Source organism: Hemiscyllium ocellatum, chromosome 2 (assembly GCF_020745735.1).
Source record: "Hemiscyllium ocellatum isolate sHemOce1 chromosome 2, sHemOce1.pat.X.cur, whole genome shotgun sequence".
NCBI classification, from domain to species: domain Eukaryota; kingdom Metazoa; phylum Chordata; class Chondrichthyes; order Orectolobiformes; family Hemiscylliidae; genus Hemiscyllium; species Hemiscyllium ocellatum.
In genome coordinates, this window is record NC_083402.1 from 58,831,683 (window position 1) to 59,120,040 (window position 288,358).

The following is a 288,358-nucleotide window of genomic DNA, read 5'->3' on the forward strand; positions in this document are numbered from 1 at the left end:
ACTTGGTCAATCACTGCTTTATCCATCTACTCTTCATCATCATTATGATAGAAAAGGGTCATAGGCTATGCTATCAAGCAGAACTTGTAAGTAAATAATTTGCTTACTGATGCTCGGTTTGGTTAACATAAAGTTCACAACTCCAGATCTCATTACAGCTTTGGTCCAAATGTAGGTAAATGAGCTGAAATGAGGTGTGGTGAGAGTGATTGATTGCCCTCGAATCAAAACAGGATCCAGCCAACAGAAGTATCAAGAACCCTAGCAAAAGCAGAGTCAATTGGAATTGGGTTGGAGGGGTGTGAGGCGAATCCTTCCCCTGGTTGGAATCATACTCAGCACAAAGGAAGACGGTTAATGATTGTCAGAGGTCAAACATCTCAGTCTCAGGGTATCACTGCACGAGCTTCTCAGAATAAATATATTTTAATCATCCTGCACTGAAATGTTATGATACACCTCTGGTGACAGGTGAATCTTTAACCCAGTTATTCTGGCTTAGAGGTATGGACACTACTACTGCGCTTCAAGATTCCTAGTTCTTCAGGGTAGATATTTTCTAATTAACCTGTTCAGAGATGTTATTATTAACTTTTAGGGCATGTGGGACTTAAACGCAGGCCTCCTGGTTCCAAAATAACAGTGTATCACAAGAGCCCCATAGTTCCTCAGAAATGTGCCCTCAGCCTAAACATCTTCAGCTGCTTAATCAGTGATTTGCCCTCCATCTGAAGGTGAGAAGTAGGGTTGTTTGCTGTGACTACACAATGTTCAGCACCATTGCAAATCCTCAGTTACTAACGCAGTCCATGTCCAAAGGCAGCAAAACATGGACAATATTCAAACTTGGGCTGTTAAGTGGCTGTTAACTCCAACAACACTCAAGAATCTGGACATTACCATTCAGAACAAAGCATCTGTTTGCTTTAAACCACAATTCATCACTTTCAACATTCACTCCTTTCACCATCAATACACAGTCATAGCAGTGTATACCATCCATAAAGTGCAGTGCAGTAAATTTCAAGTTACTTTCAACAGGACCTACCACCTAAAAGACAACGGCATCAGATGCTTGGAACCATCTACCACTTGCAAGATCTGCTCCAAATCACTACACTATCCTGACTTTGAATTATATTGTAATTTCTTCAGTGTCACTGGAACAAAAACCTGGAACTTCCAACAACGTATCAGAGTCCCCATTCCACAAGGATTGTAGTAATTTCAGAAGAAATATCCTTTCTCCAACACAGTTAGGGATGGGCAATAAATGCTGGCCTAGAGAGGAACGTAGGCATCACTTGAAAAACAAATTTTAGTAAGTGCTATCCTGGAATTCTAAAAGCATCCACTAAATTATATGTTAATTTTAAGATTTACATTTGTTTACTGTAAGTCTGCAGTTAAAATTTATGATATGGAATTTTAAAAAAATCACATTCATTTTAACAAATTACTCATCTTTCTTTACATTTGGTCAATTTCACAACTGACAGCACAGACCAGCAATCTGCTCTATTTTGCAGTCTTATTGTTCAGGCCCAGAAATTATGTGGAACATAACAGGTAACCCAAAGCTCTCTGCTGGATGCTGGCACCAGACAGCAGAGCCCTGATATTTTTGTCACAGCATGAGTTCTGTGCCTGGAGAGCTGGCATAGAGTAACTTACTCTCTTCTTCCATATCACAATGGTACCCGTGGGCCATCATGCAGGATGCATTACATTTTGAGAGGTGCTAAATGAATGGTTGATAAATATAACAACAAGCAATCACAGAAAGAGACACAAAATAACAAAGCAGTTCACAAAAGACTCGAATTTATGCGCCAATATGTTTATAAGTTTCTACCTCTTGATCAATGCCATTTGCTACTCTGTAAAGCAGTCCTGAAGTCCATCATCATGAGATGATATTGGAAGTGTAACCTGTTGACAAACAGAGACAAAAGTAAATTATATTAGCAGCACTGAATGCCTGTTGATAAGAGGTCAAGGCAACCAGGACAGCACGCATAGGCCTTTTCCTTTCACATTGTCTAATCATAAAAGATATGCATGCAGAAAAGAACACAATCAGATAAGAAAGAATGAATAGAATTTTTTTTTTCCATTTGATAGTGTGCAATTTCATTCGAATCAATTACTACCAAAGACATATAATTCAATATATTTGGCATATTTATTGTCACACTAGAAATTTATTTTATAATAGAGTGGCATTCTTTGCAAAACCTCTGAGCATGTTGTTCACTGCTGATTAATTTAATGCAGTAATTGTGGAGAGATACCTCTAGTGACTCCTTGAGTTAAGTGTTTTTGTTTTTCAATCACTGAAGTAGGGCTTTTGTGCCCTACAGCAAATAATGCCCAAGAATTATTTTAACTCCATAACCTTTAAACTGCAAAGACAACCAAGTGACTTTATGGGAGAGAGTCACACAGTTTGTTCTAGTAAACAATATCACATACTTATCTCCTGAGGACAATCTATTGGATGATTGGTGTTTTGAATCCATTTTGATCCTGCAAGTCTGCTCGGGACAGACACTAATGTAATTTCTACAACTGAAAATAAGGAAGCCTGCCAAGATGAACCGTCTCTAGCTCCAAGGCTACACTTTATGTGGCATTTCTCTCCCTCCGTGATAGGGGTGAATAGATGCCGTCTGGAGCAATGTGGTTGCGGCAACGGCCTCTTCCATTTCTTGACAAGGTTATGTGATGGTGGTCATCCTGTGTCATTGTTGTGATATTCTAAATTCCAGTTAGAGATATACAGCACAGATACAGACCCTTCAGTCCAACTCACCCATGCCGACCAGATATCCTAAATTAATCTCGTCCCATTTGCCAGCACCTGGCCCCTATCCCTCTAAACCCTTTCTATTCATATACCCATCAAGATGCCTTTTAATGTTGTAATTGTACCAGTCTCCATCACTTCCTCTGCAGCTCATTCCATACACGTACCACTCAGTGTGAAAAAAGTTGCCACTTAGGTCCCTTTTAAGTGCTTCACCTCTCTAAACCTATGCCCTCTAGTCCTGGACTCACCCATCCCAGGGAAAAGATCTTGTCTATTTATCCTATCCATGCTCCTCACAATTTTATAAACCACTATAAGGTCATCCCTCAGCCCCCGATGCTCCACGGGAAACAGCCCCAGCCTATTCAGCCCCTCCTTATGGCTCAAACCCACCAACCCAGGCAATATCCTTGTAAATCTTTTCTGAACCCTTGCAAGTTTCATAACATCCTTCCAATGGAAGGGAGACCAGAAATGCACATAATCTTACAAATGTGACTTAACCAATGTTCTGTACGGCCACAACATGACTCCTTTACTCAATGCTCTGACCAATAAAGGTAAGCATACCAAACTCCTCCTCCTTTATGGTATTCGTTCTGTTGTCGAAGCCTGCTAGCGTGACCATGACCAGTAGAGGATTGCCTACCCACCCCCCCCACCCAGTTGTAAAACTAAAGACTATTTGAATTATTGACCTAAAGACCTAGGGTTGAGTTTTTATTTCAAATACTCCACCAGTCACATGCTCAGGCTTGACATTTATACTAGAAACCAATACTGAAGATCACAGTGGATCAGACAGCATCCACAGAGATAGAACAAGCTAACGTTGCGAGTCTAAATGACTCTTCATCTGAGCTGAAGTGAAATGTGGAAGGGACAGCATTTATGCTATAATTTGAAGAGGGGGTGGGAGTTGTGTGTAGGGGTAATGGGTGTAAGGTGCTGGTGGAGAAAATATGTTGATAGTTCAGATTAATGGATTAGAATGTGAGAATAGCAGAACAAAGATGTGACTCCTGCCAGAATTGAAAGGACAGTCCCACTGGGATTGGGTAAGGAGAGAGAGGACATAACAACAGAATGTAACAGGCTAAAAATGGAAGAAATGGTTCAGAATTTGAATGTTTTGAACTCAATATTAAGTCCAGAAGGCTCTGAAGTGCCTATTCTGAAGATGAGATGCTATTCTTCCAGTTGACACTGTGGAAAACTACAGCATACCAAACGACAGACATCTGGGCATGTGAATAGAACGCTGTGTTAAAATGACCAGTGATAGCAAGGTTGGGCTCCTGCTTGCGTACAGACCGGAGATGTTCTGCAAAGCAGACACCCAGCCTGTGTTTGGTTTCTCCAATGTAGAGGAGGTCACATTGGGTGCAGTGAACACAATATGCAAGATTGGAGGAGGTACAGGTGAAATGCTGCTAGATTAGAAATGTTAGCTTGCTCTCTCTCCATGGATGCTGTCTGACCCACTCTGATCTCCAGCATTACTTGTTTACAGTACAGATTCCAATATCTGCAGTAATTGGTCCTTCAGTTTTATATATACAGTTTATAACAATGACATCATAATGTTTAGGGAAGAAATAAAATTAGGAAAATATTTCAGATCTGTACAGAATATGGATCTCTCATTAAGGTACTGAAATTCAATTATCACTATCAGGGGATAGTTATTCATTCATAGCATGTAAGTATCACTGGCTAAGTCAGCATTTATTGCCTAATAACCCTTGAGAAGATAGCAGACAGGCACCTCCTTCAATTGCTGCAGTCTGTGAGATATTGGTACATTCACAGTGCTGTCAGTAAATCCCATGGTTTTGGCCCAGCCAGAGTTAAAGAAGTTCAATAATTTCCAAGTCAGAATAGTATGGGTGGTGTTCGAGGGGATTGTATGAGTGGTGTTGTTTCCTATACATTTGCTGCCCTTCTCCTTCTCAGGGTTAAAGGTTGCTGGTTTGGAGATGCAGTCAAAGGAGCCTAGATGAGTTGTTGCAATGAATATTCTAGATGCTAGACTGCTGCCATTGTAGTTGGCTGGTGGAAGAATTGAATATTTCACGTGGCAAAGGAAGCGGCAACCAACTGTACTGCTTTTTCTTGTGTGATACCAAGCTTCTTCACTACTGCTGGAGCTTCATCCATTCAGAGCGAGTTGAGACTATACTGCCCCACTCCTGACTTGTTCCATTTAAATGGTGAACAGGCTTTGGGGTCAGGAGGTTGCTCTGCAAGAATTCCAGTCTCCGACTTGTCCTTGCAGTCACAATATTTACATTGCCAGCCTACTTCAGTTTCATGTTGATAGTAACACCCAGGATGTTAATAGCGGGGGAACTGAGCAACATTAATGCTTTTGAATGGGAAGGCTACTGCTTGGTGTTGGTGTGGCATAAGTATTACTTGCCACTTATCAGCCTAAACTTGAATGCTGTCCAGCTTTTACAACACAAGGACACTGGCTGTATCAGTAACTGAGGAGTCACAAACGGTGCTGAACATTTGTACAATCAACAAACCTCCCCACTTCTGACATTTGATGGAGGAAAGGTCATTGGTGAAGTACTTCAGATGGTTAGGCCTATACCACTGCTCTAAGCAATTCTTGAAGAGATGATAGAGTAAATAGACAAGGTTTTTTCCCCCTGGGATGGGGGAGTCCAGAACTAAAGGACACAGGTTTAGGGTGAAAGGGAAAAATTTTACCAAGGATCTAAGGGGCAACTTTTTAACGCTTAGGGTGATGCATGAATTGTATGAGCTGCCAGAGGAAGTGGTGGAGGCTGGTACAATTACAACATTTAAAAGGCATCTGGATGGGTGTATGAATAAGGGTTTGAGAGAGATATGGACCAAGTGGCAACAGGACTAGATGGCAAACAGGACCAGATTAGTTTAGAATATCTGGTTGGCTTGGAAGAGTTGGACTAAGGGTCAGTTTCTTTGCTGTAACTCTCTATGACTCTGTTCTGGAGCTCAGACAAATGATCTCCATCAACCATAATTGCCTTCTTAATGTCAGGTATGATTCCAACCAGCGACAAGAACCATTATCACAATGGCACTTCGTCAAATGCTGCCTCGATGTCAAGGGCAGTAAGAACTCACCTCTAGAATTGAGCTCTTTTGTCCATGCTTTCATCAAGGCGATTAGAGATCAGAAGCTGAGGGACCCTAGTAGAATCCAAACTGGGCCGTGGGCAACTTACTATTGTGTAAGTGGTGCTTCAAACAACTGTCACCAACTCCTTCCATCCGTGATATTAACTCACAACTCAGAATAAACAGTTGGGTTTGATACACTTGGGTTTAGAATTTGAATAGTCATAATTTTAACTTAAATATATGTTCCCATTTTTACACCGTTTTTCCTGCTTTAGATTCCTGAACTGCATACTATTCTTCAGTAATAGTTTAATTCCTAAATCATGTTTGCATATATTTAAGCACAGCCCATTCCTACACAAGTGTTCCATAAGACAGTTGGAAGAAAGAACACAGCAAGGACCTAAGTCGAGCAGAATTGCATTTTAAGAGTTAGTGTTGACTCAATGGGTGATGACCACCTTTTGTGTAATATTCTATAACTGAACAGTGTGGTGAGAAGCAATCTTCTCCTAGGACATGAATATTACCATTCCAAAATCAGTACATGACACTGGTCTAGAATGATCCCCTCTTTTGCAGACATTTTTTTATTCCCCAGTGTCTTATATTACAGCTTGAATCACCAAAATACTACAGGCTCTCAATGCATCGCAGAGAATTCTGTTCCAACTTAGGTCAGTAGGTAATGAATTCATCTCTGGATTGGGTTAATAATGGGGCTGAACACATTGTTGAGACTGAAACTAGGAAATACTGCAGCTTCAAAAGGTACTTTATCATAAAATTAAGATTCCAGTGATGTAGAGTCAATCTGGCTTACATCATTACAGTCTCAACCATTGTATGATTTGTGATGGATACTACATACATGAAACACTACTTAACCTGTCAAGAATTGAATTAAATAAAACCAACAGTGTACCAGCCATTCAGAGAATATTTGAAATAAATTATGGGTTTGAATCCTTACCACATTCTACTTTAAAACATTCATTAACTGCAAAATTATTTTTTAAAAAATCACAGATTTGGTGCAACAAATCTGCATTACTTAACAGGATAAAGGATTCAGCAAACAAAAAAATAAATTTCTGCTGTTTAGAGAATAAAAACAATGAGTTCAACATGATTACTGATGAGTATACTTTGAAAGAACCATTAATAGCAGTGCATTTTCATGAATATTCAAACACTTCAGGAAATGGATTATTAATTGCGTATTGTCTGCCACATAAGATAAGATCACCGGCAGATGTTGAAAGAACACTGTAGTACTCAATTATCAAGGTTTTCAAACAACACCCAGGAACAGAGAGAAAAAGTCGCTCTCAACATTTAATTCTTCATCACAATCCTCTGACTGAGGTACAGCCTTCCCAGGATTTATTCTATACCATAATTATGTAATAGAATATAATTTATTCAGCCCTTTCATGACACATTAATCCAATTATTTTATGGAACTACAAAAATACTTTGAGCTCAAGTAAAAGAACAGTATTGATCATTTCTCCTTGAATTACCACTTTTGTAGGGGTGGGAAGATGAGATTGAATGGCATAGATGACTCATTTTTCAGATTAGAATATATTTGCATATAAAATTATATGTACATCTCTTTAACAGTTCTGTGTAATTACTTTTTCACAGTTAACTTGCCAACTGTCTTGTCACTTGGCAGATCTGCCAATGCTCATCAATTTGAACCACTCATCTGTATGGGAGAGTTACAAAATTACTTTATTAAAAAGTCTTCGATATGTTCTGGCAAAACAAAAAGGATGGGAACAGAGATTTATGAATTTGTTGGTTTGTACAAATCTGACATCTTTCTTGCACGGTGAAAACAATGTGAGAAATCCACACATTTTTCCGTAAATTTAATTTGTAATATATAGTATATATTTACAATTGGGGTGCATTTTAACAACATCTAACTTCCCTAGTTTACCAATACACTGAAAGTTCATTTTATGCATAGCACATCATTTCATTTTATTGCCCATTTTTATAGGGAAAACAAGAGTAGGGAAGGTTTTATACCAAATTCTGCTCATTTTATCGTTCTTGTTGCAGATTTAATCTTATGGGGAGGGAAAAGTTTCTATTTATTTATAAAATGTATCTCAAACTATAATCTGACATCTGGATTTGTAAGTTTTTTTGCACTATTTAGTTACTACAGCAATCACAACACTGACTTTTTAAAGTAAATAAACACATTTCTAATACAAGTTATCAATAAAAAAAAGCACTAATGGACTAAATATAATGGAACTGATCTTCCCTTTCCCCTTTTACATTCTAAATAGCAATTTTATCAATGACAATTTATTAAAAACTGTACTACACAGATTTTATACTCATGATGTGAAGGCCTGAGTTGGTGGGGAAAGGAAAGTTGTCAAAAAAGCCTGAGAAGATAAAAAGTTCAGATTCGATCCACTAAATTTACAATAATTTACAGTATTATATCTTCAAAGGCATTACAATTGATCAACAAAAAAATATTTTACAGTTGTAAGTACAGAATTTAAATATTCAAGCTTGCCAAGAACGGGCAATGTGGTCGCAGTGTAAAATGTAAACAGACTCAATACAAATAACTTTGGAAGGTGAACCAGAGTCTTCTGCCTTTTGAACAGTCTAAATTCTTACTCCGTTCCTACGTTCCTGCATAATCGTTGTTAAAATGGATTTAAATTTGTTGCTCTACAACACATAATTCAGGGGTCTGACGCTGCCAGATCGGAGAAGAATGAATACTACGATCCAGTGTGTTTGGGGCAGTTTTCCAATAATGCAGTAGTAAACATGTCCATCTTTAAAGTAAAAATATGGAACAAAACATGCCAAAGGTTGCAGCACTATACAGCTTTAACCTCAATACAAAAATATTTTCTTCTTGAGATAACAACCTTGAAACCTGTAAGGAGGAGTAATAATACTACTGCTCGAGAAGCAGATCTAGTCTGCACATTTTAAGTCACATAAGGCATTTACTGTGTTCATGTTTTTATGGCTGCATTGGGTGAAGACCTGGCATCACATGCCCTGTTATGTTTTACGGCTGTTCCAGATGTGCTCAGGGGTACTTTTGTGATCAGAGGAATACTCAAGGGGAGATCTGTGTTCCAATGGCGATCTGGAGTCATAAGGGGACTTCTGGTCCAAGGGTGACCTTGGTCCACTGCTAGATGGTCTGTGGTCCACTGGCCAGTCTGAGTGGTATCTATAATCCCTGGAGGATTTGTGATGGCCTGAGTATTCTGAACTGGATCGGTGATCTGAATGTGATCGATGCTCTGAGCTGGATCTGTGATCTACATGTGATTTACTCTCCTTTGAACTGGCCTCCGTGCCAGACCGGTGTTCACGATTTCTGTGATCAAGTTTTCTGTGTTTGCTTTCACTGTAGTACCTGAAAAATTGGAAAAGAGAACATTCAGTCCACATTGATTTACACTTAGTTATGTGACATGATGCTAATTCAACCAAGGTTCACCACAGTTGGTGAGATCTGAGTATCTTGAAAGTGGCTATTGTGTTTCAATAATGGGTATGATTTAAAATATAATTCAAGAGTACTTTGGGATGCCCTGAGGTGTCTCTATAAATAAGATTTCTTTTCATGCAGCCTAGATTAATAGTGTTGGAAGGTTTGAGCTATAGGGAGAGGCTGAATCGATTGGAGCTGTTTTCCCTAGAGTATCGGAGGCTGAAGGGTGACTATATAGAGGTTTCTAAAAACACGAGGGACATAGATAGGGTAAATAGACAAGGTCTTTTCCTTGGGGTGGGGGAGTCTAAAACCAGAAGGCATAGGTTTATGGAGAGAGGGTAAAAGATTTATAAAGAGACCTAAGGGGCAATTTTCATGTCGAGGATAGTGCGTGTATGGAGTGAGCTGCCAGTGGAGGTGGTGGAAGCTGGTACAATTACAACATTTAAAAGGCATCTGGATGGGTCCATGATTAGGAAGAGTATAGAGGGATATGGGTCAAGTGCTGGGTACAAGGGAGTAGATTAATTTGGGATATCTGGTCAGCATAGACAAGTTGGACTGAAGGGTCTGTTTCCATGCTGTACATCTGCTTGCAACTATGTTTTACAACCAGCTCAGGAGTCAACAAACAGTGCCATCAATTTGAAATGGTTGTATTAGGGCAGGAGAAATATTTGGAACTGATAAGCATGAAGTAGTTGAGACTAAGGCCAATGCATCATTTTAAGTAAAAATACTATTAACATTTGGTGAAAAGGACAAAGTTATATTCACTGACCCAACACGAGATGAATGGACTACTCTGCTCTGACAAAATTACCAAACCTTAAACCGAGTACTAAACTGATCCACTTTCAGTAAGATGTACACCAAACAACTACTCAACTATTCTGTGCAGTCTCATTATCACAGGAAACCACAACAATTTTACATCATGTCTTGTCTAAATTAAACCTAATTTTTTCAATACGGCACTACATAAGAGAATGGGATGTAAAACTGAAGCTCATAGGATTGGGGATAACATACTGATATGGACTGACAATTGGCCAGCAGCCAGTGAACAACAGGGAGGAATAAAGGGGTCATTTTCTGAATGCTGGCCAGTGACTAGTGGGGTACCGCAGAGATCAGTGCTTGGATCCCAGTTATTCACAACATACATTGATAATTTAGATAATGTAACTAAATGTAATGAAGTATCTCCAAATTTGCAGATGACACAAGGCTAGGTGGAAGGAAAAACTATGGCGAGCGTGCAGAGATGCTAGTGTGATTTGGACAAACAGTGATCGGCAAATGTACAGCAAATAAAGTACAGTGCAGATCAGAAGTTATCCACTGTAACAGCAACAACAGGAAGGCAGATTATTATCTGCACGGCAATAAATTTGGAAGGGGGGGTGGAGTAACTAGATCTAAACATGCAGATGCAGCAGATGGTGAAGATGACAAATGGTATGTTTGCAGTGAGAGAATTTGAGTACAGGAGCAGGGATGTCTTACTGAAATCACGCAGGGCCTTGGTGAGACTACATCTGAGATATTGCATGCTGTTTTGGTCTTTTTATCTGAGGAAAGATGTTCTGGATAAGAAGGCAGAGCAACGTAGATTTACCAGACTGATTCTTGGGATGGCAGAAGACAGACTGGATCAGTTAGGACCTATATTCACGGGAGTTTAGAAGAATGGGGGCATTTATAAAATCATGAGGGAGATGGATAGGATAAGTAGACAAGGTCTTTTCTTTGGGGAGGGGTCCAGAACTAGAGGGTGTAGGTTTAGGGACGGAGTGGAAAGGCACCTAAGGCGCAACATTTCAAACAGAGGGTGGTGAATGCATGGAATGAGCAGCCAGAGCAATAGGAGGGGGCTGGCACAATTACAGCATTTAAAAGGGATCTGGATGGGTATACAAATAGGAAGAGCTCAGAGGGATATGGGCCAAGTGCTGGCAAGTGGGATTAGATTAGGTTGGCATGGACAAGTTAGACCGAAGGGTCTGTTTCCATGCTGTACATCTCTATGACTCTCCCAGAAACCTATGAAACTATAACAGGACTAGACAGGATAAATACAGGAAGAATATTCCCAATGAGCAGGAGTCAGTTTAGGGATATGAAGTAAGCCATTTACGACTGAGATGAGGAGAAATTTCTCCATCAAGAAAGTGATAAGCCTGTAAAATTCTCTGCCACAGAAAGTAGTTGTGGCCAAAACACTGAATGTTTTCGAAAAAGGAGATATAGCTCTTAGGGTTAAAGGGATCAAAGGGTCTTGGGAGAAAGCAGGAAGACACTAAGTTAGACAATCAGGCATAATTATATTGAATAGTGAAACAGGCTTGAAAAGTCCATTCAACACCTTTTTTCTTCATTAAATAAAAGCTTGTACGACTCCAAAAATCCTCGAAAGCTAAAATATGTTACAGTTGAAGTGGTATCTTCGATCGAATGCAGCTGCTTCAACCTACCTGCCATCTGACCGGTAATGATCTCTGTCTCGATGGTCTTTGCCATTGCTAAACGAGGAATATGGTCTCTTTCTTGAGGGATCGCCTTTTCGATAGGAATCCCCATGATGTCGATCTCTGTGGTGGTCGTGATAATGCGAGGAGTGGTGTCGTTCAGATGAATGGCTATCCCTACTGCTATCATCATGGTGAGAATTCTCTTTAGGTTTTTCAGATTCTGTTCAATAAAAATAGAATCATTATTTTGTTGACAGATTCAAACTTCTTTCACAACAATCACTTAAAAAAATTCATCAATATAAAGCTCACTCCTGATCTTTCACTGCAAATTGTAGCTCAGAGAGAAAATTCAATAGTTTACACAAACGAAATCAGAAAGCTTACCTGTGTGTTTGGCGTTATGGATGTTGAGGCTACTACTGTGTTGATCATTATGCTGCAAAGACAAAACACAAACGTTAGCCACAAAGAACGAATCCAGGCAATTCGTAATTTTTCATAATTCTTAAGCATCAGTCCAATTTGTGTTATCTTTCAAGACCCACTTGTTAATGCTCAGTAAGTTGTTGATATGATGTCAAATTGCTGGACAAGTGCCTCAAAATCCTGGATTTAAATCCTATTCTGGGATTGAGATAATGAACCAGCTTAATCCTTTAGTGTAGTGTTGAACAGATGTCACATTAATGGCAAGGCCATACTTCATTTCAGATAGTGAACAGACATCAACTCTGTTGCTGTCAAATATATATTTTGTCAACCAATGCCAACAAAGCAGAATAACTGGCTAACTATTTTTTGTGGTATTCTGCTGGATTCAAATCAGGTTCAACCTTTAGTCACTGCATTTCAAAATTAGTTACTGTATGTGGCATTGTTTGTAGCATTTTGAAGAGATGGTGGGCTGATGTGTAGCTACAAACCTTTCCGTTATGATGCTGATGTACCTGCAGACCTCTTATTTTGTGTCCAGTTCACACACTGGTATTACTTCAAGAGTTTTAGTCCTTTTTGTTCAGCTTTTCTTTTCTAGAATAGTTACTGGTTGATGCATGACATTAATACTTTACTGTCAGCTTTCGCTTAATATAACACTCATTCTGACTCAGCAAGTGATAGGTTCAAATCCCACTCCAGACACTTGAACATTCAATCTAGAGTCTACAACCTGTATTCTGGAGCCACTAGCATCTTTTTAACAACTCACATGCAGTTCCCAATTTTGATCAAGTGAATTTATTTTGAGAGCAATTAAATGGTTCAGATTTGTTTTTAAGAGTTTTGTCAACATTTACTTCTGAGAATCTCAGTTGTTGAACACTGATTTTGTTTAAAACATTGTCCTTTAAGTCCTTTAAAATATTTAAGGTAATAATCAAATGGTCTCTTTAATTGGTCTTTGACATATAGAAAACTTTAAACTATTGCATTTTCAACTAAATTTAAATAGTGACACTTGAAAGTTTGCCAACCCCTGATCTATGGTAACATCACAGTAATTATTTAAATTAGAGGTGCCATCTTTAGAAGACACCACATCAGTCACATTTGCCATAGAGCAAGAGAAGGTAGGAGGGCTGAGAAGAGAGAATTTGCTGGACTCTTTTTTTAGGTTAGATTAGATTACTTACAGTGTGGAAACAGGCCCTTTGGCCCAACAAGTCCACACCGACCCGCCGAAGCGCTACCCACCCATACCCCTACATTTACCCCTTACCTAACACTACGGGCAATTTAGCATGGCCGATTCACCTGACCCGCACATCTTTGGACTATGGGAGGAAACCGGAGCACCCGGAGGAAACCCACGCAGACACAGGGAGAACGTGCAAACTCCACACAGTCAGTCGCCTGAGTCGGGAAATGAATCCGGGTCTCAGGCGCTGTGAGGCAGCAGTGCTAACCACTGTGCCACCGTGCCGCCCACTGGGCCCACTCCTTAAACAGCTGAATGCTTTATTTCTGCTGCCTCTACCAATGCCCTTGCAAACAATCAGCCTCCAGAGATTATTGTTGTCATTGGTATGGATGGCTGGGAGACATTCAACATCCACCATCTTCACATCACACTTGAAGATGTCCTTGTAGCAGAGGTTCTGATACTCAGGAAATAGTGACTTAATGGCCAGTTCTTTGGGCCATCATTCATCCAGTGAACATGGTCAAGCCAGCACAGACATTGTTGACTTAGCAATGATGGAATTATATACTGTTGGAACGAGCTAGTTGGTGCACTCGTCCTTCCAAGAATATATCTGAACAGCAAATGTGGAAACTGTTTAGTTTTCCCTCTGGATAACATGTTGTCCAGGTCTTACCACTTGTAGAAGATTAAATTAGGACGCAAACTGGTTAAATGCAGAGCTTATTGTTCTGTCAGGTTGTTGTTGCGCCATTCCTTTACTCAGTGGGATGATTTTGAGATGTGTTAATTTCAGCACCATGTGACAGATTTCTGGTGCCTGTGGAGCTTGGATGTACGAACCTATCACAATTCACAGCACCACATTCTCAATGCTGATAAAAAATCCTAGACCATTTTTTGGTCAGAGTTTACTCCCTCCAACAACTTAAAGGAAAACAGAACATGCTATTTATTATTTGGCTGCTTTTCAGATCTTGCTGTATTTAATTTGTCTGCCAGATTTTCTTTATTATGAAGGTAGCCACCTTTTGCAACAACAAATAGAGAATGAGAGAAGTTAGATGATATTGAAGTATGAAAAAGTCCTCCAAATACCAATAGACTTTATTTAATTTCTAAACATTGCTATGAAATGAAAAAAACTGCAAATATTGTAAATCTGAAATATTAATGAGAGAAATATGTAGTATGTTATTTAGTGCTTGAAAAGATAAAGGGTAGATTAAATACTCAAAAAGAAACTCATAGCTTAATTAGCAATGTTGTTAAGGTATAGTATTGACAGACGCAAATAATCTTTTTAGCTAGTTGAAACATGAAAACGCCTCCTGTGCAACAGACTGGCAGAAATGGATGTTTTGCAAACCAACTTCCATGGCTAAGAGATTAACTAATATCCCACATAAGAGATAACATTGTGGTTGGTCTATAAAAAGTAGGCTTGATTTGTCAAATATTTGCACTCCGTACTTAATTTTAAAAGAACATTGCTAATAATACAATCCTTATATAAATTTATAGGCTACACTCTGAACTATTGAAGTATTGAAATGTATCCCACCAGTGAGCATGCCTAGTTTCTGCACCCTTTAATAGTTTACTGCGATTTTCCGAGAAAGAAACATGGCTGTGCACTGTGTCCACAGATCTCTGACCTTAATTTGCTGAATAAAATCTTTTGAAGTCTATTTTCACTAATATAACTCCGCATCAAAAGTTGTTCTCGTCTTCAAAATGAACAATCAAGAGGGTTGTTAAAGTTACTCAAGGGAAAGGATTCAACAAAGAAAGTCAAATTTAAGTGAAAACAAAAGGTCACAGGAAAAGGACTGACGGGAGAGGGGCACAGGATACTTTAATTTAAAGGAAAGCCTAATAATCTGATGTTTGAGCAGGTTGATCAAAATATACCAATCATCTGGCACAATGAGATCAGTTTTTTTGAACTGTCCAGAGTCTAATATTCTAAGTAATATTTCCCAAATGTATCATTGCTCACATACCCGAGAGTTCTCCAGCCGTTTCTTGATTGCATGTTTGTATAGCTTGTGGAGCTTTCTTGCATCAAATTCTGTGAACTTTGAAACAAAGATCCAGAGATTTCTAAACAAAATAAAATTAGTTAAACAGGATTAATAGCAGACAACAACACTAACAATGTTAGACACTGACTTATGAGAAGACTAATGACATGCCAAGAACACAAACATTTAAACTCCAGTGACTTGGGAGATCAGGGCATTGGTCTCTCACTGCTGGGAGCTGATTAAAATCCAGCCAATATTAACAGATGAATGTTCTCTTTGCGACTTCAGTAAGAATTCAATGTGGCATAGCCATGATGTGATGGTGCTGGTGTTGGACTGGGGTAGATAAGGTTAGAAGCAATATGACACCATGCTACAGTCCAACAAGTTTACTTAAAACCACAAGCTTTCGGAGTATTCCTGATGAAGGAGTAGTGTCCCGAAAGCTTGTGATTTCAAATACACCTGTTGGACTATAACCTGGTGTTGTGCGACTTCTGACAAGATCAAGTTGTCATTTTAAACTGAAAGACTGCAGAGGGTTTAGAATATGAAATGTAATTTAATGCTAACTGGCAATGGCACTGACACACAGGTTCTGTATAGCTCATGGAGAAAATGGAAAAGGACTGAAGCCAATGTAACTCGTTGGGGCAGGGTGAAGAGTGCATTATAGAATCATGGAGTCATACAGCATGAAAACAGACTCTTCAGTCAAATCAGTCCATGCCAAACATGTTCCCAAACTTTGTTTGAATTACTTCGCTTGAGTTATGTTCAACCTCGGAGGAGCTTCTAGAAACACAGGATGTTTAGAGCACTGACCACTGTGCCTAAACCCCTTTGCACCGTATGGTATAACCTGAACACTCCTACTGTGTTAATCATTGCTCTAGCATACCTATCAATCTTAGTAGGCCTGGCATCAACTGCTGTTGCAGAAGTGTTCTAAACTTTCACCATACCTAAAGGGTATTTTCATCATGAAATATCCTCCTATAATATTTTGACATTCCCCCTTGAGTTACAGACCCCCAGATAAATTAAATACTTTCCCTGGAAATTTAATCTCTGTTCCTCTTATTATCTTACAGACTTCCACTAAATTATCCTGTAATTTTCTAAAAATTCCAAGAATTTTTGGGTATTCAGCAATGGTAATGCCGTCAATGTCTTGGGGAATGGTTACATTCAGTGTTGTTAGAGATGAGCACAAATATGGTCCAGGTCTTGCTGCATTTAAACATGGGATGCTTCAGTATTTGAGTTACAAATGGTACTGAACACTGTACAATAATTGAACATCCTCACTTGTAATCTTTTGATGGAGGGAAGGTCAGTGAAGAAGCAGCTGAAGATGATTCAGACAAGGGCACTACCATGAGGAATTCCTGCATACATGTCCTGCAGCTGAGATGATTAACCTTCAATAAACACAACCATCTTTCTTTGTGCTAAGTATGGTCAACAGTAAGTTTTTCCAATTCCCATCATTCTCCAGCTTTCCTCAAGTTACTTGATGCCATCAAATATGGCCTTGATGCCTGCAGCAGTCACTCTGACCTCACGTCTGGATTTCAACTCCTACCCATATTTGAACCAAGGCTGTAATGAGGTGAGGTGCTGAATGGCCCTAGCAGAACCCAAACAGGATATCACTGAACAGGTTACTTCTAAGTACTGCTTGATAGCACTGTTGATAACATTGTCCATTATTCTACTGATGATTAAGAGTAGGTGGTGGATTAGTACTTGGCCAAGACGGATTTATCTATACAGAACATACCTGGTCAATTTTCCATATTGTCAGTGTTGTGGCTGTACTAGAACAACTCAGCTCAGGTAGAGGAACAGTATGTTCTGGAGTAGAAATTTTCAGTATTGTTGATAGAATGTTGTCAGGGCCGATAGCCTTTGCAGTATTCAGTGCTTCCTGCCATTTCTTTACTTTACATGGAGGAAATTGAATTAGCTGAAGATCACTGCAAGTGTTTCAGACTTCTCTTTTGCACTGGGGTTCCCTGTTCCCTCATAACTGAGGATGGAAATATTTGTGGATTTGTTTCCTCCAGTGAGTTGTTTAATTGCCCCCACCAATATTTAGAACTGGACTCACAGGAGTGCAGAGCTTGGATCTCAACAGATTTTGTCTTCATTATGGTGCGAACCAAGTCTTGCGTTTTGTTGTAAATGAGAATCTCGTTTTGCTGCTTATGCCGTTTGGCACAAGAATTTGTGATGGCTGTTTTGTAGGTTCACCAGGCTGAAACCTCATTTTTAGGAATGCAATCCTGCACTTTCCTGGAACGAGGGATGATCCCTTGGCTTGATGGTAATGGCAGAGTGGGGTGGGATATATCAGGGCATGAGAACACAGATTCTGCTGCTGTTGATGGCTCACAGTACCTCACTGATACCAGCTTTGAGTTGCTACATCTGTTGGAAGTTTATCCCATTTAAAATGAAGGTAGTGCCACAGAATAGATGGAGGATATTTCTTAATACTTCCACATAGACTGTGCAATGGTCACTTTTACCGATCCTGTCATAGACAGATGCATCTGGGACAGACACCTTGGTGAATAAGTGATCAAATATGCTTCTCCCTCTTATTGGCTTCCTCACCACTCGCTACAGATCCATTAGGATTCAGTCAACTCAAGTTAGTAGTGGTGCTGCTGAGGCACTGGAGGTGATGGACATGCAAGTACCCGCTATGTTTTTACCTCTTGCAAAAAAAAAATTCTAATGCTCATTCTATTAGTTTTTATTGATCATCATCTATACTTGTTCCTCATATTTTAATTCTGAATGTGGACAATCAAGCCTCTTTGGACTGAGAAAGAATAGAACAGAGCACTTCCTAAACGGTAAAAAGTTGGGATACAGGGGTGGTCCAAATTTTTGTACCTCACCTGCTGCGCTTTTCTAGCAACACATTTTCAGCTCTGATCTCCAGCATCTGCAGTCCTCACTTTCTCCTCCAAACAGGGGAGGTCCAAATTTTTGTAATTTGTTCATGGGATGCAAGTGTTGCTGGCTAAGCCAGCATGCCTAACTTATCCCAAATAGCTATGGAGAAGACAGGAGTGAGCTGCCTTCTTGAACTGCTGCAGTCCTTGGCGTGTAGGAACACTTACTATGTCATTAGGAAGGGACCTTAGTTTTCCCTCACTGAAATTCCTTTGCCAAGATATCATCTAATTGCTTAATCTATCAATGTCTCTTTGCAACTTTGCACCTCCATTAAGCCTGCAATTCTTTAATTTAGAAGCAGGAATCCATCATAAAACCAAAAACTCACTCATGATGTGGTATCAATATTGTCAAATTTCAGTTTTGTTTTTGTACTATTCTGCAAGGACTGCTGCGCTGAGTTGAAATTCTACTATATCGTTTACATCTATTTACACAACATTGCCTCCTCTTTAATTGCAACTGGTCTTCTGGCAATCACATCTCAGATATGGGTTCAGACACTTAAATACTGTACTTAATATAATACCCCTATTTGAAGTGCTAAACTTTTATTTCAATCCAAAATTCACAACGAACTGTCTCCACAAAAGTCCTGGCACTTATGTAGCGTTTTTAGGATCATTGTACATTTCAAAGCATTAAGTCCAATGAAGTTCCCTTGAGGTACAGTCACTATTGCAAGTGTTTATGGGTGCTTACATTCACCAACATGCAGCATGGTTCCATTGCAATAAGCGTAATTTAAAAAATGCACTTTAAGTAGTACTTCATTAAAATATAAAATATGACTTCATGGTTATGCAGGTTTAACACTCAATTCCTGCTCACGTCTTCTCCAATCTCTTCCATCAGCACAATGTTCACCACTGCAGTTTATCCCATAATTATTAAATAGGTATAAGAAAATAGATTTTAGTATTATCAACTGTACACAAAGTCTATTTCTTGTCATGAAAACAAAACCTATAATATCCCTTCAATATTTATTAAGGAAATTACTGTTAGGCAAAGTGAATACATTTTGCATAATTCTATAAAATTCAAATTTAGCACATATCATTCATGTGATTTATTTCCCAGGAACTACAGAGCTCTTCAGTTTTATATTATGATAAGAAGGAACAACTGGAGTTGCTTACTTTCGCCATTGCTTGATTTGTTCTGGATTTGAGTACTCTTTCAAACATTCAGTGATGTGGTCTCCAATTTTAATCAGGCACTGCCTGGTATGTTCTAGTTGCTCCTTTTCTGAGAGGCCTTTTTCAGGCCTGTCCAACTGCTTCAATGCTGCCTTTACAGGTCTCATTCTTTCTTTACACTGAAAAGCATAAACAACAAAATTACAGTGATTTGATACGTTACAGCAACAGTGTTGGAAAAGACATGAACTTATATTCTCAATACTTATACAGACAGGTGACATGACAATAGCTATCTTAGTGCCACACTTAGGAAATTTGTGACTCCCTTAAGGGATGCCCTGTTATCGTTTCTACATCTGAGACTCATTTTACAAAGGATATGGTCAAATGCTGGCATATGGGACTCAATTAATTTAGGATATCTGGTCAGTATGGACAAGTTGGACTGAAAGGTCTGTTTCTATCCTCTACAGCTGTATGACTCTATGATAACTATGGGACTTGCTTAGAAGTTAATTAACCCCAAGAGGAACAGAGTACCAGTTGAGAATTACCCCTCTACAAATCCAAGTGCCAGTCTTGAAATAAGTAAGTCGGGCCAAATTGGGAGACACACGACTATTTCATTAATTTAATGATTAAACAAAGTGAAAAGAAAATCAAGATTAGCAGATTTCCATCAGTTCGAAACTTGATCATCCTTTATTTTGGACAATACGTTTTTATTATTAACACACTCTTCAAACAACACTGGGAAGGGGAACCATTACATTTCTTTAAGAAAAAAATCATTGTTTTTCGAAGGTAACCTGTCTTCGGTACGGTGCTTTGTTGTAAATGAGAATCTCGTTTTGGACACAAGTAGTCTTAACATTCTGGATTCAACTAAACTAGCAGAAAGTGCTTTCTCTGCAAGGTTATTTGGCACAAAGTCACAATTAATCCTCACTTTCAACCATTAATAGTAGAATCAGAGCACAAACAAGGGCTCAGCAGCTAGCAGTGCTGCCCCACAGCACCAGACACTCTCTTTGATTCCAGCCTTGTGGAGTTTGCATTTTCTCCCTGTGCCTGCATGGCATTCCTCGCACAGTCCAAAGATGTGCAGCTTAGGTTGATCGGCCATGCTAAATTGTTTCACAGTGTCCTGATATGTGCAGGCTAATTGATTTAGTCATGGTAAATTCCAGGTTATGGGTAATGGGTGGGAGGTTGGGTCTAGTTGGGATGTTCATCAGAAGGTCGGTGCAGACTCATTGGGTCAAATGACCTCTTTTTGCATTGCAATGATTTTATGATTCTAAGGCCAGAAGAGACATTCCAGGAATTCACCAAAGCTTCCAACTCAAGGGCAACTAGAGATGGACAATAAAGTCATATCAAACTCAAAACATCCAATGTTTCCCCTCACAGACACTGCCAAGTTTGCTGAACTTCTCTAGCACTTTGTTTTTATTTGAGAATTCTAGCATCTGAAGTATTTTGCTTTTATGTGAGCAATAAATGGTGGCTCAGCTAACGAAGCTCTCATCCTCTGAATGAATAAAAAAAAGGGTCATTCAGAACTTGTCTGTGATAGCTCTTTAAACTATCTGGTTCGTGCCAACACACTGCTCATTTCCCAAACTTTATATTTTTCAAGATGATATCCTTTTTAAAATTCTTTTATCAGACATGAGAATAGGTATTTGTAACCTAGTCAGAAGTTCCATTCAGAAAGTGGTTATGAGCCATCTTCTTAAACCACTGCTGTCCATATGGTATTGAATAGTTAAAACACTGCTCAGAAGTGTGTTCTGAAAGTTTGATCTGGCGATATATTTTAAAGTCCGTTGTCTTTTGGAAGTTTCTACTGAATCTGCTTCCATCACTCTTCAGACAATGTATTCACTATCATAATTTGTTGTATTAAAAAAGTCTCCACCTCCTTTTCCCTATTTATTTTGCAAATTTTAATTTGTACTCTGACTACCAACCCCTCTGCCAATAGAAACAGTTTCTCCTTCCTTAATCTTCAAAATTCTGATTGCTTTTATTAGGTTTCCCTTAACCTATTGGGCTCTAAGAAGAGCAGCTTCTCTGGTCTCTCCACGTAACTTCAGTTCCTCATCCCTGGTGTAATTCAAATAAATTTCAATTGTACCCTCTTCAAGAAGACAACATTGTTCGTGAAGTGAGATATCTGAAATGTGCACAGTACACCAGCTGAGACCTAAACAATGGCTCAGAATAGCGCTTCTGCTTATGTGCTAACATGTCTCTATTTATGAAATCAAGGATCCCATATTTTTAATTGGTCCTACCATCTCCAGAGATGTTCAACCACCACTAAAATGAGTCAGGTAAATGGTCAAGAATGCTCCAACAGATAGTTGCAGTTGAACAACAAAAGTTATACCAATTCAGCAAATCTTCATCTAAGTTATGACAGGAGGAAATGAGAAAAATATGCCCAAGAAAATAGAATTAAAAGAAGCATGGCACAGTTAGATATCTTCATCTGGAACTCTTAAGAAACAGCAAAGTCAAATGTATCACAAATGTCAGCATAGTCATTAACAACTATACTTACAATACTAAATGTGTTTTGATCAAGTTCTTCTGCTTCCTCTGTGATGGGAACTGGATCACTGCTTGCTGTAATATGAACTGGGACATCGGTCTTTTTAGACTTCTCCTTCATCTCTGACTTAGCTTCAATTACCTACAATCAACCAGTAACAGCATTAGTCAAAAGAGAAAAGAATCAATACAAATTGCAGAACAAGTTAAAGGGGTCATTCATCTCCCACATTGATAACACAAATTGCTCTTCACATGGACCTATCAATTGTAATTTTCCTACCCTTTTCTTGAATCATTCCATGTTTTACAAATATATCCAATTCATTTTCAGATTGAACATAGAACATAGAACAATACAGCACAGAACAGGCCCTTCGGCCCACGATGTTGTGCCGAACATCTATCCTAGATTAAGCACCCATCCATGTACCTATCCAATTGCCGCCTAAAGGTCACCAATGATTCTGACTCTACCACTCCCACGGGCAGCGCATTCCATGCCCCCACCACTCTCTGGGTAAAGAACCCACCCCTGACATCTCCCCTATACTTCCACCCTTCACCTTAAATTTATGTCCCCTTGTAACACTCTGTTGTACCCGGGGAAAAAGTTTCTGACTGTCTACTCTACCTATTCCTCTGATCATCTTATAAACCTCTATCAAGTCACCCCTCATCCTTCGCCGTTCCAACGAGAAAAGGCCGAGAACCCTCAACCTATCCTCGTACGACCTATTCTCCATTCCAGTCAACATCCTGGTAAATCTTCTCTGCACCCTCTCCAAAGCTTCCACATCTTTCCTAAAGTGAGGCGACCAGAACTGCACACAGTACTCCAAATGTGGCCTAACCAAAGTCCTGTACAGCTGCAACATCACTTCACGACTCTTGAATTCAATCCCTCTAGATTGGTCTAGATTTTGAATTTTGCAAAGTGATGCTGCTCATCAATGACAAAGAAAGCCGACCACCGAGGTTTAAGGCCTCGCATGTGGAATTCCTCTTTCCACATATTAATTTGAAAATGGTGCCATATCAAGCAATTCTCCCCACATCCAGCAACAATGATCTCTTCAAACAGAATAAGCCAACAATCACACAGAAGTGTTGTTATAAGTAGGAAGCCAAGCTAAAACACTAATTATCCTTCACTCCCATTTAGACTCTAACTGACCCATTGTCAAAGCTGTTGGAAAAATGAGCTCTTTTCTCTCCTTACAGATGCTGCCAGACCTGCTGAGATTTTCTCTTTTGGTTTCAGATTCTAGCATCCACAGTAATTTGCTTTTAACAGTGAATAGAAGTGAATTACAATAAAAGCTAAATATCTAATAAGCTTTTAATGTCAAAATGGAAAACACTGATGTCACACAAATAGAAATTTTTTTTTCAGATCTAGACAGGTTCTTCAACAAAACTAGGAATTATTTCACTGTTAAATTCAAATACATACTACTAACATGATTTTTTTTGGGCGGGGGGGTTTAAACAGCAATATTACAACTAAAAGGAGAAATTCAGAGATTCCTAATTTACTGTAGTCTACAGGGACTTCAGTAGTATAGCATGAAGACATGTTTAAAAAAAAAACTGATAGCAACTTCTGGTTTCCATGTTTAACTGTGGATGTGTAAAGCCCATATTCCATCAGCTTCAGAGTAATGACAGCAAATGCTGACAGCTTTGCTGTCTTTTCTTTTTAAAAAGCGACAGAATGTAACCCATTATAATTTTGGCATCACTACACATTTGCAATAAAGGGTTTCGTAATGTAAGGTCATCCTTCTTCTCTGTCCCTTTAATTGTGATTGAATATTTTAATTTTTTCATCTGAATTAAAGCAAAGTGCTGTACAGCATGATTCTTCCTCTTGCTTGTTTAATATTATAGATAATTTGCCTGTATATTTCTCTGTAAATTATTACATGGTTCTCCTAACCTACAAGTTTTGATCAATTCATGAATTGCCAGCAATTGATGCAACACCATTACTTGCAGTTAATTTGCAGCTTTCACTTTATCCAATCACCTCACTACTACTGTTTGATCTGTGACTACACCAACAAGTTATACATGGGCTAAGGCCCTTTTCAGCTCAGTTAAGAGGTGCAAGTCCAGTCCTAAACCATAAGCTTTAATTTTAATGATATTCAAATTCAATGTAACCTGAATTAGACGGTGATCTTTATTTGCAGGAATTTTCCGATCTTTTGGTTGCTTACTCTCATTTCTTCGCACCTTGAACCACCTTTTGTTGACATTTGATAATCTGATTAAGAAAATGGCTCTGGGGATGCATTCATAAATTGCTCCCTATTTTCATCACAAACCCCTGTCTTTTTTCAGTATATTTTAGGATGGTTAAAATCCATCTGTTGTAAACTTGTACAAATCTTTCAGCAGACTGTAATGTACAGTACTCAAAATAAAATTAACAGGTTCCTTTTTATTTCTGAACTCAGTCAAGATGGAATTTAAATCAGCAATAGTACCAAACTTGGTTTGCTTTTCTTCAGCTGTAGTTGTGCCTTAAATTATTAAATCTTTCCTTCTTCATCTTTACCAAAAATGTTATTTAAATTCTGGTCTTACCTCAACTGAAGCCTAATTTCCAAAACTGCATTATCATGTTACTCCATTCTAAATTAGTGCCTCCAGTTCTTCAACTTTTATTTTTAATTTCTTTTGTATTTGCAAGTAAACATATCAATTGCTGACCTTTGATACATTCACTTCTTTTTTGCTTCAGTATCTTCTTATACCCTTGAACTTCCCATGATGCTGCTTTGTCATTTCACTGCACTTACTTCTACTATATCCCTCCAATTCACCCCCAATATTTGTATCCCATCCCCAATTCATGCTACGTGTTGCTCAGCTGGATAAAATAATTTGGGTATTGTCAAATTCTACAGATATTTCAAACTCTGCTTGCCATTTGGTAAAATATCTACAATTATAGATATTTTTAATCAATTTGTATATGTTGCTATGACAAACCTCAAACAGATGGGACTTGATCCCTGATCATCTGGCTATACTGTACTGTATTTGCATCATCAAATTTGGAGCATTTGAAGGTGCAACATTGGTATGCAATTCAACATAGCACATGTCAGATTATTTTCTTCTAGAAGTAAATAAAAATTTATTGGAATTTATTATTTGATTCCTAACACTTACAACAAACTTCTGCAAATATGCATAACAATCATATTATTAAACATAATTTACCTTTTCTTCTTTTACTTCTTTATCTTTATAAATAAGTTCTTTATCCTCTTTGTCTTTCATATCTTTTTTGATATCTTTTTCTTTTGTTTCTTTCTTTTCCTCCTTTTCTTTTTTGTCTTTTCTCGTTTCTTTTGGTTCTTTTTTGATTTCTTTCTCTTCAACTTCTTTCTTAGTTACCATTTCTTGGTCTAACTTCTCTTCATTTTCTTTTTCTGACCTCAATTTCTTTTTTGCAGACTTTGTTCCTGCAGCATCATCCTACCAAGAAAGCAAACACAGTTAATCAAAAATGCTGCTGCCCGTATCCTATCCGACATCATGCCCCTATTACTTAATACCTCTGTACTTGGTATGCTAGAGTGACTTCTAGTCTTCAAAATGCCTCTTATTTTTAGAGCCTTTCCCATCTCCATCAGCTCAGCATGAACAAGACAAGGTTACAAATTGCAAATTGACTGAGTAATTGAGAGAAAGATTGAATAGATGGTAAGGATTCAGATTCTCTGATGACAATAAAACAGAATAACTTTGGTCTTGCTGATGTTTATACAGAAGGTTCAGATTTATCACTGTTGATGTTGAACAGGACAATGATGGAGCGAGCGGCATAAAGTCAAGTAAAAATTTCCAGTTTAAGTAAAAATAAATTATACAACAGAGCAATCCTTACCTTGATCTCTCCTTCTTCATCTGAACTTTTGCCTGAAGGTGATGGTGCTGATGAATCACTTTGAACTTCTTCTACTTTCACAATTTTTACATTTTTACTCCTTTTATTCCTTGGCTTCCTTTTTTTTGAATTAGCCTTTTTAAAATAAATCACAAAGCCAAATTTAATAATTTGAGTTAATAAAAAATACTCAATATAAGCAAATTTAATGAAGGGATCAATACTGTTCTGTCACAATAATCAAATAAGCTCATTGCCTTTCTTTTCATCACATGATGGTCCATGACTTTTCAAAATCGCATTATAACTTTGTGAATCCTGTAACTAAATCACCTTGAATGCATTCTACAGCTGCTCACAAGTAACAAATCACTCCACTGATAACACATGAAGTTCATATCTTGAAGCTGGCAAAATCTACACTAAGGCACATAATTGTTTTGCAAATGAAGAAAGAATTGGAATTATTGCTATATTTCATAAATATTACCTGAAATGTGGTTTGGCATAAAAAAGGATGTCACTAATGATTAGGCCATAACACATTGTATGAAACTAAATATTTATAGAGACAAAGGGTGAGAGGTTAAAACATTTCAGAACCTTTAAATGGAAATTAGAACAGGTTAAAATAAGTGACTGAATGTTCAGTTTAACAAGAGACAAGGAAGGGACATATCAAAATAGCTAAGTTGCTTGCATCATTAATTCTATTGCCAAACTGTGCTTTTACTTGGAGTGAAAGGTGCACGATTTAGGCTTTGTTAACTGTAATTCAGGATGAAACTATTTATTATCAATGGTTCCATGAAATGGTGCCCTGATCACATTTATTGTGCTATGATGGATGTGAATCAATCGCTTTTGCCAAATATGATGGGAGAAATCCTGGATACCAAAGCTAAAGGGACAAAACAGAACTCTCCAAAAGAGTGCAAGATACCATAGTACAGATTCACAAAAGAAAGGGTAAGAAATGAAACTGAAGAAAGAAGTCAGATTGAAAGTCAGAAGTCAGCCTGCATCCGAGCTGCTCTGCAGAGTTATGGCATTGAGATGTACAATCCATCCTCTGGTTAAGTATCACTTTATTACTTAATTAAATATCTTAATTTGTTACACGAACAACTGTTTGCCAACTTTGTCTTCTTCAAGTAATTTGCGGAATGCTAAAAAAAGGCAGGCAATCAGATTAGGTGAAAGTGAGGACAGCAGACGCTGGAGATCAGAGTCGAAAAGTATGACGCTGTAAAAGCAGAGCGAATCAGGCAGCATCCGAGGAGCAAGAGAGTCAATGTTTTGGAATAAGTCCTTCATCGGGAGAGGCTTATGCCCAAAACATCAACTCTCCTGCCCCTTAGATGCTGCCTGACCTGCCCTGCTTTTCCAGTGCCACACTTTTCGAATCAGACAAGCTGACTTGCCCAACTGAGGTTGGCTGGTTGCTCCCATCTCCCCATCATGTATCAAAGGTCCAGTCAGTCAAAGCTTCCATTACAGGCAGAGAGGAGTCTGGGCTGAGATGTAAAATTTGCAGCCCAATGACATTGTTGGCATCACATGTTGGTTTTTACTGAAATTGAGGAGGGATAAGGGCTGCCTCCTGGTAGATGTAAAAATTTGGCAGGAGGCTGTTCTGTAGCCACTAAAATTCAGAAAGAGCTCCTGGAGATTAGGAACAGTGCCTCTCTGGCACCTTGACAGGAATACTCATGCTCCACATCAATCCTTCTTTCCTTCTTCAGACTGAAATCTATGATACAACCAGGAGGATTAGAAACTGACTTAAAATCATATGTTCACTCTCCAACAAATGAATCATGAAATAACAAATAGGACTTATAAAGTTGCTCTTTCATTGTCAAAATGTTGGAGTTCTCTAATTAGTACTGGGCTAATGGTAGGCTACTTGGTAGTGTGGATGAGCAGAGGGATCTTGGTGTCCATGTACACAGATCTCTGAAAGTTGCCACCCAGGTAAATAGTGCTGTGAAGAAGGCATATGGTGTACTGGGCTTTATTGATAGAGGAATTGAGTTCCGGAGTCCTGAGGTCATGTTGCAGTTGCATAAGACTCTGGTGCAGCCGCATTTGGAGTATTGTCTGCAGTTTTGGTCGCCATACTATAAGAAGGATGTGGAGGCACTGGAACTGGTGCAAAGGAGGTTTACCAGGATGTTGCCTGGTATGGTAGGAAGATCGTATGAGGGAAGGCTGAGACACTTGGGGCTGTTTTCATTGGAGAAAAGAAGGTTTGGGGTGACTTGATAGAGGTGGACAAGATGATTAGGGGTTTAGATAGGGTTGAGAACCTTTTTCCACGTATGGAGTCAGATATTACGAGTGGGCATAGCTTTAAATTAAGGGGTGGTAGGTATAGGACAGATGTTAGGGGTAGATTCTTTACTCAGCGAGTCGTGAGTTCATGGAATGTCCTACCAGTAACAGTGGTGGACTCTCCCTCTTTGTGGGCATTTAACCGGGCATTGGATAGACATATAGATGATAGTGGGCTAGTGTAGGTTAGATGGGCTTGGATCGCGCAACATCGAGGGCCAAAGGGCCTGTACTGCGCAGTATTTTTCTATGTTCTATTTAATATCATTGCTGGATCACAAATTCTGTGATAGCTCAAAGAGGCAGCTTACCAGCATCACCAATTCAGGCCAACTAGGGATGGACAATAAATACAGTCTTGTTAATATCACTCATACCCCAAGAAAATAAAGACCTTCGTTAGAAATCACATCGTCAACGGCTTCCAAAATTATGTACAAATCATGCAAGTGGAAACAAGAATCACTTCAATATATCATGTACCTCAGCAAGCCTTTGCGCCTCCTTTCTGGCCAGGTCTTTACTAAGTAATTTGATGAGGTAGTCAGCTCTGGTCTGCAATTGTTTGGCCTGAGGCTTCTTATCTGGGTCATCAGGTAAAATCTTAATAAAGACAATGTCTACAATTAGCAAAAACAAAAGAACCTGAAACATGCTTCTAACCAAAAATACCCAGGAAACTAAGAAAAAAATGCATCTGTGTTTCTGCAACTGAGAAAAATTGAGATTATTTTTAACACACCTAGTTATCTCCAAACATGCTTTCTAGTTTTAAATCAACTGAGCTTACTGCAAGATTTCGCTTTCTGTCAGCCATCTGACAAAAACAGTACAAAACATCTTTACATTTAAAATGAACAACAGAAGCAGCATTAATTTTCCAAGATGATGTATGTTTGTAGGAGACAGCCCACTACCATGTTCGAGGGCAATAGGGATGGGTAATATGGGTTAGACTAACCAGTGACATGCTCATCCTAAAAACAAAACTGATTTAAGCAGCTGTTTCAGCCAGAAATATATTTATTTATTCTGTAGGGTGATTTTAACAGCGATAAGTGAAACCACAGCAAAGAGTCATCAGCAGTGCAACTTGACTAGAAACTACAAATGCAAAATTTGGGAGAGGTGATGGCCCAGTGGTACTATTGCGAGATTATTGATCTAAAAACCCAGGTAATGTTCTGTCCACCTGAGTTTGAACCCTGCCATGGTAGATGGTGAAATTTGATTTCAATAAAAATCTAGAATTCAGAATAAATGACAAGCATGAAATCATCATTGCTGTCTATTGAAAAACCCACCTGGATCACCAACGTACTTTAGGGAAGGAAACGGTCACCCTTACTTGATCTGGCCAACATGCAACTCCAGACCGAAAGTAATACAATTGAGTTTTAACTGCCCTCTGGCCAATTAGGGATGGGCAACAAAATGCTGGGTTTGCCAGTTGCACCCATATGCTGTGACTGAATTTAAAAAGTCAGCTTTCTGCAAACTATACTGGAACAAGTTTATTTAGTAGATGGAAACAGGTGTGCTCAAATAAATAATCCAAAGATGTGCAAGTTAGGTGAATTGGCCAAGCTAAATTGCCAATGGTCTTCAGGAATGTGCAGGTTAGGTGCATTAGTGAGGGGAAATGTAGAGCAATAAAACAGGGGAATGGGTATGGATGGGATACTCTTTGGAGGGTCAATGTGGACCTGTTAGGCCAAATAGCCTGTTTCCACACTGCAGGGATTCTATGATGATTCTATAATAGATATGTGATTTATTTTTTGAAGAGAGACATGCTGTCTCACATATACAGTTAACCAAACTGATTAAAGTTTGATAGCTGGATTTTTTTTTTAAAAAGCTGGACATTTTCAGTGTTCAGATAGTGCAATCTGTTTCACAAAAACTAATAATTGTACCAGTACATTATATATCTGCATAAGTGGTTCTTTGGTTCATGCTTATATTATTGGGTCAGTTTGGCTGTCATGCCTGAACAAAGATGTACCACTCCAAACCACTGGCAGTGAAAATGACAGCTTCATTTTTATAAAAGATTTTCATTGTGTTATTAGCTGTGGTGTCAATTTTGTCTTCATTTCATTTATGGCAGTTTTATGGTGATGCACCTTTGTGCTGGGACCTTTGACTCCCCCACTCCTCAAAGACAAAGCAGCAACTTGTATCATGTTTGGAGTAAAGTAACAACACATTAAAAAGAATTTTTTAATAACTGACACCACTCATTCCATTAAAAGATTTGGCCATACACAAGTTTGCAAAGGACATGAGGGCCCAGGCTAAGATATCTTACACCTTCACTTCAGCGTCATAGTTGTACCACAGGATCAATGTTTAATAAACATAAATTTAACTTCTGACAACCATTTTGGCTTGGTAACTATGAATAATTTTGACCTTTTGCATAATAATTTTGTTGCAAACTATTAATTGAAATGATAAATTTTTCACCTTGTGTGTTAAACTGAGATCAGGATCCATCTTAATCATTTCCCAGCTACCATAGCCATATTCATAGATGCCTATTAAAAGATTGGAGTCATCTTCCTTGTTCCAATCCACATCAAAGTGAGCTGCTTTAGTATGACATGGGATAGTGTACCTTTGGAAAGAAGAAAAATAAATACATGGAACTACAGTTCAACAACATATTTGCTTCTACTGTCTGGCACCACTCGCCATTATCTTTTGGTTAAATGGTTACTGAGTGATGGATAGGTTCTCTTTGAAAAAAAGAGCAATATGTGTTTGATCTACATTTTACTATTATTTTCAAAAAAAGCAGAAACAACGACTTATTGCGTATGGGACTCGTGATCAGGGACATTAGAAAACTAAACTGTATCATATTAAGAAAATCCAAAATTGAGTATAATTTTATTAATTCTTTTCCCCCATTTGTTCTCAGGATAGGGGCTGTTGACAGGCTGCAGGCAATGTCCATCTTTAGCCAGATAGTACACTTGGTCTTTAAACCAATGCAGCCTGTATGGTCAAGGTCATCCTCAAATGCTGTTACACTGTGAAATTGAGGATTGTGACAATGAAGGAATAGCAAATTATACAAGTCAGGGTGGACACAGAGATGGTAGTGCTCCTTTCTTCTCAGTAGCAGAGATCATGTGAGAGCCAATACTTGGAGGCTATATTTAATAGCTATCTCTTGGTTCTACAAACTTAGAAATTAGAAGGAGTAGGCTACTCAGTCCCTTGGCATCCTCCATCATTCACTAAGATCGTGGATTTGTCTGATTATTCCATATTCCTATTTAACTCAGTAATGATTCACCTTCTTGCTTATTATAAATCTATCTACTCTGCTTTAAAAAATATTCAAGGATTGATTCTCATCTGTCTTAAATGGTGACCCCTTATTTTTAAATGATGATTCCCCCCAAGTGCAACATTTTCCCACCATATGAAGTGGCCTTTGCTCATGCACGCTGTTCAGGCCCCTTAGGATCTTAAATATGTCAAACAAGCTGCCTCTTAAGTTCTGAACTCCTGTGGATCTGAGACTAACCTGTCCACTTTTTCCTCATTAGACAACTTGCCCATCCCAGGTATTAATCTTGCAAATGTCTGTAAATTGCTCCCACTGCAGTTATATCCTTCCATAAATAAGGGGACCAATACTCTGCACAGTACTCCAGATGTGGTCTAGACAATGCCTTGTAAGACTGAAGCATAACCTTCTTATTTAAGCAAAATTTTCCTTCGTAACAAACATTAACATCCTATTAGCTTTCCTAATTACTTGCCAAACCTGCATAGTAATCTTGTGCAATTCATGTACTGGAACACCCAGCTCCCTTTACATCTCAGAGCTCTCACCATTCAATTTTGTATTTTTACACATTATACTGCATTTACCAGATCTCTGTGCCTTCAGTTAACCAATCCACATTCCTTTCTGGCCTCAAGCCTCCTTCACAACTTATCTTACTATTTATTGCTGGATCATCAGCATATTTAGCAACCATATCTTCAGTCCCTTCATCCAAGCTATTGACATGAATTATAAAAAGTTGAACCCAGCAGTGATCCCTATGGCAAACCACTCATTATATTTTGCTAAATCAGAAAAAGATCCATTTTATGCCTACTCTCTTGTTTGCTGTTAGCTTGCCAATTGTCTGTCCATGCCAATAAGTGACACTCTACACTATGAGATTTCCAAACAATCTGTGTCATGGAGCCTTATAAAATGCCTTCTGGAAATCTAAGTACAGTAAATCCACTGGTTCCCTTTATCCACAGCACATGCTACTTCCTCAAAGGACTCCAATAAATTGGTTACACGTGATTTTCCTCTCACAAAGTTCGTTTACCTTGATTATCTCAAGCTCTTCAAAGTGTTGAATTGTTACAGCTTTCAACATCTTCCCTATCACAGACAGGCTAATGGATTGTAGCTCCTTGCATTCCACCTTCCTCCTTTTTGAATAATTGTTAATCTAATTAAGCTTCAACCCTTTCACCCTCAGCAACAACCTTAAACCTCAATGAAGTGTCACTCCATTTCAACTTTCATGTTCCTTTTTCAGAGAAAACAAGGTATACTTGGTATACTTGGTATACCAGCCAACTTCCTTATCCACTTAATGCTAACTTCTTCAGTTAAGGGCTCTTCATAGGAAATTTATTTAAACTGTTAAGACAGCTCATTTACTTCTCAAAGTGTGCTCCTTAAACCCATGCATTTAATAGCTTTGCTGCATATCTTCCACAGTGACACTTTTGTTTCTGGGGCTCTTTTCTGATTAACTTGAAAAACATCCAGGGCTTCCTTTCTGTAGCCCTTTTGGAGGCTGCTCACCTGCATCGCTGCTCTCATAAGCTTTTTTTCTCTGAAAGACCTGTGTATATCTTTGAAAGAAACTTGCACCCTTGCTAACCTTCTAAATGGTTCTCTTTCCAAAAATAACCTGTTTCTGAGATGCAAACTATAAAGGTACAGCTGTAATTATGAATGATTTTAATATGCATATAAATTAAGCCAATCAAATCAGTAACAATGTCATAGAGGAAGAATTCCTCAGGTAAGTGCAGGATGGCTTTCTGAATCAATACGTTGATGAACAAACTAGAGAACAAGCCATCCTAGACTGGGTATTGTGTGAAGCGAAAGCAATAATTGGCAATCTAACTGTGAAAGGCCCTCTTGGGGAAAAGTGACCATAGTGTGATAGAGTTCTTCATTAAGATGGAGAGTGACCTAGCTGATTATAAGATTAGAGTCCTGAACCTAAATCAAGGAAATGCTGACTGTATGAATTGAGAGTTCATGATTAATTGCAGAATATCACTTAAGGGATGCATAAGGATAGGCAACAGAAAACATTTAATCAGTAAATGAAGAAACTGCAAGAATTTTCATTCTATGTGGTACAAAACAAACAGGAAAGGTGGCCTGACCATAGCTAACATGGGAAATTAAAGATGGTATTAGATCCAAGGAAGGGTGTACAAAATGGACAAAAAATATCACATACCCACAGATTCAAAGCAGCTTAGATTTCAGCAGAAGAGGACGAAAGAAATGATTAAGAGGAAAAAAAGTACGAGAGTAATCTTGAAGGAAACATACAAATGGGTTGTAAAAGCCTCTAAGGTGTGTGCAGATCAAAAGATGTTTTGTGAAAACGTACATTCCCTACAGCCAGAAGCAGGGAAAGAATAGAGATGGCAGGCCATTGCTCTCGATGATCTGTGCTTTGAACTGCACAAGGTCGGAGACAAATAACATCACAAAAACATTGGGGAATACAGATTCTCATCAGAGGGAGGAACTAGAGGCCATCAGTATAAGTAGGGAAATGTTGCTGAGGAAACTGATGGGATAAAAGGCTGATAGATGCCATAATCCAATGATTTACATCCCAGAGTACTTAAGGAAGGGGCGCCTCGAAACAGTGGATACATCGGTGATTGTATTTCAAAACTCTAGATTCTGGAACCATTCCTATAGATTAGAGAGTAGCTAATATAACTGCATTATATAAAAAAGGCAGAGATAAAAAGGAAACTATAGACAGGTTAGACGGATATCGTTAGTGGGGAAAATCCTAGTGTCCAATATAAAAAATTTACTAGTTGAGCACTTGGAAAACATTGACAGGAGCATTCAGAGTCAGCATAGATTTGTGAAAGGGAAATCATGCTCAACTAATCTACTGGAATTTTTTGAGGACCAATAGAATTGATAGGGGGAACATATTAGAGGTTAGCATTTAAAACTAAAGAAACAGGCCTTTTAGCCCAATAAATCCACACCGACCCACCGAAGCACAACCCATCCAGACCCATTCTTCGACATTTACCCCTTCACCTAACACTACGGGCAATTTATCATGGCCAATTCACCTAACCTGCACATTTTTGGACTGTGGGAGGAAACCAGAGCACCTGGAGGAAACCCACGCAGACACGGGGAGAATGTACAAACTACTACAGACAGTCATCTGAGGCGGGAATTGAACCCGGGTCTCTGGCATTGTGAGGCAGCAGTGCTTAACCACTGTGCCACCATGCCGCCCAATGATAGGGGGAACATACTAGAGGTTAGTATTTAAAATTAAAGAATATCTGATTCAAGAATATGCGATTGGGTGTCATGAGGGAACTAAATGTAATATCTCCAAGCTTTGGTTGACACAAAGCTGGGTGGGGACGGTGAGCTGTGAGGAGGATGCAGAGATGCTTCAGTGCAATTTGGATAAGTTGACAGAATGGACAACTAAATGACAGATAAAACGTGGATAAATGCGACGTTATCCACTCTGCTAGCAAAAACAGAAGGACAGATTATTACACGAATAACGATAGTTTGGGGAGGGGCAGGTGCAGCGAGACCTGGGTGTTCAGGTGCACAGGTCGATGAAGGTAAGTATGCAGCTGCAGCAGACAGTAAAGAAAGCAAATGGTATGTCACAGTTCAACTACAACAGCAGGAATGTCCTGGCGAGACTACAACTAGAGAACCTCCATACTTGATAAAGGATCTTCTGGCCATGGAGGGAGCACAAGAAAGGTTTACTAGAATGAAACAAATCACCCTGAAAGTTATACAAGGATCTGCTCACTTTAAAACTAGTTTCCAAATAACCTATCATGAAAACTTATCACATTAATTTTTTCAGATAACCAGAGAAGGAGAGTCCTACCGATGGAATTTTCTTTCTTGGAATGTATCTATTTTATGAATTCTGAAGCATCATCTAGGACGTCTGCACAAGGATTGGTACTAGCTTAACCCTTAAACTAATCCACAAGTCCACATTAGATACTCCTGCATTCATGCCCTTGAAGTCACCATTATTTAAATTTAACATACTAACTGTGGATCAACTCTTCCCTCACTCAAACTGAATGCAAGATTCAATCAATCAATTCGATCATTGAACTTACACCAATAGGACTGCTTGAAATCACTTCAGCTTAAAACATATAAACGAATCATGTAAGAGACAATTTTGTAATGAAGTCCACTTAGCTTAAGGTATTACTAATTAAATAGCACAGCTGAGCAGATCACTGAATATCATGTGGAATTTTCTTTCTGTAAAATGTAATTTCTGAGATACATAACTATCGCTTCAGAATGTGAAACACTGAGTGACAGCAGTAATAATAATTCAGCATAGCATTTAATTAATACAATAACTTACTTCTTCCTGTCCTCTGGGTCTGGTGGAATGGATTTGTGCAAAGGTGCCAGTTCCTCTTCATGAGCAATGACTAGCTTAGCGTTCACCTGAACACCCGAGATTCGGAATGTTGGCCCCTTTACTTTCCCACGCCTTGCAGCTGTTTCAAATACAATATTCAGATACTTTTATTACTGATATAGAACGCATTTCAAAAACTCTTTTTCAAGACCAAACATCATATTCGGGTTCAGTTACATTAAAGGAACTGATTTTCAAGTTGTGACCAAAAAGATAGATGAGAACAGAGCAGTAGATGTTGCCTACATGTAAAGTCTTTGACAAGGTTCAGCACAGTAGACTGGCTAGAGAAATTAGATCATAGGGGATTCAGACAGAGCTTACCAAGTAATTTCAAAATTAGCTTGAAAGTAGGAGAGGGGGTACTGGTGGAGGGTTGTTTTTCAGACTGGAGGCCTGTGACCAGCAGTGTTCCACAAGGATCAGCGCTGAGTCCAGTGTTGTTTGTCCCTTATATAAACAATTTGGATGAGAATTTAGCAGACAAAGTTAGTAAGTTCTGTGGATGACACCGAAATTGGTGGTATAGTAGACTGACAGAAGGGTTATCTAAGATTTCAAAGGGAACTTGATCAATTGAGCCAATGGGCTGAGGAGTGGCAGATGGAGTTCAAGTTACATAAATGCAAGGTATTGCATTTTCCTAAGACGAACAAAGCCAGGAGTTTTATAGTTGATGGTAGGGCCCTGGGTAGATCGCTGTCAAACAGAGACACCTAGAGGTTTGAGTACTTAGTTCCTTGGAAGTTGCATCACAGGTAGACTGGTGATTAAGACAGCATTTAGCATGCTTGCCTTCATTGCTCAGACCATTGAGTATGTGAACTGGGATGATGTGTGGCGGTTGTCTAGGACTCTGGTGAGGCCATCTTTGGAGTTCTTTACTGTGTACAGTTCTGGCAGCCTTGCTGTAGGAAGGAAATTGGAGAAGATTCAGAAAAGATTTGCAAGAATGCTGCCAGGACTGGATGATTTGAGTTACAGGGAGTGGCCGGATAGACCGGGACTTACTTCACTGGAGTGCAGCAGGTTGAGGGGTGACCTTATAGAGGTTTATAAAATCATGAGAGACATAAATAAGATGAATAGCAAAGGTCTTTTTCCTACGGTGGGGGAGTTCAAAACTAGGGGGCATATTTTTAAGGTGAGAGAAAAATTTAAAAGGAACCGGAGGGTAGCCTTTTCACACGGTAGATGGTTCGTTTGTAGAATGAACTGCCAGAAGAAGTGGTAGATGCTATAGCAGTTACATTTAAAAGATATTTGGACAAGTACATGAATAGGAAAGGTTTAGAGGAATATGGGCCAAATGCAGGCAGGGATTTGGTCAAATAGGATGAGTTGCACCAAAGGGTTTGTTTCCGTGCTGTATGACTCCATGATTGACCTTTTGCATGCTTGAAGAGCAGCAGCAGATCAGCAATAATACCAGAAAGCTGACTAACAGTGTAACAATACACATTCAATCCCGGAAATAACATTAAGAATCAGGTTCCATAAGTAACAAACATTTTAATTTTTGCCTTAGTTATTCTTGACCGGGCTGTCTCATGGATACGGGTGAGGTGAATAGAAACTAAATATGTCTTGTCTTTGCTTTAAGTTAAGAAACAACCCGAAGCGAAATGGTAATTGATGGGGTAAATAGCCTGCTACTGTTTTCTGCCTTATTCTTGAGATGCTACCATTTCTTGCTCATCCCTGGTTGTTTCAAAAGGTGGTGGACAGCTGTCATTTTCAAGGTGTCAACTTCTTAATTTAAATTATAATTCACACCAAAAGGTCAGACCAGTGAACATACTCAAGTAGTTTAAACTAAATTCGCTCAGCTTCTAGAAAATGCAGCATTTCCAGTTTCCACTTTTTGATAAAAATAATCTCCCAAGAACTTGTGTGGTAAGTTTTCAAAACAAGGAAAATTTGAACACAAAACTCAATGCTTGGTAAAAATTGGAAGCTGAAAGTACTATTTGGCCTTCAACCTATATGAAGTCAATATGATGATAAACATATATTTTAAGTGGAATGCATTAAAATAAAAGGCAGAATATAGAGCTCTATTTATGCATCACAATGAACAGCCTGCAAAACAGGCTGTTTACCATTAAAGGTTTTCCCTACAATACTTGTGTTTATCTTCTCCCTGGGCAGTTGTACCACAAGGTAAGGAAGAAAGGCATCCATTTTATAGTACCTTTCATAAAATTAGGATGGCCCAAAAAGTGTTCCACTGGCTTTAAATGTAGCCACTGTTGCAATGCAGGAAATTTGGCAGTTTTATTATGATGACCAGTTGGTCTGTTTTAGTGGCACCAGTTCATAGATGAATACTGGCCCAGTCACAGGGACTGACTACCTTGATCTTCTTCAAAATGGAGAGAATTTAATGTCAACCTGAACTGAAGTTGGTAGGGCTTCAATTTTGATGTCTAAGACATATGCCCATCACCTTCTGGGAGGTGAGAGGGCTACTCATTGACCTATAATATTTATAATTTGTTCAAGTTTAGTCCATCCTTCTACTGACATTGATAATTCTGAAATGTATTGTGAACTATAATGGATACCTGTTTTCTCCTGGCCGGTGGACTCTCGCAGAGCTTTGATACAGCCATTGTGCACCATCTCTCCTAACCGCCTGAGATCAACCTCTGACTTATCTACCAGTTCAGCATCGCGTGCAATTGCTTCTAACCTGAAATGAAAGATCCATCAGGTTACAATGCATTTTTCTAATTATAGTTTTGTAACTGATAAAAGTAATGGAAAAAAACAAATTCAGGATAAGTTGCTCCACTTGTACACAAACTGCATTTGCATGAAGCATACCTTTCCAGAGGTCCGCCAAACTTCTTGTAGCTCTTGATAAATCTAATAAACACAAAATAGCATTGACACATTCAGCCAGATCATATACAACTTCGAATGGGCATAATCACGTATTTCTCACTATTTTCAGATGTGGTTAACTGTGTAGCTTCAACCCTACACTAATTTCAAACTCAAGTCAACTGGAGTTTAATTTTTATTTGGCCAAAAAACACTGAAGTTTAGAATGTATGCATTAAAGTAAAATGGGAATGTTAGCCAAAACAGGGGAAATTAGACAGAGTATTAGATCCACATACAAGGCATAGAAATTGGCCAAAAAGAAACAATATACCTGAGGAGTAGGAACAGTCTAGAATTCCGCAAAGCAGGACAAAGGGATTGATTAAAAAAGAGAAAATAGAGTATGAGAGTAAGCCTTCAGAGAAAATTAAAACTGACAGTAAAACTTTTTATCAACATGTGAAGGGAAAATATTGAAGACCACGAGGATTTATCACGGGTAAAAAAAATTGGCTGACCAATCAACCACGTATTTTAGCTCTACCTTGATAAATTAGGACATAAATAACATACGAGAAATGTTGGGGAACACAGGGTTTAACGAGGTGGTAGTACTGAAGGAAATCAGTAATACAAGAAAAAATGACCCTAAAAATAGCAGATACATTGCTGGCCATCTTCTAAGATTCTACGGACTGTAGAACAGTTCTACAAATTACAGGGGAATGAATGTAACCCCTCTATTTAAGAAAGTAGGCAATGATAATTGACACTTACACACCAGTCACCCTGATGCTGATATTGGGGAAAATACGAGAGTTCATTACAAAAGAATAATAACTAAGCATTTGGAAAACAGCAGCAGAGCGGACACAGTTAACATGGATTTACAAAAGGAAAAACATGCTTCCTGAAATCACTCAGGGAATATATGGGAATTCTTCAGGAATGTAACTAATACAATTGAAGAAGGGAAGCCAGTGAATGTAGTTTACTTGGAATTTCAGATTGATGTGTACAAAGTTCCATGTAAGAGATTAATGTCTAAAACTGAAACAGATGGCTGGCAGATAGGAAACCAAGAGTTGGAATAAATGGATCTTTATCCAAATGGTAGGCAGTGGATAGTGGGATGCTGCAAAAAAATCAGGGGTTGGATCGCAGCTATTCACAATGTCTGTTAATGATTTGGATGAGTGAATTAAATGCAATATCTCCAAATTTGAACATGCCACAAAGGGTATAAGAGGGTGCGAAGGTAAGCAGTGAGGGGAATGCAGAAATGCTTCAGTGTTATTTGGACAAGCTAAATGAACAAATTAATGGCAGATGCAGTGTAATGTGGACAAATATAGTATCAAAATCAGAAAGGCAGATCTTCTGAATGGCTATAAATTGAGAGAGGGGAATGCGAGAGAAGACCCAGATGCCCTTGCACACTAGTTGCCAAGGATAAGCATACAGTGAACAGGTGATCTAGAAGGCAAATGGTATGTTGTGCTTCAAATAAGAGCAGGGATGCCTTGTAGCAATTATACAGGATCTTGGCGAGACCATACCTGAAATATTACGTGCAGTTTTGGTCTCCCTATCTGAGGGCAAATACTCTTGCTGTAGGGGAAGTGCAATGAAGGTTTACCAGACTTGATGTATGAGGAGAAATTAAATCATGTGGGAATTTTTGCTGGAGTTTAGTAGAATAAGTGGGGATCTCATAAAAACCTGTAAAATTCTAAGAGCACTACATAGGGTAAATGGAGAAAGCAGGGAAGTCCAGACTCAGAAGTCAGTCTAACGATGCAGGATAAACCATTTAGGACCAAGATGAGGAGGAATTTCTTCACCCAGAATGATGAACCTGTGAAAATTGTTACCATAGAAAGCAGTTGAAGCTGAAACATTACACGATTTGGAGAAGGATAGAGAAAGTACATATTTCCACTAAACTTGAAACTAATATTTAACAAAATAAGCTTTAAAGAGGAGATAAAAGCAATTAGCGTAATATAATGAAAAAGAATGAGTTCCATTAAATTTGTACCATTTAGAACATACCTTCGAATTTCAGCATCACTAAAACCTTTAATATTTTCACGCGGAATTGTTCGCGGTCTCCCACGTTTTTTCGGACGTTTCCCTTCAGAAACGGAGTCACTATCTGATTCTGAAGAACGTCTTCTTCTTCGCCTCCCTTCACTGCCATTAAAGCTAATCTAAAGCATAGAGTGAAACATGAGCAAAACACTAATCTGACATTCCGTCTCGCCACAGGCAAAGCACTTTATTAGGAGCTGAATAAACTACAAACTATATTACTGAAATCAGTTAAGAAACTCAAACTACATTCTTCACCCACTCCAATTCCTCACCGATGGATCAGTAAGCTTCAGGAAGGAGAAATTACATCGAGTGAGACAGCCCGAGTACGTATTTTGGGGAATTTGGGGGCAGCGTGGGAATTCAGTGCAGAGGGGTAGAGGTGCTTTTTGCTTTTTATTTTGGCCCATAGCTTGTAAGGGTTTTGTCTTGGGGAAACAGGATAAATTGCAGGTCAGGATCAGGGACTCAGCACAAAAGAGTGGCATCACAGATAAACTAGAAGTTCACTGGTAGGTAATAGCATCTAATTTGACAATTATAGGTTGCTTTCAGATTCATAGTAAATAAGGGAAATACTTACAGGCTAGCAAGTAAAAGAGTAAAAAGTGAGGTCTGCAGATGCTGGAGATCAGAGCTGAAAATGTGTTGCTGGTTAAAGCACAGCAGGTTAGGCAGCATCCAAGGAACAGGAAATTCGACGTTTTGGGCCAGAGCCCTTCATCAGCCCTTCCTGATGAAGGGCTCTGGCCCGAAACGTCGAATTTCCTGTTCCTTGGATGCTGCCTAACCTGCTGTGCTTTAACCAGCAACACATTTTTAGCAAGTAAAAGACCAGTACGAAATTTTTACAAATCAAAATAAGAACTAAGTTATTAAAATAGAGTTGCCAGGCAGGTAATGTATTATGACGGTATGATGTGGGAACTGGTGGACCCTAGTGTTGTTCAACAGTGAAAAACTTAGTTGCTTGACTAACTCCGGCTCAGAATTGGTAAGCTGGAGCCTGAGTTTTGAATGTTATGATACATCAGGGAAAAGGAGAGTTACAGAAGGCAAAGTTAAAAATCACAACACCAGGTTACAGGCCAACAAGTTTATTTGGAAGCACTAGCTTTTGGCACGCAGCTTCTTCGTTAGGTCACGCTCCTTATATAAACTACATCAAATTCAGGTGATCAGGGACAAGAGGATATAATGATGAGCGAGGCAGGTGGAGGGATCCAGGAGATAGTGCTGAAGGAGTCTCAACCCTTGAACTTGTCTAACAGGATGGAGATTCTTGCTCCTTGAGCAGATGAAAGTGGAGACTGTAGTGAAGTTGAGCAAACGAACCAAAGTACTGTGGCACAGGGAACCATTCAAGAGAAATGTAGTTGTAATCAGAGAAGGACAGACATTGATCTGTATGGCCAGGATCAAGAGTCCTGAAGGCTGTGTTGCCTGCCGAGTGCCCAGGTTCAGGATCTCTCATCTAGGTTGCAGAGGAAATTGGAATGAGGGGAAAAGGTGCAGCTCTCAATGTCCACGTAGGCACCAATGATATAGGTAGAAAAGGGAAAGAGGTTCTACTGAGGGAATATGAGCAACTAGGGGCTATATTAAAAATCAGACCCAAAAAGGTAATAATCTCTGGATTACAACCTAAGCCATGAGTAAATTGGTACAGGATCAACAAGCTTAAAGTAGTAAACACATGGCTCAAAGATTGGTCTGGGAGAAATTTATTGGACCTTGGCAGCAGGACCGAGGAAGGAGGGAGCTGTTCCAAAGCGATGTGCTCCACTCGAGTCACACTGGGACAAGAGTCCTGGTGAATGTGATAACTAGGATTTGACTGGGCTTTACACAAAATAGTGAGTGGGGATAGAGGAGAAGGGGGAGGTGGGTTCAGCTGAGTAAAATTGGAAGCTAAAGCTGGGGAGGGGGCTTAGAAAAGGTTATTAAGGTTTTCAGAACCAGTAACACGACAGAGGTTATGGCAACTTTCAGGAATCTAATATTAGACACAGCAGATGAAGAGACACCATTGAGAAGGAGACAGTCAATACAGTCCCAAGGGTGTTGCAATTAAATGCGTGCAGTATAAGACACAAGGTACGTGAGCCCGTAATTCAGACGGAAATCGGCAGCTATGAGATTGTAGGCATCGATGCAAGGGGATGGGGCTCGGAAGAATTATGCATGGATCCCATTGAAAGGATAGGCAGGTGGTAGGGGGAAGGGAGGGTGCAGGGTTGCCTTATTTGTAAGACATGAAATAAAACTAAGTTGATAGCAAGAATAATGAAAGGTTAGGATAGAGTGGACATGGAGAAGATGTTTCCAGGAGGCTAGGGCAGACTAGGGTATACAGTCTCAGGGTGAAGGGAAGATCCTTTTGAACTGAGATGAGGAGGAATTTCTTCAGCCAAAATGTGGTTAATCTGTGGAACTCATTTGACATTGAAAGCTGTGGAAGCCAAGTCACTGCGTTTATTTAAGACACATTGATAGGTTCTTCATTAGTAAAGGGGATCTACACCACAGAGGGAGAAGGCAGGAGAACAGGGTTGAGAAACATATCAGCCATGATCAACTTGTGGAATGTACTTGATATGTCAAATGGCCAAATTCTGCTCTTATATCTTATAATTCTGAAAACAGGCTACTATTCAACTTTTCATGTAAGTCAAATGGAACATTATGAAGAATTTGACATTGCCAGTTGTTGCATTCCTAGCAGCAAGATCAGAGTGAAAGAAAATGCAAACTGTAGTACATCCTTCAGGTGAGATTGATCAGCCAGAAGTGATGGTCCCACATGGGTGTGAATGTATAGACAGGCAGAGGGATCCTGAAAGGAAAATTTGGAGAGTCTGTAAGAAAATTAAAAAGCTGGACCTCAAGATCAGTAATCTCACGATTATTTCCAGTGCCACATACTAATGAGTTTAAAAATGAGAGGACCAATCATTTGAATGCATGGCTGGAGAATGTGTGTTAGAGGAAGGGAGCCATATGTCTGAGGCACAGGCGCCAGTTCTGGATGAGTACAACCTAGATAAGGAGAAAAGGTTATACCTTAACCGGACTGGGACTGATAGCCATACAGCTAAATGTGCTAGTGCAGTCGGGGTTAGTTTAAACCAGCTTGCTAGGGGATGGCAGCTTGAGGGGTAACCCAAATGGGGGCCGGAGCTGGAAGCAGAAAAACTGAGAGAGAGATTAGAAGAGAAGAGACACAAAGCTGAGCATGCCTTGAATGCGGAATTATGCCAAAAAGATAAAGTTAAGGGCAGTCTACCTGAATGCACGCAGCATTCACCATAAGGTTAATGATCAATAGATACAAATAAAGATACATAGGTATGACCTAACTGCCATTACAGAAGCATGGGTGCATGGTGATTGGAACTGGGTTTGAACATTCAAGCACACTTAACATTTAGGAAGAACAAACAAAAATGAACAGGAAGTGAAATTATGCAGAAGTCATGATCAATAAATTATTCAAGGATTGATCTCCGAGCAGGAAGACAATGTGTGAAATCTGTTTGGGTACAGGTAAGAAACACAAAGGGACAGAGACATTAGATGAAGTGACCAAGAGTCCTCCAAATAGCAATGCAGTGTGGGGAAAGGCAGAAGTCAGGAGGTGAGAGAAGCTTGCAGTATGTAAAACACAGTAATCATGTGGACCAAATATAATCTTTCCAAATTTGTAGATGATACAAAGCTGAGCAGTCATGTGTGTGGATGAATATGTAAAATATTTTCAGGAGGATCTGGACAGGCATAGTGATTGGGAAGAACTTTGCAGATGGAATGTAATGTGGAAAAAAATAAGATTATCCACTTTGATAGGAAGAACAGACATGCAAAGAATTTTTTAAACACTGAGTTTAAAGTGCAGAGAGACTTGGGTGCCCTGATCAATAAATTGCTGAAGGTTAATTTGGACATTCAGCAAACTATTAGGAAGGAAGATTAATGGCATGTTATATTTTGTTACAAGAGGCTGAGAGTTCAGGAGTAGTGAAGTTTTGCTTCAATTGTATAAAAGCTTGGTTAAACTATACCTAGAGTATTATGTGAAATTATGGCTTCCTCAACTCAGGAAAGATACTATTGCCACAGAGGAAGTGCAATGAAGGTTCACCAGACTTGCTCCCAGGATGGCAGAACTGTTCTATGAAGAGACATTGGGCAAATTGGATCTATATTCTCTAAACTTCAGAAGAATAAGAAGCGATGTCATTGAAAATTTAATAATACTTAAAGGGATAGACAGGGTAAATGAGGAGTCTAGAACCAGGAAGTACAATTGAAAAATAAGAGGGATACCATTTAGAACTCAGGAGGAATTTTTGCCCCCCTCGAAAGGTGGTGAAACTTGAGAACTCTTTATCCCATAGGATTCCGGAAGCTCAGTCTTTGACTAACTTTAAAGTCAATGTTGATAGACTTTTGATTAGAAATGGCATAAATGATTTGATAAACAGAATGCCTTGTGCCTGTTTTTATGTTCTTACGTGTTACAATACAAATTTTAGCCAGGGGATGGCAGCAGTGCACTTTCACGGTACAGTTAAGTTTCAGCTTGCAGCGTTTAATGTAGTGAAAACCTTTCTGTTATAAACCAAAACAAAGTCCTAACACAGACCTGTACGAATACCCAATTTGATTCCATTCTGGAGGATCAGAATGTCCTATCTGCTGTCCTGCTGTCTCTACCTCCGTCACTTCTCACAGTGCAGTCTCCTCAACACATTGGAGATGAATTGCCGATTACCAGCCACCAATCATGACACCAGCCTATCAATTCTTTGCTACTTTTAATTTTCCAGCCCTTTCCAACTGTTCCAGTCAAGCTCAAGGAAAAGTTTCAAGTATACAATTATTGGTTACTTCTTTCTGGCTTTAACTCTGAATCTAACAATTGCAGATCTTAACAAGATAATGTGCACCAGAATCACAAAGTGGAAATCTCACAACTACTGCTGCCAGTTTCCCAGTCTTCCAGAGCTCTCTCCTCTTCCTGAGATTTCCCACACTTTGCCCTGAGCCCTTTGTACTTTAACATTTACCTGTTTGGCACAGTTACGCATTCGAGGAAGCAAGTAGATCTCTTCAAGTTCTTTCTGTCGTTCTTCCTCTTCCATTCTTCTCCGTTGTGCTTCTGGAATAATGTCATCCCAGTCCTTGATATTACGCTGAGGCTCAAGGTCATCGTCCATCGTGGAAAAGTTTGCCACCTAATGGGAAAGAGGAGGAAGTTCCAGGATGATTTTTACAGTATCACATGGAATAAATGTTGTTGGGCTTAATTTATAAACTGAAAACTAAACTAGAAAAAGAATGGTTAAAATTATGAATAAAATTCAGCAGTAAATTTTTTGCAATTAACCATCATCGTATGTAACAAGAGGCATACTTGAAGCTCAAACCTCTTTCAGCATTGGCAAATGTACCACTAAACTGACATCTAATTCTTCTGTTGGTGACTATAGGATGAAAGCCGAGCTGGGATCCAGAGCTACCCACTCTCCTTTCGTTATATAAATAGGAGGTTTGAGTAGGTAGGTGGTTAAATCGCTTACACTACAAACAGACAATTTAAACTATTACACACTGCTTTCTTGCTGTAACCTTTACAAATTATGAGCTAAGCTTTTGGATATAGCAGGCTGGTTGATGCAGGACACCAACAATTGGGCATGATTACCTAGAAAACAAGAAGCAACTTCACAAACACTTTAGGGAAGGAAATTTGCCACCTTTATCTGGTCTGACCTGCAGGCATTTCCAGACTCTCAGATATGTAGCTGACTCATAATTGCCTTCTGAAATGGAGAAGCAAGCTAATCAGTTCAAGGGCAATTAGGAATGGACAACAAATGACTGCACTGTTAGAGGTACCCACCTCTCTTAAAAGACTAAAATAGAATACCGCAGGCAATGTTTCCCGAATTCACGGCACTGCACTTCTGGATCCACAAAAAATAAAACATTCAACTAACCTTCCATATCCTTTCAGATTACAGACTTACTATTGTACTTGAAGAAACCAGATACTTAATTCTCATACATGCAGTTATCTGGTGAACCCTATTGTTTCTAAATAGGTGGACAATATGAAGAGAAAGAGGATAGTAAAAAGATAAGCAAGAGTGAGATCAACTGGAGAGCACATTGAGAGAACTTCTGACTGTGCCAAGGTCCTAAATGGCTGATTTTAAAATTTGTGAATAGGTAACAGTTAGTCTTACATATGACATACTGCACTTAAAAAAAAAATCAATGTTAAGAGCTCGCAATGTTTAGAATGGCAGTAACAAATTAAACTAACCAGTTTACCCTAACGTGAATGTACATTTTTATGTGTGTGTTGTTAGGACAGCAATATCAATACTACACAGGGGCAGGATCTCAAGGGTAGCGATTCAAAAACTGACTATTTCTGTAAAGAACATCTTGACCATTTTTTTCCCCAGAAATAACTTTCACTTAGTCTGCTGACAGACTAGTGTCATGGCAAACTGTATTCTAGCATTGGGGCCTTTAATCTATGCAAGCTATTGTAATCATTAAAAAGGCTGACTGCCAAAGGCAGTGTATGAGTTAATGTTAAGAAAATTACAGCCTCCCAAACTAAAAACTGGCAAAATCCCGAAACCTTCTTCCATTCCTCACATAACGACATTTATGACAACTCTTCCTCATTTTTATTAAAGCTTTACTTCAAATGTAAGTTACATCTCACATACCCTTGGAATTTCAAGGCTCATTCTGAAACATACCAAAAATTTGAGTGCTTACAATCTTGGTCCCAGACCCAGCATTGTAGCTGCCCGAAGATTCAGATACTGTTTGACTTGGCCTTCAAACTAGAACAACTGCAATTCTTGCTTTACTTTCAGACTGGTGATACCATTAGTCTAATTAACAAGTTAACAATAGCCTAGAAACACAGGTTCTTGTTAAATCTCCGGGTATTGTATGCAGGTTAGCAGATCCAAGTGAATGCAACACTGAATACTTTCTGGTACCTTGAATTGGGATAGCAGCTCTTCTCCCACAGTGGTAGGCCCAGGTTCATTCTCACGAGTTTCAGCACGACAAAGGATTTCATCAATATCCATTTCCTACAAATACATTTTACCTTTTTAAATATAACTGTATTGTTAATAATGTATTCATCTGATTTCCAAAATTATTACAGTGAGCTTTTAAACTGTGTTAAAACATTTCAAACCCGTTTTCCTCTTGTGCCTTTACAGCAACATTAAGGAGCAAATACTCGGCAAGAATAGCATAAAGATGTTTTAAACAAAAACAGAAACTACTGGAAAGACTCAGAAATCTTGCAGCATCTGTAAAGAGAAATCAGAATTAATGTTTTGGGTTCAGTGACCCTTCCTCAGAAGGATGTTTTAAATTGGATTTGAAGTTTGGCAAGAAAGCTAGACTTTGTCTTGTAAAATCTAAAATAACTCATATTTTTACTTAACTTCAATCTCCAAAAGCTGTTGCTTAGTTTGAAATGTACAGGCCTACAGTTTCTTCCATTTTGGCATCACTTTTTGAGTTGTAGTCAGGTGGGACATTTTCCCTGGACTACTGCTCTCAAGCGGTATGCATTGCATGTGGAGAAAGATAGGTAAGGAAGATGGAATGAATGAATGCCACTCAGAGTTTCTGGAAGATGAGTTGGGAGAGAGGGTACAAAGGTCTGGGGTGCAGGAGAGGATGAGCTCTGTCTGTAATACCAGTCAAGGAACTCATTAATGCTGTGGGCTGACACTCCAGCTGATTTACTTGCCAGATTTGTTGGTCTTATGCCTGTGACGAAAGCTCTGCAGTAAATCAATGCAAAAGCAACGATACATATAGCACACCCAATCCAATCCTCCAAGCTTCTGGCTATCTGACCCCACGGTCAGGAGGATAAAGCCAGCAACTGGAACTTTAAATTTCACATAAGAACTGTGGAAGCACACAGGTCAGGAGTTCAGCATCCTGCAGTGCATTAGCAAATTAAGGTCGAGTCAGAGAATCTGGGTCATAATGACTGCTTAACAGTGACTCTGTAAGAGTGCAACATAGGAAGAACCATAGAGAGGTTCCAGTTAAATTATTATTAGGAAAAAACCTAAGCCATGATATTTTGAGAGTCATCTTCAATGCTTAAGGATAACTGAAATGTTAGGAAACACCTTCTGAACACCTTATGACCTTAAGAAATCAGAGTCTACATTGATAAGATTAGTAACAAAACCTGAATAGATCAACTAAGATATTTGCAATACACTGAAATGAAAAATAGTAAACATATCAGACAGAAGGGAGGAGCATTTCCAGCAATTTGTTTAAAAACATTTAATCTCAGAGGAATATTATGAGCGTATAAAAGGTCACTCCTTGTTGTTTAGTTACCTGTGGTTCTTGTTCCTCTCCTTCGGGTTCTTTAAAAAGTTCCTCAGCTCCAAACTTCAGGATAGCTGCCAGCTCTTCTTTATTAAAAGGTGTAGAACTGAAATTAGAAGCGATAAACCGAATAATATTGGGAATTCTTGCCCAGATCCCACAAAAAGCACTCTCGATAGATTTAGGAATGAACTGAAATTCTGGTGCAGTCTACAACACTAACTTCCACAGCTGAGTCCCATTCAGACAAGAATCCTTCTCAGTTTTCTGCTGAATTTATAAAGATGAAAGCGGATTCAAATTTCTGATTAGCCATTTACAGTGGAGATTTTCTTATTGTATTTGTCCTTTGGACATGGGAATTATTGACAAGATCAGCATTCATCGTTCAACTGCATTTGAAAAGGAAATTGTGAGCTGCCTTCTTGAACTGTCACACAACTAATTCCTGGGAAAGGAATTCCAGGATTTTGAGCAAATGAGTGAAAAAAAGGCATCATAGCTTCCAGTCAGGAGGATGTGTAGCTTGGAGGGATACTTGCAGGTGATAGTATTGCCATGTTATGCTGCTCTTATCCTTCTGCATATTAAATGTCCCAGGTGGGCTAAATGGTAGGGATTCTGCAATTCCTAGGGGACTTTGGCAAGTTAATGCAACACAACTTGAAAGTGGTACACACTGCTGGTCTCTTTGGGCCGGTGGGGATGATGGTGGATAGGATGCCAATCAAGTGGACTGTTCTCTTTACAACAGAGGGGCAGAGATTTGATAGGTGTGTACAAGATTATGACAGATTTAGATTGGGTTGGCAATGAAATTCTGTTTCTGATACCTGACAGCACAAGAACATGGGACAAACGTTCAATGATTAAGTAATAAATTTGAGAACGAGGAGAGGAAGAACTGCATTTCTGCATCCACAATGTAAGTTACTCCTACTAATGCTGTCACAGTCAGATACATTAAGTAGATTTGCAAGGATAAAATCAAGTAGGTTTCTTTCCACCATTGTTTATTCTCTTCCCAGCCACCACCAATTTACTTATCAGGCCTTGGCCAGCCTGGTTAATACTGCATGCTGAAGTTGCCATGCACAGGACATTATTTACTCTTGATACTCTAAATGTTATTCCAAATGATATCCAATGTGGAGAAGCACTAATACATCAGCTGAGTAACTGCAGTTAGTAATTAGCAAGCTTGTCCATACTTGATTTGTTGCTTTGAAACTTTTGCGACTGAATATATATTATTTCCATTTGAACATTTCAAATTTCAAGAATTGCTGATATTGTTTTCCAACCTAAATTAGTGACAAAGTCAGCAGACAGGTACAACTTTCAACAGCTGACGCGGAATTACATCTTCATTTACACGTGCTGAAGGAGAGGAAGCTTCAAACAAGATTCCTGATGTTGCTCATCAGTTGTGGGAAAGTGACAAAGTGACCTTATCCCATGCTGACCTGACTGATAGGCTATAGGAGAGCAGCAATTCCAGAAGAATTCAAGCGTCAACCAGCAACAGAGCAGCATTAAAGCCAAACACATTCCTGTCGACATATAAGCACCTCAGAGTCAGACAGCGTAATAACTGGTTTCCTTTGCTAAGGTGCACTTGTGAGCCAGTTGGGTTTTATGACAATCTGGCAGTCACATGGCTGCTATTGCTGATACAAAGCTGCTTTATTCTAACTTATTCCATTATTTGAATTTCAAGTCCCCAACAATTGTGCTGGGATACAAATTCATGTCTCAATTATCACCCCAATAACATGATAAAATCATGTTATATTAATAATAAGTTATGCTTGTAGTGATTTGTAATATATTTCAAAGAAAATATAATTCTGCAGAATTGTATTGAATTATCACAAAAGTTAATTGATGTTTGGTCAGAACTCATTTTACTATCCGTGCTACAGTGACAGGGAAGCATTGTAGAATCAAATGTGTTAAAATCACTGGGTTTTGTTTTTATTAGTGTATTATAATAGTAGCTGCAGTTTCAGACACCAGCTTGGAATGCATTTTACTTTTGTATGGTACTGCTAAGTCATAAAATTGCTCTCAACATTGCCTCCCAGAGAGAGTCATAAAGCTTGACTATAATTTTATGTACTTGAAAGATTTTTATAAAGGTTAGATGCTTCCCATAGTCCAGTTGGTACAGTACAAAGATTTTACACACCCATTAGTGCTCTCTGAAATCCTAGTGACAATGTTGAGACTGTCATCAGCAGCTTTGAAATGTAATCCATTTAACAGATGCTCTATAGCGTTCTGAGTTGGTTAAACTTTAAAGGGAAACTTTAAATAGAATATTAAATTTTCAAACAAGGATCTTTGAAACCTAGGTTTTCTTTGTTAAGGTGTGAAAAAATAAGCAGTGCTGGAGTAGCCTGCAGTTTGGCAATTATCTTCCTGTGCTACCATGCTTGAGAGCAGGCTTTCCACACACTGTTATTTTCTTGACCAGAGAGAGAAATCTAAATATTAGATAATTAATAATGTGAAACAAGGAAATGGGAGAGACTCTGAACAATTATTTTGTACACGTCCTTAGAGTAGAAGACAATGGAAACATCACAAGAATAGTAGAAAATCAAAAGGCAAAAATGAGGAGGAGAGAGAGAAAAACTAATGCAACCAAAGGCTGACAAGTCACTAGACTGGATGGCCTGCATCCTAGGAATGATTATGGAAATACTGATGCATTGATTGTAATCTTGCAAAGGTTCCTAGACTCACAAAAGGTCCCAGCAGAATGGAAAATCGCAAACGTAATGCTCCCATCCAAAGCAGGAGATACAAAACAGGAAATTATAGGCCAGCTAACATAACATCTTGCCTTTGAGAAAATGCTGGATGCTCAACAGACCAATTTTGATGTATGAGGAAAGTGCAGGTCAACTGGGCCTGTATGCACTGGAGTTTAGAAAAATGGAAGGGGACCTCGTTTAAATGTACAAAACTCTGGCAGGGCTGGACAAAACAAATGCAGTGATGCTGCTGCTGCTCAGAGTGGGGCTGGAGGGGGTGTCTTGAAGGGGTCATCGTCTCATGATATGCAATAGGCCATTTCCCACAGAGATGAGGAAAAATGTATTGACTCAGAGGGTGGTGAGCCTGTGGAATTCCCTATCATAGGAAGATATGGAGGCAAAATCGTTAAATACATTAAGAAAAAGAAAATAGATTGGCAGAGTTTAAAGGAGTCAAGGGTAAGGGAACAGTGGGAGTCTGGTGGTGAGATAGAGGATCAGCTATGATCGTTTTGAGTGACAGAGATGGCTCAATAGACATAATGGCCTCACCTCCTATTTTCTACATTTCCATATATATCACTGCTCCTCATCAACACAAAACTCCCTTCCTAACAGCACAGTAGAAGCACTTTCACCATATAAACAGTGGTGATTCAAGATAATAGCTCACACCCATCTAGTCAGATGCTTTGAGGGCCAAGCAATAAATGCGGAGTTTGTCAGTAACATTCACAATCCATCAAGCAACAAATGATAACTGTCTTCTTACGGGCTGCTACATATAGAATTCTAAAGGGGCTTGACAGGGTTAATGCTGAAAGTATGTTTCCCCACATAGGACAGCCTAGGATGCCCTTAAAATGGTGGTGAGTTGCCTTTGTGAACTGCTGCAGTACCTAATGCCTCCATCTGTTTCTTGTTATCATGTAAAGTAAACTGAATTGGCTGAAGACTGGTATCTGTTTTACTGGGAACCACTGCAGGAGACCAAGACAGATCATCCACTCAGCGTTAACAGCTAAAGATTATTGTGGAGAAAGTGAGGAGTGCAGATGCTAGAGAAATGAGTCGAGTATGTGGTGCTGGAAAAGCACAGCGGGTCAGGCAGCATCCGAGAAGCAGGAAAATCGATTCTCCTGCTCCTCAGATGTTGCCTGACCTGCTGTGCTTTTCTGGCACCACACTCTCAATTAAAGATTATTGTGAACGTTTCAGCCTTATTGTTTGCACAGACATGCTCGGCTCTTCCATCATTGAGGATGGGCTATTTGTGAAGCCTCCAGTAATTTGTTAAACTGCACACCAGCATTCATAGAACAATATAGCACAGAACAGGCCATTCGGCCCTCGATGTTGCACTGACATTTGAACTAATCTAAGCCCATCCCCCTACACTATCCCATCGCCATCCATGTGCTTATTCAAGGATTGTTTAAATCTCACTAATGTGGCTGAGTTAACTACATTGGCAGGCAGGGCATTCCACACCCTTACTGCTCTCTGTAAAGAACCTGCCTCTGACATCCTTCTTATCACCCCTCAATATGTAAACTTTGCTCCCTCATACAAGCTGACATCATTCTAGGAAAAAAGATTTTCACTGTCTACCCTATCTAATCCTCTGATCATCTTATATGTCTCTATCAAATCCCCTCTAAGATTTCTTTCCAATGAGAACAGACCCAAGTCTCTCAGACTTTCCTCAGAAGATCTTCCATCCAAACCAGGCAACATCCTGGTAAATCTCCTCTGCACCTTTTCCAATATTTCCACATCCTTCCTATAATGGGGTGAGCAGAACTGTACACAATATACCAAGTGAGGACGCACTAGCGTTTTGTACAGTTGCATCGTGACATTACGGCTCCCGAACTCAATCCCTCTACCAATAAATACCATATGCCTTCTTAACAGCACTATCAACCTGGGTGGCAACTTTCAGGGATCGATGTACATGGTCTCCAAGATCCCTTTGCACACCCACATTACCAAGAATCTTTCAACTGATCCAGTATTCTGTCTTCCTGTGATTCTTCCCAAAGTGAATCACCTCACATTTATCTGCATTGAACTCCATTTGTCACCTCTCAGCCCAATTCTGCAGTTTATCCAAGTCCCTCTGCAACATTCTTCCACACTGTCCACTATTCCACCGACTTTAGTGTCATCTACAAACTTACTAACCCATCCACCTATGCCTGCGTCCAAGTCATTTATAAAAATGACAAACAGCAGTGGTCCCATAAAGATCCTTGTGAAATACCACTAGTAACCAGACTCCAGGCTGAATATTTTCTATCAACCACCATGCGCTGTCTTCTTACAGAAAGCCAGTTTCTAATCAAAACTGTTAAATCACCCTTAATCCCGTGCCCCTGCATTTTCTCCAACAGCCTACCATGTGGAACATTATCAAAGGCCTTACTGAAGTTAAGTATGGCTGGATGTGGTTGAGCTTGCTTCGCTCATGCTGTTCAACACACAAGTAGTCCTGTTTATTAACTTTACCAGGTTGATTTCATTTTTAGGAATGTGTAATACTGCTCGTGGCATGCCTGCCTGCACTTTTCACTGAACCAGGGTTGATTCATTGGTTCCACGGTAATGATTGACAGGGGGATATGTCAGGCCATGAGGTTTTAGATTGAGTTGGAGTATGATTCTTTTGTTTTTTGACTCACAATGCCTCACGAATGCCCAGTCTCAAGTTGCTAGATCTGTTCAAATCCTATTGCAATTAGCACTCTAATATTGCCACACAACACAACACAACACAACAGAGGGTATTATCAATGTGAAGGCAGGACTTCATCCCCAGAAAGACTGTATGGTGGACACTCTTGTGATACTGCTGTTGAGTCACAATTAACCCAGAGGATGCAAGGACGTCAAATGTCCTTCCCCAAGGAAAGCTTGATGGTTCTTATGACAATAGTTTTTTGATCATCATTTTTTTACTCCATCAATTAGCATGATGATAGAATCATTGAATTACTGCTCCAGTGACTTAGAGTCATAGAGACGTACAGCACAGAAACAGACCCATCGGTCCAACCTCTCCATGCCGACCAGACATCCCAACCCAATCTAGTCCCACCTGCCAGCACCCAGCCCATATTCCCTCCAAACCCTTCCTATTCATATACCCATCAGACGCCTTTTAAATGTTGCAACTGTACCAGCCTCCATCACTTCCTCTGGCAGCTCATTCCATACACGCACCACCCTCTGTGTGAAAATGTTGCCCCTTAGGTCTCTTTTATATCGTTCCCTTCTCACCTTAAACCTACGTCCTCTAGATATGGACTCCCCCACCCCAGGGAAGAGACAGTCTATTTATCCTATCCATGCTCCTCGTGATTCTATAAACATCTATAAGGTCACCCCTCAGCCTCCGATGCTCCAGGGAAAACAGTTCCAGCCTGTTCAGCCTCTCCCTGTAGTTCAAATCCTCCAACCCTGGGAACATCTTTGTAAATCTTTTCTGAACCCGTTCAAGTTTCACAACATCTTTCCGATAGGAAGGAGACCAGAACTGCACGCAATATTCTAAAAGTGGCCTAACCAATGTCCTGTACAGTTGCAACATGACCTCGCAACTCCTGTACTTAGTACTCTGACCAATAAAGGAAAGCATACCAAACACCTTCTTCACTATCCTATTTGCCTGCGATTCTACTTTCAAGGAAACATGCACTTGCACTCCAAGGTCTCTTTGTTCAGCAAGACTCCCTAGGACCTTACCATTAAGTGTATAAGTCCTGCTAAGATTTGTGTTCCCAAAATGCAGCACCTCGCATTTATCTAAATTAAACTGCCATCTGCCATTTCTCAGCCCATTGGCCCATCTGATCAAGATTCCATTGAAATCTGAGGTAACCTTCTTCGCTGTCCACTGCACCTACAATTTTGGTGTCATCTGCAAACTTACTAACTGTACCTCTTCTGCTCGCATCCAAATTATTTCTATAAATGATGAAAAGTAGTGGACCCAGCACTGATCCTTGTGGCACTCCACTGATCACAGGCCTCCAGTCTGAAAAACAACCCTGCACCACCACCCTCTGTCTTCTACCTTTGAGCCAGTTCTGTATCCAAGTGGCTAGTTCTCCCTGTATTCCGTGAGATCTAACCTTGCTAACCAGTCTCCCATGGGGAACTTTGTCAAACACCATACTGAAGTCCATACAGGTCGTGTCTAATGCACTGCCCTTAGCAATCCTCTTTATTACTTCTTCACTTACCACACTGCCATGTAAGAATATAGAACAGTACAGCCCTTCGGCCTTGCTGTTGCGTCGACCTATCATACCAATCTGAAGCCCATCTACCCTACACTATTCCATGTACGTCCATATGCTTGTTCAATGACAACTTAAAATTACTTAAAGTTGACAAATCTACTACCGTTGCAAAGCATTCCTTACCCTTACTACTCTCTGAGTAAAGAAACTACTTCTGACATCTGTCCTATATCTATCACCCCTCAATTTAAAGCTATGCCCCCTCATGCTCGCCGTCACCATACTTGAAAAAAAGCTCTCCCTATCCACCCTATCTAACCCTCTGATTATCTTGTATGTCTTGATTAAGTCACCTCTCAACCTTCTTCTCTCTGACGAAAACAGCCTCAAGTCCCTCAGCCTTTCCTCGTAAGACCTTCCCTCCATACCAGGCAACATCCAAGTAAATCTCCTCTGCACCCTTTCCAAAGCTTCCACATCCTTCTTATAATGCGGTGACCAGAATATACATAATACTCCAAGTGTGGCCGCACCAGAGTTTTGTACAGCTGCAGCATAACCTCATGGTTCTGGAACTCGATCCCTCTATTAATAAAAGGCAAGCTACTCAGAGAAGACTAAATTTTCATTTGACATTACTTTCGGCTTCTGCGTGGTTTAAACATTTATGTTGTGTTAAACTCAAGTATTTATTTTCCAAAATCAAAAATAAAAATAATGAAAGGGTTTCTAAAATATTAGGAGAAGTAGGTTCAGGGCGACAGTACATATTATACATCAGTAACAAAGTTGAAAAGAATAAAAGCAACTTGAGTCAAGAAATATTACACACTACAATTGGGCTTCAAGAAATTGTCAGAATGGAAAATCCCTTCTTTTCTCAGGTGAACTGTTAAAGCAGAGGTATTAACAGCAAAGAATCAAAGGCAAGATACTCATGGAGTTGTCAAATAATAAATGACTTCTTTTAGCTAATTGTTCTTGGACTATAAATGATACTTCACAGGAAAATGTAGCTACCTACTTTGTAGGATTGGAGCCAGTATGTAGCACAGTTTTCCCTGTTGTATCCATTCGTTGTATAACAAGGTGATCCAGCACCATCTTTTTCTTTGCTCTTTCAATGATTTCTTCTTCTACTGTTCCCTTTGTAACTAGCCGATATATATTAACCTGAAAAGATGTATTATGTACATTATATCCTCACAGATTAATTTTAAAATCAAACTTTTATATTTACAAGGATGTTGGTGAGCAAGATTCTTTCAGGTATACCACTCAAGTCTCAGAAAATATTGCATCTTTGATAAAACTGCTCTGAACTTGGAGTAAGCCTTTTTAAAATTAGAGAAAGTGTAAAGTCAATCTTTGTGAAGAATGTTAAAAGTTAAAATTACATTCAGCATGGTTAAAAATTAAATTCTACTATAGTGTGACCAACAGAAAAGAAATTTAATTACCTGCTTTTTCTGACCAATTCTGTGAGCTCTTGCTTGTGCCTGTAAATCATTCTGTGGATTCCAGTCTGAATCGAAAATAACTACAGTATCTGCGGATGCCAGGTTTATACCCAACCCTCCTGCTCTGGTTGATAGCAGAAAGCAGAAATCCTGTGGTCAAAAGGAGACAAATCCCAAAAGCAGATTCTTCACAACAGCTCACAAACACAATTTCCCAGTAATAAAAAGGGAAAATGAATATTCATACATTTTCTTCTCCAGTTTGAACAATTGGTTAGACATTTGATTGTGCACTCTCTCAACATTTCAACAAATGTTTATATACAATGTGGAAATAACACGCAAATTGACAAATACTATTTCTGCAGAATTCTGCAATATTGAAACATAATTAAAGAATCAATTACGTTTACTTTAATAGTTCTTATGAACGTATCCAAATAAGCTCTCACCATCCATCTCTCAGATGTATGGAAGTTGTTGAATAGAACTGTCATTCCATAAAAAAGTAACATCAGCAACTTGCAAGTGATTTATCTGGGATTGTTTTATACAGACACAACAAGTACCCAATTCAATACCTGCTCTGACAAGACTGTTTATGAAAAGCGTGTGTTTGATTCTTGTGGGTTACAAAAATATCAAGTTAGTTCTGATTATTTCATTAAGCTTGATCAAATAGGTACAGGATGTGTGATAATCACTTGGAAGATGGTTAGGAAGGTCTCACTGAAGGAAGTTTCAGGATATTGGAATGACTGGGGTGCATGTATTTACTTTATATAGGAACAGAATATTCACATTTATAAACAATGTAAATTAGTGGTTAGGTCTCAGGTGTCAACTACAGTCCACTTCTGGTAATACACTTTGTTAAGATAATGCAGGGGAAATTTACTCGAATGATATCAAGAATGAAAGACTTCCGTTACATTGAAAGATTAGAAAAACTTGCAATGTTCTCAGCGTAGAAATGTTAAGGAGAGATTTAGCTGAGTGGTTTAATGGAATAGCTTGGAAAGACTTATCCAATTGAGATGGGCCAATGATGAAAAGTAACAAATTTAAGGTAACTAGGAAATAAATTAAAGGTATAAACAAAGAAATTTATTTACTGAAGCAATTTGAGGATTTTGAGTGCACTTTCCTGAAGAGAGTGGTGGCAGCAGATTCAATAAGCTTTTCAAATGGTACTGAATAAAACTGGAGGGAGAAAATTTGGTAATAGAGAAAGGGAAAGCAGGTAGAATTAATTAGATACCTCTCTCAAAGAGTTAGCACAGTCTTGATGGGCAAACCAACATTAAGATAGAATTCTTTCCTGCCTTATTTCTTCTGCCACTATATTAGAAGTGGATTTTTCAGTATCCTGCTATTTGCTAGAAACTGCCCTTTAAACAATTTGGATGGATCTTTGTGGAGGTATGTGGGATTGCTTTTACATGGAGAAAATGAGGACTGCAGATGCTGGAGATCAGTGTTAACAGTGTGGTGCTGGAAAAGCACAGCAGGTCAGGAAGCATCCCAGGATCAGGTGAATCGGCGTTTCGGCAATAAGCCCTTCATTAGGAACGAGGCTTGTGGGTAGGGGCTGAGAGATAAATGGGAGGGGGACGAGGTTGGGGGAGGTAGCTGGGAAAGCGACAGGTGGATGAAGGTGAGGGAGAAGGTGATAGGTCAGAGGGGGCCAGTGATGGACAGTCCAGAGAGCAGTACCGAGTTGGAGGCTTGGGACTGGGATCGTGTGAGGGGAGGGGAAATGAGGAAGCTTTTGAAATCCACATTTATCCCATGTGGTTGCAGGATCCCAAGGTGGAATATGAGGCATTCCTCCTCCAGGCGTCAGATGGTCATCGTTTGGCAGTGGAGGTGGTCAACAACTTCTCCTTCCAATCCTCCCACTTCCTCCAAACCAAAGGGGACCCGCATGGAACCCAGCTATGCCTGCCTGTTTGCCAGATATGTGCACCCCACCCCCCCACCGGTTCCTCTGCTTTATCAATGACTGTATTGGTGCTGCCTCGCGCTCCCACAAGGAGGTTGAACAGTTCATCAACTTCAACCAATACATCCACCCCAACCTCAAATTCACCTGGACCATCTCGGCAACCTCCCTCCCCTTCCTGGACCTCTCCATCACTGTCTCTGGTAACCAACTAACTACAGATATATACAAGCCCACCAACTCTCACAGCTACCTACTCTACAACTTTTCCCACCCTACCTCCTGTAAAAACGCCATCCCTTATTCCCAATTGCTCCGCCACATCTGTTCCCGGGATGACCAATTCCACTTCAAAATGTCCCAGATGGCCTCCTTCTTCTAAGATCGCCTTTTCCCTTCCCACGTGGTTGACAATGCCCTCCAGCGCATCTCCTCCACTTCACGCACCGCTGCCCTTGAACCCCACCCCTCCCAATGCAACAAGGACAGAACCCCCCCCCCAGTCCTCACCTTCCAGCCCACTAAACTCCACATGCATCAAATCATTCTCCGCCACCTCCAAACGGATCCCACCACCAGATATATATTTCCCTCCCCATCCCTATCAGCATTCACAAAAGACCATTCCCTCTGCGACCCCCTTGTCAGGTCCACACCCCCCACCAGCCTACACCCCACTCCTGTAGCTTTCTCTGCCACCGCAGGAAATGCAAAACCTGCACCCACATCACTCCCCTCACTTCCGTCCACATCCATTAGAAATTCACCTACACCTCTCCCAACGTCACCTACACCTCTCCCAACGTCACCTACTCTATCTATTGCACCCAATGTGTCTCCTCTACATCGGGGAGACAGGATGCCTTCTTGTGGATCGTTTCAGAGAACATCTTTGGGACACCCACACCCACCAACCATACCGCCCCGTGACTGAACACTTCAACACCCCCTCCCACTATGTCAAGGACATGTAGGTCCTGGGTCTCCTCCACACCAAACCCTAATCACTGACGCCTGGAGGAGGAACGTCTCATATCCGCCTTGGGACCCTGATCCTGTGTTTGCAATGTGGATTTCAACAGTTTCTTCATTTCCCCGCCTCCCACATTATCCCAGTCCCAAGCATCCAACTCAGCACCGCCCTCCGGACCCGTCCATCAGCGCCCCCGTGACCTATCCTCTTCTCCTTCACCTTCATCCATTTATCGCTTTCCTTTGAATAATTATTTCTTTCTGTTCACCATCGGTAGCGAATGGAGGATTAACTGAGTCATGGGTTTGCCTCTCAATAAAGTTGTGCAAGTCCAATTGTCTTGTAAAAAAAAAACTGCATTGATTCAATGTGTAACGTTTATCTCTCAAACAGCCTGGACATGATCATGTAATTCTCAACTGAACAAAATGGACAGACTCTTGCCCTGGGATTCAAGCACAGGCATTCTCTTTATTTCTTACTCAATGTTTACTTCTTACTATCCCATGCATTCTCTCTCTCACTCACTCTCTCACACACACACACACACATTATATCTTACATCTGATCCTTCTGCATTGAAATGGTCCAGTGCTTGCTTCCTTAACTCGCCCTTAATAGATCCATCTAGTCGCTGAGAGAGAAAAATAGTCACCATTACTGTGTGGCATACTATAGAAAATACAGAAAACACTTAAAATAACTATATCCTACAGATTTGTCTTTTGCTGATGGACACTTCCCTTTGTCTTTGTAGATCATTCAATTTAATCTGCTGCACAGAACATAAATTAAGGATGCAAAAGGATAACTGGCTCAAAGACTTACTAACTATTTCTCAAACTTGAAGTAAAACAAAGAACTGCAGATATTGGACATTTGAGGCAAATTAAAACAGAAATTGTTGAAGAAACTCAGGTCTGGAGACATTTTTCAGAAGAGTCACAGGACTTGAAACATTAACTCTGTTTTGTCTCTACGGAGTTTTGCTAGCCATAGCTGTTTTTGTTTATTTTGAATTCTCAAACTTAACTGGTTTCATATTGAAATAAAAATTTGATTGGACATGACACAGTCAATGTTACACAGAGCAATTTTTGATTAACTGAATGAACAGTAATAACTTATTACAACCAATTTGTACAATGGCTATGAAATAAGTCTGGATTTGAAGTTGGAAGTGAATATCATTTCATACCTTTAGAACACAAGTCAAAGAAACAGCAGCCTAGTGTTCATGAATGCAACAAGCTATAAAAATTCCCACTTTACTTCTAATCCCTAATTTTAGATCAAACATGTACTGGCAATCTCTCTGTCATTCTTATGTCAGAATAGAGACCGTACAATAGTCTGACCCTTTCAATTAACTTGACCATACTCTTGGTTTGTGATGGGAGATTCACATATTAAAACAGCAAAAATAACGTTTAAGAGAAAATTGGTGCTTAGAAATAAACTCTCAAACTCTTCACTTTGATTACCTAAAATAAAGTGGTGGAACTACAAGAAATCTGTAAAACACAAATAAATGGTCCGCATTTATTACAATGCACTTTAAAATGAGTTTTTGTCATTAACAACAGTGATCCTTAGGCAGAATAAAAACAGAATAAGGCTCAGAGAATTAAGTGATACGAGTTAAGATGCTCTGTATTTAATGGCCTCTCCAACTGGCTGGAAAACATTTCCTTTTCAAGTATTTATTCAATTCTCTTTTGAGTGTGATAAATTAAGCTGCTTCCATTGGATTTTCAGCCGTGCATTCCAGATCACCTTAACACTGCATAAAAATAAACTCTAATAGCCTCTCCAGTTCTTTATACATCTTTCCTTCAGTTACTGACCTTTACGGCAGTGCAAATAATTTCCTCCCAAAATTCTCAAACTTTACCTAACTTCCTTTCCTACACTTAAGGGAAACAACCTCAAGTTCACTAGTTGCTCCATATTACTGAAGTTCTTCATCCCTGAAACACTTCCAGTAAATCTGCTCTGCACCTTTCCAATGTATTCTCCAACATTGCAATACTTCACACCTATTTCAATGCTTATAAAGTACTTAGATCACTGCAATAGTAACTCAAGGTTAATTTGTTTTCCCTCTGTGCATTTCTTAGCTCAGAGCCCAGATGAGCTCAGGCACACTCTTTATGACCAATGCCACTAACAATCTGCTGCAATTCAAGACTGTCGGCAAACAGGAAATTTAAGAGTTTCAACATTCATACCAATAATACATTTGATAGATTCGGACAATAACACTTTTAAAATGCACTTCCAAACACGCTGCAACATTTAAGGTCGCTTTTTTGCCGCTGTATACATGGAAACTAAGGTACAGAACAATGGGACATCTGCTCGGCATTGGCGTATGGACCCCTTCCTGATAAAAGATAGCAAATTTTTAAAGTACTTCTCCCAAGAACTTAAAACTTTTTTAGAAATTAATACTGGTACGGCTAGCAATCCGTCAATGATGTGGGAGACCATCAAAGCTTATGCACGAGGTTTGATCATCTCCTATTCAGCGACCCAGAGGAAAATGAAGGGAGAGCAACAGTGTCTGCTCGAAGCTCGCCTAAAAGCAGCCGAAACAGCATACGCTGATAGACCTTCTATCACAAAATTGCAGAGGATTACAGCTCTTAGGACAGCTTTAAACACCGCGCTTACTCAAACGGCTAAAAGGGAAATATTATTTGCGAAACAAAGATTATATGAATATGGCGACAAGCCGGGTAGATACTTAGCATTTCTTGCAAAGAAAAAGAAAGCCCCTCAAACTATTCCGACCATCAAGGAAAGTACAGGTACCCTGACTCATGATCATAAAAAGATCAATGCGACCTTTAAAGAATTTTATTCTGAACTATATAGATCGCAGGATTGTGAAGATAGGATTAGGAGGATGCAGTCATTTTTATAAAATTTGACCTTCCCGGGCCTGACTCCGGAACAGGTGTCGGCCCTAAATACCCCTTTAACAGTCCAAGAAATACTTGAGGCAATTAGGCAACTTCAGAGCGGAAAAGCACCGGGCCCGGATGGTTTTCAAGCTGAATTCTATAAAGAATTTACAGGAATATTGGTTGACCCACTTATGGATATGTATAATTTTGCGCATAGTCAGGTCTGTCTCCCGCCCTCGCTGAAAGAAGCAAATATTTCTCTTATCCTCAAAAAAGGAAAAGACCCAGAAGATTGTGCATCTTACAGACCAATATCCTTACTAAATGTAGACTTTAAAATTCTCTCAAAAATGTTAGCACTAAGACTAGAAAGGGTACTGCCATATATTATAAAGGAGGACCAGACGGGATTTATTAAGGGCCGCAGATCATCCAATAATATCAGAAGGGTCTTGAATATGATCCAAGCCTGTCATCAGGGAAAGATACCAGGAGTAGTAATTTCATTGGATGCGGAAAAGGCATTTGATAGGGTTGAATGGTCATATTTATTTTACACATTGGAAAGGTTTGGCGTTGGACAGGTGTTTACCAAATGGGTTTCAACATTGTATAATGACCCCAAAGCAGCTGTTATTACTAATGGGTTAAGATCGGATGGCTTCAGTGTGGGTAGGGGCTGCCGTCAAGGATGTCCTCTCTCACCATTGTTGTTTACACTGATAATCGAACCATTAGCAGAAGCCATCCGGACTGATCCTAATATAACGGCCCCGAGGATTGGTACAGGTAAACACAAAATTACCCTCTATGCAGATGACGTTCTCTTATTCCTCAGTAATCCTTTAATGTCAGTGCCTCGTCTAATTCAAGTTATTAATACATTTAGTGCATTCTCAGGCTATAAAATTAATTTTTCAAAATCGGAAGCCATGCCAATGGGTGGTCTGGCTATGATACCCCACTTAATGGACGGATCCCCTTTTCCCTTCCGTTGGTCCCTGGAGGGCTTCTTATATTTAGGTATTTTTATCACGCCAGTATTTGATCAGCTGTATAGGGCTAATTTTGTACAATTAATGGAAAGGATAAGGCAGGACCTCCAGCGATGGAGAGACCTTCCGATTTCCTGGCTAGGGAGAATAGCATTAATTAAAATGAATGTTCTGCCCTGTCTCTTATATCCTATGAGAATGCTCCCGCTGATGCTGCCAAGGCTAGCCCTACGTAAATTATATGGCTGGTTGGGCTCCTTTATTTGGAACCACAGACGGCCCCTTATTAAGCTGAAGAAGCTACAGCTTCCACAGGCAAGGGGAGGACTGGACTTCCCAGACTTTAGGAAATATCAGTTAAGCTCCCTACTAAGTTACATAGCTGATTGGGTTTCATCTGATCCACAATTGTGGGCGGCACGGTGGCACAGTGGTTAGCACTGCTGCCTCACAGCGCCTGAGACCCGGGTTCAATTCCCGACTCAGGCGACTGACTGTGTGGAGTTTGCACGTTCTCCCCGTGTCAGCGTGGGTTTCCTCCGGGTGCTCCGGTTTCCTCCCACAGTCCAAAGATGTGCGGGTCAGGTGAATTGGCCATGCTAAATTGCCCATAGTGTTAGGTAAGGGGTAAATGTAGGGGTATGGGTGGGTTACGCTTCAGCGGGTCGGTGTGGACTTGTTGGGCCGAAGGGCCTGTTTCCACACTGTAAATCTAATCTAAAAAAAAAATCAATTTGGCTGGATATCGAAGCCTCCCAAGTAAAATACCCACTTATTAACCTTTTATTTTCAGATAAGAGGAAAATCATTACAGACCACTGTAAAAATCCCATAATATTAAACACAATTAAGGCCTGGAATATAATGCGGCAAAATGAGGGTAACTCACATAAAACATCCCCCCATGCACCAATAGTAGGCGCATGGGGATTCCAACCGGGGATTACAGATGCCACCTTTAAACTCTGGAGATCCAGGGGCATCTCATGCTTAGGGGACCTATTTAAAGATGGGATCCTGATGTCCTTTGAGCAGCTGCGTCTGAAATTCGGAATACCTAATGGGGATCTCTTTCGATACTTCCAAGTTCAAGATTATATACAGAGGAAGACTACATTAATAGATAGTCTTTATAAATCAGACAGAGAATGTAATGTCTTACGACCAGCGGGGGCATCCTCCGTTAGTACTATATACCATTTGCTACATGATGGAGTCTCAGGAGACATGGATGACCTGCTTAAAACATGGGAGCAGGACTTGGGGCTAGAAATCTCTGAGGATATGTGGAATGACATTTGGGAAAATGCTAGAAGAATTGCTATCTGTAACAGAACTCAGGCTATCCAACTAAAGATACTTCATAGGGCCCATATAGTTCCGGCTCGACTGGCAAAATTTAAGGCAGGAGCATCTCCAATGTGTCCCAAATGCAAAATAGAGGTGGGTACTCTTGTACATTGTCTGTGGACTTGTCAGAAAATCCGCAGATACTGGACTAAAGTGGCAGATACTGGACTAAAGTGGCAAATACCCTGACAGAAATTTTAGGAACGGAAATTAGGGTGGACCCTGTATCTCTCCTTTTGGGCTTTTCGAACCTCTCATCTCTGGATATGCATGGGAAGAGACTATTTTCTATTCTCTCTTTCTGTGCAAGGAAAAATATTTTGGTGAACTGGGTGGCGGAGGGCCCCCCTGGACTTTCAAATTGGCACAGATTAATTATGGAATATATCCCCCTTGACTTCCTCACAAATATGGTGCACCGAAAAACTGAATTATTTTATAAAATATGGCAGCCCTTTTTGAATTATATAAATGCAGATATTTCGGGCTATCCTAACAAGGGCTTTTATTTAGTGAAGATTTCAGACCGGGCTGCTCCGGGGCCCCTTGGGAGAGGAATCCTGCGCGAATACGGGTTTTATTATATTTGATGTTTATACATTCCGAGCATGTAAGAGACTTAGGTATACACTCTGGTTAGTTATAGGTTAGATTAGTAGAAAGTTGAGTTTTTTTTTCTTTCTTTTTTTTTCTTTTTTTGTTTTCTTTCTTTCTCTTTTCTTTGTTAAATTATGACTATTGTATATATGATTTAATTGTACATCAATGTTTGTATTTGAGAGTTTTGTTTATTTTTGTAAATTTGCAAAAATGTTAAATTTCAATAAAAATATCTGCAAAAAAAAAGTCGCTTTTTTTATTTGCTAATAATTCCCCTCTTTGGAAATCCTTTTTTGATTCTGCACTTGCACCTATATCACTAATACCACACCTAGCCCCAAGCAGGAACTTATCAGTTGATTTTTCTCTAGTTCTGATCTACTACTGTTGATACAAAATCCCACGTGTCTGAAGAGGAGTAGCATGCATGATCAAATGTACTGTCATCAACATTCATGTGTGAACGTTTCCAAGCAGTTTATAAATCCAGAGTGGGAATACTGACCTGGAAACAAAACTGTCGGCATTTCAAATATTCTGCTAAAATATCCAGCATCCGAACCATTTGGGAGAAGATAAGAACTCTGTGGCCTCGTTCCTTTAGTCGACAAAGCAACTTGTCCAACAGTATCAGCTTCCCGCTATTACGGATCAAATGCTAGGAAAACAAAAAAATCAAAGTAATTCAAACAAGAGACCTGCATGCCTTTTAATAAATAAGTAAACACAATCAATTGAATGTTCTACAAAAACAATGGCTAATCTCACCAAAGTCTGCCACATTATAATTACATTAATTTCAAATTCATAAATGGATATTGCATTTTTGCTCATATTCTCTGTTAAGAGTTAGAATGAAACTGATCATAAAAATGCATGCCACTGCTTTGAATATCAATAAGCAAATTTTCAAGATGATCTTTTAGGTTTCATTGAGAGTTATACCTCAGTAATCTGATTTCCTTCCTAAAGGACAAGGATAAATTTAATCAGCAAGAGAATCAAGGGTTATAGGGAAAAGGCAGGAACGTAGAGTTGAGGATGATCAGATCAGCCCATGATCTCACTGAATGGCTGAGAAGATTCAATGGGCTGAATGGTCTACTTCTGTTCCTGCGTCAAAAGATGGGTTTTTATAACATTCAACCTGTGTACCAAGGTCACTATTACAGGAGCTTGCTTTTTCTTTAATTTCCAAATTTATAAATCTAATTTAAATTCCAACAACTTCCAAGGTAGGATTTTAATCCAAGTTGCCAGAACATTAAAATAAAACAAAGAACTGTAGATGCTGAAGACAATAAACAGAAACAGAAATTGATGGAGAAACTCAGCAAGTCCAACAGCATTTGGGGACAGAAAGCAGAGTTAACATTTCCAGTCCAGTTCTTCAGAACCAGGTTCTAAAGTAGTATCACTGGACTCAAAAATGTTGACTCTGTTTTCTCTCAACAGATGCTGTTGGACCTGCTGAGAGTTGCTCTAGCAATTTCTATTTTAGTCTCAACACCATTATCCTGGGCCTTTGGATTGTTTCCAATCCAGTGACATTACAACTAAAATACTGCCTCACCTGAAAGTTGCGAAACAAAAAATTAGCATCTGTAAAAATAAAAGTGACTGTGGAACTGCCAAACTGCATTTAAACAAAATCCGACTGGCTTACGCAAACCCTTCAGGGACAGAAACCTGCCCCTTTTAACTGACACGAATCCCACACCATCATATGTCCTGAAGCAGCTTAGTAAACCACTTAAACACATAAAAGTGATTCGCGAATAATGATTTGGTAAAGCAGCCCACACCTCAGTGTAAATAGGGATGTAACGAGTGCTAGACTTGCCAACTCTGCCCACATTCTATTAATATACAGCTTCCATCATTTACAAACATAATTGGTTATATTTAACTTTTGATTATGTTATTATTGTTTCCTAGTATCAGAAATGGCAATGTGACAGATATTCTAAACTCATCTGAATGAGTTTTTTGGGCATCAATTCAGTCTTTTGACCCATAAAACAAAAACAAATCAACACAATTGTTTAATAGTCAAGTCTTAAATACTTAGATTAAAACATTATCCACACGTGCTGGAATTAATCTAATCCATATGCACAAATAGATCATAAATGTACACATATGTGGTTACCTCACATATCATACCTGTAAGGCCTCCTGTCTGTTATAGAAATTATTATCTTCTGGAATTTTAATGAGGTAGCAGTGGTTACAACATTTTTTAAGTTCCATCATGATATTGAGAAAGCCGGAAGTGCTGCCTTTACACCCTTTGCTCAGGGCTTTATAATTCCTGGTTAAAATCCATCTATAGCATTGTAAGATAAAAATATTGGCAATTAGTATCACATTATAATATCAATTAACAGTAAGGACTGCCAACTAACTGAACTATTAATTAGGTATCAAGGTTTAATATACAGATATTATTTAAGAAGTTTTAATGGTTCTAAACATAATATCACCCCATGGCACATTGATATCAAATAGTTACAAGTTTCATATGCAACCATTTATCAATTCAATATGCCTAACAAGAGGAGTTTTGTATTATACATCTCCACAGGAACTTCCTTTATATACTTTTGCCTTTTATTTTGCAAATCTGTCAGTCTCATAAAGGCAAGACATAAATACACATCATGCCTTTCTGCAGAACACAAAGCAGGGTATATGCTCTAAAAGTCTCAATAGCTCTTTTTCATTAGTTTAGTGAAAATTATTATTTATAGATAATTTCTAAAAATGATGTTCAATAATCTTTTGTGGCCAATTCAAATTGATTTTGATTTACTATTATTAATAAAATGTTTGAACATATATATTCATGGGAGTTGCTTACTTGTAATATTGCTTTTGGACTGCACTCATCTCTACTCGCAAGATTTGTTCAACTTTAGCAGGTAGAGACTTTTCAACATCTTTTTTCACTCGTCGCAGCAAGAATGGCTCAAGTTCTCGATGAAGGCTTGTGTATCCAACTTCTCTTCCTTTACCATGTTCCTCTTCAAACACTTCCCAGGAAGAAAATCTTTTCCCCCACAAACAGAAATAGCACTTTTATTTAGTAGCATGGATCAGCTATTGATAAATAAAACTACTTCAAAGCATTAAATAGATAATACAAATAATGCAAGCATTGAATCTAATAGTAAATGCGCCTAATAGTTTCAAAAATCTTTATATTGTTGAACAGCTGTTTTACAGTATTGACAAACTGCTGAGGTCAGTTAAACCATTCACCTGACATGTTTTTAAATTAACAATTTTTCACCTAAAAATTAATTGACACTTTTCTCAAAAATTAATTCCTGCAACAATTTAAAGTGTCAAAATTAAGAAATATAATCACGATAATTCATAGGCTATTTATGATCACACGCCCAAAACAAAATCCAGCTGCAGAGGTTCACTTCAGAGGTAGAAATTACAGAATTTGAATTAGCGAGTTTTGAAAAGATTTGTAGCTCAGGTTGAGGTTCTGGATGTAGGTTTGGTCACTCAGCTGGAAGATTCATTTTTACATACAGATGAGGAAGGGCACCACTTCGACTGGGAGAACACACCCTTCCCAGGACAAGCCAAACAGAGACACTCAAGAGAATTCCTAGAAGCATGGCATTCCAACAGGAACTCTATCAACAAACACATTGACTTGGGTCCCCCATTCACCATCCAGAGAAGAACAGGAAATTACATCACCACAGGAAATGACATCACTGACTCAAGGAAATCTAAACACAAATAAAAAGCAGGCCATGCCACAAGTGCTTCATCCAGAGGCTCACTGACGTTACCTAGTACGGTGACGAAATGTGAAAAATGAACCTTCCAGTTCAGCGAGCAAACCTACATCCAAAATGTGGATTATTAAAAGCATAGAACCTGTATTGAAAATTCAATGGTTAAGTTGCTAACTTCAAATGATGTCTGTAATTGCTACAAAATACAGTCAAGACCACTAGGTTGAAAGCAGCCTCTGCCTCACAATGATGAATTCTTTTATTCCGTAGCTATAATTTTGTGAAATACGGATTATTTTTATACAGAGCCTGCAGAAGTTGGAGCTGTCAAGAATGAGCCACCAAATGTTAGCACAAATTATTTATCTTCTTTTAATTCTGGTGTCAGAAAAGGTAACAGTCTTGCACACAATATCGAATCCTCTACAGTGTGGAAGCAGGTCATTCAGCCCATCGAGCCCACTCCGACCCTCTGAAGAGCATCCCTCCCCCTGCCAACCCAATCTTGAAACCTTGCATTTCCCATGACTAATTCATGTAGCCTGCACATTCCAAAACACTATGGGCATTTAGCATTGGCCAACCTACCTAATCTAAACACCTTTGAACATTCCATACAATTAAATAACATTGCCTGGCAAATAAAAAGTAATCACGAAAGAAAAACCCTATGCTGACACGATGCCTCAAACTGTATTACAACAAATGAAGCATGTTTTAGGACAAGCAGCCAGTTTGCATTCAGTAACATCCTACAAAACAACAATGTGATAATGATCAGAAATCTGTTTTCATGACAGCGGCTAACATAAAATTGACCAGGACACTGAGTGAGAGTATTTTCCCAAAGAAATGAAACCTTCCCACTGTAACACAATTTATCCCTAATTTAGCACCTATATTACCAAAATCTAAATTCTTCTTTACACTTACTTTTCTGGCATGATGAAGTGAAGGAGGGACCAGAGTTCTTTGAGTGAGTTTTGGAGTGGAGTCCCAGTTATGAGTAGCCTGTGATTTGACTTGAAGTCAATCATGGTTTTATACAGGAGCGAGTCATCATTCTTCAGACGATGGGCTTCATCTACTCCAATGAAAGCCCAGTTTACACCTCCGAGGAATGACTTGAAATAGAATAACAAATCATAACATTTATAAGTATTTTAAACACACATTAATTAAAGGTTTCACATTTTAAACTCTATCTGGAAAATCTTGGGATGGATTTTATCAACAGTCAACTGTGCAGATGTTTTTATTCAGTGGGCTAATAATGCATCATAAAAACTAATGAATCCACTAAATTATGGTACGATATAATTGTAAAGGGTGGCAATCCACCAATCAATCATCCAAATGATAGATAACAGTGTCTGATCAACATGAAAATCATCTCAACAGGACCAATGAATTACCTTTCCAGTTTTTCCTTCCAGCAGTAATACCCAATTTTTTCCACTGTTTGTGTATACAGAGGGGAGCAAATATGGGGGTTAGAGATTTAACTAGTAGATTGTGGGTCATTACAGTCAATGATCAACAGCTATTTTACAGTGTTTTCACAGCTCTGCCTGATCCTGACCTTCCATACATACTCCAGGAATAGCGGGGCTGGGTTTCCAGCATGCTTCCCCAATGAAGCTTAACAAATATTTCAATACTCAAAATTAGATGGTTTCAAGGTGGATATTTGCTTCTCTTGCCCTCGTAATGTCTTGCATTCGGACTGTCTGAAAAATATTCTTTACTAATCTGACTTCCTATTTTTCCATTGCAACTATCTGATCTATGAATTAAACTACATTGTTAGTAGGCAGTCTTTTTTCTAGTATGTTCTCTTTCAGTTATTTATGGCACATTATTACCAATCCATAACTGCTCTTGAGAACGTAACATAAGAACCAGGAGAGGAGTAGGCTATCTGGCCCTTTGAGACCACTCCGCCATTCAGTAAGATCATGGCTGATCTTTTTGTGACCTCAGTACCACTTACCCACCCTCTCACCATAACCCTTAATTCCTTTATTGTTGAAAAAATTATCTTAGCTTTAAAAACATTCAATGAAGAAGTCTCAACTACTTCACTGGGCAGGGAATTCCACAAAATCACAACCCTGTGGGTGAAGAAGTTCTTTCTCAATTTGGCCCTAACTCTGCTTCCCTTAATTTTGTGGCTATGCTCTCTTGCCCTAGTTTCACCCACTAGTGAAAAAATCCTCTTTACTTGTAGCTTATCTATTCCCTTCATAATTATATATGTTTATATAAGATCCCACCCTCATTCTTCTAAATCCCAATGAAAATACTCAGTCTCTCCTCATAAGCCAATCCCCTCAACTCAGAGTCAACCTCCTCTGCACCCCTTTTTTGTGCATCCTTTCTCAAGTAAAGAGATCGATACTGCACACAGTGCTCCAGATGTGGCCTCATCAGCACCCCATACAGCTGCAACATAACCTCCCCGCTTTTAAACTCAATCCCTTTTGCAATGAAAGACAAAATCCCATTTGCCTTCTTAATTACCTGTTGCATCTGCAGACCAACTTTTTGTGATTCATGCATAAAGACACCCAGGTCCCTCTGCACAGCTGGATGCTGCAATTTTTTTACCATTCAAATAATAATCCTTTTTGCTGTTATTCCTACCAAAATGGATGACTTCACATTTATTAATGCTGGAAAGGTGAAATTTTAAAAATGTGCTGACAATACACAAATGGTAACGCAATATTTAAAAATCAAGCTTTAATTATTTTTCAAATCAAAAAGCAGTTCTGGTCGTTATCATGAAATTCTAAATGGTGTCCCTTCACAGATGCTACCAGAATGACTGAATATTCTGAATTTCTGAACCCAACATCATCTTTGAGATTTTTTTGATTGTTAGTATAATTATACATATTGATTTCATCAGCTAATCATATAAATTGAGAAAATCTCTACAAATGCAAAAGTATGTTCGCAACATAGTGTCCTTACAAAATACTTGACTGTTGGGTATAGTGGAGACTTGCATTGAAAATATTTGTGACAATTACAACTTGAAATTAAAGAACTACAGAGCTGGTTACGTACTCACCTTGTCCTTCAGCAAGATTTCGTATGTTGTTAATAATATATTAAATTTCAACCGTTTAGTCTGAGGATGCATCCATTCATATGTTCTTATCTGGCATCAAAGCAAATTTATGTTAGTCAAAAAACTTAAGTCTGCATGTTTAATCATTGTGCACTGACAAGAATTAAGGAGCACGCGTTTAAATTACTTGAGAACGAATACAGGCTAAAATAGGCCATTCACTTCTCAGATAGTAATGAGCCTCTGCAATGTGCTATCAGATTGCAGTTTGTTTACTCTTGAGACTTTCAAAATGAAGTTGGACTGGATTTTCATTGGGACAGAGAATACATGATTTAATTAAGTTGATGTGGATAATTTAATGTAATGTGGTTCTGAAAAAGAGCCATACTGGACTCAAAGCATTACTGTTGTTTCTTCTCCACCTGCTGAGTTTCTCTAATACTTTAATTACATTTTTATTAAAGTTAAAAACCAATGGCCACTGTAATCTATTTAAGTGGTTTCAATTGGAGGGGGTGAAAAATTTCATCTCCTTTATCGCCCTGGGATTTTGCCTCTGTCAAGTGGCTACTGGTGCGTGACAAGTATTGAAGTCCATTTCCAGACCAAAATGTTTCTATGTTCAAAGATGGAAATTACTACATGCAGTGTTTTTTACTGAAATCTCCATTAAGTAACTACCTTCTTTACACAAAAATACAGGCTAAGCAATGATGCACCAGTTCTAACATAAAGCATTATCGGATTCTGCTATCTTCTGCTAAAACCGATGACCATTTCTGGTTTCTTTACCCTACTGCGAATCGTACGCTTAAATTGCACACCTATTGCTTGAAATTCTTTGTCCCTGAGATTATCTTCGAGTAAAAAATGAGGTCTGCAGATGCTGGAGATCACAGCTGCAAATGTGTTGCTGGTCAAAGCACAGCAGGCCAGGCAGCATCTCAGGAATAGAGAATTCGACGTTTCGAGCATAAGCCCTTCATCAGGAATAAGAGAGAGAGAGCCAAGCAGGCTAAGATAAAAGGTAGGGAGGAGGGACTAGGGGGAGGGGCGATGGAGGTGGGATAGGTGGAAGGAGGTCAAGGTGAGGGTGCAGAGGAGATGACCTGGGGGGTGCAGTGAGAGAGGGACTCACTGAAATCCTTGTAGAGGGAGGAAGAGAGCTTCTTCAAGGAAGGCATCCTTGTAAGAGGATTCGCAGTAGGTTAAAATCTTCGAGTAAAAAATGAGGTCTGGTCAAAATGACCAGCAACACATTTGCAGCTGTGATCTCCAGCATCTGCAGACCTCATTTTTTACTCAAAGATTTTAACCTACTGCGAATCCTCTTACAAGGATGCCTTCCTTGAAGAAGCTCTCTTCCTCCCTCTACAAGGATTTCAGTGAGTCCCTCTCTCACTGCACCCCCCAGGTCATCTCCTCTGCACCCTCACCTTGACCTCCTTCCACCTATCCCACCTCCATCGCCCCTCCCCCTAGTCCCTCCTCCCTACCTTTTATCTTAGCCTGCTTGGCTCTCTCTCTCTTATTCCTGATGAAGGGCTTATGCTCGAAACGTCGAATTCTCTATTCCTGAGATGCTGCCTGGCCTGCTGTGCTTTGACCAGCAACACATTTGCCCCTGAGATTATCTGCCTCCTTCATCATAGCCCACATGACCAAATTTCTTCCAAGATACATATCCTGTAACTTGAACTCTCATCTCTCGAGTTTTCTCCTGTCTCTCTTTGTGCCCCCTCAGAATTTATCCTGCCAAATCCTGTTGTCTCACCTTACTTCCATTTAACTGGTGCCCACCCAACTTCCCTTGCGCCTCTTCTTCACATCTGTGTTTGCCACCTATCTCCACAAACAAAAAAAAGTTGATCCGGTCATTGTAGATCAATCACACGTTGCTAACTATCTCTTCATCTCCAAATTCCTTGAACACATTGTTGCTTCTCAAACCAAAAGGATCACCGGACTCGAAATGGTGACTCTGCTTTCTTCCAAAGATGCTCTCAGGCCTGCTGAGTTTTCTGCAGCAATTTCCATTTTTGTTTGTCTTCCATTGGACTTGATCGTTGAATTCCTCCAGCCAGAACTTTATTCATGCTGCAACACCTAGATAACTCTTCTCAGAATCAGTGGCATTCTCTGTGCTTGTGACAAAGGTAAACTATCCCTCTTCACCCTTTGCAACAACAGCATTTGGCACCGCTAACTGCAACATTCTCCTCCAAAGTCATCAAACTCCTTTAAAGCACGCTCATCTAGTTCCAGTTATTATCAAAGGATCATCTGCAATGGTTTATCTTCCTACTCCTACACCATCTGTCACTTGCAATGACAGCAAGGATTCATAGATATTTCTCATTTATATGCTGCCTCTCAATGTTTTCTAGGAGAAAGTGAAGACTGCAGATGCTGGAGATCAGAGCTGAACATGTGTTGCTGGAAAAGCACAGCAGGTCAGGCAGCATCCAAGGAGCAGGAGAATCGAGCATGAGCCCTTTTTCAGGAATGAAGAGAGTGTGCCAAACAGACTAAGATAAAAGGTAGGGAGGAGCGTTGGAAATGCGATAGGTGGAAGGAGGTTAAGGTGAGGGTGATAGGCTGGAGTGGGGGCGTGGGCGGAGAGATCAGGAAGAAGATTGCAGGTTAGGAAGGTGGTACTGAGTTTGAGGGTTGGGACTGAGACAAGGTGGGGGGAGGGGAAATGAGGAAACTGGAGAAATCTAGGTTCATCCCTTGTGGTTGGAGGGTTCCTAGGCGGAAGATGAGGCGCTCTTCCTCCAGACCATAGCAACACGACAGCTGGAGGAACAGCGCCTCATCTTCCGCCTAGGAACCCTCCAACCACAAGGGATGAACTCAGATTTCTCCAGTTTGTTCATTTCCCCTCCCCCCACCTTGTCTCAGTCACAACCCTCAAACTCAGCACTACCTTCCTAACCTGCAATCTTCTTCCTGACCTCTCCGCCCACGCCTCCACTCCAGCCTATCACCCTCACCTTAACCTCCTTCCACCTATCGCGTTTCCAACGCCCCTCCCCCCAAGTCCCTCCTCCCTACCTTTTATCTTAGCCTGCTTGGCACACTCTCCTCATTCCTGAAGAAGGGCTCATGCCCGAAACGTCGATTCTCCTGCTCCTTGGATGCTGCCTGACCTGCTGCGCTTTTCCAGCAACACATTTTCAGCTCAGCCTCTTAATGTTACCATCCAAAAGCTGCCAGCAGTGCACTGACACAATCCACCAACTCTTTATTGCTTCTAAATTGTCTGTGTCCATCCAACACACTGTACTAGATGAGCAGAAATTTTCTCCAACTAAACATTAGACAGAAGCTATTATCTTTGATTCTCACGACTTAGTCACCAACTCCACCCAGCTATCTTAGGCTGCAACAAACTGTTCAAGTGTATGACCCAGATAGAAGTTTCTGATCACATAATTATGCAATCTTAAGATTGCATCTTCCACTGCCTTAACAGTGTACAAATCTGTCCTGGCTCAGCACGTCTGTTTTAGAAACCCAAATTATCCACATCTTTGTTACTTCTAGATTTGACTGTTGCAAAGCACTCCTGGTCAGCCTGCCACGTTCTACTTTGCAAACTTGAGGACATCCAACATTCTACTGTCTAGATGCTAACTCTCACCAAATTTATTCACCATTACTTCTGTTCTTATCGACATACATTGGCTCAGTTTTAAAATTTTTATCCCTGTTTTCAAATCCCTCCATGACCTAAATTTTCTTTAGTTAATCCAGGTAACAAACCTCCAAGACATTTGCCTCTATTTCTGGCCTCCTATTCATTACCAGTATCAATCAATCCAACTTTAGTGGTTGTGCTTTCAGCTACCAAAGCAGTAAAGCTCCAGAATTTATTCCTTGAATGTTTCAGCATCTCTTTACTCTCTCAATTCCTACTTAGAACTTCCAATCTGACAACACCTTATGTGATTTATGTCAAATTTTGCTTGATACTGCTCCTGTGAAGTACTTTGGTATATTTCAGTAAAGACACTGTATTACTTTTGTTGCTGAAAGAAATTACAAGAGCTACAAGATATGCCGCACCTGACATTGATTTGGCTTTCAAGTTTACATTAAGTAAATGGATTTCTTGCTCAACGGCAAGAAGCTCAGACAATGCATTGTTTTAAACTGACTATACTTTTCTGAATATACAGCTAAAGTTGAGCTGCATAAAAATAATCTAGTTGCTAGATGCGGCAACACATAACATCAAATAACAAGTTACCATATTACGGCTACTGATGTCCCCCAAGTAAACTACGACATTCATTTCAGGCGCCCACATTTCAATTTCTCGTTGCCAGGAAGTGAGCGTTGAGAGCGGAACTACTAATAGGAATGGGCCATACAGCTGGTGCTCGTGGAACACATAGCTGAGAAAGGAGATGGTTTGTATGGTTTTCCCAAGACCCATTTCATCAGCAAGGATAACACTATTGTTCCTGTGAAAAAAGACAGCAGTAAATTATTGTTGCAAATTAGCATACCTTAACTCATTTACATCTTTCTAAATTGTCAAAAACTTTAATGCAGGGAAAGCTATTTAAACTATGACACTTTTTTTCATTTTAGCTTAAGTATTTAAAAAGTAAGAGTTGTGATAAGAAGGGACATTAAGATGAGGAATACTTTTAGAGAAAACTTGATACAATGGGAATGCACAAGTTGAGCAAAATATGAATAATGGGGACGTTCTAATTGCCTACATCCTGAAATGAAAGAAATGAAGGAGGAGGAGAGGTAGCAAAAAGAGAGAACAGGGAAAAAAAAAGGAATGCAGAGAACCAACAAAATAGGCATCCAAGGCAAATAAATAAGTGGCTAGGATCATATAGGCAACACCAGATCTGAACAGCAAGATATAAGAATTGTTTCCAATTAGGGTCAGACCACCTCTTGCTGAGATCATCCAGGAAGTAAGGTTGTTAATTATTCACTTGGCAATTTCCTGTCTTCAGGAGACGGGCAAAGGTAAAAGTCCAAATCAGGTCTAGAACAATATTCTTAAATAAGGTAAAATAGTCTAGTTAAACAGGCAGCTGGATGACAGTCAGTTCCTTATCTAAATTAGATGTTGGTTTTCTTAACTTTCTGATATAGTAATCAAGTGATTCATTGCAACACACTACGTTGTTCAAAAAACAGAGAATAAACCATGTAGTCAGAGCAAGTGACTTCACCAGAATGAGCTAATGATAGAATGAGTACCTGGGAATTTAAGCCACAGTGGGATTTAGAGCTTAGGGGGAAAAAGTGCTTTAAATGGAGGTTTACTGCAAGAAATACAGTCTCCGAAGTGAGAGGTGATTCAGAGAGGAAATAAGATGTAGATTGAGGGGCCTACCTGCACTGAGAACAACAGCAGCTTGTTATCATGAGTGTTTGGAAGGCAGCTGGTGAGTAGGATTAGCACTTATAGTATTTAAAGTGAATGTTAAGTACTTAATTTGCGTTCAAGTCTCTCGCCTTTTTTTCTCTCATTTCCTGAGAAAAACGACAACTTGGCAAGTTCGGAGTTATTCTTAGGGCAACAAATATATTTCAGAATTATGGGATAGCTGGTCAGAATGGCTAAATGTACATCCTGCAGTATGTGTGAAGTCAGGGTTCCAGACAGACACTGGAAGTGTCAGGAACTGCACAAACCTGAACTCTGGGTTTTGGAGCTCGAGGAACAGCTCATTTTTTTCTGCATCCTCAAGTCAAAGGACAACGTGGATAACATGTGCAGTGAGGTAATCATACCAAAGACTGGAACTGAAAAGGCAGAAAGGAAACGGGTAACTACAAGGCTGTCAAAAAAAAAAGGCAGGTAATGCAGGAGTCCCCCAAGTCTTTCTTGCTTGCTCATCAGTATTCTATTTTTGAACTCGTGATGAATCTCAGCTAAGTGCATCCAAAGCCAATGGCCTTAACATCACAGATGACTCAGCTGTACGTGGGGGGTGAAAGAAGAATGGAAGAGCTAAACAAGACTCCAAGATAGTGCACTGCTTGCCTAATGCAGGGTCAAAGGTATCAAGAAGGGGTTGTGGGCATCTTCCTGGAGGAGGGAGATAAGCCAGTCATGGTCCACAATGGTACTAATGACATAGGCAGGAAGATGGACATGGTCATGAAAGGTTATTTCAGGAAATTAGGAACAACATTAAAAAGCAGTCCCTCAAAAGCAATGATTTCAGCTTTATTCCCAGTATCAAATGCTAGTGAGCGATAAGACCAGGAGGATTAACTGAACACATGGTTGGGAAACCGGCGTAGGAGGGAGGGTATCAGATTTCTGAGGCATTTGGATTGGTACTGGGGCAAGTAGGACCTGTAAAGATGAAGATTCCTGCAGGGACTCCTGCATTACCTGACTTCTTTTTTTTGTAGACAGCCTTGTCGTTACCTGTTTCCTTTCTGCCTATTCAGTTCCAGTCTTTGGTATGATTACCTCGCTGTACGTGTTATCCATGGTGTCCTTTGCCTTGAGGATGCGGAAAGATGAGCTGTTCCTCAAGCTCCAAAGCCCAGAGCTCAGGTCTGTGCGGCTCCGGACACTTCCAGTGTCTGTTGGGGTTGGTTTAAACTAGTTTATCAGGGCGATGGGTACCTGTGAGGTAACTCAAATTGGAAGGGAATTAAGCTGGTAACAGGAAGTGGAAAAGCTGCAAGAGAGTTAGAACAAAGAAAGCAAGCTGAGGATATTGTATGCCTCCAACATGGAGTGACGCAGAGAGAAAGTTAAGGGCACTGTTGAATGCACACAGCATTCACAAAATTGCTAAGTCTAAATTCACATTTAGAGGTAAATGGTTATGATATAATTGCGATTGCAGAAACATGACTGCATGATGACCAGGACTGTACACTGAATATTCAAGGATATTTGACATTTAGGAAGGAAACACAAGGAGGCGGAGTTGTGCTGACAATACAAGATGGGAATCAACATATTATTTAGGGAGAATCTCAGACTGGAAGAACAATGTGTGAAATGTGTTTGGGTTAAGCTCTGAAACAGCAGACATTGGTTGAAGTTATATCGGCCACCAAGTAGTATGGTAGTGTGGGATAAAGTATAAATTAGCAGATGTAGCACAGGTTAACTTCAATCTGCAAAAAGATTGTGCAGTTGAGCACTAAAGCTATGGAAGGTATATTTATGGTGTGTGACAGGGATATTTTTCTGGAGCAATATGTTGAATAACCAAATGGAGGGTTTGCTAATTTAGATGTAGAATTATGTAATGAAAAAGGACTGATTGCCAATATTGAAAATAACCTTTAGGGATGAGTGATCAACAATAAGATAGAAATTTACACTGTGTTCAAAAGTGTAGTGGTTCATTCTGAAGCAAGCTGAATAAATTTGAATAAGGGAAATTATGAAAAAAATGAGGCACAAATTGACTGAGCTGAATTAGAAAAATACTTCAAAAGGCATGACTATACATAGGCAATGGATAGCTTGTAAAGAACTATGACATGACTCACAGCAACTACACATTCCAAACTGCAAATACTCAAAAACGTTTAATCTACTGTGGACAACAAAAATAGTTGAGGAATGCGTAAGATTTAAAGAAAGAGTTTGACAAAGTTGCCAGGAGTAGCAGTAAATGTGGATGGAGAGGTTTACAGAAGACAACAAAAGGAGCACCGATTATATCTAATTCTGGGCACAACACTTCAGAAAAATTGATAGTATTAGGAAGGATGCAGAAAATTTTCTGATAATAGTTTCATAGATGAGGGATTCCAAGAATGTGGATAGATTTAGAAGACTGGAGTTCTTCACCTTGGAGATTATTGGAGATTTAATAGGATTGTTAAAGTCATGATACTTTGGGATAAGGAAGAAAAAAAAGTGCTCCCATTGGTGGAGTGGTCAAGGAACCTAAGTACAAATGAACCTCGATTATCTGAACGAGATGGGAGAACATTATTTTGCGCAGATAACTGATTATTCGATTAATTGATGCAATGCCTGCCCTCTGGAGATCAGAATTTTCTGAAATTTCCTTTTTCCTCGCTCTGCCTGCCTTGCTCCTTCTCTGTCTCAGGGTTTGTTTCTGAGCAGACACACACTTGTGTGTGAAGGACCTCCAGCATTGCTGAAGCCTCCTGTTCCTCCCTCCCTCCCCCCGCCATCAGTTCAATGGGATTGACACAGTGAGCACTTGCTAAGTCTGCTCCCCATTCACGCAGCTCCACACACAATTTTTACTGCAACTTTCTGACACCTTTGCATTGTTGGAGACAATGTTGGGAGATATTTAGGATACACCCCTGTATGTAACTCCAGGGAACCTATGGCGAGAGATTGGGCAGGTCAGTCATTTAGAAACAGTGCTGGGGCTCCCATTGATGTCTAGGACTGTTCTCGACAGCATTTCAGTAAGCCATCTTCATTTTTAATCATTGCAAACAAAAGACACGATCAGTGTTGGAAGCACCTATTTGATGGAATGTTTCTATAGGGACCTTGAGATCTTCTTCCGATAATCCGAAATTCGGACAACTGATGTTCGGATAATCAAGGACCCTCTGAGCATCAATTTAAAAGTAAGTGACAAATGAAGCAAAGGTGACGATGAAAAATATTTTCATGAATTTAGTGTTTAGAATCTGTAAGGAACTGCTGGGGAGTAAGGTGGGGCAGGTTCAGTTATGCTATCTGCAGGCTATTATCTGAATAGAAATAATTGTAGTGCTTGGGGAAAAGGTACAGGAGTGGGATTAAGTGAGTTAGCATATAAATTAAGGGCTGAATTCTTTCCATATGTGCTGTAAACATCTCTATACATGCTATAATATAGAAACAAGTAAAAATGTCAGGAATTCTCAAAATACTTCACAAAATTAAAACATTATGAGATTTGACTATTAAATAATCTTGCACATGTATAATAAGTAACATGCTAAACTCATCAGAATCTCATAAGAAAAAAAAATCACAATACTATTAAATTTGCATATGATTAATGTAATTTTTCTGGATAATACAGGCCAAAAGTTTATATCAGAATTGTCTCCCTTGGATCTAAGATTAAAATTCCAAGAAATGTTAGCAAGTGAAACAATTACAAATAAAGAGATAACATTTCATAATGAGTACTTTGTAGATAGGCAGGTGAAGGAAGATAGACCTGAAATCAATCTTTGTCAATGTTATAAGCTTTATTTACAGAAATAAATAAAAATGTTGACCCCTTAAGTTGGCTAGCACAGCTTCAGTCTGCTCCTATTTAAAAGGTATGAAGATTAATCCTCAATGCCCAGCACCTACACACAATTAAATGTATAATTAATACAAAGCAGCTAAACTGAGTTTGGAATTTTAAATTTCAATAACGTTAAGCTTCAAAACTTTTAAGTGAATATTCATTGTGGTTAGTGTTAGTTTAATAAAAATATTGCCAGAAGTTAGCTTCACCCATAAAACTGCTATATTCCTCAATCAAAATTACAAGGCTAATAATTTTCTGTATAACATAGCTCTTCAAATTGTGCTAATTTGCTTAGGTATGTCGGCATTAGTTGGAACATTTTAAGGTTAGGTTTTAAATATTTATGAGAGAAGAAAATGACAGGTCAAAATATTCTTAAAAGTAGTTTTCAGTAATTTAGAACCAAATGGAGAACCAAATTCTTACTCAAATGTCTATTCCTATTCTGTGATAAACACATTTTACCTCTAGCAATATAACTACTGGACTACCAGCCTTAAGTTCAGTAAATGCTGTGCAATGCAAGTTAAGCAATGAATTTGTTCTACTTCAGTCACAGATTCATGTGAAATTCACATTTGCTATAATGCAAATGTATTTAGCAGAAACTTTTAACTGTGACATAACTGACAAAATCTTCGCACAAACCTTGAATAACTGACAAAAAGTATGTCCAATTTTCCATTAAGCCTAAAGTGGAAATTATCTTGATTTCATACATGGATTCAAAATTACTTACTTGCACCAGGAGTGTGCCAACCAATTTAAACCATTCAATTGATAATCTCGGAGTTCCAACACATCAGCACTTCCTATATAGCTTGGCTGCTTCTTTAGTGTGACAAACCTCGGTCTTTGCTTTAAAACCTGCATAAACAACAAAATTAAACACTAAACAGTGCTCTATGAAGCAGATTTGCTATATACCATCAATTGCTAGTTATGAACAGATACCAAAGGAGCAGTACTGAAAACAACTAAATAAGAGGCCTAACACATAAGGCAGGTGAAGTCAGGCATGGTTAGGAACATGGGACTAGATATCATAGCGATTACAGAGACGTGGCTCTAGGATGGACAGGACTGGCAGCTTAATGTTCCAGGGTAGAGATGCTATAGGAAGGATAGAAAGGGACACAAGAGATGAGGGGGACTGTCATTTAGGATTACAGATAACATTATGGCTAATATTATGAGAAAGGATATTCCTAGGAATATGTCCAGAAGCATTATTTGGGTGGAACTGAGAAATAAGAAAGAGATGATCACCTTATTGGGATTATACTATCGAACCCCCATGCCCCCAACTCCACCCCACAACAGTCCACAGGAAATTGAGAAACAAATTTGTAAGGAGTTATCAGTCATCTGTAAGAATAATACGCTGGTTATGATCAGGGAATTTAATTTTTCAAACACAGATTGGGACTCACATAGTGTTAAGAACTTGGACGGAGAGGAATTTGTTAAGTGTGTACAAGAAAATTTTCTGATTCAGTATGTGGATGTACCTACTAGAGAAGGTACAAAACTTGACCTTTTCTTGGGAAATAAGGCAGAGCAGGTAACTGAGGTGTCAGTGCGGGAGCACTTTGGAAAAGGGTAGTGACAGAAAAGGATACACTGGATATAAAAGTTAAAATTTTAAAAGTTTAATTTTTAATTTGAATTTTAAAAGGAATAAGTTGATTAGGGATAGTCAACACAGTTTTGTGAAGGGTAGGTCGTGACTCACTAAGGTTTGTGTTGAGTTCTTTGAGAAGGTAACTAAACAGGTGGATGAGGGCAAAGCAGTTGATGCGGTGTATATGGTTTTCAGTAAGGCATTTGATAAGGTTCCCCACGTTAGGCTATCACACAAAATACGGAGGCATCGGATTGAAGGAGATTTAGTGGTTTGGGTCAGACATTTGCTAGCTCAAGGCGACAGAATGGTGGTTGATGGGAAACGTTAATTCTGGAGTTCAGTTACTAGTGATCTGTGCTGGGTCCATTGCTGTTTGTCATTTTTATAAATGACCTGGATGAGTGCGTAGAAGGAAGGGTAGTAAATTTGTGGATGACACTAAGGTCGGTGGAGTTGTGGACAGTGCTGAAGGATGTTGCAGGTTACAGAGGGACATAAATAAGCTACAACGCTGGAAACTAGAGTTTAATGTGGAAAAGGAGCAACAGGAATAAAGAGTACTGTGCTAATGGTAAGATTCTTGGTAGTGTAGATGAGCAGACAGACCTCTGTGTCCATGTACATAGATCCCTGAAAGTAGCCACCCAGGTTGACAGGATTGTTTAGAAGGCATACGGTGTGTTAGCATTTAATGGTAGAGGGACGGAGTTTCAGAATCACGAGGTCATGTTGCAGCTGTACAAAACTCTGGCACGGCCGCTCTGCGTACAATTCTGGTCACTGCATTATAGGAAGGGTGTGGAAGCTTTGGAAAGGGTTCAGAGGTAACTTACTGGGATGTTGCCTGTATGGTGGGAAGGTCCTATGAGGAAAGGTTGAGGGACTTGAGGCTGTTTTCGTCAGAGAGACGATTGAGAGATGACTTAATTGAGACATATAAGATAATCAGAGGGTTATATAGGGTGGACAGAGAGAGCCTTTTTCCTCTGATGGTGATGGTTTGCACAAAGGGTCATAGCGTAAAATTGAGGGGTGTTAAATATAGGAGAGATGTCAGAGGTAGTTTCTTTACTCAGAGTAGACTCACCAACTGTCAGGGCATTTAAATAGTCATTGGATAAATGTTTGGTTGGAAATGGAATAGTGTAGGTTAGATAGGCTTCAGATTGGTTCCACAACATTGAGGGTCACAGGGCCTGTACTGCGATGTAATGTCGTGAATGAATTGGAACGCTATGAATTGGACGAAGGCCAATTTTGATGGTATTAGGCAAGTAGTTTCAAAAGTTGACTGGGGGCAGACATTTGCGGTATAGAGAGAACTGGAAGATGGGAAGCCTTCAAAAATGAGATAACAACAGTTCAGAGACAGTATGTTCCTGTTAGGGTGAAGGGTAAAACATGTAAGGTGTAGGGAATGTTGGATGGCAAAAGAAATTTGGTCAAGAATAAGAAGCAAGCATATGTCAGATATAGACAGTAGAATCCCTAGAAAAGTATAAAGGCAGTAGGATTATACCCAAGAGGGAAATCAGGAGGGCAAAAAGATAGCTTTGGTAAATAGGGTCAAGGAGAATCCAAATGGATTTTATAAATATATTAAAGTCAAAAAAGAGTAACTAGGGACAGAATAGGGTGTCTGAAAATATACAATGCCATCTATATGTGAAACCGCAGGAGATGAGGGAGATACTAATGAATTATTTTGCATCAGTGGAGAAAGACATGGAAGATAAAGAGCATGTGGAAATAAATCAGCAACATATTGAAAAATCTCCAAACGGGGAACCTCGATTATGCAAACATGATGGGAGGGCACTATTTCGTTCAGATAATTGATTATTTGGTTAATCGATGGAAGGAAGGCCTTACAAGGAAAGGCTGAGGGAACTTAGGTTGTTTTCGGAGAGAAGGTTGAGAGGTGACTCAATAGAGACATATAAGATAATAAGAGGGTTAGATAGTGAGAGCCTTTTTCCTCAGATGATGAAGGCTAACAGGAGGGACATAGCTTTAAATTGTAGGGTAGTAGATTTCAGACAGATAGCAGGGATAGTTTCTTTACACAGAGTGGTAGGAGCGTGGAACGGTCTACATGCACATTTGTAGATTCGCCATCATTAGGGGCATTTAAATAGACAAGGTCCCGCCCCCAAACCCCGTGCAACGACGCCTCCCCCCAAGCAACATCGCCCTCCTGCCTCCAATACCGCCCCCTCTAACCCCTAACCCGGTCCAACAACACCACCTTTCAGACTGGAGACCTATGACCAGCAGGGTGCCACAAAGATAGGCGCTGGGTGCACTGCTTTTCATCATTTATATAAATGAGGACGTGAATATGGGAGGTATAATTAGTAGGTTTGCAGATGACACCACAATTGGAAGCATGGTGGACAGGAAAAAAGATAACTTCAGAGTACAACAGGATCATGATCAGATGGGCCGAGGAGTGGCAGATGGAGTTTAATCTAGATAAATGTGAGGTGCTGCATTTTGAAAAGGCAAATCAGGGTAGGACTTATACAAATAATGGTAAAATTCTGGGGATTGTTGTTGAACAAAGAGATTGTGGAGTGTAGGTTCATAATTACTTGCAAGTAGAGTCATAGACAGACAGGATAGTGAAGGCAGCATTTGGCATGCTTGATTTTATTGGTCAATGCATTGAGTTTAGGAGTTGGGAGGTCATGTTGGGGCTGTACAGGATATTGGTTTGGCCATGGAATCAGTGTTCAATTCTGGTCTCCCTCCTATTGGAAGGATATTGTGAAACTTGAAAGGTTTCAGAAAAGATTTACAAAGATATTGCCAGGGTTGAAGGACATGAACTATAGGCAGAGGCTGAATAGGCTGGTCGGAGGCTAAGGATGACCTATGGAAGTTTATAAAATTATGAGGGGCATAGATAAGTTGATTAGTCATGGTCTTTTTCCTGGGATGGAGACCAAAACTAGAGGGCATAGGTTTATAGTGATAGCGGAAAGATATAAAAGGGACCTAAGGGGCAACGTTTTCATACAAAGGGTGCTGCATGTTTGCAAGGAGCTGCCAGAGTGGTGGAGGAGGCTGGTACAGTTGCGAGATTTAAAAGGGATCTTTGAATGGGTATATGAATAGGAAAGGGATATGGGCCAAATGCTGGCAAATGTGACTAGATTAATTTAGGATATCTGGTTGGCCTGGACAAGTTGGACCAAAGGGTCTGTTTCCATGCTGTACAGATCAATGACTCTGTATCTGTAAAAGGTTATAATGAACAGAATAGCCTCCTTTGTGCTATTTGTATATGGATGTTTATAGAGCTTCTAGGTCCTAAATTGCTCCTGGAAAAAATGCATATTTAGAGCTCTTCAAATATCTGACAATAGAAATATCATTTCCACCTAACTGGGTAAAATAATGGGGCAATTTTTCATTGCATAGGTGAATTTTTAGCCCAAAGTGGTTTTCTGATATCAGAATGTCATAACCGGCCTTGCATTAAATTCACAAATCAAAACCATCAACAGCCCTGCTTTAGCTGAGAAAAAGAAAATTTAAGACTCAAAAGCTGTTGGAATCATTGGTATATTAAGTTACAAACTACCAATTAAAGGTCCACTCTAGAAATCAGAGAAACCAACTAAACACAATTACCAAATATATTTCATTTAAAGAAATACACTTATACACATGGATAATGAATAGATTACAGGAACGTGTAACACAGGTAAGAAAGTAATCATGGGTGATTTCAATTTGCAAACACTGTAAACTAAATGAACACCAATTATAAAGGATGAGTTTCTGCAATGTGTTAGGATTAGTTTTATGGAGCAGTTTAAGAACCAACTATAGGACAAGTTATTATAGATATACTGGTATGTAATAATAAAGAGAAAATGAATAACATTGTTGTAAGGAATGGGTGACCATAATGTTTGTAAATGAAGTTGTTCAATTTCCAGCCAGGGTGTTAAAGTCAAGCAAAGAAAATAATTAAAGAGAGGCATATAAACTGACTTGGATTAAGAAAATACATTAAAAGCTTTGACGGTACATAGGCAAGGGATCATCTTTAAAGAATTATTATAAAGACGACAAAATACTTCAGATGTTGGAAATGCTGAAATAAACACAGGACACTGGAGAAACCCAGATGTTTAATCTGAAGCCAGGTGACTTAATGAAGTCCAGAGTCAACCGTATAACCATGTGCGGCTACCTTTGGTGGGTCTGTCCTGCCAGTGGGTTCCAGGGATGGTGATGGTGGTGTCTGGGACATTTTCTGTAAGGTATGAATCCAAATGTCTGACTATGTCAGGCTGTTGCTCGACTAGGTGATGAGACAGCTCTCCCAATTTTGGCAGAAGCTCTCTTATATTAGTAAGGAGGACTTTACAGAGTCAACAAGACCATTTCTGCCATTGAGTTTTCTGGTGCCCAGGTCAATGATTTCTTTATTGAGGCTTCATAACAATGATATAACCGAGTGGCTTCCTCACCATTTCCGAGGTCAGTTGACAGACAACCACATTGCTATGGGTTTGGAGTCACATTTGGGCTAGACGAGGAGAAGACGGCAGATGTCCTTCTCTGAAGGATATTGGTGAGCAACATGGAGTATCCTGACTATCAACAAAGGTTTTGGATAGTTTATATCGAATTCAAATTGCACCATCTGACGTGGCAGGTTTCGAACCCAGGCTCACCAGCACATTAGTTCAGTTTCTGGATTGATAGCCTAACATCTATATGACTAGGCCATCACCTCCCCCAGATTAAATCAGGTAGCTTTGTCAAAATAGTTTTACTTGTACCAATGTAAATATTTAAATTTAAGTACCTTGCACTCCTTCATGGGGATGCATCTGGATTGATTTCGGTTTGTATATGCATCGATGTGTGACTGAAACTTTCTGGATATAAGAGCACCATCCTCCCAGCTACACTCAGAGTATGAAAGGCCTTGCCATTTGCACAGGTAGTCTGGATGCCCTGAAGCAGATTTCTGGTTCGAATGTGCTGAAAGCAAATTCGTGATTCAAAATGAAGTCTTTCTTGATACAATGACAACATTACACAAATCTCAGAAGACTCACTCTTCATATTTGTTTTTAGATTTCAGAATTAAAGACTTTTACAAAGTACTGCACAAATTAGAACAACAAAAAAAGTTAACTCTACTGCAACAGTCCACACTGGCATTTATCCTCTATGTGAGTAGTCCTAATCTAAGTGATTTTCCAGCAATATTTTCCTTCTAATCCCTTTCCTTCAACCATCTAACCAAATTATTTTTATATTTTAATATAGTTTCTGCTTCAATCACTCCCTCCCCTCAAAAATGTTCTCCTTATTCAATAAAAATGTTCCTACGATATTTTGTCCTTAATAGTTTACATTTGAATTTAAATCTGTCCAGTACCTCAACATTGGAAAATGGAACCTGCTCTACCAAATCATTTCATAATCACTTCTACCCTATCAAAGATACAACTTTTTCAAATGTTTCATATTTGCATTTCTTTAGAGTAGGCAGAATGAGTGAATCTACAACATATCTTAGCTGTTGCCTCAAAATTATTCCGATGGCATGAATCACAAAACTGAATAAAATTTTCAGTTAGTGATTTTTGAAAAATTTGAAGTTGCAACACTTTTAAAACAGGACGTTTTTCTCCATGTTAGACTGCAGAACGGCTAACTTTCCATTGAAACACAACTTCCATTCCATAGGCAGCAGTTCCTGTAGAAGCACATACTCAATGCATGGGCTCCACTTCGCAATAGTACCAAGGACCTTTTATATCCACTTGTAAGGGCAGCCAGGGCTTTACTCTAATGCCTCATCTAAAAGATGGTACCTGAAAGATTAGCAGCTCATTCACAGCACTGCATCAGAGTATCAGCCTTGCCTTTTGTGCTCAGGTCCTGGAATGTGATTTAAAACAGGAACCTTGCAAATCAGCAGCAGGAATGTAGCCAACTGAGCTTTTCATCGTCAAAACTTACATTTATCCCATTAGAAGGAACAGGTCATCCAAGCTCAAACTTGTATTTTATAATTAGATCATTTTTAACTGTATGGAATGGTGTTCAAACCCTCCAATTAGATTTATTCAAATAAAGTTCTGGTTTTAATTAACCTTTTGCTAATTCTCTGGCATGTCAAGAGATTCTTGATCATATTACTCTCCACTGGCTACATTCAGCTCAGGAGGTCTCAAGTTTCAGTCCTAATCATGTAGGTATACTTTCTATTAAATTATGGTCACAGGTATCTTGTGTTAATTGTCTTTGCCACTCATGATTTCATTTGTGTTTTAAATAGATAAAGAATCAATAAAAGGTCATTTTATCTTAAATTACATTAAAATAGACCACTGTTATGATCATATCATTGAAATTTTACATGGGTTTCTTACCAAAGACATGACCAGACGTTGCAAGCCTATTTAGTATTAAGGATCATGAAATGATTTATAATCCCCAAACAGTATTTGGTTACCGCGAATTTGTGGCTATGACATTTCAAAGACCTTTTATCGGGCGTAACAAAATATGGGTCATGTTCCATGCCTCTACCAATCTAAATCCACCTGACAACAAATCAGCATTCTCCTCTCATACAGCAAAAACTGTACTTTTCTTTTGACTTTGGTATTTGTTGCAAATTGTCCTGATGAGTGGAAGATGAAAACTTTGACAAAACATATTTCCTCTTGAAATGGATTAACAATTCAACTGAAGTAGAAGGTACAGCTGATTATTAATAACTATGTTCAACAAATTATCACATTTCAATAACTGCCTTAGCTTAATAAGCACACATATTTCAAGGGTTTATGCCAAAGAAATTCTCCCTTCAACATCTGTTCTATAACATGACTGCACAAGTGTCTTTAGACCTCAAGACTGGAATAAACGTTTGTTTCTTAAAGAAGGGCTTTATGAAAATAATCAGCAAAAGACACATAATAAATCTGATTACAAGAATGAAGAAAATCTGACTTTCTTAGGTGGCATCACTAAAAAAAGCATTAATGAGATGAAAAATGGGCAACATACATAAGTCAACGGAAACATGAAAACACTTGGGGGTGATTTACTAAGCAAAGTCACAGGGAGCAAGAGCACAATACAATAGCAATTGATTCAACTACAAAAGAAAACTTAAGCTTGAATAGATAAAGAATCAATAAAAGGTCATTTTATCTTAAATTACATTAAAATAGACCATTGTTATGATCATATCATTGTAATTTTACATGGATTTCTTACCAAAGACATGACCAGATGTTGCAAACCTATTTAGTAATAAGGATCATGAAATGATTTATTATCCCCAAGCAGTATTTGGTTACTGCAAATAGCGAAACTATTTCAGTGGGCTTGTAAATAACTTGCTGAATTTCACACCAGAATTAGCCAAGCGTCCAGTCAAACTGTTTCAACACAAATATGCCTCTGGTATTCATCCATTAATGTACAAAATCAATAAGGCAGAATCTAATCTATGCAACTGCAACCACATCTACCTCCTCCTAGCTACCTGCAAAATTATGGTACAGGACATCAAAAGGGCCATTAAGCAACACAAAAACTGCAGACACTCTGCTCGAGTTCCACCAGAACAATGCATCTCCAATGTAACATGGGTCTTCATCCAGACATGGACACAATCTCAATGATGTAGAAAAATAACATTACTTCTTTGTATCTTAGTTAAGCATGCCTTTAAAGATCTTAGTAAAACCAATGTTAGTGGAGATCAAAATGAAAACACTTCCTTGGCTGGAATCACACCAGGAACAAAGATGATAATTATGGTTTTTACTAGTCAGTCATCACAACCCCATGATATTGCAACACTTGTTATTCCAGAAAATGTCCTTAAGTCCAAATATTCTTCAGCATTTTCATCAGTCATTTCCTTTCTGTCATTAAATCAGGAAGGCAAATGTCTGACAATGCTATAGGTTCATTCATAATTCCTTCGACAACAAAGTCATGTAAGTCAGTCTTCAGTATGAACTAGACATTGTCCATGCTTCAACTGACAAGCTGCAGAGACTAATCAAGTAATGATCATTTGAATAAGAGAAAGAGATAGTGATCTTCAACCACCATCACCAATTTCTTCTCCATTATCAAATTATCAAAAAAATACTAAGTTCTGCAATATACATTACTTTTTTAGATCCAACAAAACAGACAGCACTAACCAATTTCTGTAGTTAAGAATACAGTTTCTAGCCACAGTAAACACCTTGGAACTGTCAACATGTAACTCTACTTCGTGAAACTTTTAACCCCCTTATAAAACTGCTTCCACATACCCAGTCAGACAGAGGAAATTAAGCACAGATGGAGGGAAAAATGATCCCTGTCCACAAGATTTGTCAAGATGATCCTTTTACTGATCTTCAATCTCCTTGCAGGCAGCAGAGTCTCTAGTTCACAAATTACAAAGTCCCTTAACTACTGGTTAAAGATCACATCTTATAACAACTAGTGAATCAAAATAAATTTACTTTCTTCAGGTTTTTTTTTACTGCAGAGAGAAAGACACTACCTCCATTTCCAGAGATCCAAAGTCTTCTAGTTATATCATTCACACCCACAAGCTGTTCAAGTGACCAAACAGCCAATCATATAGTCGTTGGCAAAAAGGCTTTGTCTTCAATAACCAGTTCACAACTCCAGAAGTCAATCAGATATTTGTTGTTGACTGAATCTCACTTTGTATGCACCCTCTGTTGTCAGTAATAACATTCCTCACAGACTGAACGAGCAGCAGTATAAATAGCATTGGGTGTTAAAAGTGAGACAATCCCTTCCACAATAGTCATTTTCCCTTTCACATACATAAATCAAAAATGCAGAAAAGTATAGAGATATTGTTTTTACAATAATGTGGAGAGAAGCAATATTAGTCAGGTCACCAAGTTAACTCCCTAGGTTTCCTCAAGATCTTTCACATCTACCTGAACCAGAACTGGTAGTCAAGTTTTCAGTTCATTGTCTAAATTGCAACATTCCAACAACCCTACATTCTCATGATACTACAGTGGGAATGCACACTCTGCTAATGTTTTGAAGTCTGGGCTGTGGTTTGAATTCATAGCCAGAGGTATGTGATATTACTGAAGCAAGATGAACAAGCTAATCAAAACTGACAATATTTAAACACTAATTAGGGTATGAAATGAACAAAGTACCTGTTAAGCCTATTAAAAGTTTCTGCTATGAACTCTTACCAATTATTCGTTCCACAAATTGATATTGCCGATGCAAATCATCAACTAATTCCTGTTGACAGTTGAAGTATTCTATATCTTCAGGAGATGCCATTTTTAACCTATAAAGTTAATGTTAAACATTATAAAAGAAGATACAAGTTGTTTAAAAATACTCAGTACAAATGACTTGGAGATGAATCAACTAAAGTTTTGGTTGAAAAGATTTTCTCTCCCTTACTACCTTAATACTCATCCCCTCGTAAAATACTTTGAAGTTCGCATAACATTTCTTGGCTGGCAAACAGCTTTTTTACATCAAGCTACCAGTAATGTGCTGAAGCTTAAGTTAAATAACTCACTCCAGGCAGATTAGACAAAGTTAGTTTATATCCTGAGGACTGTTCCTGCACTCAACTGACTGAATAATTGTCTTTAACAATGTCATGTTTCAAAAATATATCCAAAAATTAAAGCCCACAAAACGTGCCAAAGAGAACTTTGATTTTGTTCCTTAAAAGGGGCTGATTTATCAAATGCTGAAATTGCCAGGAACCCGGAAAATGCATTTCCATAAAGTAGAGGTGTGGTGTTGGACTTGGGTGGACAAAGTTAAAAATCGCATGATACCAGGTAATAGTCCAACAAGTTTATTTGGAAGTACAAGCTTTTGAGCTACCTGATGAAGGAGCAGCCTCCAAAAGCTTGTACTTCCAAATAATCCTGCTGGACTAAAACCTGGTGGTGTGTGATTTTTAATTATTTCCATAAGCATATTCTTCCGACAGTCCAGAGGAAAACTGTACTGCTTCCTTAAAAATACTGTTATGTGCTAATGAACCACAGGTAAAGTAGTAAAATGACCTAAAGTAGGAAAAGCCTGTTTCCCACTACTACGTAGAAAAATATTGTTAGGGCTACAACACTGAATGTGAACAGGAAAAGAGCAGTTTGCAGTTTCAACAGAATAAAGCAAAAATATTTCTGCAAGTTTGCGCCGGTTAGAAGGCAAAGAGTCTCAGCTCCATTACGTACCATCGTTTGGTTTCCTCTTCCTTTTTTTTGTAGTTCTCTAATTTTTTCATTCCTTTTGTATTTTGCTGTAAAAGTGTTTCCTCACTTTCCCAGGTGTTGTGGAGGTGGGACCAGCCCTTCCATTTAATCAGGTACTGTTGCTCTCCTACCTCCCTCAAAGGGTCAAACCCAGCATTAGGATTACCCTCAGCCTCAACTGCATAGGTAGTGGTAGTGGCACCAGTTGCTAAATAACAAGAGTAAATAGTTAAAACTAAAGAAAATCATTGTCAAGTGTCTAAAATTTAATTGAATGCTATACCAATCAGATAAGGCAACACAGAATCATCCTCAATCACCATCCAATAACCTCTGTTAGTAATAACAGGCAAGCGCATTCAAACTGCTATACAACAGACCATTCATATGTACCAACTAAGCACAGTAAGATCATAGGATTGCACATTGCCTACAAGGCTGTAAGACAGCATAGGACAAATATCTAGAGGAGAGAATAATATTAATTCTACAGTGCCTTGTCATTAAGGGGTTTCCTTACCTGAGCAAGGACATTCTTGCTATAGAGGGGGTGTAGACTGATTGCTGGGATGGCATGACTTACATACAAGGAGACTTTGAATTAGTTAGGATTATATTCACTGGCATTCTGAAGAACAAAATGGGGGCGGTGGAATCCAACAGAAACCTATAACATTCAAACAGCACTGATACCCTCCTTTTTCATGGCTCAAAATCTGTTGTCTTTCAATGATTTACTAAAATGTGTGAAGTCTTCAATTCATAACATTGTAATGGGAAACAAATAAAGCTAGTTTTTCCCCAAAATCTAATCCAAACGTTAGAAAGGAAGGTTAAGTCATTACATGACAATTTTCATCAGGTGATACACAATGTGGCTAAATTAAATTTAAATAAACAGAATTAATTAACTAGCTTGCAAGCCAATAATATATAAAATCATGTTTAAATAATTTTAATATTCCTTTAAAAATTAATTAAATACCTCCTTTCCGTCCTACTCGTGACTCCATTACTCTCTCCAATGTTTCAAATTCTTCTTCTTCCTCGGCTGGAGGGGGGAGATCCTCCCCACAGATTTCAAGTAAGTCATCAGAATCAGTTTTAGCATCCTCATCTTCCTTGTAACTGACATTAACTGTTGCCTGACGCCGAGAACCCCTCTTATCATGTTCTTCATCATCGTCATCTGATGAATCAGCTGGTCTCTTTAGTCCTTTTCCCTTCTTCATTTTTTTTGTTTTGATCCTTTAATTATAAAAAATACAATTGTCATTTTCCATGTATATTTAATGCAGCATACTTTGGGTATGAACTTCATTAACAGTGTAAAATTTTATTTATTTGCTATATGCTCAACGTGCTTTTGGGCAAAAATAAAACTATGTTGTAGTGATGGTCCCATTAAGAACTCTTTTCTCTGAAAGGGGAGCTGCAGCAAATTACCTTTCATCTTGGAACTAATCATGTGACCAAGTTGCCAGGGAACAGAAGATTAACTTATAGTTGACCCTTTACTAAATTAGTATAGGAGCAGGGATGTCGTACTACAATGACACATGGCCTTGGTGAGACCACACCCAAAATATTGAGAGAAGTTTTGGTCTTCTTATCGGTGGAAGGATATGTTCGCTACAGAGGAAATGTAGACCGGCTCTTCAGATAGCAGGACTAATATACGAGGAAAGTATTGGCTCACATCTGATTATGTTAGCTGGTGTTAAGAAAGGGGAGGGGATTCCAATGCACAATTTAATTATTAAAGAGGCATGCACCTGGTCATTTTATAGGTAGCAATAGAAAATGGCTTTAACAGAGAGTCTAATCTGCATTAAACAGCAAATATTAAATTTTGCTCTCAACTGTTGTAATTGGTCAATCTTATTTTCTAGCTTTGTTCATTGTCAGGTCAAACACCTTATAGACATCTACTTTAACAATATTTCTAAGCATGTGTAGAGGTTAAATTAGTTAGACAATAAGACCATAAGACAAAGGAGTGGAAGTAAGGCCATTCAATCATGGCTAATGGGCATTTCAACTCCACTTACCCGCATTCTCCCCGTAGCTCTTAATTCCTTGCGACGTCAAGAATTTATCAATCTCTACCTTGAAGACATTTAGCGTCCCGGCCTCCACTGCACTCTGCGGCAATGAATTCCACAGGCCCACCACTCTCCGGCTGAAAAAATGTCTCCGCATTTCTGTTCTGAATTTACCCCCTCTAATTCTAAGGCTGTGTCCATGGGTCCTAGTCTCCTCGCCTAACGGAAAATTTTTTTAGCGTCCACCCTTTCCAAGCCATATATTATCTTGTAAGTTTCTATTAGATCTCCCCTTAATCTTCTAAACTCCAATGAATACAATTCCAGGATCCTCAGCCATTCCTCGCGTGTTAGACCTACCCATCATCCGTGTGAATCTCTGCTGGACACGCTCCAATGTCAGTATATCCTTCTTGAGGTGTGGGGACCAAAACTGGACACAGTACTCCAAATGGGGCCTAACCAGAGTAGCACAATGGGGCTTTTATATTCCAACCCTCTTGAGATAAATGACAACATTGCATTCACTTTCTTAATCACGGACTCAACCTGCATGCTTACCTTTAGAGAATCCTCAACTAGTACTCCCAGATCCCTTTGTATTTTGGCTTTACAAATTTTCTCACCGTTTAGAAAGTAGTCCATGCTTGTATTCTTTTTTTCCAAAGTGCAAGACCTCGCATTTGCTCACATTGAATTCCATCAGCCATTTCCTGGACCACTCTCCCAAACTGTCTAGATGCTTCTGTAGCCTCCCCACTTCCTCAGTACTACCTGCCTGTCCACCTAACTTCGTATCATCGGCAAACTTCGCTAGAATGGCCCCAGTCCCTTCATCCAGATCATTAATATATAACGTGAACAGCTGCGGCCCCAACACTGAACCCTGCGGGACACTGCTTGTCACCAGCTGCCATGTCGAAAAAGAACCTTTTATCCCAACTCTCTGCCTTCTGTCAGACAACCAATCCTCAATCCATACCAGTAGCTCACCTCGAACAGCATGGGCCCTCACCTTGCTCAGCAGCCTCCCGTGTGGCACCTTATCAAAAGCCTTTTGGAAGTCTAGGTAGACCAGATCCACTGGGTTTCCTGGTCTAACCTACTTGTCACCTCTTCAAAGAATTCCAACAGGTTTGTCAGGCATGACCTCCCCTTACTAAATCCATGTTGACTTGTTGTAATCCGACTCTGCTCTTCCAAGAATTTAGAAACTTCATCCTTAATGATGGATTCTAGAATTTTACCAACAACCGAGGTTAGGCTCATTGGCCTATAATTTTCCATCTTTTGTCTTGATCCTTTCTTGAACAAGGGGGTTACAACAGCGATCTTCCAATCATCCGAGACTTTCCTTGACTCCAGTGACTTTTGAAAGATCTCAACCAATGCCTCCGTTATTTCCTCAGCCACCTCCCTCAGAACTTAGGATGAAGCCCATCAGGGCCAGGAGATTTATCAATTTTAAGACCTTTTAGCTTTTCTAGCACTTTCTCTTTTGGAATGGCAACCATACTCAACTCAGCCCCCTGACTCCCTTAAATTGTTGGGATATTACTCATGTCTTCTACTGTAAAGACTGACGCAAAGTACTTATTAAGTGATCTCCCATCACTAGGCTTCCAGCATCAGTTTGAAGTGGTCCAATGTCTACTTTTGCCTGTCGTTTGTTTTTTATGTATTGAAAGAAACTTTTACTATCATTTTTAATATTACTGGCTAGCCTACGTTCGTATTTGATCCTCTCCTTCCTTATTTCTCTCTTGGTTATCCTCTGTTTGTTTTCGTAGCCTTCCCAATCTTCTGATTTCCCAGTGCTCTTGGCCACTTTATAGGATCTCTCTTTTTCTTTAATACATTTCCTGACTTCCTTTGTCAGCCATGGCTGTCTAATCCCTCCCCGGATAATCTTTCTTTTCTTGGGGATGAACCTCTGTACAGTGTCCTCAATTATACCCACAAACTCCTGCCATTTTTGCTCTGTCTTCCCCGCTAGGCTCTGCTTTCAGTCTATTTTCGTCAGTTCCTCTCTCATGCCCTCATAATTACCTTTGTTTAACTGTAACACCATTACATCCGATTTTGCCTTCTCTCTTTCAAACTGCAGACTGAACTCTACCATATAATGATCGCTGCTTCCTAAGTGTTCCCTTACTTTAAGATTTTTTATAAAGCCTGGTTCATTACATAGCACTAGGTCCAGAATAGCCTGCTCCCTTGTGGGTTCCATGACACGCTGTTCCAAAAAGCCATCCTGTAAGCATTCCATGAACTCCCTTTCTTTGGATCCACTAGCAACATTATTTACCCAGTCCACCTGCATATTGAAGTCTCCCATGATCACCGTGACCTTGCCTTTCTGACATGCCTTCTCTATTTCCCGGTACATGTTGCGCCCCTGGTCCTGACCACTGTTAGGAGGTCTGTACATAACTCCCATTATGATTATTTTGTCTTTGTGGTTCCTCAATTCCACCCACACAGACTCCACATCATCTGACGCTATGTCATTCAGTGCCATAGATTTAATTTTGTTCTTAACTAACAGGGCAACCCTGCCCCCTCTGCCCACCTCCCTGTCTTTTCGATAAGTTGAAAATCCTTGAATGTTTAACTGCCAGTCCTGAACCCCCTGCAACGACGTCTCTGTGATGCCTACCACATCATAATCATTCACAATGATCTGTGCCATTAGTTCATCTGCTTTGTTACGAATGCTACGAGCATTCAGGTAAAGTGCCTTAATGCTAACTTTCTTATCATTAGAGATATTGGAAGTCATATGATGTCCTAAGTTATCCTTCCTTTTTTGCTGCATTCCCAGTCTGCCTCAAGTTTAAATCCGCCTGCACACATGCTATCCTGCTGCTTATCTTTCCATTTAACTCCATACTCCCTGTCACTTTCACTTTCCCTTCTCCCCAACTCAGACGTTTAAAGTCCTTCTGACCACCCATAGTTAATATTATATACACTGGAGATCAGAAAAATGAGAAGGGGATTCAATAGAAATCTACAAAATTCTAAGAGGACTAGACAGGGTAGATGTAGAATGGATGTCTCAATGACAGGGGAGTCCAGAACCAAGAGTCACAGTCTAAGGATATGGCTAAATCATTTAAGTCTGATATGAGGAAATCATCTTCACTCAGAGTGGCGAGCCTCAACAAAATCACTGCACGACTTCAGGGAGGCATTAGATTTAGCAACTGGGGCGAAATTATCACAGGACATGTGGAAAAAACAGGAATATGCTACCGAGTTGGATGATCACCCATGATCATGAATAATGGTGGAATGGTCTTGAAGGGCCACGTGGCCTTTTTGTAATTTGAGTCTGATGGTCAGTTAGCTCAGTCCAGCCGGTATGCAGAGAGATGCCAACAGCAGGAATTCAAGTTCTATACTGGCTGAAATTACCATGAATTGCCTTCTCCATCTCTTCCCTCACCTCAGGCATAGTAACCCTCAGATTAAACCAAACATCTCTTTCTATAATGAAAGAGCAGCCCTGTAATCTGGTAAGACTATAGCGACTTCATAGGGATTGGTAGATTCGTAGATATGGCTCTGATCTCAAACAGGAATATATCTTGCAAGCAATTTAAGGTATCATTTTAGAACAAACTTGCTGCACGACATATTTATTTCAACAAAGATCAGCTGAAATTCTATATGCTGTTTGGTGGGAATACAACTGTTTACTAAAGTACTCCAAACAATTAATTGAACTTCTGGATTTTCTAAATTGAGCAAAAGGAAAGATTTCTTCGATGCAAGATTCCAAAGTTAAATATTAGAACCCATGCTGTTGTCATGTAACACTCTAGTAATGTCCACAATGTCCTAAAGGCTGCAACTTTGGAGCGGTTGAAGGAGACTTAAAAGGAGAACCTTGTACTGGTAAGCAGAAGGGGCAAGGTATTTCAGTACTAATGGAAACCTTTGAAATAATACTCAGACAAAGATGTTAAACTTCCAATTTCTAATGAATACCTGACTTAGATTTTTGGGGCATAAGTCAAACTGGCCTAATGGAAAGATGCGTTAATAGGTTGTGGTTTATAGAATAAGTAACTGCCTGCATTGTACTTTGAACATTTTAGCATAACTATTAAAAACTGAGTATTATTAGAATTCATTATTTGATTTTAGTACTATAAAGGAATTTTGTTTAAACTGTGAACCTTGTGGTTTCACTATTTTTTATTACATACTTGGGTTGCAGATTTCCAAAAGAATTAAAATATTCCTGATCTTTACAGAGATCATAAAACTTGCTAAAAGAAAAACAACATAGGATCTGAAGAGGAGAAATTCTCAGTTCGTAGATGATCAGTTTTTTTTTAATAGCTTGATTGATTGTACAATTCAATCAGTATTCTTGAAGACTGATTAACTGCATGTAATTTTGAAAAACGTTTTGGGGACCATGGTGTTGTTAACCCATGGGTGACTGCCTGTCCCCAGGAAGTTAGACATTGGGTAAATCCACAACAGAAGAATGGGCTTGGTGAGAAACACGTTTTTTTTATTTCAAATTTGTTGTTGTTTTGAAATGTCGTTCAAATGAATAAAAATTTACAACATCCATAAATAGCTAGGCAAAAGGAATAAACTTTTCTCTTAACTCTTCTAGTAAAGGTATCCTTACCTTCATATTATATTCCAAATAAGTTAAGTCTGGCACCATCTGCGAAGAGAGAAGTAGGGTTAACATTTCGACTCTAATATGACTTGAAGTTATATTAGACTCGAAACATTAACATTTTTTTCTCGACAAAGATGCTGCCAGACATGAGTTTTCCAGCAATTTGTTTTTATTTCAGATCTTCAACATTCACTTCATTTTATTTTAAAAACAAGTCTGCAAGGCATACAATTAAAGTGACCCTGCTTCTTACCAAACATCTTGCATTACTTAAGACTATAGAACCCTTGATCCATGGATTTAACTTGCTTTAACCAAAAGGAGACATTAAAACACAAAGGATTCTAATAGCTAAGAATAAGTACTCTCTGACCTATATTTTAATCACAAAAATAAACTTGGAAAGACATTACAAATACTCAGAGCATCTTTTAATGCTCAATCCTTAGAACAGACAAGTCAAAACCTTGAAAATGTGGAATGTAAAGCTTGGCAAAAATGAAAATCTAAATTATTGACACAGCTTATTTTTCCAAAACAAGCGTTTCTTAAAAACAAAACCTGGGAAAAACTAACTTCTGAATAGATTAACTGAATCAACAAATGCATTTGACACATTACACAGCCTTCATTTGGAAATGACGACTAATCTTTTCCAAAAGGCAATTAATTAATCCTTTCCCTCCATATCCATTTTAACCATCCTGACTAGCACACTGCAGATGATACCCTAGTCTTGGATGGATGATCATTCCTATTCTTGAAGTTAAAAAAATTTAATATTTTATCCTTTTCTGAAAGATAAAAATCTGGTTGGTTTCTGCTCCTGAGAGCTATCAAGCCAGTCTGAGTGCGTATATGGGTGCTGGGTGATGCAACATTTAGGTCCAGTGCTCAAGCACCTCAGCACAGAATCTCACATGAGAAACAGTCACTTAGACTGAGTATCGGAGGGATTTCATTCCAGACTCCAGCACACCACACTGCCCACATAATAAAGAGAGAAAACTAAAACTATCATCCTTGATGTTCCTACCATGGGGTCCCAGCATCAGATTTTGAGAACTGGGCTTAAAAAAAAAACTTATTCTGTTTTCTGTACTTGCATGGATCCTAGAACATCTGTAACTCAAAACATTTCATTAGCTTAGTTTTGTCCTGTTCAGGTTAAATGAGTTTGAATCGTTTATCTGAAGTTCTCTGCAACATCTAAGTACAAATCTACAAGATCAAAAGAAACAGAAATAGGAGTAGACTGTTCAGTCTATCAAGCCTGCTCTGCCATTCAATAAGATGACTGCTGAACTGATATTTCTTCCGAGCACTTGCCTACCTTTTCCCTACTGCCCTTGATTCGCCTCCTGATCCAGAATCTATCTCAGCCTTTAATATACAGAAGGACTCTACGCAAATATACATGAGGACTCTATAACCACAGGTCTCTGTAATGAGTAATTCCAAAGACACTCAACCCTCAGAAGAAATTCTTCTTTATTTCAATCTTAAACTGGTGCCCCTATATTCTGAGACTATGCCCTCAATGCAAGAAGACAGCAGAGTAAGACGCTCCAGGCGGAGCTTCTCTGCTCGCCAATTCATTTTCCTTTCTTTGTTTTTCCTCTTTTCTCTTTCTTAAACTACCTTACCTGGAGAATGGAGGTGAAACAAAGGGAGATGAGTTGCAGAGCAAGTCCCAGAGTGGGAAGCAAAGCTCAGAAGACAATCCCTCCATACCAGGGATCATCCGAGTAAATCTTGCCTGAACTGCCTCCCATGAAACATCTTTCCTTAAATAAAGGGGACCACAACTGCTCTCAGTACTCCAGATGTGTTCTCATTTGCACCTTGTACATTAGATTAGATTAGACTTACAGTGTGGAAACAGGCCCTTCGGCCCAACAAGTCCACACCGACCCGCCAAAGCGCAACCCACCCATACCCCTACATTTACCCCTTACCTAACACTACGGGCAATTTAGCATGGCCAATTCAGCTGACCCGCACATCTTTGGACTGTGGGAGGAAACCGGAGCACCCGGAGGAAACCCACGCAGACACGGGGAGAACGTGCAAACTCCACACAGTCAGTCGCCTGAGTCGGGAATTGAACCCAGGTCCCTGGCGCTGTGAGGCAGCAGTGCTAACCACTGTGCCACCGTGCTGCCCTTTTAACTGTGCCACCGTGCTGCCCTTTCCACTGTGCCACCGTGCTGCCCTTTAACTGTTGCAGTACAGTTGCAGTAAGACTTCCCTATTCTCATATTCCAATATTCCATACTTGAAATAAGTGACAACATTCCATTAATCGTAAATAAAACATAACGGCAGATGCTGGAAATCTGCAGCAAAAACAGAAATTGACTGAGAAACTCAGCAAGTCTGGTAGCATCCGTGGAGAGAAAGCAGAGTTAATGTTTCAAGGCAAGTGACCCTTCTTCAGAGTCCTTCTTCTGAAGGGTCACTATGCCTGAAACATTAATGCTGCTTTCTCTCCACAGATATCGCCAGACCCGAGCTTCTCCAGCAATTTCCATTTTCACCTGCTGCGCCTGTGTGTATCTGTGTTTCACGTACAGGTATCCCTAACTCTCTTCATTTGGCAGGTTCCTACAGCTTTTCTCCGATTAGATAATACAGTTCTTTTGTTCTCCATTCAAAAATTATTGACAACCCATTTCCGACATTATATCCATTTAAGAACCTTTTGCCCACTTACTTAACCTATCAATATCGCTCTGTAAACTGGTTCTATCCACTTCATAATATGCGTTTCCACATATTTTTGTGCCATCTGTAAATATAGCTACATTACTTCTGCTTTCTTCCTCTAAGTCATTTAAGTTGTGAACAGTTGTGGTCCCAGTACTGATCCCTGTAGACCCCTAGTGGTTACCAGTCACCGACCCGAAAAAGAACTCCTTATCCCCAATTGCTATTTCCTGCCCATTATCCAATTCTCTACCAACATCAGTTTACTACCTACAACACCGTGGGCTCTTATCTTTTGTGAAAACCTTGTCGAACACCTTCTGGCAATCCAAGTAAATCTACTGGTTCCCCTCTACTGACTCTTGATTGAGACTTAGAGTCGTACAGCATGGAAACAGAACCTTCAGTTCAACCTGTCCATGCCGACCTGATATCCTAACCTAATCTGGTCTCATTTGCTAGCACTTGGCCCATAACTCTCCAAACCCTTCCTATTCACATACATCATTTAAAAGGCATTTGGATGGGTAATTGTACGAGCCTCCACCACTTCCTCTGGCAGCTCATTCCACCCTTTGCATGAAAAGGTTGCCCCATAGCTCTCTTATATCTTTCCCCACTCACCCTGAACCTAGGTCTTCTAGTTCTGGACTTCCCCACTCCAGGGAAAAGACTTGGTCTATTTATTCTATCATGCCCATCATGATTTTATAAACCTCTATAAGGTCACCCCTCAGCCTCCGACGTTCCAGGGAAAACAGCCCCAGCCTGTTCAGCCTCTCCCTATAGCTCAAATCCTCCAACCCTGGCAACATCCTTGTAAATCTTTTCTGAACGCTTTCAAGTTTCCCGGCATCCTTCCGATAGGAAGGAGACCAGAACTGCACGCAGTATTCCAAAAGTAGCCAAATCAATGTCCTGTATTGCTGCAACATGACCTCCCAATACCTACATGGTCTGACCAATAAAGGAAAGCATACCAAACGCCTTCTTCACTATCCTATTTACTTGCGACTCTACTTTCAAGGAACTATGAACTGCATTCCAAGGTCTTTTTGTTCAGCAACACTCCCCAGGTATGTGTATAAGCCCTGCTCTGATTTGCTTTTCCAAAATTCAGCACCTCTCATTTATCTAAATTAAACTCCATCTGCCACTCCTCAGTCCACTGGCTTATCTGATTGAGATCCCATTGAAGTAACCTTCTTTGCTGTCCACTACACCCCCAGTTTTGGTGTCATCTGCAAACTTACTCACTATACTTCCTTTCTTCACATCCAAATCATTTATATAAATGTCAAAAAGTAGTGGATTCAGCACAGATCCTTGTGGCACACCACTGGTCAGAGGCTCGCAATTTGAAAAACAACCCTCCACTACCACCCTCTGTCTTCCACCTTTGAGCCAGTTCTGTATCCACGTGACTAGTTCTCTCTGGATTGCATATGATCTAACCTTGCTAACCAGTCTCCCACAAGGAACCCTGTCAAATGCCTTACTGAAGTCGATACAGATCATGTCTACCACCCTTCGCTCATCAATCCTCTCTGTTACTTATCCAAAAAACTCAATCAAGTTCATGAGACATGATTTTAAACATACAAAGCCATGTTGACTGCCCCTAATCAGTCCTTGCCTTTCCAGATACATGTAAAATCCTATCCCTCAGGATTCCCTCCAACAACTTGCCCACCACAAATGTCAGGCTCACCAGTCTATAGTTCCCTGGCTTTTCTTTACCACCTTTCTTAAATCTCCAGTTTTCTGGCACCTCACCTGAGACTTTTGATGATACAAATATCTCAGCAAGGGGCCTAGCAATCACTTCCCTAGCTTCCCAGAGTGTTTTAGGACACATCTGATCAGGTCCTGGGGATTTACCCACCTTTATGTGTTGCAAGACATCCAACACCACCTCCTCTGTAATATGGACATTTTTCAAGATGTCACCATCTATTTCCCCACATTCTATATGTTCCATGTCCTTCACCACAGTAAAGACTGATGGAAAATACTTGTTTAATATCACCCCCATCTCCTGCGGCTCCACACACAGGCTGCCTTACTGATCTTTGAGGGGCCCTATTCTCTCCCTAGTTATCCTTTTATCCTTAATGTATTTGTTAAAAATAACCCTTTGGCCTCTTCTTAACCCTATTTACCAAAGCTATGACCCTTTTTTGCCCTCTTGATGCCCCCCTTAAGTATACTTTATGCCCTTCTAAAGATTCACTCCGTCTCTCCTGCCTATATCTGACATATGCTTTCTTCTTTTTCTGAACCAAAACCTCAGTTTCTCTCGTCACCCAGCATTTCCTATACCTACCAGCCTCCCTCGATAAAATCTAATGAATTAGAGAGATATAATTTCCCTTTCAAGTAGCCATGCTGACTCAAATTATGACTTTGCAAATGTATTATTACTTCCTTAATTCCAACGTTTTTCCGACAATGAATATTATGTTGATCATCCTATAGTTACCTATATTTTATCTCTCTCCTTTTTTGAATATTGGTATCACATTGGCAGTTTCTGATCCTCTGGTACTTCAAATCAAAGGATTTGTGGAAAATTACAACCAACACACCCACCATCTCTGTAGCTCCTTTTAGGATGCTTGGAATCAAGGCATCACAACCAGGGAGACTTATCTGTCTTTAGCCCTGTTAGTTTGTCAACACTACTATGCTAATGATGATACTTAATTCCACACTCCCCACTCCCAGTATTCTTCAGTAGTAATGGCACTTCAAAGTAACTTCCACCATAAAGACTGATGCAAAATATCTATTCAACTGCTCAGCTATTTCCTTGTTCCTCATAACAATCTTTCTAGATTCATTTTCCAAGGGATATATGTTCACTTTGACTGCTCTCTTCCTTTTTATACATTTCAAGAAGCTATTATCAGTTTTTATTCTTTTAATTAGTTCCCCTATGAATAAACCACCTTATCCAGATTCATACGAACCCTCTATCAACCTTGTCATTACATATGAACACATGAATGAAGAGGAATATTTGGCCCCTATAGCTTACTCTGCCACTGAATAATATTTTTTTTTAAAACAGGCCCTTCGGCCCTTGATGTTGCGCCGACTTGTGAACTAACCTCAGCTCATCCCCCCAACATTGTCCCATCATCATCCGTATGCTTATCCAAGGATTGTTTAAATGCCCCTAATGTGGCTGAGTTAACTAAATTGGCAGGCAGGGCATTCCACACCCTTACCACTCTGAGTAAAGAACCTGCCTCTGACATCTGTCTTAAATCTATACCCCTCAATTTACAAGTATGCCCCCCTCATACAAGCAGACGTCATCATCCTAGGAAAAAGACTCTCACCGTCCATCCTATCTAATCCTCTAATCATCTTGTATGTCTCTACCAAATCCCCTCTAAGCTTCTTCTCTCCAACGAGAACAGACTCAAGTTCCTCAGCCTTTCCTCGTAAGACTTTCGCTCCAAACCAGGCAACATCCTGCTAAATCTCTTCTGTATCTTTTCCAATGCTTCCACATCCTTCCTGAAATGGGACGACCAGAACTGTACACAATATTCCAAATGCGACCGCACAAGCGTTTTGTATAGTTGCAGCATGACATTACAGCTCCACAACTCAATACCTCTACCAATAAAACTTAACACACCATATGCCTTCTTTACAGCATTATCAACCTGGCTGGCAACTTTCAGGGATCTATGTACAGGGGAATCTCAATTATCCAAAAGAGATGAGGGGACACTTTCGTTTGGACAATCGATTATTCTGTTAATCAATTAAATGCCTTTCCTCTGGGACTCGGAGTTTTTAAAATCTGCTCCCCGTTCAGGAGACTGCAGCAGCACACAGCGCAAGAGCCCCCGCCTTCAACACCATCCAACACACCCCACCCCCACCCGCACTCCCATCCAGCACTGTACCATTTGTAGAAGTCTGTTTTATGTACAGTGATGCACTCACTTTTTAACTTTCCAATCAACTGTATCATCTCCAATACCTCAAACAACTTTTGCCAGTTCACCCAGTCACTTTTGTTCTAAGTCAAAGGGCAGGTGTATACTTCTTGTGGTTTTGTATGCTTCTTTTGCCTAACACTGATCTGTTGTAGCCTGTCTAGTTTCGTGATGCTTCTTTTAAAAAAAAACTGATTCCAGCCAATAAAATGACCTGCACAAACTTTCAATCTATTTGCTTTGACCTTAATCATTTCCTTAAACAAATCACGATCTAATATTATAATATAATTCTCTTCACATTTGTGAAAACATGCCTTCTTCTCCAATGGGATGAGACTACAATCCTCAAAACATCTGCCACTATTCTATTTTAGGGCGGCATGGTGGCACAGTGGTTAGCACTGCTGCCTCACAGCGCCAGGGACCTGGGTTCAATTCCCGCCTCAGGCGACTGACTGTGTGGAGTTTGCACGTTCTCCCCGTGTCTGCGTGGGTTTCCTCCGGGTGCTCCGGTTTCCTCCCACAGTCCAAAGATGTGCGATTCAGGTGAATTGGCCATGCTAAATTGCCCGTAGTGTTAGATAAGGGGTATATGTAGGGGTATGGGTGGGTTGCGCTTCGGCGGGTCGGTGTGGACTTGTTGGGCCGAAGGGCCTGTTTCCACACTGTAAGTAATCTAATCTAATCTAATATTCTAATCTCGCATAAGTCTCCTTTACACAAGTTACTCAATTCTTTCATTGTCTCCTGCAGAGATCCAATCACTTCCTAATGCTTTTCCGGATTTCAGTTATTTTATAGTTCAGTGGTTAGCAAGGCTGCCTCTCAGCGCCAGGAACCCCTGTTTGATTCCAACTTCTGGCAACTGTGCGGAGTTTGCACATTCTCTCAAAGTCTGTGTGGTTTTCCTCCCACAGTCCAAAGGTGAATTGGCCGTGCTAAATTGCCCATAGCGTTAGGTGCATTAGTCAGGGGTAAATGTAGGGGGAGGGGTCTGGGTGGATTGCTCTTCGGAGGGTCAGTGTGGACTTGTTGGGCCGAAGGCCCTGTTTCCACACTGTAGGGAATGTAATCTAATCTAATTTAGTCTCGCTGACAGCTCCAAATGTTTTCTTTCTCCAGTTTTGCTGTCCTGTCATCCTTAACACACAATGTCTTCAATGTCTTTTCCCATCAATTCTTTACATGCTCATGATCTAAAAGTAGCAGATTATCTCTATCATCAATTCCTCTCTGCTTACATACATCTAACATTCAAGTATTTACAATCTGGTTGAACGGCAGAACAGAGTCAATGGGTCAAACAGTCTGCTTTTGCTCCATATTTGTGGTGGTCCTGTTCTTTTCCAATGCCTTCGTTTTCTGAGTAGGTGCCTTTTTTTAAACATTCACTATACTGCTGTCCCACTGAGTCTCATTTGCCTAGTTAGTCTCACTTTATTACTTTTTTTTTTACATATTTTACTTATTAATTTTACTTTTGTGTGGTCTTCACTCATCTGTTTTCGTGAGCATTTTATCTGAGACCCATGGCTATCTAAGGCTTAGTCCTTTAATGATACCAAGGCTTTCCTTTGTATTTTCTAAGATGATATTTTTTCAATCTATCCTGCTGACTTTAGCGGATGCTTTCTGTACAATTCGAAAGGCCAAAGGGCCACCTTCTATGCTGTAGACCTCTATAGCTGTATTGTTAGCTTTGACCTTTTTATCCACTGATTCCTAAAACCTGACCCCCTCTAAGCCTCATTATCCTCTTATTCAGCATTTTATTTCCAGTCTCAATTTGATTCAACTGAATTTTTACATTGTGGCAACTAGACTGTAATCTGCATTTGGTTGAAGACGGATGCAAATGCTGCAGACTTATCTTTTATGTTGATTATGTGCCCAAGTTTGAAGGTGGAAATATTTATGGAGGCCTCTTCTCCTGTAAGCGGTTTAATCGTGCATCACCAACCACAAATGAATTTGGCAGGACCACAGATAGTGAGATTGCGTAGCTCTGGTTATTGCATGTTGTTTCTGCTATTCGGCAGATGTAGTCCTGTGTTGTAGCTTCACCAGTTTGGCACCGTATGCTTGGTGCTGATCTTGACATGCTTTCCTGCACTCATCACCGAACCAGGGTTAATCCCTTGGCTTGCAGGGGAATATGCTGGTCCATTAAGTTATAGACAGTAGTTGAACACAATTCTGATTATGGCAGCTGGCAGAGCTTAAGGGACACCCAACTTCGATTGCTAGATGCGATACCCTCAATGTGAAACTAGGATTTCATCTCAACCATTAGAACAGTGCAATGGATACTGCCTCAGATAGGTACATCTGTATACAGATAGACTGGTAAGGACAAGATCAAGTAAGTTTTTGAATTACCACCTGCCACAGACCCAGTCAAGCGGCTATGCCAGGACACGTCTAGCTCAGTCAGTAGGTGTCTCAACAGGATGTTTGTTTGACTTGATACCATGAACCTCCATGAGACCCAAAGTTATACTGAGGACTCCCAAGACAATCTCTGCCAACTGTGTATTATTGATCCACCACCTCTGATGTATTTGACATGCTACTGAGCCTGACATATCAAAGGACACCAGAGTGATGGTGGTGTCTGGGACATATTCACAGAATTATACCTTACAGACCATCACTATAGCAGACATTTTCTTTTGTCTTATCGTTGGGCCAGCAATCACAATTTTGCCATCATGCCCCCATACATTAGCAAGAAAGGCTTTGCAAATTTGCCATTGCTGTTTTCCGTAAAAAAAAACTTATGTACTGGATGCGTTTTTACAACAATTTTAATTCCAGATTTTAATGAATTTAAGTTTCGCCATCTGCTATAGTGGGATGCAAAACCATGGCTTAAAAGCATTACTAGGAGAAAGTGAGGACTGTAGATACTGGAGGTCTGAGTTGAGAGTGTAGTGCTGGAAAAGCTCAGCAGGTCAGGCAGCATCCGAGGAGCAGGAGAATCAACGCTTTTGGCATAAGTCCTTCATCAAGAATAGGACGTGTCGAACTCATTCATCTGGGAGCATAAAGGAACGAAGGGGAGGCCTTTGCTGAGGACTGAACATTCATCCTCAGAGAAAGGGAGGTCTGGGGAAATAGTAAAGACATGGCAGGGCTGGCAGCTAGGACCTGGAGTGGGGCTGGAGCTGGGTATGGGGGCAGAGATCAAACACTTCAGTGGGAATGATTGTAGGATTAGGAGTGACATCACCAACAGAAGTGATGCTCAGTGGTTAGCACTGCTGCCTCATAGCGCCAGGGGCCCAAGTTTAATTCCTGCCTCGGGCGACTGTTTGTGTGGAGTTTGCACATTCTCCCGGTGTCTGTGAGGGTTTCCTCCGGGTACCCCGGTTTTCTCCCACAATGCAAAGATGTGCAGGTTAGGTGATTTGGCCATGCTAAATTGCCCATCATGTTCAGGAATGTGTAGGTGCATTAGTCAGGGGGAATGGGTCTGGGTGGGTTACTCTTTGGAGGGTCAGTGTGGGCTTGTTAAGCTGAAGGGCCTGTTTTCATACAGTAAGAAATTAATTTAAATCAACAGTAGGGGTGCAAGTGGGGCCAACAGAAGTGTCCATGGGGGCGGAAGTGATGTCACGTGATGGCGACGATGTTGTGGACCGGTTCCTGATGAAGGGCTAATATCGATTTTCCTGCTGCTGCTGGACCTGCTGCCCTTTTCCAACGCCACATTCTCGACCCGAACAGCATTACTCTAAGGCTCTGGAATACTTGTCCAAATGACATTACCTTCCCGTTCATAGGATGCTAATTTGGAGTCTGTTATTAACTTTTGAACATCAACTGCCTACCAGATTTCCCTTTCGTACATTTCCTCAAATTCATAAAAATTCCAAAAAATATTTTATCATCAACAGCACACAAATCATATGCCTTTACACATAAATCGGTCAGCACTGAAAATCACAAATTAAACAATATGAGCTATTATGCACCTTACTATACATTTTCTTTTGCATATTGCTAAAAGGAGAAAATGTTGTTGAAGCTTTTTGTTCTGCACTCAAGATTAATACAAGAATATGTGAGGTACTTGAGTCATCCTGAGTGTACTAATTGTTACACAGACAACTAATCTAAAAGAAATTGCACAGCTCAATGTGGCTCACATATACTTGTTTTAAGTAATATAAGCATGTGCAGAAACCAATTCTTTGCAAATGAAAGGAATATGTTCAAGCTTTGCATCTCATTTTGAATTACTCATGTACTTGACGATTCCTCAGTCTAGTACAGGTGACTTGTATATCAATCAGTTCCCCTTTCTGCTGTAATAGAAATTGCGCTTGTTTTAAATTTGGCATTCTTGAATTTGAGCTAATAAATGTAAGAGGAAAAGCTTCAACAACATAACTTTCTACAAAATTCAAGTTGGGTACTACCAAGTAATTCTAAGTTTTCTGTTCTTCCCATCATCTCTGCAAAGTTTAGTTGCTTGTTTGATATAGCTCCAATGCTGGACTATTGGAACCTCCACCAACCATTGGAGAGGGTATAATATTCATGCACAACTTTGCATTCAGCTGACATTGACACAAGTTTAATTAGCCCAGAAGTGCCAAAATAAAGTGAACAATGTAGTGGAAAACCCTTCTGTCCCCTGAGTCTGGGACCATTTGTGATGTCTCAGTAAAGGTTGGTTAGCAGCACAGAGAAGTGATCTAACTGCTGGATGACTGAGCTATTTAGTCAACCCTGGCGGGATTTAATAACTGGAGCTTTAAATGGTTACCTGTTCTGAGGTTTCCTGCTTTTTACTTTGTTGTGGGGTTGGTAGTCAGACTCGCTGTCTCCTGAGGTACTTTTCTCTCGCTCTTCCTCCTCCTCCTCAGAACCAGACCCAGACATCTGCCAGTCTTCACTAGAGAAATGAAAATGCATTACAAGGGGCAATTTTCATAATACTACAATGTTATGAGAAAAGCTTACGGAGTTTCTGAAAGCTAACAGAGAAGGCAATATCCCAGTTGCATGTTCACATATCTATGTTGCATGTATTTTCAGGAATATCCCAAAGGAGGATATTCCTGGAAACACATCCAGGGAAGTTATTTGTGTGGAATTGAGAAATAAGAAAGGGATGATCACCTTATTGGGATTGTATTATAGAGCCCCTAATAGTCAGCGGGAAATTGAGAAACAAACTTGTAAGGAGATCTCAGTTATTTCTAAGAATAATAGGGTGGTTATGGTAGGGGATATTAACTTTCCAAACATAGACTGGGCAGCCATAGTGTTAAGGGTTTAGGTGGAGAGAAATTTGTTGAGTGTGTACAAGAAAAATTTCTGATTCAGTATGTGGATTTACCAAATGGAAAAGGTGCAAAACTTGACCTACTCCTGAGAAATAAGGCAGGGTAGGTGACTGAGGTGTCAGTGGGGGAGCACTTTGGGGCCAGCAACCATAATTCTGTTGGTGTTAAATGGTGGTGGAAACGGATAGACCAGATCTAAAAGTTGAAGTTCTAAATTGGAGGAAGACTAATTTTGACGGTATCAGGCAAGAACTTTCAAAAGCTGATAGTGGGTAGATGTTCGCAGGTAAAGGGACGGTGGGAAAATGGGAAGCCTTCAGAAATGAGATAACAACGAGTCCAGAGACAATATATTCCTGTTAGGGTGAAAGGAAAGGCTGGTAGGTGTAGGGAATGCTGGATGACTAACGAAATTGAAGTTTTGGTTAAGAAAAAGAAGGAAGCATACTTCAGCTATAGACAAGATAGATTGAATGAATCCTTAGAAGTGTATAAAGGCAGCAGGAGGATACTTAAGAGGGAAATCAGGAGGACAAAAAGGGGACGAGATAGCTTCGGCAAAAAGATTAAGGAGAATCCAAAGAGTTTTGATAAATACATTAAAGACAAAAGGGTAACGAGGGAGAGAACAGGTCTTCTCAAAGATCAGCAAGGCAGCCTACATGTGGAGCCACAGAAGAATGGGGAGATGCATCAGTCTTTACTGTGGAGAAGGAGATAGAAGATATAGAATGGGAAAATAGATGGTAACATCTTTAAAAACATCCATATTACAGAGGTGGTGGTCTGGATGTCTTAAACCGCATAAAAGTGGATAAAATCCAGGACGTGATCGGGTGTCCCCTAGAACTCTGTGGGAAGCTATGTGAGTGATTGCAGTGCCTTTGGCGAAGATATCTCAATCATTGATAGTCACAGGTGAGGTGCCAGAAGACTGGAGATTGGCTAACGCGGTGTTATTATTTAATAAAGGTAGTGAGAAAAAGCCAGGGAACTAAAGACCGGTGAGCCTGACATCAGTGGTGGGCAAGGTGTTGGAGGGAATCCGGAAGGGCAGGATTTATATGTACTTGGGAAGGCAAAGACTGATATGGGATAGTCAACATGGCTTTGTGCGGGAGAAATCATGTCTCACGAACTTGATTGATGAGGGCTGAGTGGCAGATGTGATCTATGTGGACTTCAGTAAGACGTTCGACAAAGTTCCTCAAGGGAGACTAGTTTAGCAAGGTTAGATCTCATGGAATACAGGGAGAACTAGCCACTTGGATACAGAACTGGCTCAAAGGTGGAAGACAGAAGGTGGTGGTGGAGGATTGCTTTTCAAACTGGAAGCCTGTAACCAGTGGTGTGCCATAACAATAGGTGCTGGGTCCACTACTTTTCGCCATTTATATAAATGATTTGGATGTAAACAAAACAAGATTGCAGATTACATCAAAACTAGAGGTGCAATGGACAGCAAAAAAAGGTTACCTCTGATTGTAAAGGGACCTTGATCAGGTGAGTCAATGGGCTGAGGAGTGGCAGATGGAGTTTAATTTAGATAAATGTGAGATGCTGTGTTTTGGAAAAGCAAAGCAGAGCAGGACCTTTACACTTAATGGCAAGGTCCAAGGGAGTGTTGCTAAACAAAGAAACCTTGGAGTACACATTCATAATTCCTTGAAAGTGGAGTCGCAGTTAGATAAGATAGTGAAGGCGGCGTTTGGTATGCTTTTCTTTATTGGTCAGAGCATTGAGTATAGGAGTTGGGAGGTCATATTACAGCTGTACAGGACACTGGCAGGACACTTTTGGAATATTGCGTGCAATTCTGGTCTCCTTTCCATTGGATTTTGGGAAACTTGGAAGGTTTCAGAAAATATTTACAAGAATGTTGCCAGGGTTGGAGGATTTGAGCTATAGGGAGAGGCTGAATAGGCTGAGCTGTTTTCCCCAGAGTGTCAGACGCTAAGGGGTGACCTTATAGAGGTTTATAAAATCATGAGGTGCATGGATAGGATAAATAGACAGGGTCCTTTCCCTGAGGTGGGGGTCTCCAGAACTAGAGGGCATAGATTTAGGGTGAGAGGGGAAAAATATAAAAGGGATGTAAGGGGCTGCTTTTTCACACAGAGGGTAGTGCTTGTGTGAAATGACCTGCCAGAGGAAGTGGTGGAGGCTTGTACAATTACAGCATTTAAAACACATCTTGATCTGTATATGAATAGGAAGGGTTGAGCGGGATATGGGCCACGTGTTGGCAAATGGGACTAAATTAGGTTAGGATATCAGGTTGGCATGGACAAGTTGGACCAACTCCTTCGCTGTTGTTGGGCCAATATCCAGAATAGTTTATTCACTTAGGGAAGCTCCATAAGAAAATCTGCACTGGTTCAATACAGTTCGCCTCAACCAACTTCTCAAGAGTAGGAAAAGACTACAAATACAATCGTCTGAACATTGTTCATCCCCAGAGAGCAGCAAGAAAAAAACAACTTGCCAAGATCAACATTTATTTAGCCCTCATAAAAGTGTAATATTAACAATTTTTTTCTTTCCAATATCGATAGTTTTTTTCCAATAATGTACCATGCTCATTTTTCTCCTCCATAGTATTCTTGTCAACAGAAATGGATGACTCCTAAAACGCACTCACTTTGGAAAACCCATACATTTGCAACATGCAGGTTTTTAAAGCTTAATTAGCAAGCTACTTACATAAAACTGATATTTGGGAGGAATCCATACCGGTTCTGCAACATGCAAGTTCAGATATTCATTCACTCAATGCTGTGTGTTATGTTGTGTGTCGTGGACATAACACCACATTAACAATTCAAATCTTTCTGGCTTAAGCTTGTTGAAAATGTAACTCAAATCCCAGGTCTGACAGAGTCATCATCAAATGTGTGGCAATGGAAAATCACAGCCGGTCAGGCAGTATCCGAGAAGCAGGAGAGTCGTAATTCAAATATAAGTTCTACATCATTTCTGATCAAGAGCTCACGCTCGAAACGTTGACTCTCCTGTTCCTCGGATGCTGCCTAAGCAGCTGTGCTTTTCCAGTGCCGGACTGTTTGACTCTGATCTCCAGCACCTGCAGTCCTCACTTTCTCCTACAAGAGTCATAATGTAGAGATTTTACAACTTGGAAGAAAGCTCCTTGGCTCAACAAATATACACCAGTCAAATATCCATCTGTTCCAATACCGTAGCTTTGCATGTTAAGGCATTCCTAAATAGTTCTCAAATGTTTAGACGGCTTTCAGCCTTTCAGGTAGTGACTTTCAGGTGCCCACAACCCATTGGGTCAAAACATTTCCTCAAAGCCCTCCAAACCTCCTGTGGCTTACCTTAAAACTAAGTCCCATGGTTATTAACCCCTCTAAGGGGAAAAATTTATCTCTATTTACCCTGTCAACACCCCTTCGAATTTCCTGTACCTCAATCAAATCCCCAGCCTCAGCCTTCTCTGCTCTGAGAAAATCTACACCAGCCTATCGCATGTCTCTTCAAAGCTGAATTGCTCTAGCCCAGACCACATCCTAGTGTAGCTCTTCTGCACCCTCTCCAGTTTAATCATGTCCTTCCTGGCATGATGTGACCAGGATTGCACACAGTACTCCCAAAGTGCCTAACTAATGTTATGTGCAGCTTCATTATAACATCCTTGCACTTACATTCAATGCTTTGACTAATAATAGCATCTCATATCTCCTTAACCACCTTATCTACCTATCCTGCTACATTCAATGATCTATGGACCTGCACACCAAGGTGACTCTGACTGTCTGTACTTCCTACTATTCAATGAGTACTCCTTGGCCTTGTTAATCCTGCAAAAATGTATCACCTCACTTTTCAGAATTCAATTTTTCTACTGTTCAGCCCATCTGACCAGCTCAACTTTATTTACTGGTGTAATTCTTTATTTACCACACCACTAATTTTCATGTCATCTGCAAACCTATTGATCATACCTCCTGCATTTGTGTCCAGATCATTAACGTAAATGACAAACTGCAGGGAACCCAGCACCAATTCCTGTGGTACAACACTGGACACAGGCTTCCAGTCACAAAAATACTCTTTGAATATCACCCTCTGCTTGCTGCCACGAAGCCAATTTGGATCCAATTTGCCAAACTCCCCAAGATCCCATGGGCTCCTGGCCCGTCTGTAATGCGAGTCCTTGTCAAAATCTTATTGTAGTCCAGGTAGACTACATCAACTGCACTATTCCCACCTACACACATAGTCACACCCTTGGAAAATTCAAATCAAATTTGTTAGACATATTCACCCTGTGACAAAGCCATGCTGATAACCTTAATTAATCTCCACTTAGACAGGCAAGGATTAGTATGGTCCCTCAGAACTTCTTCAATTGTTTCTCTACCATAGTTGTGAGACTCACTGGCTTGTCGTTACCTGGTTTATCCTGACCATCCTTTTGAATAACTGTACCACCTCAGCATGACCTCTGAAAGAATATCTTTCTCTGAGCCTTTTACAAATTTTCTCTGCATAAAGCTACCTAACACTGTTTGTCATTAGATTGGTGTCAATGGAAGGCTTAGCAGCTCAAACTCTTTGATCTTGTTGCTCAGCACCAGAACTATCCCTGAGCAGAGTGAGAGCTCATGAAATGTAAAAATTACTAAGGCGCTTTTGGTTTAACTCCTATGAAGGTCTCTGTAGAAGAGTTTCACTGAGGGGCAAAAGTATTATCTAATCCAACATAGTCAGTCTGCCTTCAGAAAGCGCTTAAAAAATCTGGTATTATAGTTCAGATCAAAATTGAATACAGAACCAAGTAGGCATGATCAAACCATATATTTCCTCAGGGTGATTCTCCTACATGACATGACAAAAATCTTGTTTCTGTGGAGACAGCAGAAATTTGAGCGTCTTAATCCTGTGTAGATTGGCCAATGAAGGCCTGTCAAAATAAGCCTTCTCCGCTGCCTTCAACCGTACTTCAAGCAGACACTGCTGCTTGTCCTTATGCCGTTTCCGAGGAGATAACTGGCATAGGCTTTGACGGTTTCCCAAAGGATGGACGGGCTACTAACCGAGTCTGGATGAATGTCTAGGAACGCCCTAAATTCCTCAGAGAAGTACTCCATAAAAAATTATTATCCTGAAGGATAAAGGGATCTATTCACCAGTGTCTTGGGCCCACTATAGTGTCCTTAATCTTAACCAATGGGTACACTGGAGCATGATGGGAGATGGTACTATTACCAACCGTACAAGATGCCACCAAGTCCAGGGTTGCCACAGGGGTCAGAAAAATAGTCAATCCTGGTGTGACACCTGCGTGGATTGGAAAAAATACGCCGGGTGGAGACACCTCCAGACGTCCAACAACCCCTAATTCCACATACAGATCCACTAATTGTTTAGTTTGTACAGAGTGTATCGGGGGGGGGGCCTTTGGGCTATCTGTCTACCGTGGAATCCATGCGACAACTAAAATCTCCCCCACGATGATATGCCAAAACTTGAGACTGATCAGTTTAGAGAACGCAACTATGAGAAATTTGAGGGCTTGGGTCAGAGTAAACATTTAAAACACCATAATCTTCGCAGTTTATCAAGACTTTGATGATTACAAACCTCCCACGTGTGTCTTTAACACACTTTAGCAACTTCAAAGGGAGATTCCTCCTCACCAATATAGACACTCCCCTACTTCTGGTATTAAACGATTAAAAATAAACCCAATCAAAGCCATTCTGCTGTAGTTTCAAATGCTCCCTATCACCCAAGTGTGTCTCCTGTAATAAAACAATATCAACCTTCTCCTTTCTAAGGCCCAAGAGTACCTTCTTCCTCTTAATTGATGAGTGACTTCCCTTAATGTTCCAGATACACCACTTAATCAAGTGATTAGCCATAACCTTCTGCAGTAACATCTAGATTCCAGGGAGGAGGAACTCGAACTACAAATTGCTGAGCCTTAGTGTCGCAATATCCAGCAAACAAAAAAACTACATAAACTAAAACCGCTCCAGTTAACAAACCTATAAACCTATCAAAGACCATATACAACAAAAAACAAAAAAAAAGCCAATATATAAAGTGCCAATGGCACTGAATAGGGAAACTCACCCTCTGCCCAAGGGGCATCTACACATTCCAAAACCCAACATCCACCGCCAATACAGCAGCCAGGGCGTTTAAATACCAGAACTGGGCATTAACTGCCCGTAAGTAGGCATCTAACCATCCCAACCATTTTCTCTTCTCCTAGCTCAAGCCACACCACAAACACAAGCAGCAAAGAAAGAAAATACACCATGGAATAACAATGTGAACAAAGACATTTTGAAAAAAAAAGTACTCCAGCCATCCTTTGGTATAACTTAACTTAGAAATTGAAAGTAATCATCACAGCCAGCCCCCAGCATTGTTTAGACCAGATTATTACCAATTTAAAAAATGGAAAAGAAAGGCCCGACTAAACTTCCTCTTTCTTTCAAAAGAAAAGTAGAGATATACCCAAATAACACTATTATTTGTATATACTAAATAGTTCAGATTAAGTTAATTTGTCCACAGTGTCTCTTGCCTTCTCCGACATGTGAAAGAGATGGACAGATCCATCTCAGGTGATTTGAAGCACTGCTGGGTATCTCAGAGTACTGGATCCCGAGCTCCCTCAGTCTTTTCTTGATGCCACTGTCATCCCATTGTTTACTGCAAGCTCTTATCTGATCCAAGTCATGCTTAGTTGAACCTTCTGTTTCACAAAATGCAAAACTTAACTATTACCCTACCTGCTCATACCCTTTACACATTCTCACCATCATAGGATTTTCTTTTCCGGATCACTGCCACTGAGAAGTCCTGGAAGAACATTATCCTAGAGCCCTCATGAACTAGGGTCTTTGGACCTTTCACCTGGATTCTGGAAGCTTCTACGATTCTCTCCTTATCTCTACTGTGATGAAACTGCATCAAGATAGGACAAGGACATTGGCCCAGATCTGACCTCCGCGCCGTGACCTGGTGAACCCTCTCAATCTACAAGCTTCCCAATTTAGCCTCTAAGTTAAGGAATTTCGGCAACCAGTCCTCAATAAGTTCCACTGGTCAGTCACCTTCTATACCCTCCGGCAAACTGACAATCTGAATATTTTTTTCTCCTGCCTCTGCTCTTGAGGTCATCAACCTGGTCAAGCAAATTATGGACTTGCGCCTCCAGGTCCGGGATGCTCTCCTTGGAGGAATCGATATCAGCTTCCACCACTGTGACTCTGCATTCTACCTCATCTGTCCTTTTCTCGAGGTCTCCCAGCTGCTGTTCATACATCTGCAGCATGATAGAGATCGGGGCCAGCTTCTCCTCTACTTGCTTCCCCAACAGCTTGCAAGACTTCGCGAGCTCCTTTACCAGGACCTGGTAGGAAATTGAGCCCGAGAATGCTGAAGGCTGGGCCGCGAACCCGGCCTTGGACGTACCTGCTCCTTTCTTCGGCATGCCGGACAGCAAAAATTGAAGTATGTTGTTCCCTAACAGTTTACTGGGACTCCATGACCTTTCTAGAATCCCAGGATATCGCAGTGAACCAGGTAGGGCAGGTTAGGTCCCACATGCAATGTGGTGCAGAGCTCTGCAACATGAGCTTTCTAGATTGTCGCCATCTTGAATTCCACCCCCCATCAATTTTGAAATGGGTAATTAAGCTTGATTGAAGGGTGAGTGAATAGCAGTGTGCAAGAAAATTTGCTTTTCAGGTGACATCTTTGGAGCACTGACTCTTGGAGACAGCATTCAAAGTGTTGTGGGAAGACTAAATTAATGATTGGTGCATCTCTGTTTGGATTTATCTGCATTTCTATGGTAAACTGTATTCAAAATTTCTTTCGTCATACAATGACTTCAGCAAACTTTCTCTAAGATTGCTTTACAAGGAACACAGACCTTCTATGAATAATAACAAAAGCCACACTTGGCCAAGAGAAGACTATTGAAATACGGACTTACTCTCTGCGTTTCACATGTTTGGCAGTGTTCTCAGAGGATGAATCATCATCAGAATCTTCACTACTTGATGACTCCTGCTGAAAAGAAAGACAATAAAAATTGTACTCAACAGTTGCAAAAAAAAATTGAGGAGTCAATGTTACATGGACCAATTTAAATTATTTTGTAAAATGATAATAAAACTTCTACACAAACTCTTCTTGGAGATATGATTGCTCCCGCCTAACAAAAAATCTTAAACAGGCATTCGTGAGATACTAAACTTATAATTATATATTTAATACTATGATTCACAAAAAAATCTAGCTCAAATCTAATTTGAGCAACCATAATAATTATTGTTGGTTTATTTAAAAATGAATTTTCACAGTCACATTACAAAAGTAATTTTTAGTTCTTTAGCAAATTTCACTGTGATGAAATCTATAGAAGACATTTTGAGATGACAGACAGGCAGAGTAGCAAGTGCTGGAGATACTTCACATGTCAAGAAAAGATCCCAAGTAATACTTCTCTATTAACATTTCCATATTAGTTGAGCACTTTTTTGCAAAGTTAGATATCAACGTATTATCATCAGGCTGTTTCTGACAGAACTGTGTTACTGTATAGGCACTGCACAGAATTCCAGAAACCTTTACTCACCTTTTGTTATGCCTAATATTGAATGCTCATGTTTTATTTGCAATTAATGGCAAGAAAGAGACAAACAAAATGGACTTTATTTGGAATTTTTAATTGTAATAAATTTGGCGTGATCCTATAGCTAATGATTTAATCTCCATTATGAAATGAACAATTCTGCTTCAACCCTGTAAATGTCCAGGTTCCTGTGTTACACTGCTACAAACTCATTGCTGCATGAAGATCATGCTGGTAGTCTTATCACAATTCAATAACTATCCACTCAGGTTTAATAAAAAGCCTCGCACCCACTTATTTTAATTAAATTTCAAACCTCTGAACTGTTTGAAGAAAGCTGTTGCTGTTGTAGTTGTTGCTGCTTTCTGATCATGGCAGATCGCTGCACAGTTAAAATACTTGGATTGGATTTCCAAAACTGCAACAGAATAGGGGGAAAAGGGTCAAACTTCATAACAGACATTCATCATTCAAATGCTTAAAGTATCAATACGACAGAAAATCCACTCCTTCCTCTGCGCACAATTTGATATGTTTGCACAGTTTCAAATAAATGATTTCTTTCTGAGCTCAAAGTTCTTGACTTTTATCTTACATCACAGTTTTACTATTAACCTAGCATTTAATGCAAACTTAAAATTTTCATATAATAATTTAATATTTTCCATCTAATTGCAGCTTATCATTTATTATATAATCAGACAACATGGTGCACAGTTTCAAGGATTGTGACATGTCGACTGCAATTTCAAGGCCCTTTTTATTTAAATCAAAAGTTAGCCAAAAATGAATAAGTCATTTTATAATTACCTCTGCTCCATCAGTTTTTGGAACTTTGCTCTCAACTGTTCTCTTTCCTTTGGATGATGATGTGTTGCTTTCTGAACCAGATGAATCAGAATCGGACTGGCTGCCAGAGTCAGATTCACTATCAGAGTCACTGGAGTCATTGCTATCTGATTGACTGCTGCTTCCATCACTGCTGCTTCCAGAACTTGAACCAGATTCTTTGTCAGATTGGCTAAAACGAAAATTCAGAATTTTACTCCTTCAACAATGACACACCTTTGATCAAATCATATCTACAACTAAACTTTGCACAATATTTTGAAATAGATTACTGCAAACACATATGGAAATAAGAACAAAATATGCATTTGTTTAACAAACAAACAATCCAAGGTGCTTCACACAAGCATAACCAGACAAAATAATGAACTAAAGGAGGAAGTTTGGACAAAAAATGTGGCCTAACAGGTATATCACAGGTGAGAGTGAGAAGAGAGAAGAGATATAGGGAAAGAATTCCAGAAATTAAGGGCTAAATGCTCTATCAATAGTGGGGTGAACAAAATGAGAGATGCAGAAGTTGCCAAAACTAGAGGGATGTGTTCTTGGAAGGCTGTAGGAGGTTACAAAGATAGCATATCAGAGATTTTAACACAACATACCACAGATCGCAAATCTAATAAACGTCTATGAACACAGGTATAAAGAATGAACAGGGCTTGGTGCAAGTTAAGATTTTGTAAACAGCGTTTTGGATGAGATTAGTTCTAGGGCAGATAGGAAACTGGCCAACATTGGCTTGATACAGAACTCATGATGGGAAGCAAAGAAACGGGCTGTAAGTTTCCTAATATTTAACTCATGAAAGTATCTTCACATTCAGGACTGAATACCAGTCAAGGTATCTGACAACAGGGAAATGAAGGAGGTATGAATGGTGGTGGTGAGGTAGAATGGAGTGTACATGTGAAATGTGTGTAAAGTTAGGCCACACATTCATAAGGTGATGGTTGAGGCCAAGCAGGAGTAATGGTGCAAGGCTCAAGTGAAACCACTGCTTGAGCTTCTCTGGCCATGACTAAATACGCAAAAGAACTATGCAAGTCAATCCATTCAGTTGTGCAATAAAGGAAAGTTGCGCACATGAAGTGATATCATCCTCAACAAGTATTTCTCAGTTATCCATTCGAATGTAGTTAACATATATATGGTAATATAAAATTTACAATCAGAGTCACTAGTTTCAGCAAAAGCTCTTTTTTTTTAATCTAGCCTTGGAATGTGGTCAACTCCAACAAGCCAGCATCTATTATCCAATAAAAACCAAAAGAACTGCGGATGCTGTAAACCAGAACATTCTGAGCAAGGATCACTGGACCCAAAGCGTTAACGCTGATTTCTCTCCACAGATGCTGCCAGATCTTCTGAGCTTTTCCAGCAATTTCAATTTTTATATCTATATTCCGACCCTAGCCCGAGTTAACTGCATAATGTGAAACCTGGATCATATGTAGGCCAGACTTGTAATGCTGAATGTGAAAACTTCTTAAAATAATTTAGCAACTTTCAAGGTATTTGTTCTCAGCTGCTAATGCACAAATGAAAATATTTACTGAACTCATATTCTTAAAACTATCATAGTGAAATCTCTAGGATCTTCATAAAGTCCTTTAGTCAATAGAAGAACCTAAATTTGGTAGAGTATATTTTTATCGTTAACAGATTGTGGCACACAATAGCACCTCAAGATTATTTAATGGCACCACCAGGTTCCCACAAATAAATTGATTTTTTTTGATAAGTTGTCAAAACAATGGCTTAAACAGAAATGAAAATTTACTATGACTAAATGTATTCAGTGTTTCTTTTATCTTTTACCAAACTAATGTTCTTTCCATGTGAAAGCCTCAAGCTCTCCCAAAAACCTGGAATCTCGGTTCATACTTCTGCCCAAAGTCACATGCCATTACAAACAGAATGCATAGTCTACACTCTAGACAGAGGACAGGGCGTGGCTATAGCAGTTTGACAACAAGGGCCAAGCGAAGGTGCAGCTCAAGACGACACACCATCTAAAGCAGATTGCTGCATGTCCATCTCCTCATCTAGATGGAAGGTGCCAGCAGGCTGTACGTAGCAGTCCCTCAAGTAGAGCGAGATGTAATGGTCATCTAATCTGCTTGATGTCCAGTGAAGAAACTTTGACCTCCTGAATGACCAGTAAGTTCTACACAATTAAGATGCACACCCTCATTCCAAACATACATTTTGTATTCCCTCTTTAGGAAACTGTCTTGAGATCTAAATGTTTTAATGGAAAACTAAATAGGCAGGAGCCCAAATAATCAATTTATATCAACTGAGTTTTTTTTCAAAAAATTGTGCAATAAATAACCTGTGATGTTTAATTAGTCTCAATCTTAAAAATATGATGAAACAGGAAAGTCTTATTACTTACACGACATCAACTTGACAGTATTGCAGCACAATTGATTGAGCAAGATAATCCACCACAAAATTAAATAGTTTAAACAGACAAATATAAACGGCTATCTACACTTACTAAACAAGAGCAAGTTAGCAAAAAGCACAAACTTGTCATTGGAGAAAAGATTAAAGGATTTGGCATAGCACAGGTAATAACAAACATCACAACGTTTCATTTTAATCAGATTCTTCTTTTGAAGGACCTACATCATCATTCTGCAGCCAAACACAGGTCAGTTTGCGCACACAGCACCATATTTTTTGGATGTTGGACACTTCACTGCTCAGCAATACCAGGAAGGGTCACTCAATCCAAAACATTTACTCTGATTTCCATCCACAGGTGCTGCCAGACCTGCTGAGCTTTTCCAGTAATTTTTGTTTCGGTTTGAGACTCTATATACAGTCCATCGATTCAAATCCTGAAGTTCAGGACCAGGTACATGCGGGAAGTCTCAGAGCAGGGAAGAAATTGAAGGACCTAAAAATGTGGGGGTGTCAACGAAGAGACAAGGAGGGATGGAGTATTCACGGGGAGGCATTGTGGTGATGATGTGGGGATGCCCAATGCTAATTGAGGTGACCTGCACGATGAGCTGAGCAGTGTTAATTTGAGGGCCTCCCCATCCCCTATAGCTCTTGAACTCCTCTGAAAATGCAGGCTGAGTGGGAGATTTCCCTTAAAAGTAATTAAGAGCTCACTTAGTGGCCTAAAGTGGGGCAATTACAGACTGACAAGTTGGGCGAGTGTTATATAATGTGATTTATGTAAATCATGATGTAACTGACCACAAGAGAAAACAAGCCTAGAATGAGCATGTTGAAGAGAGTTTGCAGACACTATACTGGCAAGCTGTATTTAATGATCCATGTATTGATATAAATATAAGGAATACTACAGTACATGAGGTGAACAGCCTTGCCTGGAATGAGGAGCTAGCAGCTTCAAGGAGAATCCCATGCACAGCCAGATCTCAGTTTGCAAATAGCATAATTGGCTTAAAGCATAAGATACCGTAAGGAGGGTGGTGGAAATTAAGCAGGAGTGAAGAATAGAACGAGACCAAAACTTCTTGTTGCTCCCAAACATATTTTCTGCAAATTTTAGAATGAATGTTGCTCGCTTGCATCTTTAAATAATAAGAAATTGAAATATATCTGTGCTATCCTCTCCAACAAAGCTGTACATCTAAAATATAAAAACAGAAAATGCTGGAGAAATTCAGATGTAGCAGCATTTATGGAAAGAGAAACAGAATTTATACTTTTCTTCAGATCTCATTTTCAGTTGTGTGTATGTTCTGGGGAAACACAGGTCAGGCAGCATCGACATTTCAGGCATAAGCCCGTCACCAGGAATAAGGAGAGTGGGCCAGAGCTGAGAGATAAATGGGAGGGGGTGGGGTGGGCTGCTGAGAAAGCGATAGGTGGATGGAGGTGAGGGCATAGGTGATAGGTCAGAGGGGGAGTGATAGTCAGGTCAGGAGGGCAGTGCCGGATTAGAGGCTTGGGACTGGGATAGTGTGAGGGGAGGGGAAATGAGGAAGCAATTGAAATCCACATTGATCCCATGTGGTTGCAGGGTCCAATGGCGGAATACAAAGCATTCTTCCTCCAGGCGTGGGTAATAGGTTTGGTGATGGAGGCGGCCCAGGACCTGCATGTCGTTGACGAAGTGGGAGGGGGTGTTGAAGTATTCAGCTACGGGGTGGTGGGGTTGGTGAATGCGGGTGTCGCAAAGATGTTCTCTGAAATGATCCACAAGAAGGCGTCCTGTCGCCCCAGTATAGGGGAGACCACACCGGGTGCAACAGATGCAGTAGATGACATTGGTGGAGGTACAAATAAATATCTGACGGGTGTGGAAGGATCCCTTAGGGCCTTGGACGGAGGTGAGGGGAGTGGTATGGGTGCAGGTTTATCACTTCTTGCGGTGGCAGGGAAAGGTGCCAGGAATTGGTGTGGGCTGTTGGGGGGAATGGAGCTGACGAGGGCGTCGCGGAGGGAATGGTCTGTCCATAACGCCAATAAGGGTGGCAAGGGAAATAAGTCTTTGGTGGTGAGGTCCGTTTGGAGGCGCTGGAGGTGGCAGAAGATGATGCGATGTATGCGGAGGTTGTTAGGGTGGAAGGTGAGGACCAAGGCGTTTCTGTCCTTGTTGCATTGGGAGAGGTGCGGTTCAAGGGCAGTGGTGCATGAGTGGAGGAGATGTGTTGGAGGGCATCATCAACCACGTGGGAAGGGAAATTACGATCATGAAAGGAGGCTCTCTGGGACTTTGAGGTGGAATTGGTCATCCTGGGAACAGATGCGGTGGAGAATTTGGAATAAGGGATGGCATTTTTACAGGAGGTAGGGTGGGAGGAGGTGTAGTCTAGGTTGCTGTGGAAGTCGGTGGGCTTGTGGTATATTGTCTGTGGCTACTCGATCACCAGAGACGATGATGGAGAGGTCCAGGAAGGGGAGGGAGACGTCCGAGATGGTCCAGGTGAATTTGAGGTCAGGGTGGAAGGTGTTGATAAACTCTTTAACCCCCTCGTGGGAGCACGAGGCAGTGCCAATACAGTCATCGATGTAGCGGAGGAACAGATGGGGGGGTGGTGTCAGTGTTACTGCTGGTGATGGACTGTTTCACATATCCGACAAACAGGCAGGCATAGCTGGGTCCCATGCGGGGGCCCATGGCTACCCCTTTGGTTTGGAGGAAAGGTCAACTCGGCACTGCCCTTCAGACCTGCCCATCATTCCCCCTTCTGACCTATCACCGTCTCTCTCACTTTCATCCACCTGTCGTTTTCTCAGCTATCCACTCCACCCCAATTTATCTCTTAGCCCCAGCCTACAAGTCTCAATCCTGATGAAGGGCTTATGCCCGAAATGTCGATTCTGCTCCTTGGATGCTACCTGACCTGCTGTGCTTTGCCAGCAACACACTCTCGACTCTGATCTCTAGCATCTGTAGCCCTCACTTTCTCCTATTGGATCTCATTTTCAGCTTGGCATTTTATAGCCTTCAGGACACAGTGCTCAGGAAATCAATTTGTGACTGGAACCAGCTGGAGAAAACACTTAACCAGCCTCTCCAAAAAAGAAAAATGCCCAGTGACAGACTGATAAAATAAATTAGTACAACAAAAAAAAACTGCAATATTCGCAAGCACTGAATCCACAAAATATCAATTAGACAACCATGGTGTCAGGTTAAAACAGTATCACCTTAAAAGGACATCCTAAGAATTTTAAACTATGAACTTTTTAAATCTCCTTGTGTCATGGACATTATCCCTCCAACTCTGAATGTGTGCTCGTGCATATGTGTAAAAGTATGCACACATGCTTGACACTGCATCTTTATAGTTTTTCTCAGAGTGAGCAGATAACAAAATTGATCTTTCATTCAAAAAAATCCTGTTCACTGGCTTATTGACTGATACAGTGGACGTTAGGTAACTACAGTTTTATTGGAGAAAGGTACAGTCACAGACCAAATAGAACATAAAACATTGAACAAATAGAAAATGTTGAAGGTACTCAGCAGGTCTGGCAGATATTGGATTTAAATGAAATGTTACCACTATATGTTTCTTTACAGATACGGCCAGATCTGCTGAGTTTCTCCTTTCTTTTCAGATTTCCACCATCTACAGCATTTTGCTTTTATTAACAAATTTTTTTGTTGCAGCCAATGGAGGAGATTGAAACCGGGTGAAAAGAGGTGTTTGCCTCCATAATAGTGAAACCTGAAGCTCAATTAGGTCAGATTAGACAGGAAGTCTGACAGTGCAAATTAATAGGAATATGACATATTGTCAATGTCACTGCACTAGCAACCTAAAGGCCAAGACTAATGCTGTAGATACATGAATTCAATTCTCACTACCACTAGTCTCAGTAATAGCATCATCAATTCGTAAAAACCCATTTGGTTCACCCTCCTTTCTGCTGCTGAAACAAAAATGGACAAGAGCATTGACCAGGGGCTGACAGGAAGGTAAATCACTGAGTTAAAAAATTCTCTCATGAAGAGGCGGAGCGCACGCTGAGCAGGAGAGGACATGGGACTGCTCAGTGAAGTAATATCTTTGAGTGGTTGTGTTACCTGAAAGACTACATAGGTAGTGTCTCCACCCATCCTCCTCCTCTAACCAATAAAAAGGTTCTGTGCGCTGGATTGGTCAGGTAACTAGTTTTTTTTTTATTCTTTATTTTGCGACAGTCCTTTGGGAATTTATAACAGTGGGTATGGCAGTTAGGGCAGTTGAACGGTCTTCCTGCAGAATGTGGGAAAAGTCCCTGCTGACATCACCTACAGGAAGTGCACACAACTCCAGCGCCTTGAGAACTGTGTTAGGGAACTGGAGCTGGAGGAACTTTAGATCATTCAGGAGGCGGAGGAGGTTATTGAGAGGAGTAATCATACCTCAGGTAAAAGAAAAAGGCGAATGGTTTACAGTCAGAGGATGGAAAGGGAAGTGACAGGCAGTGCAAGGAAACCCCTGTGGGCATTCCCCTGAATAACAAATATACTGTTTTGGATACTGTTTGGGGCGGGGGGAGAGGGAGGGAGGGAGGAGACACGATTTAACAGGGGTAAGCAGTGGACCTCGGGTCTCAGACACAGTGTCTGTCCCTGTTGTTCAGAAGGAAAGATGGAAGAGGAGCAGAGCTTAGTCACTGGGGACTCCATAGTTAGGGGGACAGATAGGAGGTTCTGTGGGAATGAGAGAGACTCACGGTTGGTGTGTTGCCTCCTAGGTGCCAGGGTTCGTGATGTCTCGGATCATGTTTTTGGGATCCTTGGGGGACAGGGAGCAGCCCCAAGTCGTGGTCCACATAGACACCAATGACATAGGTAAAGATGGAAAATCAGGGAGCTAGGGTGGAAGCTTAATGCTAGAACAGACAGTTGTTATCTCTAGTGTGTTGCCCGTAGCACATGCTAGCGAGGTAAGGAATAAGGAGAGAGAGGAGTTGAACATGTGGCTACAGGAATGGGGCAGGAGGGAGGGTTTCAGATAACTGGATAATTGACGCTTATTCTGGGATAGGTGGAACCTCTACCAACAGGATGGTCTACACCTGAACCTGGGGAGTGGAATTTGCTAATGGTCTTTGGGTGGGTTTAAACTAATTCATTAGGGGGATGGGAACCTAAATTGTAGTTACAGTGTCTTGTAGGTTATGAGTAGCAAGATCAGAAACGAAGTTTCATGGTCGCAAAAGTTCACTGGCAAGCAGGAAGGTGGTTTGAAGTGTGTCTACTTTAATGCCAGGAGCATTTGCAAAAAGATGGGTGAACTTGCAGCATGGGTTGGTACCTGGGACTTCAATGTTGTGGCCATTTTGGAGACATGGATAGAGCCAGGACATGAATGATTGTTGCAGATTCTGGAATTTAGATGCTTCAGTAAGAACAGAGGTGGTGGTAAAAGAGGGGAAGGAGTGCCATTGTTAGTATTATGTAGCAGAAAAGGTGTTTGAGGATTCATCTACCGAGGTAGTATAGCCTGTAGATGAATCCTCAACTATAGACCTCTGAATAATTCCAGAGATATAGAGGAAAGGACAACAAAGATAATTCTCGATAGGAGTGAGTAACATGGCAGTTGTCATGGGGGACTTTAACTTTCCAAATATTGACTGGAAATATTACAGTTCGAGTACTTTAGATGGGTCAGTTTTTGTCCAGTGTGTGTAGGAGGGTTTCCTGACATAGTATGTTTACAAGCCAACAAGGGGTGACGCCACATTGGACTTGGTTCTGGGTAATGAAACCGGCCAGGTGTTCGATTTGGAGGTAGGGAAACACTTTGGTGATAGTTACCACAATTTGATTATATTTACTTTAGCGATGGAAAGGGATAGGTCTATAATGCGGGCAAAATGTTATTGCTGGGGAAAGACAATTATAATGTGATGAGGCAAGATTCAGGATGCACGTCATGGGAAAGGAAACTGCAGTGGATAGGCATAATCAAATTGCGGGCTTTTTCAAGGAGCGGCTACTGCATGTCCTTGATAAGTATGTACCTGTCAGGCAGGCAGGAAGTGGTTGAGCGAGGGAGCCGTGGTTTATTAAAGAGGTTGAAACTCCTGTAAAGAGGAAGGAGGTGACTTATGTTAGGATGAGGATTGATGGCTCAGTTAGGGTGCTTGAAAGTTACAGGTTAGTCAGGAAAGACCTAAACAAAGAGCTAAGAGCAGCCAGGGTCATGAGAAGTCATTGGCAGATAGGATCACAGAAACTGCTAAAGCTTTCTATAAGTATATCAGGAATAAAAGAATGACTTGAGTAAGATTAGGACCAATCAAGAACAGGAGTGGAAAGTTGTGCGTGGAGTCTAAAGAAATAGGGGAAGCACTAAATGAATACTTTTGGTCAGTATTCACACTGGAAAAAGACAATGTTGTTGAGGAGAATACTGGGATACAGGCTACTAGACTAGGCGGGATCAAGGTTCACAAGGAGGAGGTGTTAACAATTCTGTAAAATAGGAAAACAGATAAGTCCCCTGGGCAAGATGGGATTTATCCTAGGATTCTCTGGGAAGCCAGGGAGGAGGCCTTTGCCTTTGATCTTCATGTCATCATTGTCTACAGGAATAGTGCCATAAGACTGGAGAATAGCAAATGTTGTTCCCTTGTTCAAGAAAGGGAGTAGAGACAACCCTGGTAATTATAGACCAGTGACCCTTACTTCAGTTATGGGTAAAGTGTTGGAAAAGGTGTAAGAGATAGGATTTATGATCATTTAGAGGAATAAGTTGATTAGGGATAATTAACAGTGTCTTGTGATGGGTAGTTTGTGCCTCACAAGCCTTACTGAGTTCTTCGAGAAGGTGACCAAACAGGTGGATGAGGGTAAAGCGTTGATTTTTGATAAGGTTCCCCACGGTAGGCTACTGCACAAAATAGCCTACCGTGGGGCGGCACGGTGGCACAGTAGTTAGCACTGCTGCCTCACAGCGCCTGAGACCCGGGTTCAATCCCTATCTCAGGCGACTGACTGTGTGGAGTTTGCATGTTATCCCCATGTCTGCTCCAGTTTCCTCCCACAGTTCAAAGATATGCAGATCAGGTGAACTGGCCATGCTAAATTGCCCGTAGTGTTAGGTAAGGGGTAAATGTAGGGGTATGGGTGGGTTGTGCTTTGGTGGGTCGGTGTGAACTTGTTGGGCCGAAGGGCCTGTTTCCACATTGTAAGTAATCTAAAAAAAAAATAAGGTGGCATGAGATTGAGGGTGATTTAGAGGCTTGGGGCAGAAACTGGCTAGCTTAAAGGTGGTTAATGGGAAATGTCTATCCTGGAGTTCAGTTACTCGTGGTATACTACAAGGATCTGTTTTGGGGCCCCTGCTGTTTGTTATTTTTATAAATGACTTATATGAGGGCATAGAAGGATGGGTTAGTAAATTTGTGGAGTCGGAGTTGTGGATAGTGCTGAAGGATGTGCAGGTTACAGAGGGACGTAGGTAAGCTGCAGAGCTGGGCTGAGAGGTGGCAAATGGAGTTTAATGTGGAGAAGTGTGAGGTGATTCAGTTTGAAAGAAGCAACAGGAATAACGAGTATTGGGGGAATAGTCACATTCTTGGTAGTGTAAATGAGCACAGAGATCTGTGCCCACATACCTAGATCCCTGCAAAGTTGACAGGGTTGTTAAGAAGGCATGTGTGTGTTAGCTTTTATTGGTAGGGGGATTGAGCTTCAGAGCCATGAGGTCACGTTGCAGTAGTAGAAAACTCTGGTGCGACCACACTTGGAGTACTGTGCACAGTTCTGGTAACCACATTACAGGAAGGATATGGAAGTTTTGGAAAAGGTTCAGAGGAGATTTACTAGGATGTTGCCTGGTTTGGAGCGAAGGTCTTATGAGGAAAGGCTGAGGGGACTTGAGGCTGTTTTTGTTAGAGAGAAGGTGGTTGAGAGGTGTCTTAATTGACACATAAGAGTTAATCAGAGGGTTAGATGGGGGGGGGGAGAGACAGTGAGCCTTTTTCCGCGGATGGTGATGGCTAGCACCAGGGGACACAGCTTTAAATTGAGGGGTGATAGATATACAACAGATGTTAGAGGTAGTTTCTTTACTCTAAGAGTAGTAGGAGCATGGAATGCCCTGCGTGCATCAGTAGTAGACTCCCAACTTTAAGGGTATTTAAATGTTCATTGGATAAACATATGGATGAAATGGAATGGTGTATGACAGGTAGGCTTCAAATTGGTTTCACAGGTTGGTGCAACATTGTGGGCTGAAGGGCCTGTACTGCGTTATAACGTTCTATGTTCTATTAAAGCCTTTCAGGTCAGAAATTTAGCCTAGATTTCACCTTTGTGACTATCCCCACAGCACTATCCCCTCTATCTTCTGAAATGGTCTATCAAACCACTTATCTCAAGGGCAATTAGGATGGGCAACATGCATTGGCCTTGCCAACATCATCCACGTCTCATGAAAAATAAAGAAATGAGCTGAAAAAGTAAGGGCAGGAAAAGAATCTATGACCCATCAGGAATGCTCCAGCATTCAACATGGTCTTGACTGGTCCTCAGCTTCAACTTCACTTTCCAACTCACTCAATTCGATCCCTTATTTTTCAAGGGAGATCCAACAATGTGTGTTTCTCAGTCTTGAATATATTCAGAAGTCCTACGACGCAAGGTTAGAGTCCTATATGTTTATTTGGAATCACAAGCTTTTGGAACACTGGTCCTCCATCACTTGTTAGACTGTAACCTGGTATCATGTGACATCTGACTCTGTCCACCCCCAAGCCAACACTGGCACACCCACATCTTAAATATATTCAATGAAGGAGCATCCACAATCTTTGAGGATAGAGCGTTTCAAAGAATCATGACCTTTTGAATGGAGCGGTATCTCATCTCAGTCCTAAATCAACAATCCCTCATCCTGAAATTATGCCCCCTTGTCCTCAATCCCCCAGCCACGAGAGACATGTCTCAGTTTAGGCTATCAAGACCTTTCCTAATCTTGAATGTTAGCTGAAATTCAACATTTTTTTTCTTTGTTTCTCTATTCTGTAACTAAGGATTGTACCAAGGCACCTTTTATATCTAAGATTCCGCTGAAAGTGACGACTTACAAACTCTTCACTGTACTCATTTGAGTTCATGTGACAACAAAAGCTAAATTCAACTCAATCAGATCAATTCTTATGCTCCTAAACTTCAGAAAATATAGACTCAGTTTACTCAGCATCTTGTAGCAGGACCTTTTACCTAGAAACCAGCCAGAGTTATACAGCATGGAAACAGACCCTGTGGTCAAACTTGTCCTCACTGACCAGAAATCATAAACTGATATAAATCAATTTGGCAGCATTGGGCCCATATCCCTCTAGACCCTTCCTATTCATGTCCTCATCCAGTTAAATGTTGCAATTGTACCCACTTCTACCATCTCCTTTAACAGCTCATTCCATACAAGCACTATTTTCTGTGTGAAAAAGTGACACCCCTCAGGTCTCTTTCATATCTGGCCCATCTCACCCTATGCCTTCTAGTTTTGGACTCCCTGATCTTGGGGGAAAAAAAATACCTTGGCTATTCACCCAATGCATGCTCTTCTTGATTTTATAAACCTGTACTGCCTCCAATGAAAACAAAACTTCACAGAACATTCCAGGCATGGTACAGTCTGAACACTGTTGATACTCCGTGCTCCAGTGTGTTCAGACATCCTGCCAACAGCAATATGTACAGCTGCTGACTGCCCTGCTTTCTATGTAGTGAAAATATTGGTTTCCAAATGCCACTGGCATTTTTGGGCCCTTGTATGGCACAGTGATAGTGCCCGTACCCCTTGACAAGGAGATCTGGGTTTAAGTAAAACAGTAGGATCTTGGGGCCCACGTACACAGGTCCATCAAAGTTGCTACCTAAGTTGATAGGGTTGTTAAGGAGGCGTATGGTGTTTTGGCTTTCATTAACAGAGGGATTTGAGTTTAAGAGCCGCAAGGTTATGCTGCAGCTCTATAAAGCCGTGGTAAGAACACACTTGGAATACTGTGTCCAGTTACCTACAATCACATGTTGCTTTTGAAAGGTGCAGAGGAAATTTACCAGGATGTTGCCTGGATTGGAGGGCTTGTCTTATGAAGAGAGGTTGAGTGAGCTAGGGCTTTTCACACTGGAGAGACTAAGGAAGCAAGGTGACTTGATAGACATGTACAAGGTAACAAGAGGCATGGATAAAGTAGATAGCCAGAGACTCCTCTCCATGGCAGAAATGGCTGTCACGAGGGGTCATAATTTTCAAGGATTGAAGTAAGGTATGGGGAGACATCAGAGACAGGTTCTTTACGCAGAGTGTGGTGGGTGCATGGAATGTACGGCCAGCGATGGTAAGAGAGTCAGAGACATTAGGGACAGTTAAGCAACTGTATGGTAAGCACATGGATGGCAGTAAATTGAGGGATGTGTAGCTTAGGTTGATCTTAGATTAAGAGAAATGCTTGGCACAGCATCATGGGCCGCAGGGCCTGAATGGTGCTGTACTCTTCTATGTTCTATGTTCCAGAGGTGTGTAGTAACATCTCTGAATAGATTGATTAGAAAAGTAGGTTAATTTTTCTTAAATGATATCACCAAAACCCCACACAACTGTAGCAAGGCTTTTTTATTCTTTTACTCCAATCCTTTTGCCAGAGAAGCTAACACACCTTTTGTTTTTCTAATTTCTAACTTTAACTGAATGTTAGTATAAGCACACCTCTCTGTACACATTTTACACCTTCTAAACAATATTCTGCTTCTCTATTCTTAAAGTGAACAATTTCAGTTTTCCTTGCTACATTCCATTTTTCAACTTATTGCCCATTTATTTAATCTATTCAAATCTCTTTGCAGCCTCTTATTGTCCTTCTCATAGCTTGCATTTCTGCTTAACTTTCACAAAGTTATAGAATTGTTACAGCATAGGAGGCCATTCAGCCTATGTCAGCAACACTTCTATTCCACTGTACTGACCTCCTGCCTTTTCTCCATATTTCTGCACACCATTTCTATGCAAATAATCATCCAATGTCCTCTTGAATCCCTCAATTGAACTTGCCCTCACCACATTACCAGCGGTGGACTCCATACCCTAACTACTCACTGTGATTTAATTTAAAATCTACTTATCTACAAAACAATATTATTTCTCGCAAGGATATTCTCTTTCACTTCTTAAGATACCTGAAAGGGTTCAGAAAAGATTTACAATTACGTTGCCTGGATTGGAGGGGTTGAGCTACAGGGAGAGGCCGAATAAGCTGGGGCTACTTTCCATGGAGTGTCAGAGGCCAAGGGGCACCTTAAAGAGGTTTATAAAATCATGAGGGGTAGATAGGCTGAAGAATCAAGGCCTTTTCCCCAGAGTTTCCCCATAAGGGGTATAGGTAAACTGGGAGGGAAAAAATTTAAAAGGGACTGAAGGGACATTAAATACATGCACCATCACACAGAGGATGGTGAATGTATTTACTGAACTGCCTGAGGATGTGGAGGAGGATGGTGCGATTACAACACTTAAAAGGCACCTGGATAAGTTCATGAATAGGAAGGGTTTAGAGGGATATGGGTTAAACGCTGGCTAATAGGACTAGGTTAGTTTAGGATATCTGGTCAGCATGGATGAGTTTGACAGAAGGGTCTGTTACTGTGCTCCATATCTCTATGACTCTGATTTCACTAAAGGAGTAAAGTTCTACAATACCATATCCTCCAGCACATTATTCAAGTGGCCACTGGTTCTGTTCATTGCTTGATTTTTGCTTAAGATAGGAAAAATAAGAACAGAAACAAAGTTGCTTTTCCTCTCCTCTCATGATAGCAATAATCATTAGTTTGGGAGGTGCCTTCTGCACACATTACCATGAAGTACACACTTCTCCAAAGCTTAACTATTCTCCTGTATCTTATGGTCTTATGAATTTAAACTTATTTAACACCTGAGAATAGATTATGATCTAACGCAGCATCTCAAAATATAATCACTGCTTTAACCCAGTGGGCACATACTTCAGCATAAAATAAAAACTCTTCTTTAGAAGGAAAAAAGATTGATTTCTTAGCAAACTAATTTACAGATGCACTTTCTGTCCCAGCCCTGCTAGTTTATTGCAATACAACACAAATTACTCTCTTCCTCAATATCCTTACAAAGCAATCAGAGCTGGAAGCAAGAATGCACTTCCAGGTGTTTGATAAATGAAATAAAAAGTGCCATTTTCACTTCATCTAATGACAGAATAAAATATAGAAAGATCAAAAATAAACTGCTCACTTTCTCCTCATTCAACAAAATAGAAGTCAAGTTGCTTCATGATTTGAAGATGTCAATGTTGGACTGGGGTATACAGAATTAAAAATCACAAAACACCAGGTTACAGTCCAGGTCACAGGGGCTGATGAAGGAGCAGCACTCCAAAGGTAGTGCTTTCAATTAAACCTGTTGGATATACCCTGATGTTGCGATCTTTTTAACTTTAGAGTTGTTTCACATCAGTCTTCTTTTGTTTAACTTAACACACAAACCATCAGCAGCTTTCAGATTACTAGAACATAGCAGCTCCCAAAGCATTTACAATCTTAAAAATACCCAATTCTTACAGCAGAACTGGCAGCTATTTGGCCTTTTGTACCCATGTTGGTTTAGTGCACGAGCAATTCAGCTAATCCCATTGCTCTGCTTCTCCACCACAGCTCCACAGGTGCTCATCCAACTCCCTTCTAAAAAACACAATTGAAGACGATCCCTACTCTCTTCATAGTTCACAAGAGTTTGAAATGCTGTCTCACTTGCAAACTTTAAGATTACGGGCTATATGGCAAAGTATAGGTCATCAATATAAGATTAAGAAAAGTAAATGGTCGTCATACCAACCCCTGGGAAACCACAATGAATAGCATCTCCAGTTCAAAAAACAACCATGCACATTCCTCATCATTTCTTATTACTCAAACAAGTTCATATCCACACTACCACAGTCAATTTTGAGCCAGTGGTTTCTTCTTTTCTGACAAGGCTATAATGTGTTGCTTTATCAAATACATTTTCTAAGTCCACACACATAGCTTCAACATTACTCTCATCAATCTTCTATGTATCTTTGTCTCAAATTCTAAAGAAGGGTCACCAGATCCAAAACGTTAACTCTGATTTCTCATCACAGATGCTGCCAGACTTGCTGAGTTTTTCCAGCAATTTAAATTTTTGTTTGTGCATGCAACTTTGTCAATTCAGTTAAATAGAATTTGCTTTTAACAAATCTGAGCTGGCTTTTCCTCAGCAATCCACACTTGTTCAAGTCACTATCAGTTTTGCCCCAGGTTATCATCAAGGTTAAACTGATTGGTTTCTGGTTGCTAATTTTATTCCTACACCCTCTTTTGGACAAGGGTGTAAACTTTAGCATTATTTAGTACTCTGGCACTGCCCTTACATTTAAGGAGATCAGAAGATTATGCCAGTGCCCGCATAATGCTGTCCTCTATCTTCCTTAGAATCCTTCAATGAATTTCCTCCAATAATTCAATTTTGTTTTACCAAAATACAATGTAAATGAAATATTCAATTTAGGAGCAACTAACTGCAGATACTGGAATCTGTACTGAAAACAAAAACTGCTGGAGATCACAGCGAGTCAGTCAACATCCATAGAGAATGAGCAAACTAGTATTTCGATAGACAATAGGTGCAGGAGTAGGCCATTCAGCCCTTTGAGCCTGCACCACCATTCAATATGATCATGGCTGATCATTCCTAATTAGTATCCTCTTCCTGCCTTATCTCCATAACCCTTGATTCCACTATCTTTGAGAGCTCTATCCAACTCTTTCTTAAATGAATCCAGAGACTGGGCTTCCACTGCCCTCTGGGGCAGAACATTCCACACAGCCACCACTCTCTGGGTGAAGAAGTTTCTCCTCATCTCCGTCCTAAATGGTCTACCCCGTATTTTTAAGCTGTGTCCTCTGGTTCGGCACTCACCCATCAGCGGAAACATGTTTCCTGCCTCCAGAGTGTCCAATCCTTTCATAATCTTATATGTCTCAATCAGATTCCCCCCTCAGTCTCCTAAACTCAATGGTATACAAGCCCAGTCGCTTCAGTCTTTCAGTGTAAGGTAATCCTGCCATTCCAGAAATTGACCTCGTGAACCTACACTGCACTCCCTCAATAGCCAGAATGTCTTCCCTCAAATTTGGAGACCAGAACTGCACACAGTACTCCAGGTGTGGTCTCACCAGGGCCCTGTACAGCTGCAGAAGGACCTCTTTGCTTCTGTATTCAATCCCTCTTGTTATGAAGGCCAATATGCTATTAGTCTTCTTCACTACCTGCTGTACCTGCATGCTTGCCTTCATTGATGGTGTACAAGAACACCCAGATCTCTCTGTACTGCCCCTTTACCTAACTTAATTCCATTGAGGTAGTAATCCGTCTTCCTGTTCTTGTCACCAAAGTGGATAACCATACATTTATCCACAGTAAACTGCATCTGCCATGTATCTGCCCACTCACCTAATTTGTCCAGGTCACCCTGTAATCTCCTAACATCCTCATCACATTTCACTCTGCCACCCAGCTTTGTATCATCAGCAAATTTGCTGTTATTGCTGATACCATCTTCTATATCATTAACATATATTGTAAAAAGCTGCAGTCCCAGCACGGATCCCTGCGGTACCCCACTGGTCACTGCCTGCCATTCCGAAATGGAGCTGTTTATCACTACCCTTTGTTTCCTATCAGCCAACCAATTTTCAAACCAATCTAGTACTTTGCCCCCAATACCATGCACCTTAATTTTACTCACTAACCTCCTGTGTGGGACGTTATCAAAAGCTTTCTGAAAGTCCAGGTACACTGCATCTACTGGATCGCCCTCTTCCATCTTCAGAGTTACATCCTCAAAAAATTCCGGAAGATTAGTCAAGCATGATTTCCCCTTCATATCCTGTTACTACTATCCAGATGTACTGTAATTTCATCCTTTATAATAGACTCCAGCATCTTTCCCACCACTGAGGTCAGACTAACTGATCTATAATTTCCTGCTTTCTCTTTCCCATCTTTCTTAAAAAGTGGTATAACATTAGCCACCCTCCAATCCTCAGGAACCGATCCCGAATGTATCGAACTCTGGAAAATAATCACCAACGCATCCACGATTTCTCGAGCCACCTCCTTCAGTACCCTGGGATGTAGACCATCAGGCCCCGGAGACTTACCAACCTTCAGACCTAACAGTCTCTGCAACACCAAATCCTGGCAAATATTGTTTCCCTTAAGTTCAGGTCCTTCAGCCACTGGCACCTCAGGGAGATTGCTTATGTCTTCTCCAGTGAACGCAGATCTGAAGTACCAATTCAATTCTTCTGTCATTTCTTTGTTCCCCATAATATATTCCCCTGTTTCTGTCTTCAAGGGCCCAATTTTAGTCCTAACCATTTTTTTGCCTTGCACATACTTAAAAAAGCTTTTACTATCCTCCTTTATATTATTGGCCAGTTTACCTTCGTACCTCATTTTTCCTATGCGTATTTCCTTCTTAGTAATCCTCTGTTGCTCTTTAAAAGCTTCCCAGTCCTCCATTTTCCACTTATCTTTGCTATCTTATACTTTTTCTCTTTTAACTTTATATGTTTCTTAACTTCCCTCGTCAGCCACGGCCACCCATGCCTCCTCCTGGGATCTTTCTTCCTTTTAGGAATGAACTGATCCTGCAACTTCTGCATTATACACAGAAATATCCGCCATTGTTCCTCCACTGTCAATTTCAATTCTAGATGATTCTTCATCAGAGCTGACTTGAGGTACGGAGGGGACAATAGCTATGTAATTATGGGGAGTGGGAGGGGGAGTGGATTGCTGTGGAAGAAAGAGTGGTGATAGTGCATTGTCAGTTTTATTTGTTTGCTGGCATTGGCCAAGTATCAATAATTAACCAGAAAAGGAAATAAATGTTCTGTTTTATATCAAATCTATCAAAGATCAATTTTAGTCTTCACTTGAATTAGTGAATAAGTAAACAGGGCTTCAAAATTATGCATTTTCAAAAGCTGAGAAACATTCCAGAAACACAACTTTATTGATAAGGAAAACATGCCAAGTTATTGCAGAATTAACCGTTTTGCTCCACTGACAGAATTAAACTGTCGAAAAGTACAAGTGTTCAACTTTACAACTTAAATTTCAAGGACATTTTCAACAAAAATGAATTATTGCTTTGCATATACCAAAATTAACAATTTACATTTTTCCAGATAAAACATCTTAAATACTTTTCCCTGCCAGCACACAATGTATTTTTTTTAAATGGGAAAAGAGAGCGTAGCAATTTTGCTCAACTACCTAAGACTAAACTCATAACCCCACACAAACATCCCATGAAGAATAATGATCATATCTCTGTTAAAAGGGCTTTAACATAGTTGTCACAGTCTTACTGAAGCAAAGGATTGCTCCTTCGTTAGAGAAGGCTAGTGGCGGTTTAACCTGATGGTCATCACATCTCAGGCAAAAGGAGAGGTTAAGAAGGAGAATCCTTCACTGTAACCTCAGCTGGTGCAGGAATTGAATCCACGCTGGAGTCACTTGGTATCATAAACCAGTCATCACAAGGTTTGTAGCTCAGGTTGAGGTTTTGGGTGTAGGTTTGCTCTATGAGCTTCAGGTTTGATATCCAGACGTTTCCAACGTCTGACAACGTAACATCATCAGTGACGACCTCCAATTGAAGCGAAGCTGTTGTCTCCTGCTTTCTGTTTATATTTATATCCTGGGGGTCCCCAGGAACCCCATCCAGGACAAAGATATAAATAGAAAGCAGGAGACAACAGCTTCGTTTCACTTGGAGGTCGCCACTGATGATGTTACCTAGCCAGGTAATGAAACGTATGGATATCAAACCGACAGCTCAGCGAGCAAACCTACACCATAAACCAGTCATCCAGCTGACTTGAGATAACTGACCCATTTTACTCTTCTGCAATGCATTGTGTAAAATGAGTTAGCTATAGAAGAGTCATTCGGAAGTGACCCAAGAGGATAATATTCACCTGTACATACTGTAGTGGTCAAATAGAAGTTCAGGATTAGCTCCTCACCTCAAATTCTATAGCTATTTCGCAATATCAAACTAGTATATCTCACCTTCCAAAGGAACAAGCAAAAATAAAAGTTGTCATATCTGCGCTAAAACAGATATTCATTTATAAGTCTCTAATGCACATTTTGGACTGCAAGGTTGCACAGCATGGACTCTTTTCATGCTTGACAATTCTACTTCAACTGTAGCAAGTGGCTTGAACAGAGACAAGAATGGACAAAGTGTAGTGGACAATACAAGAGTTTCCAGTTCTAACAAAGAAAAATTGCTTGAAATTTTTGCATTGTCAGTTCATTAGCCATTATAGTCAATATACAATTTTGCATTTATATGCATTTTATCTTTCCTTATTATTCATAAGCTATTAGAAGGCATGCACCTGGTCGTTTTATAGATACGAACTGACAAATGGCTTTAGCAGAGATTCTAATCCATACTTAAAAGCAAATATTAAATTCTGCTCTAAGCTTGTTATAATTGGTCAATCCTATTCTTTAGCTTTGTTTATTGACAGGTCAAACCCTGCACCACAACCATCGCTCAACCCCCCCCCCCACAAACATCCTGCAGACATCTATTTCAACCATATATTTCAAAAGATACTTTTTCTAAGGACTGATTTATGAGCAGAGGTTAAACTGGTGATGACTTTATATACTAGAAATCAGATTAATGAGGAGTGAATCTCAAAGAAACCTATAAAATTCTAAGAGGACTAGACAGGGTAGAGGCAGGAAGAGTGTCTCCAGTGGCAGAGAAATGCAGCACCTGGAGTCTCAGTCACAGGATATGGGGTAAACTACTGAGGACTAACATGGGAGACATTTCTTCTCCCAGAGAGTGGTGAGCCTGTGGTATTTGCTACCACAGAAAGTGGTCATGGCCAAAACATTGTATGATTTCACAAAGGAGTTAAATACAGCACTGTGGACTAACAGGAACAAAGGAAGGGGGAGTAGTGGGGAAGCAAGCACAGGCTATTGAGCTGCACAATCAGATATTATCATAATGACTGGTGGTGCTGGCTCAAAGGGCCAGGTGGCCTTCTCATGCTCCTATTTTCTGTTTCTAACACCTACCTTGAAGTTTGCAAGATTTAGAACTGAACTTTAGAAGTGTCCTTTAAAATAAAGAGAATTAAAGTTCAAATTAAAGGTTCCAGTTCTTTCCCTGCAGTTTTGAGAACACTCGTTAGCAAGAGTAAATTGCTCAAAATGTTAAACCACATATTCTAAAATGTGGCTTAACTTAAAGTTAGAATAACTAGTTATGATGAGTGTTTAAAAGTCATTGCAGATATAAATAAAATATCTGACCGATCTGGCAAACAACAGCTTCAGTCTCAGTGTATATTGTAAGACTGTCAGATTTATAAATCACTAAATAATGAGACCTGTGACAACCAAGAAAAGTGGGTAAAGGTGCAAAAAGATTTAGATCATTTATAGGAACACGGAAAAGCAGTAGTGGGCCATTCAGCACCTATAGCCTGTTCCTCATAGATCATAAATGATCATCTACCTCAATGCCACATTCACACTCACTTCCCATATCCCCGATGTTATAAGTAAATAAAATTCTAGCCACATCTGTCTTCAATGGCCTTAATGACTGAGCTTCTACAGTGCTCACAGATGAAAAATTCCAAAGAATCACCGCATGCCAACTGAAGTTCCTTTTCATCTCAATTGTAAATTGTCTGCCTTTTATTGAGTCTGGTCCCACAGCTAGAAACAATACTCTTTTTTGCATCTACTCTGTCTGGCTGTTTTAAGAAATGCATATGTTTTTCTACAACTGCTTCAATTTTCTCAACTCCAGAGTGTGCAAGGCCAGTCTCCTCAATCTCTCCTCATGGGACAGTGCCAACATCTCAGGAATCAGTCTGATAAACCTCTACTTCATTCCTTCAACAGCAACCATATTGTTCATTAGGAAAAGGGACCCAGAAATGTGCAAAATATTCTCAGTGCAGTCTCACTTATGGTCTATACAAATGAAGAAAGACGACTTCTCTCTTGTACACGCATCATCTCATGACAAAGAATAACATACCGCTTGCCTTCTGAATTGCTCGCTGAACCTGCATGTTAGTTTTCAGTGATTAATGAACATGGATACACAACTCCCTTGGAACATCAACACTTCTCAAACTCTCATTATTTAAGAAATAAGCTGCATTTTTGTTTCTCCTACCAAAGTGGTTAACTACATACATATCCACATTATATTCCACCTGCTATCCTGTTGCAGACTCATTGAACTTGTCTGAATGCACCTGAAGCCTCTTTGCATCCTTCACAAAAGTCACATCCCCACCAAGCTTTATTTTCATCTGCAAGCTTGGAAGAATACAACTGGTCTGCCCATCCACATTTTTGTTATAGATTGCAAACAAATGGGGTTCAAGCACTGATTTTTGTCGTATCCCACTTGTCAGAGCCTGTCGCCCTGAAAATGACATTTATTCCCACCATTTGCTTTCTGCTTGTTACTGAATCTTCAATCCATGCAAAAATAATATTCCAGTCCACGAGCTGCAGTTTTGTTTACTAACCTCCTATAAGGAACTTTATCAAGATTCTCCCAAAATTCAAATACACCACATCCACTGGTTCCTACTTATTGAATCTGCTGATAACATCCTCAAAAATATCTATCATGTTTGTTAAATATGATTTCTCTTTCATTAATTCATGCTGACTTTGTCAAATCAGACAATTATTTCCTAAGTATCCAGTAATCGCATCCTTTATAAGATTCTATTATTTCCCCTGATACTGACATCAAGCCAGCAGGGCGCAGTTCCTTTTGTTTTCTCCTTTCCTTCTTAAACCACAGTGTTACATTTGCAACTGTTGCAGAATGAATACAACCTTCAAGGTCACCAAGGCATCTTCTATCTCGTCTCTTTCAACACTTCGGTGAAGATTATTGGGTCCCAGGGATTTGTCAATTTTCAGTCCCATTAATTTTCTCAATACTGCTTTCTTTTATTAATATTCATTTATTCTGTTCCGTACTCTCACCAGACCCATGAATCATCATAATTTCAGGGAAATCTTTAGAGGAACTGGACAGATTGCAGATGAAATTTGACAGCATTACACAATAGACGAAATGGAATACGATACAAACAACAAATGATTAAAATTCTAAGTTAGAAAATGGCCTGTGAATAATAAAGAACTAGTCAAAAATCCATTCTAACACCTTTTGTATTTAGCTACTTCTCCTATTTAACCTTTGCAGGCAAACATTGTACACATTTCCTGTTTCATAATTTGATCCAGACCCAAACACTAAAATGCCACTTTCAATTTCCATAGAGAAAATATAATATAACGAGATACCACTTAAAAAGTTTACAAAACCACAATCATATATTTTAAAGTATTAATAATAGAATTTACCGAAGAGAAATAAGTCATTGGCACAACTAAGCCTCCGCTCATCCAACTTTAATCAGTAAAACTTGCTATTCCTTTTTTCATCATGTACTGACCTAACTTTCACAAACCTCAATTATTTGCTGCAATACAACTTCTGAACACAGTAAATAAAGAAAATCAAGTACAGCGCTGCTTGCTGCTCTGAATTTGGAATACGCTCCCGATCTGCCCACCTCCTTTCCTTGGGTTCTGGCAGCGTCATGAGCTGATCCTGGAACATGCTGATAATATTTAAGTAATTTTCTTCAAAAATGAAGGAAAGAAAACTGTTATCTTAGCTAGTATGGTCAACCTGCAACTCCTGCCCAACACGAATGCAATTTACTCTTTAACTGCTCTCCAAGATGGCCAATCCAGCCATTAAGCCACAGTAGGCTAGTACAAACAAGAATAAACCAGTAGAGACAGCAAGGAGAGGACACAAGAAAGGCACTCCCAACCCAGTCAATCCTGCAAAGTATTCCTCAGTAACATCTGGGTAAAGCTTTCAAATATTGGCCCACTGTTCAACAGAGTTTTACAATGTGGAAACTGGCCCTCCAGCCCCATCATGTCCGCACCAGTCACTTCTTATCTGTACTAGTCCCATTTTCCAACACTTGCCATTTCATAGAATTATTTCTTAAATAATGAGATAGTTTCCTCCTCTACCACCCTTTCAGGCATTGAGTTCCGGATAACCCTACAAGTTTTTAGATGCAAAAAAATTAATCCTTAAATCTCTATATTTACTGTACTTTACTGTAAATCTATGGCTCCTATTTATTGGGCTCTTTACTAAGGGGAAAGTTTCTTCCTATTTATCATGCTCATTATTTTATATAAATCAACCAGGATCCCTCAGCTTTCTCTGCCTTGTGGAAAACAATTTCATCATAACAGAAAGGCTCCATCCCAGGCAACATTGGGGTGATTTCTTTCTGAAGCTTTGAGAGAACAATCCATTGGCTTTTATGTTTACATTCACATGACAGGTTCAAAAATATCAGCCTGTATTGAAAAGCATGCCAGTAGAAGAACCAACTGAACTAAAAATGAATTGCCAACTTGATGAAACCAAAACACAGGATCACAGAGATGGTTAACAAAAACAAAGTTTAGACTGAACAAACACAGCAATATTAAGCGACCAACAGACCAGGTCAAGGTCCTCCAACCTAGCCAGTGCCATCATGAATGGAGGAAGATAATTCAGAGCAAATGGGGTGACGAAGCCCATGATCATCCTCTTTTTTATAAAAACAGATAGGAGTCCAACACATGCAAAATACAAGGCTCAACAGTTGCAGCCACCTTCAACAAAGTGTGTTGAAATAGATCAACCTTCTTTGTCTCCTCCTGTGTGCACCACAACCATACACAGATTGGAAAGACCAAACTAGCAATGGTACAGTGAAGGAGGATTTCATGGACCACACATTAAGGAACCAACTAGAGAACTGGCTATGGTAGACTGCACAGTGAGAAAGGCTGGAGGTTGGCTAACGTGGTGCCACTGTTTAAGAAGGGTGGTAAGGACAAGCCAGAGAAATATAGATCAGTGAGCCTGACCTCAGTGGTGGGCAAGTTGGAGAGAATCCTGAGGGACAGGATGTACACGTGTTTGGAAAGGCAAGGACTGATTAGGGATAGTTAACATGGCTTTGTGCGTGGGAAATCATGTCTCACAAACTTGATTTGAGTTTTTTGAAGAAGTACAAAGAGGATTGATGAGGGCAGAGCAGAAGGTGTGATCTATATGGACCTCAGTAAGGTGTTCGACAACATTCCCCATGGGAGACTGATTAGCAAGGTTAGATCTCACGGAATACAGGAAGAACTAGCCATTTGGATACAGAACTGGCTCAAACGGAGAAGACAGAGGGTGGTGGTGGAGGTAGTTTTTCAGACTGGAGAACAGTGGAGTGCCACAAGGATCGGTGCTGGGCCCTCTATGTTTGTCATTTACATAAATGATTTGGATGTGAACATAAGAGGTACAGTTAGTAAGTTTGCAGATGACACCAAAATTGGAGGTGTAGTGGACAGCGAAGGAGGTTACCTCAGATTACAACAGGATCTGGACCAGATGGGCCAATGGGCTGAGACATGGCAGATGGAATTTAATTCAGATAAATGCGAGGTGCTGCATTTTGGGAAAGCAAATCTTAGCAGGGCTTATACACTTAATGGTAAGGTCCTAGGGAGTGTTGCTTAACAAACAGACCTTGGAGTCCATGCTCATAGCTCCCTGAACATGGAGTTGCAGGTAGATACGACAGTGAAGGTGGTGTTTGGTATGCTTTCCTTTATTGGTCAGAGTATTGAGTACAGGAGTTGGGAGGTCATGTTGCGGCTGTACAGGACATTGGTTAGGCCACTGTTGGAATACTGCGTGCAATTCTGGTCTCCCTCCTATCAGAAAGATGTTGTGAAACTTGAAAGGGTTCAGAAAAGATTTACAAGGATGTTGCTATGGTTGGAGGATTTGAGCTATAGGGAGAGGTTGAACAGGTTGGGGCTGTTTTCCCTGGAAAATCATAAGGGGCATGGATAGGATAAATAGTCAAAGTCTTTTCCCTGGAGTCAGGGAGTGCAGAACTAGATGGCATAGGTTTAGGGTGAGAGGGGAGAGATATAAAAGAGACCTAAGGGCGACTTTTTCACACAGAGGGTAGTATGTGTATGGAATGAGCTGCCAGAGGAAGTGGTGGAGGCTGGTATAATTGCAACATTTAAAAGACATCTGGATGGGCATATGAATAGGAAGGGTTTGGAGAGATATGGGCTGGATGCTAGCAGATGGGACTAGATTGAGTTGGGATATCTGGTTGGCATGGACGAGTTGGACCGAAGGGTCGGTTTCCATGCTGTACATCGCTATGACTCTTATGACTCTATGACTAACTGGCAATCTTGTTGTACAGGGCTCCTTGGGGAAGGCAACCATAATATGATAGAATTCTTTTGAATCAGACATGAGGGTTCTAAACTAAACACAGGGTGCCCCAGATTTAACAATGTCCAACCTACAAATCCTCATACTTACAAACTCAACTCTACACAAGGGTGTGATTTTAAAGATTCCACAGGAACACTTTGCGGATTTACGAACAGCTACTTTATAGTGAGCTGCATTGTGACTCATTCTCAACCCAGGAACTGCATGTAAAGGCAACTATAAGGGTATGAGGTGCAAACTGGCAAGAATGAATTGGGGAATCTAAAGGAGTTAATGGTAGATGGGTACATGATTCATATTTAAAGAATGTGTGCATGAATTACAATAATTATTCATCTTGTATACTGCAAAATTAAAAGAGGAAAGGTGGCTTAATCATGACTTACAAAAGAAATTAGGGATTGCATTAGAGACATACAAAATTGCCAGAAAAAGCAGCAAGCCTGGAGATTAGAATTATTTTAGAATTCTGCAAAAGAGAACAAATACATGGAAATAGAAAAAAACACACCGGATCATCAATGCCACATTCACAGGAATCCGATTCACGAGAGAAGTAGAAAAGGATAGCCAACTCCCATTCCTAGACGTGATAGTACAGAGAACACCGAACGGAGAATTCACCACAAGGGTACACAGGAAAACAACACACACAGACCAAGTCCTAAACTATGAAAGTAACCACCCCAACACACACAAACGAAGCTGCATCAGGACACTATTCAAAAGAGCCACAACACACTGCAGTACACCAGAACTGCGAAAAGAGGAAGAGGAACACCTATACAAAGTATTCGCCAAAAACGGATACCCGCGCAACTTTATCAACAGATGCCTAAGAGATAGACCACGGAACGAGGACCTGCCACAACCAAAAGGACTAGCCACACTACCATACAGCAGGAGCATTTCAGAACTGACAGCCAGACTACTGCGACCCTTAGGACTCATAACGGCACACAAACCAACAGCCACGCTCAGACAACAACTTACTAGAACAAAGGCGCCGATACCCAACATGAGCAAAACTAATGTAGTTTACAAAATACCATGCAAGGACTGCACAAAACACTATACAGGACAAACAGGAAGACAGCTAACAATCCGCATACATGAACATCAACTAGCCACGAAACGACACGACCAGCTATCCCTAGTAGCCACACATGCAGACAACAAGCAACATGAATTCGACTGGGAAAACACTACTATCATAGGGCAAGCCAGACAGAATAGCCAGGGAATTCCTAGAGGCATGGCATTCATCCACAAACTCCATCAACAAACACATCGACCTGGACCCAATATACCAACCACTACAGCGGACAGCTGAAACGGACACCCGGAAGCGGCAAGGACAGACCACTATAAATACCGGAAGAAACTTCAAAGAAGCGCTTCGCAGGAGGCTCCAGAGCACTGATGATGTCACCTAGCCAGGGGACGAAACGTTTGCAACAAAAACTTCCAGCTCGGCGAACAAAACCACAACAGTTATACTGGGCCTTAATGACATCGTGCCTGGAATAGTGGGTTTGGTTTTGGTTCTGGTTCTGCTAACTCGGAAAGATTATTTTTGTCACAAATGGAGCAGAGATTCACTTGGCTGATACAGAAGATGGCATAACTATGACAAGAGATTGGCTTTACTGGGCCTGTATTCATTCGAATTTAGAAAGATGAGAGAGGCTCTGATTGAAATTTATAAATTTAGAACAGGGTTAGACAGACAACATTCAGGGAGAACCAGGAGACACAGTCTCAGGATATGGGGCAGACATTTAGGTCTGAGATGAGGAAAGATTTTATCACTCAAAGGATAGTGAACCTGTGGAAATCTCTTCCACACAATGCTGTAGAAGCCAAGTCACTGAATATACTCAAGAAAGAAACTGATAAGTTTTTAGCTATTAAAGACACCAAGGTGTAAGAGGAGAAAGCAAAAAAAATGACACTGAAATAGAGGATCAGCTACAATCATAACGAATAGCAGAGTAGGCTCAAAAAGGGCCAAACGGCCTACTCCTGCTCCTAGTTGCTAACTTTCTATCACAAAGATCATCCTTTAACTAACTTGATTCACTCAATGTGGCAACAGAAGAAGGTCTACTGCACTTGAATATGAAGGCTATAGGTCCTGTCAACATTCCAGCTATAGCTTTGAAGACATATATTCCAGAACAACTTGTAGGCTCCAATTCCAGACAGCAATAAGACTTATCCAACAGTACGGAATAGCTTGAGATTTTGGAGAAGATTTGTTTTGCAAAAGGTTGTTTACAACCTCATTATGGAATAGTGTTTAGTTATATACTGTCCATGTTCACATGCACCAACACCAAGACAATATCCAGAGCTGGACTGCAAATGTCAATTAATATTCATGTCACACAAGTACCTGTCAATTACATATCCAATAAAAGAGAACTTACTACTTGTCAAGGTAAGTTCAGAGTATCCCACAGCAATCACTTGTAAATTGCAGTGAAACTTTGGAAACTGAGGTGGTAAGACGCCTACTGAAAAAAAGTGTTGTAAATCAATGGAAAAAAGTGCACTGATAATTGCCCTGCTGTTCCATAGGCTATCACAATGTGTAAATATCCAACTATAGAACAAAGCTGACTGATTTGCCAGACTGACTGCTATTCAGGACAAAAGTAATTCACATCAGATTTTGCAATTAACAGGAAATTAACTATTTATTGTGAATAAAATTATTTAACAAATGGGAGGGGGGAAACATTAAAGTTATGTGACTTAAACTTTATCTCTTTAAACTCCCAACACAGAATAACACAGGCAAAAGACAGTTTGACACAGATATTTCAGATGGAAGAATGTAGACACGGAAAACTACTTCTGTGGTGCAAAGGTTCAGATCCAGGAGATGGATAATTATTTTGTAGGTTTTTTGATTTTAGCAATGATAACACAATATTATGCATAAAGTGACAGCTGTTCTTTAATTTGCTAGCTGATGGGTAAACCTTGTTCTTTTCTTGAATTCAAACTTTTTCTTTTGAGTTTCTAGTTATTTTTTAAACTTTTTTACTCAGAATCAAGGGGGAGTGATAGAGAGGCATGCTCTCAGTTTGTCAGATCTGTATGTTTCAGACTGCACTGCCCTTATAGATATGTAATAAACTGCAACTGGACCAATCTGAGGGCTGTCATCAAGCATGCCATGTCTCAATAATGTAATAACATCACTGCTTCAAAGCAGCAGTCTAGTCCAGCTGAAAATGGACGTCACAATCACATTTGATGTTTCAAGTTGCAAAACATTCCTAGAATTCTCACCATAGAGCTGTGCCTGACCCTAAAGTCAGTTTACACATTAAAAAGGAAAATGTGAGAGACCCTGATAATATCCAACTCTTGATCTATCCTTGCAGCCATGGTGACTTATGACAGCTGATGTTGGGTTTCTGAACGATTATGATCCTTCAGTGTTAATAGTAGCAGATTTAGTGATGTGAACATCACTGAATGCAACAATACTGCAGAAACTCAACGCCATCCAGGGCAAAGCTGTTGGTCAATTGACGCGAAATCATAGAGATGAACAATGTGAAAAAAGACCCTTCGGGCCAACTCATCCATGCCCCCCAGATACCCAAAATGAATCTAGTCCCATTTGTTATCATTTGGCCCATATCCCTCTAATCCTTGACTTGAGTTGCTTGACCTGTTCAAAATCTATTCCATTCAGCTTTTGTCTCACAACACAATGGAGGGTCTCCATAACACAGGACTGTGAATCCAGAAGGATTGAGTGTTAACCACCCCTGCAGATACTGTCATGAATAGATGCATCTGTTGCAGTTAGATTGGTGAAGATGAGATCTCGTGAGTTTTTCCCCTCTCATTGGTTCCCTCACTACCTGCCACAGGCCCAGTCGAACAGTGTTGTCCTTTAGGATTCAGCCAGCTTGGTCAGTAAGACCATAAGAGCAATAAGGCATAGGAGCAGATGTAGGCCATTTAGCCCATTAAGTCTGCTCTGCAATTCAATGAGATCATAGTTGATCTGATAGTCCTCAACTCTTTTTAGCTTTTCCCCAATTAAAAATCTGCATAGATCAGCCTTGAATATTATTCATCATACAATCTCTGCAGTGAAGAATTCCACAGATTCAGTACCCTCCAAAAGAAGCAATTCTTCCTCTATACTGTCTTAAATGGCCAACACTTCACTCTGAAATTATACTCTCTAGTCCTAGACTTTCTCAGAAACACAATCTCTTCACATTTACCCTGCAAACCCCTCTTAGATGCTTTCATGTGTCAATTAGGACACCTTTTATTCTTAACTCTATTGAGTACAGGCCCAACATATTCAACCTCTCCTCACATGAAAATGTCTCTATCGTCAAGATAAATTTAATGGACCTTCTCTGGATTGCCTCCAGTCTTTTTACATCATTCCTTCACTGAGGGGACCAAAACTGTTCACAATATTCTTGGGGTGATCTAGTGACTTGTATCATTTTAGCAAGCTTTCCCAATTTTATTCTCTGTTCCCTTTGACATGAAGCCATGAGATGGGGGCACTGCTGGCCAGCATTAATTGCTTAACCCTTAAGGGTTTGAGCTCCTTTCATGAGCTGCAGATGTCCATGTACTGTAGGTAGACCCACAATGCCATAAGGAAGTGGGTTCTAGGATTTTAATTCAATGACAGTGAAGGAATAGCGATATTTTTCCAAGTTAGGCTGTTTGGTGTCTTGATGGGGAACTTACAAATAGCGGTATTCTAATGTATCTGTTACCCATGTCCTTCAAGATAGAAGCGGTCCTGGATTTGGAAGATATGTTTCTGAAGAGACCAGAAAGGACAGTATTTAAGAGACATAGAGATGGATAGCAACGAAACAAACCCTTTGGTCCAACTCATCCAGATATGCAAAATAATCTAGACCCATTTGCCTGCATTTGACTCATATTCTTCTCGACCCTTCCTATTCGTATACCCATCTAGATGCCTTTTAAATATTGTAATTGTAACAGCCTCCACCCTTTCTCCAGTAGCTCATTCCATACATGCACCATCCTGTGTGTGAAAAGGCTGTGCTCCTTTTATATCTGTCCCCTACCACCTTAAACTTATGCCCTCCAGTTTTGGACTCCCCCACACTGGGGAAAAGACTTTGGCTATTCACTCTATCTATGCCCCTCATGATTTTATAAACCTCTATAAGGTCACCACTCAGACTCTGACACTCCAAGGAAAATAGTCCCAACCTATTCAGCCTCTCCCAAAAGCTCAAACCCTTGACAATATGCTTGTGAATCTATTTTGTATCCTTTCAAGTTTAACAACATCCTTCCTATAGCAAGGAGACCAGAATTAAAACAGTATTCCAAAAGTGGCTGAACCAATGCTTTGTTCAGCTGCAACATAACATCTCAACTCCTGCATTCAATGTACTGACCAATAAAGGCAAGCACACCAAACGCCTTCTTCATTATCCTATCTACCTGCGACTCCAATTTCAAGGAACTATGAAGCTGCACTCTCCAAGCTCTTTTGTTCAGCAACATTCCCGAGTGTATAAACCCTGCCCTGATTTGCATTTCCAAAATGCAGCAACTCACACCTAAATTAAACACCATCTGCCAGTCCTCAGCCCATCGGCCCATCTGATCAAGGTCTTGTTGTACTTGAGGTCCTTTATCATTGACCATCTAAGGAATGCAAGGGGTAATTCACCAAGTTTACACAGCCATTACCTTGCATTCCCTCTAAACTGTGTAGCTGTGACTGCACACAGTAGCTCCAAGGTTCTGCCCATGGTGAGCCTGATTGCCACACTGACTACTGGTCAGGAAGTCACTGCCACATGGTCCTCAGAGAGCCTACAGGTTGGTGAGAAAATTAGAGGGAACACTACTTGCAACAACAGAATCTCTTTCCACTGTGAAGATAGACAGTAGCTATGTAATGGGAACAGCATTACCTTCAAGTCACACCAACACTTTATGGGGGACATATCAGGTAAAAACAAGGACTGCAGATGCTGGAAACCAGATTCTAGAGTAGAGTGGTACTAGAAAAGCACAGCAGTTCAGGCAGCATCCGAGGAGCAGTAAAATCAATGTTTCAAGCAAAAGCCCTTCCTCAGGAATAGAGGCAGAGTGCCTGCAGGGGAGACCTGACCAGGTATATCAGTACTCCTCCATCATTGCTTGACAATAATCTGAAACTCCCTAGCTATTATGAGATTACTTTTACTACGCACACTGCAGCAGATAAAGAAGTCCCACTACCCTCTGTTCAAAGAAAGCTAGTGATTGGCATTAGGAGCACTAATATCTAAGAATTTTTTTTTAAAGCACATTTTCTGCTCATTAGTATAGCAGAACCTTTCAAGGTGTAGGTTTGCTGCTGATGCTAGTTGACAGCACTGAAGCTCTAGTGTCCATCGCACTAGGGTAAGATGGGAAGAATGAGAGTTTCTGAAATTGTTGTAATCAGTGCACTCACAAATACGCTGACAAAAATGTATCTCAGTTTATATAGTGTGGTAACTCCAAAATGACAAGTTAGGTGAATATGTTGTAAGTAAATGTTGGATCGGTGGGGTCACTGGTGAAAAGTAGATAAAGGCTTCACCTTCATTTATCAATTTGAACAAAGTCTAGCTCACACGAGTACAAAAACTGAACTAACAATATTCCACAGTATAAGTAACTTCAAGTGAATTTACCAAAATATACAAAAATCAAAACAAAACAAAACAAAACACGAGACCCTTTTTTAGAGAATATTCAAAATGACAATGAAAATTAACAGATTTGTTTTCTGGTGTTAATGGTAGATTTTTATTTATTCCATTAATGTTAAATTTAAGCAGAAAAACAAACATTAATAAAACATGTTAAATTGTTACAGAGAAAAGTTCAAACTCCTTCATTTTCCTTTCATGTACGTATCCCCATAATGGCATCAGGAAGGGAGTTCCAATGTCAGTGGGTTGAAATCCTGATGGAACAGCAATACAACCCTAGCCTTGGCAACTGTGTGGAGTCTGCACACTCTTCCCGTGCCAGCGTGGGCTTCCTCCCACAGTTCAAAGATGCCGATTGGCTATGCTAAATGACCCTGCACTATCGAGGGATGCGCAAGCTAGGTGGATTAGCCATGGAAAGTACAGGGTTAAGGGCAAAGGGTCAGTTTGGATGGCATGCTCTTTGGAGGGCTGGTGCAGACGATGGGCCAAATGGATCTTTCTACATTGTAGGGATTCTATGATCCCCAAGTCAGGATGATGAGTGGCTTGGAGGGGAGCCTGCTCGTGCTGGTAGTCCCACAGATCTGCTGCTCTTGTCTTTCCCAGGTAATAGTGGTCATGTATTAGAAAAGTTTAGTTTAAGGATCCTTGATGAATTTCTGCTGAACATCTTGCAGATGAAACACACCACTGCTGGAGGAGGGATCGGATGTTTGTGAATTTTGCACCAATCAGGCGGGCAGTTTTGCCTTGAGTTAAAAAAAATCACAACACCAGTTTATAGTCCTACAGGTTTATTTGGAAGCACTAGCTTTCAGAGCACTGCTCCTTCATCAAGTGGTTCATCAGGTGACAACCATCTGATAAAGGAACAGTGCTCAAAAGCTAGTGCTTCCAATTAAACCTGGTGTTGTGAGATTTTGAACTTTGTACACCCCAGTTCAACACCGGCATCTCCAAATTAGTTTTGTCTTGCATGGTGTCAAGTGACTTGACTGTTCTAACAGCTGCACTCATCCAGGAATATTCCATTACATTTTGTACCTTGATGGTTGATGAGCTTTAGGGAGTCAGGTGGTGAGTTACTTGCTGTAGAATTCCTAGCCCCTTGATCTGCTCTTGCGGCCACGGTATTTATACGGCTAGCTCAGTTCAGCTTCTGGTCAATAGTAAACTCTCAGGATGTTGATCATGGAGAGTCAGCAATTGTAATGCCATTGAATATCACGGGACAATGGTTAGGTTTGCTCTTGTTGGAGGTAGTAATTGCCTGGCACTTCTGTGACAAAAATGTTACTTTTGACTTGTCTGCCCAAACCTGGATATGGTGGAAGTTTTGTTGCATTTGGACATGGACTGCCCGAGTATCTGAGGACTTGTGAATGGTGCTAAACACTCTGCATGAGTGAATAACCCTCTGTCTGATGAAGCAGTTGAAAATGGCTGGGCTAAGAGCACTACACTAAGGAACTCAGGAGCTCTTGTGCACAGCAGTAGTATTTCCATCTTTGAAACAGAAGCCCAGGTTCAAGTACTACCTGACCTGGAGCTGTGCTACAACATGTCCAAGTAGGCTGATTATTTGAGTACCAGAACAGGGATGTCTTGTTGCAACTGTATAGGGTCTTGGTGAGGCCACATTAGAGAACTATTTGCAGTTTGGTCTACTTAACTAAGAAAAGGTGTTCTGACTCTGGAGGGATGAAAAATGTGATGCTGAAAAAACACAGCAGGCCAGGCAGCATCCGAGGAGGAGAATCAACGTTTCGGGCATAAGCCCTTCTTCAGGAATGAGGCTGGTGTGTCAGGCGGGCTGAGATAAAAGGTAGGGGGGAGGGGATTTGGGGGAGGGATGCTGGGGATACGACAGGTGGAAGGTGGTGAGGTTGAGGGTGATAGGCCGGAGAGGTCGGGAAGAAGATTGCAGGTCAAGAGGACGGTGCTGAATCCGGGGGTTGGGACTGAGATAAGATGGGGGGAGGGGAAATGAGGAAGCTGGAGAAATCTACATTCATCCCTTGTGGTTGGAGGGTTCCTAGGCGGAAGATGAGGCGTTCTTCCTCCAGGTGTCGTGTGGCCAGGGTCAGGCGATGGAGGTGGCCAAGGACCTGCATGTCCTTGGTGGGTGGGAGGGGGAGTTATAGTGTTCAGCCTCGGGACAGTTGGGATGGTTGGTGCAGGTGTCCCAGAGGTGTTCCCTGGGACGTTCCGCAAGTAGGCGGCCTGTCTCCCCAATGTAGAGCAGACCACATCGGGTGCAACGAATACAGTAAATGGTGTGTGTGGAGATGCAGGTGAATTTGCGACAGATATGGAAGGATCCATTGGGGCCTTGGAGGGAGGTGAGGGGAGACATGTGGGCGCAAGTTTTGCACTTCTTGCGGTTGCAGGGGAAGGTGCCGGGAGTGGAGGTTGAGTTGGGGGAGGTGTGGATCTGACAAGGGAGTCGCGGAGGGAGTGGTCTCTCCTGAACGCTGATAGGGGTGGGGAGGGAAATATACCCCTGATGGGTCTGTTTGGAGGTGGCGGAAGTGACGGAGGATGATACGATGTATCGGGAGGTTAGTGGGGTGGGAGGGGAGGACCAGTGGGGTTTTGTCCTGGTAGTGATTGGAGGGGCGGGGTTCAAGGGTCGAGGAGCAGGAAGTGGAGGAGATGCGGTGGAGAGCATCGTTGACCACATCGGAGGGGAAATCGCGGTCTTTGAAGGAGGAGGCCATTTGGGTTGTTCAGTCGTGGAATTGATCCTCCTGGGAGCAGATGCGGCGGAGGCGAAGGAATTGGGAATATGGGATGGCGTTTTTACAGGGGCAGGGTGGGAGGAGGTGTAATCTAGGTAGCTGTGGGAGTCGGTCGGTTTGTAGTAAATGTCTTTGTTGAGTCGGTCGCCTGAAATAGAAATGGAGAGGTCTAGGAAGGGGAGGGAGGAGTCTGAGACGGTCCAGGTAAATTTGAGGTCGGGGTGAAGGGTGTTAGTAAAGTGGATGAACTGTTCAACCTCCTCGTGGGAGCACGAGGTAGCGCCAATACAATCATCGATGTAGCGAAGGAAAAGGTGGGGGGTGGTGCCACTATAGCTGCGGAAGATGGACTGTTCCACATATCCGATGAAGAGGCAGGCATAGCCGGGGCCCATGGCTACTCCTGGCATGGTCGTCCCGTTTCACCCCTCAGTCGAAGCAAAACGCTCAGACATAGTATAGTTTTATCTCCTTCATCTTCATTCTGGGCCCTGGAGGAAGAGAAAACGATCATCCACGTGCACAGAGACATGAGTTCTCGGTCTTCTCTGGAATGGCAGTTTCGTAATGAATTATATAGTCATTTTACAGGAATATGGATGACTCTCCATTGTAATCCACACTTCATTCCAGTAGCCATTTACTACTATTCTACTGCTATTATCAAATTAAACTCATTCAGTCCCTTCCATTCAGAAATTCTTTTGGAGCCATCCCCCAGCCAATCAAATTTGTTTGCGTGATCATCCCCCAATATTGAAGTTGAGAACCTGTTTAGGGTATAAGCAGGCAGGGAAAGAGTTAAGTTCTGAGTTTTCTGAAACAAGAGCATGACTCAGATCATGGTTTTGTGAAACAAGAGGCTCAGCTGAGCATGACTCAGATCAGATAAAAACTTAGTTAACAATGGGGTGTTGGAAACAAGTGTAATAGGTTTACAAGGTGGAAAAGCATTCATTATGTAGAGCCATTTAACAATATTAGAAGCATTCAGTATGTAATGTCAGTTAAGAAGGTTAAAAGTATTCATTATGTGAAGCCAGTTATTTATTGTGTAACAGCAGATGGCTTAATCTTTATTGTTGATGCTCACTGATTGTAATGGTCACCCAATCAATACATATGTTGCCTTACCTGGATGCTCCTCCCTGTAAAATGACTATATAAGCTCACTGAGAAACTGCTATTCAAGAGAAGACCAGGAACCCATGTCCCTGTGCACGTGGGCAATCATTCTCTCTACCTCCAGAGCCTGGAATAAAGATAAAGGAGGTAAAACCATACTGCGTCTCTGAGCATTTCCTTCGACTGAGGGAGGAAACGGGACAATATTGGCATAGTTAGCAGGATCCAAATAGATAGTTACGATCGAACAGTGTCAATGGCTGCCTGGAACATCACTGTCTCAAGACAGACGGGCCCACGAGGTAAGATTTTAAATCTTCGTCCCTCTTGATCTTCGTGTGTGCCGGAAATGGTCCCCTTGCTTGATCACTCTCTATTATATGGATTCCTCGAACGGCAATCAGTTCGGTCAAGAGACACAGTTTTGCAGGTGCGCTGGCAGGCAGAGGTTCAAGTTCAAGTGCTACATTGGGGGGTTGGGGGGGAAGAGAGGAGTGTGATTGAGGTTTATGTCCTATACGCTTAACTGGGGTTCAGTATGATTTAAGTTAGAGTAGTCTACTCTGTACTGGGGTATAAGTCCCCTGGGGTAGGTTCAGTTGAAGTTCGAGTTCTCTGTGCAGTACTGGGATTCGAGTCCACTGGGTGAGTAGATTTGAGGTTCATGTCCTCTGCACTATTCTGAGCTTCGAGCTCTCTGTGTTTGAAGTTCAAGCTTTTTGTGTTTAAGTGAGCTTTGAACTCCATGTGTTTAATTGGAATTTGAGCAAAGTGAGAAAGGGGTTAAAGTCCCCTAGTGGCGACATTTGAGGCTCTGCAAGTCTTTGCTCTGGGGGAAGAGAGTGGCTTGGAGCGCGATGCCACGTGGACTCTTTTTATGTGTCATTTCATCGCAAGAATGCAAAAAAAAAAGAGAAACGCTGAAACTAAAGTTGCAGAAAGACTTGGGTTGAAAAAGGAAAGTTTCAATGTAAACTGCGCCATGCTGAGTGTGCTTGATGTTTACAAAACTTTGTTTTGTTAAAATACTGGTTTAGAAAATCCTGTTTTGCCTTATTTGAATCAGGATCTCAATTCAATATGCTTTGCGGGCTATGTAATGGGTGAAAATGTGTTGCTGGTTAAAGCACAGCAGGTTAGGCAGCATCCAAGGAATAGGAAATTCGACGTTTCGGGCATAAACCCTTCATCAGGAAACGTCGAATTTCCTATTCCTTGGATGCTGCCTAACCTGTTGTGCTTTAACCAGCAACACATTTTCAGCTGTGATCTCCAGCATCTGCAGACCTCATTTTTTACCCGGGCTATGTAATGGGGCAGATTTTGTTTTCACATTGAAATTGTACAACATTATGTCTTTTTTAAAATTATCAAAATTGCAACCTTAAAACAAATTGATTGAGTGGCTCGAGCCCCTGATTTCCTTGAAATTCTACAATGCCCGTTTTAAAAACCTTGGGTCAGTAGCCATGCTTTAACCAAATAAGAGTATTGACTGAAAATATCTTTGCTGCTGCGTTTTATTGCAGAGTATTCACAAAAAGGGTGCATTCTGAGTTTTATGTTTTGTTAAGATTCAAGAGAATATGAGAACTTGAGGCTGAGCTGTTTCAGTTCTGTTAATTATTGTTAAGACTTCATTGGCCCCCTTCATATTAGAAACTCAAAGAATGTCAATCCCTACCAAAGTTGCCACTGTAATTCCGACTGTTTTATTTGGGAAATTTCATTTGGAGAACATATTTTAAAATATTCACCATTTGTTTTCCACAAATATTTGAGATTTAAATCTGAACTGAAACTGCCTCTTTAATTGCTAAAGCACAGGGAAACATTTTGTTGTTTTTTTGCTGTTCCAGGCTTTTTAAATACTTTTCCTGACAGCTTTCACATTAGCCAAGGATCAATTTGTTAAAAGAAAATACGTTTTGAATAACCGGAATGTGGTATATCTGGGCATTTGATTTTAGGATCATTGATTGCTGTTTATAATTGACAGAATTGTTTAGACAGTACAATTTAGAGGTGTATGGATTGTATAAAACTTGATAATGTCATAAATAGTGAACAGAGTAATAGACTTCAAGAATTCAAAGAATGTTGAAATAGGCAGACACAATTTAGTGTAGATAAATGTGTGACTGTCTTTATACTGATATCCACCTTGGCAAGTAAAGAATGAGAGAGGAAATACAAGGATACTTTCATCAGCTAACATCTTCTCTCCAGTTTCTCCATTCACAGATAAATCCGGTCTTTGGACCACCGCCCACCCCTCCACAACTTGATCCAACAGATTCAATCAGCTCCTAAGTCATGAGCACGAAAAGCGAAGCAGCTAGCAATAGTGAAGAGGAGATTGGTATGCTTTATGTCAGTGGCCTTCCTATGGACATTGAACCACATGAGCTTTACCTTGTCTTTTGATCATTTAAGGTTCACTGATCAAGCTAATACCACAACAGCCGGTTGGCTTTGTTACACTTAACAGCAGGGCAGGAGCAGCAGCAGAAAATGCTGTGTTCACCTAGCCTGCTGCTGCACTGCATGCTCAGATGCACTGGTATCCTCCATCAGAAGCATCTTCAGAAGGATGGAAGTTTCGTCAGCTTTGTTAAATATTTAACTGCCCTTATCTAAGAATTCAGATATCTCCGTGAAGTGACGCACAAGGACAGACTAAATTTTGGTTTCAGTTTGGACTTTATTGAAGGAGATTTGGGAGAACTGGCTTGTTTCCACTCGACTTGGAGGGGATGGAGTGGTCCCAAAGGACTACGGATTTAAGAACTCTACTGGTGAATGTTTTTCCCATCTGGGACAAAGTGACTATATAAATGCATTGAGAAATTGCTGTTCCAGAGGAGACTGAGAACCCATGGCCCTGTGCAAGTGGGTGATCGTTCTCTCTCCCTCCAGGGCCTGGAGTAAAGATGAAGGAGGTAAAACCATACTGTGCCTCTGAGTGTTTTGCTTCGACTGAGGGGGGAAACGGGACAGCAAAGTATATTACACCTTCACTGTCCGAGGAACCAGCACAGCCAGAACTCATTTGCAGGGCCACCCCAAAGCTTGGACATATCACACCTGGATTGTCTTGGGGAAATCACTGAATCAGGAAATGTTTGCATAATGATTCCTCAGGATTCGGGCACTTGCATTACCTCTGAGGATGATCTCATCCTACCATTGTACCTGGGGTAATTTTTTTTTGCGGGGGGGGGGGGGGGGGGGGGAGAGAAAGAGAGTACCTGGGAGCATTACCAACTGACCTGTATAAAGGGGATGTGTTTCCTTTGTTCGGAGCCTCTTTTGACTCAACTTCGCGAGCCTGTGAAGGGGTTCACCTAGCCTGTGCAGGTTTTATTAAACTTTAACAGTTTGCAGAAGTTGTGTGCACAAATTGCATCGTGTGAGAGAATCCTCGGGAAAAGAACCAAACAACTACAACGGTCTAATTTAGCCAGTGAACAGCAGATTGGTTGAGACCCGTAAATAAGTATTAGACAAACCAGTATAATGTTTCTTCAGTCATTACAGGTGAAAACCTTATTGCATGCCAGAAATTGAAATGAAACTTCTGTTTTATATAAATGTTTGCTGTTGAAAAAAAATCAAATCCAACTGATCCTTGTGCCCAAACACAAAAGAGGTGAAGTGGCTGAACACATTGCACACAGCAAGACACTATTGCTGGTAATAAACATCTGACAAAGAAACCAATGACACTGTCTCCTGCGGCTTACCATTTGAATTGTGGGCACCAGCACATGTGCAACTGAACCCAACACCTTTCCAATCAGCAGTAGGTAGAACAGTGTTATGGAAAATTACCATTTTTTATACATGCACCATTGAAAGTATCCTATTCAATGTATCACAGCGAGGGTTGGCAACTGCTCTTCTCAAGACCCCCAGAAAATGCAGAAAGACATCATCACAGCCCAGTCCATCCACAAGTCAGCCTTCCATCCACTGACTCCATCTATACTTCCTGCTGCCTCGGAAAAGCAGCCATCATCAAATACCTCTCCCATTCCGGTTATACTCTCTTCCACCTTCCTCCATCAGGCAGGATATTTAAAAGTTTCCAGACACATACAAATTCAAGAGCAGCTTCTTCTCCGCTATTATTAGACCTCTGAATAGACCTCACAAATTTTAAATGTAACGTTGATCTCTGCAGACCTACATTGTATTCTTCATTCTGTTCTATTACCTTACACACTTTGATTTGCCTGTATTGGATGCAAGTTAAACTTTTACAATGTACCGAGGCACATACGACAATAATAAATCAAATCAAAGCCCAATTTCCGTACTGCCCAGATAACATTTGACAGTTAATGGGTTTTTTAATCTGAAAGTCATTCTCTGAAACCTTGCACTGGGTGAGTATCTTTTTTATTATTTTTCTGGTGAATCAAGGTCATCATCTCAGACACCAGAATTATAAAGAGTTAACGGGCATTCTTAGGACAGGACAGCCCAACTACTAATACATTCATTTGTAGTAAATACTAAAAATTAACATTATCCAAATATTACTAATAATGGAATAGGTCTGTTTCATAGCATCTTGTCAAAGTCTTATTAATAAAAACAACACTCCAATGCATTTCTGATAAGTATTTTAATTATGATCCCAGGCAAATGAACAGAACACTTTGGAGAACATTGAATCTTAATATAATTCTGTTCTAATTTAATCCTTAATACCAGGCTTCAGTTTGCATCTTGAATCTCAATTTAGGAAGCCTTCTTGTTGCAAATGATAAAATGAGTTATAAAACAGCAGCTACATTTCAAAGCATCTCTCAATTACTGCAATTTACACTGCTCTGCACATGTACAAGAAGTGTTCTCCTAGTGTTGCAGCACAAATAAACATAACCTAAAAATAATTAAGAATTATGCCTGTATTTGCACTGCTGGTAACTGACCTAAGAAGAATATCAATGGTCTTCAGATTGCAACTTTAGCAAGAACAACTTTTCTACAACACACGAATAGTACAAACATTAATATATCAGGGTCTACACACTTCTATGAGGACAAACTATGTCCAGGTACATGAGGAGCATGCAGTACAAAAATTGAGCATTTTTAAAAAAAATATCAGACATCAGTTCTGTGGTCTTAATTTCAAGACCTGATCGTAAATGATTGAAAACCCTAATGCATTTTCAACACGACAATAAAAGGCACATGATATAATGTATGTTATCATTTTTGAGAGTTTGAATTTCAAACTAGTTGGGATATGGCTATTGGTCACCTTGGTGAAGGATCTTTTTGAGGTAAAGGTTAAGTTCTTTCCAGAGGCATGATCTAATCCAGAATGTGTCAAAAGCAGTTGACTTCAAAAACCCCTTGGAGTGTTAATAGAAAATTGTGGAGTTTACAACAGGGAATATGAACATTGGAAGACTTACTTTTAATTACGATCAATCAAGGATTGATATTAGCTTAGAAAACCCAAACACTGAAAATTCTGGGGTAATTTTGGAAGAGACCTGAGTAGGGTCAGAAACAAATATAGTTTCTCTCTTTGAAAAGAATATAGCTCAGTTTAGGAAAAGCTCAATTACCTGGTCATGAAAGTTTCAGACCAGGAATACTTGGCTAGAAATCAGCAGTTTATTAAAAGATTGGAGGAAAAGTGTAAGCTTTCTCTTTTTGTGAGCATTTATATAAGGTGATTTCAAAGTCCACAGGACTTAACCAGGAGAAGTAGTTGAGTTAAAGAGTTGACAGAGAAAGGTTATTTTGTTGGATTTGAAATTCTGTGAAGTGATAATGTTAGGAACATAATGAGAGTTTGTTTCTTCTGTTTTACAATCTTACAAATTGTGTTATATACAGAGGAACCTTGATTATCCGAATACTTATTATCTGAAAATTGGATCATCCAAAGGAGATCTTGAGGTCGCGACGGAAACATTACATCAAAGACATGTTTCCAACAGTCATCGCGTCTTTTGTTTACAGTGATTAAACAGGCACGGTCTCCAAATGACTGACCTCCCACCCTCTCTCTCCCCACACTTTTCCTGGAGTTCGACACAGCGGTGTACCTTAAACCACCCTTCGGTACACAATCTCTCCAACATTGTCCTGTACAGGGCAAAGGTGGAATCTATCAAAAAGTTGCAGTAAAAAAGTTGTGTGCGTGACTGTGGCTGTGTGTGTATACTGTTTAGAGACTCACCCGACCAAAAGCAGCTGCAGCAATCTTGTTGTTGTGTCCAGTCCAGTTGCTCCGGAGAGGGGGCGGGTGTGTACATTGGGGTTGGGGGGGGGGGCTGAGTGCTGGGCGGCATTGGCCAGTGTGGTGCTGGATGGGAGTGGGGGATGCGGTGTTGGGGGGGGGGGGGGGGGAGGGGGGGGTTGGACTTGGTTGGGAGCAAGGGCAGTGTTGGGTGCGGTGAGCAGTGTTGTGGGGGGCGGGGTCTCATGCGCTGTGTGCTGCTGCAGTCTTCTGAACGAGGAGCAGACTTTAAAAACTGAATCCTACAGGAAACGCATTTAAATGATTAATCAAATAATTGATTATCCGAACGAAATAGCACCTGCCCATCACGTTCGGATAATCGAGGTTCCACTGTGTTTAGTAGGCTTATTTTGTTTTATTTTACAGTATTCCTTTTATGTTTCATTAATGACCTGCTTCGATTTTATAGGAAATTTGCAGCCTTCTCGGCCTAAATTTCAGTGAATTAGTTCACATTAACTAAAACTTTACAATCTAGCCATATTTCATTCTTGGATCTAGCTTGCTCAGCAGTACCATCAGCTAGGATCATAAAACACTAATATCTAAACTGTCCACAAGTGCTGAGTATTTTTGCTTCATCATTCAATCTTCTCCAAATTTATGAAAACAATTTGCTATTCTTCATAAGTTTATACTAAGTTGTCAGAAATTACTCATGCTGTACATCAATCTTTGTTGAAGACTCAAATTGCTGAAGCCTACAAAAGAAAATACTACCATAAGGTCAAGCCCTCGTCATCAAAGGCATGGAACAACCATAGGCAATGTCTTACAGGTTTCTCTTGTACCCCAAGTGAATCTTGGTGGGAAACTACTATTTGTGTAAAGCAGTAATTAATCTTTCCAGCTCCCAGTCCAAATAGAATTTAAATTGAGATTCAAACGAAGTTTCCAATTGAACAAAAACAGAAAATATAGGAAACACACAACATGGCTGGCAGCATCTATAAAATAAAGGAACAATATTCACACTTCTGGTACAGCCCATTCATGAAAACTTATTGTAAGAAAGAAAAAGAACAAAGAAGGAAAAGCAGCTTCTACAAGGAAAGGAAACAAGTGGCTTTACAGTGATTATGTGACAGAAGTCACCTGAACTGGGTGACACACATTCAACATATTCTAACATTTCCCAGGAAACATGTTGCTATCTATCGTATGCCCCAAATTTGTCTGGTAACAAATCTGAGGTATTGTCCTCAAGACACTTGTTTACTGACAGAGTTCTTTCCACAAGTCCACCTGATGTTTGCATTTTCATAACTGATAAAAGTGCTGCTATGCAAAGAGGACAATGGTTGGAGGAACATACTTTTTTTTAAAACTGTTTAAGATAGGAGAGCAAAGCAGCTGCTTAGGTTCAGAAAGGAAGCAGAGATCAGCAGGAAGCAGTGTACAAAATACTAAGACAGGAGAGATCTTTTGAAAAGTGAAAAAAAACCTAGCCAGAAAGTTAAGAACAAATGGGGAAGAAAACCCTTCACAGGAATTCTCATTTTAAATATTTCTTATTGACACAAACGAACTAGCTAACAGAACTCACTAACCTTGTTAAGGCTAGCTACAAAGATGGACAATATATGCAGCCTTGTGTGAGACGTCCAGATTTCAAGACCAAACTAAAAATGAAGGTGTATATTATATGACACAAGGTGCATGAACTATTCATATTTTGTGAATCTGTGGCATATCGGATTTGATCTGTTTGTCAATGAAGGGGTTTAAGGACCAACTTGTAAATTCGTCTTTGAAAACGCAGCATGAAATAGACTTCCTGAGAGTCACTGGGTTTTGTTTACTTTGGGAGAGTTTTACAAATTAACAGAACAGGCAGTGATGCGAATTTAGCTTCAGTTAGAAGATTCTGGAATTGCTTTTGACTTGGGGAAACCCTTCTGGTTTCAGGTTCGCTGAAGTCTTGTTTGAAGCTGGATGTGCTGAAGAAGGAAGACAGTTTAGAACGGTTAAGAAATAGGTGACCTCAATTTGGTTTGAAAGCTTCAGACTAGAAATGGCAGTTAAAACACTAAAGGCGTTACTTGAAGCTGTTTAACGGCTAAGCTCAGTTGCACAAAGATTCAAAGGAAAAGACTACTAGATTATCAAGACTAGGAATTCAAGTCACAGTTGAGTCAAACTCAACAGATATGATGGAAAAGAGTTCATTCTGGTGTCAGCAAAGTTGTGCTATTGCTATTAATGGGATTTAAATCTTTACTCATGTGTTATTTATAATTAAGTTTAATCTGTTCTATTTTATTATTAATTTTTTTTGTACAGTAAATTTCTGTTATTGTTAAAACGAAATCTGCACCATTGTGTGGTGTTTCAGTAAAGATCATCTTGTCAAACAGAAAAAAGTGATTAGCAAGCCTGATTGCAATCTGGGATCTGACTGGTCCAGTAAATGGGTGGGATGATAAGAATACTTTATGCAAGACATTTTTTTTTAATAAGTCCTCCCACATCCCTACATCTGGAGCCAACATCGCTGAAATTCATAGCCAATGACTTCAATGAGTATTGTAATGTAATATTTTTGAAAACTGACTTTAGTCTCAGTAGGTGAAGATTAAACAATTTGGAAGAGTTTGGAGAATCAGAACCTATCAAAATATCCCTACCTATTGACAACATTTATACAGAAACTTTAATATTACAAAATGCCCAAACCACTTGATGGCAATGTAATCAGATAAACATTAACACCAAATGATACAAGACCATAGTTCAAATATTTTGGTATTTGGATTGTCAGAGACCAGATATAAGAGAGAAGGTGCATGCTAGGACCCTGTCAAAGTCCTAGCGCACAAACCCAAGTGGGAATTGCCTGGGAAATTTAAACTCCCATTGAGCAATTGCCCTACTTCTAGAATTCTCCATGAATATCTCAGCATTATAGTCAGAGACTTGTAAAAATGTTAGACAGATTAAAGCCTAGAGAATGTTAAGAAAGACAAACAATAAATTGAACTAATTTTGAGAGATTTTTTTGGACAGAAGGTTGTGTACTCAGAAGCTGCTGGACTGAGAAGCTGTGTTTGAGTTTTACTCTGTAGTTATATATTCAATTAAAGAATTGGTAAATGCTCTGAGAAACAATCTCAGTTGAAAAAGAAGTGAATATTTTTCAGAACCTGCAGGAAGCAATTTGAATTGACTGAATTTAAGCAAAATACAACCCCATGCGACTGTAATACAACACATCGCTCGAAGATTCCAGAAAGCCTCATACTTGTGGTTGAAACGTTAATTTACTTAGGCTCTTGACCCTCGAAGTGAGGTGATAGCAACAAGTAGAGGACACAATATCAAACAGAAGTGACATTTCAAGGAAGTACAAGATCAGGTTGGCAACTGGCTGTCAGGAAATTCTTTGCAGAATGTGTGATGGGATTGAATTCTGGGCGAAGAAATGGAAACAAAAGCATTGCAATTGTTTCAAAAGTAGTTACTTCGATCTGGCAAATTACAATTCTTATTTTCTTTGTAATTTATCCCTTAACTGTGTCTATTTGTTTGACTGCAAGAGTGGGGGGGTACAATCAAAGTATATTTTGTTTAAATCACAGACCTTAACTGGAGTACCTTGTTATTCAGCATTACTCTGCTACAATAACAATATCTTATAGTTACTTTAATTTCAAGTTATAAATTTGATATCTGTTACTCTTAACATCTTAGGAACCACTGGGCAATTTAGCAAGTCACTGAATATTTTAATTTTACTTTGTTGCAAATCCAGTGTTAGTGAGTCTGATTTGGTCTAGTTTATTACCAGTGTTGTAACAAAAGTCTTGCACGCAGGCTTATTTTGATATTTCTTCATCATTCTGAATACAGTCAGGAAGTGAAAAACAAATACCAATGATCTTTCTGATTGATATCCTTACATAAATAAGCCAGTCCAAGGCTTACTTATGTCTAAATCCATATGTAAATTAACACAATTTGCCACTTGTAATAGGCGGTAGGTCAAATAAAATTTGAGTAAATTGTTAAAGAAGACAGTATTAAAAAAATGCCATAGCCTTTGACAATTTTCAAAATATTAGTTATAGTTCAACAGCCCTTGCAGGTTATTTGTAATAAAATTGTTTCACTAGCAATCATCTATCAGAGAAATCCTTTAACATAAGCATCTCATCTCGATAAAAGTGCAACCCAACAAGAAATTTCCCTTTCACTGGTGAGAAGTGCCAAAAGACCCACTGTAACTGATCCATAGGGGAACAAAGTAGCATCACCATAATGCCTACTTCTGAAATGACTCAAAATGAAACAAAAGCTTTTGTTTCCAGTGCTTCACCCAGAATTCAATTCCATCACACACTGCAAAAAACTTCCTGACAGCCAGTTGCCAACCTGATCTTGTGTTTCCTTGAAATGTCAATTTTACTTGATGCCGTTGTCATCCCCTCACTTAAGAGGATAAAAAGCTGAAGTTTCTCTGTTTTCTCTGTCATAGTTCAACATCTAATATTATTCATCAGTATCGGTCATCACCAGAGTCTGACTGTCGCTTTTATGTTCCAGTGGCCAAACTCTGCACAGTAATCCAAGTGTTATGTGAACAGAGTAACGTACAGTTTTAGCAAGGTATCTTCTGATTGTATTCTTCTGGTTTAACTGCCTTTGCTTTGTTAAAGTTTTTTTTGCTATTACTGAGTGAATTTAGATTTCAGTGTAGCACTGTAAATTATTCTACTCCCAGCTATTAGTACACCAATAAAAACAGTCAGCAAATACACAGTAAACTGGTGGATAATAAACATATCTTTACCTCAACAGCCATTCTGAATAGAATACATTAACTAATCAAAGTTTTTAAAACTGAATATATTGCTAGAACGATTATTTGTAACATTTTCATCTTCCCACTAAGTTCCTGGTCTCACTAATTGAGATACAGCTTTGAATACATAAAGCACTAGCCTCGTGGTTTGGAGCTTGTACTCAGTATACTGAAAGGATGACAATTGTAGATCATTATTACTTTACAATTGTATTAAAACTAAATATAATTTTAAAGTCTAACTATAACTAGACTTTTTTTTTCCAGGAATTATAACATGAGCCTTCAAGTTAGCAAGAGTTTAATAGTAATAGCCCAAGACACTATATGTGCATTTAATGAATTGATTGTTTATTAAAAATAGTATGTGATGTCAAGATTCCAAACGTTGCTGGTAATTGAGCCCATCAATTGTCACTGAACCCAGCTGCCATTTCAGACAGCAGCTAAAATGCAACCAGAGTGATGTAAACCTAGTCACGTAGGCCAGACCAAGGGTGGCAGATTTCCTTCTCAAAAGGCTATGCATGATTGAGATTTTTTTATGATAACTGATTATAGTTTCTGGCTCACCATCAGTAAAACTAGATTCATATTCCATATTTATTAATTGAATTTAAATTCTACTAGCTACTATGTTGGGATTTGAGCTCGCCCCCAGAGCAATAGCCTGGGCCTCTAGATTACTAATGACATTTAAATGGCATCACTGTACTCCAGAAACTGAAAATGAATAGCAGCTATCCAACATGGAAGATCCAAACAAGTCTCAACACTTACTACATGTCAACCTCTTGAAAAAATATTTTCCCTCCAAAGGCAGCATGAACAGAATAATGAACAAAGCTAAAGAAAAATGAAATCATTTATCTGGTGCGACACTGTGGAGGAAAAGGAATGAAAGGCTACAAATCATATCACCCCATCCAAGCAACAAAGTGCTGTTTGAAAGATAACAATGGCATCATAGGTAGAGAGTCAGTCTAATAAACAGAAACTAACATTTGAACTGATTATTAATTGTGTTTAAATCAGAAGGATGACAGCTGCAAAAGCCACAGGATGGAGGTATGATGGACAATGAGGGGACAAGCAGGAAGTGTGTTTCGAGAATAGAATCTGAGCCATAAGTATTAACTCAATGTTCTTTAGAGGCTAGTGGAAGCTATCTGCAAACATTGGTGTCCTCAGAAATCAAGCAGGATATAATCTCATGTCCCTCTATTGTTATGGATCATACAGTCTGCTTAACAGAACTGGCCAGTTACATGCTCATATACAGGCCATGGAGCTGTGGAGTTAGTTGAATCTTGATCTGTAAAATAAAATCTGAAAATACAGAGAAATACGGAGTCAGACAGCATCCACCGGGAGTGAGAAAAAGAGACATAATATTTCAGGTCAGATTACCCTTTGCCAGAACTGGCATATGCATAACAGTCCTGCTCTTGTACTGTTCTTTGGGACCTAGGTTCAAGTCTAATGCAGATTAAAATGACAATAAGGAACTTGTGAAATTAGTTGAAACCATGATTCGCTGACAGTACAAAACATCTGAATTCCACACTGATGGCTGGTGTGGGAAATGGGGAAAACAAACATCGCGCTGGTACAAGCAGAAGCTATTCATCTGATATTGTGTTAAACCAACATTCTTCAGGAAGCCGTACCTAACCTGACCTGAAATGCTTCTTTCTGAGACTAGTTATCAGAAATAGGCAGGTCATCATTCCACACAACCAACAATTCTCATGTTAATTATTTATATTTTACAAAATTGCTACCGTGAACTATATGTCAAGTATATACTCAAATCAAGCAGGTTTGCTCCATTTAGTATATTTCAATAGTGCTTTCAACAATACCATAATCATGAAGCCACCAATGAAACCGTGCAAACCAGACAAGAACTCTTGGACCTCCTAGTTTACCTGTGAATCCCGACTCAATGTCACAGCAACGTTTCTTTGTAAAAAATGGAGAGTGCCTTCAGCTACTGCACAGCAATCAACAATTTTAAAAAATGATTTACTTCTTCCTAGTTAATGTCATTAACGTAAACAACATTTAACTGTGGATGTAATTTCTTCGCAACAAATTTGGAGCCCCCTACCACAGATACCATAAGCAATATAGTCTCAAATTAACATTTTGCATGAGTATTCACCTATCTCTTTCAGGTAACTTTATTCCCAATAGAATTGTGCCTTCTTCCCTAGCCATAGAGTTTCAATAGTAATATGCTCAACAATATGGAGTAGAGGATGCAACAGCTCGAAAATTAAGACAGTCACTGAAATTCTCCAATTCACAGTAAAGTTTTTGACCACTGATTTATTTTCCAAAATGCAAAGTGCATTATGAAATGAATTTATTTCCTACCTAGAAAAACCACTCTGAGGGGAAAGCAATCTAATTTATCTGCATCTTTAAAGAATTAAAATAGTATTCCAAATACTTTAAAATGGGTTCCAGATATAATCATATTGTCATCATCAGTGCCAAGGTTTAAACTTAGAACAAAACTACAAAAGTTGCATGTTCCATAGTGAATGAAAGCAACTGCTTGAAGCATTATGTAAAATTTGCCACAAGTAGTAATATGAAAAGAGACCACAGCAAATAGGCTGGTGCTGCTCCTGGAATACTGTCGTGCATTATACCAGCTGCTGATCAAAACACCCCTGGGTCACAGGTTGTAGGGTCCAGCCACAAATCAGGATTCATGCAGATAAACTTGCTAACGACACTTCAATACAGCAGTAGGTGAATGTGATATTGTTAGGGCTACTATTCTCCATCTATTTCCATAGGTCGAACCTAAAGTACCATTTCGAAAGGATCAAAAAATTTCAGCAACCTAGCGAACACTTTTTTCCCCATCACATATCGATGACTGTCTGACAGTACAAAACTTCACCTGGTCACCTTTTAGCAAAGTTTAAGTTGCTTTGTCTTGCACTCATCAGGAGTATGATACAATAAACAGACTTGAAGAAAGGGGAATCATTATATGCAGCTTAAGAAAAGGGCACCATTGATTGGACTATCATTGGCATGGAAATTCTACCAAAATAGTCAACTATTTCTGAGACTAGCCAGTGACCAAGATTCTCATTGGTCGGGGTGGGTGCTATGGGACTACAACAGAGATTGGCTTTCTGTTCTGTTTTATGAAAAGGTGTAATGTATGTACAAATTTCTTTTGCCAACGTAAATCAAGGTCCTGTAGCTGCTAACATGCAAATCCACCACACTACAAGGCCAAGACATTTCTAAAAATATCAATCAACAAGCCATTTATCTGGTGTGCTTGTGGCATTTTATTGGGACAGAACAGTTGCTATTTTTGCTTGGGTCTTCAACCAATCATGTCTACAACAACCCATCTACACTAAGCCCACTTTCCAACACTTGGCCTAGAGGCTTGAATGTTATGACATTTCTAGTGCTCATTTGCAATTTGTTTATAGATTGAGAGAGTTCCTGCCTCAACTATCCTTCCAAGCAGTATATTATAAATGCTTACCACCCTGTGAGCAAATTTCTTTTCCTCAAATCCCTTCTATACTTCCTGACTTTCACTTTAAATGATGCCCCTTGTTTACTGAGCTTCCACCTAGTCCAGGCCACTCATAAGCTTATACACCCGGCTCAACCTTCTCTGCTCTAAGGACAACTGCCTGAGATTGTCCAGCCTCTCTTCACAACCAAACTGCTCCATCTCAAGCAACATACTGGTGAATTTCCTCTGCACTCCCTCCAGTGCAATCCTCCATATAGTACAGGACCAGACCTCTCACACTTAGTCCAGTTGTGGCCGAACAAAAGTTTTGTACGGTTCCAACGTAACTTCCCTGCACTTACAATCGCGAATGCCTTTTAAACTAACCTATTACCCTGTTCTGCTGCTTTCAGGGATCTGTGGACAAGCACCCCAATATCCCTCTCTTCTTCTGAGTTTCCTGGTGCCCTGTCATTGAGTAATATTCCAAAAGTTCCAAACTTCAATGCCAAAGCATTTCATTCAAAATGGTATTAAGCTAAAATCATTGATCACAGCCAACAAACCAGAGCTAATGTTACATGATAACAAAACAAAGAACTGTGGATGCAGGAGATTTGAAATAAAACAGATTTTTTAGTAGAAATCAAGCAGTTCTGGCAACATCTGTGGGAAGAAAGCAAAAGTTGATGTTTCGAGTCCAATAGCTCTTCATCAGGACCTAATGGTACACACTATATTTAGTGCCATAGCATTAAATATTTTTGCTATTCAGCATACATGTAGGGTTTTCAATTCGAACAGACCATTTGTCACAAAAACTGATGGCAATTCAACCATGGTTGATCCCTGATTAGATAGTCATGATAGAGTAAGGGATGTGCTGGGCCATATGCTTACAGGTTATGTTGGAATACAATTCTGTTAGTTTCGTTGACCCACAATGCCTCATGTGTGCCCAGCCTTAAGTTGTTTAATCTGTTCAAAGACTAGTACGGTGATATTGCTGCATAACACAAAGGGTTTCTCACTGGGAAGTGGGGACTTCAACTTCACAAAAATTGTAGTGTTCATTATTAATTATACCGTCATTGACAGACACATCAGTGGGAATGCATGTTGGTGAGAATGCGACCAAGTATGGTTTTCCTTCGTTGGTTCCCTCAACATTTGTCACAAACCAGTCCAGCTGCAACACTCTTTAACAGCTCTGTCAGTAGTGATGCTGAGACACTCAGGTCCTCCACCAGAGAACAAGTTGTGCCATTTCTATCCTTCTTGCTTCCCCAAGTGGTGTTCAACATGGAAGAGCAGATTTCATCAGCTGCCATGGGAGTGATGTGGAGTTAATATCAGCAGGACATCTCCTTGCCTATGTTTGACTGATACCGCGAGTTCTCATGATGTCCATGGGCTAAGAAATATCAATACACCTCAGTATAAAAAGCTAAATTAGTTTATCCTATCTGCAATGAATATGTATTTACTGAGTACATAGGTGTGATTACCAGATCTTGCTGTAAGGCAATTTAGGATACTCACTATACCTTACTTTTAAGTCTAATCTGGATGAGTATCACATGGATACGCAGGTCTCAGAATGCTTTGCAAGCAAGTTGACAGCAAATCTGGGAAAAGATTTACAGTTTAAAAGGCAGAGGGAAAACCACAAGAAAATTTTGTGGGAGGAAGTTCTAGTAATTAGATTACAGTGGAGCAAAGCATCATGGGTCAGGAAGCAGTTGGTTGGAGTCCAGAGAGTACAGACAAACAGATCAAGGAAGCTGTGGAGCAATTTGAAAGCAAAACAATAGGCTTCAAGTCAATTCTACAGGCACACACAGTCTTTGAAGTTTGGATTTCTGGACGGCAAGAAGGATATGAATGCAAATCAAAGTACAGCTGAGAACAGAGGCTGCAATACTATGAATAATTTGAAATTTACAAACACAAGAGGCAGATAAGTATTATAGTTAGGGTCTCAAATAGAGTAGGATCTCTGGGAGGCAATAGAAATGAGACTTTTTTGACAGATAGATATGAGGGAAGAGTTAGAGATCATGGTCAAACAACAAGTCTAGGTTCTGTACATATTGGCTAAGCTTGTGTTACATTTTGTGTGATGGCGACAGTCAAAACCAGAGGTTTACAAATGTTCACTGGACTGAAGAGGAATGCTTTGGTTTTTGGACCATTAGACAGAGCTTGTTTTGGGTCATTTGGCTTTGTCATCAAGACAGGCATTAGATGACCGAAGTCAACTATCTCAGCACCAGGACACTGTACATGCTGACAAGAAGTGGCTCATACCAGTGGAGATATTCACTGATTGCACAATCTTCAAGATCATTTGCAAACCCTCAGATGCTGAAGCACTCACAGTCCAAATGCAGCAAGACTAGATAACATCAGAACTTGATCTGATAGGTACCAAGTAGCAATCATGCCAAAATGCCAGAAAATGATCTCCAGCTCCAACAATATACAAGATGGCCAAATACCCCCGACATTGAACAGCAATATTACCACTGAATCCCGTACCACCAAAATCCTGGGGTAACAACAGATGAGAAATTTAACTGAAGCAGTAACTATATAAATACTGTAGCTATGAGAGCAGGCCAGATGCTGGGAATTAAGTAGCTAGTAACTCTGTCTGATGTTCCAAATCGACTACCATGAGGCACAAGTCAGGAATGTTCTGCAGATCCGTGAGACTTGAAATGTTAACTCTGTTTCTCTCTCCACAGACGATGCCAGATGTGCTGAATGACTCCAGCTCTTTGTTTTTATTTCAAGAAAGTGGGGGAATAGTCTCCACTTTCCTGGACTAGTGCAGTTCCAACAACATATAAAGGAGCTGAAGTCCATTTGGGGCAAAACTGTGCTGGATTAGCATGCATTCACCACCATCCTGAAACTCCCTCCCTAATGGCATTGAGAGTCTACATATACCAAATAGACTGGAGCAGCTCAAAAGGCAGCACACAACCACCTTCTCAAAGGTAACTGAGGATGGACAATAAATGCTGATGACACCCATGACCAAGAGTGAATATTTTAAAAGAAAAAATATTCCTACCCTCCACTGCTAACAGAGTGGTAACAGTGTGCATGATCTATAAGCTACATTGTATCAACTCAGAGCTCTTTCACAGCACTTTGCAAACCTGCAATCTTTATCACATTGAAGAATAAGGACGGTAGGCACAAGGGAATGCCATCATCTCCAAGTTTACCTCCAAATCATCCACCAATCTGATTTGGAGCTATAATTGCTGTTCCTTTACCGTCATTCATCTTGATCCTGAAAATACCTTCCTAAAGTGGTTCAAGAAGGTGGTTCAGCATAACTTTTGAAGGACAATTAAAAATGCATAATTAATGCTGACTTGTCAGTGAGGCCCACCTGTCAAAATTATCTCAAAGATTAGATTCTTGAATGTACAGACTGCGCATGTTTTTAAGACTTTTCTCTTTTTAAAAAAAATGGTTTTAAAATCCAAGCTTCTTTCCTTTTTCTCATTGAAAGTAGTTCAGACTTCAAACAGACCTTATCAGTCTAGCTCTTCCAAGGATGCAGTCAAAGCTCCTCCAACTGAAAGTACTGCACCTTCCTCTTGTTATAAACTTTACAATAGCTATGTTACAGCTCCATTTGTATTATCTTAAATGGAGAATTATTGCATTGTTCTGATGGCATCATTAAATATATGCAGCTGTCCTCAAAGCACAAGGAGGAGGATTTTTCTTTGGTTAACCATCTCTCCTTTGTAAAAATTCCGATGCCCGGTTTTTAATCAGCTTTACTGCTATAATGTTAACTATTGCCATATAATTTTTCAAGTTGTCAAGATTAAGCAAACTAACTTGAACTAGCTGAAGAAAGTGATTTTTTAAAAAGATGGTTTGAAGTTGGCATATCTGCTTTAAAGCACATATTCTGTGTCACGATGTCCAGTTTCTAACTCTCAGTCAAAGGTGTGTCGATTTTAGAAATCTGTAAGAGGATGCAAGTCCTGAAATGTTTACAATATCCCCAGGTAAATACTGCATTCAAAAGGCAGTACAAATCCAACCTGGTCAATTACCATCCCATCAGTCTAAAATGATGGAAGGTGTCACCAAACCTGACTTGCTTCTCAGTAACTCCACTGATGACTTTTGGGTTCTGCCAGAACCAAGCAGCTCCTGACTTCATTATTGCCTTAGTTCAAACATGGACAAAAAGTCCAGAGGTGAGATAAGAGTAACTGCCCTTGACATCAAGGGTGGATTTGAGACAGAATGGCATCAAGGAGGCCTAGCAAAACTGCAGTCAATGGGAATGAGGTAAAAACCATTCTACTGATTGAAGCCATAGTTGGAACAAAGGAAAATGTTTGTGGCCGTTGGAGGAGTGTCATCTCAGATCCAAGACACCTGCAGGTGTTTCTCAGGGTTGTGTCTTCGACCCAACCATCTTCACTTACTTCAATAACCTTTCTTTCATCATAAAATGTCAGAAGGAAGTGGTGGAGGCTAGTACAATTACAATATTTAAAAGACATCTGGATAGGCTGTATATCTTTATGGGTCTACTAAGTGGGGATGTTCACTGGTTATTGCACAATGTTCAGTACCAGTCTTAACTCCTCAGATACTGAAGTGGTTCATGTCTAGTTAAATTAGATTACTTAGTGTGGAAACAGGCCCTTCGGCCCAACAAGTACACACCAACCCACCAAAGCGCAACCCATCCAGACCCATTCCCCTACATTTACCCCTTCACCTAACACTATGGGCAATTTAGCATGGCCAATCCACCTAACCTGCACATTGTTGGACAGTGGGAGGAAACCGGAGCACCCGAAGGAAACCCATGCAGCCACGGGGAGAATTGCAAACTCCACACAGAATCTCCTGAGGCAGGAATTGAACCTTGGTCTCTGGTGCTGTGAGGCAGCAGTGCTAACCACTGTGCCACTGGGCTGCCCATTATGTCCAAATGCAGCAAGACCTGGATAAATCCAGGCCTGGGCTGACAAGTGAAAATTAACATTTGTCATACAAACCTAGGCAGAAATCATCATCAAAAAATTTAACCATCACCCCACTGACATTCAATCAAGAGACTATGTGTTACGATTGACCAAAAACTGGACTGCAGCAGCCATACAAATGCGATGGCTACAAGAGCGGGTCAGATAATAAGAATACTGCAGAGTGTGACTTACATTCTGACTCCCCAAAGCCTATCCACAATCTACAAGGCACATGACAGGAGTGTGATATAATACCCCCCACGTGCATGGATGAGTGCAGCTCCAGGAACAGTCCTGACTCCATCCAGGACAAAGCTGCACTCTAAAGGAATGGCAATGATATTTCCAAGTCAGAACAGTGAGTGATTTAAGGGGGAAATTGCAGGTGGCAGTGTTGTCTTGTATCTGTGGTCCTTGTCCTTCATGATGATAGTAGTCATATGTTAGATTTTGCTTTTTAAGGAACCATGGTGAATATTGCAGGGAGTCTTGTAGTTAATACACAGTGCTGCGACTGAGCTTCAATAGTGGAAGTGAATTTGTGGATATGGTGCTGAGCAGCAGGAAGGAAGGTAGATAAGGTACTTAAACAGAAACTAACTTGTTCATTTTTTAAAAAGGCCTTCATTTGGAGTTAGGTGTTATTCTTGCAAATATGAGTGTAAATCAGATATTACCACAGAAGAGATCAGAGATTCAAAGTCACATCCTACTAGTAAATGCTGAATATACTGATCAGACACCCTGATCTATTTGCTGTATTAAAAAATTATTCGTAACTTAGTGAAATGCACATGCTCCACCTAAGAGGTACTCAACATCACTTCACAGATTGCCACATTTAGAGTCATAGAGATGTACAGCATGGAAACAAACCCTTCGGTCCAACCCATCCGTGCCGACCAGATATCCCAACCCATCCATGCCGACCAGATATCCCAACCCAATCTAGTTCAACCTGCCAGCACGCAGCCCATATCCCTCCAAACCCTTCCTATTCATACACCCATCCAAATGCCTTTTAAATGTTGCAGTTGTACCAGCCCCCACCACTTCCTCTGGCAGCTCATTCCATACATGTATCACCCTCTGCATGAAAAAGTTGTCTCTTAGGTCTCTTTTATATCTTTCCCCTCTCACCCTAAACCTATGCCCTCTAGTTCTGGATTCCCCAACCCCAGGGAAAACACTTTGTCTATTTATCCTATCCATGCCCCTCATAACTTTGCAAACCTCTATAAAAGGTCACCCCACAGCCTCCAACGCTCCAGGGAAAACAGCCCCAGCCTGCTCAGCCTCTCCCTATAACTCAAATCCTCCAACTCTGGCAATGTCTTTGTAAATCTTTTCTGAACCCTTTCAGGTTTCACAACATCCTTCCGATAGGAAGGAGACCAGAATTGCATGCAATATCTCCAACAGTGGCCTAACCAATGTCCTGTACAGCCGCAACATGACCTCCCAATGTACACAATTCTCTGACCGATAAAGGAAAGCATACCAAACGCCGCCTTCACTTTCCTACCTACCTGTGTCTGCACTTTCAAGGAGGTATGAACCTGTTTAATACAAGATTGATACACAATAGGAAGTGGCCACAATTTAAATAAAAACAGGTCAGAAATTTCTTATCCAAGTTAAGAAATTTAACTAATCTTTTATGGCTAAAAGATGCTAAAATATACACTGGGTTAATCATTAGAAAGGTTTTAACTTAATCCAATCAAAAACACAACATTTCTATCACTACCTTGTTACACAAGAAATAATCTGCTCGGCTGCCATTTTACCTGTGCCAGGTCTTTTCCCTAACCTTTTCTTTCAGGGACTGCAGATGCCATGTGTTGTCAGTCCCTAAATGCCCTTCAGCTGATTGTCATGCTAGGCTAGTTCAGAAGACAGTTCAGCGTCAACTAGATTGCTGTTGGTTTGGAGCCAAATGCAGACCAGACCACTTCATATGCACATTAAGTGAACCAGATGGGTTTTTATGAAACTCAATGAAAGTTTCCTGGTCACCATGATTAAGAATAGTTTTACGTTTCAGATTTAAATTCAGCAGCTGTCTGGTAGGATTTGAACCAGTCCTTTAGAACATTAGACTGGGCTCCTGGATTACAAATCCTGGGACATTTATGCTTCATCACTGCCTCTTTAGTAGAGTTATCCAATTAAACCCACCTTGTGAATCTCCCTACAAACCAGTATCTTATCCCATTCAGGTGTTTATCCAATTATCTTCTGAAAATTAATGAATTTGTTTTCACCATTCATTCAGGCAGTGCATTCCAGAGTTGTGATTGAAAGCAATGAGCTCATGAAAAGTTAATTTGTATTGTTTATCATATGCCGTTCACTTTAACTGTCTTCTAATTAATAGCTTCCCCTTAGCGACAAATCTCATTCATAATTTCAAACATGCTGATCAAATTTCATAATTCTCTCTGTTCCAAAATGTACAACCCAAACTGTGGTATCCAAACCAGAACACAACACTCCAGCTGAGATCTAACTGCTGTTATAAAACATATCCTCCCTGCACTTCATAGAACCTTCACAGAACAGAAAGAAGCCATTTAGCTCATCAAGTTTGCACCAACACTTGGCACAACATTCCACCCAGACCCCCCCATCCTCGCCCCGTGACCCTACATTACTGTAACTAATTTCCTAACCTCCACTTGACTCTGTGAGAGTAATCAAGGATATCTTGTGCTTTTTAGCAGACTTAAAGACAGCTTCAACGATTTGAGTACATATAACTCCAGGTCTCTCTACTCCTAGCCATTAGGTTACAAAGAATTTCTGTAGAGCAATCCGAGTCAGTTCCATTCCTACATACTATTCTTGTATCCTGAAAAGTTTACATTCCTTAAGTGCCCATCCAAATTTCCTTTTAGAATTGATGATCATCTCCACTTTAACTAGCTTCATATAGGAGGACTCACTCATTGTATAATAAATATTCTTTTGCACATTCCCCCTCAAACTGCTTGACAAAACCCCTAAACCAGTGTCCCCTGGACCTTGTACCATCAGCTTCCGTGAACAGTTTAACTTCTTGTACCTTACTTAAACTTGTACACCTCAATAAGAATGTCCCCCAACACGCTTTGTCTTCAGGTCAAGAACCCCAGTATCTCCAACCTATTCTTGTACGTAGATCCCTGTGTTAAAGTGAGTGGCTATAGGAAGATCTTGCACAATGCTTGCACATTGACCAGAGAGCTTCTACAAAGCTGTCACCCAGTCTGCGTTTGGTTTCCCCACTGTAGAGTAGGCTACATTGGATGAAGCGAATACAATACACAAGATTGGGGGAGGTACAGATGAAAGATGGTTTAGGCCCTCGGATGGTGAGCAGAGAGGTGGTGAAAGGGCAGGTGTTGTGGTTACATGGGAAGGGAGGGTGGTGTTGGTGGAGGAGGAGTGGACTAGGGTATCCGAGAGGAAACTATCCCTGCAAAATGCAGACAGGGGGAGTAAGGAGAAGACATGCTTGCTGGTGGCATCCTGCTGGAGTTGTCTGAAATGGCGGAGAACAATCCTTTGAACGTGGAGGCTGGTGGGATGAAAAGTGAGGATCACAACTTAATGCTTTTGTCCTTGAGCCAACTTTTTCTCAAAGTTGACACTGACCTGTGAACCTCTGTTTTGTTAATCAGTTTTTCATGAAATACTTTGTCAAACCCTCTTAAAATCTACTTAGACAATACCCACAGTATTTCTCTTAACCTTCCAGACTACTCCAACAAAAATGTCATCAATTATACATAACATATCTTTTAAAAAGCCATGTGGTACCCTTTAACAAACTCAAACCTCTAAGTGACTCTTTAATTTTTTTGTTGATTACAGTTTTAAAACCTCACCCCGTCACCCACATGCACTTAAATTCTCCAATACCTTTCAGGAACATAGAGAGGAATGGATTATTATAGAAAGCCCATCCACCTTCCTCAACTGCATCTTCCTTCACAACCTGGGATTCAAGCCAGAAAGACCAGCCAACTTTATCCTCTCTACTTCCTTCCAGTAGAAATACATCCTGCCCATCAACTTCCATCCCATGCATTAGCTCTACTATCTCCCATTCAACAAATATCAGTTTCAGCATCCTTTTAGAAAACAGTAAAATAAAATACTCAGTAAATATCTTGCCGTGATTTGCATCTTTAAGTACAAAGCATAGTTGTACTTTGCTCATACTTGGTTCCAACCCACCTCTTATTCCCCTTTTACAATTTAGATGGTGATAGAGTGTTGCATTCACTTTTATAGGGATGAAAGTCATAAAGGTCTGAAAATTTTGAGACAAGAAATCACAAATCAATTTTGAGCACAAAGCTTCAAAGTGACTGCAGTGTGAGGAGTCAGAAAATTGTCACACATTTTATGATCTGTAATGAATGCAAATTATCCTGGGCTACTTCAAGTGGATAGAAATATTAATTTCCCTTGGCTTACCTTCTATTATCAAGACTGTGGACCCATGCACCTGCATTAATTCAGCAGTGACCACATTAATTTCAGAAGTCAATTCAGTTAGTGCATTCATGTAAGATAGGTCATAATAACAAGAGAACACAGACTTGCTGATTATGCATGTGAAGCAAAATAAGGGACTATACAGTAGGGAAGTAGTAAAACATTTCAAAAATCAGAATTCCAGGTACAAAAGTCTGAATTCTGCCCAAAGGTTGAAACTTCTCAATCTAGGTTATTCACTGTTTGATTCTTATCTTCACTCTCTGCCAGTTTTACTTGCCTCATCATTTTTTCTGTCGACCTATCATACTTGGCGTGGCTCTTTTTTTAAAAGATTCCCTACAGTGTGGAAACAGGCCCTTCAACCCAACAAGTCCACACCAACCCTCTGAAGAATAACCCACCCAGACCTATTTCCCCTACATTTACCCCTGACTAATGCACCTATCACTATGGGCAATTTAGCATGGCCAATTCACCTGACCTGCACATCTTTGGACTGTGGGAGGAAACTGGAGCACCCGGAGGAAACTTACACAGACACAGGGAAAATGTACAAACTCCACACAGACAATCATCAGAGGATGGAGTCAAACCTGGGTCCCCGGCGCTGTGAGGCAGCAGTGCTAACCAGTGAGCGATCGTGCCGCCCCTTGCCTGAAGTATTCACCTGCTATGCATCACCAACCTTTTTGTGTAATCATCCGATTCTCTACCTCCCTGTTCCTGCACACCCTTTAAAAGTTGTACAATTATCTGTTATGTGTCTGCCTGTTTTATCTGCTTATCTAGGTCCTACCGAAGCTTGTTCCCACTCTTCTCATTATTTACTACATATCGATATTTCACGCCCACCTGCAAGCTGTGAAGTTATTCCCTGTATACCCAAAGCAAGGTCATTAATTTAAATCAGAAAGATCAGTGATCCTAATATCGATGCCTGGAAAATAATGTTTACAGCCAATGCTGCTGCCATATTGCCACCATTCATTTATCACATTTAATCGAGCGCATGTAAAAACCAATCCATGAACTTTAATTTATAATTTTGCAGTTGATCAGAGAGTTCAAGTAAAAGTTGACAAAGTCTATCGGTTGTTCTGATGCTCTTCCTTTCCCAGGACTTCCAGGTCCTTTCTCACAAAAAACAAAGCAGTGGCAGTCAGGAGATAATGTTGAGGAAATGCCTGCCATCAATCTGCTTGTCCACCAGGAGCTGCATAAACTGATGTTCAAGTAACACCACCTTCATGGACAACCTAAACCACAGCGCTCCCAAGGAGGCATAACCATAACTGAGCAACCTAATGATCTCAACCTACTGACCCAAGCTCAACAAGTTAAACTCAATTTTTACAACTGTGGCTGACCAGTCCTCACCAGAGAGACTCATCCATACAATACAAACAGGCTATAGATAAATGGTCAATTAATAGATTCAATTAATTAGGCAATCCATCTACAGAACACTAACATAGGCCCAATCAAGCACACGTGCAATCTCCTCAAAAATATTACTGATGTGAAGTCAACCCTTAGCTTTTCACTTAAATTTTCAAAAATACAATTACATAACTATCTACACAGTTAATCACATGGGCTTTAATTTTGTTAACAAGGCTATATGCTACTTTGTCAAATGCCCATTAGATGCCAACATAAAGGTATACACATCATCAACCACACTCCTCCAATAACACTATTACCTCAAAGAAATCAATCAGGTAAGTTACAACACAATTTGCCTTTAACAATTCATATTAACTTTAACTTATTTTATGTTAATGTTCCCCTAACTCTCCATTAGGTCACCTTCATTACCTTTTTTGTTAAAAGTATAAACATTTACAACTCTTCAGCCTTTTGGCATGATCTACATATTCTGAACATATACATATGCTGAATTGAAAAACTGTAATCTCTGCAATTCCTATCCTTACTCTACGCAGTAATCGAGGATGCATCCTAGCCAAACCATATGACTTTCTGCTTTGAACCTTCCATAAGTAGATGAAGTGTGCGTGTGGATTCATTGAATGATATAGCATGGAAATAGTACTCCGCAGAAAATGCACTATGAGCGCATTTTGACATGGAGCGCGACACTGCAAAATGATCATCATGACCAGAGTTGATTAGGCTAATTAAAATTCAGCTACCATAATCCTCAAAATAAATGGTTAGCAAAACCCGTTTTGGTGTAGGAATACAAACAGGGCTTTACTGGGGCTTTCCAAAGGGAAGTGTGATGCACCAAACTGATCACCATGACTTCCACCCATAATCCCTGGATTTAGAGGAATTTTTACTGCATCAATTTTTTTTTAAGCATTGCATTAGCCATTATGGACTGCACTTGGAACAATGCCAAGTGCAGGAATGGTTTAAGTAAGAAAACAATTAAAATTTCAAAATTACTGAAGGTAGAAAGCTGCGATAGGAGTACATCATTTGCTTTTCCCAATGAAGGGTTCTTTTCAATCAATATTTGAAGAAAATGGAGCATACTTCTTCCAGACTACCAAGAAGAAAGATTAGGAACAAATTACTGCAGATACTGGAATCTGTACTGAAAATAACAGATGCTGAAGACCACAGCGGGTCAGGCAAGAATAAGGAATATCTGTGGCAACATCATGGTTCTATGCAGCATTGCTGCTGTTTCTGCTGCAACACTTGATCTTCCTGTTACAGAAGTGGATCATTTTTAAATTGGCCTGTACTTCACTGGCTGTGAGAATAATCCTTGGTAGTTGATTTAAACATAGTATATGCAAAGTTAGACAAAAGTACACAAGTGTAATCTGACTAAAGTGTGAATTCTTTGCTTTGTTTGTGAGAGGCATCTTGCAAAGCAGGATAGAGAGGCTAAACTACTCATGCAGAGGTAAGAGGCCAAATGAACAAATTTCACAGAAAGATGGTATTGAGGTATCTCCTGCACAATACCTAACCAACAGCAGAGACTTGCACCAGAGAATATATCTGGCCCCAAACCATCTGCAACTTGGTGAAAAGTGAGGTCTTGGAGGACTGAAGAATTGCTAATAATGTCCCCTTATTTAAGAAGAGCTGCAGAGATAATCCAGGTAATTACCAGTGAGCCTGACATCAGTGGTTAGGAAGCTGCTGGAGAAGTTACTGAGGAATAGAATCTATTCCCATTTGAAAGAAAACGGATTTATCAGTGATAGGCAACATGATTTTGCGCAGTGAAGATCATGTCTTAACAACCTAATAGAATTCTTTGAGTGATTGATGAGGGATGGGCTGTAGATGTTATATACATGGACTTCAGGAAGGCGTTTGATAAGGTTCCCCATGATAGGCTCATGGGGAAATGAAGTTGCATGGGGTTCAGAGTTTACGAGTTAGAACAATAGAGAACTGGCTGGGCAACAGGAGAAAGAGAGTATTAGTGGAAGGGAATTTCTCAAAATGGAGAACAGTGACCAGTGGTACTCCACAGGGATCCATGCTCAGACCACTATTGTTGGTGATATAAGGAAGGCATAAGTGGTCTGATTAGCAAATTTGCAGATGACACTAAGATTGGTGGAGCAGCAGATAGTAAAGGGGACTGTCAAAGAATGCAGCAGAATATAGATAATTTGAAGAATTGGACTGAAAAATGGCAAATGAAATTCAATCTGGGCAAATGCGCGGTGATGCATTTTGGAAGATCCAATTCATGAGAACTATACAGTAAATGGAAAACCCCTCAGGAAAATTAATGTACAGGGACATCTGGGTGTTAAGGTCCACTGTACCCTGAAGGTGGCAACACCGGTTGATAAAATTGTCAAGAAGGCATACGACACGCTTTCCTTCATCAGATGGGTATTGAGTACAAGAGTTGGCAGGTCATGTTACAGTTGTATAAGACTTTGGTTCGACCACATTTGGAATATTGAGTACACTTCTGGTTGCCACCTTACCAAAAGGATGTGGCTGCTTCGGAGAGGGTGCAGAGGAGGTTGACTAGGATGTTACTTAATATGGAGGGCATGAGCTATGAGGAGAGATAGAGTAGATTAGGATTATTTTCATTAGAAAGATGGGGGTTGAGGTGAGACCTGATTGAGGTCTACAAGGTCAAAAGTACAGACACGGTGGATAGCAAGAAGTTTTTTCTTCAGAGTGGGGGACTCCATTACTATGGGTCACAAGTTCAAGGTGAGAGGAGAAAAGTTTAAGGGAGATATGCATGGAAAGTTCGTTACGCAGAGGATGTTGGGTGCCTGGAACATGTTGCGAGTGGAGGTGGTAGATGCGGGCACAATAGCGTCATTTAAGATGTATCTAGACAGATACATGAATGGGCAGGGAGCAGAGGGATACTCATCTTTAGAAAATAGGCAACAGGTTTAGATAGAGGATCTGGATCAGCACAGACTTGGAGGGCCGAAAGGCCTGTTCCTGTGCTGCAATTTTCTTTGTTCAAGCTAATGCTCAAGCAATACAGCAGGTAGGGATGCCACTAGGCCACGAACAAGCACTATGTCAACGTGCATACAATACGATGTGGTATTTATATGGCCTAAAGCTCATGAGATAGAACAGAAGGGGAAGGCAAGGCAAGATGATCGCCAAAGGAAGTGTGAGGCTGCAAGACAGAGAAACAGAGACAGAGTCTCAAGCAGGGGAAGCATGATGCTTTGTGGGCACAAGTGTAAAAAATTAACACCACAACTTTGATCCAATGGACCAACAGGCCATTGACGCTTTTAAGCATTTCCTCCTTATCCATTATCATCCTATCCAACACTGATATTTCTCTCTTAGTGCCACACTGCTGCATTCTCATTTACTGGTGAGCGATACAAATTAGGAATTTAGTACCTGAGCCTGCATGTGTTTTCCCAAAATAATAGATGCAATTGCTTGTTTCTTTTAAATCAGGAACAGCATGGCTACATTTCATGTCCACCTCGACGTTGTTCAAAGAAAGTGACAGTCAGCTGTCTTTTCAGTGACATAGCTTGAGCTTAATCCAGGGAGCATTAAGAGTGAAGCAATGAGACGCCAAAGTTACATTTGGTTAAACTACATAACACTACCAGATTAATCACCACACCCTCTCCCCAACAGCTCCACCATTGCTAATATCCCTTTCAAGATGACAGAAACTCAGCTAGGATTTTGGAATTTCATGACAAAACATTTTTTTTAAACACACAGCTCACTAATTGCCATACATTGAAATGTTATGGCAAATGAGACAGCCAGTCAGCCCAAAGGGAAAACAGATGTAAAGTACTCCTTTAATCTCAACCAATGTCCTCCACCTTCATGCAGAGATTATCCCTAGTCTCTAGTGGATCCTGTTCTTCCCTGTTTCCCATTTCCCTTCATATACTTACAGATTACCTTGAAATTCGCCAATATCTTACACTCCTTCTTTGCTGTCTTAATTGCTTTGAGATTCTCCTGCACTTTCTATACTCCATTGAGATTGTTGTTGATTTGTTCCCTTAAAACCCCCTCTTTTCCTATTAACAAGTTCTGAACATTCCTGGACATCCAGGGTTCTCCAGGTTTGTTGCTCCTACGCCTTACTCGAAAGGGCCTATACCCTTGCCAATTCGATTTGGACACGCCCCATTTTCTGCTGCTGAACTACCCAGAAGTAGTTGTTCCAGTCTACTTTGGTCAAAATCTTGCCTGACTGAAATAAAATCTACCTTCTCCCACTCAAAAATTCTTTTTTGTTTTAAACAGACAATCTTTATCCTTTTCCTCAAGAAACATGAAACACATGGCGTTGCATTCGTTAGCACTGAAATGCTCTCCCATTGGAACACCTGTTCAATTTCATTCCTCATAATTAAGTCCAGCATTGCACTCTCCTTGTTGGGTTTTCTACATGGTGATATAAGCTGCTATCCCAATACACTGCAAGAAATCTCTCCCCACTAAACAGTCACAACCATCCCAATTAATGTTGAGAAAATCCCCTAATGCAATTACTCTATTATCGTTTTACACATCTCATGTCTACATAGCTGCTCTTCTATCGTCTGCTTGCTGTTTGGGACCCTATAATGCATTCCTAACTGCATAATTAACCCTTTCTATGCCTAAGCTCTATCCACAAGGACTCATTTGAAGTCCCTTCCAAGGTATCATCCCTCCTTACTGCAATAACTGACTCCTTACTAAATAATTTGACATTACTCCTTTTACACTTGCCCCTGTCCTGTTCGAAGATACCCCAGAGTTGCCTCGCCTCCCTCAACCACATCTGTTAGGGCAACATCACAATTCCACATGTCAATCCAGGCTCTTAACTCATCTATTTTACCTATAATATGCCTCACATTGAAGTAGGGGCCACCTAGTCTTGCCTTATTTCCTTTAAGCTCAACAGGTGTGTTAGGGTTATTATATTTTGGCATTTGTAGTTATCCATAAATATACATTGTAAATATAAGGCAATAACTAATAAGTCATGCAATAAATTCAGGAGAGTTCCCCTCTTCCCAGAGATTGGCTAGAAAGTAGAACTTGATTGCAAATGGAGTGATTGAGATAAATAACATAAATGCATTTAAGGGAAAGCAAATAAAGCACAAGGAGAACACGAATAGAATTTCAGGAGCGGAGGCTCATGTGGAGTATAACACTCTTGTAGTCAAGTTGTGCCAAAAGGATATTTTTGAACTGTTACTTCTATGAAATCCCATGATTTATTCACAAATTGGTTCAAATGATTCTCTTTGTTTATTCCTGTGGATGTACTCTATATCAAAGGGAAGAGAAATATTGGATGCATTATTAATGATGCGTCAGTTATTTTAAAAAAAGGTATCACTGTTTTGAGCAAAGGCCAGTGGGGTGGGGTGGGTTTGAAACAAAACAAAAATCAGGAAATGCTCTCAAATAATTTACTGAATTGATACTGGCAATGGACCACTACTCTAAAACAACGGAATATGATCGAAGTAAATGCTAAAATAAGGATACACAGAATAACTATGTATACTATTTGGATATTTCAGTATACAAATGTACCTCCGTTCGAAGGGCAACAATTTACTACAATATTTTGATAAAACACAATCAGTACTTTCACACTTCAGCTACGTTCAACTAACAATGTAGCGATTTAATTTAAAATCTACTTATTGACAAAACAATATTATTTCTCGCAAGGATATTCTCTTTCACTTCTTAAGATACCAGAAAGGGTTCAGAAAAGATTGACAATGTTGTTGCCGGGATTGGAGGGGTTGAGCTACAGAGAGAAGCCAAATAAGCTGGGGCTACTTTCCATGGAGTGTCAGAGGCCAAGGGGCACCTTAAAGAGGTTTATAAAATCATGAGGGGTAGATAGGCTGAATAGTCAAGGTCTTTTCCCCAGAGTTTCGCAATAAGGGGTTATAGGTAAAATGGGAGGGAAAAAATTTAAAAGGGACAACTGTTTCACACAGAGGATGGTGAATGTATTTAATGAACTGCCAGAGAAAATGGAGGAGGATGGTGCAATTACAACACTTAAAAGGCACCTGGATAAGTTCATGAATAGGAAGGGTTTAGAGGGATACGTGTTAAACGCTGGCTAATAGGACTAGATTAGTTTAGGGTATCTGGTCAGCATGGATGAGTTTAACTGACGGGTCTGTTTCTGTGCTGTGTACCTCTATGACTCTGATTTCACATAAGGGTGTTCCACAATACTATATCCTCCAACACATTATTCAAGTGGCCACCGGTTCTGTCATAGCTCGATTTTTGCTTAAGATAGGAAAAAGAAGAACAGAAACAAGGTTGCTTTCCCTCTCCTCTCATGATAGCAATAACCATTAGTTTGGGAGGTGCCTTTTGTAAACATTAGCCTGAAGTACACACTTCTCCATAGAGCCTCCAATGCTTTCTTAATTACAATAAAAAGAGCTGTAGATTTTTATTTCCTACTTCTGAGAAAATAAACCTTGCAACAATGTCATATTCCAGAACTTGAAAGTGATACAATACTCATTCTCAACTAATGGTAGCAGAATTTAAATAGAAGTTTAATATGACACACATGTTGGGTAAGAGACACACTGCTGCCTCTGACACCCACACTCCCTAATTAAACATCTAATTTTCTTCATTTTAAAATTAAAGGAAAATCTGCATCAAACAAAAATATATACTTTCAAAGTAGCAAATGAAATTAGCTGAAGTGAATAAAATTGAAATGAAACATGATGACCCTAAACATTAAGTCTGCCTCTCTTTTCAGAGATGCTGCATCATCTGGATATATGTAACATTTTTTGTTTTCGAGTCAAAAATTAGGTTGCAGACATGGGACATTTTCTGGCTTTTGACGTTCTAAACCACAAATAAAGTTATATTAAGCCCATGCATTAGTACAATATGGCCTAAAGTAATATGATATTTTACAATCTGTCAAAGATACTGCAAATAATGAACACAAATATAATGATAGTTTGACTACAATTGTGTTTTATTTACCAGTAAAATAAATAAATTCCACAAAAAAAAAAATCTGGGGTCAGTTTAAACTCAGTGAGAGCAAAAATGGGAGAAGTGTGGAATGAACCTGAATCCAGAAGGAGAGACAAAGTCAAGGGTCAGTGATGCGTTTGCTTTTTAGGGACCAACTTTAAAGACTGGGTAATATCTTTAATTTTATGGTTTGTGTCAAAAAAATGTGGTGCTGGAAAAGCAAAGCTGGTCACGCAGCATCCAAGAAGTAAGAGAGTTGTGGTTTGTAGTTTGATAAGAATTGAGTTAGAGAAAGAAATCTGCTTTTGGTGAGTAGCAGACAAGTTTAAGTAACTGGTTCCTAGTTTAACATTTGTGGTTGATAAGGTTCATAGTGGGAAAACTCTACCCCATGGAATTCTCCTCCTGCAACATGTGGGAAATCAGTACCCTGAGTGGCCCAAATGATCACCTGAAGCAGCCAGAGCTGCAGATGGTCTCACTATGGAGCATCTGTGAGGCTGAGGATATCATAAATAGCATGATTAACATCTACAAGGGCTACACAGGCAGAAAAGAGTGACCACCAGAAAGACTCAAGTGTGGGTAGGAGGTGCAGGAGCTTTCTGGGGTCATTCCCCTCTTGAACAGATATAAATTTTGGATACTGTTGGGGGAAAATCCCTCTCGAGGGAAAGCAGCAACAGCCACGTTTGTGGCACCACGGTTGGCTCTACTGCACAGCAACACAGGAAGACGACTGGGAGAGCTTTGGTGATAGGGAACTCAATTCTAAGTGAAGAAACTCAACTGGAGATGCCACATAAACACAGTGGTTACATGAGCAGGTCAGAGGCAAGGAATACTGTAGTGGGTAAATCACCTTCCCACTCCCCAAAGTGCATTCAGCGTCGACAAGGCACAAGTCAAGAGTGCAATGGAATGCACCCAATTTGCCTGGATGAATGCAGGGCTGACAACATTCAAGAAGTCTAAAGCTATCCAAAGCAGCCACTCCCTCGACCAATGGTCAATAACAGCCGTGCGTAGTATCTACAGGATGCACCTTCATAATTCACCGAAGATCCCGACATAGCATCTGCAAGGACAAGGACAGCAAATACATAGGAACACCACGACCTGCTAGTTTCCCTCCAAGCCATTCACCAACCTGACAGAAATATATTGCCATTCCTTTATACTCACTGGCTCAAAATTCTGGATTTCCTTCCCGAAGGGCATTGTGGGAAAACCCACAGCAAATGGATTGCAACAATTCAAGATGGCAGCTTACCACCACTTTCTCAAGGGCAACTAGGATGGGCAAAAATTGCTGGCCGGCCAGCCAGGAGTGCACACAAATGAGAAAAAGATGGCTCTGCAGCAACAGCAAAGACTCTCAAATGGTATGTTGCCTCCCTGGTGCCAAGGTCAGGAACGTTCCAGAGTGGCTGTGTGACATTCTGAAAGGAGACAGTGAACAGCCAGCTGTCACGGTACATCAGTACCAACAACATGAGTTTTTAAAAATAAAGTCCTGCAACAGGAATTGAAAGAATTAGATATTGATTAAAGATGAAGATTGCTAAAGTAGCAATCTCTGGATTACTTCCAGTGCCACATGGTATTGAGTCTGGAAATTGGAAGATAAGTCAATAGACAATACGTGTAGGAGTAGGCCATTCTGCCCTTCGAGCCTGCATCACCATTCAATGTGATCATGGCAGATCATCCTTAATCAGTATCCTGTTCCTGCCTTATCTCCATAATCCTGGATTCCACAATCCTTGAGGACTCTATCCAACTCTTTCTTAAATGAATCTAGAGACTGGGCCTCCACTGCCTTCTGGGGCAGAGCATTCCACACAGCCACCACTCTCTGGGTGAAGATGTTTCTCCTCATCTCTGTCCTAAATGGTCTACCCCGTATTTTTAAGCTGTGTCCTCTGGTTCGGCACTCACCCATCAGCGGAAACATGTTTCCTGCCTCCAGAGTGTCCAATCCTTTAATAATCTTGTGTGTCTCAATCAGATCCCCTCTCAGTCTTCTGAACTCAAGGGTATACAAGCCCAGTTGCTCCAGTTATTCAGCGTAAGGTAGTCCCTCCATTCCATGAATTGATCTCGTGAACCTACGCTGCAGTCCCTCAATAGCCAGAATGTCTTTCCTCAAATTTGGAGACCAAAACTGCACATAATACTCCAGGCGTGGTCTCACCAGGGCCCTGTACAGCTGCAGAAGAACCTTGTTGCTTCTACACTCAGTCCCTCTTATTATGAAGGCCAGCATGCCATTAGCCTTCTTCACTACCTGCTGTACCTGCATGCTTTCCTTCATTGACTGGTGTACAAGAACACCAAGATCTTTGTACTGCCCCTTTACCTAAATTGATTCCATTTAGGTAGTAATCTGCCTTCCTGTTCTTGCCACCAAGGTGGATAACCATACATTTATCCACATTAAATTGCATCTGCCATGCATCTGACCACTCACCTTACCTGTCCAGGTCACCATGTAATCTTCTAACATCCTCCTCACATTTCACCCTGCTACCCAGCTTAGTATCATCAGCAAATTTGCTAATGCTATTACTAATACCATCTTCTATATCATTAACATATATTGTAAAAAGCTGCGGTCCCAGCACTGATCCCTGCGAGACCCCACTGGTCACTGCCTGCCATTCCGAAATGGAGCCATTTATCACTACTGGTCCCGAATCTATCGAACTCTGGAAAATAATCACCAACGCATCCACGATTTCTCGAGCCACCTCCTTCAGTACCCTGGGATGTAGACCATCAGGCCCTGGGTTCTTATCAACCTTCAGACCTAACAGTCTCTCCAACACCAATTCCTGGCAAATATAAATTCCTTTAAGTTCAGGTCCTTCAGCCACTGTTACCTCAGGGAGACTGCTTGTGTCTTCCCCAGTGAACACAGATCTGAAGTACCAATTCAATTCTTCTGTTATTTCTTTGTTCCCCGTAACATATTCCCGTGTTTGTCTTCAAGGGCCCAATTTTAGTCCTAACCATTTTTTTGCCTTTCACATACCTAAAAAAGCTTTTACTATCCTCCTTTATATTTTTGGCCAGTTTACCTTCGTACCTCATTTTTTCTCTGCGTATTTCCTTCTTAGTAATCCTCTGTTGTTCTTTAAAAGCTTTCTAGTCCTCCGTTTTCCCACTTATCTTTGCTATGTTATACTTTTTCTCTTTTAACTTTATATGTTTCTTAACTTCCCTCATCAGCTACGGCCACCCATGCCTCTTCCTAGGATCTTTCTTCCTTTTTGGAATGAACTGATTCTGCATCTTCTGCATTATACACAGAAATATCTGCCATTGTTCTTCCACTGTCATTCCTGCTGAGTCATATGAATGTGTGGTCAAATGGATGGTATAGAATGGAAGGATTTAGATTTTTGGATCGTTGGGATAGCTTCTGGAATGGGTGGGAGCTGTGCAAGCAAGATGGGCTGCACCTGAATTGGAATGGGTCCAATATCCTTGCAAGAAGGTTTGAAATTGATCTGGAAGAGGGAGGGTGCACAGAGTAAATGAAAAGTCAGGAGCAAGGTCCAACCAGATAAAGGAGGAATATTAGGTTGGTCCAGTAAGCACACTAAGGCACATGGGAGATCTAGAAAGCTAAAGTCTATCCATTTTAATACAAGAACCTTGACTAGCAAGGCAGAACTTACAGCTTTGATCAACAGGTGTGAATATGATATTGTTGCAATCACAGTCATGTCTGAAGGAAAGACAGGACTGGCAGCTCAACACTCAAGAGTATAGAGGTTTCAGGCACAGTGAGAGAAATAAGCTCGATAAGGGAGGCATTATTGATCAAGGAAACCATCATGGGACCACTTGGGTATAGCTCAGAAATAAAATAAAGGGGTGAGTAAATTGCTGGGATTATACAACAGGCTCCCAACAGACAGAGGGAGATAGAGGAGCAGATATGTAGGCAAATCACAGAAAGGTACAAGAGAAACAGGGTTATAGTTGTAGGGTACTTGAACTGTGCTAACATTAACTGGGATCAGAGTAAAAAAAGTGAGGTGCTGGAAAAGCACAGCAGGTCAGGCAACATCTGAGGAGCAGGAGAGTCCACATTTCAAGCATAAGCTCATCAGCAAACATCTCCCAATTAACCGGGATCACCTTAGCGGGAAAGGATTAGATATGGTGGAATTTTTAAAGTGCATTTAGGACAGCGTTTTGTGTCAATATGTAAATAGTCCTACCAGAGATTGGCAGTGCGAGGGAATGAAGCTGGTCAAGTGGTTGAAGTTTCAGTGGATGAGGATTTCAGGATAGTGGCCATAACTGAATTTCAAAGTCATTATGGAAAGGGATGAGGACAGCGCAGAAGTTGTGCTCATATTGGCGGAAGGCAGACCTCAGTATCATTAGTCAGGACCTGGCAAACAAAGACTGCGGCCAGCTTCTTGCAGGTAAGTCTACATTTGGAAAATCGAAGTTATTTTTTCAAAAGTAGTATAGTGAGAATTCAGATCCAGCATTTTCCTCTTATGGGAAGGACCAGGGAACCTTGGATGTCAAGAGATACCAACAGTTTGATAAAGAAGGAAGCTTATTTGAAGAGCTTTAAACACAGGTGAAATCCTTCAAAAGTATGAAGGGTGTAGCGCTTAAAAAAGAAATTAGGAGGGCAAAGATGGGCCACAAAATATCTTTGGCAGATGGGATAAAGGAAAACCTGAAGGCTTTCTAAAAGTTAAAAGATTACCAGTGAAGAGTGGAACCTATTAGAAACCAAAGGGACAACCTGTGTGTGGAGCCAGTGCATGTGAGTGAGGTCTTAAATGAATACTTTTCATCTGTACTCACAGAGGAGAAAGACAATGTAGCTGGGGATTTCAGCTGGAATGGTGAGGTTCCAGAGAACATTGAAATCAATAGGAGGTATCAGATGCTTTATATATAGGCATTCAGACACATAAATCCCTTGGTCCTGATGAGATGTATCCCAAGCTGCCATAGAGGCAAGGGAAGAAATTGCTGGGGTTCTGGCAGATATATTTAATACTTCACTGGCCACAGGTGAACTGCCAGATGATTGGAGGATAGCTAATGTAATTCCTTCATTCAAAAAGGGCAACAGGAATAAGCCAATGAACTATAGACCAATTCGTGTGATGTCAAAGTTAGAGGAATTATTGGAAAAAAATCTTAAGGACAGGATTATGGAGGACGGGGGCAGCATGGTGGCTCAGTGGTTAGCAATGCTGTCTCACAGAGCCAGGGGCCCGGGTTCAATTCACACCTTGGACGACTGTCTGTGTGAAGTTTACACATTCTTCCCATGTTTGTGTGGGTTTCCTCTGGGTGCTCCGGTTTCCTCCCACAATTCAAAGATGTGCAGGTCAGGTGAACTGGCCATGCGAAATTGCCCATAGTGCTTGCCCACAGAAGCAACTACAGCAACCATGATTGTGTCACAGGACCACAAATTCACTAAACGTTCGGCAATATGAGAGCAAATGTATAACAGTATCATGTGATTGAAGCCTAAGAACAGCTATATTTAAATTTATAAATGTTCAGGTATGTATTTCTGAGAATTTGTAATGGTCATATTCAACCTGCAAGGGGAGTGGTGTGGCACAGGTTGGGAATTTAGGTAAAATAGTCAATAGATTATTGAAAAAATCTTATTGCTTGGTGACTTGAATTTACATAGATCACAGAATATTATAGAGGCAATACCCAGCTGCAGGAGTTAACATATTTAGGGTGTGCCACATTCACATCACTCAGCTGTTTCACTCAAATGGGGTGGCATGGTGGCTCAGTAGTTAGCACTGCTGCCTCACATTGTCAGGGACCCAGGTTCAATTCCAGCTTCAGGCAACTGTCAGCGTGGAGTTTGCATATTTTCCCACTGTCTGCGTGGGTGCCCTCTATGTGCTCCAGTTTCCTCAGTTCCTCAGGTCAGTTGAATTGGCCATGCTAAATTGCCCCTAGTGTGAGGTGCATTAGTCAGAGGAAAATGGTGCTGGGTGGGTTATTCTTCGGAGTGTCGGTGTGGACTTGTTGAGCCGAAGGGCCTGTTTCCACACTGTAGGGAATCATTAAAAAATTAATCAATACTTGGAATGGCAGGGATTGATCAGAGATCGACAGAATTTGTTAGACGGAGATCCTGTCTAACTAAATTAATTGAGTCTTTGAAAAGGTGACAAAATATACTGATGAGGTTAGTGTAGCTGATGCGGTTTACATGGACTTCAGTAAGGCCTCTGGACAAGGTGCCACATGGAATGCTGCTCCAAAAGGTAAAATCCAAAATTGGCTGTGATGAAATGTTTCAGCTATGAGGAAAGACTAGATAAGCCTGGGTTTATTTTCACTGGAGCAGGGGAAGTTAAAAGGTGATCTGATTGAAGTATACAAAGTTATGAGAGGCATAGGCAGAGTAGAGAGATAGACAATCTCTTCCCATGGCAGACATGTCTAAGACTAGAAAGCAGATGTTGAAGGTGGGAATTAAGTGTTTAAAGGAGATCTGATAAAGAAATTTCCACCTGAGAGGAAAGCATCTCAACATTTATGAAGCATCTGTATGAATACTTAAAATGTCAGGGCATAGTATGGTTACGGACCAAGTGTAGGTAAATGGGATTAGTGTAGTTTGGTTTTTTTTTGGTTGACATAAACACAGTGGGTTGAAAGTTCTGTTTCTAGACTCTGTAACAACCCATTTTCATGATTTAATCTCTCACCCCATGAACTTATTTAAGTTATGAGGAAGAAGCTAAAGGCCCACAACAATGATTTCTTGTTTGCTTGATGACAAGCTGCTGAAATATTTTGCCAAAGCGTTGCAAGGTCAGATCTCAGAAGTCAGTGAACAAAGTAGCCAGATGCTGAAGTTGCAAGAAAACCAGAAAAAGTTCTGAATGGCCCAGTCAGCAATTTTCCACCAAGAATGGCGAATACAAGAATATTGTTTCTGACAAATCACACCTGTGGGTGCAACTCAATTCAGTATCTGAAGAGAGAAAAAAAAGGACAGTGTAGGTATAGAAATCAGGGAGGAGGACCATATTATTACAAATTAGCATTGTAGATTTAGAAGATTATTTTCAGCAGGTTTACAAGTGGATAAATCCCCAGGCTTAAGATGACATGAATCCCAGACTGTTGTGGGAAGCAAGTGAAGAGATCGCAAAAATGTGGACATTAATTTTCAAATCCGCTCTGGCCACATGAAGGGTACCATCAGACTGGGGGACAGGTAATGCTACACCATTTTTCAAGAAGGGTGGTAGGGATAAATCAGGAAACTTCACCCGTGATCTAATAGCTGTGATGAAGAAACTATAGGAAAAAATACAGGGATAAAATTAATCTCCACTTGGAAAGGCAAGGACTAATCAAAGATTCGATAGCATTTTGTGAGGAAATAACTAGGTGTATAATTAAAGGTAGTGCAGCTAATGTAGTCTCCAAGAACCTCATTAAGGCTCTTGACGAGGACTCTCGTAACAGACTGAATAAGAAGCTAAGAGCCCATGGGTCCCAAGGCAATTTGCAACATTGGCATGGTGGCACAAAGCAGAGGGCGATGCTCAAATGCAATTTGTGATGGAACCCTATGCCCAGTGGCATTAACACAAAATTCAGTGCTGGATCCCTTGTTTTTTTTAATGATCCAGACATAAATGCAGAAATTAAATCACAAAGTTTGCAGATGACATGAAAATTGTTGGTGTGGTAAATAGCAAGAATGAAATCCTTAACTACAGAATGATATAGATGTACTGGTTGGATGGTAAAACAGTGGAAAGCGAAATCCCAAAAAGCTTGAGATGATGCCTTTCAGAGGAGTAACAAGGCAAGGAAGTACACATTAAATATTAGGACCCTAGGAAATACAGATGATCAGAGGAATCTTGGATGTGTATGCCCTGAGAGCCATGAAGACAGCAGGATAGGTGGGCAAGGTGGTTAAGAATGCATATGGGATACTTACCTTTATTAGTCAAGGCAATGAATACAAGAGCAAGTCAGTTATAATGGAGTCTATTATATTAGTAATGCTACAGCTGAAATACTGTACAATTCTAGTCACCACACAACAGGAATGGTGTGATTACATTGGAGCTTATGCAGAAGAAATTCATTAGGATGTTGCCCTGGTTGAAGCAATTCAGCTATGGAGACAGACTAAATAGGCTGTGTTGTTTTCCGTACAGCAGAGAAAGACGAAGAGGGATCTGATTGCAGTATAAGGTTCTGAGCGAATAGACAGGGTAAATAGAGTGAAACTTGTCCTCTTAGTAGAGGGGTCAATAACCAAGGGAACTTTTATGTAAAGGAAAAGGAGGCTTTGAGGGGATTTGAGCATGTTTTTCATCCAGAAGGTTGTAGGTAGTTGGAATTCATTGTCTAAAAAGGGTGGTAGAGGCAAGAACACTCAAGACACTTAGGAACTATTTAGACAAACACTTGAAACACTATAGTATACAAGGTTCTGGGTCAAGTGCTGGAAAATGGGATTAGAATACGTGGATGTTTGATATCTGGCATGGACACGATGGGCCTCCTTTGGTGCTTTAAAATCTCAATGACCCTCGAGAACGAGAGGTAATAGTTTTAGGCTAGGGGGGCATTTTTAAAAGAGACGAGGAAGCATTATTTCTCTCAAAGGGTTATGTAACTGTGGAATTCACCACCCCAGAGTACAATGGATGCTGGGACACGAAATAAATTTATGGAGATAGATTTTGAATTAGTAATGGGCTAAAGGGTTTCGGACAACAGGTAGGAAAGTAGAGATGAGATCAACCTTGATCACATTTAATGGTAGAGCAAGTTGAGGGGCTGAATTGTCTACTTCTAACTCCTGATGACTTACAATAATACTTGCAGGGCCATTATGTCCAATTATAAAAGCAAACAAACCTAAAATAGCAATATAGTGTTGGAGACAAATATGTTTTGATGTTTTTCTGTGCCAATTACACCGAAGTTTGCATCTTCTGCTGACATTAGTATCCACATTAATATTTACTGTAATGTAGAATTTGCTGTAGTGTTGAACTGTATCAGTTACTAGGCACTGAGAAGCTCGTTTGATATGCACAGCCACAAATCTACCACTAAAGCAGATTTACATCCGACTGCTGTAGTGCGTTAAGTACAGAACACATTTCAACTGCTTACAAACTCTACAATAAAGCGTCTAATACCTGGAGTCTCCACTGCTGTTACTGACGCTGTCCTCGTCACCGTGACCCTCCATTTCCAGGGCTGAAAGGGAAACTATCACAGGAAAACCTTCACTGAAGCTTGGAAACTTCTAAGATCCTCCTCCGGAACAAAAAAAACTTATTTATCGTTCCAAAGTGATTCTGAAACTTCTGCTTATCCTCCAAATGAAAACCCCACGTTTCTGTAGGAAGAGACATTTAGGACTTTAGGATTCGACCGTCTCAAATTACAGATGAGCGCGGATCGCGTATTATGACACAGTAATCGCTGTCTGACAAAACCAAGTCACTGGCATCGATTGTGAGCAGACAGGTCATGGGGGGGGGGGGGGGTTAGAAATGTGCTGCTTTCGTTATCGATCGATTCCAATTGTCTAGGTTTCGTTTTCATACGGCGTGAGATAACCATGCCGACTCTTGACTGCGACTTGCTGAATAAATGTAATTGTAAAAGACATTCTCGATAATCGCAACAAATGACCACATTGTAAACGTCGTTTCCACCATTAATGTCTAACGAAAATAGTCATTTTGCAGGAGAACAGCAATACCACATTCGCTCGTCATCGAGCACAGCTTCCCCGATTCCGGGCAAGAAAACAAGACAGACAAAAAGGTGTGGAGACAAAAATCTCAGAACGGGAGGGGGGGGGGGATGTTATATCGTTTTTGTAAACGCCTGCAGTCTTTCTTTAAAAACATCGTGGTGTAATATCGGCGCGGTTGTATGCTGGGCCTTCGGTAGCCAACAAAGCGCCTGCCTGGGTCAGGCAGTGTGATTGCCGTGTACATCCATTGCCAGGCCCGGGGCTGGGGCCTAGTGCGCTGGAGATGGTCGGGGCAGACACAGAGAGAGAGAGAGTGTGTGTGTGTATGAGCTTGTGCCGGGGAGCAATCCGCCTGCCTCTCCCCGGCACACAAGGCCAAGGAGACGCTCTGCAGCTGATGGAATGTGCGCGAGCCGTGTTGGGGCACGAGAGCCGGCGCGTTCCATTCGAACGCCCACCCTCCCCCGGCCGAACGCTGGCCCGGAGCTCGCGCCCCACTCCTCCAGTTCCATCTGCCTGCTCCCTGTCCCTCCGTCTGCATGAACCGGGGGTGGTGGGGGGGAATCGGAGGTAAACTCCAGCAGGAAGCGAGGAAGGATATTGCTCACCCGGCGCCTCTGGTTCTTCTCCTTATCTGCCGTGTCCCTGTTTCTACTTTGTTTTTGTTTTCCTTCGTATTATTTCTCCCTCTTTATTGTTCAGTTGGACTGTCGACCACGACAGTCTTTTTTTTCTAGTTTTGTGTACCCAATACCCCCTGTACACATCCACTATAGTCTGTCCCTGCCGGTAGGCACCGCCGCCATGACTCGCGTTCACACTTCGGGCCAGGACGGGACGGTGACGGGCTAGGCAATGACGTCACCCGCACGCCGAGGGACGGAGCCAGTGCCCGGGGCTGACAGGCAGGGGAGGGGCTGCAGGCTCCAGCAGCCAAACATTAACTCGCAAGACAGTGCCAGCAACATCCAACTTTACTCTCTCATAACCCTGCACGGAAATATTGCAAACTGAGAGGGGGGAAAAGTATTCAAAATAGGCGCTGGTGACAAGTCTTTTAGGGCACGGATCCCCAAGTCGAATTCCACACCCATGTGAGTCATTGCCACCTGCACAGATATCGAATTCAGCTGCTGCACCTCAAGATTTCATCGTTGCCAATTTCCACCCCCCCAAAAAAAACAAATGAAATGTACCAATAAATTTGTGATTTGGCCAGCGATAACAAAACCGACCCAATGTTGACTACCAGCTTGTATGTTTAAAGAATGCCACCTTTTTAAAAAAAAGAGATAATGTAACATAATAGATAAACCTGGATTCAGCTTGATGTATGGAACTTATAAAATCTTTGATTTTTGTTCAACCTAAAACTGAACACCAAGTCCAAAATCAACAGAAAATAAAATCAAACAGACTGTTCTTTAGGCACATGAGGAGTTACCAGCTGTTTACCACTCAACCCAGTTGGCTCCCCAACTCATGTAGAGATCAAATTAACAAAAAGAATCACCCTACTTATCCATGGATCAGGAAATAATTGCCAAGGCCTCGCCTTTTATGTACAGAATTTAAGAACTCAAAACTACACTGTCATTGTAGGTCAGATTTCAAACAATGACGAGACAGGGAATAGGAAGGAGATAGCATGCTTAATGGCTATTAAGCATTTAACAATTTGAAAACAATTTCTGCATCAGCATCAGCAAAATAAAGGAGCTGATCATTGACTTCAGGAAGCAGAGCGGATGACACGCTTGTGACTGCACCATGGTGCCGAGGTGGAGATAGTCAAGAGTGTCAAGTTCCTGGGTGTGACAATCACAAACAATTTGTCCTGGTCCACTACTACTTTAGGGTGTAGGTTTTCTCGCTGAGCTGTAGGTTTGATATTCAGACGTTTCATTACCTGGCTAGATAACATCATCAGTGGCAACCTCAAAGTGAAGCAAAGCTGTTGTCTCCTGCTTTCTATTTATATGTTTGTCTTGGATGGGGTTCCTGAGGTTTGTGGTGATGTCATTTCCTGTTCATTTTCTGAGGGGTTGATAGACGGTATCTTGATCTATGTGTTTGTTTATAGCATTGTGGTTGGAGTGCCAGGCCTCTAGGAATTCTCTGGCATGTCTTTGCTTAGACTCTCCCAGGATAGATGTGTTGTCCCAGAAATGACAGCCAGACTACTAAGACCCCTCGGAATCCTAGTAGCACACAAACCCACCAACACTCTCAAACAAAAACTAACAAACTTAAAAGACCCAGTACATCCCATGGACAAAACCAACGTTGTCTACAAAATTCCATGCAAGGACTGCCAGAAACACTACATAGGACAAACAGGAAGAAAGTTAGCCACCAGGATACATGAACACCAGCTAGCCACAAAAAGACACGACTTTCTCTCCCTCATAGCCCTACACATGGAGAAAAAAACCACCATTTCGACTGGGACAACACATCTATCCTGGGACAGGCTAAGCAATTACATCCCAGGACAAACATATAAATAGAAAGCAGGAGACAACAGCTTCGCTTCACTTGGAGGTCGCCACTGATGATGTTACCTAGCCAGGTAATGAAACGTCTGGATATCAAACGTATAGCTCAGCGAGCAAACATACACCCTAAACCTCAACCTGAGCTACAAACCTTCATAAACCTTGTTGCTACAGAAAGTTCAGAAAGTACAGCAACACCTCAACTTTTTCAGGAGGCTAAGAAAATTTGGCATGTCAATAAAAACTCTTACAAATGTTTATACTTGCACCATAGAAAGTAACTTATCTGGATGCATCACAGCATGAGTTGCAACTCCTCTTCCCAAGACCAAAAGAAACTACAAGAGTTGTGAACACAGCCCAGTCCGTCATGCAAACCAGGCTCCCATCCGTTGACTTCATCTATACTTCTTGTTGCATCAGGAAAGCAGGAGAAAGTGAGGACTGTAGATTCTGGAGATCAAAGTCAAGAGTGTGGTGCTGGAAATGCACAGCAGGTCAGGCAGCATCTGAGAAGCAGGAGAATCAATGTTTCGGGCATAAGAATTAGGAATGATGAACGGCTAATACCCGAAACATCAATTCTCCTGCTTCTCAGACACAGTCTGACCTGCTGTGCTTTACCAGCATCAGGAAAGCAACCAACATAATCAAGCACTCCTCCCTCCTCGGCTGTATTCTCTTCCATCGTCTTCCATTGGGCAGAAGGAAACAAAAATTGATAACACATATGATCAGATTCAAGAACAGTTTCTTCCCCACTGTTATCAGACTTTTGGATGGATATCTTTAGTGTTAACCTCTCTCTGCACCTTCTCAGTGGCTGTAACATTTTATTCTGCACTTTGTTCTATTATCCTGATGCACCTGCATAGTGTGATCTGCCAGTAAAGCATATAAGACAACACTTTTCGCTGTACCTCAGTGCACATGATAGTAATAAATCATATCAAAGATCACGAAGAGGTTCGACTTGTAATGGATCATGGTCTTTCAGAAATAAATCTTTCCAGGAGTAGATTCCTGAAACTGGACTTACATTCTAATAAGATAGAAATATAGAAGAATGAAAGCCAAGTATCTATAGATGACAAGGAAAACGAAGAATATGCTGAAACAAAAAAAAGTACGTAATGTACTTCAAGTGAATTATTCACATGAGAACAAAATCAAATACAGTACATTGAAAACAGAGGTGAAGAAGTAAAGACTGCCTAAGAGAGAATGTGAAAATAGAATGGCAGTCATTATAAAACTATAACCCAAAAATCTACTACATCAAGTAAATAATAAGCAGGTGGTAAGGCAGGATGTTGGCCTATTAAAGAAAAAGATGATATGTGCTTTGGTATACAAGGTAAGGCTGGAATATGTTATAAGTGATTTGTATCAGTGTTTGGTATGGAAAAGATGGATGTAAAATGAAGTATCAGTGGATGCTAGAAATAACTGAGAATAAAAATTAATAGGCATGATGTACAGAAATGCCACAAGTACTTAGAATAGAGAGATTGCTTGATCCTGATGATTTCAATCGCCAATTTGATTAAGGAGATGTGAGGAGTGGCAAGGTTGGTGAGGCCAGCTTTGGAGTACTGTCTACAGTTCTGGCCGCCATTCTATAAGAAGGATATTAATAAACTGAAAAGCGTCAGAAAAGATTTACAAGAATGTTGCTGGGACTGAAGGGTTGAGATATAAGGAGAGGCTGGATAGGGCTGGGACGTTTTTTTCACTGCAGTGGAGGAAGTTGAGAGATGAGCTTTTAGAAGTTTTATAAAGTCATGAGGGGTCTAGCTAAGGTGAATAGCCAAGATTTTTTCCATTCGATGGGGGAATTCAAAACTAGGGGGTGTATTTTTAACATAGGAGGAGAAATATTTTTAAAAGGACCTGAGGGGCAACATTTTCACACAGTGTGGTTCATTTGTGGAATGAATTGCCAGAGGAAGTTGTAGATTCAGGTAATGTTACAACATTTGGATAGGTACATGAATAAGAAAGGTTTCTGGCATGTCTTTGCTCAGCCTGTCCCAGGATAGATGTTTTATCCCAGAAATGACAGCCAGACTACTAAGACCCCTCGGAATCCTAGTAGCACACAAACCCACCAACACTCTCAAACAAAAACTAACAAACTTAAAAGACCCAGTACATCCCATGGACAAAACCAACGTCGTCTACAAAATTCCATGCAAGGACTGCCAGAAACACTACGTAGGACAAACAGGAAGAAAGTTAGCTACCAGGATACATGAACACCAGCTAGCCACAAAAAGACACGACTCTCTCTCCCTCGTAGCCCTACACACGGGGAAAAAAAACACCATTTCGACTGGGACAACACATCTATCCTGGGACAGGCTAAGCAATGACATGCCAGGGAATTCCTAGAGGCCTGGCACTCCAACCACAACGCCATAAACAAACACATAGATCTAGATCCCATCTATCAACCCCTCAGAAAACGAACAGGAAATGACATCACCACAAACCCCAGGAACCCCATCCAGGACAAACATATAAATAGAAAGCAGGAGACAACGGCTTCGCTTCACTTGGAGGTCGCCAATGATGATGTTACCTAGCCAGGTAATGAAACGTCTGGATATCAAACCTATAGCTCAGCGAGCAAACATAAATAGATTCTGTCTCTGACCCTAACTGAATATCCCTCTCCCCGGTAGTGTGATATTTTCTTTAAATCTTCCTCCTTTTCCTTTCCTATTTTTTCCTCAATACTTTGAGCTAAATTCATGCAGATTTCAAGGCAGGAGAGTCCGCAAAATAGAGAAAGCTATGTTGTGATGGTTCCCTGATGCCTTTCTGCTAGTTTCATCACCAGGAAGTGAAGAGGGAGTGATGGCCTAGTGATATTTTTGCTAGAGACCCAGGTAATGTTCTTTGGGCTAAGTTTGAATCATGCCACGACAGATGGTGGAAACTGAATTCAAGTTGAAAACAATTCTGGAATAAAGAGTCGAACAATGACCATGAAATCATTTGAAGAATTCATCAGATTCACTGATATCCTTTAGAGAAGGAAATCTGTCATCCTTACCTGATCTGGCCTACATATGACTCCAAACTCACAACATTGTGGTTAATATTTAACTGCCCTCTTGGCAATTAGAGGTAAGTAATAAATGCTGATCTACCCAGCAACACTCATGTCCCATGAATGAATATTTTTAAAAAAGCTCGGGAGCTCCAATTAGTCCTGATGTTGGGCCCCTGAAACAAAATCCAGCCTATCGTATCCAAGAGTATTTAGTTTCCAATTTTCCCTTTTTGTTTCAGGTCTCCTTTATACCAAACCATCCATATACAATTCCATTCCTGCTGAAGGACTCTTGCCCCAAATGGCAATTCTCCTGCTCCTCGTATGCTGCCTGACCTTCTGTGCTTTTCCAGCACCACAGTCTCGACTCTGATCTCCAGCATCTGCAGTCCTCACTTTCTCCTATTGTACTCTAGAGTCTTCAGCTCACCAGTTTTATTCACGACACTGCATGTATCCACATACCTGCATTGTAAACTCAATTGAAACCATATTTTAGTCTTGCTTCTTCTGAACATTCCCTCCCACCCCCAGCACCTACTATTTCTTCCATTAGTGCTAACAGTCTCTCCCAATCCTTTCTGCATTTTGCTTTTCCTTTCTGACATTATATCCTGGTATCCAATCATTTGTCAAGTTAGGTTAGATCTTTCCCCATAATGGTATCAAGACAACCCACAAGGACATTTATCCTTGGATTGTTATAGTGCAACACATGGCTCTCTGTCATCTTTGTTTTGCTTCTTGGTTTAGGTTATGCCCTTGATTAGAATTGATAGAGACACTGTGGGACGTAAATTTGCTGGCATAATTTATCTTTCATTGAGCATTCTCTCCTAACTACATATAATACAAGGCTCAATATGAGGCATCATGTCTCTCAATTGATTCTGCTGTCATGTAATCTCACACCTTTGATGATGTAGACAGTCTCATTTCCAAATTTAACACTAACTCTGCACGCTACACCCCACCTCCATGTTTCTGACTTCATTTCTGCTTCACAGAGATGACTATTGGTGTTCCACCAATCACCTGGATTTTGGTACGAACTGTTTTGGAGAAAGCTGATGATTCAAGTTCTCAATGTTTTCTCTCAAATCATTCATTGCTGATGGCCAGCATTTCTCATTAAACATCATCCACATTGCTGTGGATCTACACACGTAGGCCAGTCCAGGTAAGGACAGCAGCTTTCCAAAGCGTGTGAGTAAATCAGATGGGTTCTGAATTACAATCGTTGGCAGTCACCATTGGCTAGCTGCTTATTCTAGATGTTTTATTCAATTTTAAGTTTAGCATTGGCAAAATGAGATTTCAATCCATGTGCCCAGAACATTAGCTTGGGGTTCTGAATTATTAGTCTCGTAACTTTGCCACGATGCCACCACCTCCCTAACTCTTAAACTTTTTGAATGATAGATTTTTTTTATGGTCAATTAAGAATATGACTCCATACCTTCAACAAAACTTACGTCCTCTTGTCTGATTTGCAACTGGAATTTGGAACAATGAACCTGCTTTGGCTTGGTTTCTTCTTTGAATATATTAAGCTTTAGAATAAAATTTCACCAATCTGTATCAAAATTATTTCACTCTTGGCAGCATCTTTACTAACTCTTTGGTATTTACCAATGTGATAGAGCATTTGTGTCTGCTTCAATGGTGAACTTTAGACCTAAGACACAGTCTGCAATCATCTTATGAGTCCACGTAACTGGTAATGTTTCCTTTCAATTGCTGTGTATATTTTCTGTTTCAGTCACAAATCTAAAATGTGTTGTACACCAGTCTACGTTTCTCATCTTTCTGAATTTGAAAATGTTCTAAGATCCTACTAGTTGATATACCCTCAGCAACTTTTAACAGTTGTTCCGGGTCATAATGAGTCATACATATCTGTTGAAATGAATATCACTTTTATTTTTTCAAAGAAAATTTGTTGATTTTCTTCCCAGCACCATGCAATTGTAAAACAGTTGTCACAGTGTTCAATTATGGGGATAAGTTGAATAAGAACTTTCCTATTTCCCCATAAATCATTGAAGATCAGGACATTGAGAGACGGTCAAAAATCTTGATTGCTTTTGTTTATGGAGAATCAGCACTGATGCCTGAGCATAAACAATGTGTGCCAGAAAATGAATGATTACTTGCAAGAACCCAGGTTTGTTGTGGAGGATAAATCTTACTTCTTGTAAGCTTTGCAACACTGCTCTGATTCTGTAATCATGCTGTAATGTGGTGGAACAATGAATCAGGATATTACCAATATGTCCCTTCTAATCCTTCAAGAAGACTTGAACTGAATGATGAATGATGATTTATTGACACTTGTACTCTACAATGAACGACATAGTAAAATACAATGGCAAGTTTCAACTGTCTGCTGCCTCTGCCATGGGTCCTGAACTCTGAGCTGACCGATGACACCTATGTAGTCACCCCTCTGCTCGTCTGCATTGAACCCATCAATGGAGTCGCCACTATTCAGGTGCCATCTCTTCATCGCTGGGCCCACCTCGCTGATGTCAAGATTAGAGTAGTGCTAAAAAGGCACAGCAGGTTTTGGGTGGGAGCCCTTCATTCCTGATTAAGGGCTCCTGCCCGAAACGTCGATTTTCCTTCTCCTCAGATGCTGCCTGACCGGCTGTGCTTTTCCAGCATCATTCTAATCTTGACTCTAATCTCCAGCATCTGCAGTCCTCACTTTCGCCATCTCGCTGGTGGGCTGCCGATACTGACTCCCATGCTGGACCCACATTTGCCCACGACCAGAAGGCCCAGACTCTACTGCAGCTGCCCCTGGCTCTGAGTTTACCATACAGCACCTTGTCATAATTCTCTGAAAAATCTCTTTTGCTGATGTTGTACTAAAGATTGAAACAGTACCTTCAGAGTAGTGTGATAAAGGTTATTAGTAGTTTGGATTCCCTGTCCAAACTATTCGTGGAATACAAATGGTGGAAATTGTAAAAATTAGGCTTTTTGTTGGATTGTCATCCACAGGGTGATTCTGCCTTACCATTGCTTTGATTAATTGTGTGAAGTCAACATGGGTTTGCAGGGAAATCTTTGATTTTAGCCTGGAACCATGTCTGAACACCACCTTATAGGTTTTGATGCAGCAATGGTGCAATTTCTTGCTTCACCTCCTGTAAAAATGGATATGGAACATTTTTTGGAGTGAACATAACAGATTGGCATCTAGTATCAAGGTGACATGAAAGGTTGTTTTCAGGTTCTCAAGGCCTTTAAGTTAGGAAGTTCTGTTTTGAATTTACTCATTTTGTGTTAGTTTTCCACTTCTGCCACATTTGAAGTGAGCTGAAGATTTGACCAAACGTTTTGGCTTTACATTGTCTTGCACTTACAGTTTCTTCTTCCTCCTCTTTTGCAGCTTCTCTCCCATCCCCAACCCCCCTTGCAGTCATCCTCTCTTCTCCCTGCCCCTCAAAGCTTCCTCCCCTCAGTGTTACAGCTTCCCCACTCCTCCAACAACTCATGGCAGATGATCCCCCCACCCCCAATCAGTCTGGCAAAAGGCACAGCCCAATGCAAAAACCCTGAGAACTCCCCACAAAAGCCTCATAAGGCCCTGCACCAGGTTCAAAAGCGACTCTGGCTACCCGGCTAACTCCCTGACTAACTCTTTTAAGTATTTGCTACTCCTCTATTCACAGACTGTTTCTCTCCCATGTTTGTGACTGCCAGCCTGTGTTTCTCTATAGTGAACTTATGATTGGAGGAGCATCTCCTCACTAACTCTGTCCATTCTACTTGTGGAGGTGATTTTTCTTTGATTGATCACCCCACGATTGAATTTTCCTGGGCATTTCACGGCTTTTTGGAAGGGATTTTAAACTTTGAGTCCTGATTTATGCTGCAGACCAGCCTCCACCCCACCCCCCGCCCATATGCCCCCGCCGCCCCCCCCCGCCAATTATCGCCCCCACCTCCCCAGTCCCTTTATCCCAAAAATCTAGAGCCCTCCCTCCTACACCATTTCTTCAGCCACAAATTCTTCTGCTCTTTTCCTCTGTCTGTACATAAAATGATGCACGGTACCAAGAGTTACCAGTAATTTTTTTTCAATCGTAACACTGCAAACTCTAGCTCTGGACTGCTACCCTCTTTCTACCATGTTGTTAGTAGAAATATAAACCACAATCTCTAGCTGTTCACACAGTCTCCCCTCAAAGTGGATTCCAGTTACTAAAAACATAATTTACCCTGTTACCAGGGAGACAACATACTATCCTCAAGTTTTCTTTGTTCTGTTTCTGGGTCTGTTGCAGGTCAATCAATAAAGATTAATTGCTATGATTAGTCAGCATTATATTAACATTGTATTACATAGCCATCATTATGGTAGAAAGTGAACCAAATGGACCTTGTTTTTTATCCATCCAACAATAACTCTATGTCCAAAAACACTTAATATCCAAGAAAGTATATTTTAAAGTACAATCATTTTTGTAATATCAGATACATGGTAGCTTTCCTGTAAGGTCCTACAAATTGTACCATTGCTGCATTTCTGCAATGATAACCAACACAATGCATTCAATGAGCTTAAGTGACACATGAGAAAGAATATACTGATTATGCCTGTGAAAGGACCTTAAAATGTAAGTGGAGACAGAGATGAAAAAAAATGCTGGATAAAGAGAGGAAAGAGGAAACAAGAGAGTAGAAAAGAGAGGAAAGAATAGTGTGGTGCAAAAATAAAGTTACATAAGGTTTTTGAGGTAATATGATATAAAATTAAAGTGTTGACATTGAGCGAAAAGGAGAGAAATCGAAAACAAATGCAAGTGGGCAAAGATTATACAAAGATTAAAAGGAACAGAATAGAGAAGGAACAATGGAGGAACCCTTAAATACTTTACAGGAATAGTGTAAGAGAAAGGTTCATTGGAAATTTAAGATAAACGCAGAACATTTTCTCCTTAATGAGAAAAAGAGAGTAATCATTTTCAGGTATCATGTTGTATCATGAATCCTCACCACAGGCAATTTGATGAAAAGATATTTGGGATCAAAAGGGCATGTGGTAGTGAAAGAACAACATGTAGCTTAACAAGAAGAAACACTTGTTTTAAAAAAGATGACACTTACAAATAGTTGTTTGGTAGTACAGAACTAGAGTGTTACTGAAAAGAAAGACATATTGTTTAAGCTTTTCATTTTGAACTCAGGACATTTTTCAAGTATAAAATTCAAAGTGAAAACCAACATTTATACTGCATGAGATGAGAATTTTGACTAGTTGGCAAATAGCAGTAGTAATACAAATAGCCAGCTTCTCAATCAAATGAGTAATGTGGTATATGAATCTCAGTGCTGGTGTGATGCCAGGCATATAGGCTGACCGTCCCAAAGACTGGTAGATCATGTTGAACAGCATGTCCATTTGGCTGTTCGCACTATACTAACCATACCCAATCAGGCCATGTTTGCAAAAATTGATAGACAGTGGCTAACTTTAGCTGTGATAAATCCTCAGGACCAATGTGTTGAAGGAAGTCACTGTAAAGATAGTCATGCACTGGTGATTATCTTCTAATATTCCACAGATTCTGCAATTTAGAAGGTAGAAAATATCTCCCCAACTTTTAAGAAGGGAATGAGAGAGAAAAAAAACTATCGAGTAAAAAATGAGGTCTGCAGATGCTGGAGATCACAGCTGCAAATGTGTTGCTGGTCAAAGCACAGCAGGTTAGGCAGCATCTCAGGAATAGAGAATTCGACGTTTCGAGCATAAGCCCTTCATCAGGAATAAGAGAGAGAGAGCCAAGCAGGCTGAGATAAAAGGTAGGGAGGAGGGACTAGGGGGAGGGGCGATGGAGGTGGGATAGGTGGAAGGAGGTCAAGGTGAGGGTGATAGGCCGGAGTGGGGTGGGGGCGGAGAGGTCAGGAAGAGGATTGCAGGTTAGGAGGGCGGTGCTGAGTTGAGGGAACCGACTGAGACAAGGTGGGGGGAGGGGAAATGAGGAAACTGGAGAAATCTGAATTCATACCTTGTGGTTGGAGGGTTCCCAGGTGGAAGATGAGGCGCTCCTCCTCCAGCCGTCGTGTAGTTGTGTTCTGCCGGTGGAGGAGTCCAAGGACCTGCATGTCCTCGGTGGAGTGGGAGGGGGAGTTAAAGTGTTGAGCCACGGGGTGATTGGGTTGGTTGGTTCGGGCGGCCCAGAGGTGTTCTCTGAAGCGTTCCGCAAGTAAGCGGCCTGTCTCACCAATATAGAGGAGGCCACATCGGGTGCAGCGGATGCAATAGATGATGTGTGTGGAGGTACAGGTGAACTTGTGGCGGATATGGAAGGATCCCTTGGGGCCTTGGAGGGAAGTGAGTGTGGAGGTGTGGGCGCAAGTTTTACATTTCCTGTGGTTGCAGGGGAAGGTGCCGGGGGTGGAGGTTGGGTTGGTGGGGGGTGTGGATCTGACAAGGGAGTCACGAAGGGAGTGGTCCTTGCGGAACGCTGATAGGGGAGTGGAGGGAAATATATCCTTGGTGGTGGGGTCCGTTTGGAGGTGGCGGAAATGGCGGCGGATAATACGTTGTATGCGCAGGTTGGTGGGGTGGTAGGTGAGAACCAGTGGGGTTCTGTCTTGGTGGCGGTTGGAGGAGCGGGGCTCAAGGGCGGAGGAGCGGGAAGTGGAGGAGATGCGGTGGAGGGCATCGTCGATCACGTCTGGGGGGAATCTGCGGTCCTTGAAGAAGGAGGCCATCTGGGCTGTGCGGTGTTGGAATTGGTCCTCCTGGGAGCAGATGCGGCGGAGACGAAGGAATTGGGAATATGGGATGGCGTTTTTACAGGGGGCAGGGTGGGAGGAGGTGTAGTCCAGGTAGCTGTGGGAGTCAGTCGGTTTATAATAGATGTCTGTGTTGAGTCGGTCGCCCGAGATAGAAATGGAAAGGTCTAGGAAGGGGAGGGAGGAGTCTGAGACAGTCCAGGTGAATTTCAGGTCGGGATGGAAGGTTTTAGTAAAGTTGATGAACTGTTCAACCTCCTCGTGGGAGCACGAGGCAGCGCCGATACAGTCATCGATGTAGCGGAGGAAAAGGTGGGGGGTGGTGCCAGTGTAGTTGCGGAAGATGGACTGTTCCACATATCCTACGAAGAGGCAGGCATAGCTGGGGCCCATGCGGGTGCCCATGGCAACTCCTTTAGTTTGGAGGAAGTGGGAGGATTGAAAAGAGAAGTTATTCAGGGTGAGGACCAGTTCAGTCAGTCGAAGGAGGGTGTCAGTGGAAGGGTACTGGTTGGTGCGGCGGGAAAGGAAGAAGCGGAGGGCTTTGAGTCCTTCGTGATGGGGGATGGAGGTGTACAGGGACTGGATGTCCATAGTGAAAATAAGGCGTTGGGGACCGGGGAAGCGAAAATCCTGGAGGAGGTGGAGGGCGTGGGTGGTGTCCCGAACGTAGGTGGGGAGTTCTTGGACTAAAGGGGACAGGACCGTGTCGAGGTATTGGGAGATGAGTTCGGTGGGGCAGGAGCAGGCTGAGACAATGGGTCGGCCGGGGCAGGCAGGACGTCGAATTCTCTATTCCTGAGATGCTGCCTAACCTGCTGTGCTTTGACCAGCAACACATTTGCAGAAAAAAAACTATGAATTAGTTATCCTTACATCAGTTGTAGGGAAATTGCTAGGATGTATGATAAAGAATGGAAAAAATAGACAGCAAATTGATAATAATTAGTTTGTGCAGTGAGCATGGATTCATGAATGGAAAGTCAAGTTTAACAAATTAGTTTTCAAGATGTTATTAGCAAAATTGATAAAGGAGAGCCTAGGGACATAGCTTTTCACAAAGCACATCCTTCCCCATAGGCGACTGGTTGGAAAAATTAAAGCACACAGGATAGAAGCAGCAGTCTCTCCATATTTCTTCTTCTGTGCTGACCTCCAAGCTCCATGCCCAGCAACAATTTCTGGAACAGGAAATCCATGTTGCGATCCACTTTGGCATGCCAATGACTGTGTACGGAACAGCAGAGCAGCTGTGAGGCTCAGAGCTTAGAGGGAATGTAGGCTAGGAGGCAATGTACTGTCAAGGATTAATGATTGGCTAACGTACAGGAAAGAGAATAGGAATAACTGAGTCATTCTTGCATTGGCGGACTCTGATTAGTGAGGTACTGCAAAGGATCTGTATTGGGTCCCAACTGTTCACAATATATATCAATGATTGGCAGTCAGGGACCAAATATAATATTTCCAAGTTTGTGGCTATACAATACTAAGTGGGAACATATATTGTAAGAAAGATGTAAAACAGCTACAGCAGGATTTGCATGGGCTAAATGAGTTGTCAAGAACATAACAAATGGATTATCATGTTTTCCACATTAGATTCTCACCTTTATCCCATATAAACTCAATGTAAGATTATCCCCTTTAGTAGGAAGAATAGATCTACAGAGTTTTCTTCATTGTAAGAGGCTGGAAAATATAGATAAAGAGGAATAGTTTCCCTTGTTGCTTTGTGGGCGGCACGGTGGCACAGTGGTTAGCACTGCTGTCTCACAGCGCCTGAGACCCGGGTTCAATTCCCGACTCAGACGACTGACTGTGTGGAGTTTGCACGTTCTCCCGTGTCTGCGTGGGTTTCCTCCGGGTGCTCCGGTTTCCTCCCACAGTCACAAAGATGTGCGGGCCAGGTGAATTGGCCATGCTAAATTGCCCGTAGTCTTAGGTAAGAGGTAAATATAGAGGGTATGGGTGGGTTGCGGGTCGGTGTGGACTTGTTGGGCCGAAGGGCCTGTTTCCACACTGTAAGTAATCTAATCTAATGTCACTAAAGCCTATTGTGTAGTGCAATAAGCTATTAGGAAGACTAATAGAATATCTGTCTTTTTTGCAAGAGAATTTCATAGAATCCCCACAGTGTGGAAACAGGTCATTTGGCCCAACAAGTTCACACTGATCCTCTGAAAAGTATCCCACCCAGACTCATTCTCCTACACCATTACTCTATATTTCCTCTCAGTAGTGCACCTAGCCTACACATCCCTGAACACTATGGGCAATTTAGCATAAATGGCCAATTCACCTAACCTGCACATCTTTGGACTGTGGGAGGAAACTGTAGCACCTGGAGAAAACCCACACAGACACAAGGAGAGTGCTCAAATTCCACACAGACAGTCGCCCGAGGCTGTGATTGAACCCAGGTCCCTGACACTGTGAGGCAACAGTGCTAACCATTGAGCCACCGTATAGGAATAATAAAATCTTGCTTCAAATTTAAAGAAGCTGGTTAAACTGCATATTGGAACACTGTATGCAGTGTAATCTCCTTATCTCGGTAAAGATGTTATTGTTATAAAGGAAGTGCAACAAAGGTTCACTATACATGCTCCCAAATGGTGAGATTGTCTTATATAGAGATTTGACAAATTAAACCTACACTCTCGAGAGTTTTGAATGAAATAATGATCTCACTGAAATTTACAAAATACTCAAAGGTATAGACAAGGTAGATACAGGTAGAATGTTTCCCCAGGCTGCAAGTCAAGAGGCAGGAAGCATAATTAAAAAATAAAGGGGATGCCACTAAGGTTGAAGCTGAGCAGGATTTTATTTTTATCCAAAGGGCTGTGAACCTTTGGAATTCTCTATCACAGAGGGGTGTGGAAGTTCAGTCTTTGAGTAGATTTAGGGTACAGATTGATAGATTTCTGATTACCAGTGGTGGCCTATAAGGTTATGAGTAAAATGCATTAAAGTGCATAATCAGCCATGATTATACTGAATGGTATGTCAGCCTTAATGACATGAATGGCCAAATCCTGTTCCTAGGTTCCTATCAGCAATTTGGGCTATGTCCATAATAAAATCTCTTTTGTAAGGCTAAAGGCAGGAAATTTGTGTTGAAGCCTGAGGTGGCAGAACTCTTAGAGATATTTGAGGATGTGGGGATTGATAAGAATTTACTTTTTTTGGAAGCAACTGAAGAACTTGTGAACACAAGCTTTGAAACAGTGTTCTCCAAGATCATTATATCTGTGTGATCTTACAAGCATGTCATTCCGTTTGTATGAATTAATTTTTAAACCATTTTAAAGAAGTTTTTTTCTTCACCTGAAATAAGCCATGATACTAAATGAAGTTTCTTAGTGAAGTTAAGCATTAGCACAAATTCTTTATGTTGTGGGATGAGATGGGGTGTGGTGATGGGAGGACGAGAAGGGTCCCATCATGCTTTTTGTCAATCATATAAATGATTTGGATGTGAATATAGGAGGTATAGTTAGTAAGTTTGCAGATGAGACCAAAATAGATGGTTTAGTGGAGAGTGAAGATTATCTCAGAGTACAATGGGCCATTGGGTTGAAGAGAGGCAGATGGAGTTTAATTTAGATAAGTGTGAGGTGTTGCATTTAGCAAACAGGGCAGGACTTATACAATTAATGACAGGGCCCTGGGAAATGTTGCCGAACAAAATGACTGAGGGGTGCAGGTCCATAGTTCTTTGAAAGTGGAGTCACAAGTGAACAGAATGGTGAAGAAAACATTTAGCGTGTTAGCCTTCATTGGTCAGAATATTGAGTATCGGAGTTGGAACTTCATGTTGCAGGTGAACAGGACATTGGTGTAGCCACTTTTAGAACACTGCATACAGTTCTGGTCAGCCTCCTAGAGGAGGGATTTTGTTAAACTTGAGAGGGTGCCGAAACGATTTACAAGGATGTTGCAAGGACCGCAGAGTTTGAGGTACGTGGAGAGACTAAACAGGCTGGGGCTATTTTCTCTGGACCGGAGACTGAGGGGTAACCTTAGAGCTTTATAAAATAGTGAGGGACGTGGATAGGGTGAATAGCCAAGAGTGAGAGAGCCCAAAACTAGAGGGCAGAGGTTTAAATTGAGGGGAAAGATTTACAAAGGACCTGAGGAGTAATGTTTTCATGCAGAGGGTGATGGATGTATGGAACAAGGTGCCGAGGATGTGGTGGAGGGTGCTGCAATTACAACATTTAAAAAGCACCTGGATTGCTACAGGAATAGGAAGAATTTAGCAAGATATGGGTCAAATGCTGGTAAGTGGGACTGGATCAGTTTAGGATGTCTGGTTGATATGGATGCATTGGACCTAAGGGTCTGTTTTCATGTTGTATGATTTTCAACTCTATACACCAAAGATAACTCCTGATTGCAAAGGAAATGGATGCAGAGGTGGGGAGGGGGGTGGTTGCTTGACATGCGAGGACATTCCTCAGTTGCAGACTTTGTGTCCTGTGATTTAGATGCTAGGAACAACATGGCATACAGGTCACTGTATACAGAGATATACATGGTTCCAACTGGGGGTTCCATGCCAAGATCAGAGTTTGGAAAACATCTTGAAACCTCACCTAGCCTTTTCATACAGAGATTGACTGTGTGAGCTGCCTTAATATCAGAGGTTCTGTTAGAAATATTGCCAACTGGGCAGTGGTGCCACATTTCACATCATCTTCCACCTCTCTTTCCTCAGCAGGTTTTGAGTACATGCCTGCAGATAGTATGCTAAGAAGTTAACAACCATATTGTTTGTGTCTTCAGAGTCAATCAAAAACAGAAATGACACTTGTGCACTAATGCTGGCGAGGGTCCCCTACTCTAAACAAGTGGATCAGTGAGCTACTAAATTGTGCTTTTCTATATATGTAAACATATGTATGATAGTAAAGTGATGGAAAGTGTCATCCAGTGCTATCAGGCATGTCCTGCTCAGCAATAACTTGCTCAGTGATACTCAGGTGGGTTCCACCAAGGTCATTTAGCTCCTGACCTCATTACAACCCTGGCTCAAACATGGACAGAAGAGCTGCATTCCAGGCATGAAAGAGAATGACAGCTCTTGACATCAAGGCTGCATTTGATTGAGTATGGCATCAACGAACCTGAGCAAATAGGTCTTGGGGGCAAACTCTTCAGTGGTTAGAATCATACCTGACACAGAGGAAGATGGTCATGGTTGCTGGAGGTTAGTCATCTCAGCTCCAGTACATCCCACCTCAGGTGACTGACTGTGTGGAGTTTGCACGTTCTCCCCGTGTCTGCGTGGGTTTCCTCCGGGTGCTCCGGTTTCCTCCCACAGTCCAAAGATGTGCAGGTCAGCTGAATTGGCCATGCTAAATTGCCCGTAGTGTTAGGTAAGGGGTAAATGTAGAGGTATGGGTGGGTTACGCTTTGGTGGATCGGTGTGGACTTGTTGGGCCAAAGGGCCTGTTTCCACACTGAAATATAATGTAATCTAATCTCTGCAGGAATTCCTCTGGATCGTGCCCTCGGCTCATCCATCTTCAGCTGAATCATCAATGATCTTCCCTCCATCATAAGTTCAGAAGTGGGGATATTCACTATGATTGCACGACGTACAGCACCATTCACAACTCCTCAGATTCTGAAGCAGTCATTGTCCAAATGCAGCAAGACCTGGACAATATCCAGGCCTGGGCTGACAACTAGCAAGTAACATTCACACCACACAAATGCCAGGCCATAACCACACCAATAAGAGACAATCCAACCACTACCCCTTGACATTCAATGGCATTACCATCAGTGAAATCCCACTATCAACATCCTGGGGGTTATTATTGACCAGAAACTCAATTGGACTCACCACATAAATAGAGTGGCTATAAGAGCAGGTCAGGGGCTAGGAATAGTAGGGCAAGTAACAAACCTCCTGAATCCCCAAAGCCTGTCCACCAACTACCAGGCACAAGTCAAGACTGTGATAGAATACTCTCCACTTGCCTGGATGAGTGCAGCGCTAATGACACTTAAGAAGCTTGACACTACCCAAGACAAAGCAGCCCATTTGATTGGCTCCACATCCACAAGCATCCATTCCCTCCACTACCAATGCAACAGTGTGTACTATCTAAAAGAAGCACAGCAGAAATTAAGCAAAGATCCTCAGATAGCACCTTCCAAACCTACAATATTTCCATCTAGAAGAAGGGTGGCAGATACTGTATGTAGGAGCACCACCAACTTTAAGTTCTCCTCCAAGTTGCTCATAAGACCCTAAGACCATAAGACATAGGAGTGGAAGTAAGGCGGCACGGTGGCACAGTGGTTAGCACTGCTGCCTCACAGCGCCAGGGACCTGGGTTCAATTCCCACCTCAGGTGACTGACTGTGTGGAGTTTGCACGTTCTCCCCGTGTCTGCGTGGGTTTCCTCCGGGTGCTCCGGTTTCCTCCCACAGTCCAAAGATGTGCGGGTCAGATGAATTGGCCATGCTAAATTGCCCATAGTGTTAGGTAAGGGGTATGGGTGGGTTGCGCTTCGGCGGGTCGGTGTGGACTTGTTGGGCCGAAGGGCCTGTTTCCACACTGTAAGTAATCTAATTTCAGTAATCTAATTTAAGGCCATTCGGCCCATCGAGTCCACTCCGCCATTCAATCATGGCTGATGGGCATTTCAATTCCACTTACCAGCGTTCTCCCCGTAGCCCTTAATTCCTCGAGACAACAAGAATCTATCAATCTCTGCCTTGAAGACATTTAGCGTCCAGGCCTCCACTGCACCCTGTGGCAATGAATTTCACAGGCCCACCACTCTCTGGCTGAAGAAATGTCTCCGCATTTCTGTTCTGAATTGACCCCCTCTAATTCTAAGGCTGTGTCCACGGGTCCTAGTCTCCTCACCTAATGGAAACAATTTCCTAGCATCCACCCTTTCCAAGCCATGTATTATCTTGTACATCTCTATTAAGTCTCCCCTTAATCTTCTAAACTCCAATGAATACAATCCCAGGATCCTCAGCCGTTCCTCATATGTTAGACCTACCATTCCAGGGATCATCTGTGTGAATCTCCGCTGGACACGTTCCAGTGCCAGTATGTCCTTCCTGAGGTGCGGGGACCAAAACTGGACACAGTACTCCAAATGGGGCCTAACCAGAGTCATCATTGTGACTAGGAAATACTTCGCTGTTCCTTCACTATCACTGAGTCAAAATTCTGGAATTCCCTCCCCAGTGGCAATGTGGGTCAACACAAAGAGGGTATACTGCAGCGGCTCAAGAAGGCAGCTCACCACTACCTTCTCAAGGGCAACCAGGGACGGCCAAAATATGCTGGCAGCTATCAATACCCACATCTCACAAATGGATAAAAAACATACACACACACGTAATAGATTAAAGTAATCTATTTTCTCGTAGTTATTTATTATAGACTTCCTAAAATTTCTCCAATTGAAGATTGGATATCCATAATATTTGTACTTGAAGAAAATACAATTCTTTTGGTTCCACTTTCATGTTCCTCTAACATCAGTACTGTTTTTATTTTGCAAATAAAAACAGCCTTCATGTGTTAAATTGTAAAAAAAAAGTGCAATATAAGAAAAGTTTGGTGATCAAAATTGATTTGAACCTATTTTCAGGCATAAAAATGAAGAGGCCAAAATTAAGCCTCCAACTTAATTTACGTTACTCATGCGACTTGTTGCCACATGTCATTGCCTCTGCTGGCAGCTTGATTATTTTAAATGGATGAATGTCAGCATGTTTGGCTCAAGGCTTCTAAGTGTGACCCAGTAGCTTGCAGGTACAGGGAAGAGCCAACTGAGTACAGTCCTAATGGCTCCCACAGCATAAAGTTTAGAAGTATTTTGTGAAAAAAAGAGTCATTGCTTGCTAGTGTGTCAGTTCCTAAAATATTCTGAGCAAAGTTGGTTTGGGTCTGGGTCAGTCATTGCAATCCAATAAGGCTATTAAACAGGCATTAATCACTTGAATTACAAGGATAAAGGGCTGAGCAATTGTTTTAGATTGTCATCTGGTAGAGCTGAAAAATAACCCAATCCAATGTGTGCTTGGATATCTTTCACACTTGTTTTGGTGTTGGGCTTTCTTCCCTAAAATTAACTTCCATTAGGCTCACTTCCTATTTGCAAAACATAGGCACTGAACTAGGTATCTGCGACAATATCATTCTGGTTCTCATGTTATTTCTTTCTTTTCTCTTATGTGACACATTTCCAAAAGAGGCAGGAAGTCACACAAATCGGTTTTGAAAGGCATTAATGTGAAAATGTTAAAGATTTCTGTACATGTAATAACTATTTATATACAAGTGATGTGCTTCTGATGTGCAGGACTGAAATTTGGGTTGACAGACAGATATGACGCAAGTACACGTATTTGAAAATTTCTCAATTTCTGCAGAAGCAGTTACTGGCAAAACAGTTGCTGTCCTAAGGAGCTATACTTTGTATATAGCAAAATGATAGGTTGATGAGGAGAGCATTTTCTGACCCAGAAATCATACCGTTTACATCAGAATTGCACCTGTTTCAAGTAAGCTCGCAGAAAAGGAGACTGCTTACCTGCATGACTTGTTAAACCAGGAAGTGGTTTATTGTCCGCAAACTGTCAGAGACGTTGGCTTTGCCTGAAGCAATTAAAAAAAATATTTTCACAGTTCTGCTACCAAGAAAGCACTTTGGCAAGCTATCAATCAGCAGCTGGGGAAATCTTTTGCTCCTTATCCTCTGACACAAATCTGTTAACATGGGTTTGTCAGTTCCATATATATTTTCACAATCGAGGCATGAAAGAAACAAGGGAAGATTAAGTGACAGAGGCTTGAAAGATAAACAACATAAAAGATGAACACCTAGGAATAACCAACTATTTTCAGCTGTTTAACCCGAGCTCTGAAAGTTCCTCCTTAAATCAGTCTGCCTCACAAACTTTTTTTTCCCTCCTTTAAGACAAAATCTACCTCTTGGACCAAACTTTGGCCTTCGTCCTAATATTATTTTGTTTAGCTCAGTGAAAATTTGGTTTCAAATTTCTGATAAATTGCTTTAGGATGTTTATTACATTAAATGGGCAATGTAACTTAAAAAAAAGATTTGTTGTAGACAAACAGACCTTGTAGAAGAGATTTGCTCAAGGAGGCAGCAGTTAGGTATAGGAGATAGAGAAAAAGCTCTAACTCCTGTTTGAGATTGACCTCCAAACATAGTCTCATGGAAAAAAAATCAATGCTAGCCCAAAACTTGAATACTGCTGTGCTTTTTGCATTTATTAGGGCATAGACAAGAATGTCAAATTTCAAACAAACAATCTCAAAGGTTTACATTTTTGGTGTAAATTATGATTGGCTCAGATGTTTCAATGGAAACAACAAACAACAGTTGAGCACAGCTCCTAGATAATTTAAAAAAAGACGTTAACATAATACTTGCAGAGAACAAATCCCTGCGTAGGAATGAATGTCTATAGAGTATAAATGAGCCACCTTAGAAGTTGACTAATTATGTTAAAATGGTCACTGGTGTATTTTTTAAGCATATGTAGGATTATTCAGCAAATGCTGCATAATCCTAATAAAATATTAGGAAGCATTTTATTTCAAGTTTTGTAAATTTGGGTTTGTTGAATACGAAGACTGAAGGAATATGCTGTTTGATTCAATGAATTGTTGGTATGTACAACCTCCACACAACACCTCACTGATATGGAAATTTACCTGCAATGTTGTTCAATATTGTGGTATGCCAAATGTTTTTTGGACCTGTTAGTGAAAATACCAGTTGTGCGACTATTGTACAGTAGCAATGTGCTTGTTTAATATGATCATCAGATTTTTGAGATAGCTCGCCTTTCCGGGATAATTTGAGGTACAACTGGCACTTTTCGAGCCCTCAAGAGACAGAGTTTAGCTCATATTTGAGTTTGTACAATATAGAAAACAATGATCATATCAGGATATCAATTGTTTTGCAGATAACTCGGATGCATTATGCCTAATGTACAACTGAGCAATATCAGGTATGTTAATTTCATTGCTAGTGCCAGATACATAGCCTATATATCCCAATGATTGGCTGATAAATTAAACAGCACTGTCCTTTGATTAATTATGATAGACAAAGTACAGATCATGCTCCGCCAGTCTACACTTGCAAAATCCAAATTAAAATATTTATTGTTAAATGTGATTGTATGATTATTCAGCAAGTGTCACTCAGTCCAAACATTCTATTAATTACACTTACAAACAAGTTAAGATAATCAACTTGTTATATAGTTCATTTATGCATGCAAGAACTGCCATAGATTCATGCACAGGGACCAATTCTTCGTCAAATAACTATCTTCTAGACTTGCACCATTTTGAATTGCCAGGAGCTTGATGAGCCTATATTCCCCATTAATTTCTCCATAGCAAAGCAAGGGCCAAAGTCAACTTATGAACCAAATAGTATACATTTCTCCTCCAGTATAAATTGTTGTGATGACTTAAAATTTGGTAATCTTGCATTTTTCCCAATGAGTGCAAAATGAAAAGCTTTGGCAAAATGTATATTTTCATAAATATTCAACACGCTTCTTACCACTCATTAATTATAGTACATGTGCACACTTACATCCAGCTCCTTTCACAAAGTGGACTTTATGCTCTCACTCGACCTTCAGCCACTGTTTAGAGACAATCTATCCATCAGCATACTCTGCAGCTCCAGCTAGGGTGGGTAGAGGTGGAAGAATTCCAATCTCCATGAACCAGATCTTTAAAAATAGCCAACTGTATCTCTTATGTTCAGTTGAAGGTGCTGGTTTGAAAAGTCAAGCTATTGTGTGAGTGAGTTCCTTCATGCCTTAAATTGTCCAACAAGAAATAAGATAGCTATATTTCTAGTCTAACAAGAGAGTTTTGTTCAGTAAATAATATGAAGCTTTTTGCATCACTGAAACTATTTACAGATTACATGAATTGACTGTCATGTTACAGAGTACTATCAGCCCACTACCCTTATGTCTGTCTCCAACCAGCTCCTTTTCTTCTGCTCATGTTATGTGACATGATCAGTGTATGGGGTTACTGTAATCATCTATTAAACCCTTCCATATCTTTTCAGGCAAATATTTCCGCCAACCCAAGTCTTTTTCCACGCCCTTCATATTATTTATTTGTTTATGTTTTTACATTCACTACCAACCCATCTCTCCCTAAATCTACACAAATTTAGATGCTCCCAGAATGTTCTCTTTTCAGACTTGGAATAATGGCACTTTTTTGGGTAGGTGTTATTTGATTTGGACTATCTTCCTGGTCGTCTGATATCTGTAGTTCTCCCTTCAACTGAAGGATATTTAACCTCATATTTCTTTCCTAGAAGACTTCATTAATTACCCTACTCTTTACTGCTATTGTTGTGGTCCCTTGTATAGTAGGTATTCTTTTTTCTTTGCAGTATCTCAAATCTTTGCACATTTATTGTGTCTTCTTAGTGGTGTCTTCCATGGAGCTATATGCACCACATCTTAAATCTGTGTTCATGGATCTCTGTTCTCAATCTGTCTGTAGATTTGTGCAGAAGGTGATCAACTTTTTATTCAAACTTGTTATTTATTTTGGACTTTCTTATTTATCTTTAGCAATTGAATACTCTGTTAAATCAACATGTTCAATTCCTCAATGCTTCATGTCATCTCCATAATTGGTATGAGAGATCCGCCTGCAGAAGTTAAGGAGGTCAGATATTCACTTAAATTTGTGCCTTCCAAGTCTCCTTAACATCTTGTGTCATACTGTCGTAACTAGTTGTTCACTGTGCTTTACTGCAATCTGACTTAATCCAGTTGCAGATGCTTCACTTGTCTCAAGTATGCAGTTTATTGATTCTATTTGCTTAAGTTGGCTTGTTGGCTCTTGGAGTTTGAACTCTCTTCAGTGTTGCCAGCATCAGAAAACATTTCTTTGAAACAGGTATGGTTACAACTTCTAACAAAGTAAATATCTACTAGTCTGCAATGTTCCTTTTAGGCTGCCACAGCTGCTCCACATATGCCAATGACAGCACTGACTTTGGAAACAGAAGGGCTGTTGCATACCCGCCTCGGAGGCTGTGCAGTTGGAAAGAAAATTAAAAGAATGCTGCTAGTCTGTAGAATCATGAATGCATTCATCTATGGACTCCTCTGGATGCTTCATTCTGTGGTTAAAATTCCTGGAAGAGTAAAAATTATTAGTTCTGAGGTTGAAATAATTGTCAAAAGCTTTCAGCATCTCTTCAAATGTGCTGGAAAATCTCAGGAGGTCTGGCAGCATCAATGGAGAGAAATCAGAGTTAACATTTCAGATCTAGTCACCCTCCTTCAGAACTGACGGTAGCGAGGAAAAATATAGTTTGGGGCAGAAGATGGGTTGGATGGGGGAGTGTGGAGAATAACAATAGGTGGAGATAGACCCCAAAGGGAGAGAAATTTAGTTGAACAGACAAAGGAGTGGCTAAAGGTCCGTCTGAGGGAATGCATAGTTGTTAATTGGGACTATTAATGGCTAACAATGGCTGGTGTGTAATAAAAGCCCATGTGATGACAAGACTTGGTGTATGGGGTTGGGGGAAAGTAAGAGGAAAGGTGCTCAAGCCCTAAAATTGTTGAACTCGATATTAGGTCCCTTTGGAGTCTATCTCCACCTATTGTTATTCTCCACACTCCCCCATCCAACCCATCTTCTGCCCCAAACTATCTTTTTCCTCGCTACCGTTTTCAAGCAGAAAATAAGGTTTCTTCTTCCAGCTTGCATTCAGCTTCACTGGAGAATTGCAGCAAGTCTGAGATGGAGATGTTGGCTAGAGAACATAGGTTTGTGTTGACATGGCAAGCAACTGGAAGTTCAGGGTTTTTTTGGTGGACAGAACATAGATATTTTGCAAAGCAGTCACCCAGACCAGGCTTCATTTCCTCAATGTAGAGGAGACTACAGTTTGAGCAGCGAATACATTGGAAAAGATTGAGTGAAGTGCAGGTAAAGTATTGCTTCACCTGGAAGATGTGTCTGGAACCTTGGATAGTGAGGAGGGAGGAAGTAAATGATTACAGGGGAAGGTATCAAGAGGATTTGGGGACATGTTGGGAGTGAAGGAGGAGTGAATCAGGGTGTCCTGGAGCTGTGGTCCTTATAGAAGGCAGAAAAGGAAGGGAAGGGGAATGTGTCTCTAATGGGGGCATCCTGCTGGAGATGGCAGAAATGGTAGCTAATGATCCTTTGGATGTGGATGCTAGTGGAATGGAAGGACAAGGGGGACCCTATCTCTGCTGTGGGAGGGAAGAGAAGGGTGAGGGCTGAAGTGCAGGAGATGTGTTGGATCCAGCTGAAAACCCTGTCAACTGCAGTGCTGGGGAATCCTCAGCTGAGGAAGAAGGTGTATATTTTGGAGGGCTCCATGCCAAAGTTCACATCATCAGAACAGATGCATTGCGAATGAAGGAACTGGGAGAATGGAATAGAGTCTGCAAGCAGGGCATGGGGTTGTGTAGTCAAGGTAACTGTGAGAGTTGGTTGATTTGTAGTGGATACTTTCCCCCACACCCACACACAAGACCTTGTAATTACACATGGATTACTATCACATACTACCCATTGTCAGACACTAATTGGCCCCATTAGCAGTTACTCATTCCCACAAACTGACCTTTAGCCACCCTTTTGTCTGTCCGAATATGTCTCTCTCTTTTTGGGCTCTATCTATTGTTTACTCTACTCACTTCCCCCTAGATTAGAGTGATGCCGGAAAAGCACAGTAGGTCAGGCAGCATCCGAGGAGCAGGAAAATTGATGTTTCAGGCAAAAGCCCTTCATCAGGAATCATTTCCTGGATTAGTGGTGCTGGAAAAGCACAGTGGTTTAGGCAGCATCCAAGGAGCAGCAAAATCGATGTTTCGGGCAAAAGCTCTTCATCAGGAATAAAGGCAGAGAACCTGAAGCGTGGACAGATAAGCTAGAGGAGGGTGGGGGTGGGGAGAAAGTAGCATAGAGTACAATAGGTGAGGGGGGAGGGGATGAAGGTGATAGGTCAGGGAGGAGATGGTGGAGTGGATAGGTGGAAAAGAAGATAGGCAGGTAGGATAAGTCATGCTGGAAGTTTGGAACTAGGGTGAGGTGGGGGAAGGGGAAATGAGGAAACTGTTGAAGTCCACATTGATGCCCTGGGGTTGAAGTGTTCTGAGGCAGAAGATGAGGCGTTCTTCCTCCAGGCGTCTGTGGTGAGGGAGTGTCGGTGAAGGAGGCCCAGGACCTCCATGTCCTCGGCAGAGTGGGAGGGGGAGTTGAAATGTTAGGCCACGGAGCGGTGTGGTTGATTGGTGCGGGTGGCCCGGAGATGTTCCCTAAAGCGCTCTGCTAGGAGACGCCCAGTCTCCCCAATGTAGAGGAGACCGCATCGGGATACAATAAATGATATTAGTGGATGTGCAGGTAAAACTTTGATGGATGTGGAAGGCTCCTTTAGGGCCTTGGATAAAGGTGAGGGAGGAGGTGTGGGCACAGGTTTTACAGTTCCTGCGGTGGCAGGGGAAAGTGCCAGGATGGGAGGGTGAGTTGTAGGGGGGCGTGGACCTGACCAGGTAGTCACAGAGGGAATCACTTCCCCCTAGCCTTCTGTATATAAACCATCCTTTTCCTAGCCACCATCAATTCTGAAGAAGGGTGACTGGATCCAAAATGTTAACTCTGATTTCTCTCCAGTGATGCTGCCAGACCTGCTGAGATCTTCCAGCAATTTCTGTCTTTGTTTCAGATTTCCAGCATCCACAGTTCTTTTGGTTTTTTTATTTCTTTGAATATATTTACTTCTTCCTTGGCAATTTAGTGAGTCATCTGTTATACTCCCAAATGATCAATAAATACAATTTTTTTGAACTTCATTTGGTATTTAATTTAGAAGCTTCTATATATCTCAAGAAATGTTTTCTTCATGATGTTTTATGTTTTAGTTGGTTGATCCCTGAAATTAAATCTATTTCTGACGCGTGGTTTCCTTTTGTGCTTTTTTTGTGATTTTACCAGATGATTTCCATTTTTCACTGATTTAATGAAAGATTCCAAAAAAATTCTGTTAGACCAGGATTGCTCATATCTTTAATTTGCCCAAAGCAAATCTGCTTTTAACAACTGATTTTGTGATGTTTCCAACTCTCCAATCTCAGGTTGAGTTTCTCATTCTTCCTTTTTCTTCCATTTTTTCTTGCCATACATTCTGGTATCTGCATACTTTGGCAGCAATGGCCAATTTGAGCTGCACTTCAAAAAAAAAATTCTTGTCATTTTAGCTGGCGTTGTTCAAAATTTCCCCTTTGTACAAGAAATTCTTAATTTTGACTCACGCATTCTCCAATGTTCATTCACTCACTGGTTTATCTCAAGTTGAGGATTGCTCTTACAAACTATCATTTTGCAATGAAGCCTGTACCTCTCCTTTTGACCTGCAGATTTCTTCTGATCCAGCAATTATTTTACCTGGTTTCAAATGCTTTCACTTATTCTCTGAAGTATTCTTCAGTGTTGCCTCAAGGTTTCTTTCTCTGTGGTTATCTGAACTTCAAGTCTCTTCTGATGATCTTCAATAGTTGCTCTTGTGTTGTATGAAGAGGCAGATCTGTCTTCAGATTCCATTCAGATCACCAATGCTTCTCGCCATGCTGTACAGAAGAAATCTTCAGATCCTCATCATTTGTATGTGCTGACATTGATACATTTCCTCAGGCCCTGCATGCTCATTTGGAGATGAGGATAGATACCTTCAGATCTAATTAGAGGAGTCTGTTGCAGAAAATGAGATATCCTTTATTGTATTTATGCAAATATTTGGATGTTACAATGATATGGTATAAATGCAGAGAATGGTCTTCGATTTGACTGATTCTAGATTAATCTCTCCTCCAGTCTCCATGTCATCACCACAGTGTGTGGTACTTACAGTACCCAATTAATGTTAATCCTTCTGAGCTATATGCAGCAGCTAGGGTCATTTCCAACTTACTTCTATGGTCAAATCTTTTGGACTCCAAAATAATGAAGGGTATGACAGGCTACAAATGCATTGCACAACACTTTTAGTTCAATTAAGAAAACAAAAGTGTTTCATTAAGAATGTGGATATTCTTATATATTTCTTATAGAACATTACAGTGCAGAATAGGCCCCTTCAGCCTTGATGTTGTGCTGACCTGTGGAACCAATTTGAAGGCTATCTATGCTACACTATTTCATTTTCATCCATATGTTTATCCAATGACCATTTAAGTGCCCTTAAAGTTGTTGAGTCTACTACTGTTGCAGGCAGTGCGTTCTACACCCCTACTACTCTCTGAGTAAAGAAATTACATCTGACATCTGTCTTATATCTATTACCCATCAACTTAAAGCTATGTCCCCTCGTGCTAGCCATCACCATCTGAGGAAAAAGGCTCTCATAGTCCACCCTATCTAACCCTCTGATTATCTTACATGTCTCAGTTAAGTCACCTCTCAACCTTCTTCTCACTAACAAAAACAGCCTCAAGGCCCTTAGCCTTTCCTCATAAGACCTTCCCTCCATACCAGGCAACATCCAAGTAAATCTCTTCTGCACCCTTTCCAAAGCTTCCACATCCTTCCTATAATGCAGTGACCAGAACTGTAAGCAATACTCCAAGTATGGCCGCACCAGAGTTTTGTATAGCTGCAACATGACCTCATGGCTCCGAAACTTAATCAGTCTACCAATAAAAGCTAACGCACTGTATGCCTTCTTAACAATCCTATCAAACTGGGTGGTAACTTGCAGGGATCTATGTACATGGACACGGAGATCTCTCTGCTCATCCACACTATCAAGAATCTTACCATGAGCCCGGTACTCTGCATTCCTGTTGCTCCTTCCAAAGTGAATCACCTCACACTTTTCGACATTAATCTCCATTTGCCATCTCTCAGCCCAGCTCCGCAGCTTATCTACATCCCTCTGTAACCTACAACATCCTTCCACACTATCCACAACTTCACCAACCTTAATGTCATCGGCAAATTTAGTAACCCATCCTTCTACGCTCTCATCTAGATTTTATATAAAAGTGACAAACAGCAGGGGCCCCAAAACAGATCCTTGCAGTACACCACTAGTAATTGAACTCTCGGATGAACATTTCCCATCAACCACCACTCTTTGTCATCTTTCAGCTAGCCAATTTCTGATCCAAACTGCTAAATCACCATCAATCCCATGCCTCCATATTATATACAATAGCCTACTGTGGGGAACCTTAATGGGCAGCCATATACGCCACATCAACCGCTTTACCCTCATCCACCTGTTTGGGCACCTTCTCCAGGAACTCAATAAGATTTGTGAGGTATGACCTACCCTTCACAAAATCGTGTTGACTATCTCTGATCAACATATTCCTTTCTAGATGATTATAAATCCTGTCTCTTATAACCTTTTCCAACACTTTACCCACAACTGAAATAAGGCTCACTGCTCTATAATTACCAGGGTTGTCTCTATTCCCCTTCTTGAACAAGGGAACAACATTTGCTATCCTCCAGTCTTCTGGCACTATTCCTGTAGACAATGACGATGTAAAGATCAAAGACAAAGGCTCTGCAATCTCCTCCCTGGCTTCACAGAGAATTCTAGGATAAATCCCATCTGGCTCAGGAGTCTTATCTATTTTCACACTTCCTAGAATTGCTAAAACCTCATCCTTGTGAGCCTCAATCCTATCTCATCTAGTAGCCTGTATCTCAGTATTCTCCTCAACAACATTGTTTTTTTCCAGTGTGAATACTGACAAAAAATATTCATGTAGCACTTTCCTATCTCCTCTGAGTCCATGCACAACTTCCCACTACTATCCTTAATTAGCCCGAGTCTTACTCTCATCATTCTTTTATTCCTGATATGCCTATAGAAAGCCTTATGGTTTTCCTTGATCCTATCCGCCAATGACTTCTCATGTCCCCTCCTGGCTCTTCTTAGCTCTCTCTTGAAGTCTTTCCTGGGTAACTTGTAACTCTCAAGTGCCTTAACTGAGTTTTTATGTCTCATCCTAACATAAGCTGCCTTCTTCTTCTTGAGAAGAGCTTCAAATCTTTAGTAAACCACAGTTCCCTTGCTCGACCACTTACTCCCTGCCTGACAGGTACATACTTATCAAGGACACAAGGTAGCTGTACCTTGAATAAGCTCCACATTTCATTTGTGCAGTTTCCTTCCCCATCCTGTGCATCCTAAATCTTGCCTGATCACAAAGTGTCCATTTCCATGCTGTATGACCCTATGACTCCTATGACATCAGAATTCCCTTTACCCCAGCTATAACTCTTGTCTTGGCGTATATACCTATCCCTTTACATTGCTAAAATAAAGATAACTGAATTGTGGTCACTATCACCAAAGTGCTCACCTACCTCCAAATCTTATATCTAGGTAATCCTTTAAGTCCTCAACTTGTCATCTCGCAATTCACAAAGTGCTTAAGATCCATTCCAGCAAGGAGTAAGTTTTCTTGTTATCATGCATACTGAACTTTTCAAGCTGATCATGATTTGAAATACACATCTTATGTAAATTAAAGCAGGGCATTTGGATAAATACCTTAACTTGGAAACACACCCATCTGATCAGCTTGCCATGGGGAGAGTAATCCAAACAGAAACCAATTGATGTTTGTAAAACAAATGAGTTAACTCAATTGCAATTGTTAGTAAAAGAAAACAATTGAAAAAGAATTTTGAGAGTTTGTATCACTTGTAAAGGGATCAGTTGTAACTTTTGGATCAAAAGGAAGACTCTTACATGTAACCTGGTCACCCTTGATCTGGAAACAGTATCCGCAGGAAGGAAATCATGACCAGCAGGAGCTAAGAGATTAGGAGGGTCCACAAAGTTCTACAGTATGTAGGGAACATTGCATCGGCTAAATTCTATTTACAAATGAGCCACTGACAGGAGTATCACCTCAGTGCTTGAAGGAAAGTGACTGGAGTTCTGCTTGATGGATTATGGGGCTGACAAGTGGAACATATAGATGGGTGGACTACCGATTAACATGATGAGATAAGCTTTGTTTACTGGCAATTCTATGTGCATTTCATAATTCATACTGACTGTGATTTGCTTACTAAATTTAATTCATACTCATTCCTGTTCATGTTAAATTAAAAGTTACAAAAGTTCAAAACTCGTTATTAATTTCTTGGGGGCCATTCAGTAAATTTGATTCTTCCATTTATGGATCACTGCAAGCATTATAATGCCATCCATGCGCATCAAATTCTTCTGATGAGGCCAGAATTTTAGATTAGATTCCCTACAGTGTGGAAACAGGCCCTTCGGCCTAATAAGTCCACACTGACCCTCTGAAGAGCAACCCACCCAGACTCATTCCCCTACATTTACCCCTTCATCTTACACTGCAGGCAATTTAGCATGGCCAATCACCTAACCAGCACATCTTTGGACTGTGGGAGGAAACCGGAGCACTTGGCAGAAACCCACACAGACACAGGGAGAACGTGCAAACTCCACACAGATAGTTGCCTGAGGCAGGAATTGAACTCGGGTCTCTGGCACTGTGAGGCAGCAGTGCTAACCACTGTGCCACCGTGCCGCCCCAAATAAAAATATCATGTTTAACTTTGATACATAAATTAATTGCATAATGGCCACATAAGAACAGTACATTAAGCAAGTGTAAAGTTTCTGCAGTTTACTGGGGGAGATCAACTGGTTGTCATTTATTGCACACTGTAATGTTACTACCTGGTGTTCACACAGAGTTGAATTTACTCTGTTGTGCTCCCAAAAATGGTGACCCAAGTTTTCTGGCTTTCAGATAGTTGGAGTCCAGACATAGGATCCATAGTATTCCCATGGGAATTGCTCTGGAAATTTGACCTTATGTTCAAAATTATATTACCACCTGGGACTCTTCAAAAAAGGTCTCTGACACTCTTCAAATAATTCTGACCTACTTACCTGGATAATTATCCTGGAAATATAAGACAGGTTAAAATTATGTCCAAATCTTGAGCAGCTGACTCTCCCAGAGCTCCTCCTCAGACACCCCTCCCCTAAGGCCCCATCAACCACCAAACCTACCCCCTTCCCCAACTTCCACTGACCCTCTAAGTTTCCCCCGACTACAACCTCTTACTCCAAACCCTTAACCTCCAATTCACACCCTGAACCTCTAACTCCAACCCTCCAAATGCTCATCCACCAACCTATGATTCTCTTTCCAACTCCCTGTAATCCTGACTTGTACCAAGAATAGGAGAAAGTGAGGACTGCAGATGCTGGAGATCAGAGCTGAAAATGTGTTGCTGGAAAAGCGCAGCAGGTCAGGCAGCATCCAAGGAGCAGGAGAATCGACGTTTCAGGCATGAGCCCTTCTTCAGGAATCCTTTTCCAGCAGCACATGTTCAGCTTGTACCAAGAATACTTGATTGTCTGCCTCAACCCCCACTGATTCTTTCCCCACCCATAGTCACTCAACTCATATCGCCTGGATCCTCCTTCCCTTTTACCTAACCTCACCAGCCTTAGATCCATTTATGTAATCATCTCATTCATCAACACAGTGAAAAGTTGTCCAAATATCCCAAAGCTTTGCAATGTATTGGTTAATAAGTTTACCAATATATGGCTATATTTTTAAAAGGTGGCATGGTTTTCTCCAATGAACCAATGATAAGGAAGTACTCTGAATTGAATTATATTCTGTGTTTTGGAAGAGTCGGGTTTGGAAGTTCCAGTGAGAAATGTGGATATCTATTGCATTATTGTGGAAAAACAATTGGAGCAGAGTGACAATCTGACAATGATTGCTGCTCCATGTCGATTCAGGCTGGTGCCAATAAACTGCCAAATGCCTAACCAGACCCTTGGGTTATTGCAGAGATGCCCTGTGGGTGCTTCAAATGAATTGCTGGTTATTAAGTATGGTGCTGGAAAAAGCAAAGCAGTTCAGGCAACATCCAAGGAGCATGTGCATCGACGTTTCATGCAGGACCCTTCTTCAGTCCTGACTTGCGGGGTTCTTTTTCCAATGCCACACTTTATCAAACTCTGACTCTCCAGCATCTGGAGTCCTCGGTTTCTCCTTTGATTTGCTGATGCAAAGGTTGTCAGCAGTAATTTATTTTACAGTCATAGGCATCCATACAGCGTTAAAAAACCACTGTGCATTACATCTGTTTCTCTTGTAAAACAAAGACAAGAATGCCAATTCTAAAACTGGGAAGTTTTAGTACTCATCTCCTTTGTGTTTGCACTGCTGCTAAATGGCCTATTTTCCCAACAGCTGAGACAGCAAGCTAACACAAACCTTAGGCCTTTGCATAAATTAATGAGTGGCCTAAGATTCATTGTATAAAACTAGCCTTTGAGCAATGAAACAGGAGCTGGGCTTGCTTCACTTAGGTTTCTTCTGCAGTCGCTGCAACTTCAATAGTGATAGCTACCAATAGGTCGACCTTCTTAATTTTCCCATCAACATCCACACCACATTCCTGCTCCCCTGTACTTACATTTGTGAAAATGCCAATAGGTTACTATTTTTAGTTAAGTGAACAAACAGCTTGTAGTCATACCAGACATGACTAGATTTTCCAATAAGTATTAAATGAGATTGGTTGGAAATTGGTGTACCTTCAAAGCAGGTTTTCTTCCAGTATTTCCTATATAGCATAAGATCTCACTCAACTGCTGTTTGCTTACCTCAAATCTAAAGCGTTTATCATAAATAAGTCAAAAGAAAGGTGACAATGAAAACCGCCAAGGCCACAATGTTCCAGTCGCTGAGATTAAAGGACTATATGGCACCATATATGGGGAATGCTTATCTTGACATCATGAGTTGCAGTCCCATGTACTTTGGTTAGGAGGATTAAATGGATGGTTCAGACAATGTAAGCTACTAGCCATTAGAAATAGGGGCTCCGGGTCAGAGGGGGTAGTCCTCTTCAGGAATCTTCAGAAGGAAAATGGATTAGAAGAAATTGAGGGAAATCTCAAGGATGTGCTCCCTCACACTTTGGCTATAGCATAGGATGGTACCTTCACAACTTTAATAAGACCAACACACTCCATGCTAACAGCCTGTTTATCCTTTGCTATCAGTGAGTCATTTCAATTGTGATCACATGGATATTAAACTAGTAAATGGGAGGGGTGGCTTGGGGAGGTCAATACAGTTTCAAAAACAAGTAACAGGACAGAGAGTAAAAAAGAGTCAGGAATCCTACTTTAGGTCTGGCAGGTAAATAGTACAGAAGAAGTACATTGGTTAAACCAGATGAGAGAAATAATAAATAGGTGAATAAAGCATCAGTACTGAGGGATAGGTTACAGTGTATGGCCCAAGTGAGAGTTCTAGATATAACTGCATGGAGTGTAAGGAATAAATTAAATGAGTTGCAGACATAAATTCAAGTCGGAAGTTATGATGCAGTAGCTACTACTGAAACATGGATGCAGGTTGAGACTGGGATCTAAATCCATGAAAGGTAAATCGTGTTTGACTAATTTTTTAAGGAAATCTCCAGAGGGATAACGGGAAACCAACATGTTTGTTGTATTATGACTTCCAGAAGACTTTCAGCAACAACTTCACATAACATTAAATCACAGGATAAGAGTCATGGTGTTGGAGGTAACGCCATAGATAGAGAATTGGCTCATGGGCAGAAAACAGCATATGGGGAAAATGGTTCTTTTTCAACTTGGCAACCTGTAACTAGTGGGGCCACAACTGTTTACAATATATATTAATAACTTGGAGGAAGAAAGCAAAGGTAGTATAGCTAAATTTGTAGCTGCCACAAAAATTGGTGTAAAGACAAGTGACAGGAGGATACAAACAGTTTACAGAGATATTGATAGGTGGACCTCACTCACTGGAGTATGTCAATAGGCCTCAAACACTCTTGACCACATTATTCTAGAGGAGTGAAGTGCAGTGGTGCCTTTGAATTAGTATTTCCTGGGACAGCCATGACAGAATGTGACTTTAAAAAAAATGTGGGAAGGCAAGGTGAGAAAGGGGTACAAACATTTACACAGATAATAATAGGTTGAGTAAGTGGGCAAAAAAGTTGACAAACTATAATGTGCGAAAATGAGAAGTTAATCATTTTGGGAGGGACAACAAAAGAACAGTATTATTTAAATCGAGAAAAGCTGCAGAAGGTACTTGTACATGAAAGACAGAAAGCTAGCACATAGGTGCAGCAGTCATCAGGAAGGCAAATGGGTTGTTGGTCCTTATTTCAAAGGGCGTGGAGTATAAGAGTAGGTACAAGGTGCTGGTGAGACCATACCTGGAGTATGGTGAGCAGTTTGTTCTCTTTATTTGAGGAAAGATAGTGTTTCACTGCAGGCAATTCAGAGAAGGTTCACTAGGATAATCCCAGAATGGAAGGATTATTTTATGAGCAAAGGTTAAACTGATTGAGACTCTACTCATTAGAGTTTAGAGGGATGAGAGTTGATCTCATTGAAATATATGTTGAAACATAAGAGGCTTGACAGAGTAAATGCTGAGAGGATGTTTCCTCTCATGGAAGAGTCCAGGACCAGAGGGCAATTTCTTCTCTCAGAGGGTTGAGTGTCTTTGGAACTCTTTGCCACAGAGAATTATATGTATCTAAGGCCATAATAGATAGATTCTTGATCAGTCAGGGAATTTAGGCTTTATGGGGAATAGGTAAGAAAGTAGATGTGAGGAATGTCAAATCAGCCATGATCCTATTGAATAGCAGAGCAGGCTCAAGAGACAGAAAGGCCTACTATTATTTTTATTTCTTATAGTATTATTATGCAAGTTTAGAAGAGATAGACAAGGAGTGTGAAAGATAGTAAATTTCTGGAGTGTGTCCGGTATAATTTCCTTTAGCCATATGTCCTGAATGGAACAAGGAGAAAGCTGTATTGGATTTAATAATGAATGATGATCCAGTGTTAGTAACTTGTTTGTGCAAGAACATTTATCAAAGGGTGATCATATTGAGTTCAATGTTACATTTGAAAGTGAAAAGCACAAACCAGCTACTTGGATTTTTGCATTTAGATAAAGCTGACTTTAATGAGATGAGACAGAGATTGTCCACGGTAAAGTGGGAAAATCTACTAATGGGATAAACAATTGAAGATCAATGGAGGATGTTTAAATAACTATTTAATGTCATTTATACCCTGAGAGGGAAAAGTTCCATTTCACAGAATAAAATAACAGTCATGCACAACAAAAGAGATGACTATGATTCTATGACTTCTGTATTTTTTTCTCAATATTCCTTGGTGTTAATATGCTAGCTTAGTGAACTTGTTTTAAATAGCAATATTCAGGCAATAGAGTTAACAAGACCGACTTACCAGTATATTTAATATCTTTAATGTGGTCATGCATGTTAAGATTATTCACAAGGAGCAGTATCAAACAAATTTTGACACCAAGCCTAATAAACCTGATGATCAAGAATATGAAGAGAGATGTAAAGGTTGAGTGGTTCAGGGAGAGAATTACAGAGCTAATTCTAACTTATTGCGAGTTAGAACATGGATCACAGAGTTTTGGTTGACTTCAGAGTTTATGGAATATAGAATGTGGGAAGAGACCTTAGAGTCCATTAGAATAATTGACCCCAAATGTAACTTAGACATGGGCAAAAATTTCAGCAGTAGACCACCTGACACATGTTGGGTCATGTAAAGGGTATCAAAGTAGGTAGTATTAGCGACATCCTAGATTTATAGCTGCAAGTTTATCTCAGAGTCAAATATAACATTAAATATCAAAAATTGCCAGAAAGAGAAGCTTGGACTTAGTCTGTGGAAGCAGTAAGGGCAGATGCTGGAAGCCAGAGTCAATAGTTGTGAAGCTAGGAAAGCACAACACGTCAGGCAGCATCCAAGGAGCAGGAGATTCAATGTTTCAGGCCAAAATCCTTTGTGAGGACTTGGTCTGCATCTCACAAATTTTGAGAGGAATGCAAAGGTTGGTTGCGTGATTCATCCTATACTTTTTTGATTTTTACAAGTATGTGAATAAACAAACAAGGTCAGATGTAGACTATTTTCTCCTTGAGCCTGCTCTGCCATTCAATAAGATCATGAATAACTGTTTCAAATTCCACATTCCCAACTATCCCCTTAACCCTTGATTGCCTGCCTAAAACACAAAACTTTTTGATCCGTCTTTAAAATATTCAATTATCCTGTCTCCACTGCATTCTGAATCAGAGGATTCCAAAGTCAACGTATAATTAATTTCTCATATCACAATATCCCATTTAAACATTCCTCAATTACAAGAAAACCACAAGCAGTGTCATTTTTAAGCTGAGATAATCAGGTGACATCAGTTGAACATTTTATTTAATCCTGTCATTATAATTCTCCCCCGATGATGTATTTCAAAATGAATTTCACAAGTGATTTTTCCCCTGGGGACCCATTGTGCATTAATTGTATAATTGACATGGGAGACCAAAATATTCTCCAGCTTATTTACACACATTGAAGAGGACTTGTATTTGCACTCATTAGCAGATGAAGTCAGTACTGTATTTTATGATTCACTTGGGACACTCCAATTTATCATATTTCAGGGCATTCATCATGAATTTTTAAAATCATTTCTCCTGTTCATGACTGATTTCACAATATTTTCTTGGCTCAATTGTTTTTTTTATCTCTGGTGGCACAAGCACTAGCAACTAGTGACTGTGAAGCAGTATGTCTCCCCAAGTGTTTTTTTTTGTTATTTGAATATATATCTCTTCACATCCCCTATAAAACCCTCCCCTTCCAACCGCAAACTTCATAAGTGCCCTTGACGAAGACAAACTTTACAAATGGCAGTACCTCTGGCTTCTCTTCCCCCATATCCTTTATAGTTTGTTAGATTGCATGTTCATATGGGCTTCTTTTCTCTCATCTCTCCTTAGATTTTGAATAAGGTATCAGTGCATTTATTCCATAATAATCGTAATTTCACCCAGCTCATTGTGATTTTGCGCAAAACCTTGGGGACATATTTTCCCCAAAAGCAAATTCAAATTTGCTTTTAATCTATCTTTTCATATGTTTAATATTCATATGTTATTAGGGTGGCACAGCGGTTAGCACTGCTGTCTCACAGCACCAGGGACCCGGGTTCGATTCCAACCTCGGGCGACTGTCTGCATGGGTTTCCTCCTACAGTCCAAAGATGTGCAGGTTAGGTGAATTGGCCATGCTAAATTGCCCATAGTATTCAGAGATGTGCATTAGTCTGAGCAGAAGTGGACGCAGGGCTGCTGGGTAAGTGAGGCTTTATATTTGGGTGGTTGCTTTACCCGAAACACTAGTCGGGAAGTGTCCTGCCCATCCTCATCCTCAAACAATAAAAAAAGATTCGTTGCGCTGGATTGGTAAGGTGACTAGTTTCAGTAGTCTCGTTGAGAATTTACAACATTAGGAATGGAGGTTAGGGCAGTTGAATGTTCCTCCTGCAGAATGTGGGAGGTAAGGGTGACCACTCGTGTCCCTGCCTACTGCATCTGTGGGAAGTGCACCCAACTCCAGCTCCTCAAAAACTGCGTTAGGGAACTGGAGCTGGAGATGCATGAACTTCAGATCATTGGAAGGCGGAGGGTGTTATTGAGACGAGTTACAGGGAGGTAGTCACACCTCAGGTAAAAGAAGAAGGTAGATATTACTGTCAGGGGATGGAAAGGAACCGACAGGCAGTGGAGGGAACCCCTGTGGATGTACCCCTCAGCAACATGTATACCATTTTGTATACTGTTGGTACTATTGAGGGGGGGGATGACTTACCAGAGGTAAGCAATGGGGTACAGGTCTCTGGCACAGACTCTGTCCTCGTTGCTCAGAAGGGAAGAGAGAAGAGGAGCAGAGCTTTAGTTATTGGGGACTCCATAGTTAGGGGGACAGATAGGAGGTTCTATGTGAACAAGAGCGGCTCATGGTTGGTGTGTTGCCTCCCAGGTGCCAGAGTTCGTAACGTTTTGGATCATGTTTTTGGGATCCTTGGGGGATGGGGAAGAGCTTCAAGCCGTGATCCACATAGGCACCAACCATATAGGTAAGAAGAGAAGGTAGGATTTTAGGCAGAAATTCAGGGAACTCGTGTGGAAGCTTAGAGCTAGAACAAACAGCGTTCTTATCTCTGGTTTGTTGCCCATGCCACGTGCAAGTAAATCAAGGAATAGGGAGAGAGAGGAGTTGAATACATGGCTACAGGGATGGTGCAGGAGGAAAGGTTTTGCATACCTGGATAATTGGAGTTCTTTCTGGGGTAGGTGGGACCTCTACTAACAGGATGGTCTTCACCTGAATCAGAGGGGTACCAATATCCTGAGGGAGTAATTTTCTAATGCTGTTTGGGTAGGTTTGAAATAGTTCAACAGGGGGATGGGACCCTAAATTGTAGTTTGAGTATATTGGAAGTTGAGAGTAGTGAGGTCCGAAATAAAGTTGCAGGGTTGCAAGAAGGCACTGGCAAGCAAGAAGTTGGTTTGAAATGTGTCTACTTCAACACCAGAAGCACCTGGAATAAGGGGGGAGGTGAGCTTGCAGCATGGGTTGGTACCTGGGATTTCGATGTTGTGGCCATTTCAGAGACATGGGTAGAGTAAGGACAGGAATGGTTATTGCAGGTTCTGGGATTTCAATGTTTCAGTAAGAACACAGAAGATGGTAAAGTGGGGGCAGTGGCTGTGGCATTGTTAGTCAAAGACAGTATGACGGTTGCAGAAAGGACGTTTGAGGTGTTGTCTACTGAGGTAGTTTGGGCTGAGATTGGAAACAGGAAAGGAGAGGTCATCCTCTCAGGAGTTTTCTATAGGCTTCTGAATAATTCCAGAGATGCAGAGGATTAGGTTCCCTAAGTGTGGAACAAGTCCACACCGACCCTCTGAAGAGTAATCCACGCAGACTCACTTACCTACACTTACTCCTGACTAATGCACCAACACTGTGGACAACTTAGTATGGTTAATTCACCTGGCCTGCACATCTTTTGGAATGTGAGAGGAAATCACAGCACCCGGAGGAAACCCATGCAGACACGGGGAGAATGTACAAACTCCACACAGGCAGTCACCCAAAGTGGGAACTGAACCCAAGTCCCTGGTGCTGTGAGGCAGCAGTGCTAACCATTGAGCCACCGTGCTGCCCTCAAGGTTAGGATAGCAAAGATGATCCTCAATAGGAGCAAGAGTGACAGGGTAGTTGTTATGGGAGACTTTAACTTTCCAAATATTAACTGGACGTACTATAGTTCAAGAACTTTAGATGGGTTAGGCTTTGTCCAATCTGTGTAGGAGAGTTTCATGACACTGGATGTAGGCAGGCCGACAAGGGGCAAGGCCACATTAGTTTTAGTACTGGGTAATGAACCTGGACAGGTGTTAGATTTGGAGGTAGGCAAACACTTTGGTGATAGTGACCACAATTCAGTTATGTTTACTTTAGTGATGGAAAGGTATATACCACAGGGCAAGAGTTATAGTTGGGGGAAAGGCAATTACGATGCGATTACTCAGGATTTAGGATGCATAGGATGGGGAAGGAAACTGCAGTGGATGGGCACAATTGAAATGTGCAGCTTATTCAAGGAACAGCTACTGCGGGTTCTTGATAAGTATGTACCAGTCAGGCAGGGAGGAAGTTGTCAAGTGCGGGAGCTATGGTTTACTAAGGAAGTTGAATCTCTTGTCAAGAAGAAGATGAAGGCTTATGTTAGGATGAGCTATGATAGCTCTTTTAGGGTGCTTAAGAGTTATGTGTTAGCCAGAAAAGACCCAAAGAGAGAGCTAAGAAGAGCCAGGGGGACATGAGATGTTGTTGGCTGATAGGATCAAGGAGAACCCTAAGGCTTTCTTTTGGTATTTTAGGAATAAAAGAATGACAAGTGTAAGATTAGGGCCAATCAAGTATAGTACTGTGAAGTTGTGTATGGAGTCAGAGGAGAGGGGAAAGCGCTAGAAAAAGACAATGTTGACAAGGAGAATACTGAGATATAGGGTACTAGACAAGATGGGATTGAGGTTCACAAGGAGGAGGTGTTAGCAATTCTGGAAAGTGTGAAAATGGATAGGTTCCCTGGGCCAGATGGGATTTATCCCAGGGTTCTCTGGGAACCCAGAGAGGAGATTGCAGAGCCTTTGCCTTTTATCTTTATGTCGTCATTGTCTACAGGAATAGTGCCAGAAGACTGGAGGATAGCAAATGTTGTTCCCTTCTTCAAGAAGGAGAGTAGAGACAACCCTGGTAATTATAGAGCCACGAGCCTTACTTCGGTTGTGGGTAAAGTGTTGGAAAAGGTTATAAGAGATAGGATTTATAATCATTTAGAAAGGAATAAATTGATTAGGAATAGTCAACATGATTTTGTGAAGGGTAGGTCATGCCTCACAAACCTTTTTGAGTTCTTTGAGAAGGTGCCCAAAACAGGTGGATGAGGTTTAAAACAGTTGATGTGGTGTATATGGATTTCAATAAGGCATTTAATAACATTCCCCATGTTAGGCTATTGCCCAAAATATGGGGACATGGGATTGAGGGTGATTTAGCGGTTTCAATCAGAAAGTGGCTAGCTGAAAGAAGACAGAAAGTGGTGGTTGATGGGAAATGTTCATCCTGGAGTTCAGTTACTAGTGATGTACTGCATCACTATTTTGTGTCCACTGCTGTTTGTCATTTTTTATAAATGACCTGAATGAGGGCTAGAAGGATGGATTAGTCAATTTGCAGATGACACTAATGTTGATATAGATGTGGATAGTGGCAAAAGATGTTAGGTTACAGAGGGACATACATAAGCTGCAGAGCTGAGTGAGAGGTGGCAAATGGAGTTTTATGTGCCAACGTGTGAGGTGATTCACTTTGGAAGGAGTAACAGGAATGCAGAGTACTGGGCTAATGCTAAGATTCTTGGTAGTGTAGATGAACAGAGGATCTCAGTGTCCAGTTCCATCAAACCTTGAAAATTGCCACCCAGGTTGATAGGATTGTTAGGAAGGCATATGGTGTGTTAACTTTTATAGAGGGACTGAGTTTCAGAGCCACAAGGTCATGCTACAGGTATACAAAACTCTTGTGTGGCCACACTTGGAGTATTGCGTACAGTTCTGGTCACTGCATTAGAGGAAGGATGTGGAAGTTTTCGAAAGGGTTCAGAGGAGATTTACTAGGATGTTGCCTGGTATGGGGGGAAGGTCTTATGAGGAAAGGCTGAGGGACATGAGATTGTTTTTGTTAAAGAGTAAATTGAGAGGTGACTTAATTGAGACATATAAGATAATTAGAGGGTTAGATAGGGTGGATAGTGAGAGCTTTTTTCATTGGATGGCCATGGCTAGTACGAGGTCACATAGTTTTAAATTGAGGGGTGATAGATAAAGGACAGATGTCGGAGGCAGTTTCTTTACTCAGAGAGAAGTAGGGATGTGGAAAGCACTGCCTGCAACAGTATTAGACTTGCCAACTTTAAATGGTCATTGGATAGGCATATGGATGAGAATGGAATAGTATAGGTTAGACGGGCTTCATGTTGGTTTCACAGGTCTGCACAACATCGAGAGCCAAAGGGCCTGTATAGCCCTATAATGTTCTATGTTCCATGTTCTATTAGTCAGGTGAATGGGCCTGGGAAGGTTATGATTCGGAGGGTCGGTGCGGACTTGTTGGGCCAAATGGCCTGTTTCCATACTGTAGGGATTCTATGATATATTATCTGCTGAATTTGAAGTCTTATTAGTATTTTCTTAAACCATCGATCATTCTAAATTTAGAATTCCAGGCAGGTCCGTTTATAGCCTTCAAGTAACTGCTTTGCGAACTTTTGATAGACCTCAAGTAAAATTTGCATTTGAAAAAAAATTGTTGAATTCCTTGTGCACAGAACCTGTTAAAACTATTATTGCTCCAAATACTGACCACCTTGGCCATCCTGACACATCTATCATTTTCCTTCCCTCCATGTACTAGCTTCCTGATGTGGTGCATCATTTCGCTTGCCTATCACTATCACTTTTATTCTCAAGCTGAATTTTCTTCTCATATTCCATGTTCCTGTTAGTTCCTCTTCTGCTCCAGCTTTAGCCTTGCACATCCCAAAAGAGTAAATTTACCGTTTCAAGAGCTGGGTTGGAATCCTCAAGGCAAGTTAGCAAGGGTCAGAAAAATTTCCAGTTTTGCGTGCTCATCTCAGAAAAATGTAGCTTTAGGCATGCAGTTTTCACTTAGGGGGAGCAGTTAAGCCTTCTTCTCCTGAAGTGAGTTCAGAACTAGCCACAGAGGCTGCTAGATGTGGAGACAGGTTGTTTAGGACGCCCACCTTAGTGCTTTGTCCCAGCTATAAAAACACAATAGGCCCTCTCATCCTCACCCCTTACACCTTCACACATTCCCCCGACCCCATCCCCTTCCCTCCTCATTACTCTCTTAGCCAAGCTATGCCCTTTCATTTACCATCATGGCCCCTCACACCCTCCATTTCAAGCTATAACCCTCCAAGCATCCACCCAGCATGGGTTGCCTCATATTCTCCATTCATAAAAATGCATCTATGAGGCTTGGCTGAGAGGCTATTAGTATGGAGGGAGTTCAAGAATTTTGATCCAGCTACACTGAAGAAATGGTGATATATTTCCTTGTCAAAATGGTAAATGACTCAGATGGAACTTGCAGGGTATGGTGTTCTCATAAATTTGTTGTGCTTGACTTATTAGATGGTAGTGCTCAAGGGTTTGGAAGGTGTAGTCGAAGAAGTCTTGGTGAATTTCTACAGTATGTCTTGTAAATGGTGTACACTGTCACTACTGTCTGTTGATGTTGTAGGGAATACATATTTGTAGATGTAGTGTTAATTAAATGGGCTGCATTGTCCTAACTGGGGTCAAGCTTCTTGAGTAGTCTTGGACCTTCACTCATTCAGGCAAATGAGGCAGTTTCCATCACACACCTGATTTGTGCCTTGCACATAATCAAGAGGATTTTGGGAATCAGGAGGAGAGTGACTCACTGCAAGTTTCTGAACCTCCGATCTGCTGTTGTAGCCACAGAATTCATATGACGAGTCCAGTTCAGGCAAGCCCTAGGATATTAATAGTGGGGGAACTTACTATTTTGAATGTCAAGGGGTAAAAGCTAGGTTTTTCTCTTGTTGAAGATGGTCACTGTTGTCTGGCACTTGTATGGTGTGAGTGTTACTTGCTATTAATTGGCCAAAGCCTAGATGTTATGCATTTGGACAGGGACTGATTCAACATTGTGCAATCATCAGCAAACCTTCCCACTTCTGACCTTATGATGGAGGGAAGATCATCCAAAATTAGTTGATTGTGCCTGGGACCGCTACCCTAAGGAACTCCTGCAGAGATGTCCTGACGCTGAGATGACTGAAATCTAATAACCGCAATCATCTTCCTATGTGCCAGGTTTGACTCCAACCAGCAAAGGGATTCCACCCAGATTCTCAAGATCTCGTGTTTTGAGAGGGCTCCTTCATGTCACTCTTGCTCAAATGTAGCCTTAATATCAAAGGAAGTCACAATCACCTCACTCTGAAATTCAGCTTTTTAGTCCATCCTTGAACCAATGTTGTAATAAGGTCAGGAGCTGAGTGGTCCTGGTGGGACTCAAACTAATCATCTCAGTGCTACTTAATAATATTGTTAATTACCCCTTCTTTCACTTTACTGGTAAGCAAGAGTAGCCTAATGTGATTTGAGGTGCAGTAGTGGTGTCCATATCACTGGACCGGAAGCTTTGATTCAAGTCCATAGGGGTGTAATACTAACGCTGACCAGGTTGATTTGAAAATATTGAAAGGGCTATGTGACACAGTGGCAGTGCCTCTACTGCTTAATCAGGTGGCCTGCTTGAAGAGGTTGATTGTAAAATATATAAGCTGACAGGGTGGTAACTGGCCAGCCTGGATTTGTCCTGCTTTTTGTGTACAGGGCATGCATGCAAAACTTTCCACACTACCAGATAGATAATAGTAGTATAGTGGGGCCACGAATCTTGGAATTGGATCCCAGCCACTATTTTCACACCTCCACAGAGCTTCTCCAACTTCTAGAAAATCCAACTGGTCTCAATTGGATATTGTCTTCCCTGTAAGAACCTTGGTAAAACAGAGGAGCTTTAGTAACTTTATTATTAATGAATTATTATTATCATTATTATTATTATTGTTACACCCCACTGGAACAGGTGGGACTTGAATCTAGGCCTCCTGTTCCAATGGTAGGGACACCACTACTGCATCTCCAACCTCATTAATTTCATAACCACCAATATTCCAAATTCAATTAATCAATTGAAATTACATTCTTCATCTGTTAGGGCAGTATCTGAATTCATGTTACTGGATTATTCTCAGGATGACCCACCCCACCTGTCAATCTTCCTTCCCACCCTCATCTCTGACCTATCACCTTTACCCCCACCTCCATTCACCTATTGCACTCTCAGCTACCTTCCCCCCAGCCCCACCCCCTCCCATTTATCTCTCCAGCCCCAAGACTCCCAGCTTCATTCCTGATGAAAGGCCCGAAACGTTGATTTTCCTGCTCCTCGGATGCTGTCTGACCTACTGTGCTTTTCTAATACCACTGTAATCTTGACTCAGGATCACAGATCCATTGGCATCACCACTGAATAATCATATCCTCAATCTGAATATCTGTTTTTCACACTGACTGCTCACCATGGGATTTCTATCAAGATCAACAGTAAAGATCTCTGTGATGCAGCTGGGAAGGTGACCAAACCCATGGATTTTTATGCAATTGAATCAATCCAAACCCACTTTGGGATAGTTATGTGATGAATTATTCAGTTAGCAGTGCACCAAGACATCAAACAGATGACATATACCTTATGCTTTAAGTTTTTTTTAATAATCACTCTTCTTCATAAAGGCAACCAGCACCACAAGGATCTTTAGTATTTTTACTGTCCAGCAGATTTCCCCCTCGTTGACAGGAAATATTGTTGCCATATCAGTTTCTACTTTAATCCAAAATCCTTGTAATTGAGCTTCCATTCTATTAGTTTTGAGCTCCATTCATCACAATGTTTCTGCAGGTCACCATTTACTAAACCACATATTCATCTTCAGATACAGTACTCTCATCCCCATTGAAATAATTACTCTTTCTCATTCTGATGAGTTTAAGAGGATGGAAATTGTGGACAAGTGGATGAGCCATGAACTGCCCTACCTGGTGGACGACATAAAGTACTATCAGGTACTACTCTCTTTTATGAAAACAGGATTATCTTGGAATACAAAGCTAAGTTGTCGGCTTCTTTTCCGACTGCAAGACATTATTTTAATATCAACAGCACCCCCCCCCCCCTCCCACCCACTCCCAACTCCGAAAAGCAAAAAAGATTCATGGTTTTCTTAGCCAATCAGATGATTTCTATCTGGTCGCAATAAATGCCACTTCTTTCCTATAACCCACTTGGCCAAATTGTCTATGTTTGCCCTGAATTTGCACTTTTCTCTAATTATTTCTGTTCAACCCTCATGCTTTCTCTGAGTTCGCCTTATCCATGGACCCATCTCCTGCTCCCTACACCTTATTATCAAGTTTACTCACAATGAAATACTGACTGCCCAACTTCCCTTCCTCTGTAAAATACACTTCTATATTGTGGACTGTAAACTAAGAATGAGAAAAGATACTTTGAACCAAGATACTGTGGAAGATGATGTTGCAGTTTAAATAAATGAGTTATCAAAACAAACTAATGTTGGCCTCTTTAAGCAGTTGGGAAGATGCTAGACACTTTGATTTCATGTCAAGATTAGAGTGGTGCTGGAAAAGCACAGCATGTTAGGCAGCATCTGAGGAGCAGGAAAATCAACGTTTCGGGCAAAAACCCTTCATCAAGATTCCTTTTGCCTGGATTGTCAATTTTCCTGTTCCTTGGATGCTGCCCGACCTGCTTGCTTTTCCAGCACCACTCTAATCTTGACTCTAATCTGCAGCATCTGCAATACCCACATTGGCCTATTTTGGTTTCATGGGGGTACGTGTAGGTTGTTTTGCCCAGTGATAGATCTCTGATTTTCAACAACAACCATTTGTGTACTCAAGAGTGCTGAGCATAATCACAATTTCTTGACTGGTTCCTGGGCAAGTGGTTGCAGTTCTGAATTTTGACAATATAATTAAGATATTAAGCCTCTGAAAGAGAAAGCACCTACACATCTCTCTCTCTCCTTTCTCTGAAGGGAGAAGTAAAACAGAAGTCAGAGCAGCCAGTTATTCCTTCTCTCTGCAAATTCCCTTCTTGAAAGGAAAACAGAAAGTAACACCTTCAGAAATATTTCACAGATGAATCTTCAACTAGTGACTGAAAGATTGACAATCAGTGAACCTATAATTTCATATCTTCATCAAGAAAGCAAAAAGAATCAGATGGGAATTGAACAAAAATAACTCTCCAACAACTGTATTCTGGTATGATGCCATAACTGTGCTCATCTGATTTTGTTTTGTTTCTTCCCACCCATAATATTTGTACCTTACCTTGTTTCTTTGTGTTTGTTTGTAAGTCAATGGGACATTTTTAGAACAGGTGCAAAGTTTACATTAGAAATTTACATCAGCAGTTCATTTTTTTCTTGTCATTAATTAAAACTGTTGATTGCAATATACAGTGGTTTTCTTAATAATGATAAAACCTGATATGTGTATACTTGTAACCTGAGTTAGACAGTTAAGCAAAAGTGAGCAGTTGGGGTTTAATTAAATTTTAATATTTCTGACAATACAGGTTGATTTCTAGCTCATTGCCCCAGGGACATTGTTAACAGTTCACTCTCATCAGCTTCTTATTCTCTGTCCTATAAATCTACTCTCATCCTCCATCTCCTCAAAAGGCCAGCCCTTAGGTAGAACAAATTTAATTGAAGCACCAGCCTCTTGCATTAACTGCCAAGAAAGAAAACAATTAATTCCTTTGACAGTCATGATTTGGAGATGCCGGTGCTCGACTGGAGTGTACAAAGTTAAAAATCACACAACACCAGGTTATAGTCCAACAGGTTTAATTGGAAACACTAGTTTTCTGAGCGTCGCTCCTTCATCAGGTGGTTGTGGAGGACACAATTGTAAGACACAGAATTTCTGTGTCCAACAATTGTGTCCTCCACAACCACCTGATGAAGGAATGGCGCTCCGAAAGCTAATGTTTCCAATTAAACCTGTTGGACTATAACCTGGTGTTTTGTGTGATTTTCTAAAATTAATTCCTTGATTGTTATCTTATTGAGTCTCATCCCAAATGCACTCTTTTTTTTTTGTAGATATTTTTATTGAAATTTAACATTTTTGCAAATTTACTAAAATAAACAAAACTCTCAAATACAAACATTGATGTACAATTAAATCATATATACAATAGTCATAATTTAACAAAGAAAAGAGAAAGAAAGAAAACAAAAAAAGAAAAAAAAAGAAACGAAAAAAGAAAAAAAAACTCAACTTTCTACTAATCTAACCTATAACTAACCAGAGTGTATACCTAAGTCTCTTATATACTCGGAATGTATAAACATCAAATATAATAAAACCCGTATTCGCGCAGGATTCCTCTCCCAAGGGGCCCCGGAGCAGCCCGGTCTGAAATCTTCACTAAATAAAAGCCCTTGTTAGGATAGCCGAAATATCTGCATTTATATAATTCAAAAAGGGCTGCCATATTTTATAAAATAATTCAGTCTTTCGGTGCACCATATTTGTGAGGAAGTCAAGGGGGATATATTCCATAATTAATCTGTGCCAATTTGAAAGTCCAGGGGGGCCCTCAGCCACCCAGTTCACCAAAATATTTTTCCTTGCACAGAAAGAGAGAATAGAAAATAGTCTCTTCCCATGCATATCCAGAGATGAGAGGTTCGAAAAGCCCAAAAGGAGAGATACAGGGTCCACCCTAATTTCCGTTCCTAAAATTTCTGTCAGGGTATTTGCCACTTTAGTCCAGTATCTGCGGATTTTCTGACAAGTCCACAGACAATGTACAAGAGTACCCACCTCTATTTTGCATTTAGGACACATTGGAGATGCTCCTGCCTTAAATTTTGCCAGTCGAGCCGGAGCTATATGGGCCCTATGAAGTATCTTTAGTTGGATAGCCTGAGTTCTGTTACAGATAGCAATTCTTCTAGCATTTTCCCAAATGTCATTCCACATATCCTCAGAGATTTCTAGCCCCAAGTCCTGCTCCCATGTTTTAAGCAGGTCATCCATGTCTCCTGAGACTCCATCATGTAGCAAATGGTATATAGTACTAACGGAGGATGCCCTCGCTGGTCGTAAGACATTACGTTCTCTGTCTGATTTATAAAGACTATCTATTAATGTAGTCTTCCTCTGTATATAATCTTGAACTTGGAAGTATCGAAAGAGATCCCCATTAGGTATTCCGAATTTCAGACGCAGCTGCTCAAAGGACATCAGGATCCCATCTTTAAATAGGTCCCCTAAGCATGAGATGCCCCTGGATCTCCAGAGTTTAAAGGTGGCATCTGTAATCCCCGGTTGGAATCCCCATGCGCCTACTATTGGTGCATGGGGGGATGTTTTATGTGAGTTACCCTCATTTTGCCGCATTATATTCCAGGCCTTAATTGTGTTTAATATTATGGGATTTTTACAGTGGTCTGTAATGATTTTCCTCTTATCTGAAAATAAAAGGTTAATAAGTGGGTATTTTACTTGGGAGGCTTCGATATCCAGCCAAATTGATTGTGGATCAGATGAAACCCAATCAGCTATGTAACTTAGTAGGGAGCTTAACTATATTTCCTAAAGTCTGGGAAGTCCAGTCCTCCCCTTGCCTGTGGAAGCTGTAGCTTCTTCAGCTTAATAAGGGGCCGTCCATGGTTCCAAATAAAGGAGCCCAACCAGCCATATAATTTACGTAGGGCTAGCCTTGGCAGCATCAGCGGGAGCATTCTCATAGGATATAAGAGACGGGGCAGAACATTCATTTTAATTAATGCTATTCTCCCTAGCCAGGAAATCGGAAGGTCTCTCCATCGCTGGAGGTCCTGCCTTATCCTTTCCATTAATTGTACAAAATTAGCCCTATACAGCTGATTAAATACTGGCGTGATAAAAATACCTAAATATAAGAAGCCCTCCAGGGACCAACGGAAGGGAAAAGGGGATCCGTCCATTAAGTGGGGTATCATAGCCAGACCACCCATTGGCATGGCTTCCGATTTTGAAAAATTAATTTTATAGCCTGAGAATGCACTAAATGTATTAATAACTTGAATTAGACGAGGCACTGACATTAAAGGATTACTGAGGAATAAGAGAACGTCATCTGCATAGAGGGTAATTTTGTGTTTACCTGTACCAATCCTCGGGGCCGTTATATTAGGATCAGTCCGGATGGCTTCTGCTAATGGTTCGATTATCAGTGTAAACAACAATGGTGAGAGAGGACATCCTTGACGGCAGCCCCTACCCACACTGAAGCCATCCGATCTTAACCCATTAGTAATAACAGCTGCTTTGGGGTCATTATACAATGTTGAAACCCATTTGGTAAACACCTGTCCAATGCCAAACCTTTCCAATGTGTAAAATAAATATGACCATTCAACCCTATCAAATGCCTTTTCCGCATCCAATGAAATTACTACTCCTGGTATCTTTCCCTGATGACAGGCTTGGATCATATTCAAGACCCTTCTGATATTATTGGATGATCTGCGGCCCTTAATAAATCCCGTCTGGTCCTCCTTTATAATATATGGCAGTACCCTTTCTAGTCTTAGTGCTAACATTTTTGAGAGAATTTTAAAGTCTACATTTAGTAAGGATATCGGTCTGTAAGATGCACAATCTTCTGGGTCTTTTCCTTTTTTGAGGATAAGAGAAATATTTGCTTCTTTCAGCGTGGGCGGGAGACAGACCTGACTATGCGCAAAATTATACATATCCATAAGTGGGTCAACCAATATTCCTGTAAATTCTTTATAGAATTCAGCTTGAAAACCATCCGGGCCCGGTGCTTTTCCGCTCTGAAGTTGCCTAATTGCCTCAAGTATTTCTTGGACTGTTAAAGGGGTATTTAGGGCTGACACCTGTTCCGGAGTCAGGCCCGGGAAGGTCAAATTTTATAAAAATGACTGCATCCTCCTAATCCTATCTTCACAATCCTGCGATCTATATAGTTTAGAATAAAATTCTTTAAAGGTCGCATTGATCTTTTTATGATCATGAGTCAGGGTACCTGTACTTTCCTTGATGGTCGGAATAGTTTGAGGGGCTTTCTTTTTCTTTGCAAGAAATGCTAAGTATCTACCCGGTTTGTCGCCATATTCATATAATCTTTGTTTCGCAAATAATATTTCCCTTTTAGCCGTTTGAGTAAGCGCGGTGTTTAAAGCTGTCCTAAGAGCTGTAATCCTCTGCAATTTTGTGATAGAAGGTCTATCAGCGTATGCTGTTTCGGCTGCTTTTAGGCGAGCTTCGAGCAGACGCTGTTGCTCTCCCTTCATTTTCCTCTGGGTCGCTGAATAGGAGATGATCAAACCTCGTGCATAAGCTTTGATGGTCTCCCACATCATTGTCGGATTGCTAGCCGTACCAGTATTAATTTCTAAAAAAGTTTTAAGTTCTTGGGAGAAGTACTTTAAAAATTTGCTATCTTTTATCAGGAAGGGGTCCATACGCCAATGCCGAGCAGATGTCCCATTGTTCTTTACCTTAGTTTCCATGTATACAGCGGCATGGTCAGAGATTGCTATAGTACCTATTTTACAGGTTGCTATAGAGTTTAGAAAAATCGATGGGGCAAAAAACATATCAATTCTTGTGTGACATTTATGTGGATTAGAGTAGAAAGAAAAATCTCTACCCTGTGGATGGAGACATCTCCATACATCTACCAATCCTAATTCTTTATTCAGGTCCGCCAGTTGTCTAGATCTGGGAGATACTCCAGCGGCACTCTTGGGAATCCTGTCTATTTCCGGATCCATAATACAATTAAAGTCTCCCCCTATAATTGTATGACGGGCACCAAAGGCCATCAGTTTTGAAAAAGCTTCCGTTATGAATTTAAAGGGGTGTGCCGGGGGGCAGTATACATTTAAGATCCCATATTCCTCTCCATTTATGAGGGCTTTAATCAAAATATATCGTCCAGATTCGTCTTTTATCTGATTTAGAATTTTCAAAGGGAAGTTCTTCCGGACAAGGATAACGACTCCCCTGCTTTTTGAATTAAAAGAGGAAAAAAAGGCCTGATCAAATCCGCCCTGTCGTAATTTTAAGTGTTCTTTATCCGACAGGTGTGTCTCCCGTAGGAGAGCTATATCAACTCTCTCCTTCTTAAGATTTGATAATATTTTCTTCCTTTTAACTGGCGAATTACTCCCCCTGACATTCCAGGTGCACCACTTAACCAACTGTTCAGCCATAATCATCTGGACAGATCCGAGACCCCTCGGGAGGGGAAACCCTATCTAGAACATCCCGAGCATGGAGCATACAAGATTTACAAAAGTAAAGATTCTCTGATACACTCAAAACAATATAACAAAAAACTCTTTCTAAGTATAAAAAATATAAAACATTCCGAATTGGAGATTTTCTCCCTTGTTCCCAGGGAGCGTCACTTCCTCTCCCACAGTCCATCTTACCCTCTTCCAACCAGTGCCCCACCCTTGACCCAGGTGTTCCTCAATAAAATGAGGAGAATTCAAATATAATATAAAGCTAGAGTTAACAGTGAACACCCCACCCCCACCCACACCCACATCTAAATATATTTGGGAATATTAATACCATATATAACTATAAGATTACAATCTCAACATGTAATACTTAAATATAATACCACAAAATAACAGGGGAAAAAAAAACAACCCCGCTCCTAAAAACAGAAGTAAAATAGAATAAGGTAACCACCTCTCCCCATCAACATTAACCAAACGCCCCAACATATATATATATATATATATATACACATACACACATAGGGGGAAAGATAAGAAAAGATGAAGGGATGTAAACCAAAATAATGGGAAAGGCAGACCAGCGTCCACAATCTCTTACAGTTTATTTAAGAGAGTCCAAGAATTCCTTAGCCTTCTCCGGTGATCCGAAGTTATATATGGATCCTTCGTGGCTAAGGCGTAGCGTCGCTGGATATCGTAAGGAGTACTGGATATTTAAGTCCCTTAAACGCTTCTTCGCCTCATCGAATGCCTTCCTCTTTCGGACCAAAGCTGGGGAGAAGTCCTGGAACAGCATGATCCTGGATCCTTTGTGGGTCATAGCTTGGGGATCTTTTCCCAGATTTCTTGAGGCTTCCAGGAGCATCTGCCTCTCCCTATAGCTCTGCAGCTGGAACAGGACCGGGCGTGGGCGCTGGGTTGAGCCGGGCCCACGTACTGTGACCCGGTAGGCCCATTCTACCCTTACCTGGCCTGATCCATTATGCAGATTTAAAAGTTGTGGCAGCCAATGCTCTAAGAATGCTGTCAGCTGACCTCCCTCTTCCTGCTCAGGCAGGCCCAACAACCGAATATTTTTTCTACGACATCGATTTTCGAGGTCATCAATGTGGTTTTCTAGGTTCTGGACTCGATTCTTGAGAAAACGGATGTGGTCGGCTGTTGATTTTATCCCAGTCTCTGAGGCTGCGGCCTTCGACTCCACCTCTCTGACTCGGCACTCCAATTCCTGAATGTCTCTGCCCTGCTTCTGCAGCTCGGCTGATAGTGCTTCTCTGCTCTGCCGAGACTCATCGATAAAAGCATCAATCTTCGCCTCCCACCTGGCAAACATCTCCTCAAAGCTCATCTTCATTGGTAAATCTCCTGAAGTAGCTGAAGATACTTTTGTTGCAGCTGAAGAGGGAGAGGGTGGGGGAGGGGTCCCTGCTTTCTTAGAGCCGCCTGTTCCCTTCCCTTTACTCATTTTCCAGCTAGTATTAGACTATTTAAATGTACTAATAGGTAACTATTTAAGGTTAACAACTATTATAAATGGTTTAGTGAGTGTGGTGGGGGTGGTTAGCCCACTTTTCCCAAGTTTTGGGTAGAGCACTGTGGACTCAGTCTTGCTGGGTCGCCGCCATCTTGGATCCCTCCCCAAATGCACTCTTAAGACATAGTTGAAAAACCTTTAACTAAAATGTGAAGATCTTGAATTTGTAGTATTTCTCATTCCAGTTCTTTCCTACTGTAGCAGTGTGGTGTTTTTCTTCTACACCAAAGACAGAATTCTTCAATAAAAGTAAGTTCAGTTCTTAAATCCTATTCAATTTGAAATGTTCACTCTGTTTGTCTCTCCACAGATGCTGCCAGACCTGTTGAGTATTTGCAATACTTCTAGTTTTTTGAAAGAAATATAAGTTTGCAACGTAATTTCTTAGAAGGAATTTATGAGGAAGTTAGTGACCAAGTGCTATTTTACACCTTTTGGAACAATGTTAGCCTCTACTTTCCTTGTGTTTGGTCATAGAAGCTGATGAAAAATACCTTTGTTCAAAGAGTGCAAATGAAGTTTCAGAATTCCCTAGCATGGAAGGCTGGAGAGAATATGTTCAAGAAAGAGATGGATAAATATCTAGATTTTAAAGGAACCAAGGAGGAAGGGGATAAAGCAGGAATAAGGCATCGAGGTAGAGGTTCAGACATTGAATGTCTGAATGGCTGAACAGCTTGAAGGGCAGAATAGCCTACTCCTGCTTCTAGTTTCTATAAAATGGTTCTATAGATTAGATTACTTACAGTGTGGAAACAGGCCTTTCGGCCCAACAAGTCCACACCGAACCTCTGAAGAGCAACCCACCCAGACCCATTCCCCTATATTTACCCCTTCACCCTAACACTACAGGCAATTTAGCAGGGCCAATTCACCTAACCTGCACATTTTTTGGATTGTGGGAGGAAACCGGAGCACCCAGAGGAAACCCATGCAGACACAGGAGAATGTGCAAACTCCACACAGACAGTTGCCTGAGGGGGAAATCGAACCCGGGTCTCTGGCGCTATAAGGCAGCAGTACTAACCACTGTACCGCCCTAAGCTGAAGCTTCTACATATATCATCTCATCTGGTATATTACAAGGCATAACTAGAGTCATTTACATTAGATTAGATTCCCTACAGTTTGGAAACTGGCCATTTAGCTTAATAGGTCTACACCGATCCTCCGACGAGTAACCCACCCATTTCCCTCTGACTAATGCACCTCACACTATGGGCAATTTAGTATAGCCAATTCACGTGACCTGTGCATCTTTGGACTGAGGAAACCGGAGCACCCTGAGAGGACCCACGCAGGTACGGGGAAATTGTACAAACTCCACACTGACAGTTGCCCGAGGCTGGAATTGAACCTGGGTCCCTGGCAATGTGAGGCAGCAGTGCTAACCACTGAGCCACCATGCCACCCCCTTTGAGTGAAACAGCTGAGAGATGTGAATGTGGCACACCCTAAATATGTTAACTCCTGCAGCTGGGTATTGCCTCTATGTAAATTCAAGTTTCAAGTCACCAAGCAATAAGATTTTTTCAATAATCTACTGACTATTTTACCTAAATTCCCAACCCAGTGCCACACCACTACCCTTGCAGGTTGAATATGACCATTACAAATTCTCAGAACTACATACCTGAACATTTATAAATTTAAATATAGCTGTTCTTAGGCTTCAATCACATGATACTATTATACATCGCTCTCATATTGCCGTACGTTTAGTGAATTTGTAGGCCTATGACATAATCATGCATAATTGCTTGGTTGCTGTAGTTGCTTCATAATTTTTCAGGATGCTTTCACGTGCTGAATGTCTGTATTGAACATTACTACTAAAATACCGGACACCTTTTGTAGTTAGGCCCCACAAAATTCAAGTTCTAGTTTAGCAAAGCAAGAAGGAATTAAAATAGCCCACTCTTGCTAATCCCATTTGATCTTCATCGTTCATGCAACTCTTTGATGAAGCCCACACCTCTCCTAGAGTGGACTGCGCTTTACTGGTTCTTGTCAATATTGCAGGAAGTGACACAGGATGCTGCAGGTTTATGGGAAAGAAACTGATTTTGCACACTGCAATTTTCTCCTCCTTACACCTACATAGCAAATACAAAGAGTGTTCAGAAAACATTCTGAGCAGAAGTAGGCAATTCAGTACCTCATGCCTGCTCTGCCATTTAATATAATTGTGGCTGATCTCCATTTGTTGGAATTAAGAAGAATGAGAAGTGATTCCATTGAAACATGGAGGATTCTTGACAGGGTAAATGCTGAGAGGATGACTCCCCTAATGGGAGTGTCTAGGACCAGACAGCATAGTCTCAGAATTAAGGGGGGGGTCAATTTAAGACTCAGATGAGGAGGATTTTTTTCTCTCAGAAGGTTGAGATTCTTTGGAATTCCTTACCAAATTAGAGCTGTGTGGGCAGAATCCTGCATATATTTAAGGCTGAAATAGATTCTTGATCAATAGGGGATCAAGGGTTATGGGGAAAAGGCAAGAAAGTGGACATTAGTGGTATCAGATCAGCCATAGTCCTATTGAATGGCAGAGCAGGCTCAAGGGGCCAAGTGGTCAACCTCTGTTTCTGTTTCTTATGGTCATCTTGACTTCAACTCCATTTTCCTGCCCAGTATGGTTAGGCATTGTGTGCAATTGTTGCCTTTGTTTACATGCATGGAGTGAATGTCCAGGCGGAAACAATAAGCTATAGACTTTACAAGCTTTAAGCTTGCAGAAATCTCTGAAACCCACCCTATTTACCACAAATTTCTCCTTATTACCCCTGTTCCTACTCAACTTGGCCCAGACTTTTGATCTAATGATCCATAGTTGGGAAGAACTCATCAGGCCCATCTTAGATATATCTGTGAGGTGCTGCCTTTACTTATATATGGCTACAATGTAGATTTGTTGCAAATTTGAAGAATGCAGCACCTTTTGCGAATCGATGAATTATTAGTACAATTCTGTAGCCAGTTCCTAGGCATTATTGCCTTGTGGATTGAGGGACCTTGTTGTGTAGAAACTGATTGCTTTGTTTCTTGCATTGCAACATTCCCTACACCTCAAAAATATTGAATTGGTTTAGGGCACTTAGCAATGTCCTAAGGCTGTGAAAAGTGCTTTATTATTACTAAAAAACATATATGTTACTGATAATACATACTCAGAAGTATGAAGCATTGTTAGTTTAAAAAAATTTTGATACCAGTACACAAATTTGCCATTCTCTTGCTATTACTTTTATACATTTATAATTTATTTTAAACTCTCAATGAAGATTCCTGGATCAATTTTTCTAATCCAAATCAAAAAATATATTGAATATTTTTACTCAGTACAGTAGTTAAAAATGCAAAATGCTATGGATGCTGAAAATCTGAAGTACAAACAGAATATAAGTATTCAGCAAGTTAGAAAGGTTCTGTTGTTTGAGGAAAACTATTCTTTCTCCACAGATGCTGCCTGGCATGCTAAGTGTTTCCAGCACGTTTTTGTTATTCTGTTCCCTAAGTAACAAGTAAAGAATTACTCACATATCCTGACACAACTTGGTGACTATTGTTACTAATATGAATTGACTATTAAGAATTATTATGATTGTTACATTGCTTAATGTGGGTGGAAATTTATTCTTATACTTTAGGGAGTCACAGAGGTCCATAGCATAGAAGACGACGTTTTGGCCCATCACATCTCTACCAGTCAAACAGAGCAACTGAATATAATCCCATTTTCCTGCACTTGGCCCATATCCTTGCACTTCTTGGCATTGCAAGTGCATATCTAAATACTTAGAGTCATAGAGATGTACAGCATAGAAACAGACCCTTCAGTCCAACTCATCAGTATTGACCAGATATCTTAACCTAGGAGAAAGTCAGGACTACAGATATTGAAGATCAGAGTCAAAAAGTGTTACACTGGAAAAGCACAGATCAGATCCTAATTTATTTTAGTCTCATTTGCCAGCATTTGGCCATATCCCTCTTAACCCTTCTTATTCAAATATCCATCTAGATGCCTTTTAAGTGTTGTAATTGTACCAGCTTCCATCAAAGCCTCTGGCAGCTCATTCCATGACCCTCTGTATTAAAAAGATTGCCCCTTAGGTCCCTTTAAAACTTTCCTGTCATTTCTTAAATTTCATTGGAGTTTCTGCTTCTACCACCCTTACAGGCACCACCCTCTAGGTGAAAATGATTATCCTCACATCTGCTCTAAATCTTCTGTCTGTTATTTAAATCTGTGCTCCTTGGTTAATGATCCCTCTGTCAATGGGAAAAGCCTTTTCCTGTCTACACTGTCTTTGCCCTTCATGATTTCATAAATCTCAATCATATTCCCTCTCAATCTCCCCTACTTTAAGGAAATCATCCCAGTCTGTCCACTCTTTCTTCATAACTGAAAGTCTCCATCCCATGCAACATTTGCACCCTCTCCAGTGCAATCCATCCCTCCCATAGTGCGGATTCCAGACCTATACACACCACTCTAGCTGTGGCCTAACCACAATTTTATACATTTTATGGTTCCAGCCTAACCTCCCTACTCTTAAACTCAATGCCTCAGCTAATAAGGGCAAGTCAACCATTTGCCTTCTTAACCACTTAATCCACCTTTTCTGAAATCTTAAGGGACAAACCTTAGTGTTTCCCTTTCCTTCTGGTGATTTACAAGCTATTAATCAGGATAGCAGTTGAGTTATTAAAAGTACCCCGAATGCATATTAGTGAGGAGGGTAAAAATAGATTTGGTTTCTGTTTCCTTTCATTTCCTAGAAAATACATTTTTGTGGACTTTGAACGAGACTAGGTTTCATCTCCACTAGTGTAAAGCTAAGCACCAGTTGTTAACACCACCCCAGTCTATATGGTCTTAGCTATGTATATAACTGAATGTTTGAAACTAGTATATTGTTCTCTGTGACAATTACAGTATGTTATCAAAAATAATATTTACAAAACAATGCATAACAGTAGCAGGATGTAGAGCATAAATGATTATTATATGCTTTGTTATTAAGGTTGAAGTATTGGAGAACCATTCCATGTACTTTATGTTGCAGCAAAACATAGAACATATGAAAACCAATCTTGAGCTCAGTTAAGTAATTAGCTTTAAAATTAGCTTTCCAGAAGTAGGTTTCTGTTCAGATCTACCAGTATAGTTCACTAGAATCCCTAAAGAGACTATTCGGCCCATCGAGTTGCACCGACCCTCCGAAGAACATCCCCTCCCAGCCTCACTGGTCCCTGGCGCTGCGAGGGAGCAGCGCTAACCACTAAACCACCCAGTTGTGAAACAGTACACGTTAGCTCAAAAAAAAACCCTGTTCCGAAGATGGATTACTGGACTCGAAATGTTAACTCCGATTTCGCTCCACACACGTGCTGAGTTTTTCTAGCAATTAAAAAAAATTTGATCCGTTAATTCAGCCACCCTGTGCTTTGTCTGCGTTCTTAAAATTATAACGCTGGTGACAACGGTCAATTCGACAAAAATAAAATAGCATTATTTCCCAGATTGCAATCTAAACACTGCGCATACGTTTGTTCTTTACCTTTTCTTATCGATAGATACGCATACGCTCAAACATTGTGAACTTTTCGAAGTATTAGCGGGGAATCTCAGGAATCCCCCAGTTGCTTGCGCGCAATCTCAAATTGGTCGATCTCAAAAGCTTCATGGTCTTGTCTTTGAGTTAGTATTCCAAGTTCATCCTTAGATGAATACTAACATTAATTTATGTTAGCAATTGGAAAGATAAATTAACAATCTATATTTATGGGGAATACGTGATTCCCTTTAACAGCGAATTATTTTTTAATGCAAATATACCAGTTAGCGCCAATCAATAGGCCACGTTGTAAAAATTCTCCCTGTCTCTCAACTCGTCTTCAGAAAAGGCAGATCGAGAGTATCACTGCAGGAAACAGCGAATCTTCTGAAATATACCTCATTTAGACACAAATTAATCTTATTGATTTCATAAAACTTTGAGGCAAGACTAGAGAGGCTACAGTGTTAAACTAATTCGGATATTAGAGGGTTGTAACATTTCAGTTGTGGTCAGTTTCAAGAGAGACATTGTTCTGTATAGAGCAGGGAAAGACTTCAACTTTTGAGAGGGGGAAGGGGTGGGTGGTCGAGCAAATAGAAATGAATTTTTTTTCATTGGACAAGTGAGGGGGAGAAGTAAAGGCCAAAGGTAGGAGTTCCTTTTCACTAAGAGTTGTCAAGATGTCAAACGCACAACCTGAAAGATTGTGGAAGTAGATGCTGCAGGAACTTACAAAAGACGATTGCCCGCGGATCTGAAATAAGACGAAGTTGTACGTTTATATATGAAAGCTAGGGACATAGGATTAAACTGGACAGTTCTTTCAAAGACCCATGATTTGGAGATGCCGGTGATGGACTGGTGTGTACAAAGTTAAAAATCACACAACACCAGGTTATAGTCCAACAGGTTTAATTGGAAGCACTAGCTTTCGGAGCGACGCTCCTTCATCAACCACCTGATAAAGGAGCAGTGCTTCCAATTAAACCTGTTGGACTATAACCTGGTGTTGTGTGATTTTTAAATTTCAAAGACCCGGTACAGGTATGGCGGGAAAAAACGGCCTATCCTGTGCTGAATTGCCCGTAAAATATGAATATTTTCCCATTATTTTCCAAGACGTACAGACATGTCAGTACAATTCAACGAGGAGAGCGGGTAGATTTCTTGACTTCAGTCGTGGTGCTGTAAGTGACCAATTGTTCGACTCTTCAGATATTCAACTACTCAAGATTCGCCAGCTACAAATTCATCATGTAGCGGCACAGAGGTATAAACAGCTGTATGATTCTAGTTAAAAGTGTTATTCACAGTTCACAGTTTCAGTAAGATGGGAAAAACTGGTTGCCGAACCCTTTTTTCCCTGGACAGACTATGCTATTGCGGAAAGGGTAGGTCCTCAGTTGCTCAGTCTCTTTTGTATATTACCATATTGCTCACCACCAAGATTTGAGCAATTTCGTCTTGAGCAATATTGTCAGACCAAATCAACAGAGATTCGGCCTAAAAGTTTGTTGCTAGGTTGTGGTACGGCAGGTTAATGTTGAGTCCAGCAACCTTTATAAAGATGCGCATTACTGATATACTGGGCAATTAAAATGAAATCATACAGAGACAGAATTGTCTTTCCTTCGTTTCTAGATTTACTGACGAGGTCGCTGTATAATAACAGCATCAACTCAGAACAATGGGACATTGAGATAAAACAAAATCAGTCGCATTTTATTATTTAACCAACCAAACCCGCCACTATCAATGACAGTATCTGTTCGGCTACTCCAAGTAAGCTCAGTTTCACCTGCTTTGGCAGCGTGATAGATTTAAAGGCGCGGAATACGAAGATGATCCACTTTTCCAACGTTTCAACTCCAATTCTTCAATATCGTTAAGCTCGAAATCTTAGAGCTTGAATCTGCAAGTCAATGTGCACAAATACCAGCGTGACCAAGCGGACAGGTATGATCAAGAGGATTTACTTACAGACTCGAGGACGCTCTTGAGACTGTTTAGTGTTGGCAAGCTAATAAAGTTGAAGACATGAGTTAATTGATAAAAATATATTTCGCAATGACACAGTAGTTCAGCACTTCAAAACTTCAGTAGAAGAAACTGCGAGATAATACTGTCGATCATTTCCCACTGCCTTGGACGGGAGACCGTCGTCATCAACGAATCAGTGGTTTCTCTGTCAGCATTTATCTCATCCGCCGGGTCTCCTTGTCCGATTTGATGTTCAAGGTTTCACCTGAAATTTACGATTTTTTTTTCAACTGCAAATAAGATGAAGATCTTTATAAAGCGCGCACAGCATTGCTGTTTTGAACCGCGCTGTGGCAGTTGGCATCCCCAGGCAAACAGCGGGAAGCGAAAGCTTCACTTTCCCGAGATACCGCCGTCCAGGTGGTAGACAGAAGCGAAGCGGCAGCTGCTGCTGTACTCATTATTCCAAACCGACGGCATGGTGTCCAAGATGGTCTACTGGTCCCCAACCTGATTTCCATACAACGTCAGAAGCCTTACAGCGATGTTGTATTGGTAGAATTATAACCTGAAAACAAAATATACTTGCAAACTTAAAACATCGGTTGTTTTCTTGCCATTTGTATATTTTGTGTCCAACAACGTTTTTCAAATATCTGAAGTTTTTTATTTGCAATTTCAAATGGGCCATCTCTAAGGATAAAATGTTAATTCACCTTTGAGGAAATCACAAATCAATTGTAACAGATGTGGACGCAGAATTCTGATAGATCTTTCCATATGATGTGGTAATCCTGCTCACCTGAAGTTGTTGTGATTCTGTGCCTATAATTTGACTATAGGTGATCGGATTGCATTTAAGAGGTTGGCGATATTTGATCAAACCGTTACTGTATTTTTCTAATATGTACAAGATTACTCGAAAGTCTCTACATAAACCTAAAAGAGAAGTGATTAAAAATAGTCAAAATATATTAGCCATTTCTTGTCGAGCTGAACATGTTGCAATCATTTCTATATCAATACAATTGCCCTTACTTTCTAATATAAGCTGACAGGCATGGCGGTTTCACACATTAGGAAGCGAATCCGCTTGTTTGAGAAGCCTGAAGATAAGCTCTTGTCATTGACGATCCAAAAAATCGTCTCGTCCCTTTCCGGAATTCAGTGAAATTAAACCATGGCAATTGCTCCATTCAATACATTCCAATTTACAATTAAATCAACAAAGCTTCATTCTTCCACGAAGTAAGTCACATTTAATAGATTCAAATCGAAAAGATGAGTGAGATAATTAATAGTGATGACCGACACACTGAACGAAGTTTTACAACAAAGTACCTGAAGGTCACAATGTGATAGGTACAATGGTTGTTGCCTTTTCTTTTGAAACTTGCTGATATATATTTCAGGACAGGAAGACCTATTTAAAACATTTACAAGATTGAAGTCATTAATATTGATTTGTAATTTTGTATGAATCATTTTAGGCTAATCTAAAACACAATCCAGATAAACTTATACTTTTTCTCAGTGCCAACCCCCGGTTGTATTTTTTTTCAGGGAAATCCCTTTCCTGGTTTTTATATATATATATATATATATATAACATTAGTGCTTATTTTTCCCCAGCACCCATGCAGATAAATTTTTTTTTATAATCATAATGAACAATTAATGAACATAATGGTGACGCTAAAGGAGTAGATTTTAAATTCATAAATGGAAAATAATGATGTACACCACAAAGTCCTACAAGCAGCAATCTTATAAAGGATGAGTTAATCTGTTTTGAAGATATTACTGAAGGAAAATTACAGAGCAAGACGTACTTCCCAACTTAATTGCCTTTGAGAAGGTGGAGTTGAACTGTTCTATTGAATGGCTGAGGTCTATTTGGTGTAAGGGCACACACTGTGCTGAGTTTCAGAATTTGGACCTGGACAGTGAACAAATCATGATACAGTTTCAAGTGAGGAAGCTCAGTGGTTGGAGGGGTCTTGCAGGTGGTGGTGTTCCCACATATTTGCACATATTCCCACATTAGGTGACAACCACCTAATGGAGCAGCGCTCGGAAAGCTAGTGCTTCCAATTAAACCTGTTCGACTATAACCTGGTGTTGGGTGATTTTTAATTTTGTATACATATTTGCTGTCCTTTGAAAGGTCATGGATTTGGAAGGTTCTGTCTTATGAGTCTTGGTGAGTTACTGCAGTGTATCATATAGATGATATACACCGCTACTGTTGTGTATTTGAGAGATTGAATGTTTAAGGTGGAGAATAGTGACAATTAAGTGAACTACTTTGTACTGGATGGTGGAGCTTTTTTGAGTATTATTGGAGCTGCACTCACACAGGCAAGTGGGGAGTATTCTATCACACTCCTAACTTGTGCTTTTGACAGACTTTGGGGAGTCAGGCAATGAATTACTTGCTGCAGAACTCCCAGCCTCTCACCTTTTCTTGTAGCCACGATATTTATGTGCAGGTTCAATTCACTTTCTAATAAAGGGTAAACCCAGGATATTGATAGTGATGGTAATACCACTGAATTTAAAGAAATGGTTGTATTCTTTCCTGTTAAAGACAGCCATTGGCTGGCACTTCTGTTGTGCAAGTGTGGGATGTAGCTCATCAACTGGAGTCTCAATGTTGTCCACATCTTGCTGCAGTTGATCCCAGAAGAATCATGAAAAATCACTGATCTTATGATTGAGGGAAGGTCATTGAAACAGATGAAGTTAGCTGGACAAAAACATAACCCTGAGGAACTTGGGGGTCTTGTGGTAGTGTCCTTACGTCTGAGGCAGGAGGCTCAAGTTCAAATTCCACCTGCTCCAGAGGTATATAACAACATCTTTGAACAGGTTGATGAGAAATTATCTACCCTGAGGAACTATAGTGCTCTTAAAGTGTTGTAGTAACGACCCAACTATTTCAGAGGCATTGCATAACACATCTAAACAAATCAGTTAAAATATCTACCATAATTTAACATGGATTTTATGATGCAATGATAACATCCCAACTCTGAGTTGGAAAGTCTGTGATAAAGTCTGACCTGCTCAAAGGTGTGACAATTGAAATATATATAATTCTCCAAGCCTTGACAAATGTTGAATGGCTGTTTCTCTTGACTGGGCTGTGTAATTATGAATGTTATGTTATAAAAGGGCTCTTGTAGTTCACTGATCGTATCCCTAACTCTGAACAATGAGTCTCAGGTTCAATATCTACTGCTCCAGAGGTGTATAATAACATCTCTGAAATGATTGATTAGAAAATATCTACTCCGAGGAACACCTGCAATGATGTCTGAGATGACTGACCTTCAATAGCCACAGTCTTTTTCATGGAAGGCGTGAGTCCAAACAATGGAATTTTCCATTGATTCTCATGTACCTAAGTTTGCTCAGACCCTTTGATGTCACAGTTATTCAAGGAGCCTTGATACCAAAGATAGTCATCCTCACTTCTGCTCTTGAATCCAGCTCTTTTATCCATATTTGGACCAAGATGGCAAGACAGCTAGTAACTAGATGGATCTGGTCAAACCCAAATGGTTATTGTTGAGTAACTGCTAGATTATACCACAGTCCAGAACCCCCTCTTTTACTTTGCTACAGTTTGAGATGGATAGCAATTGATTAGGTTAGATTTCTCTTGTTTTTTTTGTGGACAACAAGTATATGGACAATTTTCCATGTTGTCAGTTACATAGCAGTCTTGTAGCTCTTTTGGAACAGCATGGCAATATTGTTCTATTATGGGAATGATCATTGTCTTTATATTATTCATTGCCTTCCACCATTTCTTGATATCTCATGGAGTGAATCAAATTGAATGGCATTTGTGTTACTTGGGACCTGAGGAAAATGCTGTGATCTATCATCTACTCATTCTTTTTGGCTGAAATACAAATGATTCAACGTAACTTTACTCTGGTATGCTACATTCTCCCATCATTGTGGATAGGGGATATTTCGTGAGACTCGTCCTCAGTTGTTACTTGCCCACCATCATTTACAATTGGATGTGGCAAGATGGCAAAACTTACATTTGATTTAGCGAATGTTCCATTACCTTAGTTCTGTCTATTATATACTACCTTTGCTGTTTGTCACACAAGGAGTCCTGCATTGTAGCTTCACCGGGTTAACACCTCATTTTTATGTATGCTTGGTAGTACTCTTGGTGGAACTTCCTACATTTTTTATTCAGCCCAAGTTGATCTTCCAGGTGTGGTAATGGAAGAGGGGGAACATACTGAGCCACAATATGACATTCTGTGGACATCTACAAGTCTACTGCTGCTGATGCTCCAAAACGCCTGCTTGAGTTGCTTGATCTGTCCAAAATCTATCCCATTTATCTTTTGCCACATAGCACTTTGGGGGGTATCCTCAATACAGGACTTTGTCTCAATAATGACTCAGTATTAATTATGCTGACAAATACTGCTGTAAATAGATGCATCTACTGCAGTTAGATTGGTGAAGATGAGATCTAGCAGGTTTTTCCCTTCTCATTGGTTCCCTCACTATCTGCCACAGGCCCAGTCTAACAGTGTTCTCCTTTAGGATTCAGCCAGCTTGGTCAGTAAGACCATAAGAACAATAAGGCATAGGAGACAATGTAGGCCATTCAGCTCACTCAGTCTGCTCTGCAATTCAATAAGATCATGGTTGATTTGATAATCCTCAACTCTTCTTTTTAGTCTTTCCCGAAGTAAAAATCTGTCTTGAATATAATTCATAATACAACCTCTGCAGTTCTCTGCACTGAAGAATTCCACAGTTTTAGTACCCTCCAAAAGAAGAAACCCCTCCTCCATACTGTCTTAAATGGCCACACTTCACTCTGACATTATACTCTCTAGTTCTAGACTCCCTCAGAAACAGAAACACTCTCTTCACATTTACCCTGCAAAGCCCCATTAGATGCGTTTATGTTTCATTGAGGTCACCTTTGATTTTTAACTCTAATGAGTACAGGCCCAACCTATTCAGCCTTCCCTCACACGAAAATGCCCTTATAGTCATGATAAACTTAATGAATCTTCTCTGGATTTCAAAAAGGGGGCCAAAACTGTTCACAATATTCTTGTAGTGATCTAACTAATGTCTTGTATCAGTTTAACATGCTTTCCCAATTTTTATTCTCCATTCCCTTTGAAGTAAAGGCCATGAGATGTGGGCACTGCTGGCTGGGCCAGTATTAATTACCCATCTGTAGATACAGTGGAGAAGGTGTGGGTGAGCTCCCTTCTTGAGCTGCAGACATCCATATACTGTAGGTAGACCCACAATGCCATGAGGGAATGGGTTTCAGGAATTTAACACAATGACAGTGAAGGAATGCCAATATTTTTCCAAGTCAGGATGGTGGGTGTCTTGGAGGGGAACTTACAAGTGGTGGTATTCTAATGTATCTGTTGCCCATATTCTTCAAGATGGAAATAGTCCTGGGTTTGGAAAGTTTTGTTTTTGAAGAGATCAGGGAAGACAGTATTTAGAATCATAGAGATGTGCAGTATGGAAACAGAGCCTTCAATCCAACTCATCCATGCCAACCAGATATCTTAAATTAATCTAATCCCATTTGCCTACATTTGGCCCATATTCCTCTAAACCCTTCCTATTCATGTACCCATCCAGATACCTTTTAAATTTTGTAATTGTACCAACGTCCACCACTTTTTCTGTCAGCTCATTCCGTATATTTCATGCCATGCTCTAAATGAAAACATTTCCCATTAGTTCCCTTTTATCTTAGGTCCCTCTCATCTTAAACCTTAGCATAAGGATAAACAAACAAACATTGCAGTTTGACTCTGTCCAGCAAACAAAGAAAAGGCATTTCGGCCGTAGATTTGGTCTCCCTTACCCTTGGAAAAAGACCTTGGCTATTCACCCTATTCTTGCCCCTGATGATTTTATAAACCTCTATAAGGCCACCCCGCAGTCTTTGACACTCCAGGGAAAATAGCCTCAGCCTATTCAGCCTTTCCCTGTAGATCTAACCCACCAACCCCGGCAACATCCTTGTAAATCTTTTTTGCACCCGTTCTAGTTTAACAACATCTTTCTTACAGCATGGAGGCCAGAATTAAACACAGAATTCCAAAACTGGCCTTAATCAATGTCCTGATGCTTTCTTTACTACCCTGTCTAGTTGTGACGCCTCCTTGTAGGAATTATGAACCGTCTCTTTGTTTGGCAACACTCTCCAGGACCCTACCATTAATTTATATACCATATCAATTAATTGCATAGTGACCACAAGAAATAGTAAATTAATTGAGTATAAGGTTTCTGGAGTTTATTGTAGGAGATCTAAATACCAACTGGTTATCATTCTGCTCTGGTTTGTCTTACCAAAATGCAACAGCTCACATTTATCTGAATTAAGCTCCATCTGCCACTCCTCGGCTCATTGGCCCTTTTTTAAATTCAAGGTCCCATTGTTCTCTGAGATAACTTTCTTCATTGTCCACTACATCACCAAAATGGTGTCCTCTGCAAACTAATTAACCATCCTAACTATATTCAGAATTAAGTCATTTATATAAATGAGAAAAAGCAATGGACCCTGCACCGATCCTTGAAGCACACCACTGGTCATAGGCCTCCAGTCAGAAAACCACCCACCACCACCATCTTCTGACTCCTACCTTCAAACCAATTTTGTATCAAAGTGGCTAGCCTTCCCTGTATTCCATGTGATCTAACCTTGCTAACCAGTCTGCCATGTGGAACCTTGTTGAACACCTTGCTGAAGTCTAGATAGATAACATCCACCGCTCCACCTTTATCATTCGTTTTCCTCACCTCCACAAAAACTCAATCAAGTAAACAATCATTCTACTTAATCAATCATGGCACACAAGTTCTTCAGATAAAAGTATCATTTGATATATAGGTTAATTGCATAATGGCCACAAAGAACAATACATTAAGTGAGTGTAAAGTTTCTGGAATTTATTGTAGGAGATCACAATACCAACTGGTTGTCTTCTATTGCACACTGTAATGTTACCACCTGGCATTCATGCAAAATTGAATTTACTCTCTTGTGCTCTCAAAAATGCTAGCTCAGGTTTTCTGGCTTTCAAATAGTCACGGACCAAACATATGACCTATAGTATTCTCAAGGGAATAGCTGTGGAAATTTTACCTTCTATCCACAAGTTGTTCCAGTAATGCCTTGCGGTACATGGGACTGGAATCAGGCATAAGGGATACCATAGAGGTGAGGTTGGTAGTTAATGAGATGAGTTGGATAAATTGCAGTGAGAAAACTTGCTTGGCTTCACGACGGAATTCCTCCAAAACTTTGACGTAACTCGGACTACACCAAAAAAAATGTAAGATTCATTCCAGAGAAGCTAAGGAAGTGAAGGAAAGAGTCATAGATGTGAAAGTGAGGGTAAAGTGGAAAGTTGATGAAATGTTCAAATTTCGAGAAAGATCGGGACATGTCATCATTGTAATCACCATCGTATTGGAAAGAACAAATTGAGGGAGAGGGCCAAGAATGGGACTGGAACAAAAAATGCTCAATGTATCATACACCTTCCTTTGTCTTTGTCCCTCCTGTTCCTCGCACTAAACATACATCTCTACCGTTTCCCAATCCTGATGATGTTGTTTTTGATACAATGATGAGGTGCTTCTTTTTGTCATAGATCTGCACTTTTAACATTTTAAAGTCTTTCATTATGCCTGTTTGAGGAATTTTCTTTTGCAAAAAAATGCTTTATTCATAAAAATATCTTTGTATACATAGCCACTAATGCAGTTATATTCTGTACAGTAACATATGGAGAAATAAACAGACATTGGAGTTTGACTGTCCAGCAAACAAACAAAAGGCATTTCTCACTTATACAAGACAATGTTTACATACACTTGAGGCACCCAGACTGTGTGTGTGTGTGTGTGTGTGTGTGTGTGTGTGTGTGTGTGTGTGTGTGTGTGTGTGTGTGTGTGTGTGAGAGAGAGATCATGCACTGGGGTGGGGGGAGGGGGTGGTCTTTCGATAACTGAACAGACTCTGATTTAGCTTCGGCAGAAAGAACTTAGCTGTGGTCTTTCCCTGCTGCGCCTTGGTGGCAGCTGCCCTAAGCTTTAGAGTGTCTCTTATCAAGTAATGCTGGACTTTGAAATGTGCCAGTCTGCAATACTTAGTTGGGGTCAACTCTTTCAGCTGGTAGACCAAGTTTTAGGCATCTTTCACTGAGTCGATGGTCCCACAGATGCAATCCATGTTTGTCTCAGTCTGCGTCCCTGGCAACAGGCCACAGCACAGAGTCCTGCGTCACAGAGCTGCTCGAGAGGAGTCTCAACAAAAGCCACTGCATCTCCCTCCAAATCTCCTTTGCAAAGGCACATTCCAGAAGGCGATATATAAGTCTCTCCAACCCACAGACGCTTTGAGGACAACATGTGCTGGCAAAGAGAGTCCAGGCGTATATGAAAGATCTCATAGGTAGTGTCCTTCTCACTACTAGTCAAGAGATGTCTTGGTGTTTGTTGGAAAGTTCCGATGATGAGGCATTCTGCCAAATGGCTTTGACAGTCTGCTCAGGGAAAAAACCGATAGAATCAACCGTCCCGTTTTCCTGTAAGATCTTGGACACTATGTGCTGACAACTTCCTGAAGGAAGTGGTCAAAGAGTGTTTTGCTTTGCAAATGTCTCCATGAAGGACAGATGTTATGGACTGGTCCAGCAACTTGAATGAAGCCAGACCTATCCTTCTCAAGACTAGGGATAGGTAGAATCTCAATATGTAATGACACTTAATGTTTGCATAGGGTCTGTGCTCAGCTAGATACAGCCTCACAGAAAAATGACCATCAGGATGAGGGCGCCATTGGCTATGTTCTTTCTGTCTTCACCACCACCATCATCACCACCCTTCCACCAACAACACCCTCTAACCCAACCACCAACCCCCCCACCCCACCCCCCAACCCCAATCCAGAATTGGACGATGGCATGGGTGACTGGAATAGTGCAGGCTCTGGGAATGGCCATACCTGATGATCAGGTTTTTACCCACAATGGAGAGGGAATGGTCCTCGCAAAAGCCCAGTTTCTGCCTCACCTAGGCACTATGCTCATCCCAACATTTGTGCACAGTGCAGTCCCTCCAAACGTATCCCCAGCACCTTTAGGCAATCTGTCTCTACAGTGAAGGGGAGAAAGGATCAGTTGTCCCAATTCCCATGAGGTATGATTAAAGATTAATTAAATCCCTATAGATGATAATAAAGTATCTGAAAGATTTGAGTTTGTGTTTCAAAAGAAAAATTCACCACTGACTCAGTATGACACTGGAAGAGGTGATAACCTAAAGAGTAGCCATGACTTGTTAGCTCTTATTTGAATGATATAACCCCTGCAGGAATTAGTTTGTGACATACTAACACCACAGAAAATTGAAGTAAGAAACAATTATTTTGAAAGAAAATGTAGATAAACCTTTATCAAACATCAATGCCAATATCAAAGATGTGTCTTTATTAGTATCTTTCATAGATCAATTTACTGATGAAGACATTACAAAACACTTGTCATGATGTACATTCAAACACTATTCAGTGAATGGCAATCTTTTGTCATGAAATGACAGGATCTTCCACTATTAAAAGAAAATGGTATATCTAATTTGATGGAGCAAGTGGTGAAGATATGACAAATCATGTCATTTTTGAAAATAATTAAAATGATTTAAAATCTCATAAGTGAGAATTTAGTTCGAAGTGGGATTCCTGTTAATAAAAGTGATGCTTAAGAACAGTGGACAATTCTTTTCTTACTCTATTAATATCACATGGCATTACACAGAATATGTAGCAGGGAGACAGGTTTTGTGATTTAACTAGCCTATGCTGCAATCATGTTCTATTTGAGCCTCCTCCCATCCATCTTTGTTCAAGCCATCAGGGTGTCCTTCAGTTCCGTTTCCCCTCCTGTGCTAATTAAGTCTCCCCTAAAATGCACCAACATTATTATTCACTTGAACTGTTCAATTTGATAGTGGGGGTGCACATTCTAACCATTCTTTGGTGCTGAATTTCCTTTTGGATTTAAAAACTATAATTATACAATACTTGAGAGGCCATTTGACCCATCGAGTTTGTACTGCCAAAAATACACTAAATCTACACTAGTTCCACTTTTCAATACTAGGCCCTAGCCTTGAATGTTATGGTAATTCAAGTGCTCATCCAATTACTACTTAAAAGTTGTGAGGTTCAACCGCACTCAAAACCAGGCAGTGAAATCCAGACTTCTATCTTTCTCTGGATGGAAAATGTTTCTTAAGCCCCCTCTAAATCTCCTGCCTTTCACCTTAAAAGTGTGCTGCCTTGTTATTGATTTAACAATTAAGGGGACCAGCTGCTTTCTATCCACCCTGTCAATTCCCTCAAAATCTTATACACATCGATGAAGTCACCCTCAACCTTCCCTACTCCACAGAAAACAACTTGAGCTTTACAAGTTTCCCTACATAGCTAAGGTGCTCCATCCCAGGCAATATTTTGAAGATTTCCTCTGCATTCCCTCCAGTGCAATCACATCCTTCATATAGTGCAGTGACTGGAACTGCGCACACTACTCCAGCTGTGGCCTAACCAAAGTCCTGTAAAGTTCATAAAAGAGATTCATACCAAAAGTGGGAGACATTCTGATAAAATAGTCTTGATGCAATGATAGATGGAGTGATGTCCAAACTTAATGATCATACAAAATAGAAATCAGCACATATAATTCTAGGGACCAAAGGAATTATGAAGCAATTATTGACAAACTGGGCAGATGGAATTCAGTATTCACAAATGTGAACTCATAAGTTTTGGTACAAGCAACAGAAATGATACAAATGAAAAAGGCTGATCAAGGAGGAAGAGCAGAGAACTTTGCAAATTCAGGCGTGGAATAGTTTAAAATCAGTATTGAAGTGAATAAGATCATTACAAAAAAGGTCATGGAATACTGAGTTTTATTCAAAAGTCAAGCACTTTAAAGTCAAGGTGTATTGGTGAATCTTTATAAAATCTTAGTGCAACTAATTTATGTACTAAAAATACTTTATCCAAGTACTCTTGTGAGTGAGGTGGTCGGAGGGACATAGAATTCAGTTTGCGGTTCAACTTGATTTTACTAACAAAATATCACTTCATAAAATCATCATATGAGCATTTCTCAATTTGCTACAATATTTGCTCTTTATCGAGCTCTATTGTCTGAGAAAGGATATTACCCACAGCGATCCATGGGCCATTGGAATCTCTTTCCACAAAGGTGGGTCAGGGCAGATCTTCACAGTAATGTGACCAGTCAGCAATCGCAGCACACACAAATGACATTCAAACAATGCCCTTTATACATTGGGACATGCCTCTGAGACAAAGGCAATAGGATGCGTCTATATGGGCTTTTTTATATTGTAGAGGAGAAAGTGAGGTCTGCAGATGCTGGAGATCAGAGCTGAAAATGTGTTGCTGGAAAAGCGCAACAGGTCAGGCAGCATCCAAGGAACAGGAAATTCGACGTTTCAGGCATAAGCCCTTCTTCTTGATTCCTGAAGAAGGGCTTATGCCCGAAACGTCGAATTTCCTGTTCCTTGGATGCTGCCAGACCTGCTGCGCTTTTCCAGCAACACATTTTCAGCTTTTTTATATTGTAAACCACTTTCAGATGTATGCTGCACAAGCTATACACACATACAGCAGAAGATTGTAAGTGTGGTAGGAAGGAAGAGAATTTTATCCCTCAGTCCCTCAATCCCCGTGTTACCTAAGGAAGACAGCGCTGCACATTGGATAATGCTGTGCATATTTTATGTTCCAATGTGTGAGGTGAGCAGCTCCTTGTGTGGATTCAAAGAGCACAGAATCTGTGAATTGTGAAACTCGCAGTGAGTGTTACATCTGGCTTCTGCGTTACAGTCATTGTTATGATTAACTTATAATGTTCGATAATATGGCCAAGATTGCTTGTGGCATCATTTTTAGACAGCATAGTCAGTCGGTACATAAGGTTCATATCCAAAATTCGATGATCACAGATGTGTTTAACTAGTGTTCTGTGAGTGTTTGATTAATGCAATTGGCCTTGAAAGGGGTTTATATCACTCACATGGAGAGTTGTTTCCCTCAGAAATAAAAAAAAACCTTCACTCAGTCCAAATGCGGCAGCAGAAAATTTCATTTCAATTGGGCCTTTATCTTTCAGATGAGGGTGGAAGTTGACACAGATGGCACACACTTCAGGGAATGAGTTTACCAATCTGGGTGACTCCCACAAACCTTCATTTTCCTTCCCGCTTGCCTTCCCTGTCAACCCCATCAGATTTGATCTTGTTCACATTCTCACTAAAAGCTTTTATTTAACTCTTCATCTCAACTTTACTCCTGATTCCCAGGCCTACAGCTTTGTTTTGCCAAACATTGCTACACTCTGTTTCCACCCTCACCCGCACCACCACCACTCTCCACCCCCATTGAAGCCACATGGTGGTGACCTTAGATGCCTTTTGTGCTCACCAGCTACTTTCCTTATTTGTGGAGTTGCACTTTTCCACAATTGTTATCCTCTCTGCCATCCAGCATGCTGCCTCCAATCCTCATAATTGACTTCTCCATCACAGCAGTGGCCCCTGATAAATCCTGTTGAACAGCTCAGTGAACAGATCCCAGGACTGACTGTCGGCCAAGGACCAACTGATGTGGAAGGACAGCCCAGACTAATGACTGAGCAGCCCCCTGATTGATATCTATGCAACCCCTTGACTGACTTACCGCTAATTTCCAAACCAATGGTACTCGACCTGCTCCTGTGACTCATTCTCTGGACTGTATTGATATGAAACAGCTAAATACAAACATCTCAAATGATGTCTCCAAGAACCTGGACTGAGATAGGTGAGGTTTTTGACTGGCTATAGATTGATCTCCTGACAAATGACAGACCCCTTTGACTTGACTGAGGACTCCTCCCTTTAGATTTTGGGACATGACAGTTTGGTTGAAGCATTGTGTTTTTTGTGTGAGCTGGTGACACATTGTACAGGTGTGACGTTGATGTAGCACAGTGCTGTAGGACAGTAACTCCCGTCCCTTGTCTGATCATTCCTGGCTTTGTGTGTGTATTAAAAGGCAAGAAGAGCCTTAGGTTTGAAATGAGGTTCCAATTTCCTAAAAGGTAAGACAAAGTAAGGCAAAGGTGCTGCCAGTATCCAAATGGGTGCAAGGTGAATGAGCATAAATAAAGCAAATAAAGAGCCTGAGGTGAGCACTTTATTAATGCATAAGATAGATGCCAGTCTGTGAGCACAAAGTGGCCTAGTGGCAGGATTGCAAGGATTGAGTCTATGAGCTCCAAAGTGCAGCATTGTCATGAAGTATGACAATGACAATTATGACACTGAATTATGACAATTATGAAGTCATGAATTAAATTTTCTGAGAGTCCAACATGTGCCATGATGATGTGGTGATGTTGGTTTCTTGTCTAGCATTAACTTCTATAGACGAGAATTCAGGTTGTCACTGTCCATGGACCATGCACTAAGATGTTGGGGAGATGCTGGCAGGGATGGATATCCAAGGAACTGCAGCTGCCAGTTACCTGCTCAGACATTCATTGGCACTATCCAATTTCTGTCTGCTGCCTGGGAAAATAGAAATCTGTATATAACTGAAGTGAAGTTAGGTAATAATTAAATGTTAACAGAAGCAAATAGGACCCTTGCCAGTCACTATACACATTCTCAACAAGCCATTAAAGTGTTATGTGCAAAATCATACTTTAATTATTGCAATTTTGGGAGTCTCAATGCTCTGGTCTTGCCATATTTTCCAAACTGACCATTGTCTACATCATTCAGGGTCTGGGAAATTTCTACCCAATATGACTACTTGTCCTGTCACAGTGCTGTACTTGTCACCAACTCTTACCATACTTGTCTCATTAACTACCTATTCCAGCTCAACAGTGTCTCTCTCATCTGATTGTGCCCTTGTCACACTACACACCATTCATGGAACAATGTTCCTCTCAGCAGACACCCTGGAATGACTGGGGGTTCTGCTGCCTGTGCCATTTGTAAAATGCCATTATGCACCTGGATAAGCACTCTGCCTGGCATTCCCCTGTATGTTCCTGATATTTACCTCAAAATTGGCAGAATAGAGAAAATTGATGCCGTGCTTTGTGGGCAGAGACTTGGACATCCTGGGCTGGATGGGCTGGTGCCGCTGTGGGACACCTTGGGACCAGCAGTGGAGGCCATCACATCAAACAGTGCCAGCCTGGTCTGTGTTTGCGGCCTGAGTCGGTGTTATCTTCTCCATCTGGAAAAATGCACAACAATGTAGGAATAAGGTCAATAACCTTGTCTGCTCTGTTAGTATAAATGCCACCATCTTCTCTCTGATACCTTCAACTCACTCTATTGCTGCTAAAAATCCACCTAACACCAAGGCTGATACTCCACTCTCAATATTGTCTGCAACATCTTCTCCATTCCCTATCACCCACTCAAACTCGTACCCTCGGAGGCCTCTGCATTGCCTACTTGCACATTTGGGAACACTTCCATTCCTATACCAAAAGTAACAGCTGTGTTACCAACTTGAATCTTAATACCTGTCTGTTCCTCATTCCAGGAAAACAACAATCTACAGTTGGGTGGAAAGAGTCAAGATGAGTGGTGGTCTGCCTGACAGTCATCATCTTATCCTAATGTGATTATCCTGACTCTGACCTCTTGTAGTGATTGACTGTGACTAAGCGTCTGGTCTACCCTTGACTTAGTGTACTGGCACACCCTGACCAAAAGCCTTGACTTGTGTGAGGACTGCTGACAACCGTAAGCCCTTCCTGGCTTTGCATCTGTGCTAATTGACACAGCAATGTGTCCATACTGCGAGCCTGGTATCTCAGACAAAATGCATAAACCCAAGACAATGCAAAGTGGGGTTACTATGAACATCCAGGTAGGTTCAGAGTGCATGAGGACTGTGAGAGCAAGTAAAGAGAGTGGAGCTGCAGCCTGTGGCAGTCCATGAGATGGGTGCATGTTTTTGAGTGCAGTGTCCGAGCAGGAGTAGAACAATAATAGTTCCCAGTGCAGCTTGATATGTAGCATTTAAGTGCAGAAGTGTTCTGTAAGTGGACTGTAGATACATCATGAGGGTTGTTAGATGCGAGCAGATGTTGGATGCCAATTTCTATGTATGTGAGCACATGATGCTGTGCCTGTGGTATGTTGGTGTCCAGTGACCAATTTGAGTTCCTCTGGAGCAAGGAGCAAACTAAAGTAACTCTGACTTTCATGTCAAGAATTCTTAAGTTTTATTTAGTAGCAAAAAACAGGAAGGAAGATGATTATCTGAATGTCAATGAATAGGAAAAGAGGGAGGTTCAATGAGACCAGGGAGTCCTTGCACACCAGCCACTGAAAGTAAGTACAATCGGTTCTGATATAATGCAATACTTCCTTCTCGTTCAAACTCATGTTATAAGAAAATAGCACAAAAGCCGCACCATTTAAACTAATGGGGTCCGAGTCACGTTATAGCCAATACAGGTTAGGAAAGTTTGCATTTTACAAATAACAGTCTAACTTCTTCAATCATGTTAAAGCCAATTCATGTTGAAGAAACACAAATTATAGCAGGTTATTAGAGCAGGTCATTCTGGTGCAATGGTTGCTGCCTGTAAGATTGAGGCACCATCAATCTGCTATCAACTTAGTTTCATCCTGTCATTAGGAAGCTGACCTTTAGGGCTTCTGCACAATCGAGTGACTGCATTGGCCTCGTTGCCCACTCATGGGAGTTTCACAAGATTCTGACCAGAGATCTGGATTTCCACTGCAGTGTAGTTTTATTAACTCATGGGATATGGGCTCCTCTGGCTAGGCCAGCATTTATTACCCATCCCTAATTGCCCAGTGAGCAGTTAAGAATCAATCATATTGCTGAGAGTCTGGAGTCATATGCAGTCCAGATCAGGTGAGGATGACAGATTTCCTTCCCTAACAGACATTCGTGATCCAGATGGGTTTTTCTGGCAATTGGCAATGGCTTCATGGCCATCATTATAAAAATCCACCATCTGCCGTGGAAGGATTTGAACCCAGAACCCAGGTCACTGGTCCCCAGAACATTAGCTGAGTTTTTGGATTAATAGACCAGCAAAAATACCACTATGTCATTGTCTCTCCTTTGGGGATGTGGGTGATGAAGGGTGATAAGGTTGGGTGATGAAGTGCTTTTATATGTCACTCCTGAAAATCTAGGGTTGGGCTCACAAGTAGTAAGTAACATTTGCGTCATTAAATGCTAGGCAATGACCATCTCCAATAAGAGGCAATCTACCCACTGCCATTGACATTCAATTGTGTTACCATTACTGAATCCCCACTATCAACATCCTTGGGATTAATCGTTGACTAGAAACTCAACTGGACTTGTGCATAAACACAAGGACTACAAGTGCAGGTCAAAGGCTAGGAATACTGCAGCAAGTATCTCACCGCTGACTCCCCAATGCCTGTCCACTATCTACAAGGCACAAGTCAGGGGTATGATGCCTGGATGAATATAGCTCCAGCAACACTTGCTTGACACCATCCAGGAGGAAACAGCCTGCTTGATTGGGACTACATGCATAAACATCCACTTTCTCCACCACCAACACTCAGTAGCAACAATCCACAAGACACACTGAAGAAAGTTACCAAAGATTCTTAGATAGCACATTCTAAATCCAAGACCATTTCCATCTAGAAAAACAAGGGAAGCAGGTTAGTGGGAAAACCACTACCTGCAAGATCCTGTCCAAGCCACTAAACATCTTGACTTGGAAATATATTGTTATCCTTTCATTGTTGCTGAATTGAAATTCTGGAATTCCCTCACTAAGGACATTACAGGTCAACCTACAGACTGTGGGCTACAGTGGATCAAGAAGACATATTACCAGCACCTTCTGAAGGGTAACTAGGGACAGGCCATAAATGCTGGCCAGCCAGTGAAGCCCACATCCCACAAGTGAGTTAAAACAAACTACTGTTACTTGCTTGTCCAGTTATTATTCAAGTGTTTATTTGTGTTCCAAATGTGGTTGAAAGTATGCGCTATTACCACTATTTCACAGATTACACATAACAAAGAAAATACCGTTCAGTTATTAAGATGACCAAGTGACTACCTTATCTACATCAGGTCTTAAATAATAAGATCTATCATCCAATATAATTGTAAGGTTTTTTATCAAATCAAAACTTCATCAAGAAGGAGCCAATGATTGATTAATGTACACAGTCAATAATATCGAAGTATAAATGGTTATACCTCTAAATATTCCCCCAAAATGCATAAACATACACACAGCTCTTTTAGAAAAGAGAAAACAAAAGATTTCTCTCCAGAGTTTGGCTTGCTGAAAAAAGCTACTTTGACCATTGGGTTATTCTTGAAGGCAAAAGAATAAAGCACAGAATGTTCTCGAGTATATTGTTATAATGTTCTGGCATGTGTGTTTAAGGTCATAATCAGGCATAGCTTTACTTGTAGACACAGCTAGCTTAGCAATGCAATCTTGAATTAGTTCTTCAATCATGCTTTCAGAAGAAGTAGGTTTCACCCTGAACGCAGTGAAAGTGAGGTCTGCAGATGCTGGAGCTTAGAGTCGAGACTGAACGTAGGTTTGTTCGCTGACCCAGATCCTCCCTTTATTTAAGAAACAATATAATTTCAATTGTGATGTAATTTAATAAGTGCATAAGACATTGACAGGATCACTTTTGGAGTACTGAGTACAAATATGGCCTTCCTGCTGTAGAAAAGATGATATTAAACTAGAAAGGATGCAAGAACTATTTACAAGGTTGTTACTGAGATGGAAAGTTTGAGTTATAAGGAGAGGCTAAATAAATGGGGAGTTTTTTTCCTGGAGTGTAGGAAGCTGAGGAGTGACCTTACAGAGGTTCATAAAATCCTAAGGGGCATACATAAGACGATTAGCCAAGGTCTTTTCTCCAAGGTCAGGGAGTCCAGAACGAGATGGCATAGGTTTAATGTGGGGCATACAACCACTCTCTGTGTGGAAAAAATTGCCTCTTTTATATCTGTCCCCTCTCATCTTAAACCTATGTCCTCTATTTTTGGATTCCCCTACCCGAGGAAAAAGACCTTGGCTCTTCACCCTATTCATACCCCTGATGATTTTATAAACCTCTATAAGGTCACCCCTCAACCTTCGACACTCCAGGGAAAATAGCCTCAGCCTATTCAGCCTCTCCTTACAGCTCAAACCCTCCAACCCAGGAAACATCCTTGTAAGTCTTCGATGAACCCTTTCATGTTTAACAACATCCTTCTTATAGCAGGGAGACCAGAGTTGAATGCAATATTGGGTTGTGAGTCTTTGGAAGCTTTTGCCATGGAGAGTTGTGTGGGCAGAGTCCTTTTGGATATTTAAGGCTGAGATAGATAGATTCTTGATCAGTAGGAGGATCAAAGGTTATTGGGAAAACACCGGAAAATGGATGTGAGAAATGTAAAATCAGTCATGGTCCTACTGAATGGCAGAGAGGCTCAAGGGGCCAGATATAAAAGGGGCAATTTTTTCACACAGAGAGTGGTTGTATGCACCACGTTAAACCTATGCCATCTCATTCTGGACTCCCTGACCTTGGAGAAAAGACCTTGGCTAATCTGTTCTTATTTCTTATGGTCTTCATAGTAGTTCATTGATCAAAATTGTTCTGAAGATCTCGCAGATTGCCTGGCACTCTCCTCAACATACAACCTTGCCATTCTGTTGGAACAAACCCATCTGTGCTGAAATTTGGCACAAACTTGTAAAAACCATACATTCCCTCAAACCTCATATTTTTTGATTAAATATGGGGCAGAAACACAAACAATGCTTGTGTTTCTGCTGTTTATTGCAACACCTGTCCTCAGTTTACTGTATTGCCTATGTAGACTGCTCATAACTTTGCAAATGCACATTTTGCATGCTTTACCATCACACCAGCTGATTGTATTTTCCTAAACAGAATTTCCAGTCCTTTCAAGTTGTTCTCCCAAACATCACTGTACACCAGTTCAGCATCAAACTAAACTATACATGAGAAACACTAGCCACCATTTGGTTCCTCAGTCTCTGAAAAGTTGCTGGAGCATATGTTTAACCTGAATGGCATCACTAGGCATTGGAAAAGACTACCTGGTATGACAAAGGCTGTTCTTTTTTTTGGTCCAACTGTTAAAGGAAGCTGCCTGGATCCTTTTAATAAATTTGTTTTGGGAACATATTTGGTTTCTGCCAACCCTATCCATACAGTCTTCCAAGGAAGGAATTGAATAGGACTCTCGTTTTGTTACTACATTAACCTTTTGTAGTCAATGCAGAATTTGGTAAATACATTAAACTTAGGCATTAACATGACTGGCTATTTTAACTGGATTCCATTTCATGATTTCCTGATATATATTGGATTTCAGTTTTAAACTGGACCTATTTCTCTGGACCTAAGTGATAGGGGTGCTGATTTATAAGAGAAGGTTCTCCAATATGCACATATAGACTGAAATGATACACTGTGTTTAGACCTAGAAGATTCTGTTAAATTTGGTGAACTCAGCATTGGGGTTTGGATGCAAGAGACAAGGATAGTAAAGGGGGAGAATATGACTACAAAGTGTGGGAATATGATTGTGCACAAGAAGACACGAAATATTGTAGGACAGGGATTATTAGCAGTCATCACCTCGAGACATTGTTGAGTGTGGAACATGATGGTTGACATGACAACATAGGGCCAGAGTTCTGGGGTAATGATGAGAGCTGCAGAATTCCCACTGACTTGTACTGACATGTGGAGGAATAGGGTTGATGTGCTGTCCATCCACTGCAAAGTAGAAAGGGCATGGCGATTTAGGGGGGGGAGTCCTTGATTATTAGGCAGACACTGAGACTCACTGTACCAACCACGATTTACATTTCTTGCCATGTTCAAACAATGTTTAAATGCAAAATGTGAATAGAAAATGGTTGTCGCCACACCCATAGTCAGCTTTGTGTTTGTCTCTACATATGGGCTCTACCTGTGAGTGTTGTGAGGTCCTTCAAATATAATTGCATCAATCAGTCACTTCTCAGTACAGGTTACTTTCATCTGTAATCCAAACCTGATCCCCTTGCAGCCAGCTCTCTGTGATACCCATAACACCATTCCTGCCAATTTCAGTCTCTGCTACAAGCTCATTTGTCTTGTTTCATATTGTGCATTTAAGTACAACACTCTCAGTCCTGTATTGACTGCCCCCCCACCCCATATCTGCTGGGCCAGAAGTTAGATTCCTGACACTTTCCATGATCTTTGTCCTATTACTTGTCTGGAAACTTTATTAACCTCTGCTGAGCCCTCCTCCTCTTTAACGTTTTTAATAACCTTCCATGTAACCAATATTGCTCCCCTCTACCTCCCCACTTTTTAGTTCAAAACCTTACCCACGGTCCTAGTCATGTGATTCACCAGAACTCTGACTCAGATGATTCAGGCAGAGCCCCTCCCATCGGAACAGCTCCCTCCTTCCCCAGTGCTAGTGCCAGTGGCCCATGAATTCAAACCCATTTCTCCTAGACTAATCTTTCAGCCATAAGTTTACCTGTTTAATCATGTCGACCCTGTGCCAAATTGCTCATGGCTCATTTAGTAATCCAGAGATTAATACAATTTCAGTCCTACCTTTTAATGAATCCCCTAGCTGCTCATATTCCCTCAGCAGAATGTCTTTCATCTTTCTCCCTATATCATTGGTACCTATGTGGACCATGACAACCAGATCTTTCTCCTCCCACTCCAAGTTCCTTTGCAGCCCAGGTGAGATATTCTGAACCTAAACACCAGGTAGGCAACACAGGCAGGCAGGACTCTAGAAACTGGCCAGAGTGTACAAGTTCCCCTGACTATACCATCCCTGATTACAACAATATTTCTCTTTTCTCCCTGCTGTTGAATGGGTCCCTGTACCACAGTGCTATGGTCAGTTTGCTCATGCTCTCTACATCCCTGGCTCTCATCTACACAGGAAGCAAGAATCTCAAACCTGTTAGACAAGCTCAAGGGCTAAGATTCCTTCAGCAGTACTACCTGGATTCCTCCACTTGCCTCATTCATAGTCACATATTCCTGTTCCTGACCACTGACTAAATCTGACAGTGTTAATCTAAACGATGTAGTTGCCTCCTGAGACATAGCATCCAGGTAACTCTCTCCCTCCCTGATATGTGTTTCGTGTTTGAAGTTCAGATGCTAGCTCATCAACTCTGAGCCAGATTTCTTCAGACCACCACTTGCTGCAGATGTGGTCATTATGATTCACATTAGGGTCTACCCGCTCCCACATCATGCAGGTACAACAGATTGCCTGGCTCTGCAACTTTACTATATTTACTTTGTTCTTAATTTGATTTTAAAAAAAAGTCTACTGGTCATTTAGTTTGTATCCTGTAAATATTTCCCCTATTTATATTCAATCTGAAAATGACCTGTAATAGAAAGTCACATTACTAGCTCTTACTAGTCAATGAATTTATAGTTTGCCTGTTATATCACTGTATTGTGCTGAACCCCTAATCCTGGGCTTCAGTTTATGTTGGGATATGACTCACTCTGGATATGATCTCTACTTTCTGACTGTGAGAAGCTTATTGATTGTGTTCTTTCAACAGACCTTTTCTTAACTAGAACTGAGGTGAGTTGAGATGACTCACAATAGAACAGTAAGTTGTGTGACTTGGTGCAGAAACAGCAAGAGATGAATGGTAATACACAACATTGTTTTGTGGTTGCGGAACCATTATGTGCACAATGAAGGGCAGCTCCCGAATGCCTATGTTTAACTAATTGCATGGTGAAGCATCAAAGATGATGTTGGTGCCAGGGATCCTCAGATATCCTGGCAGTGTTGAGTACTTCAGCCTCGACAAAATGGGAGAATATGATGAGCAAGTCATTATAGATGCATAAATCCTCCATGAAACCCACCAAATATGACACTTTGATTTCCAGTAAGATTCAGATTCGGGTGTCTAACCTCCCTAACAGTTCAGTTGCAGCTAACCAGATAGCTGGGGATTGTCTGCACCGCCTTCTGCCTCATCCTCACTACGCCTTTTATCCTCCACTGTCCTTAGTACCTGATACACCTATATTTGCATGATGGTAATAATGCTTCACAAAATACTGTGACAACAGAAATTCTTTTATTGATGATCTGGAGTGTCAATTAGATAATTTACCAATTCTTTTGCCTGCCCTATATGGACCATTGAACTGTGCTTACAATGGTTCACCATGTGAAGACAATAATGGAAACATCTTGATCACTTGGTTCAATGGGCTGAAGAGAGGACAGATAGATGCGGGGATAAGTGTGGGTATTGCATTTTGGTAAAGCAAATGAGGGCAGGATTTATAAAATTAATGGTAGGACCATTAGTTCTTTGAGAAGGTGACTAAAGAAGTGGATGAGGGTAAAGCAGTAGATGTTGTGTATATGGATTTTAGTAAGGCGTTCGATAAGGTTCCCCATGGTAGGCTAATGCTAAAACTTCAGAGGTATGGCATTGAGGATACATTAGAGGTTTGGATTAGGAATTGGCTGGCTGGAAGGAGACAGAGGGTAGTAGTTGATGGATTATGTTCATCTTGGAGCGCAGTTACTAGCGGTGTACCACAAGGATCTGTTTTGGGACCATTGCTTTTTGTTATCTTTATAAATGATCTAGAGGAAGGACTTGAAAGCTGGGTAAGCAAGTTTGCGGATGACACAAAAGTCGGTGGAGTTGTGGATAGTGAGGAAGGAAGTGGTAGGTTACAGCGGGATATAGATAAGTTGCAGAGCTGGGCGGAAATGTGGCAAATGGAATTCAATGTAGCTAAGTGCGAAGTCGTTCACTTTGGTAGGAATAACAAGATGATGGATTACTGGGCTAATGGTAGGCTACTTGGTAGTGTGGATGAGCAGAGGGATCTTGGTGTCTATGTACACAGATCTCTGAAAGTTGCCACCCAGGTAAATAGTGCTGTGAGGAAGGCATATGGTGTACTGGGCTTTATTGGCAGAGGAATTGAGTTCCGGAGTCCTGAGGTCATGTTGCAGTTGTATAAGACTCTGGTGAGGCCTCATCTGGAGTATTGTGTGCAGTTTTGGTCGCCATACTATAGGAAGGATGTGGAAGCTTTAGAACGAGTGCAGAGGAGGTTTACCAGGATGTTGCCTGGAATGGTGGGAAGATCGTATGAGGAAAGGCTGAGGCACTTGGGGCTGTTCTCATTGGAGAAGAGAAGGTTTAGGGGAGATCTGATAGAAGTGTATAAGATGATTAGGGGTTTAGATAGGGTAGATACTAAGAACCTTTTACCGCTAATGGAGTCAGGTGTTACTAGGGGACATAGCTTTAAATTAAGGGGTGGTAGGTATAGGACAGATGTTAGGGGTAGATTCTTCACACAGCGGGTTGTGAGTTCATGGAATGCCCTGCCCGTATCAGTGGTGAACTCTCCTTCTTTATGTTCATTTAAGCGGGCATTGGATAGGCATTTGAAAGTTATTGGGCTAGTATAGGTTAGGTAGGACTCGGTCGGCGCAACATCGAGGGCCGAAGGGCCTGTACTGCGCTGTATCCTTCTATGTTCTATGACCCTCGGTTATGTTGAAGAACAGAGACCTAGGGGTTCAAGTACATAATTCTTTGAAATTTGCATCACAGGTTGACAGGCTGTTTAAGAAAGCGTTTAATACACTTGCCTTCTGAAATAACTGAACAGAAGCAGGTATCCCATTACCAAGTCACCCTTTATTTACTTGCGGACAGTGTGCAGGCTGTGGCCAGGCAGATTGGAGTCAGAGTCACAAAGTGTGGTACTGGAAAAACACAGGAGATCAGGCAGCATCCAAGGAGTTGGAGAATCGACATTTCAGACATAAGCCCTTCATCAGGAAGGGGGAAATAATGCACTCCATTCCCTGCGTTGCCCACCTTTCCCTGAAAATCTTGAGGGTGTTTGTGGACACCACATGCTCCTGCTCTCCTGGTTATTTGTTTAGTCTTTGACAGCAGGATTAAATGAGTCAAGATTCCCAAATAATGGAATGATGCCAGTTATAATTACCCCAACTCAAAGATGACTGTTGTGAATGGATTTCTTCAGGAGTATACAATCCGCTCTTGTCACCACTGAAATAACTCCACAGAGGCTGGTATCCCATCGCCAAGTCATCTCTTATTCAAATGTGGAGAGTCCTTGACACTGATCCAGCTTCCTTAGAGCCAGCTCACAGAGTGAACAGAACCTCTGACACTCCTGTTTATTTTTTCCCCTTTACCCCCACATTACCGCCTAACTGCAGTTGTGCTTGTTTTTTCCCCAGCACCCATGGTGTGTGTGTGCAGGTGTGAGACACACTGAGAGACAAAAGGTGTACAAATCTTTATTCAATTTCCACCACCAGG

The 288,358-nt window shown here is 40.6% G+C and overlaps 1 protein-coding gene across 3 annotated transcripts; it reads right to left on the minus strand.

The window, feature by feature from the left end:
• Positions 1-6,499: 6,499 nt before the first annotated feature.
• chd1 (chromodomain helicase DNA binding protein 1) lies at positions 6,500-202,666 on the minus strand. 3 transcript variants are annotated; one of them, XM_060836961.1, is made up of 37 exons: positions 202,460-202,666; positions 201,283-201,485; positions 122,942-123,152; positions 122,448-122,549; positions 121,490-121,563; positions 112,986-113,114; positions 95,830-96,092; positions 94,827-95,052; positions 93,813-93,913; positions 89,396-89,574; positions 83,680-83,807; positions 77,951-78,167; positions 73,693-73,782; positions 71,547-71,737; positions 69,713-69,901; positions 69,016-69,178; positions 67,355-67,507; positions 61,555-61,626; positions 58,075-58,224; positions 57,639-57,787; positions 49,612-49,708; positions 48,225-48,320; positions 46,263-46,430; positions 41,152-41,309; positions 39,094-39,135; positions 38,832-38,959; positions 36,205-36,343; positions 30,986-31,136; positions 28,997-29,116; positions 26,177-26,311; positions 25,507-25,764; positions 22,280-22,411; positions 19,705-19,883; positions 15,563-15,662; positions 12,299-12,350; positions 11,915-12,131; positions 6,500-9,356 (listed from the first exon to the last, which is right to left on the minus strand). In XM_060836961.1, exons 2-37 carry the CDS (start codon positions 201,333-201,335, stop codon positions 8,993-8,995), a joined length of 5,376 nt encoding a protein of 1,791 aa, XP_060692944.1. In that variant the 5' UTR covers positions 201,336-201,485; positions 202,460-202,666; the 3' UTR covers positions 6,500-8,992. The 3 variants fall into 3 exon arrangements, with proteins under 3 accessions (XP_060692944.1, XP_060692935.1, XP_060692950.1); XM_060836952.1 differs by having other exon boundaries at positions 121,490-121,566; XM_060836967.1 differs by lacking the exon at positions 25,507-25,764 and having other exon boundaries at positions 121,490-121,566.
• Between the last annotated feature and the right edge of the window lie 85,692 nt (positions 202,667-288,358).

What these genes read in the sequence shown, in the direction of transcription:
- chd1 (XM_060836952.1), bottom strand. Translation starts at nt 201,335, where the DNA reads ATGGAGGGTCACGGTGACGAGGACAGCGTCAGTAACAGCAGTGGAGAC. An exon ending in AACAGCAGTGGAGACTCCAG is followed by an intron (nt 123,153 to 201,282) that starts GTATTAGACGCT and finishes TTTTCGTTTTAG; the next exon opens with CCAATCTGACAAAGAATCTG. An exon ending in ACTGGCTCCAATCCTACAAA is followed by an intron (nt 49,709 to 57,638) that starts GTAGGTAGCTAC and finishes TTCTAATTTCAG; the next exon opens with TTCTACACCTTTTAATAAAG.